General features: G+C 39.3%; 8 protein-coding genes, 1 long non-coding RNA gene and 2 other non-coding genes across 16 annotated transcripts; 6 read left to right on the forward strand and 5 right to left on the reverse strand.

Annotated features, from left to right (window-relative positions):
- Positions 1 to 30,006: 30,006 nt before the first annotated feature.
- On the reverse strand, positions 30,007 to 30,079 carry Trnal-cag (transfer RNA leucine (anticodon CAG)). Its single transcript has one exon. It is a non-coding gene; the product is annotated as a tRNA-Leu (tRNA).
- A 4,926-nt stretch (positions 30,080 to 35,005) lies between these two features.
- LOC126377892 (nuclear factor interleukin-3-regulated protein) lies at positions 35,006 to 48,956 on the forward strand. The gene is made up of 2 exons (XM_050025944.1): positions 35,006 to 35,274; positions 46,696 to 48,956. Exon 2 carries the CDS (start codon positions 46,741 to 46,743, stop codon positions 47,827 to 47,829), a length of 1,089 nt encoding a protein of 362 aa, XP_049881901.1. The 5' UTR covers positions 35,006 to 35,274; positions 46,696 to 46,740; the 3' UTR covers positions 47,830 to 48,956.
- Positions 48,957 to 53,766: 4,810 nt separating this feature from the next.
- On the reverse strand, positions 53,767 to 61,668 carry LOC126377903 (protein THEM6-like). Its single transcript, XM_050025958.1, has 5 exons — positions 61,534 to 61,668; positions 60,012 to 60,182; positions 58,542 to 58,756; positions 55,707 to 55,895; positions 53,767 to 54,799 (listed from the first exon to the last, which is right to left on the reverse strand). Exons 2-5 carry the CDS (start codon positions 60,175 to 60,177, stop codon positions 54,662 to 54,664), a joined length of 708 nt encoding a protein of 235 aa, XP_049881915.1. The 5' UTR covers positions 60,178 to 60,182; positions 61,534 to 61,668; the 3' UTR covers positions 53,767 to 54,661.
- Positions 61,669 to 64,098: 2,430 nt separating this feature from the next.
- On the forward strand, positions 64,099 to 67,193 carry LOC126377905 (uncharacterized). Its single transcript, XM_050025960.1, has 2 exons — positions 64,099 to 64,337; positions 65,648 to 67,193. Exons 1-2 carry the CDS (start codon positions 64,151 to 64,153, stop codon positions 66,154 to 66,156), a joined length of 696 nt encoding a protein of 231 aa, XP_049881917.1. The 5' UTR covers positions 64,099 to 64,150; the 3' UTR covers positions 66,157 to 67,193.
- LOC126377793 (uncharacterized) lies at positions 66,849 to 100,727 on the reverse strand. Its single transcript, XM_050025626.1, has 16 exons — positions 100,591 to 100,727; positions 95,105 to 95,269; positions 94,199 to 94,436; positions 93,736 to 93,903; positions 92,288 to 92,430; positions 91,607 to 91,732; positions 90,904 to 91,095; positions 90,338 to 90,445; positions 89,746 to 89,925; positions 88,396 to 88,655; positions 87,801 to 87,964; positions 73,090 to 87,566; positions 71,218 to 71,325; positions 70,662 to 70,791; positions 69,938 to 70,191; positions 66,849 to 69,643 (listed from the first exon to the last, which is right to left on the reverse strand). Exons 1-16 carry the CDS (start codon positions 100,675 to 100,677, stop codon positions 68,645 to 68,647), a joined length of 17,799 nt encoding a protein of 5,932 aa, XP_049881583.1. The 5' UTR covers positions 100,678 to 100,727; the 3' UTR covers positions 66,849 to 68,644.
- A 1,182-nt stretch (positions 100,728 to 101,909) lies between these two features.
- Positions 101,910 to 144,741, forward strand: LOC126377809 (rho GTPase-activating protein 190). 4 transcript variants are annotated; one of them, XM_050025674.1, is made up of 39 exons: positions 101,910 to 102,021; positions 102,469 to 102,628; positions 106,327 to 106,439; positions 108,181 to 108,325; positions 108,797 to 108,999; positions 109,514 to 109,756; positions 110,037 to 110,137; positions 111,373 to 111,460; positions 111,820 to 111,947; positions 114,133 to 114,298; positions 114,697 to 114,806; positions 121,199 to 121,385; positions 122,483 to 122,598; positions 123,106 to 123,255; positions 124,209 to 124,311; positions 124,974 to 125,133; positions 126,146 to 126,252; positions 127,259 to 127,353; positions 127,954 to 128,109; positions 128,365 to 128,509; positions 128,957 to 129,063; positions 129,564 to 129,748; positions 130,291 to 130,444; positions 130,750 to 130,868; positions 131,117 to 131,191; positions 132,230 to 132,274; positions 133,998 to 134,107; positions 134,755 to 134,844; positions 135,351 to 135,455; positions 136,593 to 136,683; positions 137,385 to 137,496; positions 137,950 to 138,062; positions 138,551 to 138,642; positions 139,374 to 139,559; positions 140,141 to 140,276; positions 140,617 to 140,748; positions 141,548 to 141,686; positions 142,099 to 142,306; positions 143,717 to 144,741. In XM_050025674.1, the coding sequence occupies exons 2-38, from the start codon at positions 102,565 to 102,567 to the stop codon at positions 142,295 to 142,297; spliced, it is 4,770 nt and encodes a 1,589-aa protein (XP_049881631.1). In that variant the 5' UTR covers positions 101,910 to 102,021; positions 102,469 to 102,564; the 3' UTR covers positions 142,298 to 142,306; positions 143,717 to 144,741. The 4 variants fall into 4 exon arrangements, with proteins under 4 accessions (XP_049881631.1, XP_049881630.1, XP_049881632.1 ...); XM_050025673.1 differs by having other exon boundaries at positions 101,916 to 102,033; XM_050025675.1 differs by having other exon boundaries at positions 101,916 to 102,021; positions 102,477 to 102,628.
- A 7,250-nt stretch (positions 144,742 to 151,991) lies between these two features.
- Positions 151,992 to 239,141, reverse strand: LOC126377855 (uncharacterized). 3 transcript variants are annotated; one of them, XM_050025847.1, is made up of 7 exons: positions 238,829 to 239,141; positions 178,196 to 178,299; positions 177,771 to 177,859; positions 176,427 to 176,557; positions 175,140 to 175,250; positions 156,003 to 157,205; positions 151,992 to 153,713 (listed from the first exon to the last, which is right to left on the reverse strand). In XM_050025847.1, the coding sequence occupies exons 2-7, from the start codon at positions 178,264 to 178,266 to the stop codon at positions 153,549 to 153,551; spliced, it is 1,770 nt and encodes a 589-aa protein (XP_049881804.1). In that variant the 5' UTR covers positions 178,267 to 178,299; positions 238,829 to 239,141; the 3' UTR covers positions 151,992 to 153,548. The 3 variants fall into 3 exon arrangements, with proteins under 3 accessions (XP_049881804.1, XP_049881803.1, XP_049881805.1); XM_050025846.1 differs by lacking the exon at positions 238,829 to 239,141 and adding an exon at positions 203,122 to 203,200; XM_050025848.1 differs by lacking the exon at positions 238,829 to 239,141 and having other exon boundaries at positions 175,140 to 175,245; positions 178,196 to 178,245.
- On the reverse strand, positions 177,117 to 177,188 carry Trnav-cac (transfer RNA valine (anticodon CAC)). The gene has a single exon. It is a non-coding gene; the product is annotated as a tRNA-Val (tRNA).
- On the forward strand, positions 183,732 to 186,963 carry LOC126377906 (uncharacterized). Its single transcript, XM_050025961.1, has 2 exons — positions 183,732 to 184,038; positions 186,155 to 186,963. Exons 1-2 carry the CDS (start codon positions 183,891 to 183,893, stop codon positions 186,667 to 186,669), a joined length of 663 nt encoding a protein of 220 aa, XP_049881918.1. The 5' UTR covers positions 183,732 to 183,890; the 3' UTR covers positions 186,670 to 186,963.
- Positions 201,213 to 205,218, forward strand: LOC126377893 (uncharacterized). The gene is made up of 3 exons (XM_050025945.1): positions 201,213 to 201,455; positions 201,850 to 202,239; positions 203,794 to 205,218. The coding sequence occupies exons 1-3, from the start codon at positions 201,281 to 201,283 to the stop codon at positions 204,297 to 204,299; spliced, it is 1,071 nt and encodes a 356-aa protein (XP_049881902.1). The 5' UTR covers positions 201,213 to 201,280; the 3' UTR covers positions 204,300 to 205,218.
- LOC126377925 (uncharacterized) lies at positions 208,401 to 209,725 on the forward strand. The gene is made up of 2 exons (XR_007567998.1): positions 208,401 to 208,553; positions 209,269 to 209,725. It is a non-coding gene; the product is annotated as an uncharacterized LOC126377925 (long non-coding RNA).
- Positions 239,142 to 243,793: the final 4,652 nt, after the last annotated feature.

The following is a 243,793-nucleotide window of genomic DNA, read 5'->3' on the forward strand; positions in this document are numbered from 1 at the left end:
CAAAATGAAAAAATTGATAGAGGGGCTCATTAGCTACCAGAAACACCCCCATGTATGTTCAGCGATTATTTACGGTTTAGGAGATATGACCCATTTTACACCTTTTTCTTAATTTTCTATCTTACTTCAGAAATCATCATTTTGTCGCTATCCCTTTCTTAATAATTCTATTTTTTTCTTTCTAATTTCTAATTATTATGCTTCGTCTTTGACCAATGCGTGTTGCCAGTGATGACCTACGGCAGTGAGACGTGGCCGCTTACTATGGGCCTCGTGAGGAGGCTCGGTGTCGCTCAGCGTGCAATGGAGAGAGCTATGCTCGGTATTTCCCTGCTGGATCGAATCAGAAATGAGGAGATCCGCAGGAGAACTAAAGTCACCGACATAGCTCGGAGAATTGCAAAGCTGAAGTGGCAGTGGGCAGGACACATAGCGAGGAGAACCGATGGCCGATGGGGCGGAAAGATTCTGGAGTGGCGACCACGTGTCGGACGACGCTCAGTGGGTAGGCCCGCTACAAGGTGGACCGACGATCTGGTGAAGGTCGCGGGAAGCCGCTGGATGCGGGCAGCGCAGGACCGATCGTCGTGGAGATCCTTGGGGGAGGCCTATGCCCAGCAGTGGGCGTCATACGGCTGATGATGAGGATGATGCTTCATAACTATGCCTAAGGATGTGTATCGCTAGGTGAAAAAATAAAAACAGTCGAATGAAAGATAAAAAGTCATTGGAAGTTGGAAGTCAAAGTGAGAATTCGTCTAAAATTGTCACAGTTGTTAAAACTTCGCCGAAGAATAATAAACACATGAGATTTTCATGAACCCTGAAAGTGTTTTTAAAAACTGCTCCATTTAATAGGCTTTTAGACACATCCAAAAAAGTACCCTTAATAGGGGCATAAAACTAAGTAATTAGCCCTCAAAGATTGCAAGACAGACAGATTTTATTTTAGTATCTCATAGTATGAATCACCAACAGTGTTTGGGGATAACTTTTTCCTTCATTACAATATGAATACCAAAAGTGACTGCAAGTTTTGTCTTCAGACTGTTGCTATGTCTACCTTATTAGCGATTATGAGCGTGATTTTTTTTATTGAAAATGTGTCTTTGAGCACCTTTAACAACGTTAGAAAGAAGCAGCTACCTAAATTGTATGAGAATGTAAATTTTTCCTTCAAATCTGTCTATCTTGCAATCTTTGAGGTCTAATTACTTAGTTTATTGCTTCTATTAAGGGTACTTTTTTGTATTTGTCTAAAAGCCTATTAAATGGAGCAGTTTTTAGAGATACCTACTTTCAGCGTCCATGCCAATCTCATGTGTTAATTATTCTTCGGCGAAGTTTTAACAACTGTGACAATTTTGGTCCAATTCTGACTTTGACTTCCAATAACTTTTTTTTTGTCTTTGATTTGACTGTTTTTATTTTTTTACCTAGCGGTATATATCATTAGACATAGTTATAAAGTAAAATAAAATAATTATTAAGTAAGGGATAGCGACAAAATGATGATTACTGCAGTAAGCTAGAAAATCTAGAAAAAGGTATAAAATGGGTCATATCTCCTAAACTATAAATAATGGCTGAACATACATGGGGGTGTTTCTAGTAGCTAATGAGCCACTCTATCTAATTTTTCATTTTGAACTTGAAATTCTGGGCCACCCTGTATAATGTATGAGCATACATACTTCTACATTCTAGACTAACACCTGCAACAAACAAGTATTTAAAGATACATACAATTATTTTGAGATATTTCCTTATTAAAAAAGCAATTTCTATAGTTACACTATCAAAGATCATTTACTTTCACGTGGAACAAATAGGTTTCTCAACTTACGCAAAACATTTTGTTAAAATTTTTCGTGTAAAAACGAAGTAACTAATACTTACAACATCCGAGTAAGGCGAAATCGGAAGGTGAACAACGTTGTAGGTAAAGTTACAACTGACAATGTTGTTTGCACTACGTAATAATAAAGCAGTGTCTGTACTTACAACGGAACGTTTGATTATAGTTTCGTGGAATATCTACGCAATCGTGTTTTTTTTATTCTTTTTCAAATATACACAATTAATTAAAAATTAATAAATGTGGGTCAATCCGGGCTACATTTTGCTAATATTATACTCGCTCCTTGTTCGAGAGGTTTTTAACAGTGTAGTCTACGTCTTATGCTCCAGCATCGTCACAATTTTCAAAGCTCATATCCAAAGCTAAAAAAAAAAGTTAGTTTCCCGCTTCCGAGCGCACCTGTCAACTAATGTCATTACGGTTTTTGTGCACCGGCGCGTCACTTCGCCTCCGTAAATAAACTAATTGAAAACCAATATTTAATACAAAAACATGATTGATATAGTGCGAAAAATCTGTTACTTACATAATCAAGTGCTTTTTTCTCTAAAAAAGCTAGAAACAGTACCAAAGAAAAAATGTGGATGACGACGAGCGTAAGTTCTTTTTGATAAAACAAAATGTGGATTAAACTGGTAAGTCTTAACATTATCCATCTACTAAAACAAGAGAAGATATAATTATGATCAATTCAATTTAATTCCTTTTATTGTCGAAAACAAATTACTTTTTTTGAGGTTATAATTTATAATCCTAACATTCGAAGAAGTAACTTAAGTTGGTACTTATTACTAATAAAAGTAACTAGTTTTATTAACATAAATAATAATATTAAAATTGTATCGTGTTATAACAGTGATTTAAAAGTTATACTTTATTCCGATGTTGATGTTGTTTAAATTCGCCTTATATAAGGCAGGCAAAGATCTGAGGACTATACAGTCTTGACTTTAGTAATTTAATATTCGAAAATCACGATCAAAATAGGCCTAAGCCTTGTCTTCAGCCCCTGATTGCCGCGTTTTTATTTTCATCTGTCAAAAAAAAATTTTTTTTGTTTCTTTTTGTAATTCGTATTCTTGGCTTATGTTGCGGTTGATAACTTACTATCAGCGAATGAAATGAGCAGTTTTATTATAAAACAAAGAGAACCAGTGAAATATAACCGCAGAATGGCATAGAAAAGTAAATAATTAACTCGGAAATAATTTGACAAGTTCAGATAATTAGATGACAGAAGCACTTCATGTTTACCCTGTTCATCAAGAAGTACCCATGACACAGTAGTACTCGATATCACAGAGGTCATCTACATCATTGGTAGACAAGATACATAACTTATTCAAGATAACACTTAAAACATTTAGAGAATTATAATTGGTTTACTACAGGATAACCATATTTAAAAATGATATTATATATATTATAACAGTACATAATCCCTTCTCACAGTCTCTGTTAAGTGGTGTTAATAATGTTATCTTCTCCGAATGATACTTACAATATAAGATGATGATAATATACCCTAACAATAAAAACAGAAAGAGTGTTAAGAGAGTACAGGCAAAAGATAGCCTTATTATAGTAAGCAATTTCTTCCAAATTACTCTAATCTTATTATAATTCAAGCTTCCAACGTATGGGTGATGATTATTGGTACCAACCTAACCAACAAGAGAACACCACTTGGAGAGTCACCTAGTTAAGCACTAGTAGTGAACTGTCTGACTAGAGAATAGACAGACTATTTGTTTCCTTTTAGAGCTATCACAATAGAGGATAGACAATGGACTTGATGTATCAACCCTATTAACATAAAAATCAACCACTAAGACTGTTGCAAAGCGCAAATATACCTATGCCTTATTTTAATACCTAGAGCTATCATTTAGCGGATGGACAGTGGACTTGATGGTACCAACTTAATGTACATAAGAGCTATCACTAGGAAGTTTGCCATTGCTAAGCGCTAATATACCTATTTTACATTTCCATACCTAGAGCTATCACTTAGAGGATAGACAATGGACTTAAAGGCACAATGCACATAAGAGCTACCACTAGGAAGGTCGCCACTGACAAGCGTTAACATACCTATTTGTCATTTCCATACCTAGAGCTATCACTTAGAGGATAGACAATATACTTGAAGGTATCAATGTAATGAACATAAGAGTTACCACTAGGAAGGTCGCCACTGACAAGCGCTAACATACCTATTTCTCATTTCCATATTTAGAGCTATCACTTAGAGGATAGACAATGGACTTGATGGTATCAACCTAATTAACAAAAGATCTAGCACCAGGAAGGTCGCCATTGCCAAGCGCTAATATACCTATTTATCATTTCCATGCCTAGAGCTATCACTTAGAGGATAGACAATGGACTTGAAGGTATCAACACAATGAATGTAAGAGCTACCACTAAGAAAGTCTCCATTGACAAGCGCTAACATACCTATTTCTCATTTCCATACTTAGAGCTATCACTTAGAGGATAGACAATGGACTTGATGGTATGAACCCTATTAACATAAGAGCTACCACGATTATGGTCGGCATTGGCAAGCGCTATATACCTATTTCTCATTTCCATACTTAGAGCTATCACTTAGAGGATAGACAATGGACTTTATGGTATGAACCCTATTAATATAAGAGCTACCACGATTATGGTCGGCATTAGCAAGCGCTATATACCTATTTCTCATTTCCATACTTAGAGCTATCACTTAGAGGATAGACAATGGACTTTATGGTATGAACCCTATTAATATAAGAGCTACCACGATTATGGTCGGTATTAGCAAGCGCTATATACCTATTTCTCATTTCCATACCTAGAGCTATCACTTAGAGGATAGACAATGGACTTGATGGTATCAACTCAAATAACATAAAGCTACCACTACAAGTATCGCCTTTTGCTAAACGCTAGTAGATAGCAAGAACATAGACCAACTATTTTTATACTTTTATTTCCATGTTTGGTTTGTCACTTGAGGAATCGAAGATAAACCATTGAATTGTCGGGGCTTACCTACCCATGTTGAAACTCAAGATTAGACTAATGCTGAGAAACAATAGACTATTATGTCAAATTGATTATTATAAAATAATGAGAGTACAAATTCTGAAGAAATAACCGACAATTCAAAACCTAAAAGCCTCTGTTCTATTAATCAACCTCATCATCACAGGCCTTTACATCTTTATCAGATGATTCAACTGTGCTAGAAATCAAAGTATCAATAGTATGTAATGTCAGAGATTACTTTCAAAAGAGATAACTGTACACAAGACATGGTTAGAGAATACTGCTATTAAATTCTTTCAACCAACATCATAAAATTCAAATAGCACATAAATAATAATGAATAACATTGCCCGAAGAGTGAGTAAACGAGATAGCAACAGGATCTGTGGAACAGAGACAACAGTATCAGCAGGCAGCCCCACAGCCAACAGCATGAACAGAAAGCCCACAAGGAACAGTATCAGCAGGCCGCCCCACAGCCAGCAATAAAAGCAGTGATGCAACCAGTCATGATCAGCAGTGCCATAACCAGCAGTACCAGCAGCCCTACAGCCAGCAGTAGTAGCAGAGCTACAACCAGATGTATTAGCAGTCTCACAGCCATTAGTATCAACAGTGGCCCAGGCAGCAAGGCCGTTTAAGAATAGTACCTCATGAGGAGGAAGAATTCCCTATAAAGTTATAATGGGAAAATTTGCACAAGCAAATATACCTACCTTTATGATATTTACTTTTTCAAAATTCTGGTAAAATTAATTCCGAATGTCTATCACTAAAAGTTTTAGCATTATCATTAAGACATGGGATTCAAATCCTGTCTTTGTTAATCAGGAATAACAATACTAATCTCAGTATAAATTGAGGTACCTACCTGATAATATTATAACTTCAATGAAAATTTCCTTCAAGTATTACATTCGAAATTGTAAAATATTGATACCTAGTTCGGTTAGATAGAATAGTTCCCCTTTTTATTATTAACTCATAGGTGAAAAGGAAGGAAAAATAGTTCATTATTAACATATAACTTACATCAACATTAGCGTTTTCTCTAAATTATGTTGTTGTAGATTTATTATGTTGTTGCTGATCAGCCCAAAACACAGTTTACAATTAATATAAAAATTACAACAATAATGTCCCTCCACTTAATCAATCGGAACCAAACTGCAGTGGAGAAGTAACAATAATATTTTCATGATAAATATATGTTTATCCTATTTTTCCAGTAAATAATAGGACGTTACTATTACTGTCCTAAAAACAAATTGAATGAAAGAGATAGCTGCGTAAACAATGTTATGTGTGTTAATGTGTTGTGTGTACGTTGTTCTATCATCTGATTGGTGGGTGAAAGGTTGCATAGAGGAATAGGAAAAAATTCCACAACAAGTTTTATTTATTATTACCACATAAAAAATTATACTAAATGTTATTACCAAGCCCATATGGTCGATATTAGGTAATACACAATAACGTGGGCTCAGGTAATCTATTTTAATAAAAACAAAATCTTAATTATTCCGAAGATAATTATCACACAAGTACATAATGTAAATGCACTTCCCCTCTTTATACTTTCAGCCTCATTTAACAATATCTTATAATAAAGAGGAAAGTTTAGTTCAGTGGTTCTGAATATTTTAATGAAAAAGGTCATTTGAATAAATGTATCGAAATTCTTACTTGCACTTATATTTGTATTTTCTCTAATCAATTTGACATGTTGTCTTAGGATTCATTTAACTACTCAATGTCGACAACAATTGCCAACTTAGCACAGGATGTTACAATCAATCTTGTGTCTGGGTGCCCTCGTCATTACCCGTTCTTCTTTATGTATTTCTTCTTCTTTTATGTATGTAAACAAATAATGTGTAACTTTGATAATTATTGTAGCCCTTGGTGTGCCAATGAAAAATGAGTGTTATACTATATGATGAAGTCTCACAGTCCTTTCGACTATAACTATCGTTGTTGTTCAAGAGCTTCGGAAATGTGCTCTATGGTGAGGTCCCTGTGAGGCTCTTATAGCCAATCTTGATGTTGAGCTCCATCAGAAATTTGTTCTTGTGTAGTTATTTTGTTGTGAAATTGATAGTAATGTGAAATAGGTATTTATTGTACTTGCTCAACTTCAACTTTATTATTTAGAACTATGTATCTATTCTAGTACAGTATAGTATAACCATATATAACATACATAATATCGATTCCATTCTTGAGAACTGGTGAAACTTGTTTAGCGAACAGTTATTATTCTTATTGTTTTTTACATGATAATATCAAAACGTTTGGTGGAACGCAGCGCTGAGTTTATCAGGAGACGGCTGTGCCTCTGACTGCCTTTATTGGGATTAAAGTCATGGGCAGCTTAATTAGCTTTTGTGATAACAATGTATGTACTTTATTCATTAATGAATAATCATATTATTGGTACTCGTTTCAATTTAAATGTTTCATTCCCAACTAAACTTTGAACATCTACACTGTTAAAAACCTCTCGAACAAGGAGCGAGTATAATTATGAGATTAAACGAACTTACCTGTAAGTGAAGTTCTATCTCAATTATACGAAGCTCCTTGTTCGAGAGGACTCCCTCCCTTCAATTTTAATATCCCGCCCTAAAGCTACCACAGGTGATGGAGTTGTCCATGAAACATGCTTTAAACATAATGACATTAGTTGACAGGTGCGCTCGGAAGCGGGAAACTAACTTTTTTTTTTAGCTTTGGATATGAGCTTTGAAAATTGTGACGATGCTGGAGCATAAGACGTAGACTACACTGTTAAAAACCTCTCGAACAAGGAGCTTCGTATAATTGAGATAGAACTTCACTTACAGGTAAGTTCGTTTAATCTCATAATTTTCTCTTTGAAGGTTATTTCCAGGACTTATAACTAATTAGTAGGACAGTTTTTTTTAGCTCCTGAAAAGTTGATAAAATCAACTTACTGCGTTTTTCCACGAAGGGTGCGATATATAAAAGGAGAAACTGACTGACTGAATGATTGACATATCAACGCACAGCCTAAACGGCTAAACGTATCGTGAATAAAAAAGTAGATAAATGTAAAATAGAACACACGGACGTGAATTTAGGTAAGTAATTTAAAACAAGAACATTCTAGAAGCATAAAGAAGTATCGATGAAAAAATCAAACGAGGAATGCCCCTCACTGATTTTTGTATAACGCTTTGTATAACATGTTACACAAAATATTCCTAATTTAGTCGGTTAAGAAACAAGGGCTTATTGTTCTTAGTACTTTTTGAATATTTTAGTTGTGTAAAAGAACTCTACGGTTTTTTGAGGTTTCAGAGCCATGTGACCCAAGTGTCACGTGGTGGAAAGTTGTGTTACGTGAAGTTTGCTGAAGGTTTCGCTTTTGAAACTTGTCCTTTTCAAGAATTTTCTTTTAGTAGACGCACTTGCGAGTCGTTCCAGAATGTACTGACGACCGTGGTACACTTCACGCAAAAGACAAATCAAACCAAATATACTTTATTGCACATAAACAGAACATACAAACATTTGGCAATTGCCTGTGTTCCATTTATATGTACAGCAATATATTGTATTAATTTATAAGCATTTCTTTTTTCAAAGTTCCGAAGGTTTCATTAACTTCATCGTCCGAAACGCAGGCTCAGCCTAGTTCAGACAGTAACCTACTTAGTATCATCATCTTCCTGCAATTATCCCACTCATGTATTCCACAACATGTATTCCTCTTCCATTCATTTCTGTCAGTAACCTACTTTATCTTATTTACATACATACATCAATTCACATATATTTCCCGGGGTAAGCAGAGACTATGGAATTTGCTGCCATTTGTTTCGATCCTAACTTCTCTTGTTTCCTCCATTCATCAATAGTTTCATACACGCACGCTGGTTCAGAGTAGATCGTATTAAACCTCGAAGGACACCTCCAATTTGTAGTATTTTCTAATGTTAAATGTAGTCATTTATGTACTTTTTACACAATCAATTTATTAGGCGTTAATAACACCACACAATACAGCACAATAAATACATTTTATTTAGTATTCAGCGGTGACTCTTCACCCCGCGCCAATTCACATCGGGCGCCTACCTCACCCCCTCTGGGTCTCACATTAATAATGATGAAACAATCAAACTTGTTAAGTTTTTTCGTCCCTGACCACATAACAGAACGTGGAAAGATATTCATATTTCACAGCGCAATTCGAATCGCAATCGGCACTAAACAAACAAATCGCAAAATCATCACACAGCATATACATAAAGTATTATACAAAAATGAAAAATGCGCAGTAGAAAAATCGACACAGCCAACAGTAATCCGATGCTAAAATAGGTTGGCATTTTCCAATACGAAATACCTATTGTACTAGGAACGTTACAATAAATATGTTACGTAACTGACCTTGAAGTTTGCGCAACTGTCACGTGACCGCGGGCGCACGTGTGCGGTGCACGCGATTATGGGGATATGAGGGGAGGGTGTTATGCACACGGTTATGTGTGGGGGGGGGTATAACTAATGCAGCCTGGGGGCCCGACACTCGTATACATACATAAACATAAAATAAACTGCCTATATACGTCCCACTGCTGGGCACAGGCCTCCCCTCAATCAACCGGAGGGGGTATGGAGCATACTCCACCACGCTGCTCCACTGCGGGTTGGTGGAGGTGTTTTTACGGCTAATAGCCGGGACCAACGGCTTAACGTGCCCTCCGAAGCACGGAATCATCTTACTTTTTCGGACAATCAGGTGATTCAAGCCTGAAAAGTCCTTACCAAACAAAGGACAGTCTCACAAAGTGATTTCGACAATGTCCCCATCGGGAATCGAACCCGGACCTCCAGATCTTGAGCCTAACGCTCTAACCACTAGACCACGGAGGCTGTTATATATACATACATAGACATCCTATAATATGTCCCAATAAAGGGCAGAGACCTCTATCAAACTAAGGCAGGCTCATATTCTTTTCAGGTTACGTTACCTAAGAATTTGCTGTTTTTCACCTATAGCAAAAAGCAATAAATATTTGAATATATAAAGTAATTTTTTCATCGAATTATTGGCCATTATTATTTGTGTATTTTTTTTTTCTTGAAAGTACATTGATTCGTTTTTTATAGAAAGAGCGCCTCACTGGAGTTCCACCACCGGGTGAGAGCCTTCAGCGCTCCCCATTTGTCCGGCCAAGTAGTTAATGCCATCTGCGGCAAATCTACAATAAGTCACGTCAAAAAAAAAGGAGTTCCACTTTCCGAAAAAATCTGTTGTAGAACTGGCAAGTATAATGAATAACGGAGACTTTCTAGCCAAATCTCCTGTTGGTTTGAGACCCCATTTTTGAAAATTACGCATATTTTCTTATGTTCACAGAAACAGCAACGTTCAAGAAAAATAAAAGACGGAATATCAAATGAATACATAGCTTTTTTTAATTGAGTTGACCTTAAATTCTAAATGAATTTAAATTTAAAATTCTTAATAGAACGCAAGGTGTGATGCTCCCTGGCCGGACCACTATTCAGTACACAATTTCTATTTATATCAATAAAATCTTCCTAAACTCTAAACAGCCTCCGTGGTACAGTGGTTAGAGCGTTGGCCTCTCGATCTGGAAGTCCGGGTTCGATTCCCGATGGGGACATTGTCGAAATCACTTTGAGAGACTGTTCTTTGTTTCTTTAACATTGCAGGTTTGAATCACCTGATTGTCCGAAAAAGTAAGATGATTCCGTGCTTCGGAAGGCACGCTAAGCCGTTGGTCCCAGGCTACTAGCCCAAACACCTCCACCAACCCGCAGTGGAGCAGCGTGGGGGAGTATGCTCCATACCCCCTCCGATTGATTGAGGGGAGGCCTGTGCCCAGCAATAGGACGTATATAGGCTGTTCATGTTATGTTATGTTATTCTCTAACTGTAAATTACCCGCTATTATTATACTTGTACAATATTTTCCTGTACTTACCCAAAGGTTGCCTGGAAGAAATTGCTGCATGAGCAATAAGGCCGCCTGTTGTGCTTTTCTGTATATGTTGTCCTTATCTCTGTATTTTGTGTCCATTGTGCTCAATAAAGTATTTTATCTATCTATCTAAATTACCTAGTATTCGAAAACAGCTATTTCGCAGGAATTACAGCGACTCTTTCTACATTTTTTTATCGAATAAAATTAACAGAACTTTCAATAGGTACTTCATCAATAATCCATATACGCCTACTTATGTCAACTAAATGCGCATTACAAAAACACTTAATAAGGCTAACAAAACATCGTTATCATTTCGCCATAATCAATAAGTCACGCGACAAGTATTGTTTTACATCAGGTGTTAGCTAAATAAATAAATTACTATGAAATAAACAGGATGTTAGTGACAGCGTAATAAATACTGAGGTAGATAATTCAGCTGGTAATTTCCAATAATTACCAACCCAATAGCCCAGTTCCCTTTGTTCCCATAATCCGGATTCCTACACGATCCGGGGATTGTCTTTGGGTGCACTCCCATAGATTTTATTCCTGCCCTATTGTGTATTTTCTTCAAACGTGACACTGGCAGAATTGTGATCACACAAAAGCCATTCATCAAGAATTGACTCATTTAGCCAAGACATCGTAACGAAAACTTTGAGGGATGATTTAGATCATGATTCCGAGTTGATATGAAGCGGAATTTCCTGTCGGAAAATTCATGAAAATTTTAGTTTTTCTTTTAATTATTTTCAGTTCAGTTTACTTTTGCAACGGAAAATTCCACTTGATAACAACTCAGAATCATGGTCTAAATCTTCATTCAAAGTTTTTATTACTAACACCCTGTATATATACTTATACCTATACTTTGAAGTGTCGCACGTGTTTCTGAAAGTACTTATAATTTTTAGCAACAACTTCAGCTCACATTGAAATTACAGTAAGTATCTAAAGTTTCTATAATTTAGCTTCTGGGAGAAAATGGAAATGTAAGTGTGTATATAGGTATTAACAGAGCAAATAATATAGGAGTAAAGATTATACATAAGACATTAGTGTTGCCAGCAAGCATATAATATTTTTGCCTTGTCAATAATTGGCGTAGGACATTTAGGCAGACGGACACGATTGGCAAACTGTACGTAATGTTAAAGAATCCTTTCTTGCACCATAACCACAGACCAGACGCTCTAAAATCTCGTTTTTACCTACGCGTAGGTGCGAGCGAGATAGAAAACGCGCACTTTTCCTTACTCCTTGACGGCTAACGGTTAAATAGACGGTGACTTATCTAGGGGGTGAAGTGAATTGGCGCGGAGCGAAGTATGTCCGTTGTATACGCAGTATTATTCTTTATTCTACCGACTTTTAATCTACTAACATAAAGACTAACCTCATAAAGACTGAGGAGCTCGGTGGCGCAGCGGTAAACGCACTTAGTCTGCGATTGTAGAAGTTAAGCAACTTTCGCAAAGGCCGGTCATAGGATGGGTGACCACAAAAAAGTTTTCATCTCGAGCTCCTCCGTGCTTCGGAAGGCACGTTAAGCCGTTGGTCCCGGCTGCATTAGTAGTCGTTAATAACCATCAATCCGCACTGGGCCCGCGTGATGGTTTAAGGCCCGATCTCCCTATCCATCCATAGGGAAGGCCCGTGCCCCAGCAGTGGGGACGTTAATGGGCTGATGATGATGAACATAAAGACTATTTATTCTCCAGCTTCACTTACATAAATCAACTTAATTCAGCTGAAGTGATGCATGTTTGCGGTATAATGTTGCAATAGTATGGAATTACGCCGTATTATAAAAAACTTTGTTACTCATTCACTTGTTTGTGATATATTGACCTTGACAAAGGGACATTACTGCGCATAATGGCTAAGTATATTCTAAAAACAGCTACATTCTTTTAAAGGTTAAAGGAAAGGTTAGCAATCAGCAATACTTAGGTATTTTTTTCAAATTCATAACGATATTTTTTATTTGTTCGTATTACGTCGGCGTTTGTCCACTCTCACGTGATAGTAAGTAACGATGCGGCGATGGAAACACGCTTTAAAAGCTAATGCCTATTTTGTTTAGCCTTTTCACCTGAAGTTTTTTAACAGGTCTGGTCTGTTACAGAAGTGACTGCCTGACTGACCTTCCATCCCGCGAATGGAAAATCGGCGCAATACGAGTACATCTCTCCGAAGCGCACTTTCTAGCCTTATGTTATAACCACTAATTTTGTAATGTTTGGTAAACACTTTGCAACATCGACATTTTTATTTCAAATCTTTTGTTTATACTGTTTATATATCCAGTGTTCATTACATTCATTCGCTTATCGCTATCGACCCACTAAGGTCCATTAATAATAATATAATTCTATCAAATATTCTTCCTCTCAGACGACGCCCTGAGCCGAGGTTCGCGCCGAACTGGGCACCCTCAGACCTGTTGTCTTAAATTTTGTACCGGGTGAGAGCCCTCGGCGCTCCCCATTTGTCCGGCCAAGTAGTTAATGCCATCACACCTACACAAATAATAAATATCTCTTTTTTATAGAAACATATTGCGATACAACAATCCGCATTGTAATTCTGTTATCAGGGGTACAATGACCACCGAATTGGCGATAATATTGCATAACCTATTATCATTTTGCATCACCTGATCGCTGAGTTTTAAATTGTATTATAGATAGACACATGGGTACTAGAATATGTTCAGTAAATCTTTATTTAAACATCTTATGCGAAAGACCTCTTGGCTGTAAGTTATCTGTAAGTATTTTAAAACATAATAACTTTAAGCGAACTCCACTCCCACAGACAAACCGAGGAATTGGTTTAGTGGGGTTTTTTGTACCAATATTTTCTGCATTTTTATGAAAAATAAACATTTTACTTACTTATGTAGATTCATTTAAGTATTAAACGATACTTAATTTTTTTATTCTTTTATTTATAAAAACGCATTCTTTCTGGATTTTCTTTTAAAGTTTAATGCTAACTAGCTTAGAATTTGGGACTATTGATGGCACTGTGAAGATTTTCCTTCGTTTAATCTCGCAATAGATAAACTAATTTCAATCGAATTGATTGATTTTTTTTACCCGGATTAAAATTAATTGAATAAAATCGAGGTTTTGTTCAAGAAAATCCTACCAGAATGTAATTTTTCAAAAGGCGTTTAACTTCTAATCTGCCGAGATACCGGACACAATAATATTATACATTCTTCTTCTATCGTGTGGGTTGTGAGGTGAATAACCGACCTCATCATACATTGAGTTTGGTTGAGATCGGCGTACCGACAGACAAGAGGTTAAGTGTGGTTTTCACTAAAGACGACGATATTTGGATATTTTGTTGAGTTTATTTTTCTTCTTTTGTTAAATAAAATAAGTTCGCGTTTGACCACATTCTCACCTCATGGTAAGTGACGATGTGGTCTAGGGTGGATCACGCTTACCTCATCATCATCAGCCCATTAACGTCCCCACTGCTGGGGCACGGGCCTTCCCTATGGATGGATAGGGAGATCGGGCCGTAAACCATCACGCGGGCCCAGTGCGGATTGATGGTTATTAACGACTGCTAATGCAGCCGGGACCAACCGCTTAACGTGCCTTCCGAAGCACGGAGGAGCTCGATATGAAAACTTTTTTTGTGGTCACCCATCATATGACCGGCCTTTGCGAAAGTTGCTTAACTTCAACAATCGCAGACCGAGCGCGTTTACCGCTACGCCACCTAGCTCCTCAATTCATTCTTGCCTTGAAGACTCCTAGATTATAACGAGTTGGAAAAACAGACGACAGCAGATAATTCCAGACCATTTTCCTACTTTTAAGTAAACAAAACACGTCAATTGGTACAATAGTTTGAACAGGATATTTCTAATCAGTCCTTATCATTACAGGTACCTCCAAACAAAGGGACACAGCACATATAAATATTATGAAATCGTCAATATACTATCGATAAAAATATTTATCACCAAATGACTCACGAGGTTGTTTTAAGGTTATGCGCATGTAAATATTATTTACTAGAATTTTCCCGCGCAAATTTTTCCGTTACATAATACTCAGATATTCGTGTGACATCGTCATTAATATTAATTAGCGGAAATAAATTCGGAGGAGCTCGATGGCGCAGCGGTTAACGCGCTCGGTCCGCGATTGTTGAAGTTAAGCAACTTTCGCAAAGGCTGGTCATAGGATGGGTGACCACAAAAAAAAAGTTTTCATCTCGAGCTCCTCCGTGCTTCGGAAGGCACGTTAAGCCGTTGGTCCCGGTTGCATTAGCAGTCGTTAATAACCACCAATCCGCACTGGGCCCGCGTGGTGGTTTAAGGCCCGATCTCCCTATCCATCCATAGGGCAGGCCCGTGCCCCAGCAGTGGGGACGTTAATGGGCTGGTGATGATGAGAGGAAATAATGAGTAAAACTATAATAACTGCATCTCTTTCTCTCATGTGGGCTGTGTAATCTATGATCGACGTCACCAAAGTATTTTATTTGACTAAGTTGTTAAGCAACATAATGTTCAAGACACAACAGGTTATAAAGGGTTTAAAACGTTCTATACATTTATTTTATTACGTAAAAGTGGTTGGACATCTATGATCACCAGCCCATTAACGTCCCCACTGCTGGGGCACGGGCCTTCCCTATGGATGGATAGGGAGATCGGGCCTTAAGCCATCACGCGGGCCCAGTGCGGATTGATGGTTATTAACGACTGCTAATGCAGCCGGGACCAACGGCTTAACGTGCCTTCCGAAGCACGGAGGAGCTCGAGATGATAACTTTTTTTTGTGGTCACCCATCCTATTACCGGCCTTTGCGAAAGTTGCTTAACTTCAACAATCGCAGACCGAGCGCGTTTACCGCTGCGCCATCGAGCTCCTCCATATTTCTTATAGCTTTCATCATTTCTTTATCTAAAAGTTTTCCTAATAATATTCGGCACGTGTACGAGTATTGTATATTCGTTAAAATGTTACGACTGGCAAAAAAAACGCTTTACACACGCCATGCTATCACTAGGAACAAAATTTATTATACCTACAATAACATTATCATTTAGTTAGTTATTTTTTCCTGTTTGTGGTTTGATTAAATGATTTATTTTATGTAAGAAAAAGCTGCTTCTATGCTGTTCTGGGAGCAAATAAAAAACATAGAACACGTTCAGCTGCTTGTCTTCCCGGGCATGTCGTAAAAACCGACAGAGGGATTGTGTCCTCTAACATGATGGACTAATGTTATGGGCGATAGGCTGATCCCTTATCACCATATGGTTCATCATATCCAGCTTACGACATCGTATCAACAGTGGCTGCAAGTTGTCTTTGATTACTTGTGGCTCTACCCACCCCATTAGGGATAACGGGCGTGAGTTTATGTATGTATGTATGTAAGAAAAAGCTGCAAAGGATTGTCATAAAAAAAATCACGCGCCACACAATGTTTACTTTTACCGTTAGACATGGGATATCATCATGAAGCGTGGTAGCTCAGTTGGCAAAACGCTTGCCTCTCACTTTGAGGTCGCAGGTTCGAATCCAGCACAGCCCTAAACCAATGATTGTCGAATTTGTTTTCGAATTCATGTTTGGATCATAAATGATTATCACGTGCTCAGTGGTGAAGGAAAACATTGTGAGGAAACCCGCATTCCTGAGAAATGCATTTTTGGAGGTATGTGACCTAACCTGTATTGGGCTGGTTCTCCCTTCGCGGGTTGGAAGGTCAGACAGGCAGTAGTTTCTATGAAAACCTGGACCTGTCAAATCTTTAGGTTATGTAAGCGGACCCTGTGAAAACAGGATAATGCAAGGGAGATGATGATGGAATATCATCATGGGAGTATAAAGTATGAGTCACAGATAATTAATCCTCTTGAATTATGTTACGTCGAAGTTGCTGTGACAGAAAATACAATAGGCTAGTTTCCAACTAGTCAAATCAGTTACTTTTTACTAAACGTCAAAACACGAAATTACTATGGAATTTGTATGAAAAAGCACTCTGTGACGTCATAGAAAAACGTGACAAAATGTCGGACTTATTATTACGTTTTTCTTGATTAAAATCATAAATAAGTTTAATAGAAAAAAGAAAATGTTTTTCGTTAGTTTTAGATGTGTCTTTATTTAGTAATCAGAATTTCATAATTTATCTTGAACCTAGTACACGACCCAATTTAACATTGATTCATCCGAAAGCCACACTTCCGATTCCCGCAATTTGCGTGAGTCATCGCTTTGGCGCCAATTTGCGATGACGCGCCATCTTGTTTTACTAATTTCAATGTCAATGAATTTATTATGCCAGCATGCGTTATATAATCGATTAATAGACTTGTTTCTTCCGTTTACGTAATCGACTAATTGTGTCGGTATTTGAATTTGGATTCAAAGAAATCACTTAATTCAACTGTTATCGGGGATTTTCAAATTATGAATATCTACAATAATAATTTGAATTATTATCATCAATCGCACGATATTTATGGATTACTTACATCACAGTGTGACTATGAATAATTTTATTGTAATTAATTATTGCGTAATAACTCCCACTGTAGACTTTGTTCGCTTCATATCTAGTTACCTAATATGAGATACCTAGCTAATAAGTATGATCATCTATCGGCCTCTTTGGGATCTGTATCCAGATTTTCTTTCTGCAGAGTTTTAGTCAGAATCAGAATCATTTATTCAACGTAATTATCATGAATAAACTTGTTGAAGGTCAATGTAACATTTTTGAATTTACGTCATTTCACAAGGTGTTATGGCTGAGGAGAAGAAATGACAAGAAACTGCAACAGCAACACATCTTTTAAATCAATGAGGGTACATTACAAGTTATTTAATAACTAGAGGAACACATTCAATACCAGACATTTTTATCATTTAGGTAATCATTAATCTTATAATAAGCTTTTTTACATAAAGTAAGCTTCACGTGAGCTTCAAATTTATTCTCTGACAAATTTAAAATATTATCCGGTAATATTATTTCATACTTACTCATCTTTATCGCTCCAGTTTCACACAATCTGTTCATCTTTTGATTAATTAATAACTTTTATTTTCAAAATAGGTAATATATTTTTCAATTCGGCCCACCCGAGTCCGAAGTCCGAAGTCCAGGTAAGCCAAGGCAAATCAAGACCTGGCGGAGGTCTCTCGAACGACGAAACAAAAGGGTTTGGAAGGTGTACCCGTTCCTGCCAAACAAATCCTGCATCGTTCCTTAGAGCGGTCATCATCATGTAGAGGCGACACACACTTGGCGAACATTTTGCGGTTTTTCAGCCTTTGCGGCACAGGTGGATGCCGCCTGTCGTTCATCGTTTTGACCTTCTCTACCGAGCTTGCTTTCTACAAAATTTATTGAATCGATCGATAGCTTTCTCGCGTTGCGCATGTTAGGCCTGCTTTAGGGTCTGCATGACAACCGATGCCGCGCGCGGCGCGAATTATATTGAGCGTCTCAACCAATAAACGCAGGGAGGTTATCTACGTCATATAGTCGTCGTATGGCTATTGGTCAAAGCCCACGATGTAATTCGCGTCGCGCGCGGCGCGATTTCCGTGCAGTGCCGGCTGAAGATACTTAGTATAGACCGTGTAAACATTTTAGTGACAAAATTTGGTCGGTAATCACGCGGCGTCAGAGTGCGAAGTCCCCAAACCACGGCACTTGATAAACGAACATGTACCGAGCATTTTGTTTGTATAATTCATACGGTAAGTATTATGCAATATATTTCGTAATGACAACTTTTGTATAAACATTTCATGATAACTGTGTGAATTTTTAATATAAACTCGAGTAATTTAGATTCGTTTCCAAGAATTCATAGTTACCCGTATTAGTACTGTAAACTTACATTACACAGAATCACGCCTGTATCTCCGTAAGGGTAGGCACCCACTCCGCCTGCCACAGCACAGGCCTGAAAATCTCTGCAGGGGATATCTGGTTGATGGTTGCGATGATTGCGAGTGTGGAGTATCACCACAAACAATTATTGGTCAGCAAAAATTTAGTATCGATCGCCATCGACTCGCAAAGAAGAAGAAGCACAGGCCTAAACCAATGCTTGTCGAATTTGTTTTTGAATTCATGTTTAGATCATAAATGATTATCACGTGCTCAGCGGTGAAGAAAAACATGGTAAGGAAACCCACATTCCCGAGAAATGCATTTTCGAAAGTGTGTGATCTGACATGTATTGGGCTGGTTTTCCCTTCGCGGCGCGGGTTGGAAGGTCAAACGGGTAGTCGCTTCCGTAAAAAACTGCACCTGTCAAATCTTCAGGTTAGGTAAGCTGACCCTATAATGATTAGCAGGAGACATCTTGATCAGAAAATTGATTTTACAAAAGTGTTGCAGTAGTTTCAGGCGGATGAGACATTCGTTATTTAAAAAATGACGATTCAAAGTGTAACTATGTTGCCTGCTGAATAAAGATATTTTTGAATTTGAATTTGCTGGCAAAAGTGACTGGAGAGCCTACAAATTGCATCGCTTTACCAATTTGGAACTTATTTTACATTCCTTGTTTATTCATAAATAAGTAGGTAACAGCCTCCGTGGTCTAGTGGTTAGAGCGTTAGGCTCACGATCTGGAGGTCCGGGTTCGATTCCCGATGGGGACATTGTCGAAATCACTTTGTGAGACTGTCCTTTGTTTGGTAAGCACTTTTCAGGCTTGAATCACCTGATTGTCCGAAAAAGTAAGATAATTCCGTGCTTCGGAGGGCACGTTAAGCCGTTGGTCCCGGCTATTAGCCGTAAAAACATCTCCACCAACCCGTAGTGGAGCAGCGTGGTGGAGTATGCTCCATACCCCCTCCGGTTGATTGAGGGGAGGCCTGTGCCCAGCAGTGGGACGTATATAGGCAGCTTATGTTTTTTATGTAAGTAGGTATTCATACCTCGTATTTTATGTTTTTGCACGACTCCGTCAAATGTTGATATTTTTTTCATTTGGTATCGCGTATGGGACTTGCCAGACATATTATCTTGAATTACGTCACGAAATGTCCACAGATAAATTAAATCAGTCTGAGTTCGTGGAAACAGTGGGCGTGATATTACTATGATACGGTGTGTTACATCATAAATACGATTTACGCAAAAACAAGGTCATCAGAACACATACTTTATTTAATATTGGAATCTTCCGAATTAAAAATATAAATAGGACTATCGTTTGCCCGCGGCATCGCTCGCGTTAAATTCGGGGTAACACGGTACCTCCTGATTTAGAACACAGGAGAGAACTCGGAAGGAACAGAATAATATATTATTTAAATACGCTACTGTAGACGATATTATGTGTCTTTCCCTTTCGATATAGAATGTAACGTTTTTAGCTTCCTACCTTGGAAATTGCCGAATGCTCCATACACACTTTTGCCCCACATTTTAGGGAAGTGGGGGGTTAGAAAGAGACAAAAAATAGTCTATATCACTCTCCTTCAAATATCCATCCATGACATCTTCTGTGTCCTCTAACATGATGGACTAATGTTATGGGCGATAGGCTCATCCCTTATCACCATAAGGTTCATCATATCCAGCTTACGACATCGTATCAACAGTGGCTGCAAGTTGTCTTTGATTACTTGTGGCTCTGCCCACCCCACTAGGGATTACGGGCGTGAGTTTATGTATGTATGTATGTTCAAATATCTCCACTTAAAAATCGCGTCAATTCGTCGCTCCGTTTTGCCGTGATAGACGGACAAACAACCGACCGGGTTTTCCGATGTTAACTATTTAAAATGTAGCATTAAATTGTATCTATGATAAATAAATAAATAAAATATATAAATACAAACAGACACACACATACACTTTCCCATTTATAATATTAGTACGGATTATGAGGAAACTTGTAATAGATACTTATTCTATACCTGATTAGTTAACGTGGGCCTCTTACCTATAGTACGTATAGTACACATAGTACATAATATATATTACATACATGCATGAACTCACGCCTTTTTCCCACCAGGGTAAGCAGTCTAAGGAATTCCATTTACTTCGATCCTGACATACTTCTCTAGCTTCCTCCACATTCATCAATCGTTTCATACAAGTCGGCTCAGAGTAGATCATACTATAACCTTTTCTAAAGAAATCCCCAATTTGTTCATGTATATTCTTCTAGGTCTTCCTCTGTTAGCATTTTATAGATAATGCATTACAATACAAATTTCTTTATTAAAATAACAGTAGGTATACAAGTAGGACAGAAGACGTACAATAATCGGCCTTATCGTTAAATAGCAAATTCTTCCAGACAGCCGGTCATCGCTAATTTAAAAGCCATGCTCTTGTCGGTGGAGCATTCCTCTACATGCCATGCTTTTTGGGAAAAATTGGGCAGTGGTTTCCGTCTTGCCTTCTGCTCTACAGTACTCTGTGTGACGCGAACAGGATGGCGCCCAGAGTAGTCTATTTCAAAGCCGTACTAGGACTCCTGTCCTCCGCCTCTGAATAGTACTAACAGTTACTGCTGCCCTCTGTCAGGTTCGAGGTTACAGTTCCTGTGACTTGTCCCTTTCGTTCTGCATTGCCGTACCAATGGTTCCCATCTCCGGCTCTGTAACCATTGCGGTCTTCACCCGTATCCTTGGGCAAGGGTTCTACATTTTACCCCGTAGGTCTGGGTCCCCATCTGAACTCCGGCCTACTGAAGTAAGAGGCGCCCATCCCCGCGGCAAGGACTCGTCGAACAGGAATTGCCCCAGTGGAGGTCAGAGAAGATGATTCTGTTCTCTCTAGGGCCGGGTTAATGGTCTTGTATGAAACCAAAACCAAAGGCACCCTTAGGCAACCTTTACTTATACCTATTTTTTATTGTAGGCTATTCTATAAAAATGGTAAAAACAATAGATCGTAATGGGAAAACCAACGAAATTCAGAGAAAGGATGATTAAATGAGTCAGTACATTCCGAAGTCCTCTTATCTGTTTAACTTATTAGATTATCATCAGCTTTATTTGTGTACCGTCAAGGGGAATACCGTTGTACATTTGATACATTTTTTATTGCAAAATTTGATTAGATAACGTTGCAAAATGATACCTGTATCATTGATTTTTGTTTTATAGCACTTACCCGTGGTTAAGGAGACTCATAACATAACATAAACTGCCTAAATACGTCCCACTGCTGGGCACAGGCCTCCCCTCAATCAACCGGAGGGGGTATGGAGCATACTCCACCACGCTGCTCCACTGCGGGTTGGTGGAGGTGTTTTTACGGCTAATAGCCGAGACCAACGGCTTAACGTGCCCTCCGAAGCACGGAATCATCTTACTTTGTCGGACAATCAGGTGATTCAAGCCTGAAAAGTCCTTACCAAACAAAGGACAGTCTCACAAAGTGATTTCGACAATGTCCCAATCGAGAATCGAACCCGGACCTCCAGATCGTGAGCCTAACGCTCTAACCACTAGACCACGGAGGCTGTTAAGGAGACTCACAAAGAGAAAATTTAAATCGAATAAAATTCCCTCCCTCGGGTTACGCTCGTCCCGGCTTGACAAGAGCTGCGGGTTCAAGTCCCGTCCGAGTCAGAATTTTTATTCGATTTAAATTTTCTCTTTATGATACAGCATGTCCGTTTATTGCGAGTTAAATAATAATAATAATATCATTTATTTCAGGCATAAAAAAACCCATATACAAAAATAAAAGATCAATAAAATAAAATTATACAATAAAATGATATAAAATATGAAATAAAATAGTTAATACAATATTATTATTATATTGTATTAACTAATAAATAAATACGCTTAAATTAAAATATTTAGGCGTAACTTTATGAAGTTTTCAAATGACACAAATGAATGAGTTATTGCGTTTCAATTAGCAGAGTGATATTCTAAGTTATGCTTCCTTAATCTAATCAACCAATAGGACAGTGGTTTCCCTCTTGCCTTCCGCCCCCCAGTACTCTGTCTGACGCAAGTGGGATGGCGCCCAAAGTAGTCTATAACAAAGCCATACTAGGACTCCTGTCCTCCGCCTCCGAATAGTACTGACAGTTATTACTGCCCTCTGTCAGGTTCCAGGTTACAGTCCCTGTGACTTGCCCCTTCCGTCCTGCATTGCCGTACCGATGGCTCCCATCTTCGCCTCTGCAACCGACACACACATAATATACCGACTTGAAATAAAATCATTACGACATTACAATGTTTTTCACAAGCAATAATCGGACGAAAACAATGAGGCGGTGGCTAAAAATAAATAGTGACTATTAATATGGCCAAACGCGTAGTTTTATTGTTCTGCCAAATCTAAATGGCCACCTTTGAGACTTGTACTTTTATCGCTGTCTTCCATTATGTAAGACGTATTAACGTTCCAAGCATTTTGATAAATACAAACCGAGGTTTTTTAAATGATCCAAATCATCATCCCCCTAACGGAATTCCGTTTTTCACAAATATAACAGTCACAGGTGACAGGTCCGGTTTTTTACAGAAGCGACTGCCTGTCTGACCTTCCAACCAGCGAAGGGAAAACCAGCCAATACAGGTTAGGACAGATATCTCCGAAAAATGCATTTCTAAAAATGCTCAAAAAAGTATGAACCATGAAAATAGGTTTATTTTTCTGAAATTCTTCAGAATAGTGATGTTTAGTAGATAGCCGTAGTCGTATGCTATGGTAATCAAACTTTTAGATTCATATTGGCATACGATCACGGCTATCTTTTAAATATCGGAAGAATTTCTGAGAAATATGACCTATTTTCTTGTTTCATACTTTTTAGTTTATATTATTTTTGGATCTCATTTATTAAGATAACGTGCTTTTGATACATGTTTCATGCATGATTTGGAGATAAAACCCACCCGGAACTTGTCTGAGCAGTCATGTTATCAAGTCAACGTAATTTTCGAGTAAATACAAAGAAACCCGCATATATAAGGTAGTAGTATGTACATATTTAAAATGTGCAAATGAAGCCCTTTCATTTGATACCCAACACACTATAATATACGAAAAAACATTTTTTTTCGTCCTCGGTTTATGTCCTCTAGAGGGCGCCACATTGAATTTAGCGTGACGGCGCATAGCCTATAACCACCGGGAAATCAGGACGCTTCTAGTGATATCTCATTTGTTAAATTCGGACGGGTGGTTTAGAAGTTAGGTTGGAACAGATGCGCACGTAAATAAGGTTCAAACACATAACCCTCGTTTTTGCTTTCGCCGAATTCGGGTAAATAGTCGAGCAAACGTCATAAAAGTGGTCCTATTGTATTTCTAGTCGGAAATATGATAGCATTAGGTAATTAAAATGATGTGGTATTAATGACGTATTTGTCTATGTGGTTGATATAATTATATTTTGAAAGGTGACGTCCATTTCGACGTACCCACTAGGCTATAGTGGTTTGGGAAACCCAGATCTTGTTTTCCGCAGAATCTAAATTAATTACTTACGGACGGTTGAAATTGAACGAAATACGCATACAACATCGCCAGTGAAAACCAGAATGGCCATGTCAGGGGCTTTTCGGGTCAATAGTAACCTAACCTAACCTTTTTTTTTTTTTACGAGGAGAAATCCGTCATGGATACCCAGCCGCCCGGGGAAAGCGACTGGGTTATGTGAGACTCCTACTCACTAAAACTCCTCGGTGTTCCACTCCGTTCGCCGATTGGCGGGTGTCCGGGGACGTTGGCACACTCTTCCGTGCACCCGTCGGCGCCGTCCGATTCGGACTCTCCCTGGGTTCAGGATGGGAGGAGCAGTCCATCCTGATCTCCGATATTATGTGATCTGCCGGGAACACACGGCAGATCACAGCCTCCACAGCCCTTGATGGATTGAGCGACGGGATTTCCCCGCTCCCGTCGCCCAAGGGCTAACCGGGCAAGAGTTGGCGAGCAAATACCCCCCTTCTCCGCCCAGTTCTTCTGCGTCGGATAGGAGCAGAGAGGGGGTCGTCCTCTCTTGTCCGCTCCGCTGCCTCCTTCTGCGCCACCACGTCCTCGCAGAAGGAGACCATCGCGTCCCAGGCTCTCTTGCTGCCAACCATGGCCATGACCACAGCTGGCAGCGAGAGGTCGCCTCCAACCTCTGTGACAAGCGCTGCTCGTTGTTGCGCCCACGCTGGACAGACCCCCAGCGTGTGGTCGGCTGTGTCGTCACTGCAGGCGCAGTGGTGACATACTGCCAAGGGCTCCCTGCCGGCTATGTGGCACAGATATCTGCCGAAGCTGCCATGCCCCGACAGTATCTGTACCAGCCTGAAGGTAAGCGAACCGTGGCGTCGGTTCACCCATTCCTTGAGGACTGGGCGAACAGCCGCCACGGTCCGCAGGCCAGCGCATGGCTCTTCCAATCGCTGCCTCCATCTTCGCAGCAGATTGTTTTGAGCGCGCTTCCTCCATCTGGCCAGCTCGTCAAAGTCCGGCCCGACATCCTGCTCCTTGGCCTCCGCACATCTCACGTACATCTCCGCGAGAACCTCGGCGTCAAGGTCCCACGGAGGTGTGCCCGCAAGGGCACAAGCCGCCTCGTGCGAGATTGTGCGGTATCCTCGGATGACTCTGACTGCCATGACCCGCTGTGCTCGGTACAGCAAGGTCTTGTTCGGGCTAGTCAGAGCCCCGACCCACACCGGTGCGCCATACAGTGCCATCGAGCGTACTACGCCGGTGTATAATCGGCGGCACGTGGCACTTGGACCTCCCAGATTTGGAAGTAGCCTTCCGAGAGCAGACGCGGTGCTGATTAGCTTGGGTGCCAACCTAACCTAACCTAACCTAACCTAACCCTGTCACCAGGGTTGATGGGGTTGGTAATCTACCTCACAACCCACACTATAGAAAAAGAGATAGAGAAAACCGCGCAAGCGTCTTTTTGAAAGATCACATCCGGATGTGACTTTTGTTAACAAAACCAGATGTGATACCAGACACAATAATTTTACATTGTGCCTGGTCGAGATCTGCGTTCCGGCATTCGAAAGGTAAGGAAACCTTTTCAAAGGACATCTCCAAATTGGTCAAGGAACGTCCGTCTAAGTCTTCCTCTGCCAGCCCTGCCAACAACCTTCTTTTTTACCTAATTAAATGCGTAAGTTTACTTTTTTGATGATGTCCAATCAAGAAGCACCATGGAGATGGCGCTTCCACGCTATCAACTCGAGCGACTTGCGTCATTAAATCATTATAGGTATTATTGTATTTATTTTTATAAGGTAAGGATGTGGTAATTATGGTTAGCAACAACAATGGATGTGATGACAAATTCTGGGTTTTCCTTAACAGACGCTGCGTCTTTCAAGAAGTCTTATGTCAGGTGCTATAACTAGATCAAATGTGGGTCTTCGTCTATCGATGGTTGTGCAGTCAATGACCAATTTCATAGACCCTGAACTCTAATACTACACAGAGGATGTTCCTAATGTTGACGAAGATGTTTCCTTTTTCGTTTACGTAATTTTGGATCAGTAATATCAACAGCAGTGATTTTCGTCGGAATCCATTTTCACACTGATTGTACGCGACAGGAGCCACGGCTACGCGACGCCAGCGTGCGCACGTTTGGCGTTCGATAGCCAGCCAGCGCTGGCGTCGCGCAGACGCTAGCACGAAGACGACGCTCGAAAGACGCTGGAGTGGGGGGTCTCTAAAATATTTCTGGCTGAATCCTATTGATAAAATGTATCGCGCTCATGATAGCAAACAAAGCCTTGCACCCCTGAACAAGCGATATCCACCCTCATCTATTGAGTTATACAACAAACTATTCGTATTTATCACCGTCTGCAACGCACGGAATGCTAACAATAGTAACCTCTAGCTCGAACACTGACATTGCTCTTTTAAAATGTAACCAATACGTCTAAACAATTTCATAGCTCTGGAATGCATCAACAAACTAACAATCGATATATTTACTCAATACACTTTTGTTTGATACTGTTTACCGCTACATTGTCGAGTCTAGCATTGTTCTTGTTATTGTTACTCTAGACAGTTAGGGTGATTGTGTAAGCCCTAGTATCTTATACAAGCCCTGTAAGACTGGTAGTGGTCCGTAGTAGCATGGAAGAAGGTATAATACTACGTATAGAACGGCAACTCTCCGCTCCCCACCAGCGGCTGAGCTAGGTTTACCTCACCCCTCGGACATAGTTTAGACTTGAATCGTATGGCGTCAGACGTCACACACACAGCTCGCACTTGGCCGCTTTTTTAAATTATACATATTATACTCTAATAATGTAATTATTGCCGATATTATTAATTACTTTCATAGTCTCGGAAAGACCCGTTAGAGATAACAACCTATCTCAATAACAAGTGAGAAAATAAACTTGTAGGTAGTATTCCAGTTGTTATCTATTCGTATTAAAATAAAAGGACTTCCCATGCTGGTTTACAAACAACTTCATTATTATCACATTATCAGTACAAAATTCCACAGTTCTATTTTTGACCACATACATTGTCATTTTAGGCTGTGGAATGAAACCGATAGGTACGGTCACGAGTACTAATATGTATACACTTTGAAACCATGTCACATTAACTTTTTTGACAAATCAAACCGTAAGGCCTCAAACTGGATGACAGCGGCAGCGACGCGGCGGCGGCGGAGGTGCGGGGAGCGGCGCGTTCAAATACTAAGATTTATATTGTAGTGTTCTCGATGGCAGCGGCGCGGCGAGCGGGGTACGAGCGGTGCGCTCTAGTCGAGCGGTGTCTCTGCGTTTGAAACTCGCCTTTTTGTTTCCTTTGTTCATTATAGGGATTCAGATCTTCTTTTGCCCACAATAAATCGTACGAAACAAAAGGACTACAATCGAAAATGCGTTGTCGCCGTTTCGACATCGCGTTCATTTGAGACACAACTCTATACCGCCGCAACACCGCGCGATTTGGCCGCTGGCATCGAGAAAGGAACAGCGGCCGCCGCGCCGCTATCGCCGCCGCGCCGCTGCCGCTGTCATCCAGTTTGAGCCCTAAGTCTCATTAAATGACAAATATGATAGTGCGACAGGGTTCTAAAGTGGGTACATGATATTGCTCATGACTGTACATATTTAAAGCTCGAATATAGTTGTGAGCGCATGCTACGTTTTGGAGTAGTCAAAGGTACCACCAAAGAGCAAAAGTTCAGTCACTGAGCCCAGCGAATTATTTGTAAACAGTGGTCAAATTATGAACCATTAGTTGTCATAATTATAAAATTAATAACGACCTCTGTGGTCCCGGGGTCAAATCCCGGTGGAGACATATCACACCAATCATTTTGTGATCCCTAGTTTGGTTAGGACATTACAGGCTGATCACCTGATTAGCCGAAAGTAAGATGATCCGTGCTTCGGAAGGCACGTTAACCCGTTGGTCCCGGTTACTACGTACTTACTGATGTAAGTATGTAGTCGTTACATGAGTCATGTCAGGAGCCTTTGGCGGTTCAATAGTATCCATGACACCAGGGTTGATGAGGTTGGTATTCCACCTCACAACCCACACAACAGAAGAATTATAAAATTTATATTTTTGTAGGTGTTTTTGGTCTATTACAGAAACAACATGTAACCAGGGGGTCTTAAGTGCAACCAGTTAATTTATTACTTTGCAAGAAACTGATTGGACTTTTGCAGCTTACCTATCGTACATCCATCGCATGATGAACTAAGTACCTACGCTTCAAGCATGAATTATTTTAGGCCCGTACTGGGATTCAAATTTGCGACCTTTTAGATTCATGTTATTGTATGATATTATTACTATTTCCTGTTATAAATATGTGTTTATTTCTAACGTAATAAAGTTTATCAACTTCATTATCTAGTAGAATAATAATAATAAATAATACGTTACATAATATCTGTCTAGTACACAACGTTATCAACCAACAAATATGTAGTACTAATGTACTTACCTACATACTTATCGAATATTATAATACTTAGGGTGGTATTAATAAAGTAATCTCAGCTTCGAGACTGCCCTCAAGATCAATGTCAATGTGACAGTTCTCATATAAAAACAGAGACTTGAGCATGATCTTGAGGGCAGTCTCAGCTGAGATTCGTTTATTAATACCACCCTTGGTGTGTCTTTCATAGAGTTGGGCTTTGGTAAGCCAGAAGAAAACTTCTTCTTCGTTAACATCATAAATAGGTACTCAATGGCCCCGATTCCTGCAGACACCGCCTAATTTTATTTTAGGTTATATCCGTCATTTTCGTATCCGTCGAAAAAGAAAGGGACGGATGATTTACAGCTCTTAATTTTAGGAAGAATGAGTAAATTAATGTGTCGGGTTATTGACTGACGTAAAATTTTTAGACGGTTGGTTTAGATTCGTGCTTAAAATTGACGTGTGTTCCATAAATTTTATGCTTGTCGATTACCCGTCCCTTTCCTTTTCGGCGGATAAGAAAAGGACAGATATAACTTAAAATAAAATTAGATGGTATTTACAGGAATTAGCACCAATATAATATTATACATATTTAGGTACTAAAAATATACCTAACCATAATCTAAAGAAACTATAATAATAAATAATTGACTATACTTACATACTTACACATAGAAAAGTATTGAAATAAAAAAAATACATCATACATAATGGTTAAGCGTGTCTCCCGCGGATTTTCTCCAAATTATGTGATACACAAAGTTGTGACATTCGCAAGTACCCCAAGCAACTCATGTTGCTGTACTTTTTAGTTTATTTTTATTTTGACGGATTAAATCTTTAATCCTAATTTAGTCTTTAATTTAGTCGTATCCATCTGAATACAACTCCATAATTCTAGGTCTACCTGGTCTTCTTCTTCTTCTATCGTGTGGGTTGCGAGGTGGATTACCAACCCCATCAACTCTGGTGTCAGGGTTAGTACTGAGCCGCCAAGGGCCCTGACATGGCTCATGTAACGACTACATACTTACATCACAAGTAGTAACCGGGACCAACGGCTTAACGTGCCTTCCGAAGCACGGATCATCTTACTTTCGGCCAATCAGGTGATCAGCCTGTAAAGTCCTAACCAAACTAGGGATCACAAAGTGATTTTTGTGATATGTCCCCGACCGGGATTCTAACCCGGGGCCTCCGGATCCTGAGCCCGACGCTCAACCACTGGACCACGGAGGCCGTTAACTACCTGGTCTACCTGGTATAGTAGCAATTGCTCCTATGCCGAACTGGGAGCGATAAAAACAAGCTGCTTATCATCCCGGTCATGTCGTAAAATCTGTCAGAATCGCTTTTCTAAGACGTTCGACAAATTTTAAGGCCGATACCTACCTTATCACCATTTATAAAGTTCATCATATCCATCTTAGGTCTTCGTATCAACAGTGGCTGTAAGTTGTCATTGATAACTTGTAGCTCTACCCACCCCACACGTGATATTTATGTATATGTATGTGTGAAAAGCAATGTGAAACATTTTAAACTAGTTATTTTGTGACATCGAACGTTTAAAAACTCATTAATTAATTGCTTTAATATAATTGCCCTTGGTTTTGCTTTCATGTAAGACCATAACCTGGAACCTGACAGAGGGCAGCAGTAACTGTTAGTACTATTCAGATGCGGAGGACATGAGTCCTAGTACGTCATTGAAATAGACTACTCTGGGCGCCATCCCACTTACGTCAGACAGAGGAAAGCAAGAGGAAAGCCACTGCCCTATTTTTCCCTAAAAAGTAGCATAGAGAATGCTACACAGACAAGAGCGTGGCTCTTAAATTAATGATGATGAATATAATTCAAAAATCAATAGCTATTTGAAAACTTTGTTACTATTCTACATATTATCAGTAAGTATGTAATAAAAATTAGTATGTATATATATACAAACATGATAATAGCTATTTCTAAGTCACGTTTACTTTAATAGCATATCTCATTATAGAAACATTCACGTGTTGAACATCGCTCAAACTAGATTTGTATAGTATATAAGTTTTTCTATATAAACTTATGTATAAGTACTTTTATTATAAACGTGAGCGTTATGTAACAAGCGCTGTCGGTTTTATAATACCTACGAGAAACAATTTTCTTGTATATTTTTGTTGTAAATATCATCATCATCATCAGCCCATGGGGACGTTTCCCCACTGCTGGGGCACGGGCCTTCCCTATGGATGGATAGGGAGATCGGGCCTTAAACCATCACGCGGGCCCAGTGCGGATTGATGGTTATTAACGACTGCTAATGCAGCCGGGACCAACGGCTTAACGTGCCTTCCGAAGCACGGAGGAGCTCGAGATGAAAACTTTTTTTTTTTGTGGTCACCCATCCTATGACCGGCCTTTGCGAAAGTTGCTTTACTTCAACAATCGCAGGCCGAGCGCGTTAACCACTGCTTTTTTTTTTTTTGACGTGACTTATTGTAGATTTGCCGCAGATGGCATTAACTACTTGGCCGGACAAATGGGGAGCATTTAACCGCTGCGCCACCGAGCTCCTCCTGTTGTAAATATATATGTAAATATATAATATTTAGTTGTAGGTTCGTACCCATTGTAACTATTACTTAACTCCACTTGATATCAACTCAGAATCATGGCCTGAATCATCCCTCTGAGTATTCGTTAAGATGTCACTTTCCACTTGATATCATCTCAGAATCATGGTCTGAATCATCCCCCTTAGTATTCGTTACGATGTAACTAACACAAGTCTATTATACAGATAATAAACTACATATACTACATAAACATATACTTAGAAAAAAAAACAAGTTTTGAAAGAAATAAAATACATCATACATATTGAGTATTGAATATATATAAAAGCTAAAAAGTAGAACATAAAAACTTTATAGAGGATATTACGTAAGGTCTATCTATATTCCTGAAAGTCAAGGTTTTAGAACGAACTAAAATCTTCATAATAAAGTTACTTATTTGAATTTTTCCCCTGTCATATGTTATGTACTTATGACATTTTTATGTAGAAAAACGTAGGCTCGTTACTTATATAAACGTTAAATTTAAAGGCAAAAGTGTCTTCAAAAGACGAATCATCGACTCCTGTAATGCAAAGTGCCTATAGGTACTCCACCGTGTGAGATTGGACATTACTGAAATAATCATAACATAAGGTCACAACTACATCCCAATCACGGAAGTCAGTGGTACATCCATCGCAAGATTAACTAGGTACTCACACCTCACCGAACTTTCTGTTCGACCAACGTGACAGGTGACGAAATAATCGACTAATTCAAAACAATGGTCCTGATTCCTGCAGACTCATCCTAAGTTTATTTTAAGTATAAATAACTATAAAAACTTAGTCTAATTACACATAGATAAAAAATGATAATTAAATGATTTTTAAATTAATTGCTTCTATGCTGTTCTGGGAGCATATAAAAAACATAGAACACGTTCAGCTGCTTCTCTTCCCGGGCATGTCGTAAAAACCGACAGAGGGATTGTGTCCTCTAACATGATGGACTAATGTTATGGGCGATAGGCTGATCCCTTATCACCATAAGGTTCATCATATCCATCTTTGGAATTCGTATCAACAGTGGCTGCAAGTTGTCTTTGATTACTTGTGGCTCTGCCCACCCCATTAGGGATTACAGGCGTGAGTTTATGTATGTATGTATGTTTAAATTAATCCAACATCAGTGAATTAACGTCTATGTGCACGTGCGTCATGTTCAAATAATCCACCTCGTGTCATTCCCGGCGCAAAGGTGCCCATCAAACTAGCCGCGTTTCCACGCTGGATAGCGATGGACAACCGTTGCACAAGGTACGAACCGGAGCGGGCGTCATAACCACGTTCTCTCAATCGCCGGCCCACCTCAGCCACAAAGTTAAATTTTAAGTTATATCTGCCATTTTAATATGCGCCGAAAAAAGGAACGGATGATTGACAACTGTTAATTTTAATAGAACTGAATAACCCGGGCGAATAAAATAGGCATTATGCAACCCGTTTAACGTGTGCTGTCAACTTTATTCTCTCAGGTTATTACTAATATAAAATTTTGGAAGGGTTTTTTTTATATTTCTGCCTAAAATTGACGTGTGTTCCTAAGATTACCCGTCCCTTTCTTTTTTGAGCGGATAAGAAAATGACAGATATAAATTAAAATAAAATTAGATGGTGTGTGATGGTGAGTATTAGCACCAATGACGCCCATTCATTGGTTTGTAATGGAAAGTACTATTATACCTATTAATGGAAAAAAATAATACTAATAATTTCCTACGTAAAACGGTTCATTTGCATTACATGGGTACTTAATATATTCCATAATACTCCTAATGATTTTGGTTTTTACCTCAACGTCATAGCAACACGCCCACACATTTATACTTACGTCATAATTATGAACTAGTCACTTATACATTGTATTATTTAACAGGAATTTACTATACATAGTAAAGTGAAATCATACCATGAGCCTACCTATTATACATTTGTAGGTATGCGGTGTGAAGTGTAGTGCATCACAGTTATTTTTATGCGAGTGATCTAGCTGTAGATGTATTGCCATAAATAACAAAGATTTAATTAACACAGTTAACTGTTAATGCATTATGATGAATATTATTTAGGCCAAGTCCTCGTTCCAAAATAGGCAAGCAAAACAGATGGAATGTCGTATCGGTAACGGCCGAAAGTTCTGGTCACTAAAACATCTAAAGAAGAGGAATCTCCCCCTTTCATTGAAAACTAAGCTCATCGACATGTGTATCCTACCTATCCTAAACAACGGTGCCCAAACATGGTCATTGACAGAATCTCAGCAGTCCAAGCTCAGACAGAAGTCCAAGAGCAATGGAACGCAGTGTTCTAGGCGTCGTCACTACACTGCGCTCCAAAACAAGTATCACTGATGTAGGGAAAATCTCTGCCAAACTGAAGTGGGACTGGGCCGGACACATTTGTCGGATGTCCCTCATTCAGCGCTTATCGCTATCGACCCACTAGGGTCGATTAATTCATTCAAATATTTTTCCTCTCAGACGACGCCCTGAGCCGAGGTTCGCGCCCAACTGGGCACCCTCAGGCCTGTTGTCTTAAACGTTGTACCGGGTGAGAGCCTTCAGCGCTCCCCATTTGTCCGGCCAAGTAGTTAATGCCATCTGCGGCAAATATACAATAAGTCACGTCAAAAAAAAAAAAAAACATTTGGAGGATGCATCCGGAGCGATGGGTACGAGTCGTTACCCACTGGACACCTCAAGGCGGGCATAGAAGTCGAGGCAGACCGCATAAATGATGGTGTGACGACCTCAATACTTATCGGAGGGATTGGCCGAAGATCAGAAAAAAGTCGAGAGGAGTGGAAAATCATGGGACGCCTTTGCCCAGGACTAAATAGGCTAGATAAGAACTGTTAATGTTTTGGGTCAGGGTGCGTCAAATATCCAACAATCTATAGGAACTATTTTCATAAAATATTATACTAAAGTGCGTTTTGCGTTATATTTACTCGAAAATTCAGGAAACCTTTATAAAAAAAGCGTTTTCAATAGTCATAATAAAACGTAAATATAGTTTTGAATTCATTCCAACGACGCACGATTGAAATAAGTAGGTAATATGTATCTTTTGATACCCTTCAGCTGTGTGTAAGCTAATATTAAAAACGCAATAAGTAAAACTTTGCCACCGCACCAATAGATAGATATATTTCAACAAATATAAGTACTGATATTTTCATTGTACAATTTCTTAACAAAACTCATAAATAATTAAAATTGGCAATGTAACTTGACACAAACTATTATTATGTTGCGACAATAAAACATTACCCAAATATAACTCGCTTATCAATTGATTGCAGATTTCGTCGAAACCAAACTGAAAACATATGACTCAATCGTAAATTAGTTTAAAAAAATCAGACACCACACTCAACATTGACTCAATACGACCGGTGATTACACAGACTCAGGGTAAGTTAGAGTTACGTAAATAAAATACCCACACTAACAAAAAACACGCAGCACACATACAAACGTCACTCACACAACAATAATTGCGCCTGTGTGAGTATTGCAGGCTCGCGACTCACTCGACCCCACTACAAAATTCAGTCGTACCGTAGACTTCTAACAGAGTAAACGTGTCCAACGCTACAATTCTACGCCATTCACATTGGATATTTCGTCATAACAACATTGTGATAGTGACAAAGATCTTTAAGGACGTGAAAAGTGGGAGTGTATTTGATTCTAGTATTTTTTGAAACTGTGAACTAAGCAGCCAGACTTGTGTATTGCCGTTTAAGTGATATTATGACATTGTTCCCACTATTTGGATAATTCCGACCAAGGAGTTCTCAAATACCGCAAATATTTTCGTAAGTATTTATTTCTTTATGCGGACTTTTCCATATAATTTACCTTTTTTAAAAATTTTCGTTAAAGTTTTTCTATGTCTATATTTTTTTTCTCTAACTCTTATAAGATTTATTTTGCTCAAAACAGATCGTTGCAAAAACGTTTCAGACTACCTTCAAGACCCGTAAAAAATCAAACACAAACAAAATTTAAGTAGCATATTTTTTGCGTTTTCGAATTTAAAATATGTAGCATTAAAATTGTAAAATGGAAATAAATCCCCATTGAAATTATTTTTCGAAACTGAAAGCGCACTTTGTAGGTATGCATTTTGAGCAACTATTTTCATTGCAAATTCCTATAAGTTTGAATTTTGAACTGACTTTTCCATTCTCTCTCTGAATTTCAATTAGTTTTCAAATTTCGTCAGTGAGTTTGAAATTAAAATACCACATAATTGAATTCTGTGAGTAAGCCGGTTGATTCATAATTTCCTGGTCGACTTTGCCCGGTCATAGAATTTTTTCTCGCGTCAAGTCATTGACTCCGCCGAATTTGTTTACTCATGTACGGTCGGTTTCGTGCCAAAACTTGGCAATGTTCATCATTTTATTTGTCCGGTCCTTCCGAACAGAACATTCTCAATGATAATTTACCTTGTTTTGATTCTTTTGTTTGTATTTGACTTCCTCGATTGCGTTTTCGTTATCTTCGTCTTTGTTTACGTTTGGTTCCTTAACAATCGTATCTGCTTTATTATTCCCCCCGCTTTATCTGTTTGTGTTTAATGTATTTTTCTAGATTACCCTTTTGCGTTTTTATGTTAATCTTTTTACGTCGTCATTATTGCGACTGACGAAATTAGTTTTCCAATTCGCAAATGAAAAATTGATTCTAATTCAATTACGCAACCAAAAAGTCATTTTCTGGTCAGCCATTATTAAGACTTTATTTATTCCATCTATGACTTCGGAATTTAAAATTCGCGCTCATTTTTCAAATCTCCCTATTTTTTTCTGTTTTGATTGTTTTTCCCAATTTTCCGGCAGCAAAGGAAACTTTTCGCAATTTAGAAATGGTAAAATCGAAATACGAATTTCGTTGTTTAATTGGCGTTGCTGCAAGCGGTGTTGTAACTGGCGCCTGGCACGGTTCTTTTGTAACCCATTGTGGCTTACCCAACTGGTTCAAGGTTCCTCAAGTCGTGCATTCGCCTGCGGATGTGCGGAAACTGCACTACGTGCTGCTGATACACATTCTTTCTTTGCGATATTTTTTGTAGTTTGATTTAGGAACTTTTAATCTCTTTTTTATTCTCGATATTATTGTGTACCTTGTTAAAAATATTATAATTACTCAACATTTATGGACGATTTACCCATAATTTCATATCTCAAAAAAAAGATCAGAAATAAAGTCAAGAATAGCAAAAGATCCGCTTTAGAAAATCCTTTACAAAAACACAAAGGTGTAAATAATGAATGTTACAATAATACCTACAGTTTAAGTTATGTAAACAGTGACGTCTAGAACGGCTATTATCATTATTAAACAAGCTTTTATTATTCAAAAAGACAAATGAATCAGCCACAACCTATACCAACAAACCGTAACAACAACACCGGAAAATTTCAAGCGCGTTCAACAAAACCATCTGACCATGTACTCGAATGTTGTGATTTAATCTCCTTATCAACCCAAGGCAGAGGCATCGATCGATACGTGCATGTAGGTTACCGTCAAAATAACCCTGGAATGTCCTTGCCCTGACTTTTTCCGGGACAACATACCCACAGATAAGACAAGTGAAGTAATAATTAAAAACGATAAGATACAAAATTCTGACGATACGTGGTCAATGAATGAAAGACAAACTTGTTGTGATGACATAATTATTATAAATAGCATTGTAATTGTGAAAGATAATATTTATGAAAATGAGTTGCTGAGAAATTAACCAAGACGTAAATAAAGCATCCTCCAGAATCAAGGGTAAAATGATAAATATCTGGCACACAAGTTATTCCGCCTTTTGTCTCAAGGCAGACTCATTGTAAAAACATTCAATGCTAAAGAAATGCAAAGATGAACATGACCGTACCTAACATGAAGTACTTTAGATTGTTTAATACGAAGCATTCCACAAAGAGATATTAGTATAAAACAGTTGTGTGAATAATAATATATGTTACGGAACGACAGAGTTGTTATACAGCAAACGAGACACAGGCATTGTGCAGAATCGATACGGTAAAGGTCAGTTTGTTCTGTCATGAATGACGCAACGATCGTAGGGCACATTGCGCAATACAGTGCAATAAATATACATGTACAATGCCAGCTACACGAGGGCGGGACAAATACTTATCACGATGCATGACTCACTGATATCGAATGTAAAATAAAAGTTCCGCTTCTGAAAATTCCTTTACAAAAACACAAAGGGGTAAATAACAAATATGTTACACAAAGTGCAAAATGACGTAATATAGGAACTAAGCGCAAGGTTGTCCGGAAGATATGAGTATTATTACAGATAAGGTCGGCATGCATTCAGTTAATCATGCAAGTCAGCTATGAATTTTAATGCTCATTGCTCGTACGGAGTTGTATCACCACTGACCCTGATGCAGAACATGCAAAGTTAATGAAGTCATCGCATCTGCAGGAATGTGCAATAAAACCTGCACGAAATGATCTAAATTACATCGCTTGAGCGAGTTATGAACGACGCAATAGCCTAGATCAATACAGCACATGCATATAAACTTTCAGATGGATAGTTCTGACCCGATTGGAAAACGGTAACAAAAGCGCAATCTATATCAGACGAAAGGGGTCATGCGGATGCAATTCTCGAGACGGCTTACGGAGAACAATGATAACCGAAATTCCGAGGCTCCTATCGGATTAAGGTCATGTTACTTGTTTCAATACGACTGTACACGTGTATATAAAATGTATATAGATACAGACGTTACGTAAGCTATTTTTTCACGCGCAATAACAGCGTGCGATAAATTCATTGCTGCGAGGACGAACGAAGATAACTTGACCTATTTTTTTTATCTCTCTCGCTCGCGCAACTGTAACCTACATCACGCACGTGAGCGGCGACCAATTGCCACAAAGTGGATCACTTATGACATCCTTAAAGGCAAAATTCGATGATTGATGAGCGGTTAGGACACGTACCGGTTCACCGTTACACAACACCACACTATTGTACACAATTATATGTAAGGAACATTAGAAATGACGACTGCGATAATGACGACGCAATTTTAAAAGAACCCTGTATTTCACATAATCAATAATTATAACTAGTTTGCACAAATTTAGGGTATTCCTAATGCATGACTCATAACCCACTAATCCAGTTGACTAATGATGCTGAAGATTTGAAAACCAAAAACAATAACACACGTGACTCATTTGTAGGTAATTTTACAACTCATTAGGATCACGCTTAGCTTCCTCGAACTACTGGTGTTATGTAACTGTAGCGGCCGTCCGCAGAATCTAGCACAGCTAAATAGGTTAAGTGTTTCTCAATAATTTAACAATTAGCAGGTATAGAGCAAGGCCAGGTAAGTAGGTTGAATAACAGATAGCAGGTATCATGGAGAGGATGGAAGTACCGGAACAGAGGAAGTAGGCGCGGGGCCTTGACACGTTTGATACGACGCGACGTAAGACTAAAGCATTACGACACGAAACCTTGACACCAAACCATTATCGCAGCGACCGATAGAGGCCGCCCCGAAATAACCCGAACCCGCTCGTTTAATTAGGTCTTTGCGTCGCGAAAAATCGGTCAAGAACACGCAATTTTTGTAAACGCTTCAATCTCGTCCAGGGCTCGGGCGACCTCAGCGAGACAAAATAAAACTAAACAGCAGGAAGGATACGTAAGTGCGACAGACAAAACTAATGGCTGGCGCGTCGTAAGTTTTCAAAACACTTACATCTTGACATAATCGCGCAGACAATGAGGGGGTGGCGCCGACCTACTGAGCCACCATAACAATCCTAGGCCTTCTATAATTTACACGTTATGCAAAACTAAATAAGCGTTTTCAATTCCTAAACAGAGCGTTTCGAGCGGCGGTAAGATGTCACATCAAACATGGCGGCGTCCTACTTTTCTGCGCAATAAACGAGTGGAAAGTTACTGTTGTACTACTTTCTCCACTTTTTCCAACATGGCTGCCATCTAGCGTGCTTAGAAGGTCAAGAACAACGCCATTAATATTTTAACTAGCCCAACAGTTGGAAGAATGGTCGTTATCAATATTATGAATAGTAACGTTGTTGAGTACTTTAACTTCTCTAAACATTTCCGTTGCACAAACATGTATTCTGGGAAGGAGAAACAATTTATTATTTTTAGATGTTCGTATGACCTAACCAATTCCGAGAAACCGTGAGTTGTGAAAAAACTTGATATAAGTCCAAATCAACAGTAGTTACCTACCGTTTTTGTCTTTCCTCTACTGTACATTCAAAATATTTGACTGTGTTACTCACAATAATTTGTACACTCATTTTCTACGAATTACAAGAACAAACATAGTTTAATACTTACTTCATATTAGGTCATATTTGATATACCAAGCGTAATTTACAACGAATCATCCAAACAATGAACTTTATATCAACACGTCATCTTCAAGTACACCCGATTACCAATTAAATTGAACATAATCAGCTACCGATTAATTGAACTTGCCGGTCAAGGGCTCAAGGACAGCAATTATAGCATTTCACGTTGTGATCACGTTGCAGTTTATATAACGGTCGGGAGGAGCGTGGTTGTTGCGCAACTCAACGTGAGTGAGGTTCAAGAGCAGCTACACGTGGGGCGGGCCTCGTGAGCGGTTCACGTGTGCCGCGCGAGGTCAGAGGGTTGTACGGATTATAGTGCCGGCTGATCCGACACTAGGGAGGTGCCGCGCGGAACTTTGGTGCCCGGCGGACCTCCTATGGTTACACGATTAGGTTTCTTGTATCGTGTTGGTTGTGTGGTAGATTACCACTACTTTGTGTTAACTATGAGTAGATAATCTAAAGAATATCACACTAAGTGATCACAAGTTTTATAAATTTCAATGACTAGTATACAATAGTAACGCGTCGTCAAAAAACATTGACCTGCAATTTAAGAATATTTTAAACTCCAACAAAATGAGCTTAGAGGTGAATGTTATATAAACTAAAACTATATACGCAGTAGTCTATTTTGGTACATGTTATTATTAGATCGGTCATTTTTAAAAGGTGAACTGTTGCTTCTTAATCTGAATATCATAGCCAAAACAACATTTTTTTCTTCATAAAAACAGTCAAATGATTTCCGTTGTAGCAAAACAATATTTCGCAGTTACGCAATAGCTTTTAGCAGTAAACAAAAAATCTAGTACCGAACTAGCCTTTAAGCTTATTAAGTAAACAAATATATTTGCCAATTTTTTATTCTTATAAACAAGTTGTAAATAACATTACAAACACGTTGAACTGTTATAATTCCTGTTTATAACTGTCGCATAAGACGTAACTAATAATATTTATATTTTGGTAGTTTTCCTCAAGGCAATAATTATTAAATTGAATTACAAATAAACAACATGTTTTAAAATAAATAGACCAATTTAAATATCAAATATAATCAATTATTTAGTAGTTATACATTATTTAATTAAGTATATGTATAAAAAGTTCTAAGTCTACACTTAGAAAAATATTATTTTTGTATACATTTTCTGTTACCAAACCGGCCAACCCTAGTGTCAGTTAAAAATACCCTCGTGTCCCTCCACGCGACTCATGACGCAAGTAATATCTACTAGGTTGCAATTCTAATCAACGTTATGCAAGAGCCTTAGTAATCCTAGGATTCCATTAACATTGATAACTGGAAGTGATAAATAACCAGTACACAGTGATTGCACGTTTGTTTCTAAACACGTGCTCGATACGACACTGATTAGCCCGCGATGTGTACCAGCACATTTTTTTCTTGAAAGGAATTAAGAAAATAAAAAGAAAAATAATAAAGTATTTACTATATGTTACAAAACTACATTACTTAATTTTATTTAACATTGTGAATTGTGACCTGTTTTAAAAATTAAAAATTACGTAGAATAAATTATTTAACATTAGTTAGGATCAAAGAAATATATTTTCCAAGTATTAATAAAATTCAATATTGATTTATTTTATTTTTATCACTGGAATTTCGTGGTCCCTGCCTCCAAAAAGGCGTAAAAAAAATGTACCTTATAAAATATAAAATACAAACAATCTGCAACAGGCTTTGTGAAAAATATAATTTGGCAACGAAATCCACATAAGCTTCGTCAAAAAAGAAAAAAAAACTATAAAATTCATTTTAATAGTTTTAATCGAGTTCCTCCTTAAAACTATTTTTAACGGCATGTTCGATGCCAAGTTGTGCATATGTCTAGACTGCGCCATAATAGTTTCCACCACCAGATAAGATTTAGGCAAAAATTGCGTCGTAAATTGACACAAATAGCTTGTGTAATTGCTCAAAAATTCCCTGTTCAAACCGGAATAATGTGTTATCAGTGTTTACGAAGAAATCTTCGCTTATCATATCATTCGTGAGTCACTTACACCTGTCCTTATTACGAAATCAGTTCGTGCTTATCACTTACAAGGAATTTGTACTCCTCAATTACCTTGACTATAAAAATAATCTATTATAATTTAATAATGATATATAAACTTTTTAGTCCACTTTTTTTTTAGATAAGTAAGTAATGTGTGTGTGTAGTGTAGAGTGTCTCTTCTGTCTTTTAACATCGTAAGTACCTATTTTTACTCAATAAATTGTCTCAGTCAATAGTTCAAAATGTGAACTAACAGATGAAATATTATCACGGTCTTAAAGAAGTTGAGCAACGGAAAATTGGTGATTGACTCGTGCAAATGAAGTGTCCAATGGTACTTCCAGCGTGGATTAGTGTTTATGGTCATCACGTGTTAAGTCCACGCGGCTAGCTCACGTGTGGACAATGTGACGTGTTGTTACTGCACTTTGGTATTTTCTTAGTATGTCAGTATTACGAAAAGATTTATTATGCGGGTTCAAATGAGTGGGAAGAGGGGGGCCTGGGTGTACATACAAATCGCGATCAAATCCAGAATGTTTTAAGGAAAGCCCAGATCATGAGTGGTGTTTGTAGCGAGGTGGTATGTCAGAACAGTAAGCGGGATTTCGTGGTTTCTTGCCTACCCCAACGGGAAATAGGCGTGAACTTTTGTATGTTACGTAAGTGTATCAGACATTCTACAATACAACCTTCTTGTCGATGCTTCGGTGTGACGCGCTTAGGTTTGCCATCGTCACATTTATATACCTAACTGAAATTGATACTCATAAAGAAAAACCTACACTTTAAATACAAAGCGACATTTCACACGCTCGTTAAATATTTCTGCCTTATAAATATGTTGCTTAACTCAGCCTTGTAATTGTGAACGCACAAATGAATTCTATGACGAAACATTAATAGAGACTTCATAACAGTATTACCGGTTCGCCCAATGATGAGCTTGGTGTAAAAAAACCGTTCTCGGGTACCGTACGGTCCCAGATTTTGGATAACGGTTATTCGCCGAGAAAGTACATGATTAGTTGGACCGCAGTAGCGTGGCCGTTATAGAATCGGCATTGAAATGTTAGAGATGTTACGGTGGTTTTTTGTATGGACAGATTTAGCAATGACCTTCCTACTTTAGTATGGTGAAGTGATACTTTAGAACAAGCAGTCTATTGAGGCGATAAACGTCTGAAAATTGCTTACTCAGCTAAAGCAAAGAACATTTGTTTTCATATAATATTCATAAATAATATACCTACATCAAATAATAAATAAATTCAATTTAAAATGCAACAGCTTCATGTTCTGAAATATAATTATTATTTTAATATAATATAATAACTAAAAATTAATCTTCGACCCCCGAAATAGGGTACCTATTTGACGGGGTCAAAGATAAATTATAAAATGTTAATCTAGAAATAGAGACCAGTCTATGATGATCTAAAATTAATCTCATTTTACTTTTCGAATTTTATTTATTTATGAATTTAAATTACAATGAGTAAGTTTGACAAAGTTTGTATAGTATAGATGACGTCACAGGACAGTATTTCCATACAAACTCCAAAAAACATTCGTTTTGACGTTTCATAAAAAGTATCTTATTTGACTAGGTTGTCAAGTAGCCTATTGTTTATGTTATTTTAATTACAATAACAATACAATAAAACTCGAATACGCGTAACAAGTATTATATATTGCAATTTACGTATATTGCAAATTTAGTGTTTGACAAATTATAAGTTATAATTTTATGCAGATAACTAGTAATTTACTAGTAATATATTAATTGAATGCATCCGGTTTAAACTGGAAAAATGAATACTTACGTTTTTATTTATATACTTTACCTTACATTTTTGTAAATACAAAAATCTTGTTAATATTATGTTAAAATACTAGGTCTGTTAAAAGAAACATGACCAAACAAGAGAAAATAAAAGCACAAAGTCAGTTTATTATGTTTACAAAATAAATCGCAATTTTTTTTTTCTCCGGCAAGGTTAAGTACTTCAATTTTGTACCGGGTGACAGCCGTCAGCGGTCACTATTTGTCCGGCCAAGTAGTTTATGCCATCTGCGGCAAATCTACAATCTACAATAAGTCACGAAAAAAAATCCATGTTAAATAGTAACTGGTGTTGAGCCGCTATTACTGTCTGCTCTCAAGCGTTGACTATAACGGGTTTTTTTTTTTATTTAATACTAGTGACCAGGCGTGCCGCACTTGTAACCATTTTATTGACTATAGAAAAATAATAATAATAATAAAGTTTATTTAGGTAAAATCTACGACACACATATACATTTACAACATTAAAATATACACACATTAAATTAATATTTAGTTGGAAAACATAAAGGTATATGGGTGCCTATATGTGTCTACAGCATAAAATAAGGAATAATACTACGTGCAATAATATAAACTATCGATGAAGTAACTATTTTCTACACATTTTTTTTTTATCGTAAAAAAAACTGACTCTAACGGAACTTGAACCCGCAGCACTTGTCAAGCCGGGACGAGCGTGTTAACAAATCGAGTCCTCCTCCTGTCCATGCGAAATTCTTATGTATCGTCATTAAGCCGGTGGTATCTATTTAGAATATTTATTTTATTGATATTATTTTTGTGAGTTTCCCCAAGCACGGACGAGTACCTACTGTAAAAAAAAAACAAAAAATTATATTTAAGTTCATGAAAATATTTATGATGAGGCTTAACATCAGCCTGGATCGTTGTCAAACGTTGGTACTCAATCGTAAAAAAAATCGTTAAAAAAATTGTTAAAAAAATGTTAAGGATGCCTTGTGCACTATTCTATACAGCAGGTAACAGTTAAGAAATAGCATAACGAGGTCACAATTATCACCTGACATAAAACATTTTTATATAAAAAAAAATTGACGCATCATAAACTTGTAACTGTAACTTATAACACAACTACTTCATAACGGATTCCAATCTGTGAAAATAAATCAGTGAATTAACTGTCTGAACGGACGGTTGAACCGACAGTTTTTTTGTTAACAGTAACGCTATTACCGTTGTCATAAGCATAATACTATGTAATGGATTGATTTATTCCGTTTTGAGATATGGTCTGTTAGAACGGTAAAAAATAAATATTCTTAGTCTATAAATATTATGACTTATGTCTGCTTTAATTATAAAATTATTAATATTTAGAATCCCTAAGCACATTAATCTAGTCTATCGCTCTACAAAATGAATCTTTAACCTTTTTTGCATAAACAAGGCAGAAGCCTCAATGACTTTTATCATCAGTTCGGTACCCCATAAATCTGAAACAAAGCGTTCATTTCGATCAAATTGTACCACTTGTACCATTGTACCACTGACATTTCGCCCGTCAACAATGGCGCACAATTAAGAGGCGATCGTTTGAACAGTTAGACGGCGTAACGGGCTGCGCGCGCATCTAGGACGGCCTAGTGACACCGATGTGACTCGTGCGCCGCTCGCTGCTCTCAAGTCGTCGCGTTATACATTTGCGAACGAATTTAAAGATGTCCTAACAATGCAGTGTCTGACTTTAAAAAGTGTAAATCAAACCAAAATAAATTATTAAATATATTATTACATAAACTTAATTTGAATTCAAAATTTAAAAGCATAATAAGTTTCATACCAGATTTAAAAAGGCTGTTTAGAATACTGCCTCTTGAGATTAATGTATTATAAATTAGTCCTGAATCGAAAATTAAACCTAAACGTAAAAAATGCTTTAACCTCACAGTATTTGCATGTATATACATCCATTTATGAACAACGAAACGTTTATGTAAATCTTTCAGACGCAATGAAAACGAAAAACATGATAAAAATTCTCTAGCCTCGGCTTAATGATCTTTTTAGAATTTCATTTGTGAATAATCTGGGATGGTCGACGTCACGTCACGTGTTCAATTCCCGGGACAGTCTCAAATACATGCAAATATGTTTCAGAAAGCATAATTTCAAAAGAAATGAATCTCACGTTGCTTTTACCCGCGTGTACCAAAACGTGAATGAATTAGGTCTTTTTTCTCTGCACTAGTCGGTGCTAGTTGCATTGTTTTAAAAATCCACAAAAAAGGTTTTTTATGGTCTCGCCACAATGGGTTTTATTAGTGATTCTTCCATTGTTTTTCTAGATTGCGATTTTTAGACTTCCTGTCGTTGTTTGAGCTACATAATTGACTATTACAAGTAGGAGCTGATAATTTACATAAATCGATACCTAATATTGTGTGCGTGCGTGGTTATGTAAGAGGTGAATGACACCAGAACAGATATTCGATCGGGATTATTGAAATAATAAATGCCTGTCGTCACGGATGGCGCAGGTAGCACGCTGGGGTCAACGTGAGCGATTGCTACCTAAATATTATCGTTTTGAAAACTGGCATCGCGCGCGGTCGCTCACACGTCTCCGGCATTATGCACTGGCTCAAACCGTACCTTTTCACAACATTTCCGTTTTGTTTCCATACGCCTAATCAATTAACAGTAACAGTGAAAATGTTGTAACGTAATCCGGTGTAACCTTAACGATTTGTGTAACAGTTAAGAAACAATTTATTAATGAGTTTGGCTAACATGAAGGGAGCAAAAAGCGTTAAATGTGGTAACGTGGTTTCACAAAGATCCACGTGTTCAGTTGCACCGCGGGACGTTGCGACAGAATTTTTGCAACAATCTGTTTTGTAAGCGACATTATTTAGACAATTGCAATGGTTTGCATGTTTTTTTTAATGCAATCTCGGACTGTAACTAACGTAAGCCTGTCATTGTTTCAGAACCACAGTGAAGATTCGTGCGGGCCGGGCGTCGTCCGCCGCAACATGGTCGCCGAGTTCATACTGAGCCAGCAGCAGCTGCTGGGAGCCGGGGGCGCCGCGCTGGGCCAGCCCCCCACACCCAACCGCGCGCCGCCGATACCCCGCGGCCGCCTCTCCGTATCACCACACTTCCCGATGGACCAGGGCCCCAACGGGCCCGGGCCCGACCCCAATGACTACCCCAACTCGTTCGAGTTCAACAAGCGCAAGGAGTTCTTTGGGCAGCGCAAGCAACGCGAGTTCATCCCCGACAACAAGAAGGACGACGGCTACTGGGACCGTCGGCGGCGGAACAACGAGGCCGCCAAGCGCTCCCGCGAAAAACGCCGCTTCAACGACATGGTGCTCGAGCAGCGCGTCGTAGAGCTCTCTAAGGAGAATCACGTGTTGAAGGCGCAGCTCGATGCCATCAAGGAGAAGTACGGAATCTGCGGCGAGACCCTGATCAGCATTGACCAAGTATTAGCCACGTTGCCGACGTGTGACCAGGTGCTGTGCGTCACTAAGAGGAGCAAGCTGTCGAGCTCGTCGCTGTTCCCGGCGCCGCCGCCGCCGCCGCCCGCGCCCCCCGCGTCGCCGCCCTCCCCGCCGCCGCAGCGCGCGCCCGAGCCCTACCAGGAGCGGCTGCCGGCCCCTGAGGCGTACTACACGCACCCCGCTCACTACGAGCCCCCCGGTTCAGTGCTGAACCTGTCCAGATCTCGCCGCGCGCCCTCCCCCTACGAGCTGTCCTCGCTCTCCGGCTCCGGAGACGAGAACGCCGAGCAGTACGCGCCGGAAAATAACGGCCTACCCCTGAAACTCCGCCACAAATCGCACCTCGGCGACAAGGACGTCGCGAGCGCCCTCCTCTCCCTCCAACACATCAAGCAGGAGCCGGGCCCGCGGTCGTCACCCTCCTGGGACGGCGAGGGCTCCAGCGATGAGCGGGACTCGGGCATCTCTCTGGGCGCGGAGTACAGGCCACAGGAAGGCAGGCTCGCAGAGGAGGAGGACGCGCACCTGAAGGCGGAGCTGGCGCGGCTGGCGACGGAGGTGGCCACGCTCAAGAACATGATGCACCAAAACAAGGCGCGCGCACACGAGCACTGAGCCGGCCCCCGCGGCCCGCGCCTGCCCCCGGCCGCGCCTGGACCGCGCGGCCGCTGTCCGCGACCTCGCGACGTGTCGTGCCGTACAAACTGTCTCCTACCCTCCCAGTAGAAGTTACCACGTTGTAAACAGATGACTATTGTATATGTGCAGCTGTTAGCGGCCAAGCCGCATCGCCTAATTTTAATCCTTCCTAGTAGATGTATGTGGTCGGTGTCGTATAAGGTAGGAATGCCAGTCGTAGCCGACGCGTGTTGGTGGACCCTTCTGTATGAAAACGAGACTAATATTCGGTTTACAGACTTTTCGAGCAGATAAAACTTGTCTACTCAAGTGATAGGATATAAAAAAAATGCATTTTTAGTGATGAGCTATGTATGTAAATGTAATATAATAAGTGCAGTAGATCTGTTTCATCTATTCGAAGACTCGTAGTAGAAAATCGATTGCTAAAGACTTCTTTAAGTTAGCTCTAAGATTGATGTAAGTAAAGTTAAGTCCAACATAGAATTATTTATAAAATAAATGTATAGTCTTTCTCATTCGGAATATCCTTAAGTTCCAAACCAAAACAAATTGTACGCTAGGTCCGCAATTAGCTGTCTTGGAATCGCAAAATAATGTTAAGACCCTTAACTCCTATTGTATCGCAGATTGTATCAGAATAAGAATACCAGTGCCTTTGACAATACATACCTACCTATAAATAGTCCTTTAAATAATATTTTTGTACATTTGCTAAAAAAAGCGATTTCATTTTTTAATTCTGTAAATATAAGTCAGTATCCTTACTATGCTCCTTAAAAACAATACGGTCTGTCTTGGTATTTATGACATGCATCGCGCAGGCGCGCTAGCATTTCGAATAAGTAGTAGTTTCTCATCGATTGTGTTTCTGGAGGCATGGTAGGGGACACAAAAATTAATGTATCAGATCCTAAGAAGGCTAGTTCGAAGTATTGCACTATGTAAGTTGACTCCTAGTATTGCCCAAAGGGCACGTGATACGACTGAAAGGAGTAAAAACTAAGTATTTATTTATTCGGACCGCGAAAGAATTTACAATTTATTATCTTTGTATAAGAAACTCTATACGATATGAATAAATTGTGTACATTACAAGTAAATGATTATTTTTATTATATTACGATCCTATAACCCCTAACCTCTAACCTCGTAAAACCCAGACAAAATAGTTAATAATAAACAATGAAGAAAAAAATATATATTTTACAAGGTCATCAACTGGTCCTTACGTCTTTAAAGTAATAAAAACCTTTACTATCACATAATAAAGCACATAATAACATAGTACAAAACAACATTACATTACACAACACAATATAATTCAAATTCAAAATAATTTTTATTTAGTAGGTAACATAGTTACGGTTTGAATCGCCATTTTTTACATAGCGAAAATCTCACGCGCCTAAAAATACCTCCATAATGGTGCTAATTCATGTAAACACCATCTTATTTTATTTTAAGTTATACCTATCATTTTCTTATCCGTTGAAAAAGAAAGGGACGGGTAATCGACAGGCATAAAATTTATGGAATACACGTCAATTTAAAGCAGAAATCTAAAACAACCGTCTAAAAATTTTGCATCGGCCAATAACCCGACAGAATTAAGTAGACAGCACGTCAAACGGATTGCATACCAGCGAGATGCCTATTTTGTTCGCACGGGTTATTTATTCATTTTAAAATTAACTTGTTGACAATCATCCGTCCCTTTCCTTTTCGGCGGATAAGAAAATGACGGGTATAACTTAAAATAAAATTAAGAGGTGTCTGCAGGAATCGGGCCCAATGTAGACATAATTATAATAATTAAAATAAAACATTATATTAAAAACCGTAATAGGCATGTTTGGAGTACGCGTGGCTTATATCATAGTGTCACCGGTTCGAACCCGGCGCGGGTTTTAAACCACTGAATTCGATTTTATGAGTTTGAATAATTCTTGGATCATAGATAAGCTATCACGTGGTTTCCAGGATTTGTGCCCGGTTAATAGCAAAAGCCTCCCCCTATTACGTAGGACTTAAACATAGCTGGCGAAGAGTGGGTGCAGGTATATACTATAATAATAGTGACCCTGTCATGTACTTGGCTTAGGCCCGTGCATGGCAGTAAACCGGCAAAAGCCGAGGAAACCTAAGGTTTTAAATAATAATAATAAAATATTTGTTTCAGATTCTGCATCCATATAATGTTAGTAAAACAATAGAGACTTACGAACTATATTAGTATATTAAATTAAATTAAATGACATTACTTGACCACACGGCGTATAGGTAACACGTGAGTCATAACCCAGTGTCTCCAGAATGGGAATATTGATAAATAATAATAAATAATTTAAAATTAAAAATCAATAAATTAAAACGAAGTGGTCCTATGCGGTATGGCGGCCTATCCACACCTTAAGAAAAGGCGAGTTCCACCGGTCCACCAACGCCCTCAGGATGCCGTTAGGGCTGTCGCGCGTCCTCGCTAGAAAGGAAGCGCATCGCTTTCTAATAATGGCTGCAAAGCCCCCCCCCCCCACTACACCACTATACTCCCCCACTATACTCCCCGACTACATCTTCGGGAATACAGGCGTGATGCTATGTTATATTACATAAACAGCCTATATACGTCCCACTGCTGGGCACAGGCCTCCACTCAATCACCCGGAGGGGGTATGGAGCATACTCCACCACGCTCTTCCAATGCGGATTGGTGGAGGTGTTTTTACGGCTAATAGCCGGGACCAACGGCTTAACGTGCCCTCCGAAGCACGGAATCATCTTACTTTTTCGGACAATCAGGTGATTCAAGGCTGAAACAAAGGACCAAACCAAACAAAGGACAGTCTCACAAAGTGAGTTCGACAATGTCCCCGTCGGGAATCGAACCCGGACCTCCAGATCGTGAGCCTAACGCTCTAACCACTACACCGCGGAGGCTGTTATAATATTAAAACCAGAATAAAAACAAGACAAAAAAGATAAGGAATCAATGGAAATAAGAGATAGAATAGAAGAGAGGTGGAGAGAAGAAAGAGTCACATTCTATCACAAATAGGCATTCAAGGCTAGAGTGAATAGGCATTTGCTAGGTAAGCGTGGTCCACCCTAGACCACATCGTCACCGACCATCAGGTGAGATTGTGATCAAACGCGAGCCTTTGTTATAAAAAAAAACATTTTGAAAGAAGTAGACGATGTGAAGATAATATTTATGTAAGTACTTACTTACAATAGAGCAAAAGGACAGCATTCCAATATTTGAACAGCAATGCTATGAAACTCAATGTTAGAAAACAATAACATACTACCGGAAAACACGTCAAAACCTCGTTAAAACCCACTTTTTATTTTTTTTATACTCACTACGCATTTACCCAAACGTACCATGAATGAAATCTTGCGTGTAAGTGGTTAAAACCATAAGATTATTGGCTAATGAAAGGAAATAATATTATCGCAAAATAGAAAAACAATAATAGTTGTTTATATTTATAGTTTGGGCGGAAATAATAGAACGGAGGATGTTATGTAAGAAACCATGGTAGCCTAGTCGGTAGAACGCTTGTCTCTCACTTTGAGGTCGCAGGTTCGAAACCAGCACAGCCCTAAACCAATGATTGTCGAATTTGTTTTCGAATTCATGTTTGGATTATAAATTATCACGTACTCAGCGGTAAAGGAAAACATCGTGAGGAAACCCACATTCCAGAGAAATGCATTTTCGGGGGTATGTAACCTAACCTGTATTGGGCTGGTTTTCCGTTCGCGGGTTGGAAGGTCAGACAGGTAGTCGCTTCTGTAAAAAACCGGACCTGTCAAATGTTCAGTTTAGGTAAGCGGACCTTGTGAGAAACGGGATAATGCTAGGGAGATGATGATGTTATGTAAGAACACGCCGGTCACACAATGCAAAAATATCTACTTTGTTTTTTTTATTGCAAATATCCAGTTAGATTTTACGTAAGTTCCAACTTGCATCAGTTCTAACTGGATATTTGCAAGAAGAAAAAAAAGATTCTATGATATTTTTGCGTTCGCGGAAAAGATACATATTCTTCTCTCGTGTGGGTTGAGAGATGGATTACAAACCTCATCAACCCTGGTGTCAGGGTTACTATTGAGCCGCCAAAGGCCCCTGACATGACTCATGTAACGACTACGTACTTACATCAGTAAGTAGTGACCGTGACCAACGGCTTAACGTGTCATCGGATCATCTTACTTTCAGACAATCAGGTGATCAGCACACTAGGGATCACAAAGTAATTTTTGTAATATTTCCCCACCGGGATTCGAACCCGGGACCTACGGATCGTGAGCCTTACGCTCAACCACTGGACCACGGAGACCGTTCTCCGCAGAGGACCGACTTCGGGTGTTCGAAGAACTTTACTATCCAAGTACCCAGATACAAGTGAAGAGAAATTATCCAGAACGTTCCATTACTCCAGACAGGTAAACTTATTTTAGTCTGTCCTCATTTCCGACCAGGTCTGTTGAGTGGATGCGACAAAGATAGCCTGGTGGACACGACCACAAGTTTATTTTGCACCCATTTCACCCAAATTAAGTATACAGGGCGTTAGTGACATCGTAACGAATACTGAGGGGAATGATTCAGACCATGATTCTGAGTTGATATCAAGTGGAATTTTCCGTCGCAAAATTCATGTTTCTTTTTTAGTTTTTTTTTTTATTATTTCCAAGTCTATACTTTTGCGAATAATGAGTTGAATCATCCCTCTCAGTATTCGTTACGATGTAACACCCCCGCACAAGTACGTACAGGTAGCTATACAAGTAGATATGGGTGTTAGTGTTACCGTACCGAATACTGAGGGGGATAATTCAGACCATGAATCTGAGTCGATATCAAGTGGAATTTCCTATCGAAAAATTCATGAAAACTATAGTACTTTTTCAAATTATTTTCAATTCCATTCTTTTGCGACGAAATACATATTTCACTTGATATCAGGGGGGATTAAAATGGCCACTTAGAAGCAATTCATTATACCTCCCAGCTCAGAATCATGGTCTGAATCATCTGTCAAACTTTTTTTACTATGTCACTAACACCATGTATAATGTATTAATTTGAATTTGTTCACTATTGAAAACATAGGTTTGCGTATATTTGGAATAGATACCTACTTAGCAGATTCTGTGTACTTAATACGAAAAATGATATACCAGGACTTTGTAACTCCTCTATAAAACGGAAAGGCAAAAGTTATAATTGAAATGATTGCTCAATATATTAGGTTCTCCAAAAATAATATAGATGGCGCTATTTACATTCATCATTTATATTTAGATTCATCTAGAGTAACAGCCTCCATGGTCTAGTGGTTAGAGCGTTAGGCTCAGAATCTGGAGGTCCGGGTTCGATTCACGATGGCGACATTGTCGAAATCACTTTGTGAGACTGTCCTTTGTTTGGTAAGGACTTTTCAGGCTTGAATCACCTGATTGTCCGAAAAAGTAAGATGATTCCGTGCTTCGGAGGGCACGTTAAGCCGTTGGTCCCGGCTTTTAGCCGTAAAAAACCTCCACCAACCCGCATTGGAGCAGCGTGGTGGAGTATGCTCCATACCCCCTCCGGTTGATTGAGGAGAGGCCTGTGCCCAGCAGTGGGACGTATATAGGCTGTTTATGTAAGTACAGAGTAAAAGGAATGGTGAATTAGAAATTATTTTACTTTGCTTTTGAATATTGGTAGCGGTAATTCTTTTATAATAAGCGGTAGGACATATTTTTTTTATAAACATGCAGCATACGTTATTATTTGTTAGTGTTATTTCCCTATAAGAATCAAAGGCGCTAAATAACAATAAAATACAAACTTTTAACTAATTTGAACTTTATTGTGTCACATAATTACAATAATGATAAATGCTGTTAATACAGTAGACATTGAAAGTATACTTGGAAATAATTATAATTTAGGATAACAAGGTAACTAGCTTTGCTAGAGGACACAATTTAAACAAATACAGGTAAATAGTCATCTTCAAAAGGCAGTGAATGATACAAATTATTTGTCTATTCACTCAAAAGTCAATTCAATAGTTTTAGTGAACACGGAACATTGCGCCTAAAACAAATGGTCACACATTACTTAATAATAATTTCAATAATAATAAATAATACTTACATCAATTTGTGAGTTGTTGATAGAATACCTATTTGCGAGAAAATCATATTCAGCCTTTTTGGATTTTTAATTGCTGCTGAACGGAATTTACCTAACATTGAAGAATCATCAAGAGTTGCAAACTTGGAACACTTATTTTGTTTACTGAAGTTCTTTCTGAAAACGTTTTGGGATCTTGAAATAATTCACAATAATTTAAAGTAAATTCAGTTACGTTAAGTTAAAACATTTCAAAATTGTTGCTTTCTGTATAGGAGAATGTCTTAAAGTATCTTGAGTTCTTGATGTTGAGTGTATAATTAAGTTTTAGTGATAATGCAGTACTTTTAGTACTTACACGAACATCTATCCTAAACAATATTACAGATACGTTAGAATACAGGCACGTCGGAATAGGACAATAAAAAATAATACGAAAACATGATTACTTCTGAAATTAAAACCTAACTATAAATAAAGTTATACAAATATGTCTTTAAACAAAAGTCGAAGTCGTTTTACGCGTCTGCAGTCCACGGCGATCTCGATGCGACTGACGGAACGCTCACTGTCCGAACGAGTATCCCCTGTTGTTGTCTCTTTCTGACAGGTTTACGTGTTGATGCGCAAGCGAGAGCGGAGACAGTCGGTCGGGCAGTGAGAGGGGGCTCATTCGGAGGGAGGTGGGGGCGGCATGACCTCGCCGCAACTCAGGGGGTGGGGGTGAGGTTCGAGAGACGCGAGGAGAGACGGCGGCGCTCGGAGCCTGGCTGAACTCAGTTCGTTGCTTTGCACCCAGAGCTCCAACTGTAATAAAGAATTATTAATATTAATCATCGAGAAGCAAAGGCTTAGGCTGAATCTGAATCTGAATCTTTATTTCAACGAATATCAGAAATGGCTTCCGATTAGGTATTTTATTGATAAGTTGTGGCTGTTCTCCCAACTCCTAGTACCTAAAGATACGGGCGTGATTAAACTATACATGCGTTATGACTTGTGACAAGTCATGAGCACGGAACGGTGATTCATCGACGATTGCAGTGAAGTTGCAGCGCTCCGACGTTATGCGAGTTGGAGTGGGGGAAGGCTAGTCACTGCCTGTCAGCATTCAGCAACTCAGTCAGTTACGATCCGATCGCGGAAGGCGACGGAACTTGCCTCGTCGATATTTGTAGGGACTCTCATAATGTGAAGTGAGAAAGAGCCTTAGCAAGTTCCTACCTATCAAATGAACGTTGATTCCGTTTGTGTGTACCATGGGTGGTGAAGGGCATTACCAATTGTGAATACTATGATAAGACTCTGAAAGTATGAACTATAACCAGCTATCAGCCAGCGCGTCACAGGAACCAATTATAGATTCAATAGCTGTATGACATTTATCTACGTAGATAGCGTTCGCTGATCTATAACGCATTTTTAAGCAGACACCGCTGAACATAATTCATAAGCACTTAAGTGAGAAATATGTGTTAGGATCACGAAAGTGGCTAAAGCGAAGGTTGCTGGTAGGGCTGGCAGAGGAAGACCTAGAAGGACGCACAATGACCAAATTAGGGATGTCCTTAGAAAATGTTTAGTACGATCTACTCAGAACCAGCGTGTGTGTGTGTGTGAAACGATTGTGGCAGGATCGAAGCAAATGAAAGTCTCTGCTCTCTTCTTACCCCAGTGAGGAATATGCGTAAGTTTATGTTTATGTGTGTGTTACCTCTTGTGGCATCTTGGCGGGCGGAGTGCGGCAGCCGCCGGCGCAGTGCAGCTGCATCAACAGCTCGGCAATTGCCGCCGCCGACGTGTCGATCACGCGCTGCCGACACACCGCCACCGCGTGCACGAACCCGCCTGGACCCACGAATTCGTGCTCCATAAACACTGTCTTGTCGTCCCAGTAAATTGCCTGGAAAACGGATTAGAATGTCAAGTGAGTTTTCAAGTATTAAATCGAAAATAAATGTAAGTTTTAAGACGCGAAATCGGTGTCAATATCGTAGTTAGTGGATTTCCGCTGTCTCTTTTTATACAGGCGAAAATGGCGTGATTTTATGTGTGTATTTTTCAATGAGGGACTCGGCTCCCGTGGTCCAGTGGTTGAGCGTTGTGCTCACGATCCAGAGGTCCCGGGTTCGAATCCCGATGGGGACAAATCACAAAAAACACTTTGTGATCCCTGGTTTGGTTAGGACAATACAGGCTGATTACCTGATTGCCCAAAAGTAAGGTGGTCCGTGCTTCGAAAGGCACGTTAAGCCGTTGGTCCCGGTTATTACTTACTGATGTAAGTACGTCGTCGGAAATCGTCATGGTCGGAGAAATGAGTCATTTCAGGGGCCTACGGTGGCTCAATAATAACCCTGACACCAGGGTTGATGGGGTTGGTACTCCACCTCACAGCCCACACGATAAGAAGAAGAATGAGACTTTCCAAACTACAGTCCCCAAACACAATATATGGCGCTTTAAAAATTTGCCTTCGGTTAACCTTCAAACTTCATAGATAACAGACATGTTTTATCTTTATTTTTGGGTATAAATTATGACCCTTTTTATTACCCCCAGGCACAATTACATCTTCCACCCATTATTATTCTGATCAAAATAAAAAGTAGCAATATAGGTAGCAACATAATTCTATTTAAGTAGTCTGATACAAATATCAAGCAACAATTATTTTCATATATGCTTCTGCCATTACATTGTATTTTTTTAATAATTATGTACCCGAGTAATGAGAAAATAGGTAATTATCACGTTTACTCTCGATCGCGCTATCTAATTATTATTTTTGGAGAACATAGCCTGGAAAGTCCCTTATTAGTATTTACACATATAAAATTAACCAATCAACAGCAAGTTCTTCAACTTTCTAACACTATCTATTGGTTGAAGCGTTGAAATGATGATGAATATGTTTTCTTTGTACACAAGTCCCTTATTGCCTTACTTTATAATATCAGTTCTCAGACAGTTAATCCCATGCATTCATATCTTCTAAATAATCACTAACTTTATAATAACCTTTTTTGTAACAGTTGAAAGGCAAATTCTGAATGTCAATGGGAATCTTATTCTAAAAACGTACACAATTGCCCCTTAAAAGATTTAGTAACCTTATGTAATCGACTGACTTGTAAAGCAAGTTTATTTTTATTCCGGGTATTAACAATTTGCCGATCGCTATTTTTTGCAAATAATCCTATATGTTTTTTTACATATATTAAGTTTTCAAAGATATATTGTGATGCCAAAGTTAAAATACTAATTTCTTTAAATTTATTTCTAAGTGACGTCTTGGGTCCCAATTTGTAAATCGCCCGAATGGCTCGCTTTTGCAGAACAAAAATGCTGTTCACATCTGCAGCATGACCCCACAGCAAGATGCCGTACGACATTAGACTGTGGAAGTAGGCAAAATAAACTAATCGCGCGGTTTCTACATCGGTTATTAAACGAATTTTTTTGACCGCGAATGCTGCTGAGCTGAGCCTTTTGGACAACTTATCAATATGAGGACTCCTTATTTTTATGGAACGTAGCCTGAAAAGTCCTTCGTTATTATGTCGCAAGTTGACTCCGGTGTCGAGATTCGGGTAATTACCACCTTAATTTTCATTATCAATCAACCCGCATCATCCCACCTAGGTAATTTGACAGAACGAAACATAGTTCTAACTCGCTTCTTGTACTTATTGTTGGTGAAGGACAGCACTAGTTTAAGAACTGTCACACGAAAATAAGATCAAGTTTGTAATAATAGGCACCAGTTAGCCAGTGTGTGAATGATGGGTGTTCCGACAAATAATACTGAATTGAGGGTAGTGACACTAAAAACATCTTCATCGTAACAATCACTGGGCTCGCCAGTCATGCTGTGTACAGGGTGGCTGGCACGCCATCAAAACGTAGGGGAAAAATAAATACAAGGTAAGTACCTATTTTTTCCCATTTATATATACTTAAATAAGCGTAAGGTGGTTTGGTATACAAAGGACTCATTCGCAAATGGACCTGCATTAGATTTTGGGTTCTTTCCCAAAATGCCCTATTCATAGAATACCCTATTCGTAGAACGCCCTATTTGTAGAATACCCTATCCGTGAAATACCTACCCTATTCCCGAAATTCCAAACATCACTCACTCACTGACTGACTCGGTCATCACGAAATCTCGAAAACTACAAGTGCTAGGAGTTTAAAATTTTTGGGGTTCCATTTATGACGTATGTGCTCACTGAGATGGCATTTTGCGAAATTCGACCCCTACAGGGGTAAAAAGGGGTGGCAAAGTTCTGTCACGCGAAAGAAGTCGCGGATAACCGCGGATAACTTTAGAATTTCAAACTCATCTTCGACCCCTAACTACACAACTACAGGTGCTAGGAGTTTAAAATTTAGCATGGGTGTTCCTTTTAGAACGTAGCCTAGTAATCACTTCGACGGCATTTTGCGAAATTCGACCCCTAAGGGGGTAAAAATGTGTGGCAAAGTTCTGTAACGCGAAAGAAGTCACGGATAACCGCGGGTAACTTAAGAATTTCAAACTCACCTTGGAAGTTATAGTGAACTTGGTAAACGGCTTCAGGTAACGTCTGTAGCGGATGGTCGACGCGGCTTGTACGACGGCGCCGCCTGCCGCCTTGATGTTGGCGTACAAGCCTGTTCGCTCGTAGAAGTCTGCCCGGGCGAAGTCCAGCTCGCGGAGGTAACGGGCGTTGTTCATGTGGTAAAGTAATGTGTCAATGTCGTTGAGGAGGCACCATGCTGGAACAGGGATTTAGATTGCTGTTAAGAAAGCCGTATTAAAAAAAACAAATGGGGTATGGAGCGCGTGAAGTCAAGCATAGGCGGAAGACAATTTTGCCGCCCTTTTATTTAGATGTTTCAATTGAATGTATACTATACATTACATACATTAATTCTAGAGAAGTTTTCGGCTAGAACAGTCATGACTATTTTGCATTATATAGGTTAAATTCTGAGGAGCTCGATGGCGCAGCGGTTATCGCGTTCGGTCTGCGATTGTTGAAGTAAAGCAACTTTCGCAAAGGCCGGTCATAGGATGGGTGACCACAAAAAAAAAGTTTTCATCTCGAGCTCCTTCGTGCTTCGGAAGGCACGTTAAGCCGTTGGTCCCGGCTGCATTAGCAGTCGTTAATAACCATCAATTCGCACTGGGCCCGCGTGATGGTTTAAGGCCCGATCTCCCTATCCATCCATAGGGAAGTCCCGTGCCCCAGCAGTGGGAACCTCTGTGGTTTAACGGCATCATTCAAACCATGTATTTAGATTAAGGATATAAAGAAAATAAATCAAAAAAAAAACGTTAATGGGCTGATGATGATGATGATGAGGTTAAATTTAAAAAATCAGTCGAGCCTTTTTTATGGTATGTCGTGACAACGGAAAACGGGTTTAATTTACATAATATGTATAATAATATATATTATAGATTGTGAAATTTTGCCGCCCCCTAAAAAGTGCCGCCCGGGGCGGGCCGCCCCTGCCGCCCCCACTATGCTACGCCGCTGCCTGGTAGATCGTATACCAAACGTCGAAATTCGGCAGCGCACTCAAGTCGAAGATGTAGATATACGAGTTGCTAGGCTTACGTGGAGATGGCCAGGACACTTGGAACATATCTAGGCAGACCACCAGCCCGATGGTCGGATGACATTGTGAGATACGCAGGAAAGCAATGGACTGCACAGGAGTCGAAAAGATGGCGTGGAAGGGAGGAAGCTTATACCCAGCAGTGGGTGAAGACAGGCTGAGTAGATAGATAGATAGAAAATAAACGTTAAAATGTTTGAATGTCTCTACTTAAATATAAAAATCAATAGCTGTTCGATTATCTCGCTAAAACTCTAGAAGCTGATTTTGGTTTTGCGATGTTGATTTAAACGGTGAAAAATTAGGATGAGTGATTCAAAGTACACCGAGTCATCTAGTTATTGATAAAAGAAAATGTAATATTTTGTTGTTCCTGCTAGCGAATAACCCACTTTGCTGTACTTACAGTCGACTTCGGTGGTCTCGAGTATGCAGGCCTTCTTGCGGAAGTATCGTGCGCGTGCGACGGTGTACATCATACGCGCGAAGTACGCCACGTCGAGGGTGCTGTACAGGAGAAGCGCGCCCGCAACCATCGCCGCGCCCCATCCGGGCACGCACACCGACCACATCGCGCCTGAGCGGGGTAGATAGGTATTTATAACAGTTACTTTAAATACTAGTCTAGTAGTACAGTAATGAATAATATCATGTACCCACTTTAGAACCCTGTCGCACTATCATATTTGTCACATGAACTTTTTGACAAATTAAGTTACATTAAATGTCAAATATGATAATGCGACAGGGTTCTAAAGTGGGTACATGATATTGTTCATGACTGTACGTATGTTCTTTCGTGGTCTAATAGAAAGCTCGGTGAAGCCTGAGTACTTAGTTCACCTTAAGATGGATGTACAGCGACAGGGTTCTAAAGTGGGTACATGATATTGTTCATGACTGTACGTATGTTCTTTCGTGGTCTAATAGAAAGGTCGGTGGATGTACAGTACTATGTGAAATGACTAGCCAATAATTTTGGGCTTATTTATGTTACATTATTTCTAAATTCTGAAGTATAATAAGAAATCCTACTTATCCCATAAAGACCTACTTACTACATTGTATAACAATATTTTATGTTTATTAAAGAACGTCAAAAGCCCTGTGCCGAAGTTTTTCTTGTAGCTTCTTTTCCCCGGCTACACAGGTTGTCAGAAGTTGCAGTAGTTTTAGGCGAAGACGTTAGTTATGTAAAGAATGACTAAAACTTTGTTAATGAATACATTTAAAAAAATAATTGCATAAGACTTTTGATGAGATTTTATATATTATATTCTATTAAAGCAATGTGTACTCGTAGGTATAAGTGAGTGTACGTACTTGAATTCAATTGCCTTTTTCTTATTTCACTCTGGAAATAACGACATATGACGCTAACGTTGCGAAGCCCGATAAAATCTATTAGATGAAGTACATTTACATGCATCATTTATATAGGAAAGTACATCTACTCATCAATAATAGTTTATCGGCCAAGGCTCAGTAATCGATAAATAGGTAACTGCGCTATCATAAAGCACCTACTAAGTTGCATTTTTTATTAAGTGTGTATTAGTTAATTATGTCATAATTTATTGCATTCCTATTAAAGTGCCTGATATAACTTTGAGAGCAAAGTTGCACATTGCCGTCAGTTAAATAATTATTTCCCTAAGCTATTTGTTTTCTACAGGCGCTTTATTATTGAAAGTTAAAGAAATTCATTTCATTGCACTTTAATTACTTCAAATTACTTCACAGACAGTTTTAACACTAAAGGGCAAATGGAAAGTCGGCAACTGTGAATGTTCTCACTAATTCCGCTACTTTAAGATATGAATTAAAATATGACTAAAGCAACATTTCCAAATGGTTTTCCATTGATAATACAAGTAACTAAAGCATTTTTTAACGCATAAATGATACTAGAATTGAAAGACACTTACCACCTAGAAACCGGTAGCGTAAAGTTTAAAATCTAGTGCACCATGTTGATAAACTTGTTGAAAAGACGAAAAGTCACGTCTGCGCGGCAGTGTTATACAGCTCGAGTAAGAAAATTAAATAATTATAATAAAATCCGGTAAAAATAACCTCGCGGGTCGAGTCAATGTGGATTTTTTCACGTCTGTCCCCTGACAGTGGGTGCGCGCGCAACAATCGATAGGGTTTGAGAATGACACTATGCAGTACTTTTGCGCTATTTTGGACTCTATGGATTTGGAACTATAGAGCTTTGTAGATTTGGTCTTTGTTCATAGATAATCTTAGATAACTTACTTGGAAACTTGAGAAAAGTTTAGCAATGGTTCAGCTCCGTGCTTCGGGCCAAATAAAGAGATAACATAACAAGTACTTTATTGCACACAGAGGAAATATAAAAAAGTGAAATAAGAGTAAGTATAATAGGCGGCTTTATTGCTAAGTGGCAATGTCTTCCAGATATCGGGTAGCTTGGAATTTGCTACTTGCAGTTTGGAGTTTGAAATCTTCAATCTTGGTTGAGGAATTAACCCATATAGAGCACAGATTAGGTAATAATTACCAGGTACGTATGTTTCGTAATCTTCTTCTCTCGTATGGGTTGTGACTTCAACAACCGATCTCATCAACCCGGTTGTCAGGGTAACTATTGAGCCGCCAGAGGACCCAGACAGGGCTCATAAGAAGAATAAAGAATTACTATATACTTACACAAGTAAATAGTAGCCGGGACCAACTGCTTAACGTGCCCTCCGCATCACGGATCATCTTACTTTCAGACAATCTGGTGATCAGCCTGCAATGTCTTTAGGTGTCAAGCTAGGGATCACAAAGTTAATTTGGGCTCGTTCGTAATAAACATGTGTATAAGCGTTGTGAAATGTTACACACTTACTTTGTTTTTAGATTTACGCGGTTATTACAAAAATTAATAAATAAATAAAAAAAAAATATCATAATTAAAACACATAATAAAATAAAACTTACATACATACATACATAAACTTACGCCTATTTCCCACCGGGGTAAGCAGAGACTATAGAATTCCATTTGCTTCGATCCTGACACACTTATCTTGCTTCCTCCACATTCATCAATCGCTCCATACACGCACGCCGGTTCAGAGTAGATCGTATTAAACCTTTTCTAAGGACATCTCCAATTTGGTCAATGTAAGTCCTTCTCGGTCTTCCTCTGCCAGCCCTACCATCAACTTTCGCTTTATAAACCGGTTTTGCAATTCTATTATCCTTCATCGGCTCTACGTGTCCAAACCAACCTAACATTCCCTTCCAATCTTAGTCACTATATCGTCTTTTACACCACATCTCTCATAAATCTCATCTCTCATCTGCTTACTCTGAGCTTTTAAAATAATTTGTTTACAATGTTGTTACTAACTTTAGCATTATTTACTAACTACATAATTTTAAATTAATTACTAATCCTTTAATATCTATTTTAAGTTTTTTTTTGTATTAAAATTACGCCGCGCTGTCTACCTACTGAATATGTATATTTATGTCATTGTCTTAAGACGAAATTTGTAGCTAACCCTATCACAGGCTTCGGTCTTTTTGGGTTGCTACTGTAACACTGCATTAAAAACAATTTATCGCGTTAACACGCTCTTTTGGGTCTGTTTTGGATAGTGGTGTAAATTAGCTATAAGAACTTGTAATAATAATAAATAAAATAAATAAATAAATAAAATAAAACAAATCAAAATCAACGATGAAGATGTTTAAATCAGGGATATGAGACTCCCGATGTCCCTGATTTAAACGCGGTAAGAACCCGTTATTATGTGTTTTGTTACACACTTGTCCAGTGGCTAGAGGGTATGTAGTGTACGTGAACTAAGAGATTAAGTACTTACACATACACCCCCATTTCTCCGGCAAAGTAGGTTAATGCCATCTGCGGCAAATCTACAATAAGTCACGTCAAAAAAAGTAAGTACTTACATAATAAACTTACGCCTATTTCCCGACGCGCAGAAACTATGGGATTCCATAGTTTCTTGGAATAATTAGTTACCTATAAGTAATATTATCTTTGCGACACGTTACATACCTAATTCGGGAGTTTCCAGGCTACGTCTACGAATAAATATTATTATTTATTCAAATATTATTATTTATTCGTAGGGCTACGTTCACCAAAAACAATGTGTGCCGTAATCAAACATATGAATTATCAGCTTTAATCACTATTTTATAAGTTATAATATCCATTGGACCCAGAACATTTTCACGCTTACCACGGCATTCATTCACGACACGAGACGCCGCGCCGGACGCGGGAAATCACAACCGGCCTGTCTGATCCGTGTATGTCCATCTAACGCTTGCTATTTCTGAAAAAAGACAGAGCTCAAGCTAAATTGGACGTACGATACGACATTGAGACACGAGAACAAAATGTCGGCGACCTCGATAGCCGGCCGTCTCTATCACCCGCATAAAGTAAGAAAGGAACAGAAACACACGACACGATCCGAGAATTCCGAGACAGCGCAGTGACGTCCAAAACATGGTAATGTTAACAGTGATTTTAAGCGTTTTAAAAGTGAAATAATGGCAAAAGGATTTAAATATGACGTGATACAGCTAATAGAAGGTGTTAGAAATAAACCGTGTCTTTGGGATAAAACTTTAGAGAATTACAAAGATAGAGTCGAAAGAAGAAATGCTTGGGAAGAAATTTTCAATAATCTAGAGGAGCGGTATGAAGAAATGGGTTGGGATGAAAAACGAACGACAGGTGATTAAAAATTTTGTTTTATTACTTCAACAAAAATAAAATTCGCACATACTTAACGCTAAAGATCTTTTGTGTAATAAGTAAATAATTTGTATTATTCTTCTCCCGTGTGGGTTGAGATATATTACCAATCTCATCAACCCTGGTGTCAGGGTTACTATTGAGCCCCCAAAAACCCCTCACATGACTCATGTAACGACTACATACTTACATCAGTAAGTAGTAAACGGGACCAACGGCTTAACGTGCCTTCCGAAGCTCGGATCATCTTACTTTCGGGCAATCAGGTGATCAGCCTGTAATGTCCTAACCAAACTAGGGATCACAAAGTAATTTTTGTGATATTTCCCCACTGGGATTCGAACCCGGGACCTATGGATCGCGAGCCTAACGCTCAACCACTGGACCACTGAGGCCGTTAATAATTTGTATTTTATTATTGTGTACTTACAAATAAATAAATAAGATAGGTATCTCATCATCATTAATTTAAGAGCCACGCTTTTTTCGGTGTAATACCACATTTAATACTTGAAGAGGGTGTAGCATTCTTCGTGATACTTTTTAATAAGATATAGCCGTGGTAGCCCAGTTGGTAGAACGCTTGCCTCTCACCTTGCGGTCGCAGGTTCGATTCCAGAACCGGCCTAAACCAATGATTGTCGATTTTGTTTTCATAAATTGTTTGGATCGTAAATGATTATCATGTGCTTAGCGGTGAAGGAAAACATCGTGAGGAAACCCACATTCCCGAGAAATGCATTTTCGGAGATAGGTACGTGACCTAACCTATATTGGGCTGGTTTTTCCTTCGCGGGTTGTAAGGTCAGACCGGCAGTCGCTTCTGTAAAAAAACCGACCCCTTGATGGGATCTTCAGGTTAGGTAAGCGGACCCAAAAACAGGATAATGCTAGGGAGATGATAACTTTTTAATTTCCCCCGATTCCTGCAGACACCGCCTAATTTTATTTAAAGTTATATCCGTCATTTTCATATCCGTCGAAAAGGAAAGGGACGGATGATTCACAGCTCTTAATTTTAGGAAGAATGAGTAAATGAATGTGTCGGGTTATTGACAGATGTAAAATTTTTAGACGGTTGGTTTAGATTTGTGCTTAAAATTGACGTGTGTTCCATAAATTTTATGCTTGTCGATTACCCGTCCCTTTCCTTTTCGGCGGATAAGAAAATGACAGATATAACTTAAAATAAAATTAGATGGTATTTACAGGAATTAGCACCAATACAGATGTATATGAAAAAAATAAGATACCTACCTGGTAGGTACTATAAATTATTTATTTTTCAGGTGACCTCATTCTAAACAAATGGACGAACATTCGAGACACGTTCATTAAAACATTGAAGACCAAAATGGGGAGGCCCAAGAAGAAATACTTACTGTACGACCATCTCAAGTTCCTCATCAAAGTGGTGCCCGAAGAAGAACGCAATGAAGAATACCCAAGTGAAGAACCATCATACTCTTATATGAAACAAGAGGTAGAACCAGAAGAAGGAACTAGCTACGGAACGAAGAGGAAAAAGAGAGACAATGGCGACTACACTCCAAAGAAGAAAAGGGATAAAGAAGTTACTGATACAAGTTTTGAAGAACCCGACCACGATGCTTACGATACAAACGATGCCATAGACTTTGTGGAAGTGGATTCTGACCCTCGGTTGATGAATGAAGACGAAGCATTCTTCGCGTCGCTTTTACCGACCATTGTGAAGTATAGTGAAGATGAAAGGTTAGAGTTTAGGATTGAAGTGCTTGCCGTCATGAAGAGGATAAAAGATAAGAGGAATTGGTAGATAGATGTGTATCGTGTGCTATATGATTACAATGAAAGCAGGAAAGAAATATAGTACATCGCCCAGAGCGAAAGAGATGAGTGATATGTCTTTCGCACCATTAGTGAACAGCTTGGTATAAAAGAGACGCGAGACATATTGAAGCGAAACCGCGCACATTTTTTTCTTTACAAAGTCTTGTTTACTGATTGTGTGGTAAATGTCATTTGACCTAAAAATATTATGTAATCAGACTGATAAATAAAAAAAGTACTTATCTAAACCCCAAACGTTTATAATATTTGTAAATTGCATTATATAGATTTTTCGTGATCTATGTATCTTTAGCTAGCTGATCCAAACTTGTGGTTTTGGTTTTTAACTATGACCTTTGTTCTTCTGACTGAACGTCAAAGACCGACCTCAACCCTGGTGTTATAGTAAGATTGTCCTAAGTAAAATTTGTATGTACCAGTTTTATACAAATGTATAGGGACCGCCTATTAAACACGTGAGGTTTTAAGGCAACTTTTTAAACCTTCTAATCCTAAATACAGATACGTAAGTATTAGGGTAATTAAATTCTGTAAAATAAATATTTGTGATTTTCTCTAATTTCCCCTTTCGAAAATTTCGTGATTAATGGACGACCTAATGTAAATGTATGTAACAACTTAAGCATGTGATTATAAGAGACAAATAAAAACCGCGAATCTTTAATAGATAAGTTTTAATGATCATTTTTTCTGTAGCACTTTAAAAAATAATGTTTACAGAATCACAAAAACACTTCGGGTGAATTAGAAAAAAAATGATGAAACCTCCTAACATTAATTATTAGTTTTTACAGCTAATAAATTTAAACATCTAAGTGAAAATATAACAAAAAAGAACGCGTCTGCAATACTGTATGTTTGACATTTAATATCGAAGGTACACTTACCTACAATATTTCGAACAATAACAACATGATGGATTATATAAAAACGTTTTGAACCTTACGTTTACAAATGGCAGAAAACCATTAGCCACGAGAAAAAAATACAGATTTCGAAAAACTCACAGATTAAAATACATTTTTCACTGGATTGTATTTATTAATTATTAGTGCCTTTAGTCTGAATTCGATTTTTTCCAAATTTTTTAATGTCGTCTCATGATCAGCGTAACGCACTCGGACTATAGGCACGGCAAATTGTTTTTACCTAATAATTCTATCTTAAATCTACAGAAACATCCTGAACTATGGGTTACACTGCGACCCTCGCCGAGACATCATTTTCAGTTACAATTTGTCACTAAAATACGGCCAAACAGCCAAATCACTAAATTCACTAAAATTTAAACACTCCATTTATTTACAGTTTGGAATGAATGCAACTACCACAATGTTTTAAATGTAGTTAATCATGTATTTTGAAAAGAAAATAGTATTTCCCCGGATGTTTTATATACAATATAAGCTGTAAAATACTGCACGAAAGGCTTTCAGCCGAGAAAAGCCGTCTAGGCCCGACGTATCGGGCTATTTATATGCTATATAATATTCGGGTATCAATAGTGACTAGACGGTCCCCATAAATGGTGGGGACAAATATATTTACACTTTTACACTATGGATATCAAATTCACACTAGCTTAACATGTCACTACTAGTGTTAAAATTATATTAAACAGCGTCTAAACTTTGGAAAGTAAGCGCGAACAAAGCCAAGACGTTGGCACGAAAACTAAGTTATTTCCGAAAAAGAAGTTCTCAAAAATAAAGAGCGAAGTTAAAGCTCTAACCGTCTTTCGTTTTCAATCCGTTTGTGCATAATTCGTGGAAGTACAACTAAAGCTAGGCGAGTATAGTACAATGGCAACCGAACAAATACTTTCCAGCTTTCCATCAGTCTAGCAAAACGAAGGACTATTTCAATTATGTAACCTCTAACAGCTAAAAGATTAAATTCACATTTGAGTATGGCCTGTATTCACTAACAGAAACACTTAACTTTATAATGGAGGTAACCTACAAATACATTTTTTATACAATTACATATCAATACAATATGTATATGGATATATTACATCAAGTGAAAGTCAACAGTCCAACGCAAACGTTTCGATTCGACTAAATTATTAGACTTTGAACTCATAGGTGAAGTCACAAGTTAAAACTTAAGAAATAATAACACCTAAAAGGAACTAAACATTAATTAAGTTTGCAACTAAACTTTAACAAAATAAAATCACTTATTAAACCACCTGCGAACTTATAGCTACCGGTCACTTATAAAATTATATACAAAACAATTTCAACAATTTTCATTATAATACACCTAAGCGAATCATCGATAAGAGATCGTGCTTCAGTCAAGACGAAATGCGCAGTCGCATCGCATGCCACAGCCCAAATAATGCTCGTAATCGGGTTAAGTCAGTCGACCAAAGTGGAAGGTTGGAGAGAAGGGTATTATTATAAAAGTCGCTTCAACTCTGGTCACAATAGGGTTTGGTAATCAGGTTAGTTGGCGTTGAAGTCCATGGTGGGCTTCCTCTGGCGGGGCTTCTTGGGTCGTGGCGGCGCGGGCTCGCCGCTGCAGCAGTGGCAGCCGCGCTTGACGACGCCCCGCAGCGAGGCGCGGCGCCGCACCTCCACGCTGTCGGGCGAGCGCTCGCCTGCGCGCGTCTTGCCTGACACGCTCCGTTCCGCGCCGCCCTCCAGCGCGTGGTACAGCCTCTTGGCCGGGTACGTGCGCAGCGGAGGGTGCGTGTCCTCCGCCGAGGACCCGTCGGCGCTGCCGCTGCGGTCCCGGCCCCTCGCTTCCTTGATCACGGAGTCGAGCCTCATGTGAGTGCCGACGCCGCTCGAATCTGTAGAGTTGGTCTCGTCGTAGGAGGGACTCTTGCAGCACTTCTCGCTATCGCTGCTGAAGTCCATAGGTCTTCGACCCTCGGAGCGTTCGGAAGCAGAGTTCGACTCCCAAAACAGCTCCGCGTGTCGCTCTGGTGATGAGTTGCCGTCATCCACGTCGACCATAGACTCCATGGTTGCGTCTCTGGAACTATCTTCGGCCAGCATTTTGGCGTCTTCGCCCGCAATAAGAGCGTCGGGTTCGTCCAAAAACAGTCTGTCTCTTTCTCTTTTATTGTCGTCATCATAACACACTCTTCTTATTACTTGAGTCGCGCTGCCCGTCGAGTGGACGATGGCCGATGCGGTGTTAGAGAGATGGAGTTCTCGGGAATCGGTCAGGATGCTGTCGAAGCGTGTTAGGCCGTCGTCTTTGACGAGAACTGAGGAAAGATTGATGGTGTTTGTGTGCGGTCCTGGTAGCGAGTTGATCATGTTGTCTATATCGGAATATTTGACAGGGTTGGCGTGTGTGCCGTCAACGGTGGCCTGTGAGATGACAGTAGTCTGTGGAGCTGTCATCAGTACGGTAGCCGGCGCGCGGTTGGCGTGGAAGATGGTTGATGTAATATGCCGCGCCTTGAGTCCAGATATTGTGAACGGCTGCACCTGAAACCGACGGAAGTCAGACTCAGTTCATTTAAAGAAAAAGTGCGAGTCATTAATTATTCATATTTTTTTTTTGTTATTGGGCTTGCCTTTAATGGACAAAACTTATCTGGATTGGGACTAGAAAAAATAGCCTAGGTTCAACATCTGAACATCCTGGCCAGGATGCGCCCTGGCGAACTGTTCCTGATCTAACTCTGCAGCCTATATGTCATGCTCACTAACAGTTACTATGACTACATTTTCCAACCAAGGTTCATGAGCTATCATGAACGATGTTATAGTCAGACTCACCTCTCCCTCGTCAGTGGGCTCGCTATGGAAGGTAGTATTAGGATGCGCTCTGGCGAACTCCTCCTGATCGAGCGCTATAGTCGTCTGCATGCCGTCCTCACTGACAGTAACAATGCCGACGTCCTCCAGTCCTAAGTTTACGTCTATCTCCTGTCGCTCGTCCATGTTGATGTTGTTCCGAGGTAGGAGTTGATCGGTTGCGATTTGGTCGTCAATGTCCGCGTGGATGCTTTGATTGTGCATGATTGATTGCGCTGGTGGAGGAAAATTTAGTTGAGTGCCTGTTATAGTACAGTTCTATTCAGTGTTGTTATTATAATCTTGGCAGGATTATCCGAGGATATGGTCTCGTGTTTCACAACTACACAAGTTCGGCAGAAAGAGGTCGATCGCTTGGAGGATAGCTATTGGAACTGTGGGTATTTAAAAACAGCAAAGCTCATTTGAGAATCTCTATTAAAATCGGTTTATCATAAGTCTTCTTCTATCGTGTGGGTTGTGAGGTGGATTACTGATCTCAGCGACTCTGGTGTCAGGGTTATTATTGAGCCCAAATCAGAGTAAGCTGTCCAAATTACTAATATACATAAAGAGGCCCCCTCAGGCCTCGTCGACAGGTCCGTTCGTCGTCAACCGGAGTAAGAAGCATACTCTATCGAGCTACTCTACAAATATTGTTATTGTTAGCATGTAACATCAATAAGTATAAGAATGATAAACATACGAGTGTGAGGTGTGTCCGGTCCATGATCTTGCGCCGGCGACGAAGCGAACAGCAGCTCGGCCTCTGGGAACAACTCCGACGCGGACGGAGAGTCCACGCCGAGATCCTCACACTCCTCCGACAGGGACTTCTGTAAGGGAAACAATATACATAAAACAGGTAGTAGGGGCCATATACGAGAAGCTGTACGTACAGTACAGGGCGGGATCCAATGGAGAAAGATGACAATATAGTCATAATAGAAAGTAAGATTTATATACCCGTGTATAGCAAATGGTTAATGAACCGATATCATACATTGTATCACATTCATTTTAAGATCAGCCTCCAAGTCATCATCACCTTCCTAGCATTATTCCATTTCTCACGGAGTCCGCTTATCTAAACTGAAGAAGCGGCTGCTTGTCTTGACTTTTTAACCCGCAAAGGAAAAACCAGGCCAATGCAGATCCTAACCTGGATTAGTTATGGGGTAGGTCACATACGTCCGAATTAGCCCCGAAAGGAGCGTCAACATCTCGGGGCCAAAAATAGTAAGTAGTGTTTTACAACGTACCTGTAATCGCAGTTCGTGTTCTAGTATAGCGTATTTATGCCTCAACGCGGCTGCGGAGACGTGCGCCAGCCTCGCCTGTCTCTGGGAACTGTCTTTCTTCTGCACTACCTATTATAACATAATTATATTACGAATTTGTCTAATTAATCATTGTCATTATGGTTGATAATTCATCGACTTCGGCTCTGTTTGGGTAAGAATGAATTAAATTTGTGAATGGCAACCATTTTTTTTTAAATGTAACCTATGAAAGGAGCTACTTTTTATTTAATTTAAGCCTGCAAATAAGATGCCAGTTATTTAAATTGTTAATGTTTTATATTTATTTTATTTAAAAGCAAAAGCATTTATGTTTTAATCACCTACAATTAAAGCTATTCGATGAATTTAAATTTTGAACAGTAAAAAAAATTCAACAAACAATAGGAAGACAACTAGAAGCCTGGAACAGTAACAGAAATGTTTTACACAAAACATGTTGGAATTCGAAATAATATTTTATAATAATTTTGATTATAGACACTTATACCATGGATCAAGTAGCTAATTTTAAACAACATCTAGGAATGGACATTCTTATGAGAGTCTGATGAGGGTCATGCACAATGCAGGAGTACACTTGACAAGATGGAGGGATGGTACCAATCGACTCAACATACTGGACTTAGACCGACCTTGTTACCTTACAGGCCTACTCTTTACAATTTTACTTCTATTGTATTATTATGTGATATAAAATCGTATTTTTCAAAAGGAAGTAAAATTTGAGAGCAACACCAAGTGCGGCAGTCATATAAAATATAACAGTAACAAGACGCAACGATCGTTCGACATGCAAAAACTGAACGTAACAAAAGACTGACGTTTTACTACACTAGAAGAATGAGTAGATAATTTAGATTCCTCCTAAGTTACGAAGTGATGAGAAATAAAATGCAAATACTATTTAAATGAAGAGGGGCGACAATTAATATAAGACCTAAGACACCATATAAATGTGGTCCGTCTTCAGTTCTCGAGTAGGAGTGCCAAAATTTACTTAGAAGCGACATTCTTATAACTTTCCTATAGCTTATAAACATCTGAGACTTCCAACAGCTTAAATTAAGTTTGCAAAAGCGTAAAGCAAGCGCGGTGTCGCGTAGTGATGTAACGCACGAAGGTAGCACGACTAGGCGTTATTGAGATTAGCAATGTCGCATCTGAAACGATTTTGGCAAACCTATTCTACTACCAACATAAGAGTACAATGTCTTCGGTGACTGTTGTAGATAGTACATAAATAAAATAACACGATATAAACAATTACAGTTCATTTTGTTAGTGATGTAACTTTTTCAAGTTACACCTGCATAAGTTACAAAGCATCTTGAAATAGATGGAATTCAAGATACTGACGATTTGAATACGCGTTAACATTCCATAGTCACAAATGACATTGTATTCGAAACATTTGGTAGTAGAAGGCATAGAATGAAGAGACCAGCGGACAAATAAAACGATGCGTGCACGACTACTGAAGAGGCACTAAGATCGGGGTCTGATCAGCGTCAGTTCTACGCATGTCACCTGGTAAGGCTTATCGTCGCAATCAGACGCGTCTATATCGTAACCGCATCGTGGCGAGTCGACGATATAAGACTTTTTCGTATCGACGTCGAACATCTTATCGAATATCCTTTGCGCCTCCATATCAGGACTGTATCGATCTTGGATCGGATCCTGAAGTTGCAAAAGGTGTGTCATACATGTCCATACAAGCTGAGATCTATGTGGGAATTATCAGCATCATACATATTTTACATAATTCGAAAACCACGCCTCAAATTGATGATACTAAAAAGACTATTTATAAAAAGATAAAATACTTACTAAAACTGTTCGGTCCATGTGGTCCGCTCGAACCGTTTCTTCGTATGTGTAGTCGTGAGTGTCCGCGGAAGTTGGTAGGTTCCACGGCTCGGAGTCGTCAGGACTGGATGCTCGCTCCGGCTTCAACGCTCCAGACTCTCTGTCTGCCCAAGGAGAATGTTCTGCTCTCGTGTCAACTAAGTCTGGTGGTGTAGATCCCACCGATGGTGATGCCGTACTATCTGGTGGCTGAACGGTAGTGGCTGTGGCAAGATTAAATGCTTGGAGGTTGTGCAATGCTGCTGTTGGTAATCTCACGTGGCGAACACCAGGGCGAGCTAGCACCGGCTTCAAGCCAGCCGGTCCGATCAATCGTTGGAGTAGCAGCGTGTTGGTAGCGCCACCTTCTCCACCACCAACTGTCAAAAGCTTTGGCCCACGATTAGTTACGATTGCAATCTGCTGACCCCCTTTAACCATTGAAACTGGTAGAATATAATTTGCTGGCATGAGAACCGCAGTAGCAGGCTTCCCGGCTGTTCCTCGAGCTACTGTTATAGTCTGACCATCAGCGACGATGACATTGCGCTGAGGTTGTGGTTTTGGCGGTGATGCGTTAGTTTCTTGCTCAAAATTCAGTTTTCGTGCTACCTTCCGCGGGCTATCTTGCGGAGAATGAGACTCGAGACAGTTTTCTGTACAATCTCCTTGTGAAGTTCCACAGCTACTGTCTTCAGAGCCCATAGTGCGACATGAATCGTCAACCGGGCTGATGTCACGCCCTCCAGACTTACGTGAACCGCTGGAACTCTTCTTGCGTTTCGAAGAGCCCGGATTTGTTGGCGGATTAGATCTTCGACGCGGTGCTGGTTTGTCTTTGTCTGGAGAGTTTTCAACTTGTTCCTTGTATTCTGCTAGTATGTATAGAATCCTTTGAGTCGTTTGCTCATCTTCTAAAGGTTTCTGAGTAGATGTTTTCGGTGGTACAGAACTCATTTTCATAGAATTTGAATGAGAATGAGAAGACGACTTGTGTCTTTTCTTGGAACTAACTTTAGCTGGTTTCGGTTGTGGTGTTGCTCTTTCACTACATGAAGCTTCCGATGTTGCCCTCTGGTGAATCTGAACGTGTGTGGACGATGATGGAGAATCTGCTATTCCCGAAGAATCTGGAGAGCGCGTAAAACTAGATGTTGCAGGAGTTGTAATTGTTGTCTTCCTGTTTACATAAGCCACGTTTAGAGGTTGACTACCGCCGATTGAATAAAGTACTTGTGTCGTTTCTGTTGTAGTGGATGTCGCATTTGCCGCGCTATCCGTAGTATCAGTTGAAGTCGTTTGAATCTTGTAGGAAGTGCTTGTGCTCGAGTTGGAATTAGGTTGCACCGTACTTCTCTCCTTCACTTGCTCCAGGACCATATCGAATTCTCTCAGTTGCTCGAGAGTAGAAGAGCTCATAGATTCGGATGAAGATGGACTTTCGGGAACTTTTACTTGTCTTGGTGGAGCTTGAGGAAGTCTAATTGTCTGCTGGCCGAGTGGTGGAGCAGCAGTGAGTACTAACTGCTGATAAACAGGTTGGTTAGTGCCAGCTATGACGTTTCGTTGTATTTGAAAGAAAGATGGTCTCACAACTCTAGTACCAGCCACCATATGTGGATTCTTGCTCAACATCGGTAACTTGATTCGCATCTGCGTGAGTACCGGTTGAGGCTGAGAAGGGTTTTGTCCGTTTTCGCCCGACACGTTCATGTCGTCCGGTGTCACTTCAGTGTTAGGTTGGCTTTGCGGAACAATTTTTATAATCGACGGCTCAATATCACCTTGATTTACTTGTTGTTTTTGTCCTGATTCGTCAATAAGCTCGGTGCTGGGAACCGTTATTAGATTTATGGTCTGTCCGGCGCCAATGTTAACTGGAATTTGCCGGGTGTATATAACGCCACCGTGCATCGTTTGAATGTTCATGGGAGCGATGGTTTGCTTTATTTGCTGAACTAAATTTGTTTGCGCTTGCGTTGCTTGAGGCGGCTTTCTTAACAGCAGTGGAGGACTGCCAATCTGTCTTATGTGATCCAGGTTAATGACATTATCCGCTGGTTGACATTCCGTGTTCTCTGTGTTGTTTACATTGGATAAATGTGAGTTGTTACTATTTATATCGTTTTGTTTCCCATCTTGGTAAACTTGTTTACCGAAAGCTTGATTAAATTTAGGCAAACTAGTAGATTTTTCCAGTAGAGACGATTTGTTGGAGTTTTGTATGAATTTAGCGTAATTTTCTTCGTAAACAGACCGGGATTTTATTTCTTGTTGGGTTGTAACTGGTTCTTTTGGTACAGAGTTACTTGAATATTGCGTAGGACTCAAGTCCTGATTTTCCGTTGGTTTTGCCGGCGCAGTCTGAATATTAGGAGTCTCAATTGGTTGTAACCTTAATACCATACTTCGCTGATGGGGAGCGTTCAACTGAATGGCTTTTCCATCGGCAGATTTACATACGAATTGCACCATTTTCTGCTCGTTAGATCCTTGTACGTTGGTCAAATTAGTTAAAAGATTCACTCGTTTTAGTAACTGTCCAGCGGTGTTTTTGTTTTGTGTTCCAGTATTCACAATATGCAGTAATTGATTTCCTCCTTGTTGTAACCCTGCATCAACTAAAGATATGCCGCTAAAGGTGTTGGATTGGGGTGCCGACCCACCATTGGAAGTAGGGCCGGTAGTCGCTGGTTTATTTTGTACAATGTGAAGAACCGGAGTAGCGGTTGGAGTAGTAATAACCGACTGTTGGGAGTTGTCAACCAAAGTAATCTGGTTTCCTGAAGCATTTTTTCCTTGTACAATATGAAGCACAGGAGCCACTTGGTTTTGGCCTTGTTGGTTATTATCTGTAGTATTAGTCTGATTCAAAGGCGGTGGAAGTATTTGAGCTAAGGCTTGTTGTAAAGATATAGTGTTTACAGAAGTTGTCTTGGGATAATTGTTTACGGAGTTTTGAGTGGTAGTGACGACTCCTTGACGCATTTTCTGTGACAATAGGTTGACAAGGGCCTGAGCCTGTGAACTTGTTACAGTTTCTGAACTTGTTGTTATTCCAGCAGCATTCATAGCATGTGCGATTTGGTCTGTTTTCTCGTTTGATCCATTTTGTTGTTTTAGTTCCATGATTCGCTCAGGCGACTCCTGTTTTTCAGCACCAAACAAAGCTTGAAATTCCGCGTCTACAGAAGCATTTGTAGTGTTCGTATCATATAAGTAATTCACATTGTTAACGTGATTTTCGATCTCTGGCTGTTCAGAGTTTTGGAAACTCCTTTCCTTTTCATCGCCGTCTTCTTCAATTTCTATTTTTATTTCAGCTTTTACTATTTCAGTTTTTATAGGTATGTCTTCATTTGATAGATTTATTGGTTCTTGAGACTCTATATTCGCTGTCTGGTTGTGATGTATGTACTCCCCTACCATGGGCAAACTCATCTCGGCAGTAGTAAGCTCAGTGTACTCAGTTTTTATTTCCGGTTGCGAATCGTCATGCAGGCTATTTCCAGCTGAACACTGCGATGGGCTAGCGTCCGATACCTGAGTTACACGAGGGTCGCATGTAACAGGGTTTTGCGCTGCGGCACTGACAGGCAATTGCCCCACTTGAACCACTTGGACCACAGTTTCTAATGGATTGGGTTCAATATATTTCGGTGTACACAACTCGAAAAGAAACGATGATTTATCGTTACTCTTTTTGTCGTTAATTTTATCTTGCTGCTGTACACAAGCCAGTTCAATAGCTGTATTCTTGAAGAATGTACGCACTTTATCGCGCAGTTGCACGTAGTTAAAGAATCGCGTTATTGATTGTATCTGTTGTCGCTTTGATGATTCTAGAAAGTTTACTGGGTTTCCAGAATCACCACCGTCTTTGGACTGTAAAAACGGCTGAGATTGTTTTACGTCCGACAGAGTCGCAGCCGAAAATTTCGAAATAGCACCACCATCTAAATTTTGTATGACTCTGCCGGACCCCTCACCAAAACCCATATTGAAATTAGTTTTGTCAGTTTCGCAATCGCTTGTGTAGTCTGCATCGTTATACTCGGCTGTTATTTCTTCTACTAGAGTCAAGTGCACAGGATCACGTACGGGCTTTTCAGTGGGTTCCGTGTCGACAAATAATCCCGACGAGGCTTCAACTTGATCTTGAGATTCTTTAGCAATGGAACCTTTAATAGGCCAATTTTTTATAAGTTTAGAAACATCGATGTATTGATTACTGAATGAAATAGCATAAGAAAAGTTAATAGTATCTTGATAATCCAAAACACTTTTAAACTCTTTTATATATGAGGTTTCAGCAATGGAGATTCTACTTGGTTTTGGGAAATCTATATTTTTGCCTTTTCTATATTTTCTTTCTGGGAGTAATAAGTTTGCGTAATCTCTGACTCTAGAATTCCTTCTGGGTCTTTTGTTACACGTATTAAAATTTTTTATGTCCGATTTTCGTTTTAGGTGACGTTTATAATAAGTGCGTTTAGGTTCAAGCACATGCAGTTCATTTTCATCATGAAATGTAGACTTATTTTCATTAATCACTTCGATCGTACTTTCGACGCTTTGATTTAATAATTGGTTTGCTTCGGTAACATCACTGCCCTTTACAATAGGAAAAACAAAGCAAGTTCCTATTTCAGGATCTTCATATTCAATGCCTTTTAAAATTACGCCAGAATCATCTTTGTATACTAATGTGGCGTTACTTTCTAAGAGAGATATATTTCCATCTATTTCTCCAATGGATTTCTCAACAGTAATCTCATTTCCATCACAGCAGTCCAATATTGGTATAGGTTCTGCTTCAGATTCTTCCGATCTTTGAACTGTATTGTAGTTATTTATATCGAATGTTCGGTGACCTGATTCTCGCAAATATGTTTTCTTAATGTTTCGGTTCAGCTTTGGACTCCCACTCACTTTTTCAACGAAGATTTCTGTTTGGCAAACATAAGTATCTTCGCTATTGGGCTGTCCACTGTTTGGTTTTTCTTGGTTTGTTGTATTTTTGATTTCATTTCCAAAGTCAATAGGACTTTTATTATTGTTATCTTGCATGTCCGTCTGTATAAGCTTATTGTTAGTTTCAACAGTAGTAGCAACTTCAGTAAAATCAACATTTTCTATTTTCTCTTTTTCTTCTAACTTTGTCTCAATATTATGTGGTTTGGATGTTTCTTCGCTCAGTAAGGGAATTTCAGGGCTGTTGCTGTCACTTAGACACATATTATCGTTGAAAGAATTTTCAATTAATGCGTCGTCTATTATAGTTTCATTCTCAACCCAGTCAATGTTAATATTTGAATTACTTTCATTTCCAATAATAACATTAATTTCTAATTTACCATCAATTATTTTAGTCTCCGGGGTACTAAAATTTCCTTTAACTTCGGATATTTCTTTTGTAGGAATATCTACATCAGACGCAGTTCCGCCACAATTAGTGTTATTAACGTCTTCAGATTTCTCCACTAATGCATCGTGTACTTTTGTCGTTATTGACGAAATATGAGTATAAGATTCAGTTTCCTTATGTAAGAGCACTGTATGATCTTCAATGTTATCAATTATACTATCAACTATAACATTATTTTTATGAGTCGTATTTGTTTCATGTTCTCTATCGATATCTTTCCCAGATTCTTTATCCACCGTATAAATCAGAGATATTGCATCCAAAGCCTCACATCTTAATGCGTTTTCTTTTTCGATAATATCATCTTCGATTGCGTGTGGCAGCTCACAATCATTTGATATTGCATTTTCGTTATCATTCACATTAAGAGATGTATTTGATTTCTTAGATTCAGGAATTATTTTATTTGAGATTGCGTCGCGAATAACTATACTGGGATGTTCTTCAGACTTTGTATGTACGTCAACGATATCTCTCATCGGGACCACCGCAATTTCAGGACTTGAAGGGTTTATTGTAGTACTTAAGGGTTCTTCAAAGTGTATTTCAGTTCGAGAGTTCTCATCTGAGATTGATAATTCGTCACAAATGGGAAATGCTTTGGCATCGTCGATCGGTAAACAAACGTTATCCGAAGATGAGCCGGTCACAAGTGCTTTTTCAGATGGAGAAATAGGTTGTGTTTCAGTCAGAGCCATTTCTTTACAAACTTGGTCGCAAAATTCTTCACTACCTATACGAAGCTCTTCACATTTCGGGAACTCAATGATATCTTCAATGGTTGTCGATACGTCGTCTATTGAAGATAGCTTCACAACTTCAATGTCCATTCTAGTTAGCATAGATTCGCATTTAGCATTCTCATCTGAGATTTGTTCACTTAAATTTTCAATATTTATCTCGGATTCTACAGTTTTAGGCAAGTTATTTAGTGTTGTAGTAAATTCGTCAGTAGAACTGACTGTCGTATTTGCAGTTTCCGTTATAGGAATAGACTTCTCTTCAATAAGAGCATTTTCTAAGCTGATATCAGGTGTTATATCTTCAGTTGGCGTAGTAATCTCCTCATAAGAAGTGACAGGTGTGTTTTGAGTTTCTGTTATTGAAATAGACTCATCTGAAATAGAGACAGGTGCATTTTCAGTTTCCGTTTTAGGAATAGATTCCTCTTCAATTAGAAGATTCTCAGAGCTAGTATCAAAGGATATTTCAGGTGTTATATTTTCAGTTAGAACATCATTAGCGTTGTCTTGTATTGAAATATTCGATTCCAGAGTTGTGTCAGATTCAAAAGTCTCTGTCCGCAACGTAGTTTCACTGAATATGCCTTCAAATGTGTTTTCATTAGTTTCGACAGTGAGTTGTTCTTCCTTTGTCATTTCGAATGCGTCTGGTAGTTGAGTTACAACGTCCTCCGTTAATAAGCTTGGGGATGGGCAATTGTCAAGGTCGTCCGACGTTTCAGTGGACACCGATAATTGTTCTAAGATACTCATACTCTTATCACTTTCATCGAGATCATTTTCAGGTTGTACACAGACTTCCTTATTATTAGTGCCGGCTATATTGTCTGGCATTTGTAAATCTGGTACTTTTCTAAGTTTGTAAGTAGATTTGCCTTGATCCGATAATTTCCTCTTAAGACTAACAGGAACAGTATTATCCAATGTTCGTCTTACAGTAATTGGGGTCAGTTGATTTACAATAGGATTATCTTCGAAGTACTTTGACATGATCGATGTGAGACTTGGTACACTCGATATTTCAACGTGTATATTGTCGCAATCTAGGAAGTTTGGGTCTGTGACATCAGTGTCACAGTCAGACAATGTATCGTTTTTATTGGCACAACCACTAATAGTTTCAAAGCCCCATTCTATTATGCTTCCTACATTCTGCGAATACAAGTCGCGTTTTGTCATGAACCACTCCGATTCGCAAATTAGATCTTGCTCAATTGAAACCAAATCAGGTGTTTCTGCAGATTTTATAGCGTTTTCTTGAAAGGCTGCAATCAAATCAAAGACCTCCATAACCGGTGAGTTACTACCAGAGCAGCTTATCCGTTCAAGTGCATTTATTGTTTCGTAAATATCTATAACCGGCGAAATTTTACCATCAGTAGACACATTATCGATATCTTTCAAATTGTTGAGAATTGAAAATGATCCACTGCGTGACAATACGCTTACCGTGTCATCTTCATCGTCACAGGTAATGACTTCTACGTCACTATCTACTTCTGTCGGGATTTTTTTGTCGTTTTCAATATTCTTTAACATGTAGTCGCAATTCACTAGTTTGACGTAGCAATCACGCATCACTTTAGGATCGTCATCGTGTTTGGCAATATCTATGTTATTCTTTAGCTTGTTTTCAGAGTCCAAAGGCTGTGACTTCCGTGTACGAGGTGGTCGCAAGTCTTCCTGCTGTGCATTTTTTGAGATGCCACTCTGTCCAACATCAGCAACGCCTAGGTCGTGTAATAAAAGATTTTTTAATTCGTCTAGTTTAGTTTCTCCTTCGCTTTCTACTTTACTCGAAGAGCCGTCAAGATCTATCACCTCCGGAACTGTTTGTGTTGGCAGAACAACTAAATCTTCAAGTAATGCATTTACTAATGTTTCAAGGTTTGACTTTTCAGCCAATTTATGCAAGTTAACAATACACTTCTGTGTTAATTTTTGTTGATGTTTGTCAAATGTCTCTTTGTTTATAGGTTTGATCTTGTAAGTACCAGACTCAGTAATAATTGTTTGTTTCAGATTGACAGTATGAAAACCAGTAGTAGTATCTTTTGATGGCGTTTCATCTTCGTCGTCACTGATCAGGTTAACAGTTTCGACTTCTTTTGCAGGTTTATCTTTTATATTTGTACAATGAATACGAGTATCCACTAGTTGAATATTATCAACGTTTGACTTTTGTTGTATACTTACGGTGTATCGTTTTTTGTCATTCATACCGCTTAAAAGTATTTGTTTCAGAGCCGGGTCTTCAAATAAAGTATCTATACTTATATGTACTTTTCCATATACTGTGGCCTTAAATGTTTTTTTGTTGGGTAATTTTATCCGAAAATACCTTGTGTTTGGGTTTGTATTACCAGGCATAAATGTTTCTTCCATATGTATGCTGTCTTTATAAGCTTGTGGTATTTCAGGATCAGCAACGACTTTTTCAGTGGTCTTGTTAATATTTTTCTGGGCAGTACTTAATTCAGCAGTAACCAATTTGTTGCTAGAACATTTTTTCGATCCAGATTTGTCGATGGTATCATTTATGATATGCTTATTACAGTTGGGTGCAGATGTTATTACACAGTGATCAATCGAATTTTCCTTTTCAATTTTTTTTGTGCATTTCGTAGTTTCAAAAATCAACGATTTTGTATTCCTACTGGAAATTACATCAATATTATGGTATTGTTCGTCAACTGATGGAACGTCGACAGGGCTTGACAGTCCTTCTGGTGTTAATTCCTTATCGTGAAGTTTTGTAGAGGTGTTTATATCCTCGTTAAGGTCATTCTCGTTAGAAGTAAGTGGCGAACTTATAGTAGATTCAGTAATAGCATTTATAGCTGACTCAATATCATCGACTAGTTCAAAAAGTTTACTCTGCATTTCATGTTGCTTTACAGTTACCTTTTCTTGCATTGAGTCTGTCTTTACAACAGAAGCGTTCTTCAGTCCCTTTCTATCATCCTTTGTCTCGGAGATAATCCGAGACGGCACATCCTTAGAAAGAGATTCATTTTTCTTCACAGCCGATTCTTTAACTACGGTGTCGTGAAGAACGCTTACTAACACGTTTTTTGGCTTCGTGAGTTCGATCTCAAGTTTGCTACCTGGCTTTGTGATATTAAACTTAGACAATGGCTCAGAATTTAACTGGATAACTTCTGGTGAAGATAGAATCTCTATAGTTTCACTATTTGATTCCTCCTTTTCAGAATCAAACACCTTGGTTTCGGGATTCGCTTCAAATGATAATTTTTCAAATGACTTCATCTGCCGCGGTTTCTTTGAATTTGTGTTAGTTGCTTTATTAACTTTAGTATTAGGTATTTTAATTCCCAAGATTGCGTCTTCTACATCCAAATGCTTCACATGGTCGTCAACTGATTTGTCAGTCAATGTAGTTGTTAAATTTTCATCAGTTTTACTTTCTTCATTCACTTCTGTTTGTTGTTTTATCGATACTTCCTGTAATGATTTGGCCTTTTCGGATTTCTCTTTGTTTTTCTTTATCTTCTTGTTAAGTATCCTCTTTGACACGCGTGTCGGAATAGGCGTTTCGATTTTAGTAACATTTGAATTGTCTTCTTTGTTCGTTTTATCATCAGAGGCTTCCAATGTAACATTTTTGTCATTGGATTTTTCAGTTTTTAAATTAGGCAAAGAACTTTGTTCTAGTTGTGGTGATTCAATATTATTCGCTTCATTTTCAGCGATCTTATTAACTATCGTGTGCTTTAGTCTGACTTTGCTCATTCGCCGCTTAAGATGACCTTTGTTGGATATCTCGTCGTCTTTTAGTTGCGACTTCAAATGTAGAACACTACAAACCAGTGCGTCTTTGTTTTCTTTAGTATTTTCGCTGGGTTTGGTGTCGGACTTTTGGACATCCTTAGAAGTCTTGTCACTATCCTTCTTATCATTATCATTCATTATACTGCCCAGAACAACAGTGGACTTTTCTTCAGCATTTTTAAAAACACTCAACGGAATATATTGAAGTGGGATTGCCGGTAAGAAACTTCGACGATGAATTTCCCTGTTCATTAAAGCTAAGCGCTTTTTAGCCAATCTTTCTTGATCCTTAGACACTTCATTTTTCTTCTCGCATTCAAGTGATTTCTGGTTTTTAGACTTCAGTGATTGTGTCTTTTCGGGTGCAGCCATTTTGAGTTTTTCTTGAACTTCTGACAAGACTTTTCTTTCGTTAGGCTTGTTAATGTTCAAATCTGATTTGTCGAAATGCTTCAAAGGAGTAAACTGATTGCCTGGTTTGTGTGATTTACCTTTCGGTTTCTCTTCATTAGTCTTATTAATAATCTCTTTAGTCGGAACTGGTAAAGTGACATTTGACACAGGTGTTTGGTTAGTAATTCCCGTAGATGTAGTAGGGATTGGGATTGCTTTCGGTTTCTCTTCATTAGTATTATTGATAATCTCTTTAGTCGGAACTGGTAAAGTGACGTTTAAGGCAGGTGTTTGGTTAGTAATTGCCGTAGATGTATTAGTGATTGGAACTGCATTCAATGTCTGCATAGGTACATTAGGAACTGCGGTTTGATTACAGCCTGTGATGTTGATAGGGACATTGGATGCAGGGGTAACGTTTACAGTGGGTACCGTTACAGTGGTCACCAGAACTTGTCCCGGCATAGTAGCTGTAAACTCCGGTTGGTACAAACCAATGCTAGCAGTTTCATTCACCACGGTGAAAGTCGGATTCATTTTGCTCATGTCAAAGTATGGATTATATACGACAACATTTTGAACTAGAGTTGGAGCTGCGTAAAATACATTTGAATTCAGGTTAGTTTGTGGTGCAGGAGCGCTCACTGCCACGTGAGTACTGGGTGCCACAAGATTGTGATTGAGTGCCTCATCTTGTACTTTAGGAGTCATTGCTTTCGGCAGATGCCGAATTACGTTAGAAGCCAAAAGCGTCTCTGGTAGTTTACCTAGATCAACCTTTTCGTTAGAAATTATACGAAGCTTTGAATCTGGTTTCTTGAAAGTAGTAGCCGGTGGTGTACTCATTTCAGTAGCCTTTGCCCGCAATTCAAAATCACATACTTTGTTAATTTCTGGCTTTGGTTTAGCCTGAACTGTCTTATTCGTTTCAGTAGAATTTATTTTAGTATTTGGATTCACCTTGGCTTTTGGAGCGGCTATTGGTACCGAACAATAACTTTCTTCATCAGAAGACAGTTCTCCAATTTCTTGGCGTAAATCATCATCCATTAGTTCTTCTAAAATCTCGTAATCAGAATTGTGTATACCAGATATGAATGGGTCGTCTTGTTTCTGTTGTTTACATGGGTATGGTTGTTTCGTGACTTCCGGGTATAACATAAGACGGTTAGGTAGGGAGGGCGTTTTGGCTGGAACTGCACTTGGTTTCTTAGGTAGATCCACTTTCTTATTAAGAACTTGGGTTGAAATCAACTTGGGAGTCGCACTAATCGACGGTTTTGACGTAGCAGCCTGTATCATAGCATTTGCTGCAGATTTCTTCGCTTTTTCATCAGAAACACAGTTTGACTTTACATCTTGAGCTTTCTGGCATGGTTGGCCAAATGAACCTCTATTCAGAACCATGTCAAGAGCATTTGGACCTCGCGTCGGAGTCTTTTGAGCCCGCAGAGCGTCCAAAACTATTGTCCAATCTTGCTCTTTCATTTCTTCTGTTTGTTTAGGTATCACAACAGGCGGTTTTGGGACATACATTTTAGTCGGTTTATTCTCTTCTATCACAGTCTTTTGGGCCGTATCGGTTTCAGTGGTAATTTTCTTCACAATACAACTTGATGTCTTTTCCTTGCCTTTGTCGTGCGACTTTCCATGAGCTTTCTTTGTTTGTATTAATTCAGTTGTCTTTTGTATGGTAGAGTTTGAAATCACAGGGAAGAATGTACTTCCATCAATTTGCATATGAGTATCGGTTTTGGTATCTAATATCTTCTCCTGTGCATTTAAAGATGTTGCCTGTCCAACAGAGCATTTATTCTGTGTCGATGGAGCTGTAGATGGTTTGTTAATTTTTTTATTAACAGTTGGATTTGTAAACGTTTGACTAGTGTTTTTTGTTACAGAGGTATTGGGCACTTTCAGCTGTTGCGGCCTGTTCAAGACGTTCTTCTGCGATAGCAAATTTAATATATCATCCTGATCCTTTTCTGACAATGTGGCGTATTTAGGTTTCGGCGTCGGTGATTTTTCACCTTGCATACTCGGTTCACTGTTGGGACTGCACATCTTGGTAACGGTTACTCCCGTATTACCTTTTAGTATCTTAGAAAGAACAGGATGTTGTGTTTTCAAATTCACGGCTGTTGAGTTTGGTTCGTTAGCTGTGGGATTATCTACCTGCCATGACTCTTTAGGTCTCGCGGACGGGACTGTAGTATGGTTGACAATTCGTGTTGCAACATAGTGGTTCTTGGTTTGAAGATATGTCGCTTTCGTGCGTCTAAGATCTGCTATACGGCGTTCCAAATCCGCAGATATACTATTATGCAACGGATTCACCTCTATTGTCTTATGTTCGCAGTGCTTAGACTTCTCATTATGTTTGTTCTTATGCATATAACTAAGACGCGAGAAGGTATTTGGCGCGTTTTCCACTTTCTTCTGTTGTACAACAGGTTTGGCACATTGGGGAGAGGGTTTGGATTCGCTTTTCACCACATTCGGTACAACGGGTACCACCCTACTGACTGGTTTGACCTCTTTTCTCTTCACATGTTTGGCAGTCTCACTAGACTGGTCATAAAGACCTGCGTTAGTTGACATTTGCAACTCTTTGAGAAACTCCTGGTAACTATTTAAATGCGAAATGCTAGAAGCGTTTGGCGATTTTTGGGCCATCTGCGCATTATTTTGATCTGACTGATCAGCAGTATCATTCATTGCATTTAGAAGTTTTTGTTGTGGTGTCAATTTAGGATAAGTCTTTCTGGAATGCGCAGGGTTAACCGGCTGCACTTTAGAGCATGTATCTTTGGATGAAATCAGGCCATTGCTTGAATTGTTTTGGTTTAAAACAGGTGGCCTAGCGGAGAGACTCGATAACACATTCTTGGTATCTGGTGCTTGTCCAGATTTGTGTATGTGGAGTCCAACCGGTGGGTGATTCACGACTTTAGACCCGATGAAACCGGCCATGTTCACCTGTGGTTGTTGCGATGCTTGCATCGTAGGATGCACATCTACATTCTTATATTGATGTAACACATTCTGGCTTTCATTAACAAGATTCTTACTTTGACTCACTCCAATCTGGCTTTGGTTTAATACACTCGGATTTTGATTCACTACACTTTGATTCTGTTTCACTACACTCTGATTTTGATTTGCTACACTCTGTTTGGGATTCGGGACACTCTGTCCTTGATTTAACACATGATTCGAATTTGGAGAGCGAGCCGCGTTTGCTGCTTCTGTAACCTTCTGTCGTCTAAACTGTATAAGCTTCGAAATGCTCCTTTTCACCTCTTCTCTCACATTTTGTATGTTTTTATTCCAATCCTGTGAGGCGCTTACATTGGCATTAGGATTTATTGCGTATACCAGTGGTCTTGGTTGTACGTAACTATTTGCCATCGAAGCATTCTGAATATGTTGTTGTGGCTTGTTCATAGACACATGACCATCAGCGACGTTTAGTACCTTGTTTTTGTACAGATTCTTGTTAATATATTCTGGGGATCGCATTTCTGGGGATCGCATTTCTGGAGACTTCAGTTCGTCCATGGAGAACTGTCCGTCGTATAAAACGTTAGGATCATTACTGTCAGAATGCAGAGATTTCCCTTGACTCTCATAAGCGCTGTCTGTTACGCAAATATTATGTGTGGTTTGGATTTGAGTCACTGTTTCTGGTTTAACCACTCTAAGCCCAATTAGGCTCGACATAGGCCCTTCAGTTTGCCTGTCCTGTTTTTTCTCTTTCTTCTTACGTTCTTTCTTCTCTTTTTTCTTTTCCTTTGGCTCGTTTTTCCGCCTATCATGCTCTTTGTTGCTATGTTTTTCTTTTTGTTTCTTCTTGGGTTCCTTACTTCTCTCTTTGCTGTGAGGCCGTTCTTTTTTCTCGGCACGTTTGATTTCAGCGACTAAACTGAGAGGATCGGATTCGGGGTCGGCAATGATGGCGTGTTTGTTTTTCTTCTTTCGAATGGGCATATCGTCTTCTACAGAGCTAGAGGCAGCGCTCTCAGTACGTTCCTCGTCGAACAACGCGTCCTCCCAAATCTCTTCGGGTTGTGGCTCTTGTAGTTCGACTAGATGCTCATAACCTGGAAAAAGAATGAGATTTGTTAACTACACCTCACTATAGACAACCTAGTTTCAAACCAGGTTAATATTTATGGTCTTAATTTATAGCTTGATTAAAAGAAATTGAGATTTTTATGAAATTGTATGCAACATCGCGCGCGAATCTATCCGCGCCACAAAATGCAATGACTTCAGCGCATGTGGCTCCTACGGCGCGTCTAGGTGCGCGTCCACTTTAAGGTGACGTTATGTACCTTTTTCAATCCCGTAGTAGATATCGTCCTCGCCGTCTTCCTCCTCGGGCAGGTGCTGGAAGTGGCTGAGGTCGAGGTTGAGGTACTTGAGCTCGGTGGTGAGCGCGCGCGTGCCTCCGTGGGTGCGCTTCATGTATGAGCGGCAGTTCTCGAGCAACAGCTCCCTGGAAACAGTCCAGTGTCTCTGACATTGCTAATTTGCATGTACCCGCAGAACAGATGGACTAAGGCGGTTACGGAATGGTGTCCAAGGGTGGAGTATGCGATATCGAGGCAGACCACCAGCCCGATGGTCGGATAACATTGTGAGGTACGCCGGAAAGTAGTGGATGAGACTTGCACAGGATCGGAAAGGGCTCGCAATAGGCTCGCCACCTTAAATGGGGCTGAAACATAGCTGGCGAGGAGCGGATGCATAAGATACTGTACACCTCTGCCCCCACCCCTCCGAGGACAACAACGCTGCTTAAATTGTATGACAAAGATGTAAACGTCTGATATGATATTCCATGTCCCTAAAGTTATCCCGTTGTTTCCAGAAGGTCCGCTTACGCCCGAGATGATATTCAATGCTAACATAATTTTAATATAATACCTGTCCATGTCCCAGGAGAGCGTCTTGACCCGTGGCCCGGACAGCAGCACGATGATGTCCTGGCACAGCTCCGCTGCGAGCCCTAACGCCTCCCCCTCGTTCAATATGGCCGTCGACAACACATTAGTCTTGTGCTGCGTCTGTTTCATGTTCAGCGTCTCTGAAGTCTTCACGAAGTTGGTCTGGGAACGGCTGTCGTTCGCCCAGCTCCCGAATTGTGATGTGGGTTCCGATTCATCTTTCTTTACGTCTTGAGTGTCCTGGAATTGTTGGGATGGGTCATGTTAGTTGTTGATTGAATATAATATAATGTTAATCGTAGGTAGTTGTTCTTATATCGTGTGGGTTGTGAGGTGGATTACCAACCTCCGCAACTTTGGTGTCAGGGTTATTATTGAGCCACCAAAGGGGCAGCTCATCTTACTTTTGGTCAATCGGGTGATCAGCATGCAATGTCTTAACCAAACTAGGGATCACAAATTGTTTTTTAGTGATATGTCCCCATCGGGACTCGAACCCGGGGCCTCTGTATCGTGAGCCCAAAGCTCAACCACTTGACCACAGAGGTCGTTGGATAATGTAAACTAGTCTTACCAGGGCAGTGCAATTTTCACTAACACAGTTGGCTCGACCATTATAGACGGCGATACCTCGGCTTCACGTTGGTCTAACAGAGAGCTCGGTGAGATGTGGGTACTTAGTTCATCTTGCGATGGATGTACAGTCAGGGATTGAGGTTCGTCACCTTAAGGTAAATTTTTTCTTGCACTTTCAAGTATCACTCGTACAAAAAACAGCTGCCAACATTTTACTATGTTATATTTGTCATCTAGTTGGTTAGGCGTGTAATTTGGAAAGTCGGTGAAACGCGGATACTTGGTTCATAATGAGACAGCTGCATTTCTGAATTCTAATTGGGTATGTAAGGTATTTTTGAAGGTATCTTTTTTATATTTTTAAATGAAATTGTATGCAATGAAATTGTATAGGTATTATTAAAAAAACAATTTGAATTTTTTTGCTTTTTCAAATCAAAATCAAATCAAAATCTTTATTTGTGAATACAGGTATACAAAAGGTGTTACATAAAGTTCTTACAATCTCTGTATTCAGCCTGTTGTTTTTATGCAGTTGTTTTTTAAATATCTCCTAAAGTAGGTTAAATGAAGTCTATACCTTTGCCTTTGCTTAGTTGGTATACAAATTTTCACGATTATTCCTAAAATGAACACTAAAATAGAGAAATAAAACTAATTAACATGAAGTATCTGAATGGTTTTAGAATTGGCGTAACTTTTTTCCCTTGCATACCGAATTGCGACTCCTAGTCGTAAGCTTATGTAGCCTTACCAGAGCGACCGGTGGCAGAGGTGGCGCATGCTTGATGCGGTCATACATCGGGGGCGAGGGGTGCACGGAGAAGGCTGTGAGCGTGCACTCGCACTTCATACGAGCGCTGGACGACAGCAGCTGCCCCAACTGTATGAACCACGACGCCAGCGTCTGTTCCGTCGAGCGGGCTTCTTTCTCCTGAGGAAGAAGATTGTTAAGAGTTTTAGAAAAGCTTTATCTTTCTGGAATCTATGAAAGCAAAATCTAGGTTCTCACGACTTGGAGGTCCGAGTTCGATTCCCGGTGGAAACATTGTAGAAATCACTTTGTGAGACTGTCCTTTGTTTGGTAAAGGACATTGCAGGCTGAATCACCTGATTGTCCGAAAAATAAGATGATTCCGTGCTCTCCTTGGCATTTATTACACCTCCCCCCCCTCCATTATATGGGACTTAAACATAGCTGGTTTGGACTTGGAGTGGGTATAAAAACCAGATATATTAACCAGATAGACAGAATCAGAAACAATATAAGCGTGAAGTGTCATGTAGTCCTCTTTTCAAGTGGCAACCTTCAGTAACTACAAACTTTGGATAACAATAATACGTACCCCATATTCCGGCATAAGTTTGAGTTTCTCCAGTTCATTCATGCCAAACGTGATTGCACGAACGTACAGTTCCACCACGAACGGCTTCAGCTCGTTCGATATGGAGCTCTGGGAAATAAAACACGAATCATCACATACTTTGTACCATGTATCAATAAAACTTGCACTTTCTCTTTTGGGTCTAGCGCAGTGGTTCCTAACCTTTTTAATGTCACTACCTCCGTGAACAAATAATTAAAACCACACAAATTCGAACGAATATATGTTTATTACGTAAGGAAATGCATGGTTTAGATAACTAGTAAAGTAATATATAAATCTCGGAGTTAACTAGTGTGAAGGTTGAAATTGCTTTGCATTCGCAAGTTTGTCAATATTAGGTTCGGTTTCACTCAACGCGCATCTCACGTCATGCTCAACATTCATACGGTTACTGGCTTTTGTTTTTAATGTAACAAGAGTTTATAATACTATTTCGTGGCATCGCGTGTTACCCCCCTAGAATCTCCATTTTACCCCCAGGTTATGAACCAGTGGTGTAGTGTATGTATGTAATGTGGTGTTACCTGCTGGGCGTGCACGGCGGTGGCGAAGGTGTGCAGGTGCCGGGCGGTGGAGGCGGGCGCGGCCAGCGCCACGGTGTCCTTGGGCAGGCGCGGCTGCGGCACGCCGCGCACCAGCGCGCGCGCGCACCAGTACAGCACCGTGCGGGCCGTGCCGCTGCACGACGGCACCACCATGCAGCGGGTGATCATCACCTGCGGCACGCGGGCCATACACTCCAATCAAATATCGTCGTTGCCAATTTAAAAACTGATTTGTGCAATCGAATACAGAAATTAAAAAAAAATCCGCCTAAATATTTTTTGTATGACTGTTTGTTAAAAATGTTAAAAGATAATTGATATTGTCCTGAATGTTTTAGGAGCAAAATACTATTCGATCCTGACAAAAAAGAAATTTGGTGAGGGCGACACATGAGAGCTTTTAAATCGGCAACGACGATATTCTTTAATCAGAAATCAGATTAATTTGTTCAATGTAATTATCGTGAATATGAAGGTCAGTTAAACATTTTTGAATCTACGTCATTTCCCAAGTGAGGTGGCTGAGGAGAAGAAATGACAAGAAACTGCGAAAGCAACCCATGTTTTACAGTACTCACATACATAAACACGAACCTACGTCCGAGATATCACTAAATAATAACAAATGCTGAAGTAATCCAGGAAGAAATACCTCCTAACCTGCAAATTTCAGTATACATACCTGTGTAGCAAGCATTGCGACGTCTTTGGCGTTTTTCCATAGTCTTTTCTCTCTTGGGGCCGACTCGAGGCGGCTCATCAGCCTCTCCACGAGCTGATAGCCGCTTGCGAGTGGCATTAGTTTAGTCTGGGGAAACACATTATGTATTACTTAGTGATTCGTGATAAGGATAAAAACTAGAAGCTCAATAGTAGGCAGCAGCACTGTTGAATGTTCCTAAATTCGGCAGTTCTCCATATTGGCCCCGATTCCTGCAGACACCTCCTAATTTTACTTTAAGTTATACCTGTCATTTTCTTATCCGCCGAAAAGGAAAGGGACGGATGATTGACAGCTCTTAATTTTAGGAAGAATGGGTAAATGAATGAATAATCCAGGCGAATCAAAAAAGTATCTCGCTGATATGAAAACCGTTTGACGTGTACTGTCAACTTAATTATGTCGGGTTATTGGTCAATGTAAAATTTTTGTTTTAGATTTGGCTTAAAATTGACGTGTGTTCCATAAATTTTATGTCTGTCGATTACCCGTTCCTTTCTTGTCCAACGGATAAGAAAATGACAGGTATAACTTAAAATAAAATTGGATGACGTCTGCCGGAATTAGCACCACTGTCCAGCTAAAATTCGTTATAAATTGCTATAAAATGTGGAGCAGCGTGAAATGAATAAAATGACTCACCAAGTCAATGAGGCGCGTGTTGCGGTCGCTCTTGTGCAGAAGGACAAGCTCCATGTCGGTCAGCGTGTCCCACACATCCAAGAACCCGCCCTCGGCGTTGAGAATGTTCTCGAATGTCGGTTCTGACGGCTCCGCTGGCGCTTCTGTGGATACAATAAACGTGTCATCACAGATCAATATCGGCATCCGTGGTCAAGTGGTTTAGCTTTGGGCTCATGATCCGATCTCGGGCATGGTATAAGAAAACTAGGTATGCTCAAAAGCGACAGTTCACATTTCAAGGTTAGCCCAGCTGACGTCATCCCGCCATGTATTGCCATTTCGTAAAAAATAAATTACCCACAACCAATGTTTTTATATTTACTTTGCAATGAAATTTAATTTTAAACTTTTAGTAAAAGATTTACTTAGTTTTAATGATTTTTATATACAGCCTCCAGCTTAGCTTTCGGTTAGAGCGTTAGGCTCACGATCTGGAGGTCCGGGTTCGATTCCCGATGGGGACATTGTCGAAATCACTTTGTGAGACTGTCCTTTGTTTGGTAAGGACTTTTCAGGCTTGAATCACCTGATTGTCCGAAAAAGTAAGATGATTCCGTGCTTCGGAGGGCACGTTAAGCCGTTGGTCCCGGCTATTAGCCGTAAAAACACCTCCACCAACCCGCAGTGGAGCAGCGTGATGGAGTATGCTCCATACTCCCTCCGGTTGATTGAGGGGAGGCCCGTGCCCAGCAGTGGGACGTATATAGGTAGTTTATGTATATACAAGTAATAGTAATTAAATACATCAGTCAGTAATTCACTTACTTTTCAATAATAAAATTTACGTCTTTGGAATGTTGGAGATACCAATTTAGTGGTAACACTTACGTCAAAGGGCTAGCAGTGGCGGCTTGTCATAGGATTGAGCATACCTGATTTTCTTATACCATGGTCTCGGGTATCGGTACCGGTGGGGATATTACAAAAATCACTTCGTGATCGATATTATAGGCTGGCTATCCGCTTGTCGGAAAGTATGATGATCCGTGCTTCGGATACGCCTCTGACGGCTTCATAATACACCATATAGCACCAGAGTGTGATCTGTTTGTGAGTGAGTAGACGTATGTGTGTCGTGAGTGTCTGAGTGTATGAAATATGTTTAAGTGTACATAGTTACCTTATTTGTACTTGTTTCTGAAGTCTGATTATATTATTATGAATGTTTCACGGCGCATTGGCGCTCTTATAATATTGTTTTTTTTATATGATGCTTCAACGTACTGGAGCAGCGTGGTGGAGTATATTCCATACCCCCTCTGGTTGATTGAGGGGAGGCCCAGCAGTAGGATGTATACAGGCTATGTATGATTTTACTTCAACATGGCCTTAAAAAGCCTACTGCTTACGGACGGACGCTCGCTACCTATAATGACAGAGAACGTCACATAGTATGTCTCGCTCACCTTCATTCTCTTGTATGTTGTGGTCGGGCACGTGTGGTCGCGCGGCGCGCACGCGGTCCATGACGGCCGTGAGCAGCGTCAGCGCCAGGTCGTCGCACTTGGACAACGCCAGCTGACGTAGCCGCGCGCAGAACACCACGCCACGCTCTTCCTTCAACCATTCTAGTACTGCAAACAAAAGATATTCCATTGAAAATTTATTCACGAACGTGTTGTAGCTCCGTGGTCCAATGGTCGAGCGTTGGGCTCGTGATCCGGACATCCCAAGCATGAATCCCGGTGGTGACATATCACAAAAAATAACTTTATCATCCCTAGTTAGAACATTGCAGGCTGATAGTACGAAAGATGACCTGTGCTTCGGACGGCGCGTTAAACAAACACAAAGAAAAATTGTCGTCAATTTTTTATCCAGATTGAAATTAATGCCAGGAATACCTGTGTTCCAGCTAGAAGCACTTACTCTCTTCAGTAGTAGGGCGCTGACCCCTCGGGTCGAGCAACACCCTGAGCACAGGGTGTCCCCACGGATTTGACAGCGTGGACTTGAACCACTCCGCCCGCTGCAGCAGCTGGCCCTCCCACGGTGGACTGGCGCCATCTCTGCTGGCGATGGCCGCCTGGCCCTCCGAGATGAACGCGTCGATCGCTTCGGTGAGCTTCGCATGCTCATCTTTGCTATTTGGTGACTGCCATTCCGTCTGTTGGTGTAAAGTCTGGAGTTAGTATTAATCTACCTCGCACTGAAAAAAAAACTCTTCTTCTTTTCTGATTGAAAGTCTCAGATATTTCAAGGGGGTCCTTCTAGGATGTTGGTGCTCACTAAGACGGGATTTTGCGGAATCCAAGGGGATAAAAAAGTGGTTGAAAGTTTGTATGAAACTTTGTCATTTTTAGAGTTAGAATCGTGACTTGGATAAAGTCGCGGGCGGACAGCTAATGCAGTATATGTATGTATGTGTATAAGCCATGTCAGGGACTTGAAAGTCTTTATCAGATAGTTTGTGGTTGTATTTATTTATTTAGAGGTGCAGTCCAGTAACTGCTATCCTCAAGGTTATGTTTTACCGGAATTTGATATTATATATTTTATTTTTTTTAGTTTCTCATCCAAGGAAAGTATATTCCATCTTTTCAGACGTCTCAAGTGATACAGCTGTAGCAGATCTCTAGCTAGTTTGTTGGTGTGGATTTCAAGTCTTTCCTTATATTTTATACTGTAGCTTACAACTTCCTCTTTAATAGTAGGCATTTCCAGGTATTAATGAATTTCGGAATTCCTTTTGTACCAGGACGCACCGCTTATATCTCTAACTCTCTAAAGCTCTTAGGTGAGCGTGTCAATAAATGGATAAAATAGAATAAATACCTGCAGGATAGTCCGTGCAGTGTGCCGTTGTATCCAAGCAAGCAGGTGTGGGTGCGTGGACGGCGCGGAATGCAGGCAGAGGGTGTGCACGCGGCGCCACGCCGAGCACAGCGGCGCTGTCCGCTCGCTGAGCGAGCCCGCTGCGTTCAGCGATGCATCTAGGGACTGTGGGGACAACATTCTTATATAAAAACACTGCTATAATATGCTAGCAAGTTCTATATCTCTGCATCTTATGGGTACACATACAAACATGTTACAGGTTATCGAGTTGATTCAACACGTATAGGTGATCGATGTCCGGTCACGAGCATTAATATGTATACACTTTGGTACCATGTCACATTAACTTTTTTGACAAATTGAACTGTAAGTCTCACTAAATGTAAATATGTTAGTGCGACAGAGTCTTAAAGTGGGTACATTATATTGCTCATGAGTGTCCATGGTCTGTGAGTCTGGTGACAATAGGCTCTCCCCCCCTATTACATGGAACTTAAAACACAGCTACCTACCACCTAAATTTTGGGCGCTAGAAGCACGTACATTGACCAAATTGGAGATGTCCTTAGAAAAGGTTCAGTACGATCTACACTGAACCGGCGTGCGTGTATGTAACGATTGATGAATGGAGGAAACAAGAGAAGTGTGTCAGGATCGAAACAAATGGAAATCCATAGTCTCTGCTTACCCCAAGCTAACTGGCGAGGAATGGGTGTATATACTATACACCTCTGCCTATCCTATCGGGGATGCTATGATATGTGTTACGCTATTAGTTAAAAAGTCTCGTCGCGCGCGTTATAAGGTTACCTCTTTGGGCTGCCCACATTGCTTGGCTTGTCCGATGTGGCGAGACATAATCCGTTATTCGGTTTCTACAATTTCGTGGTACGCAGTTCAACGCGTTCTATTCATTCTTTACTACCATCCCAAGACTAACAAATGACAGTCTTCAACATAAATCTATACGTACATCTTTGCTGACTCATAGTCGTTGCGATAATATAAACTATTGTTGAACATATTTAACTTAGCAGAATATTCTGCCGATTCTGCGGTAAAATACCGACTTATGCCGAGAGGCAGATGAAATGGTGCCGAAGTTTTATTTTGTTCTTTAGAATTGTTTGTCTATATTGTTATTATGTAGCTTTGGATAACAAATAAGTTAATACTACAAGTTCAAGCCACTTCGCAGAACTCAAACTGAACTATCTAATTAAAAAAATAAAATTGGACAATATCTTAAATCAAAATAAAACTTCTAATGTTAATTACTCAATTAGTACAATTCTGAAACCTAATAATCTCCTTTTTAGGGTTCCGTAGCTTAATGGCAAAAAACGGAACCCTTAAAGATTCGTCATGTCCGTCCGTCCGTCCGTCCGTATGTCACAGCCACTTTTCTCCGAAACTATAATAGCTATACTGTTCTAACTTGATAAGAATCAGAATCAGAATCATTTATTTAGACAATGTAACATTTTTGAATTTACGTCATTTCGCAAGGTGTTATGGCTGAGGAGAAGAAATGACAAGAAACTGCAACAGCAACACATCTTTTAAATCAATGAGGGTACATTACAAGTTATTTAATAACTAGAGGAACACATTCAATACCAGACATTTTTATCATTTAGGTAATCATTAATCTTATAATAGGCTTTTTTACATAAAGTAAGCTTCACGTGAGCTTTAAATTTATTCTCTGAGAAATTTAAATTATTATCTGGTATTTTATTGTAAAAACGTATACATAACCCCAAAAAAAGATGAATATGTGTGTGTATTCTGTGAACCGCATTAAGATTTTTACGCAATGATAGAAAAAAACAAATTTTGGGGGTCCTAGAATATAACATAGAACTGAAACTCAAAAAAATTTTTTTCATCAAACCCATATGTATGGGGTATCTATGGATAGGTTTTTCAAAATGGTATTGAGGTTTCTAATATATTTTTTTCTAAACTGAATAACGAAAATTGGTTTGAACCAGATCTAGTAAGTAGTTTTTTTTAATACATCATAAATCGTAAACCGTAATTTACTATATATAGGAACGAAAAAAACTTTTATATTATGTTACTTGCTGTTACGGAACCCTTCATGGGCGAGTCCGACTCGCACTTGGCCGCTTTTTTCTGTTGAATTTATTTATTATAATTAAGAAAAACGCAACAATAACTACGATAATTTATCACTTTATCACGTATCTTTAATAATTCCATATTAATTTCTTGCTTTGGCGTTTAGTAAAATGTAGCTGATTTGACTAAGTGGAAATTATACCTAACTATACAAAAACCACAAGTTACTTCTTTTTATAAGTCTGTCTTACGCGTTGAGCTACAAGCGAGAGTTTATGTATAACATGTTTTTTCCATAAGGATGTTATGTATGTCTTCTGCGACAGTTTCATAACAATATGAATGAACATTCAATTGTTTAAAAACTGCTGAAGTATAGCTATATGAGAACTTGCTAACAACATTTCCTTACACATACCGAGTTTTATGATAATAATGATTTTGTTTTAACCAAAAACAAGAAGTAATACAGTAGGAACGTAATATAGCTAGGTAATCAATAAATAAATAATGTTTTACAGAGAATTTGGTCCTGATTAACCGTTAAAACACCTCCACCAACCCACAGTGGAGCAGCATGGTGGAGTATGTTCCATACCCCCTCCGCTCCGGTTGATTGGGAGGCCTGTTCCCAACAGTGGGATGTATATAGGCAGTATAAGTATGTACATGAGAAGTTTTCAAGTATATGGAGACAATAGGCTTAATAACTGGTTAATAGAAAAATGCTATTCTTGAAATAAAAGCCAGTCTTAGAAGACCAAAAATAAATCTAATTGTTAATAATAATAATAATAATAATTAAGAATTTAATTCATTTTTGGCGACATCACACTTGTGTATTTCTTTACGATACAATACAATACAATATAAAAACTCTTTATTGCACTTGAATCACATTAAAAATACATTAGTATTATAATTAATTGGTACAATTAAGTGGTATTTCTTTACTAATTCCATAGAAATGTTAGTAAGCTTTTATTGTCTATAGAATAGAATGTATTTAGCATAAAAAAATATCATTTATTTTGATCACATAAACCAACTTTATTGTGTGCCTGCTTATAATAACATAAATGGCCTATATACGTCCCACTGCTGGGCACAGGCCTCCCCTCAATCAACCGGAGGGAGTACGGAGCATACTCCACCATGCAGCTCCAATGCGGGTTGGTGGAGGTGTTTTTACGGTTAATAGCCGGGACCAACGGCTTAACGTGCCCTCCGAAGCACAGAATCATCTTACTTTTTCGGACAATCAGGTGATTCAAGCCTGAAAAGTCCTTACCAAACAAAGGACAGTCTCACAAAGTGATTTCGACAATGTCCCCATCGGGAATCGAACCCGGACCTCCAGATCGTGAGCCTACCGCTCTAACCACTAGACCACGGAGTCTGTTCCTGTTTATAATAACAATCGTTTATAATAGTATATGGGTTGGTACTCACTACAATCTTTCTTTGTTAATTACCTGTTGGATATCCTCAATAAATAAGTAAATAAAAAAATAGATTTATCTATTTGCCATTAAAATCAAATTACTACAAACAATCACAATATGTATTATTATTACAAGTATGAATGTACAATCGAAGAGCAAAAGTGCAGTCACTAAGCCCAGCAAATAATTTATAAACAGTAGTTAAATCATGAACCATTAGTTGTCAAAATTATAAAATTGTTTTTGTAGATGTTTTTGGTCTATTACAGAAAGGACTGGCACCAGGAGGTCTTAAGTTAATTACTTTGCAAGAAACTGATTGGACTTTTGCACTTTATTGTACCTATGACTATCCCAATTGGGAACATGGCAGTGAACTTGTTATGTTATCAACATAAAGTGTAATTAATTACAGGTACTTTCTATCATAACATTCATACTTATGGTATGTTTAATATGATTATTATGATAAGATTACTGTACAACTCTATTGTATCCCAGCCAGCAGCCTATCTGCACTTAAAATAACTCATTAAGTACTTGAAGTAATTTTATGAAACACATCTTTCTATAGCCAAAGATGGATAAACCCACACACATGAAACTCTATCATAAGTAAGAAGACAAGCATGTTTCTCTGCCGGGTGCTTCTTTAAGATCGGAAATCAATATCATTACCGTAAATGCAAAAATATCAGGAAAGCAGTCGGCTGCTTATCATACAGATGATAAATTGAGTCATACATAAGGATGGCAGACTATAATTAACCAATAAGGATTGCAATTTCAATTCAATTCTTGATTAATTTTAATTGCTTTTGTGTTATAAGAATTCTGTCAGCATCATGAAATAAAGAAAAATATGGCCGGCACAAAGCGGCAAGGAAAAACATGATAATAATTTGGTGTTATATTCAGGTTATATTATTGTCCCCTTTGCAAGATGCTATTATAAGAGGAATTTGAATGTATCAACAGTGGCTGCAAGTTGTCTTTGATTACTTGTGGCTCTGCCCACCCCATTAGGGATTACGGGCGTGAGTTTATGTATGTATGTATGTTTGAATGTTCCGACTTCATCAAAAAAACTATTCATCAATGGTATATTTTTAATATATAAGTTCATACCTAATTTCAGACTAAACTTAATATCTAAAGCACAGAAGGACATCTGACAAACAAACACAATCAAAATCGTAATTAATATTTCAAGGCATGAAATGTGGGGACCATGTGTCTATTTTAAAATGTATGTCACAGCTACAGTGTCAATGTAGCTTCATAAAGTTACATGTTTGCAATGTAACCTAAGCAAAAAATACTAACATTTGGCACATCACAAAATACCTATACATACATCCACATTAGTATAACTATACCTAGTTATAGTGATATGTAAGTACAAACCTGCAGAGACATGGGTAAATAAGAGATCCATAAATAGGTGATCAAAAATAAACACTGTCTTCAAGCCGAATGCCCTACGTGACTCTGTGATGTTATTATATGGCTGTCATCAAATTATTGTACCTACTACATACAATGTCTGATGACTTCACAAATTTTGGCTATATTTCACACACATCGGAGCACAACTGATTTGAAATAACTTCCTAATTCATCGATAGAAATACTTAAATAGATAAACACCAATAAACTATCTACGTTATCCAAATAATTACAAATAAATTATGGGTTCATCCAGTGCAAATAATCCCAATATGAAACACGGAATAAAACGTAAGGCGACTGATTATGGTATTATTTTCGATCCTTTATGTGAGCTAATTATTTTGTGAACATTTTTCTAACGTAGGTAGGCGAAATATACTGAAGTATTCGAAAACAAGACTTCATAGAAGACAAATATGGCGGACGTATAGAACTTCACGACCAAAACGGCGTCGTACTATGCTCGAAGATCTACGAGATAATAAGAATAAAACTTACCTTGTAAAGTTCAATATAATATGATTTGCCTTTTGGGCCACTTGTTAAATTACTTTTCACGTCTTTTCCTTCATTTGTAGAAGTCATTTCTCACGAAAATATCGCGGGGAGACATTTATGCGCTTGTGTTTTCGTAATGGTGCTGTCAAAGTCAGTGTTGCAATTTGAAAAATTTGTGAGAAAAATCATATGCGGAATATTCGGATACATGTTTAGTAAACCAAGGAAAAGTTATTGTTATTATCAAAGTTAATGGATATCGTATCGTGATTACACGATAATTGGTCCTTGTGATTACACCTCTCCATCAGGAAGACTAGAGCATGCACAATATGGGGAAGGTTATGTATGGGAGGGAATGAGAAAAAAATTATATTCTAGTAATAAAATAATCCTGAAAGGCAACGATGGAACTATCCTCCATCAACAGTTTTTTCTTCAACACATGGTGCGTCTGTATCTGTAGGGACATAGAAGAATCAGCAGCTCACCGAGGGCCTTAATACTAAAGGTTACGCTAGATGGGCGGTGAATACATTCTTGAAGCTTGCCTTGAAGTCATTGGTGACGTTTTATGGGTTACTACTAAAGATATCAATACCGGGATCCCGAATCCCGAGATGCGCGATCCCAGTACTCATTCTGGGATCCCGGGACTATCAGGATTTTTTTTAATATTTATGTATCAATTTGTTTGGCAATGATAATAATATAACAGTAACATGGTTCACTAAATATTAACAATTTTAGTGTTTACCCTGTTTTTTAAAGGGGTTTGTCAGCCCATAGTGTTCAGCTTAGATAAACAAGTTTACATGTAGACTTACATACCTACTCGTAGTATTAAATGTCTGTGGCTAAACTGAAGGTATTAACAATTGTCAGTTTATAGCACAGGTAGATTGAACGTAGAAGTCATTAAAAAAACTTCATTTGTTCGCCACTGCGGCAATCCCGGGATCCCGATAATCCCAGGATTTTAAATTTTAAATCCCAAGTTTAAATATAAAATCCAGGCATCAAAAAATATTACTGGAATGAAATATCTGATTGCTACTTGCTACTTAGAGATTAATTGATTAGTATTTGTTAACATAAGTTACTTCTCTAAATTCTATTCACGATTTCTTGGAACAATCATAGGGGGTTGACAGGAACCCTTATGAATTCCACAAAGCAAGATGGGTTACACGGTCTTCCGGCGGTACCCGAATTCACAGATTTCAAAAAACACCTCCGGACGGATCAGTCCGCTCGGCTCGACAAATATAGAGTCACAGCAATATCAACCCCAACTTTTATTTACCAATAGCAACACAGTTTAGTACAAAGCAAACGAGTTGTGTCAAGAATTATTGCGTTTTCTTCATAAAATAATCTCTTTTTTGTGTTATAAAATGTAAAATAAGGCATCGGATCAAAATACAATATGTACGTGAGATTGTGAGATATTAATTGACGAGATTTCATCGCGGTATCCGGGGTGGTCGCTCTTCTAATTTGATGTGTCAAAGTACAGGGCTCTTGAGGCAAATACAATAAATTATGGTTTTATAATCCAATTTGATTGTGTATTCTATCATAATACTCGTCAATTCTATTGCAGTAACGATTGGGGAGAGGTTTCTTAGCGTTTAGAAGCTTGTAGATTGCTGGGGCGTTTGTGTGTCGGCACATCTGGTCAGCTTTGCGTTTTGAGATTTTCGCGTTAGTTTTCACGACTTTGTGTTGGCTAGCTCTATTTACAGACGACAGCACTGACCACTATTCAACAGTTTCACTGATTATTTCGTTTATAAACATATTTGGTATGAATACAGTCTTTAACAAGGATACTTCATTGGTACTAGACTCCCACATCTCACGTATATGTTACAGTTTGTTAGGTAGTGTTCCCGGTATTTAGTGTTGTGATGTGCGACTTAAGTGTTTCGGTCTTCCTCTACTGTATCCCTTTCGAGTGAAGAGTGTAAGATGGCCAAAAAATCTGAGAACACCGGAGGGAAGCTGATCACGGTTTCTATTGTCGGATTGTCTGGTAAGTCTCTTTATTACTCTTCTGAATTTTTCAGAAGAAAACCCTTGAGCTATCCGAATAGAATTTACAGCTCTTCACATTCAATATATTTATACTTTTCATTTTAAAGAAAGGAAAGCATAAGTGTAATAACAGTTATAGCCATATCCTGTTTTATGATAGTAATTTGCATACACAGATGTAAGTCTGATAATAGTGTTTTGAAAGTAATAATGAGAGTTATTCCAAATGTAAGCTATCTTTGACTACACTATGTTCTTAATGCATAAGGGCCATTTCATAATGCAATATTTAAATGAAGGAATTTGGATTTTAAAAGCCATCTGGGACTCTCAACCTTAATTATAACATAAATCTGTTTTAATTGTCAACGGAGTGCATAAGCTTTTTAACATGGCTCTGGCATCCTTACTCACTGGACCATTATGGCAGGTTATGGCCCAAATCCCCATTTAGGATTACAAGAAGCAGAAAAAAAATATGCAAGAAAAAGAAACTTAATTTCTGGATTAAATCAATTATGGATTAATTCTGGATTAAAAAAAAACACTAATTATTACAAGGTATTATTGCCTAATTCATTTATTTTTATTCAATAAGTTTGTTAAGAGTTTATAGATAACTATGTTATCACATAAGTTTCTAAGTTATCTATAAACTCTTTAACAAACTTCAATAAGTTTGCATAAGTTTATAGATAACTATGTTATCACATAAGTTTCTAAGTTATCTATAAACTCTTTAACAAACTTATTGAATAAAAATAAATGAATTAGGCAATAATACCTTGTAATAATTAGTGTTTTTTTTTAATCCAGATTTAATCCAGAAATTAAGTTTCTTTTTCTTGCATATTTTTTTTCTACCTATCGTCTATCTATGCATTTTATGAATTATGCGGAAATAGGTATAAAAATAATAAAGAACATTGCAAGAACATTATCTATTCTGAAATTAGGCTTAAATGCACTGATCCCAAACATGAAATTGTTATAAAGAATAATAGACAGTTAGTGAATGGGAGGAAACCATTACATTCAGCATTTCAAATTGTCAATAGGGTGTTCTATTGTTGTATAATTTTGTTATCTGTACCATTTCCTGCACTAGGGGTGTTTAGAAAGCTGATAATGGGACAGACTATAAGGCCAATCAATGTTATTGATAGGAACTGTATAGTGAAACTGTTTTAAGTCTTTTCAAGTATATATGTTAGTTTAACTGTGTTTGTACTATTGATTAAAGAGTACCTATAGAGATTAATGTAAAAATTAGTAGATGTGTATTATCAAAGTATCCAAAACCCCAGAAGGAGAAGGAAGGAGGAGGAGGAGTCTTATGACTATAAACCTTATTAATAATTATAATAAAATAGGTAATTTATTATTACCTCCGATTGATTAAGTATTATTGTTGATTAGGGATTGTTTTAGTATTGATTGTGTAGTGTTGTTCTGTGCAATAAAGTATATTTGATTTGATTAAGGGGAGGCTTGTGCCCAGCAGTGGCATGTATACAGGCTGTTTATGTTAGGTAGTTGATTGGTAACCACCTAATTTAAAGGAGTTATTATTATGTCATTATCAAAAATAAACTACTTAGTTACCTTTTACATTGTACTGCATTTCAAAAAAGTATTATGTCTGAACAGAAGAAGCGTTAAGAAATCTAGAGAATGCTATGTGCACTGACAAGAGAGTGGCCCTTAAGTTAATGATGATTATTGATGATTATATTCTAATATATCAGTATCTATTGAATATACAGTCACAGTATAAAACAATATAATTCAACAAGCAGGAAATACTAAGGTATTATAATAGTATAATTATCATACATAACATAGTTACATTACCTTAAGCCCCCACTAATAGATGATCAAATAAACATCTTAAGTGAAGATAGAACTTCATTTTTATAACTATTATATGATTCACTTCATACAAAGATATATAATTAATCAGATATATTCCCTCAAATCTACTAAGCAACTGCACAATTTTTTAAAAGAGAAGTAGGTTTAGATACTGTTACTAATTTGCAACTGATATCTATCTACTCATAAATAACATAATAGCAGAATATTGCTAGTAGATGTTAATTGCTATAATAGTGTAGTGTTCATAGGCTCATTCAGTTGGATGAAATACCTACATCATAACCAGTTCTTTAAAAAGCAACTCACACATTCCAATCAACTTGTTAAATGTCTATTATGATGCTTACCTGAACTGACAGATGTTTTTATAGCAGATGTATGTTCGAAAGGTGCATTTAATTCCAGTTTATTAATAGATTTGGTTTGGTGGTTTTAGTACTAATATTTAATATTATTTTCTAAGGTTACCAACATAAACATAGGTAGGTATGTCACGAGTACTGATATGTATACACTTTGCAACCATGTCACATTAACTTTTCTGACAAATTAAACCATAAGACTCATTAAATGTGAAATAAGATAGTGTGACAGGGTTCTAAAGTGGGTACATGATATTGCTCATGACTGTACATAGAATTCCATTTGTTCGATCCAATCTACTTCTCTTGCTTCCTCCACATCTATCAATCGTTTCATACACGCACGCCGATTTAGAGTAGATCGTACTAAACCTTCTCTAAAGACATCTTCAATGTGGTCAATTCATTCCCTGGTGGGAAATAGGTGTGATTTTGTTGATGTATGTGTATGTTACCAATATAGAGTGGGGATAGACCCATTCTATATTGTTTTTTTTCGTAGGTTTTTATCTCTATACTGATGATCATAAAAGTAAGGTAAATCGCCGTAGAGTAGCAATGAATAGAAAAGAGTGGGAAAGGTTGGAGGAGGGCTTTACCATCTGGCAAACAGATCGAAGCTCACAGAACAATAGAAATACAAATATGTGACAAAGAACATAACATAAGAGTAGTCAGAGGTACGGTCACGAGTACTTATATGTATACACTTTGAAACCATGTCACATTAACTTTTTTGACAAATAAACCCGTAAGTCTCATTAAATGTCAAATAAGATAGTGCGACAGGGTTCTAAAGTGGGTACATGATATTGCTCATGACTGTACAATAAGGTGCAAAAGTCCAATCAGTTTCTTGCAAAGTGATAAATTAACTGGTTGCACTTAAGACCTCCTGGTTACATGTAGTTTCTGTAATAGACCAAAACACCTACAAAAACATAAATTTTATAATTATGACAACTAATGGTTCATCATTTCACCACTGTTTACAAATAATTCACTGGGCTCAGTGACTGCACTTTTGCTCTTTGATTGTAAATCCATCGCCAGATGAACTAAGTACCCACGCCTCACCGAGCCTTCTGTTAGGCCAACATGATAGGTGGTGGTGATTGAATCTTTATTATTCGAGGCAGCCAATCAGCTCGCGACACCAAACATTTCAGGACCCCAATACGACCTCGACGATTTCCGTCAATCAGCGCTTATCGCTATCGACCCTCTAGGGTCGATTAATTCTTTCAAATATTTTTCCTCGCAGACGACACCCTGAGCCGAGATTCGCGCCTAACTGGGCACCCTCAGCCCTGTCTTAAACGTTGTACCGGATGAGAGCCTTCAGCGCTCCCCATTTGTACGGCCAAGTAGTACAAGTCCAAAGTTAATGACATCTGCGGCAAATCTACAATAAGTCACGTTAAAAAAAATCTTTATTATTATGTATATTTTGCAGGTACTGAGAAGGAGAAAGGGCAGCTAGGGGTGGGCAAGTCGTGCTTCTGCAACAGATTCGTGCGCACGCACGCCGACGACTACAATGTTGACCACATCTCCGTGTTGAGTCAGGTATGTTGTTCACATTAACACTGTACACTTCTTCTTCTATCGTGCGGGTTGTAAGGTGGAGTACCAACATCATCAACCCTGGTGTCACGGTTACTATTGAGCCGTCAGACGCCTCTGACATGGCTCATGTAACGACTACTTACTTACATCAGTAAGTAGTAACCGGGACCAACGCCTTAACGTGCCTTCCTAAGCACGGATCATCTTACTTTCGGACAATCAGGTGATCAGCCTGTAATGTCCTAACCAAACTACTCCACCGGGAATCGAACCCAGGACCTCCGGATCGTGAGCCAACGCTCAACCACTGACCACGGGTCATTTATTATAATTGCGACATTTTGTCACGTTTTTCTATGACGTCACAGTGTGCTTTTTATACAAATTTCGTAGTAATTTCGTGTTTGGACGTTTAGTGAAAAGAAACTGATTTGACTAGTTGGAAACTACCGTATTGTGGCTGCAAGTTGAGTTGTCGTAACTTGTAACCTCGGTATACGGGCGTGATTACGGCTCAGTAATGTACAGCCTCCGTGGTCTAGTGGTTAGAGCGTAAGGCTCACGATCTGGAGGTCCGGGTTCGATTCCCGATGGGGACATTGTCGAAATCACTTTGTGAGACTGTCCTTTGTTTGATAAGGACTTTTCAGGCTTGAATCACCTGATTGTCCGAAAAAGTAAGATGATTCCGTGCTTCGGACGGCACGTTAAGACGTTGGTCCCGGCTATTAGCCGTAAAAACACCTCCACCAACCCGCATTGGAGCAGCGTGGTGAAGTATGCTCCATACCATACCCCCTCCGGTTGATTGAGGGGAGGCCTGTGTCCAGCAGTGGGACGTATATAGGTTGTTTATGTACTGTCAGTACAGTGACAGTCTTAAGTAGATTGACGGCGTGTTTAAATAGGATTTACTCGGCTCATTGTCGTTGATAAGTGGCGGGCTCTAAAGGGTAATCTCACAGTCGCAGTAAATTACTTCCTGTTTTTCATCACACAAAAAACAAGATGGAGTTCTTTGCGATGTGTGAGGTTGCAAATACGGGCGGTAAAGCGACCAAAAATCATCAAAATAATCAATAATAAAATCATCATCATGATAGACTGTCCGTATGGGCACACCTACGCAGAACCTCAGACGCTCACGTCACACATACGTTTACTCACTTACAAACAGATCACACTCTGGTGCTGATGCAAGAAGTACATTAAGCATGTGCGCGGCTGACTTACATTGTAGTGTCAGAGTTTCGAATCCCGAGTTCGTCTCCAAACCACTGAATTTGACTTTATGAGTTTGAATTCATGTATAGGTTATAGATAATTGATATCACGTGATTTTCAAGATTCTTCTTCTATCGTGTGGGTTGTGAGATGGAAGACCGACCACTTCAACACTGGTGTCAAGGTTATTATTGAGCCGCCAAAGGCCCCTGACGTGACTCAAGTAACGACTACGTACTTACATCGGTAAGTAGTAACCGGAACCGGCTTAACACGGATCATCTTACTTAAGGGTAGAAGACAGAGCTTTGAGACAGAGAGTGCGGTGTTGCTATATTACAAAAATACAAAATTTTGTGTGTAACCTCGAATCAAACTAACTTCAACTTAACTACCCCCTAAGTTGGTTGATTGAGGGGACGCCTGTGCCTCGCAGTGGGACGTACATAGTTTATGTTACTTTAAACCCAAATTGCTGACACAAGTTGAGATAAATGTGTTTTTCCTCTCTCCCCAGTCGGACTTCAGCGGGCGCGTGGTGAACAACGACCACTTCCTGTACTGGGGCAGCGTCAACAAGGAGTATGAAGACACTGAGTACAGGTTCGAGGTCATCGAGCAGACTGAGTTCGTCGATGATGCCTGCTTCCAGCCTTTCAAAGGTAAACCAGAACAACTAATTCAATACAAGTTAGTGATCATATTTAATAAGTCTATATTCAAGTGTACTGGGTGCTTTGTCAGTCTGACTGTCAGACTCTGGTACGTATCTGTCATACAAAAATGATCATATTGGTCTATTTCCCCTTAAAATGCGAGTTCGGGACGCTTTCTCCCACTTTCCAGTTACTGGTATGAGAATACTTACTCAGAAGGCGATCTATTCAACAGCTGGTTAGTCTATGTCGATTTGAATAACCACCAACTTAATTTGACGGGATTAAAAGTAGCCCTACCTTTTTCTTGGACTTATTGAGCGAAGAATGGCAGTTTAAGAGATGTCAAAATAAAATTAGTTTAAGTTTGAGTGCGCCAGAATAGACATCATTAATTGTATTTTTATTTAATTTTGTTGAAATTAATTTTGGATATTTATTCCAACACCTTTTTTGCTACTTTACTAATCATTTCAGTCGGCAAAACGGAGACGTACGTCAAACGATGCGTGGCGACGAAGATCCAGTCAGCCGAGAAGTTGATGTACGTGTGTAAGAACCAGCTGGGGATTGAGAAGGAATATGAACAGCGGCTGATGCCGGACGGGAAGCTGAGCATCGACGGGTTCATGTGCGTTTATGACGTCAGCCTCGTGCCCGGACGCACCTGGGAGAAGCAGGTATGTTATGGACACGTCTTAAGACGTTGTTCAGACGGATAACAGTGGCTGATGCCGGACGGGAAGATGAGTGTCGACAGGTTCATGGTAGGAATCTAAGCAGATAGTAGATTCTTGTTTCTAGAATTTTCTTAAAAGCATACTTTTTGGACTGCTCACAGATATCTTCGAAACAAGTAAAAACTGTTTGAAGAATCAGTCTTGCAGTGTAACAGTTTAAAGTCGTTCCAATTCACTGAATCGGCTAAAGGAAATGTGAAGTAGCTATACTTTGATGTTCCATCGCAGATTGGTGAAGGGATCTGGGATAGTATGCTAATTGTCAGAGTTTTTAAACCATTCAAGGCGTTGGACCCTTGATTACATATCCAATGATTTCTGAAGACCTGAGAATGTTCAATCTCATCGGCCAAATTTATACAAAAACCTCTTTGAGATCCTAGATTAATAATCACAAATTCGTACTACTTATGATTCCAGACCAATATTTGACAAGTTACCCTAATAATTTCAGAACGAAACCCTAGCAGCGATTCTCCAGAACATTCTAAAGCTCAAGAAGCCGGTAGTTCTAGTGACTTCGAAGAACGATGAGGCATGCGAACAAGGGGTGAGGGAGGCGGAACGACTGGTTCAGAGGAAGGAGTTTAAGGGGTGTATACCCATAGTAGAGACATCTAGCCATGACAATGTCAATGTGGACCAGGCATTCTGTCTGCTTGCTCAGATGGTGGACAAGACTAAGGCGAGGATAAAGGTGAGATTCAATTGTTTTTTTTTAGGATCTGAACTTCAAAAAGAAAAACGGAACCTTTATAGGACCACTTTGTCGTCCGTCCGTCAAGACACTTTTCCTCGGGAACTCGTGGAGGTATCAAGTTAAAAGTAACATCTACTTATGTCTACGGCCTCTTCAAGCTGTAAAAAAATCAAGTATCTAAATCAAGGTATTCCAAAAATACGGCCAGTTTTAGCCTTAATTTCATCCATTTCGTAGAATCGGCACCAACATATGAACACTTGTTTGTTTTGTACAGGTTGCCAACTACGCCGAGGCCCTACGAATAAGGAGAGAGACCTTAGATTTTGTCACCGAAGCTTTCACGCAACTGATAAGGATACACGTTCTGGATCACAAGTAAGTCAATGAAGACATTAATGATTATGTTCTCACCTAAAATAGGCTATTTTACAACTTAGTCAAATGAGATAATTTTTATAAAACGTCAAAACGATCAGTCTCTATGGAAATTGACGTCATCAATAAAAGCGGTCAACCATCGTACTCATTGTTACTTAATTTGTAATTGGAATTACTCTACCCCGGCGAGCATGCATGATGTTTTTGATGACAGTGGAAGAGGAGAAAGTGGTCAGGATCATAGTAAGTGGAATTCCGTGATCTCTGCCGTGATTATGCATGAAATTTTAAAATAAGTGAATCAGCAAAATGAGATTGACTTTCGATCGTTTTAAGCTGACTTCAATTTCTACAATGACATTGTATAATTTATCTTTGACCTGGTAAAATCTCGGGGCACGGGAGTGCCCCCGCCAAGACGATACCGTATTGACAAGAAAATTTAGAGATAAACTGTAGTCAGCGCGCCCGAGGTATACTCGCGTACACCTCTCTCTCGGGAGGACGCGATTGACTGTTTGGCGTACTGAGTGCCCAAGTGTCAAGCTGACTTAGTTTGCCAATCTAGCGTTTGGCAAAACATGAGACTCTCACATTTATTGTAAAACCTTTATTGTACCATGTTTTATGAGCAAATAAATAGTTTTGATTTTTTTCTTTACCTCCCGACATGCCGTGCACGTACCTCAGTAGAGCTAACATGCGCAACGTGATAAAATTTTGTCACGGTCATTTTATCGATTCTGACGATATAATTATGTCGTTTTGTCGATATAATTATGTCGTTTGGTGCTAATATGTGAACCCAAATAAGTCATGTCGTTCTGTCAAATTCCGAACAAAATCACGTCATCACGCATGTTACGGAAAAAAATCAAACTTATCGATTATGACAAAATTTATTGAATCGATCGATAATTTTATCACGATGCGCATGTTAGCCTTGCATCGGGTGATAACAACTTGCGCCGGTTGAAATTTTTCTACAGCTTTTCAGCTCAGAAGTGAGCCAAATTCAATCACACTACAAATCACACACTGTATAACCAATTTATTAAGTATATGTTTGCACAACTATTTTCTGATGAACCATCATCATCATCAATTTAAGAGCCACGCTCTTGTCGGTGTAGCATTTCCATTCCAGTCTATCAAAGGCCAATTCCTTGACTTCCCTATAAGACACCAACCACCAACCATAAACAAATATAACACATTTTTATCAATTTCAGGGAGATGTGGTCGGCAGCTAGCAAGAGACTGTGTCACTACCCAGAATGGATCAAGTTCGTGCAGCAATTCGGAAACGATGGCACTCAAGTAAGTATACAGTTAATTATTTAAGTAAAATTTTATTCGGTTGCTAAGATTTCTGCCCAAAAAAAGTGTGTTCCAATGCCCGTTGATTACCTGACCCTATCTTTTTCGGCGGATAAGAAAATAACAGGAATAATTTGAAATTAGATGGTGTGTAGACACCGTCACCTACCCACCATTATTCATCTCCCTAGCATTATCCCGTTCTTTACAGGGGCCGCTTACCTAACCTAAAGATTTGACAAGTCCGGTTTTTTACAGAAGCGACTGCCTGTCTGGCCTTCTAACCCGCGAAGGGAAAACCAGCCCAGTACAGGACGTAACCATCATTATTGTGTATTTATATTGATGTTATTGCTTAGGTGGTGTTCCGACGTCACATCAGACGGCTCAAGGAGGAGCGGTCAGCCAAGAAGCTCCGCAAACAGCTCGCCAAACTGCCACAAGTGTTGTCACGGATGCAACTGCCAACAGAAGAGTTGAGAGAGGAGTAAGTCGTCATTTTGTTAAGATATCTAAATATTAGGGTGGTCCTTATTTGTTCAGAAAAAAAAAAATTTTGAAATGTCGTAGGGGCACCCTCGCAAAGTGATATATAGGCTTAGAAAGAAACACGACATTTTTTTTAGAATTTATTTTTTATTTTTAGGGGTTGCGACAGGACTTCGAAAATGAAAAAATTTTTTTTTTTAAATTAACACACATTCATTTAAAAAATTAAAAAGATACTTAACTACGAACTAGGATTACTTAATTATTAACTACTAACTAGGACAGGATTAGCAGAACGTAGTGGGTAGCTCACTGGGACGGGCTAACCTATAAAATGCTACTTAGGTTCTATGCCGATCTTGTGTCGTAGCGAGTAGGCGCCGCTACTTCAAAAGCGCACCCCTGATGCCGGGCAGCAGCGGTATCAGTACTGGTTGGAGGCCGAGGAAATGGATTCTGGTAGGGCTCTAGCTAGAACATCACCGATTGAGAAATTGGTCGGTGTACTGCGGAACGGAAGGCTAATTGGGGCAACCACCGTTCTACACGCCCTATCTATGGAGTAATGAAGGCGATTACTCCACCGCGACAAGAGCGCAGCTCTTAAATAAAGAGAGAGAGACTAACTAGGGTTGATTTTTTACTATCGGATATGTTTTCTAAATTATTTGACAATCAAAAGAAGATAGTTACTGCTTTTGTTGCTCATTAATGGTAATCAACTTATTAAATGCTTCCATTAAAGCAAGACCACGTTCTGCAATATCATTGACTAACTTCATTGACCGCACTATGTCTCTTCCAACTTTGTACTCTTCATCAAAAAGCCAGTTAGCAACTCCTTTTTCTAAAAAATGGATGATATTCCGAGTACCTTACAGAAACGAAGTGAATTACTAGACACAGTCTTCGATATTTTTTCTTACAATATCTATGGCATCCAGACTTATTTGCTTCGGAGAGAAGTGAGAACTTCGTTATTTAACGCTTGAACCATTTTTTGTTTGGTATCTGTGGTAATTTCATCATCAAAAATGCTAATCATATGAGCTCCTCTGATAAGTACCACAAATGGCCCATTATTTTTTTTTAATGAAACTTTGGCTAGTGCAGGATTTATATTCTCGAACATAATAAGGTCTTTTAATAGCTGCAAGTCATTTTTGGGCGCTGACGAAGCAATAGAAGCTTGATACTGGTATTTAACATAAATTATTACTGAAAATATGCAGATATATTTAATTCCTTTTTCTTCTATTTGGTAATTTTGAATTGGTGCCTAAATAAAAATATTTTTAAGCAATAAATTGCTTTTCCCATCCAACGAGCCCTATGCAGTCCTGCTGGCATTCTAAACAATGCATAGTTTCGTCTGTCAGGTTCAGGTACTCCTCCTAGGTAAATAATAGTGAGGTTGAGAAGCTCTTTAATAATCATCTCGAGGTTGATATTGGCTAAGTTGATTTTGGGAAAACAAATGTCATGGAATGGGGATCAGATGTTAATGTTTTGTAGTTGGTTTGGTCGATTTTGCTCCAGTAGTTTTTAAATCGTTTGAAAATTAAAATATCAGGCCCACTTGAAGGACCTAGTGCTTCTCTCACACGGAACGGAACTAACTTGAGCGATTTGCGTGGCGTGCCTATGAGCATGTGAGGCACGAGGGGGGCGAGGAAGGTCAAATTAAGAACAAGACAGCTTATTAACGTGTTATATACATAAATAAAACTCATATTCTGTTATAAATTCATTCATGATTTTTTCTTAAACATTAGTCTGATTTAGTAATTTTTACAATTTTAAAATGTCGGTCGCGACCCCTAAATATTATTTAAAAAATCAAATATAATTACTGTGTTCATATTTAATCATAGAGAACATAATTAGAGGGTGCCCCATTGATATATTTTACTTTGAAAAATAAGGACCACCCTACTAAATATAGTAATATAAATAGCTTATATGCACCCCACTACTGCTGAGAAAGGAGCGGTTGGCCAAGAAGCTTCGCAAACTGATAGCGATGCAACAGCCAACAGAAGAGTTGAGAGAGGAATAAGTCGTAATTTTGTTAAGATATCTAAGTATAATAATATAACATAAACAGCCTATATACGTCCTCCCCTTAATCAACCGAAGGGGGTATGGAGCATACTCATAACTAACTTGGTTTGTCCTTCCAGCGACTGGGCGATGGTGATCCGTCAATTGCGCGCGCATCGCGACTTCTCGCTGTACTTCAGCGAGGGCGGAGCGCCTGAAAGCGGCTCCGAGTCCGGTTCGGGGCTCGACAGTCCGCTCACCAGAGACACCACGCTGCGGGTCGGCGAACGAGCTAATAGATGCCAGGTAATATATACTAAACTAGCGCTGCGCTATGGTGGTCGTCTTTACGTTTCTCCCGCTCATCAAGTTTCGTATTAATTTACAATTAAATTGACGGAGGGAATTGTTGTACTTTATAATGTCAAAACGGCCATGATAGCGTGCCTTTACACCAATGTCCATTATGCTCAATAAAGTATTTTATCTACTTATTAATCCACGTTAAGAGAAGAACAACAACCACAGGGAAATTAAAAGTTCTTTTAGGTAGCGAAAACACGCAGGTTAAACATATAATATTGTAAGCCCTATGAAGGTGGCATATTCTGTATAGAAAAAAAACCCTCCATAAAATTCTAGAATAAAAAACATAAGGAATCAACTTCTAAGTTCAAATATTAAATAGTTTCTTATGATTTCAGACATTGGGACAGTCTCAGAAGATTCCCTACGACATACTGGAGACAAACGAAGCTGCTTCCGTCTTCAAGACTTACCTCCATGAAGCCCAGGAGGAGCAGAGGAATTATGAGTAAGTGAACTTAATAAGATAATTCCGTGCTTCGCTTGGCACTTAAGGGGGTCGATCCCTGCCAGTGACTCTTCTGTAAAAACGCGGAAAAGTTTTGTAAAAAGATCTAGCCTTTAGGCAGATAAGATGATAGGGTCAGAGTACAAGAGTGAACAATTTGAAAATAGAAAACAGCCACTTTTATCCTATTGCTATTGTTTATTTATTGTTTAGCCTATTGTGCTTATTTTTATTCGTATATGTTGAGGAGCTCGGTGGCGCAGCGGTAAACGCGCTAGGTCTGCGATTGTTGAAGTTAAGCAACTTTCGCAAAGGCCGGTCACAGGATGGGTGACCACAAAAAAAAAAAAAGTTTTCATCTCGACCTCCTCCGTGCTTCGGAAGGCACGTTAAGTCGTTGGTCCCGGCTGCATTAGTCGTTAATAACCATCAATCCGCACTGGGCCCGCGTGGTGGTTTAAGGCCCGATCTCCCTATCCATCCATAGGGAAGGCCCGTGCCCCAGCAGTGGGGACGTTAAGGTGATTCGTTTTCCATACAAAAGTTGATGCAGTGCTACAGGAAAACGGATAGAGGAATATTGTTATAAAACCGATAAATAGTAATATTTTGGTGTATTATTTTCGCAAACTAACAAAAATTTAGGGTCCGAATACGAGAAGTACCATATTTCAGACCCTCAATTTTGATCAATTCTACATTTGTAGTGGTGCAGATTACAGTGTATTTGCTGAGCGTGTAGTGGTGTCAATGTTAGTTTGTGTGCGTGATAGTTTTTTTTTCTCTAAAGGCTTTGACTACTTGACAAGTGTAGTAGAATGTCAGTGACAATTTATAAAGAGATTTTGTATGAATAAATAAAAAACTAAAAATACTACAATCTGAGAAAAGGAATATTGCAAAAATATTTTTGTTTTAACGCATATTATTTAAACATTTTTAAATAATGGGTAAGTACCGTGTTTTAAAAGAGGACATATATTATAATAAAAAAACAATACATAAAATGAAATGGCTGTATGGGCATAGTTCCCTTTGCCTTACCCTTCGGGGAAAACCTTGGGGAAAACCAAATCAAAAAAAAAGTTGTTGCATTTGCCGGCCTAAATAGTAGTGATTTATAATTGTTTTTCCATCCAACATACAGATTTATTTATATTCTCTTTGCCGCGGACTTTTTGGTGGGACCGGGAAAAGGAAGGTTGCTTTCTTCATTGAATAATCTAAATAATCAATACGAAGTGGTGTTTTGTGGTTAATGATCACATTAAGTTAGTCGGAAAACATTCCCGATAGTATTATTAAATCGGAATATTCAATAAACAAAGTGTACCTATCTATTTTCGCTTTGCGCCAACAAGCCGCTTACTTCGTTTGGGGTTCGGAGTAAGAGTCTGCTCCGAGGGTGGGGGCTTAGGTTTCATCATTTCATTAATCATCATCAAGAAAAAAAAAACACAAGACATGGCTGTATGGGCATAGTTCCCTTTGCCTTGCCCTTTGGGAAAAAAAAATAAGATAAATTTTGAAATTCTTATGTATAATAAACAAACATCACAGACATCATGACAGATCTAAAACTAACGAAAATCTTTTTTCTATTTGACTTATTTATGAATTTTAATCAAGAAAACGTGATAATAAGTTCGACAGCAACCAGTTTAGGTCCCCGAAACAGCCCATTTCAGGCCGCGTATATATGGAAATAATTTCAATACGTCCCAGCCTCGTCTTTTTTTAACGTCCTCGTTAAAAAAGACGTCCTAACCTGAACTAACTAATCTAACAATAAACACCACGCGTAAATATAAGTCCAGAAATGCGCTGCAAGTCGTCTGGACTGGGCGCGAAAACAACATAGAATTCGATTAGCTGCTAAGTGTCCCGCATGCTATCACCAGCTGTCACTGACATACGTATGAAGTCCCGCGGATTTTATTGGAACTAAATGACAAGTCATAATAATTATATGCGGATACTGCGACATCAGCGCCGTGCTTGCGGGACGTCCTGAAGCGCTATTACATCTTTCAAACGCGATGCGACAAAGTTTGAACCGACGCAATTTAGGAAAAATCTACCTTATTATTACTGTACTGTGATCGTTATTAATTGTAAAATCATACAATACATATACACAATTCTTTATACACAATATAATTATTATGACATATTATGGACTTTTCGGTAGACCTACAAAAAAGGAACAATTCAACCATACATTGTTTTGTTATATCTCAATGGGCTCAGGCAGCGTTTTCGCCGAAAGCTCCAAGTCGGCTATATTTGTAACGATAATTATGTTTGACATTCATCATCATTTTTGAACCATTTTATACAAAAAAAAATACTTGTATAAATTATATACCCTAAAGCACGCCCATGAATTACTCTACTCATTGGTGAAAACCGTATGAAAATCCGTTCAGTAGGTAGTTTTTTAGTTAGCCGCGTGTTCACTGATGCGATTAATGCCTGTTAGAATTTTACAAAATAAAAAATACGGAAATTACGGAAGGTACTTTAGTGCAAAGTACATTATTGTATAATTATAATATTATTGGTACCATTATAATATTACTGTACCTGGCAACATACAACACGTGCACACTGAGGACCGACGAGAAGCTTACCGAGTTGGAAGAATCTATCAGCAAGTTACACTGGGATGTCATCGGGCTGTCTGAAGTCCGAAGAAAGGGCGAGGACACGATAACTCTGGGCTCCGGTAACTTGCTGTACTTCCGGGAGGGCGAGCAACTGTCCATGGGTGGTGTCGGGTTTATCGTCCACAAGTCCCTAGTCAACAACGTGTTGACCATCGGTAGTGTTTCGAGCAGGGTAGCGTACCTGGTACTCAGAATATCATCGCGATATTCGCTGACTGTCATCCAGGTATACGCTCCGACCTCGGGACACCATGATGACGAAGTGGAGACTATGTATGAGGAGATTTCTAAAGCCATGCATAGCCATAAAAGCCACTACACGATTGTGATGGGGGACTTTAATGCACAGTTGGGGAAACGTTGCGGTAACGAGCTGAGAGTGGGGCAATTTGGATTTGGGGTCCGGAACACCAGAGGCGGGATGCTTGCGGACTTTATGGAGAAGGAGAACCTCTATATGATGAACTCCTTCTTCAGGAAGCCCGCGACCCGCAAATGGACCTGGATGAGTCCCAGTGGCAGGTATAAAAATGAGATCGATTTTATCATGTCGACGAAAAAGCACATATTCAATGATGTCTCTGTGATCAATGCCGTTAAGACGGGAAGCGATCACCGCATGGTAAGAGGCACATTGAATATCAATATCAAGCTAGAAAGATCGCGACTGATAAAATCCACGCTCCGACCGGCGCCAGCCCAGATCCAAAACCCCGAGCGCTTTCAGCTCGAGCTTCAAAACCGCTTCGAGTACCTTGAGAACTGCGCAGACGTGGACGATATAAACGACCTGATGGTGGATGCTGTCCGTACGGTAGGTTCTAAACACTTTGGAACCCGCCGTACCAAAACGCAGAAACTCTCCGCACACACACTCGAACTCATGGATAAGAGACACGAAATGAGGCTGCAGGACTCAGCGGATGTCTTACGTTATAGACAACTTAATAGACAGATCTCGAAGTCTTTGACGAGCGACCTTCGCCAATTTAATACTAAACGTATTAAAGAGGCTATAGAGCGGAACAAGGGCTCCAAGGTGTTCGCAAAAGATCTGTCTATTGGGCAAAGTCAACTAGCGAGACTGAAAACTGAGGACGGCAGAATCATTTCGTCGACTCCCGAAATCCTGAGGGAGATTGAGAGTTTCTATAGACAGCTGTATTCCACGAAAACATCAGGCGAAAGCATGGCTCGAGACCCTCGAGCCAAGCTTACCCGACACTACACTGAAGATATCCCGGACGTCAGCCTGTACGAGATTAGGATGGCCCTCAAACAACTCAAAAACAACAAAGCGGCAGGAGATGACGGAATCACAGCAGAACTATTGAGAGCGGGCGGAACGCCAATACTTAAAGTCCTCCAAAGGCTCTTCAATTCCGTCATATTTCAGGGCAAAACGCCGAGGGCATGGAGCGGAAGCGAGGTGATCTTGTTCTTCAAGAAAGGTGATAAAGCCCTACTGAAGAACTACAGACCTATCTCGCTTCTGAGCCATGTCTACAAGTTGTTTTCGAGGGTCATTACGAATCGTCTCGCTTGCAGGTTTGACGACTTCCAGCCTCCCGAACAAGCCGGTTTCCGAAAAGGCTTTAGCACCATAGACCACATCCATACGCTGCGGCAGGTTATACAGAAGACCGAAGAGTATAATCTGCCACTTTGCTTGGCGTTTGTGGACTATGAGAAAGCCTTTGATTCGATCGAGACCTGGGCTGTGTTGCAGTCTCTTCAGAGGTGCCAAGTGGACCATAGGTACATCGAAGTGCTAAGGGACCTCTACCAAAATGCCACTATGTCAGTTCGAGTACAGAACCAGAGCTCTAATCCGATCCAACTGCAGCGAGGAGTGAGACAGGGAGATGTCATCTCTCCGAAACTGTTCACTGCTGCATTGGAGGATATTTTTAAGCTTCTGGACTGGAAAGGATTTGGCATCAACATCAACGGCGAGTACCTGACGCACCTTCGATTTGCCGATGATATAGTCCTAATGGCTGAGACCCTGGAAGACCTGAACACCATGCTCGAGCATCTCAGTAACGCATCCCAACGAGTGGGTCTTAGCATGAACATGGCAAAGACAAAAATTATGTCCAACGACCATGTCGCACCCACTCCAGTTCAGGTTGGGAACGTTACACTCGAAGTTGTAGACCAGTACATTTACCTAGGACAAATAATCCAGTTAGGTAAGTCCAACTTCGAGAAAGAGATCTCTCGTCGGATCCAACTCGGATGGGCAGCGTTCGGGAAGCTGCGGAATATCTTCTCGTCCAGAATACCTCAGTGTCTCAAGACGAAAGTCTTTGACCAGTGCGTGTTGCCAGTGATGACCTACGGCAGTGAGACGTGGCCGCTTACTATGGGTCTCGTGAGGAGGCTCGGTGTCGCTCAGCGGGCAATGGAGAGAGCTATGCTCGGTATTTCCCTGCTGGATCGAATCAGAAATGAGGAGATCCGCAGGAGAACTAAAGCCACCGACATAGCTCGGAGAATTGCAAAGCTGAAGTGGCAGTGGGCAGGACACATAGCGAGGAGAACCGATGGCCGATAGGGCGGAAAGGTTCTGGAGTGGCGACCACGTGTCGGACGACGCTCAGTGGGTAGGCCCGCTACAAGGTGGACCGACGATCTGGTGAAGGTCGCGGGAAGCCGCTGGATGCGGGCAGCGCAGGACCGATCGTCGTGGAGATCCTTGGGGGAGGCCTATGCCCAGCAGTGGGCGTCATACGGCTGATGATGATGATGATGAATATTATTGGTAAAAGTGATACTTTTTGAAAATTCCGTAACAAATAGACGGGTTCGCCAAATTCAATTGCAAAAAAAATACAAAAAGTAAAAACAATTAAAATATGCACTTGGGTTTGAACCGTGAAACTTAAGAATGGCGGCGACTGCTTTACCAAATGCGCCATTTAGAAGTTAGAAGTAGACTTCAAATTATGCATCTCTTTTAATAGCTAACCTAGTTCGCATGTGTGTGTGACAGCTTCGTGTTTGTACACAAATTGAAATGACACCAACTTTTGATGCAATGTTTTAATATGATATCTGCAGTAAATACTTCAAAATTGTAGCTTAACTTAAAGATAATGTATGTAAGATTTCGCCACCTAACATTTTACTGGGTCAGAACTCAACACTAAACGAATAAATGGAAAAAAATACGAAAACTGCAGAAGTAACGCCATCTGCTGACGCAGCGTTACCTAGCTGACTGAAATGCATCACCTTAATGGGCTGATGATGATGAATGATGTTTATGTCATTTGTATATGTCGTTGTGCGAGAAAGTATTATTGATTGATTGATTGGTGTATCCATGATAATTACGTTGAATAAATGATTCTGATTTCTGAATAGGCGTTATCTTATGTATGTTTTTAAGTATACTTATGTCCATGACCACTTTTTAAGCGCTCATGATCAATCTAGGGTAGTTATAAAAAAAAAAAAAAAATTACGGGTTATAAATACTTGGACACAGTACAACAACAACAATACTGACACAACAAACAACAACAACAACAAACAACAATTAACAACAACAATGATTTCTTACTCACTAATATTAGTATTACACAGATACACACACATACACAATAAAAATAAGACGTTTATATACTGCTCCTGTACAAGTGACTCATGGAGCAATGAGTCATGTACGGACAGTCCAGCCTCTTAGTTATATATCAATGTCTCCAATGTCCACAGGTGGTGCCAGCAGTTCAAGCGTCTTCTGGAAGAGACAGGGTACGTGACGCCGGGCAAGCAGCTGTCGGAGGTGCGCGTGCTGCTGATGGGCCGCGAGTGCTACGAGGCGCTCACCGAGGAGCAGCAGCAGCGGGTGTACGACCAGCACCAGCGGCAGATACAGCGCCGGGCCAAGCATAACTTCCAGGTACGGAACTGACGTGATGGCACATATAAAATACAATACGGTCGGAAGGCCGAATCCCATTGTTTTAGTTTTGCCTGGAAATCCGGGCCTCACGAGGATACTGTAACAACTCAACCAACTCAAAAAACCAACACAGTATTTATGTATACATTGTTGTGATAATATTTGTTTATGTACACTCTAATTATATTTAAGTAATTTGGTATTATATAATCTATGGCACTATTAACGCATGTTTATGGAACACGATGTTCGTACCTCACCCAACAGGGTACACATAACACCAACGTCCTGGTTCACGCCGCGATTTGTACTGAGTGAGGCCCTTTTGTCTCAGGGTGTCCACCGGTAAACCTAGCTCAGCCGCTGGTGGGGAGCGGAGAGTTACCGTTCCATACGTAGTATTATTCTTTATTCTATGCCAATATTTAACGGCCTCTGTAGTCCGGTGGTTGAGCGTTGAGGGTTCGAATCCCTGTGGGGAATATCACAAAAATCACCTTGTGATCTCTAGTTTAGTTAGGACTAATGTCCGATCACCTGATCACCTGATTGTCTGAAAGTAAGATGATCCGTGCTTCGGAAGGCACGTTAAGCCGTTGGTCCCGGTTACTACTTACTGATGTAAGTAAGTAGTCGTTACATGAGTCATGTCAGGGGCCTTTGGCGGTTCAATAGTAACCCTGACACTAGGGTGGACGAGGTTGGTAATCCACCTCACAACCCACATGATAAGAAGATGATAGATTGTTTAGGTTGATATATCCACCTCTTAACCCACACGATAGAAGAAGAAGAGTAACATCTATATTGCTTATCTGTGGCCGTGTCCATTGCATCTTATTTTCTTTATATTGTATTCTATATATTATCATTCAACTGTGACTTAAAGTTCCTGTTTGTGAAGTGCGAATTAATAAACTGTTTACTGTTCGACTCCTGTCTTACTACTACTACTACTTCCTTCTCCTGTCGTACTACTCTGCCGACACGTCGGGTCTCCGGGCCTCCACCTGCCCCCGTCGTGTCGCAGGACTATGTACTATACACCCTTGTCTACTCACCCAACATCTACATAACAGTTTTTTTTATCACAGGAGTTACTGCTAGAGCACGCAGATTTGTTCTACCACTTCAAGAGCATATCGCCAACCGGTACCATCACACAAGAGGACATCAAGGAGATAACCGATGCTTTGCAGGATGATATAAGGTAATGCTGCTGATTCAGACGAACAAAACTTAAAATATTGCTGTCCTTTTCTGACGTTACGTGCAAGAAAGAGAGAGCTAGTTGGAGCTAACTGGCATACTGAAAACGATTAATTAGTAATTTAGAAAGTTTTGTTTCACAAATGTTTAAGTCGACAACTAGTTGAAGACTCGGAATACCCAGCATTTAAATATTTATGCACATACTTTGTAAATTGTAATAAAGTGTAATCGTTTTCTAAATCAAATCAAATAAAATCAATTTATTTGCCAGAATACATAAAATACAAAAAGGTGGTAAAATAATTCAAATAACAATGTTGTGATGTGTTCGCCCTGCATGCAGGCGTACAAATATACATAAAAAAAAATAAACAAACTATTTTACAGTGCAATAACTAAAAATGTTGAGAGAGAAAAGTAGCTTTCTCTTTTTTGCGTTCATCCTAAGTGAAAGACGACTTATTTTTAATGGTATTTTACTCAAGTACTGTAATATGTTCCACAGATACAAGATGCTAGACCGGATGGAGCAGGACCGCAAGCTGATGCTGTTCCAGCACCTCGGCTTCGTGCACTGTCCCATGCGGGAACACTGCCCCGCTGCCGCCAACTGCCTCGACCACACGCTGCCAGTCATACTCAATACTAGAGTCGGGTCAGTACAACCTATTCACACCCCGGACACTTCATACAAAACACCTCGTTTTACTCAGACAGTACACATTGACATTATCGTACACGCGCATATGTGTGTGTGACGTCTGACGCCCATACGATTGAAGACTAAAGTAAGACCGAGGCGGTGTGGGATAAACCTAGCTTAGCCGCTGGTGTGGAGTGGAGAGTTGCCGTTCTACATGTGTAGTCACTCACTAATTTAAGAGCCACGCTCTTGTCGGTGTAGTATTCCCATCCATGCTACTTTTTAGGGAAAAATAGGGCAGTGGTTTCGCTCATGCCTTCTGCCCTATATGTAGTATTTTTTCATTATTCCTATGACCTAAGCTTGCCAACCATTGCCCAAACCATTAGCTTCAAAATGTTTCTTCGATTTTGCTCCGCGCCAACCAAATCCCCTGGTAGCTGCGGTTTCCGAATTAATTCCGCTTAGGGACGGTACTGAAAAGTATCGCCGCCCGAAGGACGTTATATACGATCCTGAAGATCCGATTACTCTAGCCATAGAGGCGGCCCATCAGCTCGCGAAAACAAACACATCAGGACATCGATACCAAACACGCCGGTGTTGGCGACGATTTCTCTCATTCAGCGCTTTTCGCTATCGACTCACTAGGGTCGATTAATTCTTACAAATGTAGGTTATCCCAGACTGCGCTCTAAGCCGAGGTTCGCATCCAACTGGGCACCCTCAGGCCTGTTGTCTTAAATTTTGTACTGGGCTCTCACCCTCAGCATTAATGCCATAATTAATTCACGTTAAAAAAAACCTTGAGTCATGTCTTTGGCCTTTGGCAGCTCAATAATAACCCTGACACCAGGTTTGATGAGGTCGGTCAACCACCTCATAACCCACACGAGACAAGAAGACGAGCATGTTTACGTGAGCAGATTGATGACGACAAAAAATATTGCGCTTTGTTTTGGCAGGTCATTAACTTCAGCTGGTGAATCTCAGTGCCACGCCGGCCCGCCTGCGGCCCCGTGGGCCTTAACCACGGACTCGAACCAGATCAACGTCATCATATTAGGAGTAAGTAATTATCCAATATTTGCTTAGTTCTTTGCTGGGTTTTTACTTTACATAAGGACTCATGACTATGTTCCCCATTGGGGTAATTAAAGGCACATTCGTCTCATGATGAGCGTAGCTCCGCGTCATCGAGCGCTTTGTTAGGCCAACGCGATAGGTGATGAGCCGTATCGCCGTCTATAATGGTCGAGTCAACTGTGTCAGTGAAAGTTACAAATACGATAAATGAATAACTCATTGGTGCAAGTTCGGTATTGGGGATCGATCCGGCGATCCGCGTTTGAGAAGAACTCAGCTATCGATTCCAAAACTTACATAATACACTACCCGTGCGAAGCCATATTCTAACCTCCGTGGTTTAGTGATTAGAGCGTTAGGCTCACGATCTGGAGGTCCGGGTTCGAATCTCGGTGGGGACAACAAAAATCACTTTGTGATCCTTAGTTTAGTTACGACAGTGCCTGATTGTCCGAAAGAAAGATGTTCCGTGCTTCGGAAGGCAAGTTAAGCCTTTGGTGCCGGTTACTAACTACCGATGTAAGTAATTGTTACATGAGTTGCCTGACATAACTTTGGCGGCTCAATAGTAACCAGGGTTGATGAGGTTGGTAATCCTCCTGACAACCCACGCGATAGAAGATCTAATATTCTATGTAACTTAGGTGGAAGGCATAGCGGGTGAGTTCGGCAAGCGTCTGCTCGCCGGCTGCGACCCGGAGCGGCGCATCGCCATAGCGGGGCAGACGTGGCGCGTGGAGCAGCGAGTGAGAACTGACGACTTCACTGCTGAAACCACCGCTATCGACGACTTTGCGCCTAATGGTTAGTATCGCATACATAATAACCTCACGACTACGGTAGTCAGATGCATAGTACAACTAAACCAGCAGGGCTAACATGCGCAATGTGATAAAATTATCGATAGATTCAATAAATTTTGTCGAAATCGATAAGTTTGTTTTTTCCGTAACATGCGTGCTACGTGATTTTGTTCGTATTTTGACAGAACGACATGATTTATTTGTGTTCACATATGGGCACCAATCGACAAAGCTACATAATTATATCGTCAGAATTGATAAAATGACCGTGACAAAATTTTATCACGTTGCGCATGTTAGCCCTGCTGGTATGCTCAAGTGACAGCTAACATTTCAAGGTTAGCCGCGCTTACGTCATTTCACCCTTCGTTGCCCTTTTGTAAAAAAAAACAAAGTAATCCGTAGCCAATAGAAGTATCCACCGCACTTTTTCCTGTCACACCAAAATCCTTATGTATTGCATTTAAGAAGTTCAAATCATGAAGCAGTAACCAAATTACCCAGCACTAATGTTTTTAATTTACTTTGCAAGGCAATTTTGAACGTTTAGTAAAAGATTTACTTACAGTTTTAATGATTTTTATATAAGTGACAAGTGATAGTAATTAAGTACGTTAGTCAGTAGTTCGCTTGGAATATTGAAGATACCAATTTAATGGTAACACTCATGTAACACTTGCGTCATCAAACGGCTAGCAATGGCTATTCATAGGATTGAGCATACCTTGTTTTGTTGTACCGTGGTCAGAGGTATATCTATCGCAAAAGGAACTAGCTACACCTCACTGAGCTTTCTGTTAGACCAACGTGATAGATGGTGAGCCGTATCGCCGTCTATAACGGTCGAACCAATTGTAATAGTGAAAGTGCACTTAAGATAGATTAATAACTCATTAGTGCAAGTCCGGTACCGGGGTTTGTCCCGGCTCTCCCCGCTTGAGAAGCAAGGCGGTGAACCACAGGACCACAGTGACTGTATTTCGGATTCTTACTATATCATAAAATGTTTCCAGGGTATTTCTGCGTGTACCAAGACCAAGAGTCGTTCGAGTACATCAGAGGGTGTGCTGAGAAAACGTTGCTGTCTAGTCTCGAACAAGAAGATAAATTACCCTTCCAGGTACGTTGATGCTAAATATGAAGTTTCCGTCCGGTCGTGACCTGACCTCATGGCGGCCAATCAGCTCGCGACAACAAACATTTCAAAACCCCGATACCGACCCCGCCGGTGTGGTCGACGATTTCTCTCATTCAGCGCTTATCGCTATCGACCCTGTAGGGTCGATTAGTTCTTTCAACCAAACGGCCCCGAGCCGAGGTTTGCGCCCAAATGGGCCTGTTGTCTTAATGTTGTACCGGGTGAGAGCCCCTGATCGCATGAATAACTTGGTCGGAATTGGGAGCGCTAGAGCTTGGTACATAATTTAAGACTATAGGCGTATAGTGACGCTCCGCTCAAGTGAACTCACCTACCATGTTTTTTTTTCATATCTTTTGTCTCTTTCACACTAAACAACATATCGTTTTTGCGAAAGAGACATAACGTTTTTCTTTCGCATTAGGCGATGTCTCTCTCTCTTGGTCGGTCCCTCATATCTGAGGATCGTGGTCAGCATCAGGGTTGCACCTGGAGCGTATGATCTGCCTCCACCGGTTCCTGTCCAGCGCTTCCCTTACTATTGTGTAGAACTTGGATGACGACGCGTCTTTCACTTGGTCAGTCCATCTAGTCGGTGAACGACCACGCGATCTTTTGCCTTCAGTGTTCCCAACCACAATCAGCTTCTCCAAACTGTCATCACCTCTGCGCATCGTGTGGCCGAAATAAGAAAGGATGCGTTGTGAAGTACGCACCATACCCTCTCCGGCTGATTTTGGGGAGGCCTTTGTCCGGTAGTAAGACGCTTTACTGCTGAGCAAAGGCCCAAAGGAGTTAAGAGGCTTTTGGTGGCAAGGGTGTACTGCTGCCAAAGGATCTTTCAGGGTATCGTACAGAGCATAGTGCCCCGCTAGCCACAAGTTGGTAGTGTAACTGGGGATCGGCGATCAAAATGTGTTATGTTGGAAGTTGTATATTTACATGTTGCAGGCTGTGCATGTTATATTATTATAATACGTTGTTACAGGGTCTTCCGTTGGTTGTGATGTTCGTCCAAGATGAGGGGATGGACAAGAAAGAGATTACAAGACTGCAAGAGGACGGCCAGAATCTCGCCGATAAGTGAGTATTCATTGGTTTCATTTTACCTACATAACGTCGCCTTGTGTGAAAACTTATTAAGCGCCTTTTTAAATAATACTTTCTGAGGCGATGTTTGGTAACAAAATTTCGCAATCCAGGTCAAAAGTGCAGTCTCAGTTTTTACCCAGGATGCAATTCATCGAATGAAATCGAGAAATTGATAAAGAAAATCGCATCCGAATGCGATTTATCGAAAAAGATCTTACGTTCATGGTGTTGTTCATCGACTCGGGCGTGTCGTACAATGAGAAGAGTAAAAAAAGAAAGATATTGTGTCAACTTTAAAATGATGGACTATTTGGAGGTGATCAGTTCTCACTTTACGAACCGTGGTAGCTCAGTTGGTAGAACACTTGACTCTCACTCTGAGGGTTTAGGTTCTGATCCCAACACGGGCCTAAACCAATGATGTTCGAATTTGTTTTCGAATTTAAGTTTGTAACATCCAAATTCCCGAGAAATGCGTTTTGGAGGTATGTGCCCTAATCTCCATTAAGCTGGATTTCCCTTCGCGGTTTAGAAGGCAACTGGGCTATCACGCCTTGATCTACTTGTTTAAAATGTTTTGCTATCTTCTAGCCTACACTGCTCGTACATGGAGGCGTCAATCAACGAGCTGGGCACGGAGGCGCTGACAGCGGACGCTATACAGGAGTTGGTGCGGGCCAACAGGGACAAGGCCAGCTACGCCCACCTCTATAGAGACCTAATAGTGTGCTTCGACTCCGATATAAGGTGAGTTGAACCACCTCTGGCAGTTAACCACACTTTCCTATGCTTCTATCCTTTTCAGCCACACAAAACCACCATTTGCTAGAATGAGACAATGCGAACGCACGCGGCGGAATCGATCAAGCGGTTGAAATGTAGTCGCACGAGATAAAGAGCGGGATATGCGCAAATGTCAAATTGCAGTATTGCTTTTTATGTGAATTGCTTCCTTCTTTTGAGACCGCCAGAACACTTTAGATTCGTTGTTAATTGTTCCAGGATAATGGTGTGCATGTTCTGCGACGACCCGTACTCCCCGGAGCGCGTGCTGAGCCCGCTGCTGTCGCACCGCGCGTGTTTCCTCACCGGGGACCGCTCCATCGTCATCGAGACCTTCCTTGGGGACTCCAAGAGGAAGGTCGAGGTAAGGAGTTGACACTTATCTTTTTCTTTTTTAAGGTTTACATTCAATTCAGATGTACAGATTTATAGTTCACAAACGCACAATGATTCATATTACAGACAGCCTTAGGGTGGATTTTCGTTTAAGCAGAGTGGAGTTGTGCTGGCAATCATTCTCGCACGCTTTGTGATTCGATTCCGCTCCGCGTCAGTGGAAACCAAAGCGAATGACCAAGACTTAACCTTTCCTCCAGATAGATCATTTATCCTGGGGGTTAAAAGGGCCATATTGAAACAATTCTCGACATTTACGCATATAAAAGTAAATGCGCGCAATGCCGACAAATGTCAAATAGCAATATTGATTTTTAGATGAATTGCTTCTATGTGAACTTTAACACCTGCCCCCTGTCTTCTCCCACCCCGGACAGCATAAGCATTATAAACATTTTTTTTTTATTTATTGCAGGTGATAATCTCCAGTTTCCACGGTGCATCGCAGTTCAGAGAGGAGCTCATACACGGGTTCATTCTCATCTATTCTGCTAAGAGAAAAGCGAGCTTAGCCACCTTGAAGTAAGTTTCACGAACTACAAAAAAAGTAAAAGTACTTATTTCTTTAAAACTACTACTTACGTACTGAATGAGATATTTATTCAGAAACAATAATAATAAAAAAACAGAATGTAAATCCACCACAGGCTTCGTCAGTACCAACATTCATATTTAAAAAATAAAATAAGGGAAAGCATATTCAATTACGTACTTATTTTTTTATTTCTTTAGTACTTATTTCTTATTTTTTTCCTTATTTCTTTTCTTTTAATAATTCTTTTTCTCGTTTCTATGCTGGACTAGAAGCTAACAAAAGCTAAATGCAGTCAGATGCTTACCTCTCGGGCATGTCGTAAAAACTCAGACTAAAGTAAGACTCAGAGGGGGTCAGGTCGGCGCCCGATTCGAATTGGTGCGGAGCGGAGAGTTACCATTCTACATTTTTCTTAATTATATGCCTTTAATTAAATTTAAAGCTACCAATACCAATATTTACCAGGGGCTTCTATGTTACCCCACAGTGCGTTCTCGATGAACATCCCGAACCTGCCGATACAAATGGTGGCGGTGACGGATGGCGGCGGGTCTGCGGCGAGCGCGTTCTTCGGCACCGACCTTGGACACGCGCTCATCACGGAGGGGAACGCCACCGCTGACCGCCTAGGGGCCCACTTCACTACATACACCTCTAGTGCTGAGAATAAGTGTGAGTATAACATACTAGTGCTGAGAATAAGTGTGAATATAACATACTAGTTGCCAGTTGTTAAAAATAACAATGTTTCATACAAATGTAAATTCAAAAATATTATGTTTATTCATTAGGTAACATAGTTACACTTTGAATCGTCAATTGTTACATAACGAACGTCTCATCCGCCTAACACTACTGCAGCTTTTCACAACCTGTATAGCCTAGGAAAAGAAGCTGCAAAAAACCATACAAACTTTTAACCCTGTTTTAACTCTTTGGGGGTTGAATTTCGCAAAGTCCCGTCTTAGTGAGCACCTACGTCGTAAAAGGAATCCCCATGCAATATTTGAGACTCCTAGCATTTGTAGTTTCTGAGATTTCATGACTAATCAGTATGGTATTTCTTTATCACTCTGTATATTTCTATCAGGTTGGTGTAACAGAAAGCTCGGTTAGGTGTGGGTACTTAGCTCATCTTTCGATGGATGTACCTCTGACTATCCTAACTGAGATATATATTTTATTATTATTCTAATCATGTTATTTATATCCAGCGGCATTCTACACGCCATTCTTCAAGGAGGTATGGGAGCGTAAGGGCGAGATCGAACGCGCGTTCCGCATGGAGCAGCCTCACAACCTGCCCGACGTCGCTGCCTCCCGACCTACGCCACCGCCCAGGAACCACTCCTACCATCTCAACCACAAGTAAGTTTACAGTCAAGCCTCATTCACTCTCAGGCCCCGAACACAATCGGGCTCCAATCACACTCAAGCCCCAAATACAATCAGGCCCCAATCATACTCCAGCCCCAAGTATAATCAGGCGCCAATCACAATCAGGCCCCAACCCTGATAAGGCCCCAATCACACTCACGCCCCATTCAAACTTAGGCCCAAGTCGCACCCCAGTCCCATTCCAACTCAAGCCCCATTTAATGAAGAATTGGGCTATCCACAAATACTTCAAAAAACAGCACTTATTCACATTTGTTTTCCACGATTATTTACAGAATGGAACACAAGCTCACCAACTCGTTGGATCTCCTCATCGGGCCAGACTCGCGAGCTGACATCGACTCGGAGTACAGCGACACCTTGAATAATTCCAAGAATAGAGGTTTTTTGAAAGGTATGACGCGTTTGAAACGATTGATCGATTTGGAGGAAACAAGAGATGTGTCAGGAAGCATGGATATGGGCCTGAGTTTATGTATGTATGAATTTGGAACGTCGTTTTCAATTGCTGCTAGCCCAAACCATCCCGCGGATACTCCATGTAAAAATCAAACTTATCGACTCGATCAATTAATTTTATCACGTTGCTTATGTTAAAAGGACAGATTGTGAGCTCAATATTCTAACCACCATTCTGTACAGGTTTCAGCGTATACCCACCGCCGAGCACGCCGCCCGAGCCGGCGCCACCAGATCACAGGATGCACGACTTATCGCGTGAGTTACTATTACTAATGGCCCTTCTTATCTGGTGTCAGGGTTATTATAGAGCCGCCAGAGGCGCCTGACATGGCTCATGTAACGACTACATACCAACGACTAATTTCGAAGCACGGATCATCTTACTTTCGGCCAATCAGGTGATCAGCCTGTATATTGTCCTAACCAAACTAGGGATAGCAAAGAAATTCGCGCACCGTGCGTGTTTTCTATACAAACGGAGATACTTACAAGCAATGGAAGAACACGCATCCACGCGCTACGCTGCATCATGCGGGGCAGTGTGAGAATCGCCTTACACATTTCCGTGACAAATGGGAGAGGTTTCTGATGACTGAATTATTTATTCTGTAACCTTCTATGTATCCAGTAAGGCGTTACTTTGTTCGGTGTCAATATGTTTTAATCGTTGTCTTTCGTAATAACTTGTAGGTAAAACTACATGTCGCTTTATAGTGAAAGCCACGTAAGCGCATTTTAGAAAAATCACATTCTCTTGTGATTTTCTTCATTTGATTTTCCATCCAGTTAAGAATCGGGTAGTTTCCTAGGTCAAAGATAAATTATGAAATTCTGATTACTAAATAAAGACAGATGTAAAGGTGACAAAAACGTCTCCTTTTTTCTATTTAACTTATTTATGAATTTTAATAAACAAAAATGTAATAATAAGTGCGACATTTTGACGTCATAGGTTGCTTTAACATAGTAATTTCGTGTTTTGACGTTTAGTAAAAAGTAATTAAAACATAATAACGGGTTCTTACCGCGTTTAAATGGGGATATGAGACTCCCGATATTTCGACACTGTTGCAAGTGCCATGATATATAGTAAAAAGTAACTGATTTGACTAGTTGGTAATTGCCTATGTATATTTTTTTTACCTGGGTTGAAATTAGCTTGGCTATTGCGTGGTTTAGTAGAAAAAAAAAACACATCCAAATGTGTTTTTTCAAAATGGCGCTTACATGGTTTTCTCTATGAGTCGACGTTAAAAACCTTCAAAATGTAAATAAAATCCTGTTATAACGCAGCGGATCTCAACTGCTCCGAGGATTCTCTCAGCACACACGAGTCAGGTGATTGCATGACGAGCCAATATCGGCCTTTTATACCTGTGGAGGGTTCAGTTTTGTTTGTAGATAGTACTGTCATGTCGTACACCTATATTGTTTTCTTGTTATGTTTTTTTTGTTACAACAGCGTGAATTGTAAGTGGGTTTAAAATTCGTTTAGATTAAATGAAAAAGGTAAAAATGTCGATATAAGTATACCTAAGTTCAAATGCGTACATTCATCGCATAATAAACCCAGTACCCCTGCCTCGCCGAGCTTTCTGATAGACCAACGCGATAGGTGGTAAGCCGAATCGCCGTCTGTTAAGGGTCGAGCATACTTTGTAAGTGAAAATCACACTTATGATAAACAATATCGTCGTAAGGCCCGGATTTCCAGACACAATAGTTAAACAATGGGATTTATTTATTTATTATGGTACATCAACAGCAGTACATACACAAACACACAATATAAAATACACATAGGAAAAGTTCCGGTATGCCTGCCAATTATAGACGCACACAACACTGATAATAAAAAGTATAAACTAAAGTTAGCTTAAAAAGAACAATAATTGAATGGGATTAGTACTACTAGTAGGGCCGTGGGCCTTAGGAGGATATCGCATTGGTGCAAGTTCGGTAGAATTGTATGAGAACTGTTTACGCTTGATATTTATGTTTAAAGTCCAGTTATCCACCTCTTCAGACACAGCCAGCGTCCCAGCTGCCACACCAAGGTATGATGAATGATGTAGATAGGTAGACGATATAATAGTTATAATAAACATATCGAAGTATTTGTTACCTTTTTCATTTAGTCTCAAAACTTTCTACTTCGTCTCGTATTTTTTATGTTAATAAAGGATGTTTTTTTTAAGTTTGCATGAATATTTTTTTTTTTTGAGGTAGTGTAGATGTTGACGATTTGTTTAAAATGATATGGGTTTTTTCATTTGTAGACATAGACCAACACGAGTCTCGGTTGCTGTTTTAAAATTTGATGTTTATCACGACATTTTTAGAATTCTACACGAATATTTTTATGCGCATGATTTTATACCTCAGGGAAATTATAGATATGAGTTGGCAACCATACGCGTTCCGCTCTGCCGAAGAATATGAACGATTGACCGTGTTATTTGTGTGACGGTTTTGTTTAGGTGTGCGTGTATAAAGACGATGTTTTCTTATGAGTGTGCGGCAGAGAGTAGGTGTGTCTTGTATGTGTACACCTCCCCCAAAAAGTTTCAGACAAAATGTAGTTCAAAACTAGCCCAAAGCACTCCCTAGACAGTCCATACAAAAAACCTCGTTTTATACACACACTACACATTGACGTTATCGTACTGTGTGTGTGTGACGTCTGACCCTCATTCGATTGAAGACTAAAGTAAGACCGAGGGGTTTACCTCAACCTAGTTCAGCCGCTGGTGGGGAGCGGAGAGTTGCCGTACTATTATTCCTCATTCTGTAATTTCTCTGAGTTTTGTACAGATTTTGGAACTGATTATATTAATTTTACCAGCGTTAGGGATTGGCCAATGATCTCGCAATCCACGTGACGGAAGATAAGTTCGTATTGACTGTGTACACGACAGTAGCGCCACCTAGCGTTTGTAATTATTTCGCACGTTGATGCGCTGACACTAATGAGAATACCAAGCGTATTATTATACCATGTTTTTTGCTAAACCATATGTACGTACTTTCCTAGCAAAGTAATAACCCAATTTGTATATAGATGGTGGAGGCCTATGGCAGCCGCCCAGCTACGGGCACCGCGCGTTCACCACGGGCCGTACCCGACCGCACCCCCCGCCGCACAGGGTCAGACATTCGCAGACTCTGAAGGTAGGAATTTCACATTATAGTCTTAGTCTTAAGTATACATTAGGGAACGCAATCCCAACTCGAGATCGCAAATTCGAGATCGGGATTGGAAATATCAATCTCGCGAGATACCGAAATTTTCGGGATCTAACTTACTTAAGTAACTTACTAGTAACCAGTTTATAGGTACAAGTTATTATGACTTCAATGTGTTGGCGTGGTTCTTTGTGATAAGTAGGTAAATTCAGATTGTTTGTTAACATGAGCATGGCACATGGCAGAGGTGGGGGGAGGGGTCATGGGGATCGTGACCCCCTCCGGGGCGACATATAGGGTCATGGGTTTTATCTAATTCTCTACGGAGCAGACATAAAAGCTGGACCCGTTCCTATGGGCATGGTTTATATAACATGCAGAATAAATAACTAATTAGAACTTTTACAAAAAGAAAAACTATATATGTATATATATATATATATATATATATATATATATATATATATATATATATAAAATAGTTTTTCTACATATATTTATTTTTCTTGCTTTGTTATTTGCTTCACTTTTCTGTGTGCAGTTATGCGAAATAAACGTTCTCTCTTTCTCTCTCTCTCCCCCCCTCACTCTTGTTTTCCGGAGGAAATGTTTAATGTTTATTCTTATTTCAGCAACCTGGCAAATTGGATATGAACAACTACACTATGGTCAGCGACGCCCTACAACACATCACTATAGGACCTCCGCACAGAGAAAGAAAGGTAAATATTAATAGTTAATCAATATAACCCACGCATGTATCCACGATGGCCAAATGTTTAAATCCCATGTAACAAGCGGGCGAGCCTGTTGTCATTAACCGGGCACAAATCGTGGAAACCACGTGATATCAGTAAGGTAGTTTCCAACTAGTCAAACCAGTTACTTTTTACTAAACGTCAAAACACGAAATCACTATGGAATTTGTATGAAAAAGCACACTGTGGCGTCATAGAAGAACGTGACAAAATGTCGCACTTATTATTATATTTTTCTTTATTAAAATTCATTTTTGTTACCTTTAGAACTGTCTTTATTTAGTAATCAGAATTTCAAACTGCCTAATTGTCTACGACCTAAACATGAAAGAAACGTTTTAATTTAATTATTTTCAGTTCCATAATTCTACTTGATATCAACTCAGAATCAGGGTCAGAATCATCCCTCAAAGTTTTCGTTGCGATGTCACTAACACCCTGTATGATTGGTATTCTTGTCATTCGTACAGTCTCAGCGGTCCGGTTGGTCTCACTCGAGCGGGCAGCAGAGCGGCCATCACCACCATCCGTCCGGAGTGAGCTCAGAAACTGAACTAGATGCGCAGTACGCACAGGTGAGAGCCTTGCTTGATGTACTGTAGTGAATATTGGGTTTAGCAGAACAAATATGAGAGTCGAATAAATGCAGAAGAAATGAAAGTTTTTTTTTTTGACGTGACTTCTTGTAGATTTGCCGCAGATGGCATTAACTACTTGGCCGGACAAATGGGGAGCGCTGAAGGCTCTCACCCGGTACAACGTTTAAGACAACAGGCCTGAGGGTGCCCAGTTGGACTCGAAATTCTTTCGATCTATGTATCGTCATAAAGTCGACGCCAAACACACCAAAAACAAAAATCAATATGTCATTGAGCTGAATATAAATGATATTATTATAATAAGAAATAGTGTGATAAGGTGTAATAGGTTGTTATTTTTATTTAATAAAAAAAAAGAATAAAAAAAGAGTGTTGTGGTGTGACAGAAATTGAAGAATTGAGAAAGATGTCGTCAGATGGTTCGGACATGTAGAGAGAATGAATGAAAGTAGACTTACGAAAAAGATTTATAATGCAAGTGGTAGAGTTGGAAAGGTCCAGTACAAACTATTCTGAACCGGCGTGCGTGTATGAAACGATTGATGAATGTGAAGGAACCAAGAGAAGTGTGCCAGGATCGAAGCAAATGGAATTCCATTGTCTCTGCTTACGTATGTGGTGGAGTTGGAAGAGAAAAGCAAGCAAGAGGACGCCTACGGGGGAGGGGTAGTTGTAGGAGGGGGGGGGGGGTCGGAGGCTTCTAACAATAACCCTACAAGAAGAAATGGTATTCACACGTTGGTCTTTAAAAAGGGATTCCCGAAATTCCCACGGGAAGGGGAATATGAAAAAATCTAAACCGCGTAAGATACGAGTAGATATTTTCAATCTAGCATGCATGCATACCTTAGTAAATACATATAAAGTTTAGTTATGGCTGTATTTTGAAAAATGGGAGTTAGCGGGAAAAATGTTGTATCAAAAAAATCTAAACTGCATAAGTTAGATGCACTCCCACACACACAAAGATCTCTATTTTATAACATGCCACGCAGACGAAGTCGCGGGCCAAAGCTAGTAGATCATAATAATGATGAGTCTGGGGCCAAGAGCAAACCCATCAAAAGTAAAACAAAATAGATTATTGAATATAAATATAATTTGTGTACTCAGATAAAGGAACCGAACGAGTACATGGAGGCGCCGTCGATGATGCGACTGAGACGACACCGGCGACACGAGAAGACGCCGCTGCACCAGCCTTGTGAGTACCTTTTATGTAAGTCATACACTATAGAGATATAAATCAATGAATGTTTATTAATTTGCGTGTTACCACGCCAAAATACCACCAAACCGTGTGCTATGTGGGCATCAAGCTCGCGACAACACCTGGTTCCAGACTCTGATGAGTAGGAGAATGAACCGACAACACTCCCAACTGTCAAAGGCTTCTCCTGCAGAGCCATCATCTCTCCAGCATTATCCCGATTTCACAGGGTCAGCTTCATTAGGTTTTATACACGCACGCCGGTTCAAAGTCCGTCATTGAGTCGTGAAAGTCCCCAATAACGGGCCCCGTGGTCCAGTGGTTACGCGTTAGGCTCACGATCTGAAGGTCCCTGGTTCGAATCCCGATGGGGAAATATCACAAAAATTACTTTGTGATCCCTAGTTTGGTTAGGACATTACAGGCTAATCACCTCATTGTCCGAAAGTAAGATGATCCGTGCTTCGGCCCTCCAAAGCTCTCCGAAGATCACGTTAAGCGTTGGTCCCGGTTACTACTTACTGATGTAAGTAGTCGTTACATGAGTCATGTCATGGGCCTTTGGTGGCTCAATAGTAACCCTGACACCAGGGTTCATGAGGTTGGTAATCCACCTCACAACCCACACGAGAGAAGAGTGCCTAATAGAAATAGGTGTAATATATGATGTTGATATGTGTCGTGTATGTCCGTAGCGTTCTCGGAGACGGACAGCTCGGGGTCGAGCGAAGCGTCGGGCGGCGGCGCCCGCGTGCACGCCCGCAGGAGACACAACACGCACCACGCGCCCAGGCATTATAAGAAACGGTTGGTATTCACACGTGCGTCTTTAATTTGCGTGTTGATAATCAGGTGGAAACAGGTTATCGACTTTCTGGACCTTCTAATGATCTTCTAACGGCCTCCGTGGTCCAGTGTTTGAGCGTTGGGCTCATGATCCGGAGGTCCCGGGTTCGAATCCCGCTGGGGACATGTCACATAAGTCACTTTCTGATCCCTAGTTTGGTTAGGACATTACAGGCTGATCACCTGATTGTCCGAAAGTACGATGATCCGTGCTTCGGAAGGCACGTTAAGCCGTTGGTCCCTTTGGAAAATGCATTTCTTGGGAATGTGGGTTTCCTCACGATGTTTCCTTTCACCGCAAATCCAATGGACATATATGGGGGTTCAAACGACTATTCCTAAGAGTCTAAAAAGGCATTTTTAACTCAGGCTTAAGCTTATATTATGTTAGTTCCATGTGTATGTGTGTTGCAGGTCTTTAGGTAACCTGGTAGCGGTGCAGAGTCCGCGGGTGCCCAAGCTGGGGATGTTCGTGGGCCCGCCCGAATTGCCGACTGGCTACCGAGCGAGAACGCAAGACGATAAAGGTAATGTTAACAGCCTTTTTGAAAACATTATTCAAAATTTCGGTTCGACATTATCGAAGAACTTAAATTGTTCTGGCAAGCTGTGAACATCGGCTATAGTTTCGCATTGGTGGTGGATTATTATTCAGCCGCCAAAGACTCCTGACATGACTCATGTAACGACTACTTACTTACATCAGTAAGCAATAACCAGGACCAACGGCTTAATTTAACTTCGTTTAGTAAAAAGTAACTGATTCGACTAGTTGGAAACTAACCTATTACATACTTTTTGAAACCTAAAAACGTGACGGAGTAGTGTTTGAATAATTATACGTACAAGATGATGCGTGCAGTAGTTGGTGATTACGTTGTGCAGTCTGGTCTATATAGGTATTTGTATGTTTTGCCTTGATACGATCGACTGGACTAACAGATGCGATCGACCGGGTGGCCACACCTGGTGTATACATACATGTTGAATACAAATGGGTTATTTATGATTGCAGGTAGCGAGTCGAGTGAAGGCAGTTCCGACGGCGAGACGAGAAGGCCGAGGCCTCTGCCGCCGCCGCCGCACCACGAGACCCAAACACATAAGGTGATCAATATTTTTGAGTCTATCTGTCTCTTTCTCTCTCATTCTCTTGTCTCTGTATCCACCCACTGCTGTGTATAGACTTCCTCTCAGCAAAATTTCATACTGCGAGTGTGTGATCATGTATATACAGGGTGTTAGTGACAACGTGAAGAAAACTTTGAGGTATGATCTTCTCTCATGTGGGTTGTGAGGTGTATTACCAACCTCATCAACCCTGGTGTCAGAGTTACTATTGAGCCGCTAAAGGCCCCTGACATGACTCATGTAACGACTACTTAGTTACATCAGTAACTAGTAACTGGGACCAACAGCTTAAAGTGCCTTCCGAAGCACGGATCATCTTACTTTCGGACAATTAGGTGATCCGCCTGTAATGTCCTAATTAAACTAGGGATCTCATGGTAATTTATGTGATATTTCCCCACCGGGATTCGAGCCCGGGACCTCCGGATCGTGAGCCTAACGCTCAACCACTGGACCACGGAGGCCACGGAGGCATGATTGAGACCATGATTCTGTGTGCGCAAAAGTACGGAACCGAAAATACTTACAAAAAAATCACCGAAATTTTCATGAATTTTTCGACAGGAAATTCCACTTGTTATCAACTTATAATCACCATCCCCCTCAGTATTTGTGACAAGACTTGTGTTATAATAAACATTCTCCATTATGCAGGTAAGTTGATATAGCCAATCAGGGGTTTACAATTTCAAACTCTATCCCATCAGATCCTTGGCGGGGAGTACCCGTCTTCAGCGCAAGATAACTCGTCCTCGAGCGCAGCGGACTCGCGGCGCCGCCAGCACCCGTTCAGCAAGCACGACCGGCGACATAAGGACTTCAAGAGCAAGGACAAGAAGAACGCGCAGCCGCTCGCCAATGCTGCCAACAGTGCTGCTAACTGGGGGCCACAGGTAAGGGCACTATGGCCATGTTATAAGAAAACCAGCGGGCCTAGTACCGTAAGCACGCGATTCTTTCTCGCCGCGACAGAGATCGTCTGTCTCTTTCTGTTTCTGTGAGAGAGTGACGGGTGACGTATGTCGAGGCGAGAAAGAGTCGCGCGCTTACGGTGCTAAGCCCGCAGGTATGCTAAAAAGTGACAGCTAACGTTTCAAGGTTAGCCCTGCTTACGTCATTCCACCCTGCGTTGCCATTTTGTAAAAAATAAATTACTCACGACAAATGTTTTTATATTTACTTTGCAAGGAGATTTTGAACTTTTAGTAAAAAAAATACTTACAGTTTTAAATGAGTTTTATATAATGTGACAAGTACGTCACCCGTCACTCTCTCACAGTACTGCACAGAGAGAGACAGATGATCTCTGTCGCGGCGAGAAAGAGTCGCATGCTTACAGTGCTAGGCCCCCAGATCTGGCTCACCCATCACAATTTTAATGCACCTCTTTGGTGATATTGTCAAGTAATTTCTTCAGATCTTGAGAAGCTGTTGATGACTGTATGTTTTTGTAATGAATGTGTGTGTGTCCCAGGGTCCACATGGAGTTCCGTTGTTCGTGGAGAAGTGCGTGGAGTTCATAGAGCGGGAGGGGCTCGCGTCAGAGGGGTTGTATCGCGTTCCCGGCAACCGCGCGCACGTAGAAATGCTATTCAACAAGTTCTATGAAGGTAACAACTGTAATGGCCCTGATTCCTGCAGACACCTAATTTTTTTTTAAGTTCTTATCCGCCGCAAAGGAAAGACTAATTTTAAAATAAATGAATGTATAATCCAGGTCAATCAAATAGGCATCTCGCCGATATGCTACATGTAACCTAACCTGTATTGGGCTGGGTTTCCCTTCGCGGGTTGGAAGGTCAGACAGGCAGTCGCTTCTGTAAAAAAACCGGACCTGTCAAATCTTCAGGTTAGGTAAGCGTACTCTATGGAAAAACGGGTTAATGCTGATGCTGATAATGAGATGATGATGATGATCATGAATGATAATATTGAAATGCGTATTTACAGATCCCAACATAGACCTGGAGTCTCTAGACATTCCAGTGAACGCCGTGGCGACAGCGCTCAAAGACTTTTTCTCCAAGAAACTGCCTCCGCTACTGGATGAAGCTAGCATGGCGCAGCTAGAGGATATTGCGGGTAAGTGACATTGATATTTTAATATTGAATTTAAAATAAAATAATTTTGAATATTAGCGTTACTTACTAGATGAGGATAAGAACTAGAAGCTCAAATGTAGGTGGCAGCACTGTTTTTGACAGTTCTCCATACTGGCCAGCTAAAATTCGTGATAAATTGATATCAAATGTAGAGCAACGGAGCGTATCTTCTCCCATCCCACCAGGTGTCGCTATTGTTGAGTATGCTTAAATTTTGACAGTTTTCCATACTATTTGAGTAAATAAACATTTATATTTTTACATTATAACCCTTTGCGTAGTGTTATATTTATTCCCTAATGATCGGAAAGTAGAACACTTAAAAAAACTCCAACTGGCTGCTTTTATTTTTCGTAACTCATCCTTCAGACGGGATACACTCCATCTTCTTAGCAGCTTCCCGTTTTTCACAGGGTCCGCTTACCTAACCTGAAGATTTGACAGGTCCGGTTTTTTACAGAAGCGGCTGCCTGTCTGACCTTCCAACCCGCGAAGGGATAACAAGCCCAATATAGATTAGGTCACATACCTCCGAAAATGCATTTCTCGGGAATGTGGGTTTCCTCACGATGTTTTCTCTCACCGCTGAGAACGTGATAATCATTTAAACATGAATTCGAAAACAAATTCGACAATCATTGCTTTAGGCCTGTGCTGGATTCGAACCAGCGTTCTCAAAGAGAGAGGCAAGCGTTCTACCAACTGGGCTCACGTCACGGGGTAAATTGGAATTAAAAAAGCTAGTTTTGGCCCTCACAAATAGTATCGTTTCCCTCAGCTATGCGTGGCTGCATCGCGGGCGGCGTGGAGCTGAAGGACCGCAGCTGGCGGCTGCTGGCGCTGCGCTCGCTGCTCAACACGGCGCTCACGCCCGTCGCCCGCGCCACGCTCGACTACTTGCTCGATCACTTCTCCAGGTACGTACGGTCACGAGCATTAATACACACATACACTTTGGTACCATGTCACATTAACTTTTTTGACAAATTGAACTGTAAGTCTCACTAAATGTCAAATATGTTAGTGCGACAGAGTCCTCAAGTGGGTACATTATATTGCTCATGACTGTACTATTGTATTAGCGAATATAATCGCTCAGCTACAGATGTTTCATTGTCTGCTGGAACGCGGATCTCGACTAAACACAATGTCAAATATATTGTGTCCCGTATCTCGGCAGATTAGAGGTATAAGAAAGTGAACAGGCATGTGGGCACGAGATAACCAACCAAGCCCTCAAAAATGTGGGAGGAAATGGGAACAAAAACATATTTTTCATGATGTCCCCACCAGGATTTTTAAAAATAAATATATAAATCTTGACCGCAGAGTTGCGGACAACTCGAAGCTCAACTCGATGGACAGCAAGAACCTTGCCATCTGCTGGTGGCCTACGCTGCTGCCGGTGCAGTTCTCCGACATGGGCCGCTTCGAGATGTGCCGCCCGTACCTCGAGGACATCGTGCAGACCATGATCGACCAACACCCCTTCCTGTTCCGCGGCCAAGAGGCCTTTGTCATGGTCTGAGATACGTGTGTGAGTATTGGAACGGTGTATTGTTATTCTTTGACAAATAAATATATTTATCAGTCTATAGCCCTCCCGAGGAGGTCCTGGGTTCGATTCCCGGTGGGGACATATCACAAAAATTACTTTGTGGTCCCCGGTTTGGTTAGGACATTACTGACTGATCACCAGATTGTCCAAAAGTAAGATGATCCGTGCTTCGGAAGGCACGTTAAGGCGTTGCTGGTTACTACTTACTGATGTAAGTACGTAGTCGTTACATGAGTCATGTCAGGGGCTTTGGCGGCTCAATAGTAATCCTGACACCAGGGTTCATGAGGTTGGTAATCCACCTCACAACCCACACGACAGAAGAGAAGAGTCTATAGTCGTCCGTACACCAAAATTCGTCACAATTGGCTACTTGACAGTTGGGGCTTAAAGGAGTCGCCATACTGTGAATGTGGTCACCCGGATCAAACCATATCTCACATAGTGAACGAGTGCCCTCTGAACTGGTTCCCAGGTGGCATAGCCGAGTTGCACTGTGTGACGGATGCGGCAGAGACTTGGTTAGGGGAGCTTCAGCTAGACAGATATATGATCCACGCAGGATATTTTATTTTTGTCTGCCATACACAATAATAACTTGACAGTTTTCTGATAAGTATTTTAAAAATTACAGACGCTTATTTTATACCACTTAAAATATTTTATTTTCTCGAAAAAAGCCTTATATACTAATAAAAAAAAACATATTTTTCTTCAATTATTTTAAATTGCACGCGAAAATGACTGGTCACGTGATATTTCGGCCAGTGACGTCACATATCAACAAACAAGATAACTGTCAAACAGTATAACTTGAAACCTGACAGATAGCTTTTGTTAATTTTGTGAAATGTGCCGTCACACGGAGAAATAGGCAGTTTTTATAACTCACTTGTATTATAATGATTATTGAGAATCGAATATTGAATTTGTCGTCTGTTTATATAAACATAAACAGCTTATATACGTCCCACTGCTGGGCACAGGCCTCCCCTCAATCAACCGGAGGGGGTATGAAGCATTCTCCACCACGCTGCTCTAATGCGGGTTGGTGGAGGTGGTGAAGGTACGGCTAATACCCGGGACCAACAGCTTAACGTGCCTTCCGAAGCACGGAATCGTCTTACTTTTTCGGACAATTAGGTGATTCGAGCCTGAATCGTCCTTACCAAACAAAGGACAGTCTCACAAAGTGATTTCGACAATGTCCCCATCGGGAATCGAACCCGGACCTCCAGATCGTGAGCCTAACGCTCTAACCACTAGCCCACGGAGGCTGTTCCGTCTGTTTATAAGTTTTCTATTTATGTGTGTGATTTGATATACATTGGGTAGTCCTTCTGTGATCAGGCGAACCATTTTTATGATTTTTATTCTCCCTCGTTCCAGGAACCCACAATGCAAGTAGCATTTGTGATGGACGACGTGTGACGTCATTGTGACGTCACGCTTGCAATGTGCGCGTCAACGGACCGCATCCAGTGAGGTTATACGTACGATAGACATAGCGTAAGTCCTGCTAATATTATACCCAGCCCTATGGCTACGTGGCTGTCCGGCGAAATTAAAACCATATACGGTCACTGTAAAAGCAATGACGTAAAGTGTCTTTACATTTTGGTCGCGTTAAGTCAAGCTATTGTTGTTCTAATGTAGGTTTTAATGAAGTTGTCTGTCGGTATTTCAGTAATGTTAGATTCGGTTTATTTTTTCAAGCGTTTCATATCATGTGCTTAGGGTATACCGCGGTGATGGTACGCTTGCGTTGTCATATTTACGCTATTAATCACTGAAATAGTGATGGGCAAACGACGGATTTTTATACAACACGCATCGGTATCGATTTTGTTTTCATTCGGAATAAAAATCAGTATTTTAAAATTAGGTGTTACTCAAATTATATCGCATTTGTAGGGTAAGGTTGAAATTCGTGCACAAAACTATTTAAAGGGAAAACAAGTTTTTTAAAACGTAAGTATTATTGGTATATTTAAACATTATATTTATATTAACTAAATAATGGCCCCGATTCCTGCAGACACCTACTAATTTTATTTTTTATATCCGTCATTTTCTTTTCCGTCGAAAATTAAAGGGACGGATGATTACCGGCGAGATGAATAAAATAGGCATCCCGCCGGTATGTAATTCGTTTGACGTGCTGTCTACTTAACTCTGTCGGGTTATTGGCCGATGTAAAATTTTTAGACGGTTGTTTTAGATTTCTGCTTAAAATTGACGTGTGTTGCATAAATTTTATGCCTGTCGATTACCCGTCCGTTTCTTTTTCAACGGATAAGAAAATTACAGGTATAACTTAAAATAAAATTAGATGGCGTCTGCAGGAATTAGCACCAATGGCAACACGTAATGAGCACATTCCGTTCAGAAATTTAAATTATAAAGTAAAGAGACTTTCCAGGCTACGTTCCCAAAAAAAAAAAAAAAAAATATAGATGGCGCTGTACAACTTTAGCCGCCTAATTTCACGGATAACAGAAAAAAAAAAACATTTTTTATCTTCGTTTTTAAGTATAAATGATGACCCCTGTTATTACACCCAGGCACAACACATCTTCCACACATTATTATTTTGATCAAGAAGGTAGCAACATAATTCTACACATACCTAATCTAAATAGCTATATGGGTAGCAACGTAATTCTACACGTACCTAATCTAAATAGCTATATGGGTAGCAACGTAATTCTACACGTACCTAATCTAAATAGCTATATGGGTAGCAACATAATTCTACACGTACCTAATCTAAATAGCTATATGGGTAGCAACATAATTCTACACGTACCTAATCTAAATAGCTATATGGGTAGCAACATAATTCTACACGTACCTAAGCTAAACATCAAGCAACAATTATTTTTATATGTGCCTCTGCCATTATATACCCCAGCAATGAGAAAATAGGTAATTATCACGTGAAATCTGTACAGCGCCATCTAATTTTTTTTTAGGGAACGTAGCCTGAAATGTCCCTTATTTAAAAGTAATATAGTGATACTTGCGTAATCATTATTTTAATGTGGTATAAGTCGGTGTCAAGCTTAAGTGAATTTGTTTAACGTATTGCCATACTTGTGAATATATTTTAATACCTATATTTTGTATTTGTTTAATTATTTAATTGTTCCATTGAACTAACCAAAAAGGTTTTGGTACATTAGGAGATAATTAACTCAAATCACCCGAGTCTTTAAGTGAAACAAATTAACTATTGTCCGTAAGTTGTGAGGTTAGCTTGAATGGTAGAAAAATGAGAAAACGTGACTGGTTTTTCGGTAGCTAAACAAATGATAAAACACTAAATCCTACCATAGTCTCTAATATATTTTTTATGGCAACATTATGATACTTCTAAATATTTAAACTCATTTAGGACGTCTGTCTGTTGTGGGTTAGGTTAGAAGCTAGAGATTGTTTGCTAAAGTCTTTACGTAACATAAGCTCACGGCTACACCCCAATTGGGATAGTCAGAGGAACTTTGCAATGTGATATATTGCTCATGACTGAGTACAGTCATGAGCAATATAATGTACTTTAGGACTCTGTCGCACTAACATATTTGACATTTAGTGAGACTTACAGTTCAATTTGTCAAAAAAGTTAATGTGACATGGTACCAAAGTGTATACATATTAATGCTCATGACCGTACCCACACCTCACCGGGCTTTCTGTAAGACCAACTTGCTAGCAAGCCAAAGTTCCCAAGCGTCCTTCTTCTTCTTCTATCGTGTGGGTTGTGAGGTGGATTATCGGCGTCCTAAATGTCTGTAACGTTTCATGCGTCCAAAATGTCTCTAACTTGCTTTGAAAAAGCTCTCTTTACCAGCCAAGTTTCCTCACAACTTAAAGACTACAACAAATATAGTGGATATTAATAAAAGTATGTTATATCGGTGTCTGTTTAGATAACATGCTAGCTAGATAGTCGTGTCACGTAAAATATTAATCATACACGTTTATTCCTATGAGACTTGCCGTTCTTTTCAGCCTTAATATTTTAGCTTCTTATCTTTAGTATGGAAATGGTTTGAAGACGTGATTAGAATATGACTTGTACGAATTAAATAAACAGCTCATTGATATGCGATCTCTGATGCGAGGTGTATATTTAATTTGTACGGGTTATATTTGCATAGCTATTTATTTATAATAAATTTTGTAATTGGTGTCTTTTTATTCTAAACTATTGAGGGTTTGGGCTCGATAAATCTATATTGTATCAAAATAGGAAGTTCGGAGTAATAAGCTCACGACTATATCCCAATTGGTATAGTCAGAGGTATATCCAAGATGAACTAAGTACCCACGCTTCACCGAGCATTCTCCGAGTTCGCAGACGCTTCTGTAACAAAACGGACCTATCAAATCTTCAAGTTAGGTAAACGGACCCCGTGAAAAACGGGATAACGCTAGGGAGATAATGGTGAATGGAAAGTTCTCAAATTCGAATTGTCATTATACATAGGAGTGAGGGAGACAGACTAGTGTCATCTTATTATATCATATACGTAATCAGCCTATATGCGTCCATATGTTATTCTCACACTTCCCCTTATTGGTAATAACATCCTCCAGAGCTGTTTCACATATTCACCCGAATTAATTTAGACAACATATATGAGATAGCACTAATATTTTATCTCTTTCAGTGTTATGATAATTAACCAAAATATTTGGAATTTATTTATATTTTTTTAAGATACTCGGGCCCAAGGAATGGGCAGTTGTGAAGTGTCAGTTGGGATGTGGATCAATAAGAAAAATCTCAGATTTGCCTTTATATTAACAGTAGCTAAACTATTGTTGTGGTTTGGGAAAACTTATTAAGGCAGCAAAATGTTCGAGACTGATTTCTTTGCAATTTTTAAATTGCGATTTTGGTAGACCGACTTTTAAATATGAATTGACGGTTATAAAAGTAGCTCTATTTCTTTTTGGTATTATTAGAGCTGTCAAAGATGTAAAAAATAGAGAACGCGACACGAAAGAAGTCTACTAAATGACAAGTCATTATAATATGCTAGTTTTCAACTATTCAAATCAGTTACTTTTTACTCAACGTTATAACACGAATTTACTACGGGATTTGTATGAAAAAGCATCCTGTCACGTCATAGAAAGACGGATATCGGAGTCATCATCATCATCATCAATTTAAGAGCCACGCTCTTGTCGGTGTAGCATTTTCCGAATACTCTCCATGCTACTTTTTAGGGAAAAATAGGGCAGTGGTTTCCCTCTTGCCTTCCGCCCCGCAGTACTCTGTCTAACGCGAGTGGGATGGCGCCCAGAGTAGTCTATTACAAAGCCATACTAGGACTCCTGTCCTCTGCCTCTGAATAGTACTGACAGTTACTGCTGCCCTCTGTCAGGTTCCAGGTTACAGTCCCTGTGACATGCCCCTTCCGTCCTGCATTGCCGTACCGATGGCTCCCATCTCCGCCTCTGCAGCCGTTGAGGTCTTCACCCTTATCCCTGGGCAAGGGTTCTACGTTATACCCCGTAGGTCTGGGTCCCTATTCGAACTCAGCCACCATCTCACTCCGGCCTACTGAAGTAAGAGGCGCCCACCCCCGCGGCAAGGACGCGCCGAACAGGAATTGCCCCAGTGGAGGGCAGAGAAGATGACTCTGTTCCCCCTGGGGCCGGGTTAATGGTCTTGTATGGAACCAAGACCAAGGGATATCGGAGTAGAATTCGTAAATAAGTTAAATAAAAAAAAGGAAATGTTTTTCGTCAGTTTTAGAGCTGCCTTTGTTTAGTAATAAGAATTTCATAATTTATCTTTGACTTTCGCGGGACTTCTTTCGTAGCGCGGTCAAGGAGTCTGCCATAACCGGTTGCAATGACTTAATTTTATTTTATTCTATGGATTTTTCTGCAAATTATTCTAATGCAGCCAATTTATGCAGCTTTTACTTTTTCTTAAGCTTTTTTATTTCAATAATTTAAACTTTAAAAAGGTTATTCTCACTTTGTTTAACAAGTTTCGAATGAACAACATAGGAACTAATAAATAATGATCAATCCCTAATACAGAAGAAGGATCAAATTTTACCAGTTTTAAATTTATTTATTACATAAGTATAAGACTTTTTTATCGTCAAAATATTTTATTGAATAACTATAGGTAATTACTAGTATACGATCTTACTGTTTAATAACATCCGCTATAGTCTATCACTCTAAAGGTGTTTTAACATTAAATTGCGATTATGGAAGTCTTTATACCTTATATGTATACTATTTTTTTCTCGTAATTAATCGAGACAAAGAGGAAGTGAGAATAACCCATTTTTAAATAGGGATGAATGGCCTATTTTGTACATTTAAGTGTTTATATATATAGACTGACGTAGTGCGTATATTTCAAGTGAATTTCATTTAGTCGTTAAACGTTATAAAGATCTTTTACCCTTCATTCCAATGCCAATAGAAGTAGGTGTGCGAATATTATCATTTGTAAAATGACAGCTTAATTTCTTAATTTACGGATTCGGTACAACGGGATTTGATCCACATAAACTTGGATGTGAGTGAGAGTTCTCATAAGTTTTGCAAGTGCAATACTCCCAAGCTTTTATAAAAAAAAAAAACTTCAATACGCGTTGTATGCGGTGTTAAAATTTCTGTTGTCGTAAGACTTAAGACAAAAATCAATGTAACTAATTCTTAAGTATATTTAATATATTAGATGTCTCCATTAAGCCTAGATAAGGTGTATTTACGTAAGTTTTTATCGATATAATAACGTCATTATATCATCTGTCTCTTTCGCACACTCGTCGACGTCGCTTGTAAGGCGTGTGTGAGAACGAGACAACAATATCATGTCCATTAGGGGAATGACGTGATGGAGTTTTTTATATTTTACTAAACGAATCGAAAAAGACATAGCCTACCTGTGTTTTAATTTTATTTTTCTATAAATTTTCGCTTTTCTTAGATCTCAACGAGTGGAAACTTATTGGTTGGAAATTCCTTCCCCTAATGATTTTTAAAATGCAATTTCTATATAAATATTCGATGTAAATATTGTACATTTATTCATTTATTTTTTTGCGTAATTTATTTATTGAGATATTTTTTATGAAAGAGTTTTAAAGCCATATTCTTTGTTACTCGATTACAATTATTTGAGGAGTGTTTTTTATTTCTTTTTTATTTTTATTTTCACACACATTTTCTACTTTTTTATGCTACGTGCCATTTTGTTTTTATTTTGGAAACGTGTGGTGATTTTGGTGATTCCTAATAAATTGTATGGAATATTTTGTCCAAATTTTTTCGTGTAGGTTCTCGAATGTTCTAAGTAGAAATCAATGTACGCTTGACCGATTGAAACGTCACTGTCTGCACGCGGTTTTGGTCCTAATGTCGTTTAGTGTTGGTGTTGTGTTTTGGTAAATTTGCTTGCAGCTAACCACCAAATTAATGCCAGCGTTAAAGTAAATAATTATTTATTGTTATAATTTATAATTTAATATGCTTCGGATGGCATTCATTACTTGACAGGACAAATGGGGAGCGCTGAAGGCTCTGGTGTATGACGTCATCTAAAACAAGTGTTATGTAAATATTTGGTGGTGTAACCTGCTTAGGATGTTCGCTAGTTAGTAATTTAGGACTGAGTACGTATGCCTTCAGTGTTTGATATTGCATATGGGGAGACTGTTTCCGTATTAATACTTGGCCAAAACGGGTAGCTGGTACTATTGTGGCGGACCAAACTAGTTGACCAGATAGTTCCGCCCACATGCAACAGATGGCGCCACATTCAATAATGCTGCCCTGAAACGCGATATCGTAGTTTACACAGCGAGACGCATATATATAACCTCAAGCATGACTCAAACGGATCGTCGATCTCTAGTCACACTTATCAATTTGTGACGGGATACTATGCTCTGTTCGGTACCCTAAAAACATCCTTTGGCGCCAGCACACCCCCATCGCCAAACTATGTTGTAAAAAATTTGGAAAAATAAAAAAATTGGAAAAATAAAGGATTACGTACCAATATTTCTACGCTGGCTGCGTCTATGCTGTTCTAGGAGCAAATACAAGACATAGAACACGTTGAGCTGTTTGTCTTCCCAGGCCTGTCGTAAAATCCGACATAGGGATTGTGTCCTCTAACATGATGGACTAATGTTATGGGCGATAGGCTGATCCCTTATCACCATAAGGTTCATCATATCCAGCTTTACTTCGTATCAACAGTGGTTGCATGTTGTCTTTGATTACTTGTGAGTTACCACTATTTGTTCAGTTAAGCGTACTGAGAACGTAAAATATAGTTCGGCTGATCAATATTAATCATCGGATATGATCTTTGGAATGTTTGAGTAAGTAAAATTAAAAAAACATTTAAATTGAATTTGAGTAAGTTGTTTAAGCTTTTGCGAAGTATAAGCTAATCGTTTTAAAGGCCAGTTTTAATGAAATATACTAAGTGTTGTGGTAGGCATCGTGGCTGTTGTGATATTCGGGGTTTGGAATTTCGGAGATTTTCGAAATTTTTGGAATTAACGGAAATTTTCGAAATTATGGGTTTTTTTGGAATTATCGGAAATTTTCGAAAGTATCGAAAGTTTTCGAAATTATCGGAAGTTTTCGAAATTATCGGATGTTTTCGAAGTTTTAGGAGCGACAGACAGTGACGGTTCAGTCGGCAACATTTGCTATGTGCGTTTCAATTACTGTAAAACACAGTTCAAAGGAATGTGTCATATTTTATAATAAATAACCATCTATGTAATGATTTGGGCTTTTATTTTAGTACCCGACTTTTTTGTTGAAATTTTTAAAAATGGTATTCTATTTTGGGATACACTTATCTATCTTTTCTTTCCAATCGACGTTCCCCAAACACACGATAGATGGCGTTGTTCACTTTTAACGTGATAATTACCTATTTTCTCGTTGCTGGGGTACATAATTATTCAAAAATGTAATGAAATGACAGAAGCATGTAATTGTTGTTTGATATTTGGATCACATTATGTATAGACGAATGTTACTACCTATACTGCTTCTCTTTATTTTGATCAGAATAATAATGGCTGGAAGTTGTAATTGTACCTTGCTATAATAAAAAGGGTCATCATTTATACCCAAAAACAAAGATAAAAGATGCATATGTCAGTTATCCGTGAAATTAGAAGTTTAAACGAAGAAAAAACTTAACAACGCCATTTATCGCGTTTTTGGGGAACGCCGATTGGAAAGTGAGTACGTTGGAACGATAGTACTAAATATTTTTATTTTTTCTTGCGTTTGACCACAATCTCACCTGATGGTATGTGAAGATGTAGCCTAAGGTACACGCTTATCTAGTAAATTGTTTTTGTTGTAACTTTTTTGTCTTTTTATTGGTGAAATCGGTCATCGACCTCCAACCATATCTACACAATAGTAGATCTTCTATCGTGTGGGTTGTGAGGTGGAGTACTAACCTCGTCAACGCTGGTGTCAGGGTTACTATTGAGCCGCCAAAGGCACCTGACATGGTTATACAATAGTAGATTGTGTATGTATATCTACGATTGTCAGTGAGCTAAACTCAACTTAAAAATATCTTTATTCAGTTGTCAGTTTTTTAGTTTAATTTGTAGGAGAAAATAAAATGTGGATGAAATAAATAATAAACTTTAATCCATTCAACAGACAGTAATATTTTATTCGACAGGCATATTACTTAAGTAAGGATCACAGATTATCGATCTTGTAAGTATTTACATTATATTATAACATGCACGGTTACGGAGTGTGAAGTTTATCAAGTAAAATAGCGCTGTCTCACACTTCCGCTTAGCGCGAAGAAGATAGCGCTAGTTTTAAAACTCAAAACTCTAAGTTTGTCCCGATAGATGCCCCGATTCCTACAGAGACCTCCTAATTTGATTTTAAGTTATACCCCTCTTTTTCTTATCCGCCGAAAAGGAAAGGGACGGATGTTTGACAACTTAATTTTGAAGTGAATGAATGAATAACTCGGGCGAATCAAATAGGGATCTCTGGTTTGCAACCCGTTTGATACACGTCAAATGTCAATTTAATTCTGTTTGGTAATTGGCCAATGAAAAATTTCGAGAGGTTGTTTAAATTTCTGCCTAAAGTTGGCGTGTGTTTTGCATGTCGATTAGTCGTCGATTCTTTTTGGCGGATAAAAAATGCAGATAGGTATAACTTGATGGTAACCTATCCTTAGTAATATAGCAATACTTTGTTGTTTTATTTGCTGAGCTGTGGTAGCAAAGTTGGCAGAACGCTTGCCTCTCACTTTAAGGTCGCAGGTTCGAATTTAGCACAGGCCTAAACCAATCATTGTCGAATTTGTTTTCGAATTCATGTTTGGATCATCAATTATTAACAGCGGTGAGGAAAACATCGTGAGGAAACCCACATTCCCGAGAAATGCATTTTCGAAGGTATGTGACTTAACCTGTATTGGGCTGGTTTTCCCTTCGCGGTTGGAAGGTCAAATAGGCAGTCGTTTCTGTAAAAATCTCGACCTGTCAAATCTTCAGGTTAGGTAAGCGGACCCTGTGAGAAACGGGATAATGCTAAGGAGATGATTGCTGTTTTATTTGTATCTTGTCCCATTTTTTATTTATTGGAGATGCCTACAATGGCTAGTCAAATCAGTAATTTACTAAACGTCAAAACACGTGATGACTATGGAATTTGTACGAAAAAGCAACTTGCGAAGTCAGAAAAACGTGACAAATATCGCATTTATTATTACACTTTATTAGAATTCATAAAGTTAAACAGAAAAATTGAAACGTTTTTGTCACCTTTAGGTCTTTATTTAGTTCCAGGTCTTCCACTGAGGACGGAACTTACAGGTTTGAGTTAATATCTTAGAATACGGGTGTAGGCATTGAAGTTTGATTTTACAAGTTTTATAAAGACTAAAGTTCGTGAGAACTTTTTAACATAAGCTCAAGACTCGATCCCTATGGGATAATCAGAGGCATTCATCGCAAGGTGAACTAAGTACCCACACCTCATCGAGCTTACTGTATGACCAACGTGATAGGTAGTGAGTCGTATCGTTGTCTATAATGGGCCAACTATGTTAGTGAAAACTGCACTTAAGATAAACTACTCATTGGTGCAAGTTCGGTACAATTGTATGAGAACTTTACGCTTGATATTTATGTTTAAACTCCAGTTATCCACCTCTTCAGACACAGCCAGCGCCCCAGCAGCCACACCAGGGTATGGATCCGGTGTCCGGCGGCGCCACGGACAACTTCCTAGACTTATGCGTACACGCCGACGCCAGAGAGTTGACTGAGGAACACATGCTGTTGGTGCGTTCATGCTCCGAGTGGGATGTCGTCATTTCCTGGAAATACAGGTTAAAATAGGTATTAGGTAACGGCCTCTGTGGTCCAGTGGTTGAGCGTTGGACTCACGATCCGGAGGCCCCGGGTTCGAATCCCGGTGGGGACACATCACAAAAATCACTTTGTGATCCCTAGTTTGGATAGCACATCACAAGCTGATCACCTGATTGTCCGAAAGTAAGATGATCCGTGCTTCGGAAGGCACGTTAAGCCGTTGGTCCAGGTTACTATCTACTGATGTAAATGAGTAATCGTTACATGAGCCATGTCAGAGGCCTTTGACGGTTCAATCATAACCCTGACACCAGGATTGATGAGGTTGGTATTCCACCTCACAACCCACACGATAGAAGAAAAATTAGGTATAAGATACACGAGACATGTCTTGGAGTTGGGAGATATAGCATTCTTATTTAACTTATTTGAAAACAAGATATACCTAGAACACACCCCGGACACTTCATACAAAATTCCTCACTTTACACAGACACTACACATCGACGTTAGCGTATACGCGCAACTGCGTGTGACGTCTGACGCCCTACGATTGAAGACTAAAGTAAACCCGAGGGGGTGAGGTAAATCCAGCTCAGCTGCTGGTGGGGAGCGGATCGGTGCCGTTCTGTAGGTACGTAGTATTATTCCTCATTCTATGCCTAGATTAAACTCACGTTCATCATTGGAAATTACCCCTTAATACCACGGTCACTAAAGAATTGACATTAGTGCATCGCTAACCGCGGAAGCCAGAGAATAAAAAATGACGCACTATGATAAAAGGTAGAGTGACAGCAGGATAGAGGTAAGATATAGTACCCAGTACGGTCACGAGCATTAATATGTATACACTTTGGTACCATCTCACATTAACTTTTTTGACAAATCGAACTGTAAGTCTCACTAAATGTCAAATATGTTAGTGCGACAGAGTCCTAAAGTGGGTACATTATATTGCTCATGACTGTACAGCGATATAAATGTAGCTCTTAGCGCGAAAGAGACAAGAGATAATATGTCTCTTTCGTACCAACGGTATACAGCTTAGTATGTAAGAGTATTAAATTCATCTTTTTTGGGGTTATGTATACGTTTTTACAATAAAATACCAGATAATATTTTAAATTTGTCAGAGAACAAATTTAAAGCTCACGTGAAGCTTACTTTATGTAAAAAAGCCTATTATAAGATTAATGATTACCTAAATGATAAAAATGTCTGGTATTGAATGTGTTCCTCTAGTTATTAAATAACTTGTAATGTACCCTCATTGATTTTAAAGATGTGTTGCTGTTGCAGTTTCTTGTCATTTCTTCTCCTCAGCCATAACACCTTGCGAAATGACGTAAATTCAAAAATGTTACATTGACCTTCAACAAGTTTATCCATGATAATTACGTTGAATAAATGATTCTGATTCTGATAGAGACGAGAGATATAGAAGATATAATCATTTTTTTTTCAAGAATCATTAGATCAAGTGCAAACTTTTTTTTTATCATGCCACGTTACAAGGGCTATAGCAGTTATAGATTTACAGAAGACAACTTGCGGCCAATCTTGGCATTGGGGCCCTAAATGTGGTGAATCACGTAGAAATAGATTGTAATAACGCAGCAGTTTAAGGCGGATGAGACGTTCGTTATGTAAAAATGGCGATTCAAAGAGTTATTATATTACTTAATAAAGATATTTTTGAATTTGAATTTGGAACTCTAAACAGCCTTCCCTACGTCCATGACTTCCAAACCGAATCTTTTACGTTGGTTTTCCATCCGAAAACAAACCAGACTTATCCCGAAAAAATATATACACGGTGTTAGTGACATCGTAACGAAAACTTTGAGGAATGATTCAGACCATAATTCTGAGTTGATATGAAGTGGAATTTTCCGTCGCAAAAGTATGGAACGGAAAGTAATTAAAAAAGAAAACAAATTTTCCGACAGGAAGTTCCGTCATGGTCTGAATCATCCCTCTCAGTATTCGTTACGGTGTCACTAACACCCGTACCTACTTGTGTGGCTACTGTATGTACTTATACGGGGTGTAAGTGACATCGTAATGAATACTGAGGGGGATGATTCAGCTGATTATTCTGTTAATATCAAGTGGAATTTTCCATCGCAAAAGTATAGAATTGTAAATAATTTTAATAAAACTAAAAAAAAATCTACTTGATATTAACTCCGAATCGTGGTCTGAATCAACCCCCTGAGTATTCGTTACGATGTCACCAACACCCTGTATATATATGTTTAAAAAAAAACTATTGAATTAATTCAATTTACCTGATAGCTGTCCCGCTTGTACCGCGGGCCCGAACTAGAAGACGACATGGTATTCCTCGGTCTATGTCGCGTACAATGTTTGGGCTTCGTTATTTCATTGTGTACCTCCACCTCTATCAACCTTTCGTTATCACTCTCAAGCTGCACCGGGGCCCCATTCTTTGCTGTCCCATTCTTAGTCTCCTTCTTCTTCTCCCTTCTTTTCCTCTCTCTCTTCTTAAAGGTAAGAGAGAATCTCTTCCGCTTTTTCGCTTTAGGAGAATCAGGTCTTTGCGGCACAGTAGACTTCTCCCGCTCCGATCTACTCGTGTCATCATCAGGTGGCGGTATTTGAGATTCCGAATCGGTTTTCAAAGTCATTTCAGTTCGTGTTGAAGAATCTGGTTCACCAGTTTTGTATGCTACCTCCTTCTCTAAGTTTGCTAGTTCCATTCTTCGCAGACGTTTGGGTAGTTTGTTGACAGTAGCGTAAATTGGCTCTTCGTTTTCCCCAACGGGTGCTGATCGAGATCGAAAGAAAAAGTCGAATTTCTTTGGCTTGACTGGAATTCTTCTCTCTACGAACACAACTGTACTTGCTACTTCAGTTGTCGTCGTCATTTCTTCAGACTTCGGGCTTGGAGTAGCAGCTATTGGCGTAGCTCGTGGATAGTCGTATGTCAGTTCTATATTCTTCTCCGTAACATAAGTATTCTGCTGTGGTTGTGTGTTACCATTTTGTGTTACCGTCTCTTTCCTCTGCTGATTTTGGTTCTGATTTTGATTCTGACAGCAGCATTTCTGCATTACCCTTTTGGTATTGCACATGAATACGGAATTCTGTTGTATGAACGTCGTTTGTATCGACGGTGAAGATTGGACATCTCCTAACAAATCTTCGACGTTGCCTCCTGTGTGGAACCGTGGGGGTTGGTATGGGGCTATGACGAACCCTGGAGGTGGGGGAGAGGCGACGTGATAAGGCGGTGACGCTACCGCTTGGAAGAACCTTGGAACATCAGCCGGGGCGTCGTGGACTAAAACGTCGACAACTCTTTCGTTTTCATTGTTTCCTGCCACATTTGGCAGGGCCGTATTTGGAGTCTGTACATTGTTCGGTGTGACTGACGTCATTTTAGCCGGCTGCGTGATCGTGGGCTGGGTTCGTATAGGTATTTGTTCCGCTTGGCATTCGTCGCATGTGCATGGGGACTCGACGGCGCTCTGGAACGATAAGTCATTAGTCAGTCATGCGTTTGTTTAGAATTAAATCTGCGGTTTGCAGTGCGGTTGCGCCTGGAATAGTTTCAGACTTGAGTCATGGATTTGTAGTATTGTTATTGTTTATAATGTTGTGAATAGTAGGTATGGAAGTCATGTGTTATTGGAGAAAAGTAGTCAGAATTAGAATATGCTTTTTGTTTTCTATGATCATATTATACTATTTGATGTTGAGCTTATGATCATTTGGGTAGGTTAAAATATCTAGACTATTTTGTGGCTCAGTCTACCCCAGTAATCATTAGGTGCTAGTCTACAACCTGCTTCCTTCAGGAAATTTCTAGTAAATAAAAATGACGGTTGATGCGAACAAGTGTGCCGTATCTAAAGTTTAGTCTTCTTATCGTGTGGATTTTATGGATGGAATACCAGCCTCATCAAATGGCCACGCTACTGCTACTCATTATTGAGCCGCCAAAGGCCCCTGACATAACTCATGTAACGACTACATACTTACATCAGTAAGTGGTAACCGGGACCAACGGCTTAACGTGCCTTCCGAAGCACCGATCATCTTACTTTTGGACAATCAGGTGATCAGCCTGTAATGTCCTAACCAAACTAGGGATCACAAAGTAGTTTTTGTGATATTTCCCCACCGGGATTCGAACCCAGGACCTCCGGATCGTGAGCCTAACGCTCAACCACTGGACCACGAAGGCCGTCGCAATGTTTAGTGATTCAAAAAGCGAAGTCTTACTATTCAGTAAGTCTATTGGGAAGGAAATTCCCAGTAGTTCAACTGGTAAGACTACTGGGAATAGGGGAAAAATCTTGTGATTTAAGCGAAAACATAAGTAACAGAATCGGTTGTCTATTTACTAGATGACTAGAAGGGTCTATCTTAAAAAGATCATCATCATCATTGTGGCCTATCCAGCTTTGGATGTAGGCCTACTCTTCTCCACTTCCGGCGGTCTTAAAAAAACACTTTAAATACATTATCCGAGATCATTTTTGTATTTCGTAACTTTCCTTAAAACTTCCACGGCTGAAGCGCGATGAACGCGTAGTAATGTCAAGTGCTTTATAAATACAGTTCCGAGAAGGAGGAACCATAATGGAGGCCCAGAACATGATTCATGTCAGTCTGTCACGTTAATGCTTTATGTACGGTCACGAGCATTAATATGTATATAGGTACTCTTTGGTACCATGTCACATCAACTTTTTTGACAAATTGAACTGTAAGTCTCACTGAATGTCAAATATGTTAGTGCGACAGAGTCCTCAAGTGGGTACATCATATTGCTCATGACTGTACATTAGCATCGATTATAGTGGAAACGCTAAGTTTTGGAATTCTGTACCCCGAAAACTATAAGTAATAGGTAATAGTAACATAATTATATACATCAATGGCTGAAATCACCTTTACTATAAACAGAATAAAACTAGAAATAAAGTACAGATTTAACTACTTATTACCTATATTGCTTCTCTTTATTTTGATTAGAATAATACTGGGTGGAAGTCGTATTGTGCCTGGGTGTAATAACAAGGGTCATTTCATCTTTTATAAGTACTTAAAAACAAAGATAAAATACGTCTGCTATCCATGAGATAAGAAGGTTAAACGAAGGCAACTTTGTACATCGCCATCTATATTTTTTTATGGGAACATACCCTGAAAAGTACCTCATTGAATAGTTAGCAGTACATCCATCGCTAGATGAACTGGCTCCTGGCACAGTGGCGGTTTTACAAATTTGCCGCCAGTAGGCTATTCAAATTTTGCCGCCCCTACTGACCTCTGAAATTCGATACTAATTATAGTCGAGTGCACAGCGCTACCAAAAACACGGCGCAAAGTTAGCAAAATATGTTCGGTTGTTGAAGCCCGTACGTACAGACGTAAGAATGTTCAGTATACTGTGCATTACTAAAATGTTATAACTCTTGTCACTTGTTTCTTTGTGTACCTATATAATTATCTATTATTTTACTTCTGTAAGACAAAAAAAAATTTGCCGCCCCCTAAAATCTGCCGCCCTAGGCTTCAGCCTACTCAACCTACTGGTAAATCCGCCACTGTCCTGGCAGGATCGTAGTACCTAAGTGTCGTAATCTCTGCCTAAGTATATGGAAAATACGCGTCATATGTTTCCATGACGTCACAAGTCACCAATGCAACATGTGGAGGTTCAAAATAATATTCGACGTCAATGTCGCTATAATATGCTTCATTTAGCAATAATTATTTTACGATAGCTGTCAGCGCGAACGAGTCTAGAACATTCCACGCGATATTGTTTCAAAAGATGATCTTTTTGTTTTTATTAATTTTTAAAATCAAATCTAGCTGAATTTCAACCACTTTGGGGCTAAATGACTAAGTTCTCTTAAAAATCCTTGCGTCCCATACTCGTTCATAACATAGTTTTATGTTTATTGCTTGAATTGTAAATGTCTTCCATAGTTCCACTTCACTCTCATTAAAGTCTTCATGCATGGTTGTCGGTTTAGAGTATTTTCGACCTAGCGTTTCCTTAAAACATCCTGGGTTTGATCTCGGTATGTACAGTCATGAGCAATATAATGTACCCACTTTAGGACTCTGTCGCACTAACATATTTGACATTTAGTGAGACTTACAGTTCAATTTGTCAAAAAAGTTAATGTGACATGGTACCAAAGTGTATAAATATTAATGCTCGTGACCGCACGGCTTTCCTCTTGCAACTCTACCACTTATACCGGCATCATAAGTCTTTTACACTTATATACTTTTTTAATTATCCGTCAGTGGAATTGTGTCCTTTCTACAATTAGACATATCACCCAGTGTTGTGGGTGATAGGCTGATCCCTTGTCATAATGAGGTTCATCATTATCCGTGGACCAGTGGTTGAGCGTTGGGCTCACGATCCGGAGGTCCTGGGTTTGATTCCCGGTGGGGACATATCACAAAAATTACTTTGTGGTCCCTAGTTTGGTTAGGACATTACAGGTTGATCACCTGATTGTCCGAAAGTAAGATGATCCGTGTTAAGCCGTTGGTCCCGGTTACTACTTACTGATGTAAGTATGTAGTCGTTACATGAGTCATGTCAGGGGCCTTTGGCGGCTCAATAGTAACCCTGGCACCAGGTAATCCACCTCACAACCCACACGAGAGAAGATTATTATCCATCTTAGGATTCCGTATCAACAGTGGCTGCAAGTTGTGTTTGATTACTTGTGGCTCTGCCCACCCCATTAGGGATTACAGGCGTGAGTTTATGTTGGACGTAATAAATTATTACTTGTGTATAATTTGCATCAAATGCACATAAAACAGAAATGCACAAAATAACAGATTTAGCAAATACCTATTATGAACACGATCACAAAAAAAATGTTATAGGTAGGTAAAACCGGAATTGTTTACAGTGTTGGTTTATGAAGAACGTCTAAAATCTAGATATATTTTTAATAAATAACAATAATAAGTACTACCTGTTACTAAGCTCACGGCTATATCCCAATCGGGGTAGTCAGAGTAACATTCCTCGCTAGATGAACTAAGTACCCACACCTCACCGAGCTTTCTGTTAGACCAACGTGGTAGGTGGTGACCCTGTTACTGTTGCATTAAAAAGACTGAATGACTAACAGCCTCCGTGGTGTAGTGGTTAGAGCGTTAGGCTCAAGATCTGGAGGTTCGGCTTCGATTCCCGATGGGGACATTGTCGAAATGACTTTGTGAGACTGTCCTTTGTTTGGTAAGGACTTTTCAGGCTTGAATCACCTGATTGTCCGAAAAAGTAAGATGATTCCGTGCTTCGGAAGGCACGTTAAGCCGTTGGTCCCGGCTATTAGCCGTAAAAACACCTCCACCAACCCGCAGTGGAGCAGCGTGGTGGAGTATGCTCCATACCCCCTCCGGTTGATTGAGGGGAGGCCTGTGCCCAGCAGTGGGACGTATATAGGCAGTTTATGTATTATGTATGTATTTTAAAAGAACCAGTTAAGTAAAGAAGTAGGTACTACTCAGAGGGATGGAATTTAAATAATTTTGAAGCAGATGTTATAATGCTTTACACAAAAACAATATGACACTAATAATATTGACTACCTATATCGCGTCGCGAAATCTGAAAACACGATGATATTTTTATAACATCAATTAAAATAACAAGGCAATGCACACTTCACTTTAAAAAAACCCAGCACAAAACAAAAGCAAATCACCTTCATATCTGACGCAATTCATCATCGATTCATCACCATTTCTTCTCTGTCAATCTATGTCAATTTCTGTCAAATTATGTCACGTAAAACTCCCGTATGTCACATCGCAGACGTCCGAAAGACTCCGCAACTATCCAACACTGGTTTATTTATAAAATTAGGTGTTACAATATTTTCTGCGGCAGACGTCACTAACCTTGTGTTCTTAGAACGAAACTATAATGTACAATAGTTCAATGTCCTTTGTTTTTTTTACACACAACACATATATATGTCGCGGCGTTTCCGCGAGATGTACATATTGTAATATAGCAATACTGATTAGTCTATGGTAAGTTGTCTCTGATATCGTTATCTAGTTGCTATGGTTACCTAACTGTTTTTCACAAGTTCAAACTTCCCACGTGAAGATATAATTTTGAGATGTGAAATTAATATGTGTTGAAAGAGGGAGTCCAGATATGTATTGAAAGCTAAGTACCTTAGAATAGTTTCTTAGTAGTTTATTACTCCATGGTTCTTATTGGTGCTATATCCCTAGATGTTACTTTGTCTAAGAGACATACACTGGAGGTAGATGTATGGATCTGTCGGTGCTTGTATGCAGGACTTATTTGCAATGCTTATTATAAATGTGGTTCACCCAATGTTCATCATTGGGTTTCCCCCGGGGAAGATGACTGTCTCAGGCTGTAACGTGGTATACAGCCAACTTGTATCTCACATGTGGTGTTGGTGTTATACAGGTGAGCCTTTGGATCTATTGTAAGTTGTTCAATATGGACTCCATTGCGGTTTCTGTTCGACCGGGTCATGGCATTGTCCGCCGATATTGATATATCAGGTGGAGTGGGTGTTGCCCGAGGCCAGTCTACATTGTGTTAGACATACCACGCTATGTGGTGACCACGAATTGCAAGATAGACAAAGTAACTTATAATTATTGTGTTTCTCAAGATAGACAGAGGTATTTGGTGATTCCATGCAGAAGGAATCATATTATAATTTATGTTAACAGGTAACGATATCAGACCGATAAGCGAAGCAGAATCTATGTTAACCTGGCTAAACTGGGAACAGATGAATGAAGATATCATAATCAACGTGAAAGTCTAGTAAGTGCATAATTGTTATCATAACTGTTCTGTCGTCGCGATTAAGCTGTTTACTAGCTTCTTAGGTCACTTTATAGGCGGCGATATTTGGTGGAGATGCTGGGATCGTTTATGTTTAGATATATTGGGTTGAATCCGAAATGAATATGATACAATTATGCACTGACATTACTGAAAACTTTAAATTTTTTATAAAATAATTGAAAGTTGTGACTCATAACGCCATCTGTTGCCAGGTCAAATAACTAAACACCTGAATAGTACGTGAACAACTATTTCTTAGCTAACTAGCTAATAAGGTCCGTCCCATGATATGCTTGATGTTAATATTGTTATTAGTATTTTTATACTATGTTTGGAATTAAGTCACACATATATATTTAATTCCAAATATTTGTCAGAAATCAAAATGTACTGGAATAAGCACGGTTTGCGTGAACGTGCGTATTACCAACATGGCGAATGTTCCGCTGAAAGTATGTACGACTATGAATATCTTTATCTCTGAAATAAGCTGGTATTATTAAGAGTAAATATTGTTATTAATTTTAAGCTAATTTAAGTTTAAGATTATTACGTGCTTGTAACGTAAGTAATATTTAAAAAGAAAATATCCATCAGACATTTTCTCGGCTGACCGCAGGTTTACCAACATAAGAGCAATGGCGGACATTTTTATTTTTGCCCTTTGTGGTTTCTATACGGAGGTGTTGGAAGTGAAAAATTCTATAAAATTTGTTAATAATTAGTGTCAACTTATTTAAAGTGATTAATTTTGTGTGTCATACACTGGTGAGTATTATTGTAAATCATTTTATTAGTTTTCGCTTGCTAATTTTGAGATTTTTTACTTTTCTTATATGATAACGAAGTCTTGATACTTACGAACAAAGCTAACTTCATTTGTTTTGAAAAACAATTGAAAGTTTAGGTCGATCTACGTGAAAAGAAATATCTTTTAGTTTGAAGATAATAGTGTAATTTCGATAAGTTGTGTATATTCAATAAGTATGTATTGAATTAGATTTCTAGTTGACTTGATTCCGTTCAGTGTAAACAAGTTATACAGAATCGACTGAAATAATTATGATTTTGTCGGGAATCTTTGTAAGAAAAACGGTCAGTCTACAATGTTTTACGTTATTATTAACAGGTGAACACCGCAGTTTATTGGAAACTTATAATAAGCGGTTATGAGTGGATAGTCGAATACTGATCCAGCTCGATTGCAGCTGTGGGTACGCGGCAAATATACCTACCTACCTACTGATTGTTACCAAAACGGATATAAGGTATGTGAAACATTGTTTCTAATATGGCAGAAACATCTCGAACGCACACGAAAAGTTAACTTTATGTATGTATCAGTGGGATAGTAATTTTATGACGCTATTCTACATATATTACGTGATGTATTACTAAGAGGGTAGGCAGAGTATGAAGTAAATGTTTTAAAGTGAAATACCTACCAAACTTTAGAATGTATGTAAATGTATGGATTAATTCATGTTAAGGGGAAGTTATTAGCAAAATACTTCTTATTAATACTTTAATCTTATCTACTGATAAGAGTACTTTATAGTTAAATACTATTGAATACTATAATTTGTTATTGATGTTTATGTGACAGTATAGATATTTAATTAAATAATTACCTTATAGGTTTTTCCTTTGTGTATGTGTTTGTACATTACATCAATGTATAATATGTTCTGTACATTGGTGCACTGTTGAACTTGTTTTCAGGAATTCATGTCTAACAATGGAAGAAATACTGATAAACAGGTTATCCAAATTTGTCCAAGAAATAAGGAACTTAACTGATCAAGGTCACTGCCTTTGTAAGATCTCAATAGATCAGCATAATCTAGAAAAGGCACAAATTATAAAAACTAAACTTACAGCCATATTGTCACGCTTTACATGTGAACTATATAACTATTTCAAAATATGCAATAACCCTGACCCTGATGAGATATCAGATTTCACTACTTATCAACTACAAGGAGAAGAAGTCTTGGCAGAGTTGGACGCCAAGCTGAAAATTCAAGCGGATCAACCTTCAACCTCGACAGAAGTTAATAAATCATCAAGTTATAGCAAGTTACCGGATTTGAAATTACCCGAATTCAGCGGAAATCTGCTCGAATGGCATTCATTTTGGGATCAGTTCACGTCTAATATAAGACGAAGAAATTTAAATGATGTGGACAAGCTGCTTTATCTCAAGAGCTCACTCAAGGGAGATGCGGCAAGACTTGTAGATGGATTTGATACAACAAACCGTAGTTATAAACTTGCAGTTGATACCTTAAAAGCAAGATATGGGAAAGACAGTGAGATCATATATGCTCACCATAAGGCACTTACCATGATTAAAAGAGCTGGAAATATACAAGAGAGTCGACAAACCTTAGACGAAGTCTCAAGGCACCTTAGAATACTTCAGTCTATGAAGGAAAATACTAATACCAATCAGATTCAATACCTTATTATGGAAAAATTTCCTACTGATATTATTTACGAAATCAAAATGAGATTGGATGCTGAGGCAACAAACTCGATAGAAGAGATATTAAAACAACTCTCCATAGTAATATCAGCGAAGGAAGAAGCGAACAGAGTTACTCAAGTGAATACTTCAAACGAGACATCACCATATACGGTGGAAACATTACATGTGAACGAGGCCAATAATCCAAGAACAAATTATAACTCTAATGGAACAAATCACTATAAGAGGCAATGGAACACTGCGAATCCTAGATCGTCTTCTTGGAATTCAAGACCAAGTAATAAACCAACTAAAAGGAAATTCGATTCTAATGGAGAAAGAAATAATAAATTTCATGGAGGCAAAAAGGAGAAATGGTCATGTGTATTTTGTGATGGAGATCACAAAGGTGAATGTAATAAAGTTACTGCAATTGATGAAAGGAAAGCAAAATTAAAAGCCAGAAATAGATGTTTTAGCTGTTTTAAAACTGGTCACTTAGTACGTGACTGCAATAAAAAGAAAAATTGCCAATATTGTGGACGGTTTGGTTTCCATAATAAAGCATTATGTCCGAAGAGACTTCAAAACAAAGTAAAAGAGAATACGAGCGTACTGCATATGAGAGATGGATCTACGGTATTGCAGACGGCGGTAGCTGCGGTTCAAGGTCGTGATATTCTTAAGACCTGTCGGATTTTGCTCGATTGTGGTAGCCAACGAAGTTACGTCACTCTAGGGATCGCTGAAGAGCTGAATCTTCAAGTTGTAGAGGAAAATAATTTGGCGATATTTACATTTGGATCACAGAAACCTCACGAACTGGAAAGCCCTCTAGTTAAATTGGCAATCGTTACACGAGACAAATCAATTAAAACCTTTTACGCCAATGTTGTACCTTCAATATCGCACGGAGTTTCACAGCCTGACAAGGAATTACTGGACTCGAGTACCCAAGAAAAATATCCACTCGCTGATGATGGTTCATTATCAGACCGCATCGACATTCTACTCGGAAATGACTACTATTTCACCATCATATCTACAAAGAAGATGTGCATCAAGGAAGGTTTGTACTTGGTTGATTCTGAATTTGGTTGGATTCTTTCTGGTAAAATACCGAACAAGTTAAGTGAACAACTGTCGGTACTGACATATTTCCAATCTTCGTGTGAAGTTAAACTGGATCCACCTGATCTACCGTTAGAAAGTGGAAACATAAAACTCTTATGGGATTTAGAGTCGATAGGGATTACCGATTCACCAAAGTCCACACTGGAAGAGGAAGCAGTTCATCATTTCAATAAAACTGCCCAGTTTGAAGATGGGAGATACCAAGTAAAATGGCCTTGGATGCACTACCCTCCCGAACTTCCATCGAATTATGGTCTCGCAATTGGTAGATTAAAAAGTTTATTGAAACGATCGGATACTGAGACCCTCGATACCTACTATGAGATCCTCAAGGAGCAGTTGGATGCCAAAGTTATAGAAGCTGTCGAACCTTTAGCTTCTAATAAAACAACTCATCCTGTACATTATTTACCACATCATATGGTACACCAAAACGGAAAACGAGGCCGCGTAGTCTACGACGCCTCCGCAAAAATTAATGGCGAAAAGAGCTTGAACGAGTGTTTGTACAGAGGACCATCAATGATAGGAGACCTCACTGGTTTGATCATTAGCTTCAGGTCAAACAAGGTGGCTATGTCGGCTGATGTTGAAAAGGCCTTTCTTCAAGTAGGCCTTCAAGCAGAAGATAGAGACGTAACCAGATTCCTGTGGATCAAAGACCCTAACAAAGAACTAACCGATGACAATATAATACAGTATAGATTTTGTAGAGTTCCGTTTGGAGTTATTTCAAGTCCATTTATACTAAATGCCACTATAAAACACCATTTGTCAAGCTCTGACAACGAGAACGTAAGAAATCTAGCAGATCACATATATGTGGATAATGTCATTACCGGAACAAATGATACAGAAAAGGCTTTGGAACTATATCGTGTCTCTAAGGAAACATTTCAACAGATTTCTATGAACTTGAGAGATTGGAGTTCTAATTCAAAAGATTTTATGCGACAAGTTCCAGATATTTCTTCAAATCAAATAGTTAAAATACTGGGTTTAAACTGGCACCTAGAAGATGATACACTTCACATCAAAACATGTGCAAAGGATAACACAAATACTAAGAGAGGTATCCTAAAAAGCGTTGCATCTGTATATGATCCATGTGGCTATGCCGTACCAACACTTCTATCAGCAAAATTACTTTTACAAGATTTATGGAAAATGAAAATAAAATGGGACTCACCATTACCCAAAGATATTGTTGATAAATGGGTTGACATCAAACAACATTTGAATGAAATTGAGGAAGTAAGTCTAGATAGATGTTACCTGAAAAATGCGCAGAGTAACGACTGTGAAATACATTGCTTTACGGACTCTTCAACCAGAGCTTATGCAGCAGTGGTTTATGTAGTTGGAGAAGATGAGAAGAGTTTTGTGATTGGCAAATCTCGTCTCGTACCAATCAAAGATCAAGAACATTTGAAAATACCACGTCTGGAGTTACTTGGAGCATTAATTGGAAGTCGTCTGATACGATATGTAACTAAATTCATTAATTTGAATGTAAGCAAGCAAGTGCTATGGACTGATAGTCAGATTGTCATTGATTGGTTCAATTCGAATAAGCTATTGACTCCATTTGTGTCAAGGAGGATCGAAGAGATAAAACGTAATAAAAACTTGATTGTCAGATACGTACCGTCAGAACTTAATCCAGCTGATGCAGCTACTAGACCAACGAATTCTATCGAAGACGGAAGAAAGTGGTTAACAGGACCAGACTTTCTACTTCAAGATCCGAATACTTGGCCTACACATACAAGGAGTGATACAATTTTTTTGATTGGGGAGGATCTGACGAGTACTGATGATGTACAAGATAAGATCCCTGAGTCAATGGTTGTAGAGAATGAAGATAACTCTCATGACGACCACCAGTTAATGGAACGAGGAATAGAAACTGACTCACATAATACACTGGAAGAAATTAGAAAAATACAGTCAGAATATTTTAAAGAGGAAGTGAACGGTAAAGAAACAAATCTCAGTCGTAACCTTGGATTGTTCAAGGATGTAGATGGTATCTTACGATGCAAGGGCAGGTTTAGGAATGCCAACTGGTCATTTGATAAGAGGTATCCTATGATAATACCTAAGGATTGTAACTTTACTAATAAAGTAATCAAAGACACACATGAAAGGAACTACCACGTTGGTGCTAGTCATACACTAAGTATAATTCGGCAAACCTACTGGATACCGCAAGGCAAGAGACAAGTTTTGAAGATCTTAAAGAAATGTCCACGTTGTTCGAAGCATGGCGGTGGACCCTTCAAACTACCACCCACACCTGCGTTGCCATATGAAAGGGTTAATTATAGCAAAGCCTTTACGTTTACTGGAGTAGATTATTTAGGACCTGTATTGGTCAAAACAGAGACAGGTACCAGCAAAAGATGGATATGTCTATTTACATGCCTTGCAGTTAGAGCTATACACTTAGAAGTTGTGCAAGATTTATCAGCTGAAGAAGGACTATCCGCTCTTAGGCGAATGTGTTCTACTAGAGGAGTACCAGAACTTATTACTTCCGACAATGCCTTACACTTCAAATTGATATCTGACATAGTGTCTAAACCATACTGTGTTCAAAATAAGATAAAATGGCGATTTATACCCGAACTTGCGCCTTGGTTTGGAGCTTTCTATGAACGACTAGTAGGACTAGTGAAACATTGTATGCGTAGAACACTACAAAAACACCTATTGAATGATAGTCAACTGTCAACGATAGTAAAAGAAATAGAAGCTGTATTAAACACGCGACCTTTAACCTCTGTTGATGCAGAACTAGAGTTTATTTTGAAACCATCTGATTTTCTTCAACCTGGCAGATGTCTCATAATGGAGACCGCGCAGAATGGACTACCAATACAAGGTACATCAACGAAGACCAACTTAATTCAAGGATGGAAGAAGGCTCGTACAATACTACAAGAGTTCGAAGAAATGTTTCAAAATCGCTACTTACCAAGTCTACGTGAGAGATATAATCACTCGCTTAAACAACCACGTGTGACTTCTAAGTTAAATCCGCAAGAAGGCCAGATAGTTCAAATCAAAGGAGATAAAAACCGTGAAGGTTGGAAAGTCGGGAAAATTATCTCTTTGATCAAAGGCTCTGATGGATTGGTTAGAGTAGCTCAAGTTAAAGTAGGAAACTCTATCTTTACGCGATCTATTGCGCACTTGTATCCTCTGGAAGCCGAAGATGAGGAACAATATGATCCAGTACCTCAAGATACTACCAAGAATTCAGAACCCCTTTGGTTGCCTTCGGAACAGTCAGTGAATACACCTGATGTTGTGACAGAAAACGTAGATGATATCCATATAGATACATGCAGCAACAATGAAACTGCAAATACTGAAGACATAGAAAGAACTTATGATATTTTGAATGTGACAAATAAAACGGCAGTGACTGAGAATGAAAATGAGAATGGTAACAGATTTAATGAGTTAATAAATGATGATGATAAAATAATGGACAATGAATCATTGGAACAACAACCTGAAATAAATAGACCAAGACGGACTGCAGCGGTTCGAGCCCTTCAAAAGATAAGGGAATGGACACACAATTTAATGATTACCTTACAACTCTAATTGTTCCCGGCGGGAGTGTCGCGGCGTTTCCGCGAGATGTACATATTGTAATATAGCAATACTGATTAGTCTATGGTAAGTTGTCTCTGATATCGTTATCTAGTTGCTATGGTTACCTAACTGTTTTTCACAAGTTCAAACTTCCCACGTGAAGATATAATTTTGAGATGTGAAATTAATATGTGTTGAAAGAGGGAGTCCAGATATGTATTGAAAGCTAAGTACCTTAGAATAGTTTCTTAGTAGTTTATTACTCCATGGTTCTTATTGGTGCTATATCCCTAGATGTTACTTTGTCTAAGAGACATACACTGGAGGTAGATGTATGGATCTGTCGGTGCTTGTATGCAGGACTTATTTGCAATGCTTATTATAAATGTGGTTCACCCAATGTTCATCATTGGGTTTCCCCCGGGGAAGATGACTGTCTCAGGCTGTAACGTGGTATACAGCCAACTTGTATCTCACATGTGGTGTTGGTGTTATACAGGTGAGCCTTTGGATCTATTGTAAGTTGTTCAATATGGACTCCATTGCGGTTTCTGTTCGACCGGGTCATGGCATTGTCCGCCGATATTGATATATCAGGTGGAGTGGGTGTTGCCCGAGGCCAGTCTACATTGTGTTAGACATACCACGCTATGTGGTGACCACGAATTGCAAGATAGACAAAGTAACTTATAATTATTGTGTTTCTCAAGATAGACAGAGGTATTTGGTGATTCCATGCAGAAGGAATCATATTATAATTTATGTTAACAGGTAACGATATCAGACCGATAAGCGAAGCAGAATCTATGTTAACCTGGCTAAACTGGGAACAGATGAATGAAGATATCATAATCAACGTGAAAGTCTAGTAAGTGCATAATTGTTATCATAACTGTTCTGTCGTCGCGATTAAGCTGTTTACTAGCTTCTTAGGTCACTTTATAGGCGGCGATAATATATGTATACACAAACAGCCTCTATATTTTACGTCTTGGGCCCTGCGCCGAGGTTTTCCTTGCAGCTTCTTTTCCTCGTTTACAGGTTATGAGAAGCTGCAGTAGTTTTAGGCGGATGAGACGTTCGTTATGTAAAAAATGACGATTCAAAGTGTAACTATGTTACCTGATAAAATAAAGATGTTTTTGAATTTCGAATTGAATTATATACGTCTCACTGCTGGGCAGAGGCCTCCTCTAAATCAACCGGAGGGAGTATAGAGTGGGATAGCGGATTTTTTCACTTTTGGAAATACCGCCGCTGTAGAGGAGTGCGGTGGAGTATGATCTATTCATTCTTTGGTTGCTTGTAAGGAAGCCTTGGTAGTGGGGCCACACCCCGAGCACTCCATACGCGTATGCGCGAACGAGACAGATAGTCCGGGCCCTCTCCCTTACTGAGAGGCTTACGGCCGTTTTTAACCCCCGACGCAAAAACGACGGGGTGTTATAAGTTTGACGTGTCTGTGTAAATGTGTATGTGTCTGTCTGTGGCATCGTAGCTCCCAAACGGATGATCCGATTTTAATGCGGCTTTTTTTGTTTGAAAGGTATATCAGTCGAGAGTGTTCTTAGCTATGTTTGGTAGAAATCGGTTCAGGTCTTCAAGGTCATCAGGTCGTTTGTTAAGTGTGATAGAAATGTTACACGCTCAGTTTGCTTGCAAGCATATGTGGGATAAGTTATTTTTTGCTTTTTATAGGGTTTAGCATTTTTAACCTTTAGTCATAATAATTGAGTACTTCTTTTTGATCGGGGGTTTTTAAAATTTTTAATTTAATGTTATAGACTAAAGTAAAACCGAGAGGGGATGAGGTCGGCGCCCGATACGAATAGGCTGGTTTCCTATTAGTCAAATCAGTCACTTTTTACAAAACGTCAAAATACGAAATTACTATGGAATCTGCATGAAAAAGTACACTGTGACGTTACAGAAAAACGGGATAAAATGTCGGATTTATTATTGCGTTTTCTTGGTTTATTCGTAGATAAGTTAAATAAAGAAAAAGTTTATCGTTACTTTTAGATCTGTCTTTATTTAGTAATCAGAATTTTAATATTTATCTTGAATCTAGTACACGACCCAATTGGCGCGGGCGTCCGGGCGGAGAGATGCCATTCTATACGTAGTTTTATTCTGTTTATAGTAAAGGTGATTTCAGCCATTGATGTATATAATTATGTTACTATTACCTATTACTTATAGTTTTCGGGGTACAGAATTCCAAAACTTAGCGTTTCCACTATAATAGGTGCTAATGTACAGTCATGAGCAATATAATGCACCCACTTGAGGACTCTGTCGCACTAACATATTTGACATTTAGTGAGACTTACAGTTCAATTTGTCAAAAAAGTTAATGTGACATGGTACCAAAGTGTATGTACATATTAATGCTCGTGACCGTACCTATCTAAATGTATTTTTTGTTCTTCTGTACGGGTTTACTTACTATTTTGTTCATTACACCTAGAAGGACGTACATTGAGCAAATTGGAGATGTCCTTAGAAAATGTTCAGTACGATCTACTCTGAACCGGCGTGCGTGCATGAAACGATTGATGAATGTGGAGGAAGCAAGAAAAGTATGTCAGGATCGAAGCAAATGGAATTCCAGTCTCTCTTACCCCGGTGGGAAATGTATACATTATTCATGTTAGGACTCTGTATCAAAAGTGACTGCAAGTTGTCTTGTGAGTACATTTGTGGCTCTGCCCATCACACAAGAATCGCGCGTGTGAGGTTATGTGCCTATGGATGTGCATAATTACGTATATTTGTAATTCCTGGGCCAACTTTTACCCACTCCTGCCGCGCAGTATGCCCGCCCTTGACTCACATTCGTCCGCCCAAACTCGAAATTTCCCAAAAGTGACTTTCACACTATTCCCAGCATTTAAACGCCGCAACGCGTCGCACTTTCGTATTTTCTTCTTTTCTATCACGCAGAATCCTCATTTGCTAGAGCGAGATACCTAAAGCTTCGTCGATTACGCCGCGTGCAGTCACATTATCTCGTTTTTGCAAATGGCAGTTCTGAGTTACAGAAAAGGATAGACACATAGGAGAGTGTGATGCGGAGCGGCCAAATGTAGTGCAACTATTGGTGCTTAATTCATGCAGACGTCATCTAATTTTATTTTAAGTTATACCTGTCATTTTCTTATCCGCTGAAAAAGAGAGGGACAGGTAATCGACAGTCATAAAATTTATGCCACACACGTCATGTAAAACAACCGTCTAAAAAATTTACAGGGTTAAGTAGACAGCACGTCAAACGGATTGCATACCAGCGAGATGCCTATTTTATTCGCCCGGGTTATTCATTCGTTTTAAAATTAACTTGTTTACAATCATCTGTCCCTTTCCTTTACGTCGGAAAAGAAAATGACGGGTATAACTTAAAATAAAATTAAGAGGTGTCTGCAGGAATCGGGGCCATTGATGAGTTCAATCTTATAGCATAATAAGTCTATGCCGGCCGGTACTGTTGGCGACCTTGAACATTATCGATACTATTGTTTTTATTTTTTATTTTTTAAATTATCGATAGCCGTCTATCGATAGGCAACACTATCGGCCGGTTGTTTGGTTAATGCGTTCTATTTCTAGCTAGCTATGGCGGAAAACAGATTAAAACGTCAAACATTTCATTTTCGTCTGTAAGACACGTGGTTCGCGAAATGTTTTATGTTTCGCGGATAGTTTTGGAAATAAGGCGCCAACGGTACTCTGTACTAGGTCATAGTAGAAATAATTTGCTTTTGCGCAATTAAATTCGATGTTATGTCTAAAGCGCGCTGAGTTTCCAGTGTTTTCATTTAGCAATTTCAACAACTGAGTTTATTGCTATGAATTGTTTGCTAGGCGTTTATTTGTGTTTTGTTTGTAATAGTAAGGGTAGTGTAGTGTTTCTATGTTATCAGAAGTTGATTGCGTCACTGCAGCTCTTTGTCTGCGCTGACGCAGTTGTCTACAGGTAGGTGTAGGTATGTGACTCTCTAAGCTCTTCTTCTTCTATCGTGTGCGTTGTGAGGTGGATTACCAACCTCATCAACCCTGGTGTCAGGATTACTATTGAGCCGCTAAAGGCCCCTGACATGGCTCATGTAACGACTACTTACTTACATCAGTAAGAAGTAACCGGGACTAACGGCTTAACGTGCCTTACGCGCTTAAGGCCTGTCCTGTTACTGTTACCCTAGGCTCTGTGACTTATGTCCTCTTCATATAGAAGGCGTATTCACGTGCTAGGCGATTTTTAAATACAATCTTCTCAGGCGACACCTTGAGCTGAGGTTCACCCCCAACTGGGCAACCTCAGGCCTGTTGTCTTAAATTATGTAACGGCCGAAATCCCTTAGCACTTCCTATTTAATTTTGTCCGGCCAAATAGTTAATGCCACATGCGGCAAATCTACGTCAATAAAAACTAGTAGATGCTGCTTGGGTGTTAAAAAGGCCACATCGAAGCAATTAATCTAAAAACGCAATATTGCATTTTGACATTTGCGCATATAAAAGTAAGTGCGCAATGCAAACAAATGTCAAATAGCAATATTGCTTTTTTAGAAGAATTGCTTTGACATGGCCTTTTCAACCCCCCTATGTCAGCCAATTAAAATAATTGGACTCGCGAGAGAATACCCATAAGTATAGTTAGTATAGTTCTTGCAACACACGAAGGCACTGTTATGAAATAAAGCATAATACTACATTTTATTATTATAGAACGGACACTCCGCCCCGCACCAATTCGGATCGGTGCCGAGCTAGAATTACCTCACCCCCGCTGGGTCTCACTTTAGTTTGAATGGCCGTTAGTCGTTTAGGGGTAAGGCCGGGTTTCCACTGACGCAGTGATGGGCGGAGAAGAGCGTAGATGTGCGGATTTGACCAATCACAGCGATCGAGAGAATGAACAACGAAGACTCTATGTCACTCTCTCCCTCACGGTGATTGGTCGATTCCTGCTCATCTCCGCACAGTTCCGCGTCAATGGAAACGCAGCCTAACGCCTTGTCCAGATGACGCGATTTACTCGCGTGGTCATACCACAGAGTACTTAACATCGTACTTATACAGACGACATCTCCAAGCGTGCAGGAATCTATAAAGTAATCAAATTACTCTGTGGTATGAAAACGCGAGTAAATCGCGCCTTCTGAATAAAGCGTTAGGGAGCGCGCGCGGATTGTCTGTCGCGCTCCCACTTATGCATTAGACGGCACAATGTAAGGACGAGATTTTTGCAAGGGGTGTCTGTGGCAATGTGTGCGCACCGTCTAACTATAGCGAAATATCTTTGTGAGTTGAAATAACTATACTAAGAGAAATCATACACTTGTCTCTCACCTTAGTCCCTTCCAGTTCGCCCTCTTCAGGCACCACGCTGAGGTCGTTGAATGCGACTCGTGCGCAGCTCTCATTGCACTCCGGGCATGCGCTGCAGACCGACGCGCTGTCCTGCCAACACATACTGTGCTTTATGTACTGTAGTAATAAAATCAGTTTGATGGTAATAAAGAACTTGGCATGAAATTCAACACAGTAGCACATCAAACGCAAAGATACCGTTTACCGATTAAGAACACGACCACAAAAAAAATGTAGTGGATACGTAAAACCGGAAATGATAGTTGTTTAAATCTCTCGCTTGTTTTGAACGTCCAAAGGTGCTCCGCTAAGCTGTTTCCACCGGAGCTGAGCTGAACTAGGGAAGGTAAATGAAGCGATTCTATTGGTTCTCGATAAACGCATCCCTCGCTACGCGACCCCGCACATCGCTGGTGGAAACGAAGCCTAAGGTCTACGTACGTCCGAATGTTCAGGCGAGGAGAAATGTTGAAAATGTTTTAGTTAGGTAAAACCGGAAATGTTTCTCGTGTAAATCTCTCGTATGTTTTGAACATACAAAATCTTCGCTCCACTAAGCCGTTTCCACCAGATGTACTGAACGAGGGAAGGTTAAGGAAGCGATTCTACTGGTTCTTAATGAACACATCTCTCGCTACGCGTTCTCTGGTGGAAACGCAGCCTAAGCAGTTATGTGCCGTACCGGGAATGTTATGTAAAAAAAAAGCGTTATTAGGTAACCTTCAGGCAAATAAGATCAGAGTGCAAGAAAGAACAATTTGAAAAGGCAATGAAATGTAATGAAGTGAAATGAAGTGAAGTGTAGTGAAGTGAAGTGAAATGAAGTTTCATTTTATTGTAGTAATTGCGGTCATACATTGTGATGGAAGTAAGTATTATGGCTCAGCACAATTAGTCATGTTCTGACATACAATACGTAATTATTATAAATCTTACTCTAATTAGCTAGTCACCTATATTTACACCGGATTTACATACTATTATTAACATTAGGCACGTTAAGCCGTTGGCCCCGGTTACTACTTACTGATGTAAGTGAGTAGTCGTTACATGAGTCATGTCAGGAGCTGTGTCGGCTCAGTAATAACACTGACACCAGGGTTGATGAGGTTGGTATTCCACCTCACAACCCACACGATTGGAAGATTCTTAGAAAAGCAGCCAGTATCTCTACTATTAAAGAGTTTTTACAACGGGAACATCTTGGAAACATTTCCACTTTGGGAACATTCCCATGGCACATCACTGAGCCTAAAGTCTACGTACGTCCGAATGTTCTGGTGAGGAGCGGCGCTCGCGCAGCAGGTGATCAAGTCTGTCGTACTCGTACCGAAGCGCTGATATCTCGCGCTTGAGTTGGTCATTCTCACGCTTCAACTTCTTTATGTCCGACTGACCTGGTAACACGTGAAAAACACATTAAAGGACCTTACGTACAGTCATGAGCAATATAATGTACCCACTTTAGGACCCTGTCGCACTAACATATTTGACATTTAGTGAGACTTACAGTTCAATTTGTCAAAAAAGTTAATGTGACATGGTACCTTAGTGTATACATAATGCTCGTGACCGTACACACCCCGGACACTTCATAGAAACAACCTCGTTTTACACAGACACTACAGATTATCGCACACGCGCATCTGTGTGTGTAACGTCTGACACCATACGAATCAAGTCTAAACTATGTTCGAGGGTTGCTTCTTATTGTGTGGATTGTGAGGTGGAATACCAGCCTCCAGCCATCAACCCTGGTGTCAGGGTTATGATTGAGCCGCCAAAAGCCCCTGACTTGACTCATGTAACGATTACTCACTTACATCAGTAAATAGTAACCGGGACCAACGACTTAATGTGCCTTCCGAAGCACGGATCATCTTACTTTCGGACAATCAGGTGATCAACGTGGAATATCCTAACCAAACTAGGGATCACAAAGTGATTTTTGTGGTATGTCCCCACCGGGATTCGAACCCGGGGCCTCCGGATCGTGAGTCCAACGCTCAACCACTGAACCACAGAGGCCAGAGGGAGGGTGAGGTGAACCTAGCTCAGACGCTGGTGGGGAGCGGAGAGTTGTCGTTCTATACGTAGTATTATTCCTTATTCTATGGTACTATTAGAAAAGAATCGATCGGCCTAATCTCGACTTATACATCACTATGCTATGAACGGCACAACACTGGCTTCTATACTATGTCAGATCTAACTCCCCTTTTTTGAAGTCGGTTAAAAAGGAAAAAGTCACCGATAAAGGTCATCTTTCATACAAAGCTTTTCTTTTTTTCATTTGACTTATTCAAACATTTCTTATCCCTAGAGGGAATACTTCAAAATGTCGCTAAAGGTTGAAATGACCAGGGGGTTGTAAAATATACCTATAAACAGTACATAGCTACCTCTTCTTTTTTCTAGCTTTAGCGTAGAATTTTCCGTTGATTGAGGGAAGGCTTGTGCCCAGCAGTGGGATATATATAGGCTGTTTATATTAAGTATGTATGTAATTCTAGGTCGTCGTAGGTTTAGGTTGTTTGTAAGTCGCGAGGAATCGAAATCTCAACAAGGAATAATGAAGATGAAGAAAAGAGTCAGACAAAGGTACCTTACCCCGTTCAACTTCCGCATTGATGTTGATAGTGCGGAGTCTTAACTCTTCGTTTTCGTACAGCATCCCGCGGGAGGACTTGCGATCCAACCTGAAAACAAATGTTATTAAAGACATCGAACAGAATCTTCTTCTAAATATATAAAACGAGAAACTGACTGATTGGCTAACTGATATATCAACGCAGCACAGCCTAAACGGTTAAACATAGGCACTTGAAATTTGGAAGGGACGTAGATTAGGTACCGTAGAGGTGCACTAAGAAAGCAACTCCCGAAATTCCCACGGGAGCGGGAATTAGCGGGAAAATCGTTGTTCGCACGTTGTGTCTGCTGGTCGAAGCCGTCGGTATGATTCGCGTCGTCGCGCGCGTAAAGCGCGTCGCGCGCGGTAATGTTGCTGTAACGCGAGGGCTGGAGTTACTCACTTGCGGTTGGGCTTGACGTTGACGTCCTTCCTCCTCGTCCGCAGCATGCTCGCGCCTGTCATCCCCGACATGCTTTTGGTGACGCGCCATGCGTCGATCAACACCTGAGAACAACGGAGATACTTAACTTCAGAAAAAGTTCCAACAGTCTAAAGTGTGGAGCGTAAAACTGGAGGAACCCATGGTCCGCTTCCGTCAATGTGTATACAGGTGTTAGTGACATCGTAACGAATACTTAGGGGGATCATTCAGACTGTGATTCTAAGTTAATATCAAGAGTACCAGTACTCCTAGAACTACAGTTTATTATAAAAATTAACATTCTGTGTGTGTGAGAACGTATAACGCCATTCCGAGCTACCCCTTCTAAAGTTTCGATCTTAAGCCAAAAACTAGTTAAAGGGAAAGCTTAATTTAGCTTAGCTTAGTTTTATAGCTTAAGTGAGTTTTATAGATAATTATATTAGTAATTATTTGTAAGTACTTTATGTAATTATTATTGTATGTCACAATATGACTAAATGTGCTGAGCGCTAAAAGAATTACTTCCATATATATATATGAGTACCTCCCACATTTATGACAGTAAATTTTTATTTCATTTCATTTCCACGGGTCCTGGTAAGGCGAGCCATGCTTCCTCGTAAAGTCGAGGTTTCCAGACACAATAGTAAAACAATGGAGTTTGGATTTTAAAGGCACTGTCGGCGTTACGACCTTAAGAAATAATATGGTTGGTTTTGATTTAGGTATGATGTCTTCTCTTATCAATTTTAAAGCACACAGATAGATAAAATACTTTACTGAGCACAACGGACACAGGATACAGAGATAAGAACAACAGATACAGAAAGGCACAACATGCGGCTTCTCGCAGCAATTTCTTCCAAGCAAACTTTGGGTACTTACAGGAAAATTTTGGACAAATATAATAGCGTGTTAGAGTAACAATAAATATTTAAAAGAACTACCTACATGAAATAAGTACATTAATGTATCTACACCAACCTAAGTAACACTAACATAGTTCTCAAGTACGATTACACCATAATTGGGGTAGTCAGACGTACATCCATCGCAAGGTGAACTAAGTACCCACACGTCACTGAGCTTTCTGTTAGACCAACGTGATAGGTGAGTCGTATCGCCGTCTGTAATGGTCGAGCCAACTGTGTTAGTGAAAACTGCACTTAAGATAAATTAATAACTGATCGGTGCTAGTCCGGTATTTGGGTTCGAACCGACGCAAAGCGTTTGAGAAGCACGCCGATGTACCACAGAACCACAAAATCAGAACACTTCACAAAACCCTTAAACTTCGAACTTGTTTATTATCTTTCAAACTCACCTACAGAACACTCCAGATATTAAAAACCCTTCATATTCATTTTAAATTTTTCTTACTAAAAATGGATAGCTAAATTCATCGAACGTAGACTAATAGACCGGTAGTAATCGCCTGAAGCCTTATAAGAACCGATTAGACTGGCAACCGGTCAACTGGCTTACCGGTACTGAAGGTATGGTACCGGTATACCGGTGGAGAGCACTCTACGGCCCCTTGACCATGCGCAGTACCGGTATTTGCCTTTCTGAGAGCGAAAGACGACGCCACGCTCTTGTCGGTTCTCCATTATTGTATATCAAAGGCCAATTCGTCTCTGACGTCGCTAAATGCCTTATCTGAAATTTTTGGCGACCTGATTTGCACCTTTTCAATAAGACACAAATTATTTTAGCATAAAATTGCAGATATATCCGTTTGTAAAGTCAGCCACGAATTCTTTGACTTCATAAGACACGACGTTCGCTTTAAGGGCCTGTCCACATCACCACGGCACGACGTCGTCGCCGTGGAACGGTGCGGTGCCGTGGCGCGGCACGTTGCCGTAACGTGGGAATTTACGTTGCCGTACCGTAAAAATGTACCTCACGACACCGCAAAGTTACACGTTGCCGTGCCTTGTAAACTTTCGGTACATTCTTCACCAAATAAATAACAGTCTCGTTGTAGATATGGACCGCACAAAACGTATTCTGCTTCTGTTGTGTGTGTAACTTTGCGGTGTCGTGAGGTACATTTTTACGGTACGGCAACGTAAATTCCCACGTTACGGCAACCTGCCGCGCCACGGCACCGCACCGTTCCACGGCGACGACGTCGTGCCGTGGTGATGTGGACAGGCCCTAAGCTCTTCTTGGTTTTCCCGTTCCCCTCTTTCCTTCTCTTCAAAGACGCGAGCTTAATTGCGGGTGGAAGGAAAGCTAGAATACACATAAAAGGAGAAACATACATACATAAATTCACGCGTTGTAATCTCTAATAGGGTGGGTTGACGAACAACAAGTAATCAGGAGACATCTCAACCACTAAATAAGTATAATTATACCAATATAAAATATAAAGTCCACGCGCTCGTTCTTTCTCCTTACAACCTTATTAAGGGTGGTATTAATAAACTAATCTCAGCTGAGACTGCCCAGTCTCAGCTGAGATTAGTTGAGAGGTGAGTTTTGCGCTCAGAGGGGTAAGTTTTGCGCTCAATACAATTTGGTGGGGGGCGGAGAGTTATCGTTTTATACTTTAAGATTATTCTTTATTTACTATTATTTATTTCTACACAATAAAACAGACATAATGGAACATACAAAGAAAACGGATAGTACCTACAGGTAAACTTATCTCTAAACAAAGAGATTTCTTATTTTTTTTTATTATTTCTTTCTTTTTTTTTTCTTTGATTCATTATGCGTACTTATACTGTACTTATCTATTAGTAAAAAACTTCTAGTTTCATGCTTATCGCTATCCGCTACCACTCAACCAGGGCCCTTACTAGCTGACGACGCGAAACTAAAGTACCCCCTACACGTTGATTTAATGAGATTCGCGTACCAAGGGTCCTTGGTGGTAGAAATTAATTACTTACAGGAGAAAATAAGGCAAAGATCATGAGGGCTCACGTCCACCTTGGGCTAAGAGACTGTCCTGACCTTCCGGTGTTTTGATAACCAGTTTTTTTTTATATAGTACTTACATCTAAAGTTACTGGGCTACTTCAGAACCCTGATGCAGACCCCGCTAGCGTGGTCCACATTTCCCCCTCCGTGTTTCCCTCTTTCAGCGCTTATCGCTAACGGCCCATTGGGTTTGGTCTCAGATTGTCTATGTAGCAATATGACTAACTACATTAAATACTATATTGCAAACTGACTATTTAGATATCATTTCATCTAGATATTATATCGACTATCATGCAAGGGAATACCTCTTTGTTACAGAAAGCCAAAAACCTTAACATGATCGGCTATTTACCTTACGAAAAGTATTGATAAAATTGCAGCCTATGACATAAAATATACACTGCCGGTAAAATGGATATGGGATTTGAGAAGCAGTCGATGCATCATAAGGCTTTATATGCATCATATATTTGGTTATGAGTCTTCGGTACATCGTATAAATTTAAAAAAATGAGTACACCTACCTACATAATACTTATGGGTGACACTAAAGTAGGATGGTTCCGTTTCAGGATTAACATTTAAACATAAACGAACCGAATGCAATGCAATACACAATACTTTATTGCACAGGAGGAATTTTATATTCTAGAACATTCTTTTAAATAAATAAAATATAATGTGCACTTTCCAAGCTCAGGTAAAAGTGCTGTGCATTGAATAATTGATGTTATGCAGGTATCTACAAGGACGTCTCTACAGTAACTTTAATATTTTATCCTATAGGTACCGACCGTAAAATAAAAAAATTAGATGGTGTCTAGAGGAATTAGCATCAGTATGTAGGTACGTTTGGTACCAATCACATTAACTTTTTTGACAAATTGAACTGTACGTCTCACTAAATGTCAAATATGTTAGTGCGACAGAGTCCTCAAGTGGGTACATTATATTGCTCATGACTGTACGTTTAATACCTAGGCACTGCGGTAATAACCGTTACCATTAGCATTAACTGGTATTTTCTGGATTATAATATACATATAAGTCGGTAATCCAGAAAATACGTTTGGTTGCGAGAGAACGACCGTCGTGGTTCAGTGATTGAGCGTTGAGCTCACGATCCGGGTCCTGGGTTCGATTCCCGGTGGGGACATATCACAACAATAACTTTGTGGTCCCTAGTTTGGTTAGGACATTACAGGCTGATCACCTGATTCTCCGAAATTAAGGTGATCCGTGCTTCGGAAGGCACGTTAAGCCGTTGGTCCCGATTACTACTTACTGATGTAAGTAAGTAGGCGTTACACGAGCCATGTCAGGGGCCTTTGGCGGCTCAATAGTAACCCTGACACCAGGGTCGATGAGGTTGGTACTCCACCTCACAACGCACACGATAGAAGAAGGTTGCGAGTGATGGTTTTGGATCATTATAGTTTTCAACGTTAGCCGGTGTCTTCAGCACTTGATGGAAGGGTCCAAGACACATAGCCTGCACCTATTAACTCAATTTTGTAGTTCTTGTGGAATGGATCGTTTCTGCAGAACTAGGTCCATAATAGCATTATCTAGGAGCGTCACCACTAAGACTGGGTGCAAATTGCTCCCAGTCCTTCCAGTAGGAATCACAATCGTGATTTTTCACTTGTGTTCTACGCAGTCATGCACGAAAGTGAATCATAAAAGCAACGACGCGACGCGTGATTAGGGTTTGGGGTTAAAGATAAATTATAAAATGCTTCTACTTATCGTGTGGGTTGTGAGGTGGAATATCAGCCTCACCAACCCTGGTGTCAGGGTTATGATTGAGCCGCCAAAGGCCCCTGATAATACTCATGTAACGATTACTCACTTACTTCAGTAAATAGTAACCGGGACCAACGGCTTAACGTGCCTTCCGAAGCCGCGGATCATTTTACTTACGGACAATCAGGTGATCAGCCTGTAATGTCCCAACTAAATCGAGGTCCAACGCTTAACCACTGGACCACAGAGGCCGTTATAAATTTATTTATTTATTTAGATATCCAACAGCATTAACAATAGTCGTTTACTTATATAATACATGTACAAAATTTCTTCGCCAATAACAGGATATGATTACATGCAAATTTAAATGAACCGTGTTAGCGTGTGTTTGTGTATGTGTGTAGTGTGATGTGTGTGATAATTACTTACGAGTATAAATGCTATCTAGAAGTAGAATCAATCTCATTTTAATTTTCGACTTATTTTTTTTGTTATTTTATCTATGAATTAAGTAACAATGAGTACGTACGACGTTTAACCCGCTTTTACTGATGGCGTCTCAGGACAGTATTTATTTCCATACAAACTACAAAGAATACTTTCATTTTGACGTTTCGTAAAAGTATCTCTTTTGACTAGGTTCTCAAGTAGCCTATTATGTTAAAATATTGCGCAACATCTAAACAACATAATAAAACGTCACTACAAAATACGCGCCGTGAAACAGTCAACAACTTAACACGACGAGCAACGCCATCTGTGATCACGCAACGAAACTGTTGCGCAACAGAGTATACATTTTACCCAGTTGCGCAAAGCGGGCCGTAGCGACTGCCCGTACGGCATTCATAGGAACAATTTTGACAGATTGTTTGTCACTTTTACATCATTTAACCAGTAACAGCTTGTACAATTATTAAATTAGTTTTTTAATAGCGTATACTTATGTTACAATTCGATAGAGGAGATAATCGTAGGTAAAATGAGCGACAGACACGATTCCATTGTGACGTTCGTGAAGGAAGTGGAGAAACATCCGTGCATATACAATCAAACATTGCCTGAGTACTCGAACCGAACAGAAACAAAACGCGCTTGGGAAGAGATAGCGAAAAATTTGCAATGTAAAGGTAAGTTTTGTACCTTCAATAACTAAATTCGACGTTCTATATGTTGCATATGACAATCAAGTAAGTAAATTAGTGGAGGTCCGTAGTGCTCTATGGTTTTAAGTTGTGATCTTCAAATGACAAGCAATATTTTCTTCCATCAACTTTGGTAAGGCAAGCCGTAAATATTTTTTGCGGCAACATAAAAAATAGGCGCTAAGGTTCTTATTAAACTGTGAACTTACTTCGCTTTTTCTGGAGCTTATTTGGAAAATATGTTCTTTGAGTTTTAATAATATTAGATTTCATGTGCCGTATGGTGATCTATTAATAATAAACGATTGTTTTGTAACAAATTAATAAAATAAAATAAGTAGGTAAAAACACATACTTAGGTATCTACATTTATCGAAGTTTCCGTTACATTGTAGCGTTTACTAGAGGATTTGGTAGTTTCATGAAAACACTGTAATTGGGTGACTTGATCGACTATTTATTAATTTCCATCGTAATTATTTCCACAACCAACGTCTCCTAGAAAAATCGGGGAACCAATCCAACCCCGTTCTTCATTTGTTTCGTTCGCCGCGTAATTCTCACTTCCGTTCCCGCTTTTTCTGTTTACTTACTTTTTAATTTAATTAATTAGTTGTAAAACATTTTCAATTATAAATAATTTATATTAATTCTATTTAATAATATTTTAAATCAATTTATCTTAATAATAGTAATTAAATACATTAGTCAGTACATTACATTTTAAATCATTAAAATAAGTACTTTTAAATTATAGTCCCATTTTCTTGGACGATAAAAGTGCAGGTAAATTCCATCGTTTCGCAACTTTTAATTTTAACCTAGTTAATATTAATGTTGGATATTGAGATATCTACGTTTGTAGATAATGAAACTTATTTAAAAATATACGTGATCTTAGACTAGTGGAATCGTAATGGCGATTTTGCATGCCAATTTTCACGTGTGTTTAACAGTAGATGAATTGTGAACGTGGTGTGCCGTTGTCAGGAGTGTTCCTAAAATGGGAATGTTGCTTTTGTAATAACTCTTTAATAGTAAGGACACAACAGCCTCCGGGTTCGATTCCCGATGGGGACATGGTCGAAATCACTTTGTGAGACTGTCCTTTGTTTGGTAAGGACTTTTCAGGCTTGAATCACCTGATTGTCCGAAAAAGTAAGATGATTCCGTGCTTCGGAGGGCACGTTAGGCCGTTGGTCCCGGCTATTAGCCGTAAAAACACCTCCACCAACCCGCAGTGGAGCAGCGTGGTGGAGTATGCTCCATACCCCCTCCGGTTGATTGAGGGGAGGCCTGTGCCCAGCAGTGGGACGTATATAGGCACTTTATGTAGTAAGGACACTGGTTGTTTTTAAAACAGGAACTTTAACACTTTGAGAACATTCATGAGAACGGTAGGTACATCACCGCGCAGTGGTGTTTTATTGTATTCCATCAAACAACTAACTACCACGCACACACACTGGTCAGTCGCCTTTATAGAATTACGTTAACATGATAGACATCTGTCTGATAGATGACGCGTTACCTAATGTAATTTAGAGAAAATAATGGTGGCAATCCCTGTAGACACCATGTAATTTTATTTTAAGTTATATCTGTCATTTTCTTATCCGCCGAAAAGGAAAGGAACGGGTAATCGACAACACGTCAATTTTAAGCACAAATCTAAAACAACCCTATAAAAATTTACATTGGCTAATAACCCGACAGAATTATGTCGACAGCACACGTCAAACGGTTTGCATACCAGCGAGGTACCTTTTTGATTCGCCCGGGTTATTCATTCATTTATTCATTCTTCCTAAAATTAAGAGCTGTCTATCATCCGCCCCTTTCCTTTTCGGTGGATAAGAAAATGACAGGTATAACTTAAAGTAAAATTAGGAAGTGTCTGCAGAAATCGGGGCCATTATCTACTTTTATTTAAGAAGGTTATTGACATCATTGAAAATTTCAACACTAATTCAATATATAAAAAAATAACGTAACTGCAGCTCTGTGTCATTGCTCGCGGCGCTATCGACGAGAAAAATCAACCTTATCACGTTTCCTGAAGACCGCTTTATTTATCAATATAATATTTCTATCTTTCCAGAAAGCGACTGCAGAGAAAAATGGCGGAAGATCCGGATTGCGTTCACGAGGTCTCTAAAACAGATGAAATCCGGGGCTACTGGGATAAGACCGTACTATCTATACGACCATCTCACCTTCATCCTGCCTTTTTGCAAAACCATCGACGAACAGATCACCCAACCCGTTTCTCCGGAAGAGTCCGAAGAAGAACACGAAGATGTCATATATCTAAAGACAGACTTAGAGGATTATTCAGATAATTTACACAATTCTGAAACTAGCGATACGCCAATGAAGACAGTGAGACGCCACGAGAAATACATCTGCGAGGATGACCATAAGGGGATACTAAAAAGAAGAAGAACAGAACATTTAGAAGATAATCCGAGGAAAATGTTTCTGTTAAGCATCTTGCCTGATATAGAAGCGTTTACAGACGAAGAAATGAGGGTCTTCAGAAGGAAGATTGTGACCTGTATCGATACTATTATGGAAGACCGTGTCAAGCAGGAGTGTCCGCCGTATCCGTTTTAAGAAAATGATGGGAAAATAGATCTCACAGATAGACAGACTTTTAAGGAAACAATTCACCGAATTGCCAAGGCCACGTTGCCAGTGTTGAGTAAATGTTTTCCTCTAGTTATTAAATAACTGATAATGTATACCCTCATTGATTTAAAAGATGTGTAGCTGTTTTAGTTTCTTGTCATTTCTTCTCAACCATAACATCTTGTGAAATGACGTAAATTCAAAAATATTTCGTTGACATTCAACAAGTTTATCCATGATTACGTTGAATAAATGATTCTGATTTGTGATGGGCACCAAGCCAATTTATTTAAGTTACAATCATCATCATCATCAGCCCATTAACGTCCCCACTGCTGGGGCACGGGCCTTCCCTACGGATGGATAGGGAGATCGGGCCATAAACCATCACGCGGGCCCAGTGCGGATTGATGGTTATTAACGACTGCTGCTAAAGGAGTATATACTTCAATAAGTATTCGACGTATACCTTATATCACTTTCTGATTAAGTGTAAATAAATATACATATTTTTGTAATAATAAATCTACTTAAATAAAATATGTTCTTACCATTTTCATTCAATCTACACTCATTACACAAACAATACACGTATTATAGTCTCATTTTGGTGCTAATTTTAGTACACTCCATCTAATTTTAAGTTATACATATTAAAAAGAAGGCAAGATGCTTAATGCTTAACAGAAACATTTTCTCGGATTATCTTTTCAATGTTCCGTTCTTCATACATGTTTCATTCTTATCCGCTGAAAAAGTAAGAGACAGGTAATCGACAGGCATAAAATTTATGGAACACGCTTCAATTTTAGGCAGAAATCTAAAACAACCCTCTAAAAATTTTACATCGGCAATAACCCGACAGAATAAGTTGACAGCACACGTCAAACGGGTTGCATACCAGCGACATATTGACTTGATTCAACCGGGTTATTCAGTAATTCACTCATTAATTTTAAAATTAACAGCCGTCAAGCATTCGTTCCTTTCTTTTCTTCGGATAAGAAAATGACAGGACTTATAGGTATTTGATGATGTCTACAGGAATTAGCACCATTTCTTACCTGTAGATATGCCATACCTATATACAGGCTGTTAGTAACATCGTAACTAAAACTTTGACGGATGATTCAGACCATGATTCCGAATTGATATCAAGCGGAATTTTCCGTCGCAAAAGTATTGAACAATAAATGTACTTATAAAAAAAGTATTCTCCATAACAGAGCGAATCAGGTTATAAAAATAATGTAGGTATTGAAATGCATATTGCAACACCACATAATGTAAAAAAAAATGTCTTTAATATTAGTTCGCAGTACAATAATCCCTTAATGCAATTAGGGATGGCGAGGGTGACAACACATCTTAGAATTATTAGACTCAGTTTATTATAAGTAACCACCACCTATCACAAACCGGTTCAAACTCCGGTACCGGACTTGCATCAATCAGTTATTAATTTATCTTACGTACAATTTTCACTAACACAGTTGGCTCGACCATTACAGATGGCGACACAGGTTACTACCTGCCACGTTGGTCTAACAGAGAGCTCGACGAGTCGTAGGTATTTATTTATTCATCTTGCGATGGATGTACCTCTGACTACCCCATTGGGATATAGTCGTGAGTTCTGAGCATCTGAGTGAGGTCACACAGACAGATTCTTTACAAATTAGAAGACGTAGTCCCATTTTAAAAGCAGATGTTCGAAAGCTTACGGCTAGGCTCATCATCACCAGCCCATTAACGTCCCCACTGCTGGGGCACGGGCCTTCCCTATGGATGGATAGGGAGATCGGGCCTTAAACCACCACGCGGGCCCATTGCGGATTGCTGGTTATTAACGACTGCTAATGCAGCCGGGACCAACGGCTTAACGTGCCTTCCAGGCACGAGGTGTCAAGCAGTAGTGCTCAGGGAAACAAAGGGTTCTTGCACACGCAGGAAATACAAAATTACAAAACAAAAGAGAAACAGAAGAGTACAAAAGGCGTCCTTATTGTTAAATAGCAATCTCTTCTGGGTACTCAATTTTAAGCGAATAAGTTATCTTTTATCTTTAGATTTCACTCTTAAACGTTTACTTTAGTAATTGGTAATCAGTTTATCACATACTTTATTATCAAGCATAAACCTGAAACATTATAAATTTTTAGGACTCCTTTCAACCGAAATCTTTGAAATCTTTTTCCGTGCTTCGGAAGGCATGTCAAGCCGTTGGTCCCGGTTACTACTTACTGATGTAAGTATGTAGTCGTTACATGAGTCATGTCAGGGCCTTGGCGGCTCAATAATAACCCTGACATCGGGTTGTTGAGGCTGGTAATCTACCTTTCAACCCACACGATAAAAAGACCGAAATCTTTCAAAAGCATAGTCATCCTAGAAGCGTCAGCATTTCTATGTCAACATGCAAGGTGGCACCTCTAGGACATTCCTCTATCCAGTAATTGGTTCAGTGGTGCCACTATTGTGGACTTGAACGGTTCTAGTGTTCATTCTGTTTGTTTGGACTTTGAAGTGATTTGGGTACTAGGACAAAAATTATACCTAATTCAATTTAATAACAGTTTTTATTTACTGAAGAAAATTGATTAAATTAACAGTTACTGATATATTTGTAGACCGTTAGGATCTTAGGGCAGGTTCTCTAGTGATTGTCAATTCTGACCCAGAGCAGTAAATAAGTGTTTTTTTAAAGTAAGTAGGTACTTCGTTAAGAAAAGCTTAGGTCCATATACTTACTTACCGAGACGTCTCGCTAAACAATTAATATTGTCCGCTTGGTGCTGATTCCAGAACACACCATCTATGTTAATTTAAAGTTACCTATAGATATCTGTCATTTTTTTATTCGCGAAAAGGAAAGAGACGGGTAATCGACAAGCATAAAATTTATGGAACACACGTCAATTTTAAGCAGACTTTAAAAAATCCTCCCAAAAGTTTATATTGGCCAATAACCCGAGAGAATTAAGTTGACAGCACATGTGAAACGGGTTGCATATCAGTGAGATGCCTATTTTACTCGCCCGGATTATTCATTCATTCATTTTAATATTAGCAGTTGTCAATCATCCGTCCCTTTCCTATTCGGCGCGTAAGAAAATGTCTACCTATAACTTAAAAAAAATAGGAGGTGTCGTCGGCAGGAATCGAGGTCAAAACGTCGACATCTTTCCAAAGCGTTAGGTAGAAGCATCCCCAAGTGAGTATCTACATGAGATTCACTTCAATGTTCATTGTTCAGCGATGTGGGAATGGCGTCTCGATCAGTTAAGTTAGATGGCTTTTATGTATAACTATAGCCAACACTTACAATAAACACGAAAATGAGCCACAGAAACGGTTTAAAAAGTCACACAATTAGTACTTTCGTGAATAACCTCTAACTACTTTTGGGAGTGACTCTAAAATTAAATAGGTTAGGTTGTTAAATTGATCCAAAATAGTGAAACGATTTAAGTACATCCAACAAGAGTTCGTATACTTACTATAAATCGATCGTAAAGTAAGTGTTTACATCCGAATTGCCTATAACATTTACACTTGCAGTTACGATTTGGGTAGATAAATAAATTCGCTTTTAACAAGATAAATAGTTGAAATTCATTGTTGTGTTGTGTCACAACGAGGCCGCGTTGAATCCTGATACCAGACTTGCACAAATGAGTTATTAATTTATCTTAAGTACAGGATTTACTAAGGGTAACAAATAAGGAAGTGCTAGTAAGAGTAAGGGAAAAAAATACTGAGAATTATTGAGGACAGAAGGCAAGATGATTGGACACCTAATAAGACACGATGAATTTATTAAAAACATCATAGAAGGAAAGCTAGAAGGAAAGAGAGGAAGGGGAAGACCAAGAAGAGCTTACATGGAACAGATTAAAGAAAAGGTTAACGTCGTGTCTTATAGGGAAGTCAAGGAATTGGCCTTTGATAGACTGGAATGGAAAATGCTACACCGACAAGAGCGTGGCTCTTAAATTGATGATGATGACAGGATTCACTAACACAGTTAGACGTATAGACGGCGGTACGGCTCACCAACTATCATGTTGGTGAAGCGTTTCACCCTCAGGCCTGTTGTCTTAAACGCTGTACTGGGTGAGAGCCTTCAGTGCTCTCCATTTGTCCGGCCAAGTAGTTAATGCCATCTGCGGCAAATTTACAATAAGTCACGTCAGAAAAAAAAATCGGTGATGCGTGAGTTACCTATTTTATCTTCGAAGGGTGTACGTCTGTTCAGCCCGTTTGGGAATCAAGCGTAGCTTATGTTATCGAGGGTTGAAAGCCAAATGGGTTTAAGCGACATTTTGGGCGAAATTGACTTATATATATATTCGGAATCAGCGATTTTTTCCGCGTCGACTGATCTTGGTTTCAGATCAATCGAAGCTACTTTTTGGCGCTTCAACCAATTAGCACTTTGGGTACATTTTTAAAAACCCGTGTTTCAACCGACAAAAAAATGCACAAAATTCTGGGCGGGTGGCAAATCAGTCGTATTCCGGGATATGAGTCGGTCACATAAGCTGTTATGTCTTTTCATTTTCATGATTTGAAGTCTGTTAAAGCGTTTTCCCTGACAGTGTTTTGTTATAGATAAGTCGGTTAAATCATTTGTCCTTAGACGAAACGAAAATAGATTTGGCGCTTAAATCTTTTTGCTTTAATCCAGATTTTATAAATATTGTCGCTTCAACCGTTTTGCCTTCGACAGTTTAAAAGTAAAATTGGCACTTGAACTGTTTTGCCTTTACCGAAAATATTCATAGAATTTGACTTCAGCTATTTATGCTACATTTTTTTAAATTTTTTGTCGTATAAAACAACTATCATTTTCTTTTGAAAGGACTTAAAACGTTTTTCCAAAACAAAAAAGAAATAATGTTAACATTTCAGTCATCGCAATTTTGTATGAAACCTTGTGCCCGCATCACTTCAACATATCAAAATAAGTATGGGCAGGCCCTGGTTGGGCGGTTCACACAGCTAAAAATTACGATTGGGAAGACCGGGAGTGTGCGTGTCATCATGTCACCCAAGCCGTATTCGTTGATGGTGACTTATATTTGTGTCTATCCCAAGTCGGTGTTGAACCGAACTTCGAATTGAAGATCTGGTAACATGGCATACAATCAAGCTGGCCAGCCGAGTTTACCGTGTCATTGTAGGAAGGTTTCCGTTGAGTTTTCCGTATTTGGCGTCTTGGACTAAGATTTTCGAGGACTATATCACGCGCTATTCCAGGTTCAGACACACTCATCCCAACTATCAGTTGGCATGTTGAAAGCCACATGTTTGCGCTTGAGTACGTCTTTGTACCGCAGGTATTGTCCACCTTGTTTACAGTTCCTTCTAGACACCTCGAAATAGAAAACCTTTCTGTCATCCATTCGCATGACGTGACCGCACCATCGTAGGTGATGTTTTATGATGAGAGCTTCTATTCCGAATATGCCAGAACGACGTAATACTTCTGTTATTGGAAAACCATCTTGCCGCTTTATGCGAAGGATGGACCTTAGACATTTAAAGTGTTACGTATCAAGTACGCCGCTGAGACTTTGTACACTAATATTTTAAGTTTTCCAAAGGCTGCAACCGCACCTGTTATCCGGGCTGGCAACTTCGATGACTTTGGAGTCATTTCATATTTGAGAACCCAAATATTTTAATTTTGAAACTTCCTCCAGCTCAGCGCCATTTAAAGCAACATTGGAAGAAGCTACATCCCCGAAGCATCCTCTGGATGGTTATTTTAAAAGGGTTTTGCACAAAACTATAAATATTCTGGTGTATGACTTAATTGAATCGGCCATTCCTCGGCCAGTTTGGTTAACTGACGCATAGATGTGAGACGTGAGAGATCAAAAATGATCTTATTCATTTTAGCCTTAATTTCAATTAAGCTATAAATAACAATTCCACAGACTATCCCACTTATGCGTGATACAGAAGCGATATATAAAGAAAATAGACTAGGAACCATGGCTCCATGTGTTATGACATAGCCTTGTTTCGCGCCGTAGGTAACGACGAATAGCTCTGAAAAGTTCTGTTCTGAAATCAAACTGTCGTCATCATGTCGTCATGATATTGTCGTATCAGGATAAGTCATAACTTTTCAGGACAATCTGTTTTCTTTAGAGCAATCCACAAGCCGCGTGAAGCCTCACGCAGCACATAACAAAGGCCGATGTTGTTCAAGCCTTTTGGCCTGAATTTGTTTAATAACAAAACCGTACCCCCATATCTCTGTCCGGACAAAATCATCATTGGGTTTCCGGAAGTACCATTTCTGCATCACGGGATAGAATAACGTTAAGGCTAAAATTTAATATCGATCGCCATCGACTCGCAAAGAGGAAGAAGGCTAAAATCATTCCAGCAGCTGACTCCCATATCTTCAGGATGAGTTGGTATAACCAGTTATTAATGTGTAGGCATATTATACAGTTCAGATGGTATTTTTGATGTGTTGGTATTCGTCATCCTTCTTAGCGCGGTAAGAAGTTCTTCAAAGGTCGGGGGTGCCGCTAGATCTTAAGCGAAACCCCCGACCTTGTTGTAACAAACTCGACCGATATGTTGTAACAAACAAGTCACTATTGGGATTACTATTGGGATTTAAGACATCGTTAAAATGTGTCCAAAGCGCTGCTAATAAGTCTTTCTGATCAGTGAGGCGTTGGGTCTTTTCCTTGTTGTAGATTGAAACTCTCTTCAAAGTTTGTGGCCGAAAACAGTCTTGAAGCTGTCGAAAATCTACCGGAACTGGATTGATAGGAATCAGCATAGAGCTGAATTTCACAAGCTTATTCCACCTGGCATTTGTTTTTGAGACATATGGTGACAGAAAAGCCCGCCTGTAGTTCCCCACGAGCTGATTTTCACGTTAGAACCATCGCACCAATCTTAGTTTTGCGGTCTGGTTTACCAACCAATAACTTCGGTAGAGCAGAGCACAGCTATAAAAATGCTCGGCAAAGGAACACCATCTATTTATTATTATTATCATCTATATTATCTCATCGACAGATGTGTCTGCTGCGATGTCCGACGTATCTCGGCTTTAAAAGCATGATCGAGTTCTGTTATTGTTTGTCAACTTCGACGGTATCTTATGGCCAGCTCGAAGTGGAGGTTTTAGGCGCAAATGTAACAGAAATTTTGATCAAACAAGTCGCTGATCTACCCACCCCTGGCCGCCTCTTAATATGAGAGCAATCAGTACTTCACTGCAGTCTGTCCTAGTACCGCGTACCATCTAGTAGGAGCCAGTGCTTGGAACTTGCATCCAGCCACGTGGTCTTAAATTTTTCAGTAAATCGGAAACAGGTTGTGATAGTGAGATTAAACTCAGCACAGAGTATAAGCATATTAAGACTTTTTCAAAGCTTTTGTTTCTTTTATTGCCCGCATTCAGTTGGTGACAGTCATCTGTCATCCGCCAACATACGCGGTTTACCATATACTTAAAAAGTCGAATTAAGCATGTGTAACAATCTTTATGGTTATATTCTAGATCCTGTTTCTTAATGAAATCGATTTACTCATTATATCCGCCGTGATTTTTCCTAATATTGTAAGGTACAAATATCTGTAAATGCCTTGCCCGACTAAAATCTCTCCCAGGAAAAACGGCTTAAGGACCGACTTTATTTCCGATCTTACTAATATTTGGATTTCATACAATTGAAATTAGTAGCGGATGGTCACTTAAGATATTTTCCTTCCCTGTCATATAACCTTTTATGGAGGTGAAGCTGATTTGCCTCTAGTCTTCTTTTTTTAAGAAGCCGTTTAACTCATTTAGCTTTAGTCAAACTAATAAGTGAGAGGTCTCTTAAAGCATTTTGCTTTTAGCCAATATTTGGCTCTAGTGGATATCAACCGTTTTTCCTTCAACTGTAATTTAGTTCAATTGAGGCATTTTGTATTAAGCGACTTCTAAAATCTATAACTGATGTGTTTTTCGAACCAAATAAATACAGAATTGTGCAACGTTTAATTTAAAATAATTCTTAGCATTTTGAACACTTTTGATTCAGTAGTTTTTTTTATATGATTTTTTTTCGAAAAAATAAAACTTTAAATGGCTCTCCTGTAAAGTTCACAAAATGTCGCTTAAACCCATTTGCCTTTCAACCCTCGTTATGTTAAATAGTAATAAAACCAGAAAGTTCAATGTACAATGCACACGAGGTAAATGTACACAAGAAGTCACGTCAAAAATGCCGTACAGTTTCCATGTTAAGCGCGTTGGTGTCTTTTATAACGCGAGCTTATAAATATAACAATTATTGGCCCCGAATCCTGCAAACACCTAATTTTACTTTAAGTTATACCTGTCATTTTCTTATCCACCGAAAAGGAAAGGGACGGATGATTGACAGCTCTTAATTTTAGGAAGAATGAGTAAATGAATGGATAATCCGAATCAAAAAGTATCTCGCTGGTATGCAAACCGTTTGACGTGTGCTGTCAACATAATTCTGTCGGGTTATTGGCCAGTGTAAAATTTTTAGACGGTTGTTTTAGATTTGTGCTTAAAATTGACGTGTGATCCATAAATTTTATGCTTGTCGATTACCTTTCCTTTTCGGCGGATAAGAAAATGACACATATAACTTAAAATAAAATTAGATGGTCGAGCCAACTATTTTAGTGAAAATTGCACATAAGCACACCCTGGACACTTCATACAAAACACCTCGTTTTACACAGACACCACACATTGACGTTATCGTACACGCGCATCTGTAGGTATGTATGTGACATTTGACGCCATACGATTGAAGACTATATAGTAAGACCGAGGGGAGGTGAGGTAAACCTAGCTCAGCCGCTGATGGGGAGCGGAGAATTGCCGTTCTGTGGTATTATTCCTTATTCTATGACGTATTAATAACTTATTGATGGAAGTCCGGTACCAGAGATTGAACTGGCGCTCCAGGTTTGTGAAGTAAACCTTTGACACAGAGGACCACAGTGACTATTTTGATCTCAAGTTTTAGGTTAATCGTTTTCTCAGATGAAATAAGTATCTGTGAAAGTAAAGACATTTCATTAGTTTGTGGTGAAAAAGCGCAATATGTTCATCACGTCGGGACTTTTAGTGAATGGGTGCAATGGCTTCAAACTGGACAAGGTAAGTACTTCTATTATCATAATTAAAACACATAACACCGGGTTCTTACAGCGTTATTATCATATGAGACTCTCGATATTTCAACACTGTTGCAAGTGCCATGATCACGGGACGACTGATAACTTAAAACAGTGTTGAAATATCGGGAGTCTTATATCCCTGATAATAACGCGGTAAGAATCCGGTATTATGTGTTTTATGTGTGTATTTGTATGTACTATGTATGAGTGTTGTGTTGTGTGTATGTGTATGTGTTTATAGTGTGTATTATTATAATATCCTCCTACTATTAAGTAGTCCTACTGTTACTATTTGTTCTGGTTCTACTATTATTTGTTATGTACTATTATTAGTCTCTTTTATAACTATTTTCTTTTATGTTATTGCAATAAAGTAATGTTTGGGCTGGTTTTCCCTTCACGGGTTGGAAGGTCAGACAGGCAGTCGCATCTGTAAAAAACCGGACTTGTCAAATCTTCAGGTTAGGTAAACGGACCCTGTGAAAAACGGGATAAGGCTAGGGAGATGATTATGTTGGTGCAATAAACTATATTTGTTTGAGTAAAGTAAAAAAGTAAATCACTTTATGAGACTGTCCTTTGTTTGGTAAAGACATTGCAGGCTTGAATCGCCTGATTGTCCGAAAAAGTAAGATGATTCCGTGCTTCGGAGGGCACGTTAAGCCGTTGGTCCCGGCAATTAGCCGTAAAAACACCTCCACCAAACCGGAGTGGAGCAGCGTGGTAGAGTAGGTATGCTCCATAACCCCTCCGGTTCATTGAAGGGAGGCCTGTGCCCAGCAGTGGGGCTATGTTTATGTTTATTGCGAGCTTTAGTTTACAAAAATCATATCTGAATATTATTTTACGTGGTTTTGACTAGGCGACGATATGTATTTTTTTAACCACTACAAAATTTACAGATTAGACAGGCTAGTTATTTTGGTATCCTAAATTTTGATAGGTTCACTAAATTACCATACAATATGTGGGTGAATTGCAAAAGCGAAAAAAAAACTTGTCTTGGCTGAGAACGGTAGTGCAAAGTTCTGCTAAATGATTTTGAATATTTTTTCTGGGTAAAGTAAGTAGTCCTCTACCTTGGCAAAAAAAATCATTCAGTTTCAGCAACTGTAACACACTGAAAATTTTTTTTAAAGTGTCATTTTATCATTTCGGTAGCTTGTCCGTAACCCATTATCGCTTATACAATGTCTTGCTCTACAATTATTTTCTACTATTGGGATTTAAATTGATAGAATTTCGTTAAATTATTAAATAATCTAACAACAAAATCTATTTCTGTCTGTTTACCCTCCTTCTCATAAATTTGACAGGCAGTTAAATTTTGTCCGAAAAAAAGTTATCATTTCAGAGGACAGTAAGTTTTGGTAGAATAACTCCGTCAACATTGCGTCTATGACACCTCCTTACCTGCCAACACCTCGCATTGGTTCGGCTCGACCGCTAGACGTGAACATACCCGTCACAGCGTGTAATGGTTTCCCGCCAAAAAAAGAAATTTATCATTTCGGTGATAGGGGGACAAAAAAAAATCAGTAAAAAATCATTTCGGTAGCCATTATAACTCGTGTTAGATTAGTTCAATTTATTTCATATTGATGTGTTAAATCGGCTGCAAGTACTGTTTTGTTTGAGAATTGTCGATTTTTCGATAGTTATTTAAATTCACAGTTTATACAAAAATAACCTGTTTTTTATCATCTCGGTGTTATCATTCCGGTGGATTCGGTGGACTGAAATGCCAATAACAGTCCATGGGAATGATAAGTAACACTGAAATGATAAAACCGTTAAGTTTTAGAGATCCGTGTGTTAAATTTTAGTTTCGAATTAGGTATTATTTTAAGGGCCTTTTTAACAGTTCTGTGGAGCTATTTTATTTTTCTCGAGATGATCTCATGGTTTTCCGAAACCATTTTGGGTGATTGGAAAACGTCATATAACCTTCTATCAAACTCCTCTTTCTGCTTTTCTCGGTAACCTTGAATACCCAGACTTATCCATTCTTTAGATCCTGGTGGACACTGGCCTGGATAAAATAGTTTACACCAGTGTCTACCGATCGCACAGCGGTAACTCTGAGACAAGCAGGTTATTCACCTACGTCAGTAGGACAGTGGAGTTGGCACGGCGGAGGTATCTCTCAGCGCAACTTGTTCTTCACCGGGACTCCAACGCCCACCAGCAAGAGTGGTTGTTCCCATTCCAGAAGACCAACCATTCTGGCAAAGAGGCGCAGGCTTTTGCCATGTGTGGCAAAATCTCTCACATCTGGTGAATTGCGTTACAAAGATACCTGACGTTGCTAACTATAGCGCCAACTGCTTGGACCTTTTGCTGATAACTGATCCGGACCAATATCAATCTCTATCAGTGACTTCCCCCTTGGGGACATCCGACCATTGTCTGGTGAGATATGTGTCTGTCTATTCCCTACCTGATTCTAGCCCCAGAGGATCGAGGCAAATATGGTGACACACGCTAGCAGATTGGGATGAGATGCGGCACTTCTTCGCATCCTATCCTTGGCGTGAGGTTTGCTTTTCTTCAGAAGACTCGACGAGCTGCGGAGATGCCATATTAGTTGTCAGGCAATGAAATACTCTATCCCATTTTCTGACATATCATCTGACGATAAGGCTCGCTCATGGTACATCGCGGAGTATGCTAGTGCAGAAGCTCTAATCAATCCGAATACCGGATGTGGGCTGAAGTTAGCTCCTAACATGCGGGCTCTGAAAAATTCCCTGAATACCGCTGCAAAGTCTTGCAAGAAGACAATGCGCAGGGCACGTTTCGACAATATTGGCCAAATTGATGTCAAACTGACTGAGCTGGTAGTAAAACCTTTTAGCCGCTAGTCAAATCGGTCGAAGCAAACTTCTGCCGTATAAAAATGCTTCGCACTCTAGACGTGAATAAGGTCAGTAGTCCTGATGACATCCCAGCAATAGTACTGCGGAACTGTGCACCTGAATAGTCTCCTACTGACACGCCTCTACCTGCTGTCTCTGGGTTCAGGACAATTCCCGAAACCATGGAACCTTGCCAATATACAGTGCATGCCCAAAAAAGGCACTCGTACCAACCCTGCTAACTACCGCCCTATCTCGGTAACCTCCATTGTTTGTAAAACAATGGAGCGAATCCTGAACAACCGCCTCCTGGCGTACCTTGAAGCCAACAATATACTCAGAGATAGGTCAACTGATGTTCTTCTAGTGTATGCTACAAGCTTATGGAGTGAGGCAATCTAGAATCAATGCGAGGATCTTGTTGTGTCCCTTGATATATTCAGGATCCCTTCTAGCCTATGTAATTGGATAGATAGGGATAGATTGATTCGGGTAGTAGTTGATGGGTGCTTGTCTGATCTACATGCTATTAATGCCGCAGTCCCTCAGGGATCTGTTCTCTCCGCCACGTTTTTTCTGTCAATGATCTGCTGATTATGCCCGGTATCTTTAGGCATGCAGACGATAGCACAATGACGGAGAGATACATGTCCAATGCACGCGTAAACACCAGATATGATAGTGCCCTCAGAGAGGATCTTGTGAATCGTGTGAAACTGCCCCTTAAGTCCGTCTCAGACTGGAGTGACAACAAGTAGGTTGGACTCAACGCTTCCAAGACCCAGGCGTGTCTGTTCACCGCAAAACGGAGTCCTTTCCTCCTGACTGGGACTTTCCGGAGTGAATTACCAACCATCTCAAGCTCTTGGGTATGGATATAACTTCCAACTCGTTATAATCTAGGAGACTTCAAGACTAGGGTGAATAGGCATTTGCTAGGTAAGTGTGATGCACCCTAGACCACATCGTCATTTACCATCAGGTGAGATTGTGGTCCTACGTGAACCTATATTATTCAAAATAAATTTTAGGTAAGTAATAAAGAAGCAATGACAATAGCCACAAAAAAGACATATTGACAATAAGCATCATCCCCCTAGCATTATCCCGATTTTTCACAGGGTCCGCTTACCTAACTTGAAGATTTGACAGGTCCAGTATTTTACAGAAGCAACTGCCTGTCTCACCTTCCAACCCACGAAGGGGAAATCAGCCCAATGCACATTAGGTCACATACCTCCGAAAATGGAATTGTCGGGAATGTGGGTTTTATGACGATGTTTTTCTTCACCGCTGAGCATGTGACAATCATTTCTGATCTAAACATGAATTTGAAAATAAATTCGACAATCACTGGTTTAGGCCTGTGCTGGATTCGAACCTACGACCTCAAAGTGAGAGGCAAGCGTTCTACCAACTAGGCTACCACGGCTTCACATATTGACAACAACTAAATGCATTTTTTATAGCACGATGAAAGAAACGAACAACAATCTATTACTATTAGTAAATAGTATTAAACTATTTTTTATTTAGCAAGTATTGAACTATTTATCTAAGAATGTATAAATCGATCTCCACCAACCCGCAGTGGAGCAGCGTGATGGAGTATGCTCCATACCACCCCCCCCCCCCACCGGTTAATTGAGAGTAGGCCTGTGCCCAGCAGTGGGACGTATATAGGCTATTTATGTATAAATCGAACTTCACTTTGTACGGAACCCTAGCTAAGCAGCACAATTTTTCTTGACCGTATCATTTCGGTGGGTTAATTTCATTTCAGTGGACTCATTATCATTTCAGTGTAGATTTATATCATTTCGGTGTACATTTATATCATTTCAGTGGGTACTTATCATTTCAGTGGACTCATAAAAATTCAATTTTAAATATCTCAGTAAGTTTCGATCGTATTTGATGCCCACTCACGCACATAATTCAAAATGGGTTAAAGTTTTATTTGTCGTCAAATATGTGAAGAAAAGTATTAAAATAAAAAATCTCACCGAAATGATAAAAAAATGAGACTTGTTGAAATTCACCCATGTATTAGTGTAGGTAACTGTTACTTAATACAAGTGAAGCTATCGCATTGATTATCACGTAATGTCTAGGTAGCCACCGCGGGGAAGGAAACCAATTATGAAGCCCGGAGTGACACGTACTAAATCGCTACGACCGCGACCATTGTTACCGACAAACACACTACTATCAAACCTACTAAAACGTACAAAGTAACTGCATTTCTGCTTACTTCATCATACATCGCATGTGCAAAAGGTTAGAGAATTTAGTAAGTAGGGTTTCAAAGCGAAATGGAAAGAGGTGTAAGTGAAAGCGACGTAAAAGAGGACGGGCGAAACAACGGGTCGAAATGATTTGGATTACGCATCGAGGCGTGGCGGAGAGGGGAGCGTGGCGAGGAGCGAGGAGGACAGCGATACGCCGCAGCGGGCGCGGGAGCGGGAAGCGGAAGGGGGGAGGAAAACGCTCAGTCTCGCGGCGCGCCTCGCTCGCATCGCCCGCTTGCCGCTGCCGCTGTCGCGCGCATCATGCCACCACCCAAAGTCAAAGGGAAGGGCGGCGTTCGCGCCAAAAATATGGACAAACTTATAGCCGCGGTGCAGGCTCGAGAATGTCTCTGGGACAAAAGCTATAGAGGCCACAGGAATAGGTTCAAACTGGAGCGGTATTGGAACGAGGTAGCGGCGGAGGTGGGGACTACAAGTAAGTCAGCATTGTGTTCGAGCGTAAGCGACGCCGGTGAACGGCCGCACGCCATCTTGCATCGATAACTGTGTTGTTGCGCGACGCGCGGTCAAAATAAAAGTTTGCAATCATTTGTTTGTTTTGGCAAAGAGGTTAGAATGCGGAGTCCGATCGATCGTGAAAACATGATTAGAAATATTGTTTGGAAATTGTTACCTAGATTATGTTATTTATTTCTGTATAATTATTTACCTGTTATGATAGATTGAAACAATATTAGACAATATTTATGTTAATTTCATATAATAAACAAACTTACTTTTATATAGGTACTTTTCCTAGAGAATCCTATTTATAATTAAAACACAAACATCACAAAACTATTTTAATTGCTTTTCCAAAAACCTTCCAGGTTTAAATTGCAGAAAGAGATGGAAGAACCTCAAAGACCAATGCCGGAAGGAAATGAAGAAAAACCCGACCGACTCCGAATGGCCACACTTCCAAAAACTCTCATTCATCCACCACCAATTCCTGGCTGAAGATGAGGAAGGTGACAACGACACCGCTGACGAAGTCTTCAACGCTCTAGACGAATCCATAAAGACTCCAAAACTGGGGTACACGATGAGAAAGAAACTGCTAATGAACAAACGAAGGACAATCGACGTGGACATGAATAAGCTGATAGAGTTGGTCAGGACAAGGGAAATAATATGGAACAGGCAATTGAAAGGGCACCATAATTGGTATAAACTTGACGAATCTTGGAAGGAAATCGCTCTGGAGCTTGGAGTTACCCGTAAGTTTCATTTGTTTAAAAAAAACATCTGTAGGATTCAAGGTTTAGAATGTTATGTTAATTTTAGGATCATAAAACTGTAGTGTAAGGAATATAGGTACCTAATGGGATGGGGGAGTACCTAATTACTTCCGTGTTGAGCATAGGTAGGATACATCGTCATGTTGGTCAAATTAGCATTTCCGCCCTATGTTACTTTCCACCACAAGTTACGATCTTTTTATAGGTTACCTATCTGTTCAGAAAACAAACCGTTACTTCCACGAGTTAATTTATTTAGATCGCTGTTTTTCTATGTTCAACTCCATGAATTTATATTTGTTTGTACCTACAAAGGCTTGTGTTGATACAGAAAGGTAGCCACTGCGACCTTATAAGAATTGTCACGAAATTCTTAATTCAAAAATCCTCCTCTAGACCCATCCAGATTCAACTTCATGCATATTATTTATGCATTGCCCTTACCGGGTCCATGTTGATACTATAATACTTACTTCTGTATTTTTATAACACCACAATTTGTATGAACACATGGTCGCAATAAAACATTTCTATTTCTATTCTACGTATTTTACGCTGTCACAAAACTACTGTTTTTCAGAGATTTTCTTAGGCCAACGCCTAAATAAATTTGTCTGGCCAAGTAATTAATGCCAGTTGCGGAAAAAAATACGTCTAAATAACTTAAATATATTACATGCAACACGTGTTGTGTTGTTGAGAAGTTTTTTCCGCCATAACATCATATTTCAAAAAGTAGTAAGTGAAGGATAGAAGTAAAATATAAACTTAACTTTAAAAGTCCTCTAATGATTCTATGTACAAAATAAACTAATCTAAATTTTGCATCTCTTTCGTCAAGGATCACTTTTTAAAACTTACATTACGGCCCCCAAAGCAACTTGTATAATCCATCCTCAAGATAGTTGGTACACACCCACACACAGTAAACGTAATACTTAAAATAACAAAAGTGTGGCTGATAACTATTGGTGTAGTGACCCACTGAACAAGGCTAGATTCACGGCAAACAATCACTAACTTGTTCAAAGCTGTGAAAATTATACAGTGTTACACACATCTACTTAAAACCTACACACGTACTTAAAACTGTAATGTGTTTTTCTCATTATAAACGTTAAAGAAACGAGTTCTCTTCATTTACAAAAATGGTGTATTTTTATTTATATTTTCGATACAAACTCAGACCAAATAAGTATGTACAATACGAGAAACATTTGTATCATGTGTATTCGAAGAATAATAAATGCTACTTTAGAAGGGCATTTGTCAAGGAATCAGAATCATTCATTCAAAGTAATCATAAACTTGTTAGAGGTCAATATAAACTCGATTAAATCATGTAATTTAATTTTAAATGGCTTATTTTTGTTATATTGAAATATCGATTTGTTTATTTGTGTACCTAGGCATCCTTATTTCTCAAAATAAGTTCGATTAAATTGCGATCTCGCACGGTAGTACCTGGAAAAAAAAGCAAACGAAAACTAATATTATACAAATAAAAATATACCTATTCTACATTCGTTTCAGGTGACGAAGCACGCTTGAAATGGAAGTACCTTCGCGACCAAGCCAGAAAAGAAGTAAGAAAACAAGATTCCGAGTGGGAATTTCTGCCCAAACTACAATTCTTGACTAACCAGTTCAACGATTTTGAAACTAACGAATTAAGGGATGACGATGACCATTTCAGCCAAGATTACGATGCTGATCACGAACAGGCAGCTAGTTATTACATGGACCCACCACCCGACGAAGACCACACCAACGTTAGCGTCAAAGATGATGAATTTGATGAATTCGATACAAAACCTGTCATTATGGAAACTGATTTCTATGACGACGATGATGAGGCTCAAAAAAATGCCAGCAATGGTCAGGAATTAGGTGATGCAGAGACTGTGACGAAGGATGAAGATATAGGCTTCTTCAATAGTTTGCTTCCACATGTAAGGAAATTGAAACCAGCAAAGAAATTGATGTTGAGAATGAAGATACAGGAGTTAGTTTATAATACTGTGTACAGTCAAACTTGAAGTGGCATATTTTTATTTATTACTCAGAAAAGTTTAGTTTCGGGACTTATTAATTTTTAAGCTCATTGGCATATTGTAATAGATAGCTAATAACTTGTACCTTACCTTGATATCATTGGTAGGTTGTATAAAATAAGGTACTTTGGAATAGTAGTTACTCTAGAATTGTTTGTTGTTCCCAAATTATTACATTTATTGTGTTGTGTAAGTTTCAAGATTTGAATTCAGAACTACTTAAATATTGTTGTTTAGTTTACGCGGGAATCAATACAAAATTACAATAAAGTATCCAGTTCTGACTTCAAATTCTGATACACGATAAATTTAATAATTGATGAACATGGAAATTGGCATTCGTTTGTACGATGTTCTACATTATTTATTCGTAGTACGATGTTTGTCGAGAGACATTCGCAATCATACAGAAGAAAGATTGCGATGAAAATCCAGTGAAGTAACAATCAATGTCAGAGCATTTCTCTAAAAATGACGTCATATACGTATAGTATAGAAGTTAGCATTTCTTGAGCAGTATTTGATTATTCACATGTCATTTGTATGATTCAGACGCAATTTAATGCTACCCCGTATGAACTTTGGACATAACTAGAGGATAAAGGGTAGCTGATAATAATGCCACGCTTTTGGCGGAGTATAATTTTCCAAAGTTTTTGTCTTATGCTACGTAGCTACACCCCGCACCGATTCGTATCGGGTGCCGATTTCACCCCCTCTAGGTCTTACATTAGTTCTAACCGCGTGCGAGTGCCTAAACTGTCTGTTTCCCACGCGCTTAAGCGTTAGGCAGCACACGGTAAGAATGAGATATTTATATCGAGTGTCCTGAGTGTGCTTAGAAGCTTAGATAATCACACCCTTCTGTGGTGTGCCACGGGAAAGACCTATGTCCAGCATAGAATAGACAGAGCTGATGGTGTTGAAGGGCGTATTGTCCTAACATCCAATTTAGCTTTCGCCCTGCCTAAAACCTAGTACAACGTTGTCTAAAATTCTAAATCAATAGCTGTAAGTAATTTTTCTATGGATCTTTATTATATAATATTACTATTTTAGATCGGAGTAGATCGCTAGATATAGACTTATGTATTTATTTAAGACTTGTTTGTTTGTATAGACAAGCAAGCGTACTTTCTGTGTTCTACTCGTACTAATATTAAGAATTTATGTATAATAGTTATGGTATTATGTATATTGAAGTTTATGGTTTCTTTATGAGTATCAGTAATCTATACATAGATTTAAGTAATCAAATAAACTATTTATTTAATCTACGTGTCAAGTTTTGTTGTTTAAATCATTTACAATCCCTTACTGGAGTTTCCTCGTTGATATTACACCAATTTTTAGTGACTGGGCGACGGTAGGAATTTATAAGAGTAGAAACAGGTTGTATGAACTTTACGAAGAAAGAACATACAATCATAGCGTAGCTTTTCACGACTATGTAAAACAGTATTCAAAAGTTTTCAAACGTGTTTGCGTTACCGCGAAGGCAATGTTTATTAGCAGTAAAATTAAAGGTAGCTCAGATATTATTAAAATGACTTGGAAAGTTATTAATAGCGAAACTGGGAAAGTCAAAGCACGCGATCTCGAGTATCAATTACAAATTGACGGTAAACTACTCACAAATGATAAGCAAGTTGCTGAAGCTTTTGAAAAATTCTTTACTGACATTCCATTTTCGACTACCAAGGACTTGAAGTCATCTCCTGCACTCGCTCAATCACTTGTAAGGGAGCACATAGATACGTCCAAAGTAGATAAACTAACATTTACACACGTGAGTCCTAGGGACGTCTTAAGAGCTTTTAAATCTTTAGAAATCAAAAAGACTGCAGATCTCCATGGTCTCTCTGTTAAAGTCATTAACTCCGTGATTGATTGCATAGCTCCCTATCTATCATGTATATTTAATAAATGTGTAGACAATGGTGTGTTTCCAGATTTAATGAAGCACAGTAAAGTCATTCCATTGTTTAAAGCTGGTAGTACTTCTGACCCTACTAATTTTAGACCAATATCTATACTACCCACGCTTAGTAAAATATTTGAAAAAATTGTATTACTGCAATTACTTCAACATTTCAATTTAAACAATTTAATGTCTAATAAACAATTTGGTTTCACAAAGGGTCGCTCAACAACCGATGCTGGTGTCGAGTTAATAAATCATGTTTTTCAGGCTTGGGAGGAGTCCAAAGATGCTATTGGTGTCTTTTGCGACCTTTCCAAAGCCTTCGATTGCGTTTGTCATGATATCTTGATCGCGAAACTTCGTCACTATGGAATAACTGATAATGCCATCGCTCTTTTGGAGTCGTACCTTAGTGGCCGCGTTCAGAGGGTTGATGTGCATGGCTCCAGATCGTGTGGATCTAACGTCACTATAGGCGTCCCGCAGGGCTCAATTCTAGGTCCATTTCTATTCCTAGTTTACATAAACGACCTACCTAGTCTTGTAAAACACGAGGTGGTGCTGTTTGCAGATGATACCTCCTTACTTTTTAAAGTAAAGAGACGACAAGATTCCTTTGACGATGTAAACAACGCCATTTCAGAGGTAGTGGATTGGTTTACTGTAAACAACCTGCTACTTAATGAAAATAAAACAAAATATGTTTATTTTACGTTATCGAATGTTAGTAGGCCCCTCGATTCTATTATTGTAAAAAATAAGGAATTGGACCTCACGGATACTGCTGTATTTTTGGGAATTACTTTGGACGCTAAGTTGCAATGGAGTCCTCATATTGATAAGTTGTCCAAAAGGCTCAGCTCAGCAGCATTCGCGGTCAAAAAAATTCGTTTGATAACCGATGTAGAAACCGCGCGATTAGTTTATTTTGCCTACTTCCACAGTCTAATGTCGTACGGCATCTTGCTGTGGGGTCATGCTGCAGATATGAACAGCATTTTTGTTCTGCAAAAGCGAGCCATTCGGGCGATTTACAAATTGGGACCCAAGATGTCACTTAGAAATAAATTTAAAGAAATTAATATTTTAACTTTGGCATCACAATATATCTTTGAAAACTTAATATATGTAAAAAAACATATAGGATTATTTGCGAAAAATAGCGATCGGCACATTGTTAATACCAGGAATAAAAATAAACTTGCTTTACAAGTCAGTCGATTACATAAGATTACTAAATCTTTTAAGGGGCAATGTATACGTTTTTACAATAAGATTCCCATTGACATTCAGAATTTGCCTTTCAACTGTTTTAAGACAGTAGTTAAACAAAAACTTTACAAAAAAGGTTATTATGAAGTTAGTGATTATTTAGAAGATATGAATGCATGGGATTAACTGTCTGAGAACCGATATTAGGCAGCTAAATTACTCAATTGTATACCAATATTTTATGTTTTATGTTTATTTTTATTTTTTTAAAGAACGTCTAGGGCCCTGTGCCGAGGTTTTTCTTGCAGCTTCTTTTCCCCGGCTATACAGGTTGTGAGAAGCTGCAGTAGTTTTAGGCGGATGAGACGTTCGTTATGTAAAATTGACGATTCAAAGTGTAACTATGTTACCTACTGAATAAAGATATTTTTGAATTTGAATTTGAATTTGAATTATCTTTCACCGTTGCGTTGTGTCTATAAAATGCAAACATGAATTTCATCAAATTCGGAATCATTGTTTTAGTGTCTAACCCGAGTAAGTCACTTTTTTTTCTAAATGGGACATTAAAATATTTTACTGAAAACTTTCTACACGTACCTAACTATGCAGACGAAAGGCACATATGTGTTATTTTTAGTAACTAAAACAGTATTTTCGTTGAATTTCTTGTTATTTTTAGTGTGTCTATATGAGACAGAAAGATTGCTGCTTCAAATGTATTAATAACGGTGGAAATCCGTCTATAGGGAAAGTCCGTACACCCAAATTGTGTCTTGTCGCGTCGGTAAAGCATTCGACGTGATTTCGTCGTAAACACATAGATGGCGTAACTAGTTACGATGTTTTTGACTTTATCATTTGATTCCGTGTCGATTTTGTAAAATATAAGCAAGCTGCTTAATCCAGTGCCTTATCTTAATAAACTTTACAATAGGAAATGAGTATTTTCCTTGATGCGTGGTGGAATGAAGCAAATCGCACTCTATCACTATGACTCTAGTGTTTTATGTCAGTCGACCTTTAACATCGAGTTCGTGAACATGGCAGTCGTGTAATTCAAATTTAATTTAATCAAAATATCAGATATATTTTAGCTTATGGTAAGTACGTATAAGAGTTATTATTTGATTGTATGGTTTTAAAATAATTTATAGCAAAGTTAGAGATACATTTTAAGAATCATAACCTAAAATGTTGTGTTGGGGAAATCCGTCTATTGCGTCGGGGCTGTAAGTCGGGGGTAAGACCGTCATGTTATTTATACAAAATTCATTCACAATAATAATAGTAACGTTTAGTAATTATTTCTTGAAACTTTTACATTATTTGCCACCGCCGAACAGTGCAAGGGATTAAAAAACCACATTGAAACTATTCATCTAAAACATTGCTTATAGATATTGCGCACTTATTTTATATGCGCAAATGTCAAATGGCAATGTTGCTTGTTTAGACGAATTGATTCAATGTGGCATTGTTAGGTTTATTCAACGTTGAATATTATTGAAGAATTTTTGTTTTATACTGTATGTTTATCAAATTCAAAATTCAAAAATATCTTTATTAAGTAGGTAACATAGAACACACACACACACCACAATCGACAATTGACTTTGAATCGTCATTTTTTACATAACAATCTCATCCGCCTAAAACTACTGCAGCTTCTCACAACCTGTATAGCCGGAGAAAAGAAGCTGCAAGAAAAACCTCGGCACAGGTCCCTAGGTACCTTCTTTTAAAAAAAAAAATATTCATAAAATATTGTTATACAATTGAGTAATTTAGCTGCCTAATATCAGTTCTCTGTTTCAGAAACCGTCAATATGGGTCGGGTTTATATCAGGAAAACTACAAAGGCTTCGTACTCAAAAGAGGCACTAGCAGAAGCTGTCCAAGCTGTGAAAAGTGGGGAATTGAGTGGTTATGCAGCGGCCAAACGTTTTAGTATACCAAGAACAACGATTATGGACCACGTGATCAATAGGAGGTGCAAGTCAAATACGCTTGGACGAAATACTGCTCTTTCTTTGGACGTTGAAGTGAGAATTGCGACATTCTTGCGACTGATGCAAGAACACGGGCCTAGCTTGACTAAAAAACAGATCTTGATACTAGTTGGTGATTATATTAAGAGAAACGACATACAAACGTGTTTTAAAGATGGGGTGCCCGGCACGGAGTGGTATGAAGCATTCAAAAAGCGACATCAATTAATAATGAAAACAACTATAGAATGTCAGTGATTTAATAAAAGTAAGTTTTTAAATAAGACTGGTTTCATTTACAACTGCTAAATTAGCCAAAATGAATATCTAGAGGTTAAAAAGGCCACATCAAAGCAATTCAGAAAAAAAAAGCAATATTGCTATTTGACATTTGTTTGCATTGCGCACTTAGTTTTCTATTCGTATGTCAAATTGCAATATAGTGGCCTTTGAAACCCCCTGTCTTTATTTTTTGTTATTTAGGTAATCAACAGCTTAGGTATATGTAATGTTACATGTAATAATAAAAATTTGGCTAAAAATTGCCGCATTTTGGATTACGTTTATTTACAAACTTCTTAGTTTTACAGCTTGAAGGGACTTCAGACATAAGAAGGGATTTCAACTTGTTACACGCATTCCCGAGAAAAAGGGTTTTGACAGACAGACAGACGGACGGACGGATAACGCAAAGTGTTCTTATAAGGGTTCCGTTTTCCCTTTGAGGGTTCGGAACCCTAAAAATTATTCCTTACCAATTACTAACTCATTTTGCATGGAATGACATACATTACATAAACAGCAAGAAAAGTGCTGGAAAGACTTGAAGAAAAGAGAACCATAATGAAGACTATAGAGAACCGGAGAGGAAATATGATTAGCCGCCTGATACGACACGATTCATTTATAACAAACATTATAGAAGGAAAAATTGAAGGGAAGAGAGGAAGGACCTAGACCTAGGAGAACATTTATGAAACAAATAAAAGAAAAGGTGTACGTCGTGTCGTATCAGGTGAAGGATTTGGCTGGTAGAAGAGAGGAATGGCGATTACTCCACCGACAAGAGCGCAGCTCTTAAATAAGGAGAGAAACATAAACAGCGTATATACGTCCCACTGCTGGGCACAGGCCATCTCTCAATAACCTGGAGGTCGAATATGGCGGACATCCTAGCTATAAGATCATTTTGTACTTACCTATATTCTTACAAATAAAGCACTTTGAACTTTGAACTTTGAGGGGGTATGGAGCATACTCCACCACGCTGCTCCACTGCATTGGGATTTACACGACTGTTTCCAATTATTAAGTTTGACCTAAATACATTTCCTGGGCCATTATAATAATTATCGACTGTTTTGACTTGAGCTCCCTGGCTTTGTTATTGTTTACGAAACGGGTTCTAAAAATAATGGTTGGTACAGCTTACTTTGGGGAAAGTTTTGATTAATAGGAATTTATGTTTCTTGAGACTAACCAAGTCAGATCTGAACAATTAGGTATATATTAATTAAATTGTGGTTGTATTGAGAGAGGACTGTACGGTTCCTTTGTTATTATAGCCTTTGTTTATAACCAACACGCTTTTCGAAGGAAACTGTAATCTAATCATGTATTTTGCAATACTAAAAAACACTATATACACACATAGATAAACTCAAACCTATTAAAAACAAATTTAAATTACAGAATTGGACTGGTTTTCTCTTCGGTTGAAAATTTTCAGGTCAGGGGGTTAAAATGACCACATCGGAGCAATAAACCTCAAAAAGCAATATTGCTATTTGACATTTGTATGCATTGCGCAGTTACTTTTATATGCGCGCTAGTCGCGTTCATGCGCACGCCGCGCACGGTAGTCTAAGTAACGTTAGCACGAGTTGTGTGCGTAGCAGAATGCTCGAGTAGTGATGTTGATGATCATTGCGTATACCCATAGGATGATGATTACTCATAGACAGGTAAACAACACAGACACGGGACAGAGGACAGGTAAACCCCCGTAATGTGTTTCTGATCCTCCTTCTCTGTCGTGTGGGTTGTGAGTGTGAGGTGGATTACCAACCTCAGCAACCCTGGTGTCAGGGTTACTATTAAACCGCTAAAGGACTGACATGACATGGCTCATGTAACGACTACATACTTACATCAGTAAATAGTAATTGGGACCAACGGCTTAACGTGCCTTCCGAAGCACGGATCATTTTACTTTCGGACAAAAGGGTGGTCATCCTGCAATGTCCTAATCAAATCAGAACCTTCAAAGTGATTTTTGTGATGTCCTCACCGGAATTCGAACCCGGGACCTCCGTATCGTGAGCCCATCGCTGAACCACTGGAAGTCTTATTACAACTTTTATTATTAAGCGTATTTTCGTGAAGCTCAATGCCAGATTAGTAATTATTACGGACATTATGTTTATAAAATTGCAAACGTAAATATTTTGATAATTAAAACCACATATTTCGCTCTAGGAGTTGGAATGGATTCAAGGAAGTAGAACTGTTTACCCGACTGCGTTAAGGCAAAAAGGAGGGTTATGTATGTGTGTATGCACGTCTGTCCCCTCCTAACTCCTAAACCACCTATTGGAATTTAACAAATGATGTGTCACTAGAAGCGTTTTGATTTTCCGGTTGTTAAAGGCTGTGTGACGTCATTCTAATTTCAATCCTATTGTTAGCATCCATCTTCATTACTCATTTCCACCAAAGGACTGTAAAGGACTGTTTCTTATTTTTTTGGGGTTTTTTTTAAGAGGGTTTTTTTCTGTACAGAATATGCCACCCTCATGTGGCTTACATTGAGTTAGAGCTTAACTTAATACAGGTAGTCTGCGATCAGTACCGATCTTTACCAATTTATACAATGCTCTCGCAAGCGCCGTAGTGGAATTAGCTAGAATACTATTGCAGAAGTCTACTTCTTCACTGTAATTGGCCAATACAAGAAATTATGCTCTCTCCCTTCCATTCCGGACACATTCCATGATATGGATATGCATCCTCTGTGATACCACACTCACTACAATTCGGGGTTAATGACTTCTTCATGAGAAAAGAAAACTTGTTTAGAGGATTTTTTAGGGTTTCAAACCTTAAAAGGTAAAACGGAACCCTTATAGCATCACTTTGCTGTCCGTCTATCTGCCCGTCTGTCTGTCTTGACCTTTTTCTCGGACATGCGTGGAGGTATCAAGTTGTTTTGTATTGCACTATCCCGCGCTCTTTTTTTTTTTGACGTGACTTATTGTAGATTTGCCGCAGATGGCATTAACTACTTGGCCGGACAAAAATCCCGCGCTCCAATACATAAACTTCTTTCACCCTAAGGTTGTCTTTTTTATTGTGCTTATTTTATTCGTTTGTACATGCGCTAAGTTTATGTTTTTGTGCAATATAGAATTATTGATTGATTGATTTACTGTAAACCAAGTACTTATTTCGCAAATGTCCTTTCCAAAATGGTATATGAGATATTTGTTTGATCGCTGGTTTGATAACCTGTTACCACGTGTATACGTGAATATTCGTACCAAAAAATAAAACCGTAATTAGATAGGTCCTTACTCTTACTAGGGGGCGGGTAAGGATTTTAAAAAGGGCCCTCTCGGGGCATTGTAGGCTCAACAAGTGCCTACATAGAGTCTAGCTAGCGAGAGTGAGTGTATAAGTGTTATAGTACACCTCTGCCCATTCCCTTTGGGGATACAGGCATGATGCTATCCTTTATTATGCTACGTTATTTGTGTACCTACCTAACACACAAACACGTGTGGAACACGATAATCGTGCCTCCCTCGACTGGCCCCCAGAATATCAGCGTCGTGGCTCACGCCGCGGCTTATGTTGAGTGAGGTCCATTTATTCAGGTTTTCATCACCGCCATAATGATTATTTTGACCATCATTTGTTTCTGGTATTGTGTAAGTTTTATATTACATACTAGCGACCCGCCCCGGCTTCGCTCATTTTTTATAATTGGTATAATTGTTTCTATCTAGTGGTCCAGTGGTTGAGCGTTGGGCTCAAAATCCGGAGGTCCTGGATTCGAATCCCGGTGGGGACACATCCACAAAAATCACTTTGTGATCCCCAGTTTGGTTAGGACATTACAGGCTGATCACCTGATTGTCCAAAAAGTAAGATGACCCGTGCTTCGGAAGACACGTTAAGCTGTTGGTCCCGGTTACTACTTACTAAGTAAATAGTCGTTACATGAGCCATGTCAGGGGCCTTTGGTGGATCAATATAAACCCTGGCACCAGGGTTGATGAGGTTTGTAATTCACCTCACAACCCACACGATAGAAGATTGTAATAATACTTATAATGTGATTCAGAAATCTGCAATGTAAACCCACGTTTAGATTCCCGGAACACGCATCGGTGGTAGGTACTCTAATACAAACATCTAAATCAATAATCAAACAACGCGCCCACGCACGTTTCATCCAGGAAGGTTGGAATATCATCCATCAAATTGGAATAACAATAATGATTGCTGTTATATTGAAGCGGAAACAGGTAAAGTGAAGATAATCTTCCTAAATTAAAAAAAAAAAAAACAACTTACTGACGGATGTAGACAAATAAGCACCCCAGTCCGTTAAAACATTGATATATATATATATATATATATATATATATGTTTTTATATTGTTTAAACTTAAGTTTCATGTTTTTTATTATACTGTTTATATTTAAAGTTTCACGGCGCATTGGCGCTTCTGCACTGTAAAGTCGCGAAATGTAAATAAATAAATAATAAATAAATAAATACTTAATGTAAAGTTGATAACATATATTATTATAATTAACGCGACCATGGTACTTGCAACAGTGTCGAAATATCGGGAGTCTCCATATACCTGTTTTAAACGCGGTAAGAACCCGTTATTATGTGTTTTAATTATATAAAATTAATACAGCAATATGCCTGCATCCCCGAAGAGCTAATATATATAGTATATACAGCCACTCCTCGCCAGCTATGTTTAAAGTCCTGGGAATACAAACATGAATTCAAGCTCAGAAAATCAAAAGGCCTTATGACTTTATATTGGTGATTAGACATATTCGATTTCAACAAGTTTTTCAATCGTTGCATCTAGAGTGAAAGAGTTCAAGATTCGACATGCAGTTCTGCACGTATGAATAGATATTCTAAGATTAGCTTAGATAAAGATAGACAGAACACAAATACAGTATACAATGGAAAGCTGCGACAACAGCTTTCTATCGAACGATAAACAGTTTTCTACACGGTACAAAGCACAACAGTGTCGAGTTTTCTCTACCAAATTGTTTTGCAGACTTATAAAAGTTTTTGCTGGTAGCGAATAACAGAGCTAGATTAGGGAATAATAGAGCTGGATTAGAGAATAATAGAGTTAGATTAGAGAATAATAGAACTGGATTAGAGAAAAATAGTGCTGGATTAGAGAATAATAGAGTTAGGTTAGAGAACAATAGAGCTAGATTGGAGATCTAGTTTAGATAAAAATGCACTCGTTGAATCCTGAGATATAACTGATTTTTTATATCTGTGATGGTCCTTTTATACAGTGCTATAACTATAATAGTGCTATATATAATTCCTACAACTGCCCGTAATATGATACAACTATTTAGGTTGTTACTTAATGATATAATATGCTCTGCGTCAGCTATTTCCTACGTTGTTCTAAATACTTTATGATAAGGGCTGCCTCACACAGGAGGTTTCCATCACCAGGACCTTTTAGACTGAAATCCGGTCATTCACCTTAATATTCATATTTGCACATTTATTGCAAAAACTACTTAAATATAAACAGAAGAGACAGGTCTCTGCAGGAATGTAAAGGCGGCATTATTTCGCCCATTGTTCTGAGACCGAATACAACAGGAATCCTTGTATTATTCAATATCCATTGTGAAACTATTGTTGTTGAAAACGGATGAGATGGGATCAGGACAGATTGGAAAGAAATGGAATGTCGTTGCATTATAATATTTTCTTTATGATAACAAAACATAAGCTCACGACTACATCTCAATTGGGGTAGTTATATTATAAGTACCCACACCAATTTTAGTTATGACTTCTAACATTATGCTTACAAAACAACCGTAAAGTACTTTAGTATGATTCTTTGTTTAAAATATAAAAATAGGAACAGCGGTAACCTTGATAAGATTTAAATATATATAACAATAATAACGTTCGAGGTTGTTTTTGTTTTTCTTTTTTTCCCTCAGGAATTTGCTTATAGCTGCGCAGTTTTCCATAGACACTTAAAATAGCCACTTCTTCCTCGGAAAAATTGTATCAAACCCATAAATCAATGTCCAATGGAATCATAGTTGTTTGCCTGACATACGCTTGAATGATTAATGGGTTTCATCGGGTGCACTCTGAGAGGCTCACGTCTTGTAGGTGATAAATGAAAGTAACGTTAGGTGTCGATTCTTCGCGTGTTGTTTGATCTTTGCATGCACTTTGCTTATTTATTGGTATCATAACGAATGCATCAGGAGTTAAACGCAAATCGCATTCATTTCGCGTTATTTATTGCTCATACACATTGGTACTCGCTTACGTATTGTGTATGACGTGGTATAGTGAACTGGTCAGGGATGGGAAGTAGTTTAGGTACGAGTTTTCTTAAGGTAACTAATATTTTAACGTTTGTCATAATCAACTTTGCTACTTCTTTTCATTCCAGAATAGTTGTTAAATAGTCCCTTGATACTTCTTCTATCGTGTGGGTTGTGAGGTGGATTACCAACCGCATCTACCCTGGTGTCAGGGTTACTATTGAGCCGCCAAAGGTCCCTGACATGACTCACTCACACTACGTATTTACATCAGTAAGTAGTAACCGGGATCGACGGCTTAACGTGCCTTCCGAAGCACGGATCGTCTTACTTTCGGACAATCAGCAGCAGCCTGTAATGTCCTAACCAAACTATATTACAAAGTGATTTTTGTGTCCCCACCGGGATTCGAATCCGGGACCTCCGGATCGTGAGCCCAACGCTCAACCACTGGACCTCGGAGGTCTTGGTACTTGGTGATACATAAATAGTAGGTTGGTTATTAGCAGTTACTTATTACAGTACTTATACTTATACTTATACTTACAGTTAGTTACAGATTTAAAAATTGCGCCAAATTAGTTTTATCGTTTGCTTCGCGTATGTGTTATTGTTTCTTGTGTTGTGTGAAATAAAGAATATTTTTGTATAACAATAACGCAACGTCGCTGCTTCTCTTTCCGGGCATGTCGTAAAATCCGACAGATGGATTGTGTCCTCTAAATGACTGACTAATGTTATGGGGGATGGGCTGATCCCTTATCACCATAAGGTTCATCATATCCAGCTTAGAACTTCGTATCAACAGTGGCTGCTAGTTGTCTTTGACTTGTGGCTCTGCCCACCCCATTAGGGATTACGGGCGTGAGTTTATGTATGTATGTAACAATTACGTACGTTATTCTTACAACCCTATATTGTTCGGTTTCATTGATTGCCACATTCACCGTTTTGGCCGCGTTTCAATCACGTGATGAGTTATTGCGATTTTTCGTTCATTCATTCTGTAGTACGTTTTATCGTTTCCTTTGTAACACGTCCAGCACAAAATTTTATTGTTTTCCTTTAGTGGTTTTCGTCTACTTTGGCGCTGTTTTTAGATATTTTGATGGGATCATGAGGAATGTAATAGTAACACTATTCTCTTTAGGGTTTCGAGCCACAAAAGGAAAGCGGAACCCTTATAGGATCGCTTTTTTGTCTGTCATGTATGTCAGTCAAGAATCTTTTGCTCGTAAACTTTTTCTTTTAAAAAAAAATTACAAGGCTGTTTATTTTTGTATAAGTATGTGTAAAAAACTAAGTACATTGAACTATTGTACATTATCGTTTTGTTCTAAGAACACAAGGTTAGTGACGTCTGCCGGAGGACGTAATATACGATCCATAACACCTTGCGAAATGACTTGAATTCAAAAATGTTACATTACCTTCAACAAGTTTATCCATGATAATTACGTTGAACAAATGATTCTGATTTCTGATCCCGACAACCCGATTACTCTAGCCATAGAGGCGTAGGTGTACACTTCAGGACCCCGATACCAACCCCACCGGCGTGTTCGACGATTTCCCTCAATCAGCGACCCACTAGGGTCAATTAATTCTTTCAAATATTTTTCCTCTCAGACGACGCCCTGAGCCGAGGTTCGCGCTCAATTGGGCACCCTAAGGCCTGTTGTCTTAAACTTTGTACCGGGTGAGAGCCTTCAGCGCTCCCCATTTGTCCGGCCAAGTAGTTAATGCCATCTGCGGAAAATCTACCATAAGTCACGTCAAAAAAAAGACGTCTGCCGTAGAAATATTGTACTTCTATATTTTGAACTTTCAGTAAAATATTTAAATACTTACAGTTTTAATGTTTTTTATTATGTGACAAGTAATAGTAATTAAATACATTAGTCAGTAATTCACTTAATTTTCAATAATAAAAGGAGAATGGGCGAATCTGGTCCAAGAACCTCCACTGATGAGACTTATATGTAATGAAAGCTTATGCTTTCCATATGAATCTGGCAAAGTTTTATCAGATTCTGTCCCGGGGTTCTTTTTTTACGGCCATGTTTGTCCTGGCTAAAAATGTGATAAAATACAGTGGGAGCTAAAATCGGCTCAAGATTTGTTGCTGGATAACTAAGTCTACATAAATAATTATGTATCATATTGTATATCATTTTAAAGAGGATCTTTTCCAGAATCCGAAACATAAAAAAAAAACAAAAAAAATTTTTATGTAAGCGAATTAAAGTCAATGTACATCTGCTGCGCCATTGTTTCTCGGTAGCTAAGTTTCATGCCTTTTACCCCTTCCAAAAGTATCTTACCGATTTTTTTTTATATTGCTTCCTGAATTTAATCTGAGTGATAATAACAAGAAAAATAAATATACACCTCTCCGATAGAGACCGCCTAAGCTATTGCCTATTGCAAGAAATCGTCATCATTAGCAAGTCATTACGGTATTGCATATAAGCTTATCAGCAACTTGGAACTTGGTCCAAGATCCTCTACTGATGAGACTTGCATGTAATGATAGCTTATACTTGTCCTATGATTCTGGCAAAGTTCTATCAAACTCTGTCCTAGGGTATTTTTGCGGCCATGTTTGTCCTGAGTGTAAATACAGTAGAGGACTGCAAAATCACCTCAGGACTTGTTGTCGAAAAACTATTTAACTAAGTCTATATACATAATTATATATCATAATGTATATCAATTTTAAAGAAGGTTATCAGAATCAGAAACACAAATAAAAAAATGCATTATGTAAACGACTTTTAGCCAACTCACGTCCGTAGCACCATTTTTCTCAGCAGCTACGTACGAGTTTCGCGCCATCCAACCTTTCCAAAGAAGTCCAATCATTTTTTCCTTCTTCTGATATTGCATTCTTAACCTGACAAGTGACAAAAACAAGAAAAAAATAGATACCATTCCGATAGAGGCCGCGTAAGCTATGGACCTATTGCAAGATAACGTACTCAAAGGCTAGTCATTATAATCCAACAGACGTAACATGATTAGAATGCGGGAGGACGCAAATGTAGTATGTTTTCTTTCACCACAATCTTGTTTTATTAATCCAGGCTTAAAGCTTGTCTTATAAACAATGCCGTATGGTACAAAAAACGTATCGTAAACGTAAGGTTGCCTGGTAGTAATTTACGCTTAAATTATTACGCTGTTGTATTCATTTTATATTTATTATTATTATTATTTTATTATATTTCATTATTATTATTTTATTTTATTTTTAATGTGTAATGAATGATACCAAATGAATTATTCTACTAGTAGAATGTAACCTAGATTATATACGACATTATGACATGTAATACGAATAAATGAATATGAATATGAATATGAATAATTGCTACCTTGGCAATAAAGCCGCCTTTTGCACCAGTTATTGCCTGAACTTGTTTAATAAATGTGTTTCTTTTGTATACAATAGAGTCATTGTATTGCATCTTGATTAGAATGACTTATTTCTTGTTTCTCTCGTACTAAGCTGTATACTGTTAGTGTTAAAGAGACACATATTTCGTCTCTTTCGCATAAGGCGATGTACTACATTTCCGTCCTGCCGCATTCTAATCATGTTACGTCTGTTGGATTATAATGACTAGCCTTTGAGTACGTTATCTTGCAATAGGTCCATAGCTTACGCGGCCTCTATCGGAATGGTATCTATTTTTTTCTTGTTTTTGTCACTTGTCAGGTTAAGAATGCAATATCAGAAGAAGGAAAAAATGATTGGACTTCTTTGGAAAGGTTGGATGGCGCGAAACTCGTACGTAGCTGCTGAGAAAAATGGTGCTACGGACGTGAGTTGGCTAAAAGTCGTTTACATAATGCATTTTTTTATTTGTGTTTCTGATTCTGATAACCTTCTTTAAAATTGATATACATTATGATATATAATTATGTATATAGACTTAGTTAAATAGTTTTTCGACAACAAGTCCTGAGGTGATTTTGCAGTCCTCTACTGTATTTACACTCAGGACAAACATGGCCGCAAAAAAACCCTAGGACAGAGTTTGATAGAACTTTGCCAGAATCATAGGACAAGTATAAGCTATCATTACATGCAAGTCTCATCAGTAGAGGATCTTGGACCAAGTTCCAAGTTGCTGATAAGCTTATATGCAATACCGTAATGACTTGCTAATGATGACGATTTCTTGCAATAGGCAATAGCTTAGGCGGTCTCTATCGGAGAGGTGTATATTTATTTTTCTTGTTATTATCACTCAGATTAAATTCAGGAAGCAATATAAAAAAAAATCGGTAAGATACTTTTGGAAGGGGTAAAAGGCATGAAACTTAGCTACCGAGAAACAATGGCGCAGCAGATGTAAATTGACTTTAATTCGCTTACATAAAAATTTTTTTTGTTTTTTTTTTATGTTTCGGATTCTGGAAAAGATCCTCTTTAAAATGATATACAATATGATACATAATTATTTATGTAGACTTAGTTATCCAGCAACAAATCTTGAGCCGATTTTAGCTCCCACTGTATTTTATCACATTTTTAGCCAGGACAAACATGGCCGTAAAAAAAGAACCCCGGGACAGAATCTGATAAAACTTTGCCAGATTCATATGGAAAGCATAAGCTTTCATTACATATAAGTCTCATCAGTGGAGGTTCTTGGACCAAGTTTCATACAAAAGTGCCCATTGTCATTTACGTCCTTGAAATATTGGATATATCAATTAAATGGTAACACAGTGATAACATGTCATCAAAAGGCTAGCAATGGCGGCTTGTCATAGGATTGAGCATACCAGCTGGGTCTGTACGACAACCGCGATGCGGCGCGAATTATATTGAGCGCTTTGACCAATAAACGATACGAATGCTATCTACGTAGATGGACGTCAAACGGCTATTGGTCGAAGGCCTCGATATAATTCGCGCCGCGCGCGACACGGTTATCGTGCAGAGCCTACTGGTTTTCTTATACCATGCTTCGAATAACATATTTATCTACTCTAGACCCTTAGAAACCTTCAAAATCTTGGCCTGGTCATCAGCAACACACCATCGTAAAGTCCGACCTTGTGAGCACACGGCGGCAATAACGCATGTTTACTAAACATCCTCATATGAATTACGGGATGATATTAAAATCACTGGCGCCATTTTTATAGGGCTACGGAAAGTTGGTCAGTTGGGATTTGTTTGAAGGCCGTTTGGAATTAGCTGCAGATGCTAAAAAAGAAACACGATCGTAATCCTTTACGCGATGGGTAAAGCCACAAGTCTTCGACAAGGTTACTCGTAGAATGTGGTTGAAGAAAGTGGTACGGGACGTTACTTTCTTTATTATGAGGAATATAGAATTAAAAGGGATATTAATTTATCTTGACTCAAGAAGCCGTGGTAGCCCAGTTGGTAAAACGCTTGCCTCTCACTTTGAGATCGTAGGTTCGAATCCAGCACAGGCCTAAACCAATGTTTGTCAATGGCCAATGGCCATGTTTTATTAAAGTTCTTGTTTAACTATTACTAGCGACCCGCTCCGGCTTCGCTCGGGTGCAATGCTGAGGAAAATATATTTACGACATCACATTAAAAACCTTAAAAATAAAAGTATTTCTTCACTATTTAATGAATGTTATTATACATAATATAAACCTTCCTCTTGAATCAGTTTATCTATTAAAAAAAACCGCATCAAAATCCGTTGCGTAGTTTTAAAGATTTAAGCATACATAGGGATATAGGGACAGAAAAAGCGACTTTGTTTTATACTATGTAGTGACGCGTCTTATATACTAGTTGAAGCGGTTCATTATGTCGACCTAGTTCACCTCTTTATAAATATCGCGGTTGATAAAAATAAAAGAAAGTCGTTACTCACTGGGATCACACCAGTTCATATATTTTTGTCGCAAATGTAAATATTTACGCAACAGAATTTACTGCGATAGTATACTAACTATCACGGACTGTCAACCACGAAAGTGGTATAAAACATTTCTGTCTTACCCTTCCGGCCAAGTAGTTAATGCCATAATAATATGCGACAAAACGATAACACACGTGAATTGATGTAACGTGTGTTTTTAAGTGGAGATAGTTAAAATGATGCAGACTGACATAGATTTTTTTTGGCTCTTTCTAGAAGTTTTTATGGAGCAACCTGCAATTTTCAAGGATAGCTAAAAATCGGTATGCGAACTGTGACGAACAAAAAACATGCATCATTTTGTTGGAAATCTTCCCCCAATCCCTTCAAAGAGGGGGTGATATGTTATTAGGACTTGTCGCAGTTTTCAAGGTAGGTAGCTAAAAATTGGTACATTAGCAAAAGGGAACGCAGATCGTGTTACTCCGAGCCCCGAGCAAAAGCTAGTAAAGAATAATACTACGTATAGAACGGTCACTCTCCGTCCCGCACCTCTTACCTCACCCCATCTGGGTATTCATCATGATCAGCCCATTAACGTCCCCACTGCTGGGGCACGGGCCTTCCCTATGGATAGGGAGATCGGGCCTTAAACCATCACGCGGGCCCAGTGCGGATTGATGGTTATTAACGACTGTTAATGCAGCCGGGACCAACGGCTTAACGTGCCTTCCGAAGCACGGAGGAGCTCGAGATGAAAACTTTTTTTTTGTGGTCACCCATCCTATGACCGGCCTTTGCGAAAGTTGCTTAACTTCAGCAATCGCAGACCGAGCGCGTTTGCCGTTGCGCCACCGAGCTCCTCTCCTCTGGGTATTACTTTAGGCTTAGTAGCCGTAAGCCGCATAGGAATAAAGGCTGGCGCGGACTATGTGTCTCGCTTGCTTGCGGTACACAGTAAGAACCAGATTTTTACCGACTTCAAAAAAAGAGGAGGTTCTCAATTCGACCGTATTTTTTTTTATGTTTGTTCGCGGATAACTACGTCGTTTATGAACCGATTTTGATGATTCTTTTTTTGTTGGAAAGGAGATATTCCTAAGGTGGTCCTAGATAAAGAAGTCAGGGTCTGATGACGGTAGACTAGAGAAATCGAGGGGAATTTTCAAAAATCGTAGGTTCGACTAGTGCGTAAGGTCAAACTGGTCAGCATCAGGGAGACACCCTACGGCCTGGCGAAACCATGACACCTGGATAAAAATCTTTATCGCAGAACGTAATTGAATGTAGTGTCCAGTGTGTGACGATAGTACGGTGCTCTTTATATAAATTTGGCTTGTGTTATGACTCTACACCTACGTTTTTTTCATTGAGTGACCGTGTGTATCTATTTCTGCTGCCAATATTAAGTTGTTACGAGGTAGAATTTGTCAACACTCAACATAAACTAGTCAAAAAATTAATTTTCCTCTACATTTTATTTATCTGACACATGAGCTGCCATGTTCCTACTTTCGGATGATTTACAAAAATGTAAGTAAGTACTTAACTTTAAAACTAAAACTCTACTAAGGAACAATCGCTCTCTAAAAAAACAAACAAGTAAAGTATGAAATCTTCTTCTTATCGTGTGGGTTGTGAGGTGACGTACCAACCTCATCAACCCTGGTGTCAGGGTTACTATTGAGCCGCCAAAGGCCCCTGACATGACTCATGTAACGACTACTTACTTACATCAGTAAGTAGTAACCGGGACCAACGGCTTAACGTGCCTTCCGAAGCACGGATCATCTTACTTTCGGACAATCAGGTGATCAGCCTGTAATGTCCTAACCAAACTAGGGATCACAAAGTGATTTTTGTGATATGTCCCCACCGGGATTCGAACCCGGGGCCTCCGGATCGTGAGTCCAACGCTCAACCACTGGACCACAGAGGCCGTTAAAGTATGAAATAAGAAAATATATCTCTGAAATTCTTCTGAATAGTGTTTACAGACATAGATTTGTTAAATTCTGATAAGTGGTTTAGGAGTTAAGAGAGAACAGTCGTGCATACACACATACGTAGGTGCATACATCGCGGCTTATACAACATAATAAACATTTAATATATTTTATTTCCACATCTTCTCATTATATTCGCACAAACACACATTACACATTACCACCACACTATACACATACACACGCTCTCTCTCCCTCTCTCTCTCACACACAGACATACACATCCATACACAATAGACAGAGAGAGTGACACACAAAAATGACTTGTGTTACTTTAAGTAGATACTTTTTCTTACTTTTCTTTTTTTTTCTTTTTTCCTATTTTTCATTTTGTCAAACCTGGTGTTAAATAATGTCTGTTGGAAGAGAGGATACTCCTACTACAGGTATATTTTTTTACTTAAAAGGAGTAACCAAAATATTTGCTAAAGTGTAACAGGTCCTTGCTATCTTAAAGATCGCTTCGTCTTTCATTCTTCCACTCTTACTCGCAACCTCTGTTCATCCAACAATCTGTCTCTAAATATTCCTTCCCATTCCTCAACTTTCTACTCCAAGTCTTTCACGGTGCAAGCTGTCCGTTTGTGGAATTCTCTGCCTGAAAGCATTAGGAGAGCTTCGTCATTGGAGTCCTTTAAACGGCAAGTCAAGGCACATTTCCTTACCTCTATTTCCTCTTCAACTTCATAATCTATCTACTCCTTTTCTTCCATAGTATATGTAGTAGTTTAAGTAGTGATATTTATTTATTATAACAATTATAATTATGTGTATTATTATTATGTAGTTTATGTAGTCGAAAGAGTATTTATTTTTATATGCACAAGTATTCCCATGCTGCACTATCCCGCTATATTACTTAATATTCAATATCTCCTATACTTAAAGGTTGCCTGGAAGAGATTGCTACTTAGCAATAAGGCCGCCTATTGTACTAATTATATTTCTCTTTTGTTTTGTATTTTGTTTTTTCCTGTTTGTGCAATGAAGTATTTGTTATGTTATGTTAAGAAATAAACTATGTACTTATTTTTTTTATGCCTTCAAACACACAACCCTCCATTTTGCTTCACTGCAGTCGGGTAAAAAGAAGTATTATATCTTCTCTATATACTTATCCACACTATTATTATAAATGCGATAGTAACTCTGTATGTCTGTTACCTTTTTACGCATAAACAACTGAACCAATTTAGACGAAATTCGGTATGGAGATAGTATGATACCTAGGGAAGAACATAGGAGTTTTTGTCAAAAATCACCCCTAAGGGGCTGAAAAGAGAAAGGCAAAAGCTAGTAAAAGGGCCCTCACTTAGCGCTCCCCATTTGTCGAGCCAAGTAGTTCTTCAAGCGCGTGTTTCTATTATACAATTTGTGCAGTTTGTTACTTTTTCGTGGAACTGGACATCCTCAGGCCGGTTGTCTTAAATTTTGTACCTGGTAAGAGCCCTCATCGATAATCTCGTATGTCTACTGGCTAATCTGCGATAGGTCATGTTAGAAAAAAAAACACTTCATCCATCGCACTTAACAGCCGTGTGACAGATACGACAGGGATTTGGTTGAGGGACCTCAAACTGACATCGTAACGAAAACTGAGGGGGATGCTTCAGACCATGATTCTGAGCTAATATCAAGTGGAATTTTCCGTCGCAAAATTCATGACTCTTTTGTTTTTTTAATTATTTTCAATTCTATACTTCTGATCCACGCAGGATATTTTTTGCCATAGGTATGCAATATAACTCAACAGCTGTTTCTTAGTAACATCGCGTTTACCGTCGCTACACCGTCATCGCTTGCGTATTATCATCATTTTATGCCTAATATATTGTTCAACTGCAGCATTTAGTTGTGCTATAATAGTTTCATGTGGGGTCACCCGCGTTCGTCTATTCTAGTCGGTCGGATGCCGCGACGCTAGCTTTCCTCTGAATTCCGTGAATATTACTGCCTAGGCTGGATTTGGCAGAAATGTTATCGATTCGGAAGTTGGTAGGCTGGTCGGATCGAGGTGAAGCGAGCTTTATATAAGTACGAGGGAATAAAGTATATTTCTGAGAGAAAAATAGCAAAGAAGAATCATGTGATTACACACACAGGTTATAATCACACCAACACAAAACAAAGAGCACGCATAAAATGAACCTAAATTCATTGATAATGGTGCTAATCAGGCTGATCACTTGATTGTCCAACAAGTAAGATGATCCGTGCTTCAGAAGGCACGTTAAGCCGTTGGTCCCGGTTACTATTTACTGATGTAAGTAAGTAGTCGTTACATGAGCCATGTGGGCCTTTGGCGGTTCAATAACAACCCTGACACCAGGGTTGATGAGCTTGGTAATTCACCTCACAACCCACACGATAGAAGAAGAATGATTTTGGGCCCTCGGAGGGGTGCAACTCGCCTGGCATGGCCCACCCTCGTGCCGCGTCCGTTTTGGCCGGCCGCGAGGTCTACCGCACCAAAGGGTCCAAGCCCCGACGGGTGCCTCCCCGACGTCCACTTCGAGGACGCTGATGGCAAAGGAGAGACAACTGGATGGATGGCATTTTAAAAATACAAAACAATATTGACAACTGCAAAACATAACATCAGCCAGACAACGTATGGTAGTTTTCAAGCAAAACGACCCGATATAAAATTTATGATTGTTTTATTGACCTTAAAATTCGCGAATCGGTTAAGGAGTATGCAATTTTATGGGCCATTCGACAAACGATTAGTGACTAACATGAAATAATTGGCCGGATACCAATTCTATGAAATGATCCGTAGGTGACCTGGATACCGCTGATATTCTACTGGGCTATCGTATCTTCTTCTAATACGTGGGTTGTGAGGTGGATGACTAACCACAGAGGCGGCTAATCAGCTCGCGACACCAAACACTTCAGGACCCCGCCGGCGTGGTCGACGATTTCCCTCCATCAGCGCTTATCGCTATCGACCTACTAGGGTCGATTAATTCTTTCAAATATTTTTCCTCTCAGACGACGCCCTGAGCCGAGGTTCGCGCCCAACTGGGCACCCTGTTGCCTGTTGTCTTATACGTTGTACCGGGTGAGAGCCTTCAGCGCTCCCCATTTGTCCGGCCAGGTAGTTAATGCCATCTGCGGCAAATCTACAATAAGTCTCGTCAAAAAAAAAACTCTCCATATCTCTTGCCGAAAAAACCGCTCCCGACTGCGTCCCTGAAGCATGAGGAATGTACGTCACTGTATACATCTACAAACGCAAATCCGCGTATCTGTTTCTTCGTTTCATTACCTCATTAAAAGCTAACAGACTATGTAATACACCTCTATCATATAAAAATATTCCCTTCACCCGATTTTCCTATAAACAGGAAGAGCAAATTAAATAAACTTCAGCTTCATATAAATATCTGATGGTAGGTTTCATCACATTTCTTGTTAAGATGTATGTTCCCATTTCAAGCGTATAAGCGACTTTATACCTCCACGTTATTCCTCCACTTCATGACCGCCTATATCCTCTTAACGCCGAGATTTCCAGACACAATAGTTAAACAATGGGTTTTGGATTTTAAAAGAACATTCGGTCTTACGTCTATATAGTATCACACATCTTAATAAAATATATGCAGAAAGATTGTACGCATTTTGAGCTAAAATGTGCTAAGATTATGAAGATTTGTAAGTACTCAAAAGCATTGGTCTCATACACCGGCATCCATGTGTTTACATAACATAACATAACAAATACTTTATTGCACAAACAGGAAAAAAAACAAAATACAAAACAAAAGAGAAATAGAATTAGTACAATAGGCGGCCTTATTGCTATGTAGCAATCTCTTCCAGGCAACCTTTAAGTATAGGAGATATTGAATATTAAGTAATATAGCGGGATAGTGCAGCATGGGAATACTTGTACATATAAAAATAAATACACTTTCGACTACATAAACTATATAATAATAATACACATAATTATAATTGTTATAATAAATAAATATCACTACTTAAACTACTACATATACTATGGAAGAAAAGGAGTAGATAGATTATGAAGATGAAGAGGAAATAGAGGTAAGGAAATGCGCCTTGACTTGCCGTTTAAAGGACTCCAATGACGAAACTCTCCTAATGCTTTCAGGCAGAGAATTCCACAAACGGACAGCTTGCATCGTGAAAGAGTAGAAAGTTGAGGAATGGGAAGGAATATTTAGAGATAGGTCAGTTGGATGAACGGAGTGTTTACTTGCTACCAGGTGAATTTTCCTGTCACTCAATCGAAGAACGTACGTAATATACGATCCTGACGACCCGATTACTCTTGCTATAGCAGCTAATCAGCTCGCGACAACATCACTTCAGGACCCCGCTTCAGCGCTTATCACTATCGGCCACTAGGGTTGATTGATTATTTCAAAAATCGTTTAATAATAGACCTAAAGAAATTAGGCACCAGCTGAGCTGTGGATTTTTTGAGTAGTCTAAGCGGGTTTCAAGCGTTGGAGCGTGAAATTTTTTGGCGAGTTTACTGTTTTCAACTCTAATAGATATTAAGTTGTTATTAAGATATTATATTTGCGAAAACCTTAGTAATTGGCATATTGTATAGTTATAACATAATCTATTATTGATGATTGTAAGTAGGCTGGACTGTCCGTTCATGAATCATTGCTCCATGAGTCACTTGTACAGGAGCAGTAAATAAATGTCTTATTTTTATTGTGTATGTGTGTAATATTAATTAGTGAGTAAGAAATCATTGTTACTAACATCCTGGGTCCAAGTTACCCGTAATAAAAAATATTTTATTTTATTATTTCTTTCCGAGATTTAGGTTTTCCGAGAAAAATAAAATAAATAAATAAATTACGTAAGTAAGTGCCTTTTTTAAAACTTTTTAAACGTTGCTCCTCCTCTTTCGTCTTTCCTCGCCCACTCGCCGTTTCGTTCATCGCGGACAATCGGACGCACCACCTACTTTAAAAACACGTATAAATTACCAACCAATGTTGTTTACTTTCAGTAGCAAATAGGTCAAGTTCTAGATTATGTTCTGTATTTCACGAAGAACATTCCACGTGGTATAATATATTTAGTGTTCTGTGGCTATAGTTTTAGGCTTGATACTCTTTCGTTTCTTGATAGCATACGAAGTACAGGCATGAGCAATATCATGTACCCACTTTAGAATCCTGTCGCACTATCATATTTGACATTTAATGAGACTTACCGGTTAATTTTTCAAAAAAGTTAATGTGACGTGGTATCAAAGTATATACATATTAGTACTCGTGACCGTACAGTCAGCATATTTTTTTATTGTTGTATATCGTATTAATCAGTTACCTATTTACAAAATTACACTTAGGTTGAGTTCTGCAATACCTAGGAGTATTAATTTTGGTGATGATGTGATAATCAGCATAGCATTGCATTGGAGATGTCACGGCCTCCGTGGCCCGGTGGTTGAGCGGTCACGATCCGGAGGCCCCGGCTGCGAATCCCGATGGGGACATATCACAAAAATCACTTTGTGATCCCTAGTTCGGTTAGGAAATTACAGGCTGATCACCTGATTGTCCAAAAAATAAGATGATCCGTGCTTCGGAGGGCACGTTGGTCCCGGTTACTACTTACTGATGTAAGTAAGTAGTCGTTACATGAGCCATGTCAGAGGCCTTTGGCGGCTCAATAATAACCCACGTTAAGTTAGATTTTAAGTTTATATTTACTAACAAAACGGATTTCGTGACAAAATAATATCTTTCTTTAAATATTAGAAATTATTCATGTATTTTAGACGTGACTTATATTGAAGGTTTTCTTTTCCTCAAACGTTCACTGCTTGGCCAGACAAATGGTCAGCCGTATTATACTAATCAGAAAGACAGTTCAAATTGGCAGCCTTTTGAATATTTGTAAACGAAATTGTTGGCTTCATCAACCATCTTGTGAAGTTTGGAGCCAACTAGCATGTGCGTATCGAATCAGTTTGCTATTTAATTACCGCATTAAATTGGGAAAATTGTCATTTTACACTGAGCTTGGGAAATGTGGACTTCGGTCGTGGAATAAAGAAAACATATCGTCACTGAAAAGGCGAAATACGTAAGCGCCAAAATGCCATTTCAAGAAAAAGCTGTTTAAAGTATTTTTTCGTTTTTTATCATAACTTTTTACCCATTTATCCAATTTAGATGACGTCAGCGTAAGTTTACATCGTTTTTTTCAATTACTATGTCTAGCAATAGATATCATTACATGGACTGCTATTTTAGGATATTTTGGCGCTTATGTAATTTTGCCTTTCCAGTGACCATATATGCATTTGGGTTTGCTCAATTAATCAAGTACGGTTCAACATACATACATAAACAGCCTATATACGCCCCACTGCTGGGCACAGGCCAGCCCTCAATCAACCGGAGGGGGTATGGAGCATACTCCACCACGCTTCTCCAAAGCGGGTTGGTGGAGGTGTTTTTACGGCTAGTATCCGGGACCAACGGCTTAACGTGCCCTCCAAATCACGGAATCATCTTACTTTTTGGACAATCAGGTGATTCAAGCCTGAAAAGTCCTTACCAAACAAAGGACAGTCTCACAAAGTGATTTCGACATTGTCCCCATCGGGAATCGAACCCGGACCTCCAGATCGTGAGCCTAACGCTCTAACCACTAGACCACGGAGGCTGTTGAAAATCCTCCTTCCTCCGTCTTCACTTTAAGAACACCTTTTCTACCCCCCACGCACATATATAAACTCACGCCTATAATCCCTAATGGGGTAGGCAGAGCCACAAGTAATCAAAGGCAATTTACAGCCACTGTTAATACGAAGTTCTAAGACCGAGATATGATGAAATTTACGGTGAAAAGTATCCGGGTGAGAGCCCTCAGCGCTCCGCATTTGTCCGGTCAAGTAGTTAATGCCATTTGCGGCAAATCTATAATAAGTCACGTCAAAACAATAGGTGAAAATGATATGACCGTAAGAAGACTATGGAATTTGGTCGTGTAGTAGGTTCAACATAAATTATGAAATTCTGTTTACTAAATAAAGACGAATCTAAAACTAACGAAAAACATTTTCTTTTTTCTATTTACTTAATTTATTTATGAATTTTAAATAAGAAAAACGTAATAATTAGTCCGAAATTTTATCGCGTGTTTCTATGACGTCACAGCGTGCTTTTTCAAACAAATTTCGTAGTAATTTCGTGTTTTGACGTTTAGTAAAAAGTAACTCATTTGACTAGTTGGAAACTAGCCTATTCCATTTGCTTTGATTCTAACACGCTTTACTTGCTTCCTCCACATTTATCAATCGCTTTATACACGCACGCCGGTTCAGAGTACGTATTCATATGTTCCAACAGAACTTTGATGTTGTTGAAATCGTTACAACTGACAGCGCACTTAAGACCTTCGCTTTCGAACTTAAGTTTTTTATATCCCTATCCATCCATAGGGAAGGCCCGTGCCCCAGCAGAGGGGACGGTATTGCGCTGATGATGATGATGAAAGGTAAACCTTTTTGTGTTTCGATACTAAATGGCTTATTAGGACTTCTAATGTTTTCATTGTAGATCGCACTAAAACTTTTCTAAGGACATCTCCAATTCAATTGGTCTTCACCAAGAAGGACGTACATTGACTGAATTGGAGATGTCCTTAGAAAAGTTTGGCAGAAGTGCCAGTCCTACCAACAACCTTCTTTCTCTGTTGACAAAGTTTGTTATATACATACGTACATACACTCACGCTTATTTCCCACCGGGGTAAGCAGAGACTATGGAATTCCATTTGTTTCAATCCTGAGACACTTCTTTTGCTTCCTTCACATTAAAAAAGAAAGTTTGAAAAATGTTTGTTACAACTTAAAAAACTATTTATCATGTTTCGCTACGGATCTCTAAGTAGATTACTGAATGATTTAGACCTGGCATCGACCGCTATGACTAACACTCATGCGCAATCAAAATGCTATGAAACTTTGTTATGAACTTGTATATAGAATTACAGATGCGAAACAAAACGCGTTATTGATTACCCTTGACGTCACCGAATTATGTTTTATTTTACGATAATTTCTTTTGAACGCGTGCGATGGATAGACACAACACACGCTCTTATTATTTAAGGGGTAGGTAGAAGCACATTGTATCCAACAAAATATACTTATCTTCTTTTTATTTGACAAAAGTTCGAGTCGGTTTAATATTTTTATTAGGTTTAAAAACGGGACCATAGTACTAAGACTTCGCTGTCTGTCTGTTCGTTCACACAAATACAACTATACTTTATTGCACCAAAATAAAAAGAAATAATTACAAAAAGACTTAAAGATGGCAAATGGCGGCCTTATCGCTTATAGAGATTTTTCCAGACTACCATAAGGTGAGGAAAAATGTAAAAAAATTGAAATCCATCTGTCTGTCATCAGGCTGAATTTCAAGAACCGCGATAGCTAGACAGATGAAATTTTCACCAATTATGTATTTCTGTTGCGGCTAAAATAAAAAAATATATTTAATTTTCTCATACAACAACAGTGGCTGCAAGTTGTCTTTGATTACTTGTGGCTCTGCCCACCCCATTTGGGATTACGGGCGTGAGTTTATGTATGTATGTATGTAATTTTCTCATACAACAAACGCGATATTTTGCTCCTGTTTTTACCTACTGTTAATTATCTAGTCATTGGTAAGGAACCCTTAGTGCGCTGGCCCGAATTGCCCTTCGCCAGTTTTTTAACTCAATGAAGCCATCGGGAACTGGGCCGCCTTTTTTAACACAGTAATGTTATTTTCTCTCTCTCTTCTAATCCTACTATCCCCAGCTGTAGTGTTGCCCGATAATTGATACAATTGAAGAATTTTCAATATCGATAGGCATATCGATATTTAGATTATTTAGGGGGTCCATAATTGATTATTCTGCACCACTATCCTGATGGAATGTAGAGCTTGAACAACAGATTAATGATTAATGACTGATGTCTGAGTGATGTTTTTCGTGTGATTAAAAGATTGGTAAGTATTTACTTCATAATCCATAATCAGGGGGGTTAAAAAGCCCACATCGAAGCAATTCATCTACAAAAGCAATATTATAATTAAAGCACATAATAACGGGTTCTTACAGCGTTTAAATGGGGATATGAGACTCCCGATATTTCGACACTGTTGCCCGTAGAAAATTATGGATCTACCTACTCCACTCCAATCTCATCAGTCATCCCGTGATCATGGCACTTGCAACAGTGTCGAAATATCGGGAGTCTCATATCCCCATTTATACGCGGTAAGAACCCGTTATTATGTGCTTTAATTATGATAATAACCGCGTAAACTTGTAACAACAATGTAAAAAGCAATATTGCTATTTGACATTAAATGTCGACATTGTACAGTCATGAGCAATATGATGTACCCACTTTAGGACTCTGTCGCACTAACATAATATTTGACATTTAGTGCGACTTACAGTTCAATTTGTCAAAAAAGTTAATGTGACATGCTACCAAAGTGTATACATATTAATGCTCGTGATCGTACAATTGTTACTACTTATTACTTTTTTGATGAATTGCTTTGATATGGCCTTTTTAGACCCTCCTAACTGCCTTGTTAGAAAAGGAAAACTCCAATGTGCCGTTTGAAACCCCCCGGGTTTATGTATGTGTTCGTATTCAACATTTCGCTTAAGAAAAGCGAAAGTTTCTACGCGTAATTTGCAGGTCAAACGTAATTAATACTAATAAGTGTTAATTCGGTAATACTTCGAAATAACCGGGTCCTGTTCATTTCATCTTGCGCCCAATTTTGATGTGATGTGATAACATGGAGTTAGTAGTCGTTACATGAGCCATGTCAGGGGCGTTTCGCGGCTCAATAGTAACCCTGACACCAGGGTTGATGGGGTTGGTTACCTACCTCACAACCCACACGATAGAAAAAGAGATAGATAATTTATGATGAAGGGCGTGCGCATGTTCATACAATACCGTATGTCTACGATGTTTAAAAGTTCTTCTAAGTCGGAAATGTAACCAAACCGTTGAATTAACGGCCTCTGTAGTCCAGTGGATGAGCACTGGCTTCACAAAAAAATTCAAAATTCAAAAATATTTATTTTTCAAAATTGGCTTACAAAGTTAGCGCTTTTTGAACGTCAAACATAATTAAATTACATATTATGTAACTAGCTGTAAAACTACTACCACATCGGAATCTGTAACGCTGAGGGAAAGACGTGGCCAGAAAACCTCCCAGCATAGGGCCCTAGTCCTACTGTTTCATGTTTTCCTTTCTTTTCTTTTAATCCAGTTTGTATTACATAATTTATAGACTTAAATACAATGGTATTCCAATTACAGTCGGTGGAAGGAAAGTGAAAAATAAAGAGTTTATGTGACTTTATCACAGAAACAGTGTTCTATGAGCTCCCTGACAGAAGCAGGCCTGTCCACATACGCAGCACCCGATCACGAGTTGACGCGAAAGCCAGCCATCGCTCCCTTCGCACATTTTTGAGGGAAAGGTGCGACCCGACTTCCGGACGCCACCGCGTACACGAACATTTCGAGGCGAGCATGCACCACTTATATAAAGAAGCTCAAAATCCTCCGCCTGGATATAAAAAAAAAGTACTCTACTGTTCAAATATCATCAAGTGTTTCACAATCCTTTTTAATCCACTTACAAAGTTATTTCAAATTACACAATCCCACAATCCGGAAGTCTCAGGTTCAAATTCCGGTTGTGACATATCACAAAAATCACACCACTTTACGATCTCCTCTTTAGTTAAGAAATTACCTGATCACTCGATTGTCGGAAGTAAGATGATCCGTGCTTCGGAAGGCACGTGAAGCTGTTAGTCCCGGTTACTACTTAACAACTAATGTTAATCGGTGGTCGTCATGTGAGCTCAATAATAACCCTGACGCCAGGGTATGATGAGGTCCGTCTACCTCACAAGTCACAACCCACACAATAGAAGAAGAAGAAAGGTTTTTTATTCGCTTCCAGTTCAGTATAGAAATTCTTTAATAATGCGGCTTTGAAGACAACGTCAGTAAAATGATCATATGTATACACTTAGGATAAAGAATAATACTATCGGTCTGCGATTATTGAAGTTAAGGAGGAGCTCGATGGTGCAGCGGTAAACGCGCTCAGTCTGCGCTTGTTGAAGTTAAGCAACTTTCGCAAAGGTCGGTCATAGGATGGGTGCCACAAAAAAAAGTTTTCATCTCGAGCTCCTCCGTGCTTCGGAAGGCACGCCAAACCGTTGGTCCCGGCTGCATTAGCAGTCGTTAATAACCATCAATCCACACTGAGCCCGCGTGATGGTTTAAGGCCCGATCTCCCTATCCATCCATAGGGAAGGCCCGTGCCCCAGCAGTGGGGACGTTAATGGGCTGATGATGATGATGACTACGTATAGAACAGCAACTCTTCGCCCCGTATAGTGTGGAGTAGATTATGTACTGATTATGTATGAATACTGTGTACCCATTTTGGAGTAGTAATAAATCAGATGTAGTCGCGAACACTTGTTTCTTTTGCTCTCCCGATCGTCCATCCTTACATGGCGATCCTGCCAGTATTCGAACCTGGAATCTTCTGATCCGCAGTCAATTATATGCACAAAATTAATTACCCCATCACGGTGTACACGAGATGTCTTCGTGAGGGAATTAACTTTGTTATGTCAAAAAATAAAAATCCCCTGTATGTACGTTCTCAAAAATGAAGAGAACGTCAGAGTAATAAAAAAGCTAGCTCAAATGATTACAAGTATGGATACATGGACCGGTCCACGACTATGTATTGTAAAAGGGGTAAGGAAAATTACAGATAAAGATATGCAACGTATTATATTGAATGACTTCCATATGCTGCCAACAAGCGGACACGCCGGCATCCGACGCATGTTGTGCAATATACGTAAGTACTACTTCTGGCCAGGACTTGAAAAGGACGTCACAAATTATGTGAAAAAATGCGACCAATGTCAACGACATAAATATAGTAAGTACGTCAAAGAGCCAATGGTCATCACCAACTGTGGTAACTCAGCATTGGAACGTATGTATATAGATTTAGTGGGTCCGTTAGTTAGGGATAATAGTAATAATCAATATATTTTAACTTTGCAATGCGACCTAACCAAATACGTCGAAGCGTATCCACTACCATCGAAGGATACAGAGACTGTAGCTTCGGCATTTGTCAATAATTTTATTTTACGCTACGGCATCCCACATGACCTTGTGTCAGACAGAGGAAAGGAATTCGTCTCAAAAACCATGCAACAGGTATGTAACATTTTGAACATTAACCATTTAACATCCACAGCCTATCACCACCAAACAATCGGCGCATTAGAGAACAGTCACAAACATCTGGTTGCGTTTCTAAGAATGCAAACACAAAACCAACCAACTAGTTGGAGCACGTGGATACCTTTTTGGTGCTTCTCTTATAACACAACTGTTCATACTGAAACCAAATACACGCCTTATGAGTTGGTATTTGGTAAACAGTGTACCATACCAAGTAACCTATCAAATACAATTGATCCATTATACAATGCATTTGATTACCCATTGCAATTGAAATATAAGTTGCAAGTGTCGCAATATGATGCAAAGAAAAATCTAGAGTTAAGTAAACATTTAAGAAAAGAGCGTTATGATAATTATATTAATCCTATTACATATAAGCCAGGAGACTCTTTATTATTGAAAAATGAAGCTTGTACCAGTAAGTTAGATTCAATTTATATTGGACCATTTAAAGTAGTTAAAGATTGTGGAACTAATGTTATAATTTTAGATAAGTCTAATAGGGAAAAAACTGTTCATAAAAACAGAACAAAAATGTATTTTAGTTAAGAATATTAGGTTATACTTAAAAAAAAAAACTTAATTTTAACCTTTTTTTTTTTAAATATTCGGTGGGTCGTATAGTGTGGAGTAGATTATGTACTGATTATGTATGAATACTGTGTACCCATTTTGGAGTAGTAATAAATCAGATGTAGTCGCGAACACTTGTTTCTTTTGCTCTCCCGATCGTCCATCCTTACACCCGCACCTCAAGCACACCCCGGACACTTCATACAAAACACCTAGTTTGACACAGACACTACACATTGACGTTATCGTACACGCGCCTCTGTGTGTGTGAGGTCTGACGCCCATACTGGGTTAAAAACTGAAGTCCGACAAACTGTTATCCGACAAGATTTAACTTCGGCAATGTGAAAATCCGACACTTCTCAAACCCCGATACCGACCCCGCCGGCGTGGTCGACGATTTCCCTCATTCAGCACTTATCGCTATCGACCCACTAGGGTCGATTAATCCTTTCAATATTCTTTCTCTCAGACGACGCCCTGAGCCGAGGTTCGCGCCCAACTGGGCACCCTCAGGCCTGTTGTCTTAAACGTTGTACCGGGTGAGATCCTTCAGCGCTCTCCATTTGTCCGGCCAAGTAGTTAATGCCATCTGCGGCAAATCACCAATAAGTCACGTCAAAAAAAAACGACACTTCTTTATTCCGACAATACATAATTACGACATGTCTTAACTTCGATACTACTCTACTCCGACAAAACGCTTTTTCGACATGACTTTACTAAGAATACTACTGAAGACAAAAGTAAGACCTCGGTTATACGGGCGTGAGGTAAATCTAGCTCGGTGGGAGCGGAGAGTTGCCGCTCTGTATACAGTATTCCTTATTCTATGCCTCAAGCTCTCTGGGACTTACTTTAGTCTTAAAAAGCCGCTAAGGCGAAAAGGAGAGAGCGTTGACTGTGTTGCTCCCACTTACGCGCTAGGCAGAATACGGTGAGAATGAGATTTCTGTAGGGAGTGTCCTAAGTGTGGTATGGAGTACCAGAATCCATTCAAATTCCTGTAGATAACTATTCCACTGTTCAGTTTTGGATTAGGGTCGGCTATTTACAGCGCCCTTGACACGAGTTGCGACACACAGACAGACAAACTCGTTAATATTAGATCAATTAATTTCGACAAGAATTTTTGTGATGAAATGGTGTTGACAGGAACAGGTGTTCTTGTATGTATGTTTATTACAGTTGATTATTTTTGTAATAGGCCGAAGGTTTTTAAATTCTTCATTTATTTTTCTCTCGCGTGGGCTTTGAGGTCAATGACCGACCTTATCAACCCTGGTGTCAGGGATACTATTGAGCCGCCATAGGCCCCTGACAGGGCTCATGCAACGACTAATACTTATACTTAGAGACTCGTTAACGTGCCCTCCGAAGCACGGATCATCTTACTTTCGGACAATCGGGGGATCAGTCTGCAATGTTTTAACAAAACTACAGATTACACAGTCATTAACATAGCGATTTTTAGTATTTTGGATTTTTAAAAAACCTAAATCAAATCCTTCGTCAAAAAAATGCCAAATTCAAATCAAATTAAATTCAAAGATATCAAATCAATTCCTTCAAAACTCAAATCAAATCAAATTCTTCATTGAGGCTGTCAAAAGTTGAATTCTGAGACCTGGTATTAGAGATATTATTATCTCTTCATATTAGTATTAATCAAATTCACTCCTTGATTATTGCACTCGAAAGTTGCAGGTGTTAATTATAATAATTAAACTCTATTAATATTTTTCAGCAGAGTTTTATTACTATACCTAAGCAAAAAATTATGCATAGAAATGATAAAAATCTGTTTCGAAATTAAATAAGTAGTGTAGTTTTTACTAACATAGCTCGACCATTATTGACGGCAATACGGCTCACCACTATCACGTTGATCTAACAGAAAGAGGTGTGGGTAATTAGCTCTTGCGATGGATTTCCCTATGACTACCCTAATTAAGATATAGTCGTGAAATTAATTATAATTATTTAAATAGAACTTAGATACTAAATCGAGACTCACCTTAATTGTAAAAACTCACTGCCAGCGCGGAATCGAACGGAAAAATCCAAGAGATAAGTCACCAGTTCACTTCGACACAGCAATAAACCAACCACAAGACACTCAAACACAATTGTTACTACAAAAAAGAAACCTTTACAGATCGTTATAAAGTTTATTGAAAACCACAAGACACTGTCACGTTTATAAGAAAGTCGTATTACAGACTTCAACCGAGCATGCACCTTTAGAAAACGCTTTTAAAAACATCGAATCGTGAACGGATTTCGTATAAGACTTTCTGGCTTCTGTAGATCCGTTCTGTATCTTTGACATCGCGATTTCAACTGGCTAAATTTAACATTGTTGATGCCAGTACCCTGAGTTAAACATTCACTGTCAATTCCAATTGGCGCACACGAAAATAGCCCCTGAAGCAACGCTGTAGATGCCAGAATCGTATCTTGGATTTGGGAATAAACATGGATTTTCAGTGTTTTTCAGTTTGGGAATATTGAATGGGATTGTAGTCTTGCTCGTAGAAGATCGAGCGACGTTCGTTGTGGGTTCGGCAGGGTCTAAAGACTGAATAAAAATGAGTGAAAATTAACTGTAGCAGGTTTGTTGTAATGCCTATTTTCATCAAAAAATCTGAGGTAATGACTGCAAATTAAGCAAACATACGCCAAATCCAATTCTAATGCCAATCTGTCCTAAGAGTTTGCTTACCATGACCACGGCTATCTGCTGAACATCAGTATTGGGAAGAATGACAGATAAATATTTTGACTTCCCAGTTGACTTTCAGATTTACTTACTTATAGAAATATTTTTAACTTGTTTCAAACTCTTTAGAGTGTGATTTTCCGAAGTCGGGTTTTAGTTTTTAAATTGTTAGGTATTTTTTAGACTAAAGTGATAGGTGGCCGTTAAATGGTACAGGAAACAACTTGGCATTAAAATCCCAAGATGGATATCTTTCAGACAGTCCGTCATGTTGGAGAAGCGTTATGTTATGATCTATTAAGTATCTTCTTCTATCGTGTGGGTTGTGAGGTGGATTACCAAACTCATCAACCCTGGTGTCAGGGTTATTATTAGGTAAATTACCAAAGACATGACGTGATATGTCTGATTGTTGAAATTTAGTTCTGTGCAATAAAGTATATTTGATTTGATTTGATTTGACATGACTCATGCAATGACTACTTACATAACATAACATAACAAATACTTTATTGCACAAACAGGAAAAAAAAACAAAATACAAAACAAAAGAGAAATAGAATTAGTACAATAGGCGGCCTTATTGCTAAGTAGCAATCTCTTCCAGGCAACCTTTAAGTATATTAGGTAATATAGCGGGATAGTGCAGCATGGGAATACTTGTGCATATAAAAATAAATACACTACTACTACACACTACTACTATATACTTACTTACATCTGTCAGTAGTAACCGGGACCAACGACTTGACGTGCCTTCCGAAGCACGGATCACCTTGCTTCTTTCATTAAGTATAATGATTGAGGATGTTGAGAAACACTCTAAATCTTCACTGTGAAATATTCAAAATATTTAGGATGATGCGGTCAGCACAAAAGCTATTCTTTTCTTTTCCGCATATATTTCTGAAACAACATAATCATTTCAGTAAATGAGAATTTATAGCCGACACCACTTTAAGCGTTATTAAATATAGCTTGACAATAATGGGAGCGGGACAGATTCTTTTCCTATGACGTGTCGTATTGTAGATTTGCCGCAAATGGCATTGACTGGCCGGACAAATGGGGAGCGCTGATGAATTTAATACATCAGGCCCGAGGGTGCCCAGTCCCTGAAGGGCAGTTATTATAGTATACAGACATAAAATGAAGAAGTATTATTCTGACAGCTGTCATTCTAAGCAAGCTATTATGATGAAAGAATTATCAAAATCGGTTACGCAGGCCCATATATTACTTCCTACAAACAAACTTACTTTACCTCTTTATCAAATTAGTCTTCTTCTATCGAGTGGGTTGTGAGGTGGATTACGAGCCGCCGAAGGCCCCTGACATGGCTCATGTAACGACTACTTACTTACATCAGTAAGTAGGTAACCGGCTTAACGTGCATTCCGAAACACGGATCATCTTACTTTCACAATCAAGTGATCAGCCTGTAATGTTAATAAAGTGATTTTTGTAGTAGATATGTCTCCACCGGGATTTGAACCTGGGACCTCGTGTGAGACCAACGCTCAACCACTTGACTACGGAGGTCGTAGTGTAAACGTCTAAGGTAAAAACCCTCAGCGCTCCCCATTTGTCCGGCCAAGTACTGAACACTGTCCTAGGTATATAGTGAGTATAAGCTTTTATTTGTAACCTGTGTTATACAATAAGGAACAATAATAATAAATAGATATCCGAAATTGTACTCAAGACTCTGGATGCATCACGGGTTCGATTCCCGATTTGGCAACGCAGCCGCCTCAAGGCTGGCATTGAGTGATCGCCCGATAACGCTGGCCAGATGGTTTTTTCGGGGTTCCGTAAGAATAATGCAAAATCCTTTTATGTGCTACGCGAAACAAAAATTAACCGTAATATTAAAAATACATGTCTAAAATGGGCAATAAAGTTGTTCGCGAAAATATGCATCGTCTAATATAACAGTAAAATAATTCGAATAGGTTATACATAAGTTTAACCTTTATTACACATAAACATAATATTATATTTAAATATACACCAACAGACATACATTCAAATAAGATACATTTTAACAATGATCTCATTTATTTTAAAGTCAAATATTATTGTTTGTATTTCTTATAATTTAAATGTAACGATTAACAACTTATTAAGTATTGAATTATTTTTTCTTTAAAATGTTTTAGCAGAGTCTAAGATAGTATGTTCTAACTATAATGGTAACGTTTTAACGTGACTTCTGCTATACGGGCTTTAGCCTAGTGCAGGAGTTACAGCTAATCTAGTAAGAATGTTTAATAACAGTTAAAATATGTACCAATACTTTGTCTGAAGATGATTGTTTGAAAATAGTTAATGTATTTTTTGAATAAAATGTTATTATTATTTATTACTAGCTTTTGCCCGCGACTTCGTCCGCGTGGCGTCTTATATAAGAGAGAGATCTTTGTGTGTGTGGGAGTGCATACTTATGCAGTTTAGATTTTTTCAAACAATTTTTATCCCAATACCTCCCATTTTTCAAAATACAGCCAAAACTAAACTTTATATTTACTAAGGTATGCATGCATGCTAGATTGAATCAATTGATTGAATTGATTTTTTTTAAATTGATTGTTCATTGAGTTTTAATTTTAATACACACTTCCTCTCTTCCCTTCAACGTTGCTGTGCCCTATAGGGTCCATGATTTAGTTCCTATGCCTATGTAACACCCCATTGTACTACATGGAATGCAATAAATAATTTAATTGAATTGAATTGAAAACATCTATCTTACGCGGTTTAGATTTTTTCATACAAATGTTTTTTTCCCGCTTACTCCCGTTTCCGTGGGAATTTTGCAATATCCTGTTGCAACTAAGCTTTAAGTTTACTAAAGTACCTGCATGCCAAATTTCAAACGTCTAACTTGAGTGGTTTAGATTTTTCATACAAAAGGATTTTCCCGCTTATTCCCGTTCCCATGGGAATTTCGGGAATTCCTTTCTTAGTGCACCTCTACGGTATCTAAGGTACCTGCGAGCCAAATTTCAAACATCTAACTTGAATGGTTTAGATTTTTCATACAAAAGGATTTTCCAGTTAATTCCCGTTCCCGTGGGAATTTCGGGAATTCCTTTCTTAGCGTACCTCCACGGTACCTAAGGTACCTGCATGACAAATTTCAAACGTCTAACTTGATTGGTTTAGATTTTTCATACAAAAGGATTTTCCCGTTAATTCCCGTTCTCGTGGGAATTTCGGGAATTCCTTTCTTAGTGCACCTCTACGGTACTTAAGGTATCTGCATGCCAAATTTCAAACGTCTAACTTGAGTGGTTTAGATTTTTCATACAAAAGGATTTTCCCGCTAATTCTTGTTCCCGTGAGAATTTTAGGAATTCCTTTCTTAGTGCACCTCTACGGTACCTATGGTACCTGCATGCCAAATTTCAAACGTCTAACTTGAGTGGTTTAGATTTTTCGTACAAAAGGATTTTCCCGCTAATTCCCGTTCCCGTGGGAATTTCGGAAATTCCTTTCTTAGTACACCTCTACAGTATCTAAGGTACCTGCGAGCCAAATTTCAAACATCTAACTTGAATGGTTTAGATTTTTCATACAAAAGGATTTTCCCGTTACTTCCCGTTCTCGTGGGAATTTCGGGAATTCCTTTCTTAGTGCACCTCTATGGTACCTATGGTATCTGCATGCCAAATTTCAAACGTCTGACTTGAGTGGTTTAGATTTTTCATACAAAAGGATTTTCCCGCTAATTCTTGTTCCCGTGAGAATTTTAGGATTTCCTTTCTTAGTGCACCTCTACGGTACCTATGGTACCTGCATGACAAATTTCAAACGTCTAACTTGAGTGGTTTAGATTTTTCATACAAAAGGATTTTCCCGCTAATTCCCGTTCCCGTGGGAATTTCGGGAATTCCTTTCTTAGTACACCTCTACGGTATCTAAGGTACCTGCGAGCCAAATTTCAAACATCTAACTTGAATGGTTTAGATTTTTCATACAAAAGGATTTTCCCGTTAATTCCCGTTCCCGTGAGAATTTCGGGAATTCCTTTCTTAGTGCACCTTCACGGTACCTAAGGTACCTGCATGACAAATTTCAAACGTCTAACTTGAGTGGTTTAGATTTTTCATACAAAAGGATTTTCCCGCTAATTCCCGTTCTCGTGGGAATTTCGGGAATTCCTTTCTTAGTGCACCTCTACGGTACCTAAGGTACCTGGCATGACAAATTTCAAACGTCTAACTTGAGTGGTTTAGATTTTTCATACAAAAGGAT

Source organism: Pectinophora gossypiella, chromosome 24 (assembly GCF_024362695.1).
Source record: "Pectinophora gossypiella chromosome 24, ilPecGoss1.1, whole genome shotgun sequence".
Taxonomy (NCBI): domain Eukaryota; kingdom Metazoa; phylum Arthropoda; class Insecta; order Lepidoptera; family Gelechiidae; genus Pectinophora; species Pectinophora gossypiella.

Coding starts and splice junctions, on each gene's coding strand:
- LOC126377893 (XM_050025945.1), top strand. CDS start 201,281: ATGCCACCACCCAAAGTCAAAGGGAAGGGCGGCGTTCGCGCCAAAAAT. Junction 201,456..201,849: donor GGCGGAGGTGGGGACTACAA/GTAAGTCAGCAT, acceptor AAAACCTTCCAG/GTTTAAATTGCAGAAAGAGA. Junction 202,240..203,793: donor TCTGGAGCTTGGAGTTACCC/GTAAGTTTCATT, acceptor CATTCGTTTCAG/GTGACGAAGCACGCTTGAAA.
- LOC126377906 (XM_050025961.1), top strand. CDS start 183,891: ATGAGCGACAGACACGATTCCATTGTGACGTTCGTGAAGGAAGTGGAG. Junction 184,039..186,154: donor GAAAAATTTGCAATGTAAAG/GTAAGTTTTGTA, acceptor CTATCTTTCCAG/AAAGCGACTGCAGAGAAAAA.
- LOC126377892 (XM_050025944.1), top strand. CDS start 46,741: ATGGTCGCCGAGTTCATACTGAGCCAGCAGCAGCTGCTGGGAGCCGGG.
- LOC126377903 (XM_050025958.1), bottom strand. CDS start 60,177: ATGTGGTCGGTGTGCGTGCCCGGATGGGGCGCGGCGATGGTTGCGGGC. Junction 55,896..58,541: donor AGTTCACTATAACTTCCAAG/GTGAGTTTGAAA, acceptor TCCGTTTTCCAG/GCAATTTACTGGGACGACAA. Junction 54,800..55,706: donor CCGCCAAGATGCCACAAGAG/GTAACACACACA, acceptor TCTTTATTACAG/TTGGAGCTCTGGGTGCAAAG.
- LOC126377855 (XM_050025846.1), bottom strand. CDS start 203,154: ATGGATTATACAAGTTGCTTTGGGGGCCGTAAT. Junction 175,251..176,426: donor CCTCACCAGAACATTCGGAC/GTACGTAGACTT, acceptor ATGTGTTGGCAG/GACAGCGCGTCGGTCTGCAG. Junction 153,714..156,002: donor ACAAGCGGGACAGCTATCAG/GTAAATTGAATT, acceptor CTGTATTTCCAG/GAAATGACGACATCCCACTC.
- LOC126377793 (XM_050025626.1), bottom strand. CDS start 100,677: ATGACTTCTACAAATGAAGGAAAAGACGTGAAAAGTAATTTAACAAGT. Junction 88,656..89,745: donor CTCTGCCACCGGTCGCTCTG/GTAAGGCTACAT, acceptor CAACAATTCCAG/GACACTCAAGACGTAAAGAA. Junction 87,965..88,395: donor CTCTCCTGGGACATGGACAG/GTATTATATTAA, acceptor GACTGTTTCCAG/GGAGCTGTTGCTCGAGAACT.
- LOC126377905 (XM_050025960.1), top strand. CDS start 64,151: ATGGCAAAAGGATTTAAATATGACGTGATACAGCTAATAGAAGGTGTT. Junction 64,338..65,647: donor GGATGAAAAACGAACGACAG/GTGATTAAAAAT, acceptor TTTATTTTTCAG/GTGACCTCATTCTAAACAAA.
- LOC126377809 (XM_050025674.1), top strand. CDS start 102,565: ATGGCCAAAAAATCTGAGAACACCGGAGGGAAGCTGATCACGGTTTCT. Junction 114,807..121,198: donor GAGGAGCAGAGGAATTATGA/GTAAGTGAACTT, acceptor CAATGTCCACAG/GTGGTGCCAGCAGTTCAAGC. Junction 135,456..136,592: donor TAGATGCGCAGTACGCACAG/GTGAGAGCCTTG, acceptor TTGTGTACTCAG/ATAAAGGAACCGAACGAGTA.